Below are 288,358 nucleotides of genomic sequence, written 5' to 3'. Positions count from 1 at the left end.
TATATATATATATATATATATATACTGTATGAGACGTTTGGAGCTGCTATGGGCTCCAAGGTGAAAAAACATGCTGGAAAAACGGTGCCCTTTTACAAGCTGCGTGTCCTAATTTATTTAGAGCAAAATTTATTAAAATACATCCTGCAAAGAATTTAATTTGTTTTTAGCAAGTCACGCTGATTTTGTGTGTGCCTTTGTTACATGCACTGAAAGGTAAAGGCCTTTTGAAATACCTGTCAGACGACTACCACAGTTCTGTTGTACATATTTCTGAACAAGTGTGCTCAGGCTTTGAATGGATTATAGCTCATTATCCCCAATTACTGCTCAGAATAAGCCGGGAAATAGAGGGAAAAAAAACCTGACATGTGGGGTTTTTTATTTAAGACTGCTTTCAGGAAACAGTTACAGAGGTACTCGATAGAGCCGTGAAAGATTCAGTCTTCTTGATTAAATTAGTATACTTAAGAGGCTTCTTTTGGAGGTTTCTGTTCAGATTTCCAGCTGAGGATTTTCTCTTGTGATTGCTTTGTAAATAAACTTTAGATTTCACTAAATGGAAACCAGAAACTAGTAATTATGTTTAAAGATTTTTCTGCAGGCTGCACGGTGGAGCAGTGGTTAGCGCTGTTGCCTCACAGCAAGAAGTTTCCTGGTTACAAATCCCCGTCGGACTGGAGCCTCTCTGTGTGGAGTTTGCATGTTCTCGCAGGGTACTCCGTCATCCTCCCACACTCCAAAGACATGCTGGTTTAGGTTAATTGATGAGTCTAAAATCACCCGTAGTGTGGCTGGATGTCTGTCTCTATATGTCAGCCCTGAGGTTGTCTGGCGAGCAGTCCAGGTTGTAACCCCGCCTCTCGACCAATGACAGCTGGGAACGGCTCCAGCCCCCCTTGACCCTGAAATGGGAAAAGTGTTAACTCATAGATGATGGATGGATGGATTTTTTCTGCAATTTGTGTTCAGTGTGGAATTTTGTTCTCCCTCCTTGTACAAGAATTTTCACCATGTGTTGACTTAGTTGTTATAGAGGACATACTCTGCATTTGTTTTGTTAAACTTCACAGCAAATGACGGTGGATTACAGTTCAGTACCAGTAACACAAAAAACTGCAGTCAGTTCTAATTTGCACCCCCAAAATAAAAATAAAAAAGAAGGGAGCTTTGTACACATCTTGTTAGGTAAGATATAAAACAGATACTCTGGTATGCACCTGAGGGTGAACATAGAAATATTGCTATCACTCTGCTTGGCTGTCAACAAGATCTTCTCTCTTTGAAGGAGAGAAGCTCATTAGAAGCTGCAACTATATTACATTTTTATGATTTCTTCATATTGCTCGAAAGATCTTGTGTGCTGAAGACTTAGCAGCATAACAAGCAGGTGATAAAAATGTACAAAAAATGCAAGCAAGGTCGAGTAATTTTATACGTGCAAAATAAAAACATGACCTGAAACTTGTTCTTACATTACCTTTATTTTGTACATTATTTTTGATATCAACAGAAGTAAACCCCTTCTATACTTCTGACTACTCAAAGTGCTTTTACACCGCATGTCACACCTACCCATTCACGCCGAGATGGCAGAGGTTGCTACGGAAACTGACCATCAGTAGCATACATGTTGATCCCATGCGTACGAATTGATCTTCCGCAGATTTAGCAGTGTGAGCAATTTGGTGTTAAGTGTCTGGCACAAGGACACATCGGACATGTGGCTGCAGGAGCTGGGAATCGAACCCTCGACCTTCCGGTTGAGAGACGACCGACTCTACTACTGAACGACAGCCGCCCTGAATATATGCAGCTACAGGTACAGTGGGAGACTGTTGGTGTTGGGTAGTGGAGAAATGGCCAGTCTTGCCCTGCTGTTATACCAAAAAAAATTCTGCCACTACGTCTGAAACTCTCAACTTGAACAGGGAAACGCATATCCTCCTGCTTCCTATCCGTCTGTGGCGTCAAACTTAATGTCAAAGCTTTTGGCAAGAAAGCCATACTTTTCCCATGTCATGGAAACACTGAGACATTTTAGTCTCTAAATAATGGATATGGACCTGTGATACACAACACAGCATCATTTTTGATGATCTTGTTGATCGACTTGAATTGTACTTCTTTCAGCACAAACTGTAGAAAGAGCAGTGACACACCTGACATCACAGCAGCCTGATTGGGGCACCACAGCTGTACACGATTAAGAGCTAATTAGCCAATCAAAGACCGCCAAGGTTAAAGTCGTTTCTTTGCCAAGTAGAATAAAAGAGCGAGAGAACTTTTCACACTTCAAGCTCCGTGCTGATATTCACTTTTGAATGAAGGCTCAAGAAGTCTTCGTTTTCTTGCTTTTATTTGCCTTGGCTCAACCGTTACCGATCATAGACGTGGAGACACACACATCGTGGTTGTGTGTACGTTCTGAGTGACACTGGGAAAGGAGACAAAGTCTAGACAGTCCCAGTGCCCAGGAGCAACCCCTTGAGCCAGTCTGCTCTCCCCGTCTGAGCACACAGTCTGGCTTCACATTCTCTTAACCCCGCCTGACTTAAACATATCCCGCTGATTCACCCAATCCCGGTTATCTTAAAAAAGCCCCTCAGGCTGTGTTTCTGTGCCGCCTCCACTCCACAGTAGGTTAAAAACCAAAGCTTCTTTTTTAAGCAAATGCAGGTCGCGCCACAACAACAACAATGAGGTTTTTATGGAAAGAACTTTCATGTCTTAACTCATATTAATTCATTTATTTGAGTACCACAGGAAATATTTACAGAGGAAATAACAACAGTGGCTTCATCCTGAAATAGTTTGATTTCCTAACAAGAGAGATGACATAAATAATACCTTTTATCCACCCTTCCTCCTTTTATTGTAATTTTCTTTGGGAACTGCTGGTGCTCTTTCATTCAAAAATCTGCACAAAAATCATTAAGCAAATGTTTATTATTCATCGTTAAAAAAAAAAAAGAAAAACATCTGCTCTGCTATTATCATCCATCTGCTTTTGCCATCTTTCCCCTCGCTCTCTACTCGGGGATCCCTCCTCTTAACCCGCTGCATGCAATAAGTGTCATCTGCCACGCCAATGAGCCATGTAGTAAAACCCTTCGGTCTTTATATTTATCTCAGCTAATCTCGAAGCCGTCATGACAGCCATTACGCGGGGAGATGATGTTTTATTTGGTGCGGGCTGTGGAGGAGGAACGCGAGATTGAGTGGGAGGGCTCTCCTAAGAATGTCATTTGGAAAACCCCTCACCTCCCGGATGAAGAGTCGCTGAGGCGTGGATAGTGGTGGGTGGCGCCTGGTGACACTATTTTATGAGGGTTAGGTCCTGGAAATGTTGAACCTTTTTTTTTCCCCCCACTATTCACTTTGCCTGTAATGACGCAAAGAATCTGGCTCACATGTCATGTTAGATTCCACTTTAAAGAGCCTCGAGCCATCTTTATCGTTTTCACTTTACTGTAACAACTTCTCGCCTTACTTGTCGTCTTGTGGTCTTGGCTGTCTGGCTCTGAGGCTGACAACTGATGGCTATGGTGTGAGCCAAGAAGAAAACCCATGGGAGGAGAGGAGATGTCTGATAGAATATGATGCACCGCTTAGCCACACAGGAGTCACTCTCATATCCTGCTGCGCTACTTAAAAAAAATCCCCACTGAGCTGTTTTGAGTGGATCCATAAAGTAACACAGTGAAACATCCACTGAGCATGCACACCTTTACATTGTTGCGTCATTGATAAGCCGGAGTGGGAATAATGAGTAATCAACATGTGCGTATGTACGCCTCTGCACGGTAAGAATATGCCTGATTTAAAAACTCTCAGGTTGATCTCAGGGGTTCTGTGTGGATGTTTCGTCTTCAAGGATTCACTTGCAGCTTTTAAAAGTCAGAAAGCGCATCATTTCCTGTTATCTCAATAGAATGAGGACGCAGTCCAACAGAACAAAGCTACTGTATTGATGAGAACAATTGATTGGACTCTGGAAAGTGGCAAAGGAGCGAAATTCAACATTCCTCTGATGGTACCGGCGACGTCTCCACTCAGTCGACGCAGCACATCTTTAGTCCCAGCTGTGAATCCCCCCCCACCTCCCAACACTAATATTTACCTCCCTAATAAAAGTCGCTGTTGTGCGGCCCGCTTTAAATCAGGGGCCTGCTTCTGTCGAGGATGACAGAGGAAAATATAAAGCATCTCTCACAGTGATGGAGAGCTCCTGAGGCTTTTATTAGCCCAGTGGAAGAGACAGCCCCTCACACCATTCTGGTATAGGAATCCAACTGTGCGTGAAGCTGTAATACAATCTGTTCCCTAGCTCTTTACTATTTTGCCAATTTAATACTTGGGACAGATAATCATTAACAGATGAACTTTGCGGATGAATGATGATTTTAAAAAGTGACATGTAGGATTGAAAATGCAGAATTATTGCCTAGTAAAAAAGCTAATTTAGAACTTTTTACTGCCACCATTTAAGTCCCAATAATTACAGTTAGAGCATACTAGGATTTGTATTTTGATGTATTTCCTAATGAAATAACATATGCAGGAAGGTTCTATAAAAAGCTTGTCTATTTGTAGGAAAAACAGGCATAGTTTTTAGCTAGCTACTCATCTTTTGTTGTAGAGTACAGTGAGCGTCCATCCATGGCAAAACCCGACTCAGTTGCAGCTGCCTGTCGCTAGGTGGACTGAAAGTTAGGGTGAGACAGCGTTTCCAGCATGGCTACAGCCATCGAGCCCCCTGCAGTAACAGATGGATGACGTCAGGCTGCGTCCTTTAATATTTAATGTCTATGGTTCTGACGAAATCATTATTCCCATGCTAGCTTTTCACTGAATTGGAAGTGATTGGAGGTTTACTAGCTGAAGACCGAATATCACTTCAGAGCAAAATTTGTGTTTCTCTTAAAAGAAAATCATATAAACTAACGGGCCCATAAAGTGTTATCAGATAAATTATGTGTATACCTCTGGGTGCCGGAACAGCCATGGAAAATATTTTAACATTTTACAGGGGGGGGGAAAAAAATGAGATTTTGACTTCTGAAAGCTTAAACTGCCCTTGTGGGAGCACAGAGCAAGAGTGGAAATTGATCTTTTATTTTACCGTCTTTAAAGAATAAACTCGCAACACTTCTGAGCATGTTAAGCACTGAAAACATCTTCAGCTGTGTACGTGTCAAAACTACTTCCTGTGACCACATGTGCATGCACATGTCTATAAATTAAAAAAAAAAAAGGTCTGATTTGCATAACAGTACAAAGCACAGAGAAAAGACATCAGCGCAGTGTGCCGTACTGTACATCTGGATTTGAAAGAAATGTGAGACGCTGGTCAAGAGTGTTAATACAGAAGACTTTGTCGAGTGTGAAAATGTGGGTTAATCTTTCATGGCCTGTGCTAATGCGCCTTTTCAGTGAGCGGGAGTAGAGACAGAGAGGGATGTACAGTAGCCAGCAGTGAAGAGTAGCTCCTGCCAAATGCACCAAGGGCTAGACGAGGACGAGCCCTTGCCATCTGGGCTGCTCGAGCCGAAAGCTGAAAACAGCTCCCAGCTCCATCTCATGCTCTCCAACTCACATTTACACACACATTTTTTTTTTTGTGTTTTTCCTCTTCTTCTTGTTTTGCTCTTTTGGCCTCTCTTCCCATTAAACCATCTCATCTTGACCTCTTATGTCTTTCTCAAGCTGTTTTTTTTCTTCTTCTCGCTTACACTTGGCTCTCAAATCCCCCGTCCTCCTCCTCCTCCTCATCATCCTCTCTGCCCTCTCAAGGATTTATCACTCTTAATTATCTTAACTATCCCGCTTCATACTCGGCTTGTATCTCGCATATTTAATCTAGGATTCAGCAGGGCTATTAGTTACACTCAACATGCAGGAGCTAATTGATTTAAGGAAGCAAGATTTGCTTGTTGGTGCTGATGGGTTTAACGAAAAGCTAATATATGAGTATGGAGAGCAGAAATGGATGGATGGAAGTGAAATTAAATACTAAAGCACACGAGGCGGGAGTTTCTGCTGTCTTTGTAAACTTTGGATTTCTTTCGCACGCTTTGATGTCCAAACCAGTTTGTGTCGACTTTTTCTTTTCCCCCGAGCTCAGGGAGACACACAGTATACACTGCAATGGAAATAAGCTTCAGAGCTTTTTTTAATGGCTTGCAGTGTTTCTCGTACAAGTGGGAATATTCCGATTTACATGGGGAAAACTGTGGTTAGGATAAATATTTTCGGTTGGTGGGGAAACAGAACAGCGAAACAGATGTCGTTTTAAATGTCATGTTTGTCGCCGAGGCTGCGCTGACATTTTAGTCCCAGACTTTCACCTCTTTGGATTCGCGCGCTGTGAGTCATTACCAGAATCAGGTTGAGTCAGAGCTGTTGTTGTGAATAAATATGATCTAATTGATAGCTGACCTCTCACATTAACGGGAAAAAATGGGACCCAAACCAACGCACGTCAGTAAGACTTAACTATGCTTGTGTGTTTTATCCAAATCATTGCATTTGCATTTTTTTTGTTTGTTTTTTTTGTCCACGTCCTTACCCGTGCATGTGTATGACTCCTACTGCATATGCATTTAGGTCGGCTGGTGGCCACGGATATTGATAATGGCATTGGGGACACTCAGCTTCTTGTCTTATTAATCACAGCAGGCTGAGCAGTGACCTTTCTCCGAGCCCACTGCTTTGGGCCGAGCCAGATCCCCTGCCTCCCCCCCCCCCACCCCCACCCCCCCGGGAGTAGCAGGCTGACATCACTCACCCTGTGTCCGCTAATGTCACCCCCGAGCCCGGCCGCAGCGGCTCTGCAGCCCTGCCTGGTGCCCTGGACACAGCCCGGGATGACAGAGACATTGATCACTCAGGAAGCTCAGGTTGTCCGGGGCTGGCTGGGGGATGTTTGTGTGTGTGTGTGTCTGTGTGTGTGTGCGTGTGTGTGTGTGTGTGTGTTTTCGTACAACACCAATTGAGACTGGTGAGCCTAATTAGACTTCGCATCTGGGCCTAATGAGCAAATCAAGATCCATCATTGATCAAGGATCAACTGGCCTTGAGCTGTTTTCTGATTGGTTAAGACCTACGCTAGCGCATTAGAGTCCTGGGTTAAGGATTTTAGACTTAATTCATTATTTAGAGGACTCAATATGAATCTACAGGATAACAGGATACAACGTCTATTTATAAACTATGATGCAAAAGAGCAGCTTAATAAGCATACAACATCTTCACACTGTTAGATAATATCGTAGATGTTTTGATTCATGACATCGATTAGACAGTGCATGCAGAGGATCACTCTGCTCGGAAAAAAAAAGTAAAACAACACGATCATGTGAGGTGTTGAAAAACGAAATAGAAGCTCTAAAATGTAGAAGTGTCAAAGCAAAAATGGCAAAATTCAAGTCCAAAATTTCTGCGAATATCATAATGTTACATTTATAATATCATATTATGTATGTGTGTTATGTGTTGCAAGGTCTTTCAATAAGGGATGCAAGAATTCAAAGATGTATTTTACATAAACATGACATAAAAGTAATATGTGTAGATAAAGGCAGAGTGTCTAAAAATGCTAACTGACTATCACACAATTCTCAAAACACATTTTAAAGATGAAAAATTGCAAATTTTCATTACACAGAATGCATAGAGTAAAATAAAAATAAATTCATCGGTTTGAGTTGGTCATGTGAATTATCCAATGGTGGACAAATTACACAGTTGAATCCCTTGAATCAAAGTATAGATACTCCTGGTCACATCTTTCTCCAAATTCAATGAAAGTTGTTTTTACCTTCAACACATTTCCAAACATGTGCTTAATACTCAGATGGATATGATTTGCCTGTTGATGGAGCTGCATGAGTGTATCTGAAGTTATCTTGGAACAAAATAGAGAACGTTTAGAGGAAGTTTCAGGCCTCGTGGCTGTAGTGGTTTTGTAGACTTTCTTCAACTTTCTATGGCAGATTACTTTTCCAGTCGGAGATGGAAATGACTGAAGGCAAATATTTGAATGATGTAACAGGAGGTCTGACTGGGTTCATCTGGAAATGCAGTGTATACAGAGTATTGTCTTTGTGTCTCTCAATACTGATATTATTGCAGACATCAAACTATGAAAGTTATCATTTAAACATTTTGAAATGTAGAGCATAGCATTGTACCAAGTGTTTGTTGAAATAACATTTAAAGGGGGCGCCGGTGGCCTTGTGGTTGGTGCGCACACGACATGTACAGAGGCCTTAGGCCTAGGGTTTGAATCCTACCTGTGGCTCCTTTCCTCCATGTCATTCCCCACTCTCTCTCTTCCCAATTTCTCACTCTATCCTCTGTCCTATCTCGTAGTAAGGCTTCAAAACCAAACAATAAACCTTAAAAACAAATTACATTTCGATAACATATTCTTGATCACTTAGAACCAAATTCAGACCTATTTATTAACAAGCCCATATCCCAGATAAGGGGACTTAAAATGTCTATATATTTAGATATTATAGTTATAGGTATAAAATCCTTAGCGTTGTACATAATACCCTGAAGTTCAAACAAGGTGTTACAGAAAGTCCAAATGTCAGTGTTTGAACTACCCCACGTTCTGCTTTCTCCTTTATTTCCTGGCACTGCTGACATTCTCTCATAAGCACAGAGGATTCTTGTGTGTCATTGTCTGGTCAATACATTCTCTTGTAATGCCTTGCATTGTTGGCAGCTTCACAAAGCAGCAGGAGACATAAGGCCTAAGGGAAATCCCAAAAACATTTCAGGAACATCCTGTCTGGATGAGGCGGCACCTGTTGTCAGGATTGAAAAAGGCATATGCACAAACAGGAGCCGCAGCAACATGGGACGGATGTTGGCTGTGGATTCTAAAATTTGGATGCACTGAGCACATTTAAGTAACATTCCTGGCACCATCTCTGTACTCTGCTTGTGCTGGCCAGCGCTTAAAGAGTCCTTAAAAAACCCTTTAAAAAAAAAAAAAAGCATGTTGTGTGATGTTGTTTTGGATTGTTAAATTACCTCAACTATATTTGATGCGTTTGGCATTTGTTTGTATGCAGATGCTTTTCCAAACATAAAAACGACATAAAAGTGCCAGTCATTCAGCAGCATTTCTTGGAAGCGAACACAGAAATGGACTTGTTTTCTGTTTTTTTGTTTCTTTATTTTTCTGCAACTCTTATTTAAGTCCAACCAGCTCGGCGAGAAACAGAAACAAACTCGAATCCGACACACATTTTTTAAAAAAGACATCAAAGTGTGCGTTGATTGGGGCGCAGCAGCACAGGGGCAACCGACATTAGGCGAAAAAAAAAAAATAATGTAATTCAAATTATTCAAGGATAAAAGGGTAAGAAGGAGGACTGCAAATCAGCAAGTTATATTTGCGGAAGCCAGGCTTTCCACACAAACTTTCAATAAACATATTTCATAACAGCTGCAGTTTATGGCACCTTACTCTGATCTGCTAATGAGGACGGTGTCTTTTATTGTTGATTCGGTCCCCGGAGAACAAATCAGTTCTTTATTTTTCTGAACAATGATTACCAAGGGTTTCACCCTGATGACTTTGTCCTGCTTTCGTAATAAACTTTTTTTTTCTGAGTGAATTTATGGCGAAACTCAGCAAACAACAAAACCTGCGGAGGACGCTCATCGTCAGAGAAAGAGCGGACTGTCATCAGCGTATAAAAGACCTCATTACCAAAATAAATGCTTTTTTTCCTAGTGTGTCGCGTCACATCTGGCCTATGTGTATTTGAGTCTAAAAATGGGTATTGCTGAGTTTATTTGTTCTCTCCCTCTGTGGTATTATTCAGTATTTTGACCTTTTTCTTTGTTTATTGTTTTTCCAGTCTCGAAGCATCTTTAAAGCCTTCATAATGTGGTCTTTTTTTTTTTTTTTTTTTTTTGGCGTTTGTGTGTGTGTCAGCGCTTGTTTGCTTCAGCACAAGTGCAGGCTTATGACAGACCAAAAGCACACACAAAACCCAAATGAGGCCTCGGTGTGTGTGTGTGTGTGTGTGTGTGTGTGTGTGTGTGTGTGTGTGTGTGTGTGTGTGTGTGTGTGTGTGTGTGTGTGTGTGTGTGTGTGTGTGTGTGAGAGAGGGTGTTGTCTGGTGAGTGTTTAGAGAACAGATTTCTTTGACGTTGACGGCACCAAAGCAATACAGATTTGGCAATTAACCTTGATGTCACTGTAATTACCAAGTCACTTTAGTAAAATGAATTAATTTCCCAAAAGGACTCAGAAACAAAATTACCTCCTCTCTTCCTGAAGAGAGGCAATATGGCGTCTGATAATTAGGGGAGAAAAAGTGAGCCGCTGCCATATTCCTGTCCCTCATTGTGTGTATTCTGTGTAATCTGCCACAGGGGGAAAGCCACTGATCTGCCTGCCGCTCCCATAACTTCCTCAGGGTTCACGCTGCTGAGCCCGCTCACTTGTTCATTTTTCAGCTCACCACGTTTTGAGCAGCATGCCTTTTTTTTTTTTTTCTTCCTTTCTCCCTCCAAGCTTTTCATCTTCTGTCCTCGTCGCCTTGTTTTTCAGACAACACTCATGTCGCCCTGTGAAGTGCCAAGTTTTTTTTTTGTCAAGTGCAGCTGGCATGTGAGTTATTTGACGCAACAAGAGCTAAACATTGTCGGCAGTTCATCTTCAAGGATCGTGGGCATACATCAGGGAGAAGGGAACCAGACTTCCCACAGCTTGTTTCCTGTGGTCTTAATCTCATATCCCCCACGAAGGCTGTAGTGCTTGCATGCTGCGTCACTTAGTGTGTACATTTTTTAATAAAATGTTGCTAGGTGGGATTCTTTAGGCGGTCAAAAGAAAGCAGTGGTTTCAGTTGCTAGAATGCAAAGACACAGGGTGATGAAGAAAAGTGAATGCAAAACAGGAGGTGCAATCCTTGAGCTTTAGGTCTTTCAGGGAACTCCCTTTATGCCTGGTCTCAAAGAAAATATCCATGATATTAAATGCAACAAAGTTTTCTGTAAAGCAAATCAAATTAAATAAGTTTCATCCAGGATTTTACATTTTTTTGGGAAAAGCAGCTAAAACGTGAGAAAGCATTAGTCAGGTTAAAGGCATCAACTAGTTTCTTTAAAGAAGCAAATAAATGAAAATGTATTCAGCTCACCAATACAGAAGAAGATGAAACATCCCTAGTGTCAGGCGAACACTGAAGTCTCCTACATGTCGCTCCTTTGGCTGCTAAGCGATATAGTGTCATCACGTTAGCAGTAAATGTTAGCTATAGCTTGCTCAGTTGTTACAGCCCTCAATGCAGGTATTGCTGATTGGTTAATGGATCTAATAATCATTGGAGTGTTTAGTAACATGGGAGAGCAGCCTGAAAATCTCTGATATTACTTTTGGAAACTCTGCATAACTTGGCATAATATATAGCTAAAGGTAGAGCCTGAAAGTTGTTAGGGCAGTCTAACGATGAGTCCAGTGCATTCAGGGTGAATTGGCTATGAACTAATACCATTCGTTAACATACAAACATGCAAAGAGTGTGTCCAAAAAAAAATCAGCCTTTTCACAATAATATTAGTCTATATAAATCCAAAAAGAACAGGCTGTTAGCTTGTGTCAGCTGAATGACTAGAACATTTTTTTCGTTAATTTCCATTAATGCTCGAATTCCTTGGGTGCACTTATTTGCAAAATCTAAAGAATAAATGGCTTAATAAATCTGCAGTTCTCATGGTAAAGGTGAACGAGGTGTCTCTTGTTGAGCTGGTATAATGGTCCTCTACTGTGGCTGTGCATGTGGCTCAGTGATAGAGTCGGCCATCTCTCAAATGGAAGGTTGAGGTTTTGAGTAAAGACGAGAAAAGCACTTTACAAGTCCAAGGCCATTTACCATTCACCATTTACTTCAATATCTGTTTTCGTGGACTTACAATACATTTCATCCACTTAATTAAAACCACATTTATACTGTAGTTTATACCTTTTTTTTTTCTTTTTCTTTTCTTTTTTTTTTTTTTTTTAACAATTTGCGCCCAAAGACAGAGTCAGAGTGAGAGTCTTTATCCTCCTCACTGTCATTCATCTGGAAGGCTGTAATGATCTACCTTAGCTGTGTTCATGCCTTCATTATTTCTGTAAACAGTCATTACCAGCCGTTATTGTTGTAAGGTCAAACAAGCTTCTTCATATCAGCTACTAATACCACCAAATCTGAAGGATATATGGTGGCAACTTTCCTGTTTGCTCTTTAAATCTTAGGTTATACAAGATGTTTCATGTCGACGCATGCCTCATTAACTCCACTGAATGTGTCTTATAGCAGTTTGCTCCAGTATAATGAGCAAAACAGAAGGCCTGACTTCTCGTACGTCACACCTCATATGGCAGTGGGAAGGACATAGCTAGCGAAAAAGAATTGAGTCAATTAGGCGCGGATACAAACCTTCAGCCGGGCATTTGAATAAAAGGAGAGAGAAAGTGCGTTGCGTGAGTCTTGACCAAAGTCCTGGGTGACCCTTCCTCCAGATTCACATCATTAGCTAGCAGTGTTTCTTCTCTGTTTCTGAGCTACACTCCGATACGTCCTAACCCCGGTGCCATAGATGGATTAATTGCTCTTGAAATTTCCCTAAGAAGACAAATTACGCCTATGTATGTGTAAGTGTGTGCGTCCATGAGCGTGCAGGCCATGTCGTATTTCTTCATGACCGTGGCCGAGCTTGTCCTGACATGTCCAGTTATTTCTAATAGCTACAGTTGCCAGCTAGCAGCTTGATTTGTGTGTGCATGCGTGTGTGTGTGCATGATGAGTTCAAAGCATATGGAGAGGTCAAAACAGAGACAGATGTGAGAACAGGCTCTCTGACAAGAACCCCCATCACAACCCTCTGATGTCGACGCTGCCTTTGCTGTGTGACTCAGGTCACTTCGCAGTGTGACGGTGTGTTCGAGTTCCTGAAGGTGTGCGTCTGTCTGTGCGCTGTGTCACTCAGATGCTATGGATACTTCAGGGGATATGGTGCCCTGTGGTGCATTGAAAGGGACAATGAAACAGTATTTTCGGAGCCAGTGCGTAGTTATTTTCATACATGTTCATCCATGTGCAGGTGAGACTGTGCACCTTCAGATATGGCTGTGGGCACCAGAGTGAGGAAGGTATGAATCTGAAACATTAGCGTTAGTGTATTGGGTCCATGCAAAACAGGAAGTTGCAATTTTTTTTTTATGTGGGAGACAAGGTCACAGCAGCATTTAAATTCACAGGATGGTTCTGTATTCCACAGGGTCAGGATGTCAGTCGGCACGTCGGCCATGTATTTATAGACTTCAGGGTAACACTTCACAATAAGGGTACATTAATTAAAATTAGTTAATTATTAAGCCTTAACTAATGGTTACTAACCGTTAACTAATGTGTCTAGTAATCATTTATTTAGGGTGTTCATGTTAACTACGTTATTAATTAATACTTTATTTAATCCTTATTAATGATGCTATTAACATTAATTAAGACAGTAATAAGCCTTAATTAACAGTAAAGTCATACAATAATGAACATTAAGAAACCTTTAACAGATGTCTCTTGAAGGGTTTACATGTTAATTAATTATTATTATTAATTAAATATTAACTAATATTACTAAATGGTTGATAAAGATGTTCATTTAGATGCATTTCTTGAGGTTCACAGCTAGGTCATGTCATGAAGACAAAAGTGTTTGTTTTTATTCATGTTTATTTAAGGTTAATGACTGTTCACTTACTTGTCCATCCTCCAACTGGTGACTTATTTTTGGTAAAGGTTGAGATCAGCGGACCACACCATGGTCTTCATGTAGACTTTCTTAACTTACAGCCTAACCTATCATTATTGTTGATGTTATATAAGCATTACTAAACCAATTCTCAACCTTTATCAAAAATCCCAATTTTGATATTATGGTTAGATTAATCACAGTTATGTATTTGTGTATATATTTCCAGCTAATGGGAGCTAAAGTAAATCAGCCAGCTTTTCCAGATGGAGAAAAATCATTAAGTTATTTGCAAGTGACAGCTGACAAAGTCATTACACAAAGGCAATAGAACAAACAGTTTCCATGATTTGTATGTCTACTAACATTTCTCACAACATTTTAGTATTGTTCCAAGCACTTAGTGGTGTTCTGTTTTCAAAGTATTGTTTATTGCCCTGTTGAATGGAGCAGTGTGACCCCAATAGAAAAATTACTGCTAAGCTACCCCATCCCAGACAATCTTTTAACATGGAAACTGTTAAACACTGCTCCCAAAACAACAAAAAAAACCTTGCCTGAAGATAATTCCTTTTGTCTGAAGATTGTATCAAGACAGTGTGTGAGATGGCATCAAAACCTATTTCTCTGTTTAAGCGTGATGTTCATTATTAATGAGACCCGATGATAATGATTTTTTTTTTTTCTTGATTGTGCTCCTGTTATTGAAGAACAAAGGCAGAATGTGTTACACAGAGCATATCATCACCACTCAGCGTCGGTACAGCGTGTGCATTCACCCAGTTATCACACTCATTAGAACATTTCAAATTCTTCTTGTTTCTTATCTTGTCGCCAAGAGAATATTCATATACCATGCTGTTTATATCAGTTATCTTTACATAATAGTTTAGAAGCAAGTCTAGTTCAAACAGTATTGACACGATATGACACATTTATTTCTGCTGTGATAAAATGACACAGTCTTTAGATGCAAAGAAACCCAGAGGCAATCATCATTATTGTACTGTGAAATCCTGAGTCAGTCTACAGTAGATTTACCAGCAAGGCTTCCCTGTTTTACTGGCGGCAGTAGCTCAGTCTGTAGGGACTTGGGTTGGGAATCGGATGGGTTGCCGGTTCTGGTCCCAGCACAGACCAAGTCCGGAAATTAGCCTGGTAGCTGGAGAAGTGCCAGTCCACTTCTTGAGCACTGCCGAGGTGCCCTTGAGAAAGGCACCAAACCCCAAAACTGCTCTGGAGTGCTCGCTGTGGGCAGCCCCCTCACTCTGAGACCTCTCCATAAGTGCATGTCCATGGGATCCTGTTTGTGCATATGTGTATTATTATTAACTTACAAGGCAAGGAAATGGTAAATGGACTTGAGCTTTTAAAGCCCTTTTCCAGTCATCTGACTACTCGAAGTGCTTTGACGAAGCAGCAGGAGCAACTTGGGGTTAATGCTCTTGTCCAAGGACACATCGGACATGTTGCTTCAGGAGCTGGAGATTAAACCCCAACCTTCCAGTTGAGAGACGACCAACTCTACCAACTGAGCCACAAACGCCCCAAAGTAGAAATCACTGCTGCAACTACTAGCCTTTTGAATAAATATATAAGTACAACTCCCTCATGATTCAGAGCTGACCCAGTTGTGCAATTATTACCCTTTGTCAGTATTGCACAGTGTTTGAAATTTCTTACAAAGTCCATAAAGAGAAGAATCCTTGACATGATGTCTCACACTTATCAGTGGGTGTGTTGTGTTTACTGCAGATGCAAAATGTTTCATGTCGTTCAAGCTTTTGTAAAGCCTTGTGGTGCGTAACTATACTATACATGGTAGAGATACTACAGGGGGCGGCAGTAGCTCAGTCTGTAGGGACTTGGGTTGGGAACTGGAGGGTTGTTGGTGAAAGTCCCCTGTACAAATCAAGTATGGAAATTGGGAGTGGTTGCTGGAGAGTTTCTAGTTTACTTTCCGAGTACTGCAGAGGTGCAAGAGGTGTGAAAGGCCCTAAACTACCAACTGTCCAATACAATACAATTCTGCCCTAATCCCTGTGTAGCCCCTTCCCTCTGACATCACTCTACTATTGTATGTCTATAGGTCCTGTTTGTGCATTTCAGGTCTTATCTGTGTGCAGCGTGTCTCACAATGTGTGAAAAGCTGGCGTTTCCCTCAGGATCAATAAGATAAATACTATTAAACATAAAGAAAATTAAATGAATCATGATTTGAATAATAAAAAAAAAAAAATCACTCCCAAAATCACTGCACATCTTTTATAAAAAAACAGAGCAGCATGAACATGCAGACAGTCACTTGCATCAGTCAGATTAACGAGGACAAATAGCAATTCTAAACAGTTCCCATGTGAACAAACATTGACAGAATGCATTGTTTCAAAGAGAAAAGGAGCATCCATAATTAATTACTGTAAATAAAGGCTGTGACTTAAATTATATTTGCAAAAAAAAAAAAAAAAAACAGATAAAAAAAAAAAAGAAAATTAATATTGTCAACCTGTCACATGTTTTGGCTTAAAAGGAAATGTGGATGATAGATAAATAGCGTGAATTAGCAACATAATGAAGCTTCATGATTTTCCGTGTTTGTGTGTGTGTGTGTGTGTGTGTGTGTGTGTGCATGCGTGTGTGTCTGTGTGTGTTTGTGCTTTGCTCTTGAGGGAGACAGATGGGACAGACCTCCACCACCCCACACTACTTTCTCTCTGCATGAGTTCTCACCACAGTCTGTGGGTTGTCTTATTGCCAGAGCATCACACGTACACAAACACACACACACACACGCACAAATGCACACTCACATACACACTGCAGCTCATTTGACAAAAACCACTGTTTCATTAATCATCTGCATGTGTAAATTAGGCATGAAAAAAGAATATTTGGAGCGTAAAACCTTGGACATACTGTCCTTTGCTGTGTTCTGCGGTCATAAATTAGATGATGGAGTGAAGTTAACGAGCTGCTGTCTTGGTACTTTTAGGATCAACCAACCTCAGTGAAGTTTAAATGACACCAGAGCACATGTGTAGGTTACTTGTATGCTCATTCTTGAGAGTATGATGACTAGCTCTGACATTTGATGGTGATACCAACCACTTACTGTGACTGAAGTCTGGACTTTTGCTTTTCCCCAAAAAAATATGCTGATTTTCTGTTATGTCATGAGGTCATAGATCCATTTTAAGCATTTAGCATTTGGTTGGCTGAGGGCTGTCACATGTGATCATCTCTACAGTAAAGTAAAGAAAAGCAGCACCATTCGAATACACTACAGTGGAAAAAGCATGACAGGCTGAACTGTTTAAAAGGGAAATGTATATGAGAATTAACATGTTCAACTTAACAAGCTACCCAGGCATGTTAAAGGGTATAAGAGGTCCAGCTGCTAATTGACTGCTGGTTAATATTGGAGGGTTTATGCTAGCGAGGGACGAGAAGCTGAAGAGCTGACACCTGCTGGACTTCCTCGATCTGTCCCAGTAGCCCAAGAGCAACTTTTTGAAGGGAAAAGGCTTTTTTCAAATGAAAATTAAAAAGAATAGGACAGAAGACTAGAGAGTATCAGATACCAAAAGATTGGCTGCACTGAAAACAACCCCAATTATTGTTCTACTATCTGAAGCCGCGGCAAAAGAACAGAGGACCTCCCGGAAGAAGCTGGAGCCTGTTTTCAGCTGAGTAATATTTCTGGGGCAGAAGTGACGCCCACAGAGAGGGGGCTTTCAATCCGGATGGGGTGTTATGGCAGTGGATGACAGAAAGGGTGCAAGCTGAGGCTGAATGAATTATTGGCTGAAAATGAAAAAAACAACAGCCAAACAGCTTTGGCATCCCAAACCCCATTTGTTTGGCCTAACTGCTGATGGAACCAAAGATATCACTTGCACACACACACACACACACACACATACACAAAAAAAAAGCATTCCAGTGACATCTTGGATGTTTAGAGCTTCTCTCATGCTCAGAACAAAAACAGCTGAGATGCTATTTTCGTGAATAAAAGCTGTCCTTGTGTGTTTCAACCTTGTGCGTTTCAACCTGCCAATTGAAACGCTTTAAGTCTAGTGTTATGATTGAGCCAGCAGAACTCCTCAGAGTTTCAAGGTGGTACATGCTATATTAAAAAAAAGAACACATTTCCAGATGGTGTGTGTATTAACTGCAACAAAAAAAAACAGTTTATTTAGCTCTGCATGAATTGAAAACAGCAATGCGTCAGGTTGCTGTTGTGTTAGAGATTACAGGTAAGCGTAAGGCCTTGCAACAGTCTGTATTTGAATGCAATACTTGTGTAAACTTGTGGTAAAATTGCTTGCTATGTGCCCAACAGTTTTGGCAGTGTTGCATATAGCAACCTACAACACAATAGGGAAGGGTCTTCTTGAGGCACCAAAGCCTCGGCCTTGAAAACTGGCAAGCTCCTCTGTCATCTACTGTCCACTCTGGGACAGGATCATCACAGAGGACTTTTTTTGGCCAAGACAAAAGAGTGTTTCAAAAGAAAAGTTAAAAACAGTGAGAACTTGTAAGAGAAAATAATTATCCTTTTTTTTTTTTTCCTCCTTGCCTTCTGACAGCTACTTCTATCTCGACTGTGCACCAAAGCGCTCTCCATGGTGCTGAATATCTTCCTGGTTGCTCCAAGCAGCAGGATCAGCACCTTAACAAGAGCCGCATGGAACAGTCCTGCCAAAGACAGTCTGAGATACCATGGCAGGCTAGAGGGCTTCATGAATTAGTAAGACCAATGCAGTTTTGGGGTGTAAACATACAAGAGCACTCACAATAATTATTCTAACTCAGCTGGAAAGATGAGTTGAACCAGCAGGCACCTTCCAAGGAACACAACCTATTGAATAGCAATCTTGTGTCTCCTGAGGCCCCTGTTTGGTCAGATAACATCAAATCCAGGTAAGCGTGTGCATTAAGGCCCCATTGCAGGAAGAATGTGCGTACCAGATCATAACTTGAAATTAAGTTAAGTTAACCCTAGGCTAAGGTGGTCAAAGTGAATTTTGTATTTGGGGTCAGAAGTCCCTCCTCGGGAACCTTCCACAAACTTATAGCATGCTGTCAGAAAAAAAGCTATGTTTTTTTACTCAAAATGTCTGTTGCAGCATCTCTTGCTCTGCCCTGTGTAGGCTGAAGAGAAAGCTGCTTTATAGTGACTTGGCATTAAAAAGTACTCGGCCGGTGACATTTTGTCATATGTCACAGACGTTTCCACTCAGACAAAAGACTTAATTAGAAGGTCAACTTTTGGCACTGTTTGAAACCGAGAGACTGTCTGCTGTTGTGGGTGCCAAACTCGAGGAAACAATGGTTGTTGTTAAATCAATCCAGCTCACTGACATGTTATTACAGTTTGTGATTTATAAGATTTAAAGGCTGCATTCGTTGAGATAAATTGTGCTTTTAATATCCCTTTAGAAGTCAAAGTGTTTCTGCCGACTTATTTAAGCGTCCTTGATATGAAGGTTCAATGATTCATATGCATCAACCCTGTTTTTTTTTTGTTTTTGAAACATCTTTATCTTCTATTTTTTTAAATAACTGTATACTTCTCAAAACATTTGAAATGAAATCTTAAGGTCGAGCAAATAGGTAGCTCAGACTCATCAGCAGTACAGTGTGAGTCACCATGACGACATTGATAATCATGTGCAAATGGAGAGCAGTCCTGCCCCATCCCACATCCACCCTCCATAGGTGAAGATAGAACCAGACATGTTTTAACCATACACTGTAAATATTAATGGATGAAGCCTGAGTGACGTCAGCCGTCTGTTACAGCAGGGGGCTCCGGAGGGTCATTGGTAGCTGCAGCCATGCTGGAAAATCCTGTCTCAGCCTAACTTTCAGTCAACCTAATGACAGGCTGAGAGCTGGAGCTGAGGCGGGTTTTAAGCCTCTTGTAAAAACCGTTACATCGCACTCACCTGTCAATCATGTCAGCTACAGTACGTGCCCAACTAACATACTCAGTGCATATGCTAATAACTGCACAGAAATGGATGTGCACATGGAGATACATTGTCCAAGTGCTATCTTAAAACATGAGATTACAAATGTTTGAATGAGAATACAGATATTGAGGAGGTCCATTCCAATCCTGCAAAACTAGCCTGAAACCTTTCACCACATTATTAGTTTTATTTGTTGTCTAATTGTTTTTTCATATACTGTCTCTTGTAAATAAGTGTCATTTTTATCTTTATCTTCTGCCATTGCATTTATTCATTTTGTATTTCTTTGCTAGTAATATTGTGCAAGAAGAGAAAAACAGGAAGTACTGTGCATATTTTTCAGCATTTAATTTTTTTACTTTATGATAACACATTTTTTTGCTCTCCTTTTATACGTTTTTTTCTTTTTATTCAAATGCACTCAATACATTTTTCTGTTGGCAGTGTTAAAATATCTTTTTCCGAAGCTCTGTCTTTCCCCAAAGATGAACAATTCACCAAGTGGCTTATTAGAGCAATTCATCAAATCAGCAGGCAGTGCTGATTAAATCAACTTGGTAATAAATGGAATGATCTAAAGCCTTCTGATGCCCAGAGTCATCTCAGCCCACCTGCGCAATTAGGAGGAAATTTATCCACTAGCTTTCTACAGAATCGTACTTTAATTGGGGGAAAATGTGGACGTCAGTCTGTTTGCCTGTTTGGCAGACCCAGCACATTCTCAAGAATCACTGGTGAAAACTTTTGCTCCATGATTCAATTGTTCCCTGTTAATTGCCTCTTGAGGGCTATATAGTGAAACTTCCACTTGTGACATGTATGGTACGCCATGTACCAATACACTTTGTCTTCCCTGACAGAGTTGCTTTGTGAGACCACATCATAGACTTCGGAATTATTAAAGAAATATGATAAGTTAATGTGCTTGGAACCTGGACTGTCACTGTCAACCTATATCGTCATGTAGCAAAATATGCAACCTTTTTCTTCAAGATGGGCTAACTGCACTTGTTTGTCTTGAATTTGGACCAAAACTACGATACATGAGCCATGGACAGAGAGGATTTGATGAAAACACCTGTAGATATGTTTCTTGCCTATCTTTATTACATTTTAGATTGTTTCTATTGTGCATAAATATAAATATAGTGTCATAGCGACCATCCTAACAAAATACCCACCCCTCCCCTGATAAAAATAAAACCATAACCCACTGCACCCGGTGGTGTCAGCAGGTTTATATAGTATGAATCATATTATGCACAAGAGCCTTCCCAGCACGAGTACAGTAGACACCTTTATCTTCTCAGTTCCCACGCACACATTCGCAATTACAGTGACTGGGCGAGAGAGAGAAAAAGCCAATGCTCTAATGCTATCTATGCATACACACACAACCTGACACACAACTGGCCTTACACTGGCCTCAAAAACAACTGACAGCTAAATATTGGGAGCAAAGAAGTATTATATTCCATTAAAGCTATTCCAAAGCAACAGCTTGAAGTCAAAGTTGGTAGCTTGACTCTACAGAAGCTTGCAACATACTTAGCTTGATGCCCTTTTTTTTAGCTCATCAGCCTTAATAAATCAGCTGGAGAAGCTGAGGCAACGCATACCGTGGCTGTTTGCTGCTGTGTGGGGAACGTATCTGTGGCTTCTGGGCTTGGTAAACAGTCACTGATTGGGATATCTGTGATCTTACATTTCTCCTGGACTTCATCATGGACTAGCTGCCAGCTGCCCATCACAAATGCTAGCTGTACCAACAAGACTCTGTGCCAGAATTACTCTTGGCATAAGCTTCACTGCAAAGTTGCTTTTTATTTCCGAAAGCCTAAAAAATCATTCTTCCCAACACACAGAATAAACTGAATTCAACATAGCGTCCTTCACAGTTCAGCGGCAGACATTTTTTGATATAATAACCCTTGACCGTTACAGTTACTACCCTGACATTGGTGAGAGGACGCAGCCAGAGACTGTAAACCAAGAACCGAGGAGAAGGATGGAAAGAAAAGGATGTCTTAAGAAAATTATAGCGGTCATAAAAATGTCTGCACAATAGGTACAGGATTACAGCTGGCAGGTCCTTTGACTGCACCAACACCAAATCATCATACCAACAGAAAAACAACTTACTAATGACCATATCCGACTAAAATCAATTAAAAAATATATTATACCAGCAGAAACGTTTCTAAACAAGAGCCACAGACAAAAAGCATTTGATGACACTGAAAAAAGAATAACACCATACAGACTGTATCTTACCAATTGTCAAACATTTTGGGGGTATTTTTCTGCTGTGTTTATATCCAAAAACAATTTGGAGCAATACAAATCTTATATTGAACAAACCCACCAAACCAACACTAGACAATATGAACAACCAAACCAACACTGACAATAAACCAAAAAAAAAAAAACATTTAACCAATAATCAGAAAAACAACATGAAGTCAAAGCCAACAAACAAACCATTCCAATGGAAGTTTAACCAACCATTTCAGAAGAAAACCAACAAAGAACCAACATTAAATTGACCATCCTAGAAGAAGACCAATACATAACCCAACATACCTACTCAAAAACCAAAAAAACACCCATAATCATACCAACATTTTCCAGAAACAACTTTATCAACACAAAACAACAAACCCCAAAAGACTATTGAAATGGACTTTCAGAAGCTTTGAAAAACAGCCCTAATGGTCAATATCATTCAACTTTGTCTACTAAGTGCTTCATGAAAAAAATCCAGTAGCATCAGGCACTAATGATTAAGTCATCTTCTTCAAGTGGACAGGAAGGGACCTCAAATGAAACTTTAATGGAGAACAGAATGGGAACATTGAAAAAATGTCAAGTTGCAGACACTCTTCAGTGGCTGGTAGATGAAAGCTGGGCAACAACAACATGATGCTATCACAGAGGTCAACTGACATATACTGTTTCCAAGAGTTAAGTTCAGGGTAACTTTTTCATAAGTTACTGTCTACAGGCAGGAAGAAAAAAGTTAGACAATGTAAAGGTTAGTATAAAGAAGACTTGATGTGTACTATGAGCAGCATACAGACAAACTACACACTTCTTATGTAAGTGTTGTTCTGTCCCTCTTACTAGCACATAAATGCTAATTTCCATTTCCATTAGAAAGCGTTGTTTGAGTGTCACTTTGTGTCTTTCATAAAGGTCACACACCTCGACGTGTCCCATGTAGCACTGCCTTGTTTATGACTATTTAGCATTGTTTACCACATTATCAATCTCTAAACTGACTCGGTATGAATGTAGATGAGGTGGTCAATAGGGACACGTTTATGCTAATGCACATGCTTGCCAGTGTCTGTTTGTATTTGTGTGTGTGTGTGTTTAGTACACACTGTGAGCCTGCGTGCCCATTCCCACCTGTGTGTAACTGTATCCGTATACGCAGGGAGGAAGAAGAAGAGAAAGTTGGCGTTCGGCAGCATTCAGCAAGCATCAGATGGCTTGTGATGAATAGTCAATTAACTATAAACTTGTTCCAGGAATGACCAGTGAACGAGGGAGGACAGGATGGCTGTTGGAGGGGAAAAAAAGGCATCCATTATCTAGCAGCTAATTATCTAGCCACTGCCATTTCCATCCTGGAGATAGCTATGTGATTAAAGGGTTTGGTCAATCACATAGATAACAGGGATTAGAACTGGGAGGAAGGGAGAGGAAGAGAAAGAGAAAGAGGGGGAAGAAACAAAATGAGTCAGAGGAGAGGTGGCTGCCTGAGGCTCAACTTTATCTCTTGAACCTTTTAAAACAAATGAAACGCTGTTAGGTACTGTTGCAATCTTTGCTTTTTTAATCCCATCACTCATGATTTTAGAAATGACTGTAAGTGAAGTCAAAGGTCGGTGTGTTTCTTCAAGGGAAGTGTGGTTTAATCATTTTTGGAAAGTGGTGCCAGAGTTTCACCTGAGTTTTAATATTGCTGTTGCGGATAGATTCCCGAGGAAACTTTGGTCACAGGTTTCATTTGCTCGTCAGAAGCTATTGACTGCACCTGTGATGCTCTCCTCGTCTGATGGCTGGGAGGCTATATGTCTATCCAGAGAGTCAACACTATCAGTTGGCTTTCTGTGTTTTTGTTTTTTTAAGATCTCATTTGTGGGTGTGTTTTGAAAATGTAGTTTTCTTTCGGCCATGTTGCGACTCCTTCCATTACCCTTCTGTTCTTTGACTCTTACTTATCTTCTGTTTTGGACTCCAATTTGACATTTGTCTATCATTTTGATAGAATTAGTGGTCATTTTGAAGGGCTATATTCTCTCACCTTAAAGAAACCCAAGGCCTGATGTGGTACATTTTTGTAAAAGGTGCAGGGTTTTGTTAGTTCCCCAACTTGTGACCTCTGTCATTCAGATTTTATTCACTGGGGGGGAACAACAATCAATTCTGTTTTAAAGCTTTTTTTCTTTTAAAATAATTATTAGTGTTTTTATTAATTTTTACAATACTTTCCGAGGCAAAGTGATCAAAAGTTTATCCCCAGCCAATCTATATTAATGTCTTAATTCTTGTACTTGTTAGTAAAAACAGTGAAAGCACATTGTTTTAAAACTATGTACTACGTCTTTTGATGTAAGAGCATTGCCAATATGCTTTTAAATGTTATGTTGAATGTTGTATTTCAACTTGAGGGTATTACAGCATGTCACTCAATTTTGGTGGCTGTGTCTCAGTGGTAGAGTCAGTTGTTTCTAAACTAGACGGTCGGGGTTCGATCCCCATCTCCGACAGTCACATGTCAAAGGGATGCAAAATGAGGGGAAGTAGCCGAGAGAATCATTGCCATTTTTATGGCATTTTCTGTTGTTGTTTTGATTGAGAGCCCCATGGCGGCGGATTTTACGTAAAGTGCAATTAACCAACAAAGAGGTAAAAATCTATTTCTATAAATTTTCACACCAATTTCAGGTGCTTAGCAGTAAATTTTCTTCACATCAAAGTGCTAAAAGTAAAAACGCTTGCATGCAATGATTCTGGAAATATTGAACAAAGCAGTATAATCCATACATTTAAACAGGATGAGAAGAAACAAACAGTAGGCCCTGCAGGGATATGACTATGCTGGTATTTCTTTCTTCCTACACATTTAAATGCACAGGCATGCAAAGCTCTGAAACAGTTTGAGCCGAGTTTGTTTGTGTGTTTGATTGTGAGATATATTCTGTGTGATCACCAGGCAGCTCAGGGAGGCTGATTAAATCTCTGCTCAATGGGGGCTCTTGTGATTGGTTAATCCCCAGAGGGCTTTGTCCAATGGGGACGTGCAAGGTCAGATTGGAACTCAAATGATGTGACTACCAACAATAGACATCAGTGTCACATTACCAACACATTCCCTCCACATGTTTAAACACACACACACAATCTTTTGTGTTCATGTAGGGAACCACTCAGACAGAAAGCATGAAATATTAATGGTGAATATTGCACTTAATACACACATAAACAATGGTCTTTGCTTGAGGGACTCATTAAGGGTATCAAGGGGAGAAATATAGTGAGAGGAATGTGAATAATCGGCGGGGGGGGGAAACACCACCATGTACATAAAGACACTCCTTTCCCCATAGGACATTAACAGACTTTTAACTTCACTGTGGGCCTGGAGGAGCAATTATGTTTGTCTCATTTAATAATATTTCATGCCTGGAAAGATGAAATGCTGTGACACCTGTTGGAATCAGTGACACCCGGCGCAGTCACATATTGATCATTCCAAACAGTGTTGAAAAATGTTTGCTTTTTTTCTACCCTGCCCATATGATGTGATCAAAATCAAACTACCCCGTTTTTTTAAAGAAAAGAGGTGAAAATTAGACGTACCGTTTTCAAGTAATCCTTCCAATAAACCCTCACTGCTTAGTTTATGTGGTTTAATGAATGGCTTGTTGAAGGGATGTGAGCATTGTTGGTTTACACCAGAGGTTCAGATTTGGGGTACATTTTGAGCTTATTTGCATAAAAACAAATCATTTCTTCGCTAGCCTATTTTTGATATTGATTGGATTGACTTGTGGGTCTATTGATGTCAAACTAATTCAATTTGAAGTGGAAAAAAAGGTAAATGGACTTGAGCTTGTATTGCGCTTTTCTAGACTTCTGACTACTTAAAGCACTGTTACACTGCAGGTCAAACCTACCCATTCACACACTCATGGCAGAGGCTGCTATAGTTTCTGTCTTTATATTGAGTAATCCCATTCATACACATTTATGCACTGCAGCCCAAGCAATGGGAGCAACTTGGGTTTAAGTGTCTTGTCCAAGCAAACATCGGACATGTGGCTGCAGGAGCTGGGGATCGAAACCCTGACCTTCCAGTTGAAAGATGACTCACTCTACCACTGAACCACAGCTGCCTGGAACAATGGCCTACTTCAGTTGGTGACGACGTTAAAAGAGCAGTCAGAGAGCAGTGAAATCTAAGTGTCTTGGATATAAAAACCAATTAATCATGTTTATCCATAAAGTACAAAATCACAGCAAAAGCAAATCAAGATCAAACTCTGTAATTATTTGTAACAAGCGAGCACTTTGCAACAGTGTTAAGAGAACTTTTTTAATAGATGGAAACATAATTAAGAACTAGAGATGGTAGACTGCGATCTGCCACAATGGTCTGAAAGATACTAGGACACAAGGAAAAAATACACTGATGTTGAAACAACAATTTGAACCTCAGGGCATCAATATTTTTTTAATATCATCGATGTTCGTTTTGTGACATAATTACCGCTGCACTCAGGAAAATAGCTTGATTGGTCTAATTTGCAGATAGGGTGCACTGATTTGGCAGACATTGCAAGGTCGTAAAAAAAAAATTGTTTGGTATATTTAATTGCGTAACATCTTAGCTTCCTTGAGGGAGTGTATGAGGGCTTACTAATTGAAATGCATAGAGAATGCACACATTCAAACAGCTACAATTTACTATGATGATGGCAGCAAACACTGTCCTTGTGATGCATGTAGTTTATATACGGTCATAATTGTTGTGCTGTACAAAATGCACAGGTGTTTGTGTTTCTTTTCCACATCCTGTTTGTGCAAGGTTACAGTTGTTGCGTGTGCCTGCGTCAAACCTTGATGAAGTAATGCGGGGTGATCAGTACGAGCTGGTCACTGGGATGTGAAGGACAACAGTTGACCACCCAGCTGCTCCTGCTTCTGTTTTCCATTACAGAGAGAGAGAACAAGAGAGGGGAAGGGGAAACGAGCAGCAATAGATTTTTTTGGGATTACTCAGGCACACATTTTTAAAACCATCTCCAACAAACCCATGAAAGATCTTTCTTTTTTTTTCAGAAATAAAAATCTGAATGAGGAATGTAACTCGATCATTATGTTTTATGGTTGCTCCGTGCACCACAGCTCGGATCTGCCATTATTTTATTTTTTACAGTTACAGTGAAAATGCAAATATCAGAGGAACATTAAAGCTCTTGTCCCTTTGCACTTTATGTGAGGACTCATTGCCGTGCTCCGGCACGCGTCCCTTTTTTTGTAAGTGAGCTGTATCAATATGTTTTTCTGCATCAATGTCACCAAGTCCAATTGCTGCGGTTATTGTACCTGAAGATTGAGGTGATTCTTATTTTAGCTGCAGAATGTGGCAGACTGCCATCTCTTAAGGCACATTCAGACAGTCAAGGCCTTGTGCTATATGATGTTCCCCCTGATACAACTGTGCGTGCATTTAAAATCTGAATACATTGGAGATGTTTGCACTTTAAACAGTAATCATAATAGTTAGCCATTCAGTGTTTCTGTGATTATCCTAGTGTTTATTTGACATAATATAAGACAGTAAAGAATAAAATCATTTAGAAAAAGGCAGAAACATTCTAGCAAATAGATGAATGTATAAGACATGTTTACCTCTTTACAACTTACACGAAAAGCTGCAGAAAGGCGACTTAATTTAAATCATCCTTGCTCTTTACTTTCCATTTTTTCCTCCTTTTATTTAAATTCACATCCTTTTGTTTTTTTTCATCTTCTGTCTCCTTATTCTAATACATTTAGAATCTATAAATCATGTATGGCAAACCTCATTGTTAAATAAGGTTATACAATAGAAGTCATTGTGAAGTCCTCGCTTCTTCCATTTATTCTGCGTGTCACACTCTAATTCCACTGGGAGTTTACTTAAGTATAATACAGTGGAAACAAAATTAGTTCGTTCCAGCACAAAACTCTTTGTCTCCTATCCGAGTAGTTACAAAGCCATTCCTTGTGATTTCTGACAGCGTGATGAATGCAGGAATGGATTTCTTTTTTTTTCCCTAAACACTGATTCTTGTGGATGGTGCCATAGCACTGCAGCAAGGACGGGTTTGTTCCAGCAGAATAAAAAAAAAAAATACAATCAGACTGCTCTGTCGTGGTCTGCATAGGGGAAATATTGAATAAGTTATAAACAGCAGTTGGTGCAAAAATGGCTTGAATAGGTAGAGATGGGAAAAGTACACATACAGATAGAAGATGGGGCAGCTGTGGCTCAGTTGGTAGAGTCAGTCGTCTCTCAACCAGATGGTTGGGGGTTCAATCCCCAGCTCCTGCAGTCACGTGTCCTTGGGCAAGACAGTTAACCCCAAGTTCCTCTTGTGCTTAGTCATATGCATGGGATTAGTTACTTCTGATGGTCACTTTATATCGCAACGTCACATGACCCCTAGTCGAGTAAATTGCTAGTGGCATACTAATGATCCCGATAGTATGTGGTTTCGGACATAGCCAGTAACTTGCCAAATGATGCTTTGACTCCTAAGTAGTGGATAAAAAGTCCAGGATTATTGTTAAATCATATATTGGCTGGTCTTTAGGCAATGCCTGAGACGTGTCGTTCTCAAAAAATCCAGTCAACCACCCTTTGTCGACTTGACAGAATGGCCTCTAAAGCTGAAGATGTCCCCCTACAATGACAAAGCCCAAATCTCTTCATGAATTCAATCCCTTCCCTTTTAGCCCTTCCAAAAACCACCTCTCAGTTCTGAATTAAAAGTGGCCCTTCTCACTACCCGAGGGTACTTTGGGGTTTCTACCCATCACTCTTCCTTCTTTCCACGGCTGCCTGCTCTCACAACTCCCCCGACATTGCCGCTCGCAGCTTCCCTCTGCCTCATCCTTCCATTGCAGGGATTCTGATAGCACACGAAACCAAAGTAACTAACCTGTCGATGGACTTCACCCTACTGATTTCATTGACTCTGTCAGAAGAACCAATCAATGCTGCATCCCTGGCTACTATCCTCTTCATCTGCTTCCAAGCGTAATTCCCTCAACTGGTTTAAAATTACTGGATAAAGAGTTAAAATAGACTAAAGTGCCGAATAAGTGGTTGGAAGGTCCATGTTCTGCCACTATAAATACTGATGTAACTGCAAACTTGACCACACAATAACAATTGAACTGTTAAGAATATGGTGTGCAGTATGCCACTGAGGTTGTATTCTGATGAGACCATGGAGGTACACTGGATCAATACAGGTAAGAACAAACTGCTTTAGTGGTTATATTTGGCATGGTACATTGCATTTCTGTTTACACAACAAGTAGATTTACAAAATAACCAAATTGGTATTTTCCCTACTGGCAACTTTAATTAGGAAATTGCAAGTGGAAAATAAAATTGGATTTATCACAGCACTTAATTTGAACAAAAGCTTAATTTTTTTTTACATATTACATGGCATATTACCAATCATGACTTAACACAATATACATTTTTTAATGTCCCTTTACAGTGTCGGCCATGTTCAGTATGTGTACCATGCAGGGGTTCACTGCAGTGATGTTCAGGCTCTGAAGTCTTGATCCCTGCTCCTCGCCTCTAAAATAATTCTGTGCAGTGACCTTGTCAGCAGCGCAGTACATGTTTGTAAAACGCCCCTCGGCTGTGTGAATGTGAGAGAACTACTGATCTGGGGTCAAATGCTGCTGACACGGGCCTTAAATTACTGCGGTGACAGTGTTGCCCCCGAGGTTCTCTGTTAGAACCGCAGAATAAAGCTGCTATTGAGACATCCCTTTTTTACGTGGTCTCACTCTCAAAATTTATACTATAACTTCCTACACACCCTGCGGCTCTGTAGTCATTCATCAAATAGATCTGGAGTAGATTTCAGTTTACTTCCTTTGGGTTACAGTGTCTTGGGATGCAGATTTTGAACTTAAACTCTGAATGGATCCCATCATTTGTATTCAAATTGCTCAAACAGAGAGAAAATTAATCAACCCTGAGTGGCATTTTCTACCATGCTGAGTTGGTTTCAGTTCAGTATTTGGTCATTTGAAGTGGTAAGGCTGTGAAGTCAACAGAGACTCTTGAGATGCTCATATCAGACGTAGTTCTTATTTTATAAAATGTGCTCCAAAGAAATGAAAAATATCCCAAAATTGTGCTGGAGGCACTTTTTGAAAATGCTCTTTTAGAATAATTCTCACCTGCATGACACCTTGGTGCTCAATAGGTTTGAAGTTTGTAACAATCTTGAAGAGGTCTTCATATTTTTTCAGATGAAATAACTTTACTCTGAAAATAGCTCGTCCTTTTTATGTTGAATGTTCCCACTTGTTTTGAAAGCAGTCCCCCACAAACATGAAACGGTCCATTTTAAAACAATGCTATGTCATTTCAAGCATGCTCTACAGCAATTTTCTCCCTGTTTTTTTTGTTTGTTTTTTTTGTTTTTTTTGGAGATGCGTGCACACACACGCCTCTGGCTGTTGCCGATGTTAGTCCTGCTCTATCGCGTGATTTGATTTTTGATCTACATTGACAGACAATTATTCTGCACTCCGAGATGAGTGCTGAACTGTTTATGAAGAAGCATTGTGATTGGTTAATGAGTCGGAAAGGGAAAGCTTCTTGATCTCATTTCCAGTGCTTAATTAACCTTGGAGTTGGAGATTTCCCCTGGTGCTGGGGACAAGGCAGGGTTACCTCGCTCTTCTCTCCGTCTTTGTCTCCGTCTTTCTTGCTGTGGCACTCTCCGTTGTATGACCCCCCCCCCCCCCCCCCCCGCCTTGCAATGACAAAAGGATGCTTAGCTCTCTCTCTCTCTCTTTCTCTCTTTCTGTGTGCCCTTCTAGAGGCAACAACCCTTTATTGACTGATTTATGAGGGCAAACATGCATAAACAGTACCTCCATGTGCACAGATGGTCAAACATGAGCACAAATATCCACGTCCCGTGCTCACATATGTCTCATTTTACAAAATAAGCCCTGAATAAAAAAAGTTAAAAATAGCACTGCTGCTCTGCCCCCCCCCCCCCCCTCAGCTCTGACTCTCTCCCTGGGCCAGCCCCCTTCTGTGGCCCCGGGGGTGTGAACCCAGTTCTGACAGAAATTAGCTCTATTTCCCAGTCTCCTTCCATCGTCCGTCTGCACCCTTGGGCCTGAAGAGACCAACCCCGAAACCAGAGCCTCCCCCCCCCAGACCAGCCCAGTATGTCTTGTCTCCCGAAATCCGCCCCTTAATGTCCTCTCTTATATACACCCATCTCTCCTTCGCTCCTTCCACCTGGCCTCCTTTACTCCATGTATCCTTTCCTCTCTGTATTGTCCACCCATTCATTCATCTTTCACTTTCTATTCTCTCTCTCTCTGGGAAAATTGCTTTTTCCACTTTTCTCTTCTCTGTCCATTTCAATCCTCCTCTTCCCCTAATATCTGTACCGTCTATCTCTATCTTTCTTCCCTCTCCTCACCTCTATACACATGTTGCTGCTCATTCTGTGTTATGTGAGTCCAAATACATCAAGGTTTTTCTTTATTCATTAAGTGGAGGGAAACTTCCCAGCCTGCAACCGACACATACCTTGATGCAATGTGTGTTCCTGCATTGCTTTTGGTGATTTTACGTTTTGTTCTGTCAACTAGTTGTTGAAAATAAATGGGGTGCAGTATAGACTGTGAGATTTTGTTGAGATCCCCCAAAATGGCAGAGCGTAAACCCAAATGAGCTGTGACAGTGAAATGTTTGTCCTTTTTAAAAGCTATTAAAATCCAGTTTGTGTGCACATGTAGTAGATAACGGGAAAGAAACATCAAACACTTGAATGATCCATTAATAAATTTTTAAAGCTCAAATCCAAGTATATATTGTATTCTAGAATATTTAGTTGTGGATCAACATGATTGTAATGATGTTCAGAAAAATGTGACTCTACATGTAATGTAAACATTAGAGAGAGCTGTCTCCCCCCGCCCCCTCCTCCCTGGAGTTGAGGCGCATGCAAATTACCATGCCGCGGACACGGAAGCTTCAGTGTTTAGCCAGCTCTGCATCGGTCTTGAAACCTTCCTGCACTCTAACCTCTCTCCATGTTTTCTAAAGCATCTCCAATATTTATCCTAGTTTTAGCACGTCTCTGGTCATGGAGCCTTGTTTGTTTAACCATGCAGCTTCCATCACTCAGCATATGGTTTTTCTGGTTACCTTGCAAACTGAGGGGCGTCCAAAACGGCTGCCTACCTTCTCTGGTCAAAACAAAAACAAGCCATTCCATTAGAACAGAACCTCAGAAGGAGGACATACTGGCTGCTGCATTGTTATCAGAGAAGCACTTCATTACTAGTTAATGTCTGATGATATTTAAAGGTCATTTTATTATTAAATCAAGTAGATATCTCGCATATTTGACCTTTAATTTTTACTTAAAAACCTCTAAGTGTGAATTAGTTATTCAGTTTTCTGTGTCAAGGTTAATAACCTGTTTTTAGCGTATACTTTATTCTGCCTTCTCCACATTAATGCCAGATGTTAGTAGAGATTGTTCTCTTTGCTTTTCTGTTTCTCTCCACTCCCCGCTCTCTGAGTGAGCTGGCATCGATCCCTCATTCTCCCCTCCTTCCCCTTGTTCTCTTGAGCTCCACTCTTCTGCCAGGTGAGCCACTGCCTCATCTGCACCTGCGGCTCGCTCCTCCGCACACTCCATCCTCCTTCGCTGTTACCTCAGATTAATGCCGGGTAATTTGCTCCTCGTTCTGCACCTCGTCGCCTCTCCTCCTCCCTCGTCCAGGTGAGAGAGAGAGAGAGACTCATTTATGGTTCTCTTAACTCTTGTCCTCCTTCATTCTGCTTGGTAAGCTTTCTGTTCTACCCTTTCCTCCATGCCCCCTTCCTCCTTTTTCTCCTTCCTACCCTCTCATCGCTCTATCAGAGACACAGCCATATGGCCGGGTGCGGCCCAGGCCTGCCCGGCTCTCAGCCTCGTTTAAATTCACAGCCTGCGGGTCATTGTGCCTCTGCGGTGGGACGGCAGACACTTCCATGGAGGAAGGGCAAGTGAAGCCTTGCAGGGAGGAGGAAACCGGGAGGAGAGGGGGATGAAACAACTGCAACAGGAGAAACCTCCTCTCTGCGGCAAGCCTGAAATTAGTAATTATAGTTTTTTTGGGTTTTTTTTACAAAGGAGTGCACATGAATCCTGCTTGTTCAAATGAAACACAAGGTGGAGTCACATGGCTGGAACAGGTGCTAGTTTGACATTGAAATAATGAAGGGAGAAGGTAATGGGTGTGGAAACATTTCATCCATTTGGATGACCTAGATTGTGTTGCATATATTTGAGAAAGTTTGGAATTTGAAACTAATAGAAACATTTTTAAACCTTGACCAAACTTTATAAATATTAAATATTTAGTTTTAATGTCTCTGAGACGATATGAAAAATCTTAGGCTGGGGAGCATGCCTGAATACAATATAATCATTTTAATTTTAATTCTATTTGTTTTATTTGTCTCTGAAGAGGTGAGGTCCCTTGTATAAGCATGTAGGCTTCTTGACCTCTCCTAACACACCTTTTATATTTGTGTTATCCTATTTGATGTATGTGTATATGTGTGCTAATTAAATAGATGAATTTGACTCCTTAATTTGAGCTACTGAAAAATTAGTGCTCCCCTTGTTTAATTCAATTTATTTAATTTCAATTCACATAGACCAATTGCTTCTTCATTTTTTAAAGTTACATTTTGGTTTTGCACATCATTTACATGAGAGAGTGATATATTTTGTAGAGGGACAAACCCCCCAAAAAAGCTTTAGTTTTTGAGACACCACCACCACCAGGTAGAATGAAGCACGTATTTTGTTCATTATTTAGTCTACTTAATGAAATGGATGGTTGTGTAAAAATATCTAAATGCAAAATTCCTGTTTTGGTGTTTTTTGCATCTTACAAAAAAAAAAAAAAAATGGTAAAATTAGGGCTTCTACAAATGTGACACATCCTGCCTTATCCCTATGACTGTAATTTTTTAAATCAAAACTCTCACAAAGAAAGGTACAAATAAAATCCCAGCCCATGATTAAATACTTTAACCCTGAGGTAATTTTCCTACACTCCCTAACCTTAACTTTAGTTGTTGTAGAGCAGTTGTTGTTGCTGCCTTCTGTACAGTGGAGGTTATGAGACTTTCTTGTTAAATATGACCTTGATAAAAACACAGGTCTAACAAGAATGGAGCCATGGAGATCACTATCAGAAAGTTAAAAAAAAAAAAAAAATAGGCACAAAGGCAAGGGATAGCAGTAAAAATGAAAAAGGAAAAAAAAAAAGCAGGAATTAAAGAGGAAGAGCCGAAGTAGGAGCTGAGCAGCAGGTTGAAGACGGGAGGAGAGGAGAAGCCGAGAGGAACGTGCACAGGAGAGGAGCGGAGCGAAACAGCGGGCATTAAAAGAGAAGAGGTGTGAAATTGAAACCAATAAATCCAGAACAGATTCCTACAGTCGTGGGAGCCACAGTGGCCGTAACACGTTGCCTCACTTGTGTTCTCTTTTTTAATTTGAGCCGAGCCTTTTTGTTGTCAGAGTGGATTTCAACTTGTGAAACATTCTCGCTCGATGACACCAGAGCAGGACTGCACAAACTAACTTTGGAAATGACAATATATATTTCTTTTACACTGTGAAAAAAAGAGGCCATACATGTGAGCGGTGTTGCATTTTGAAATGCAACCACTAATAACCACACTCCTATAATGATCATCCCTATGTTTTCTGTAATTCAACTTTCTTAATTTATCCTTTTATTATCTTACTCAGCATTGATCTACAGCCATATGTGGGCATTTCAGTTTATCTTGATCCCAATGTTAATTCATAGATACTTATTGTAGTTTGGGATTTGACTCCAGTGTGACATGTATACAAAGATGGGCTATGAGCCATGAATTATTTGAAGACAACAGACAAATATGTAAAATTAGAGTTGAAATGGAAGGATCTTGTTCTCGACTGTGAGACTTGCAGTCGACTGAAGGTCCTTACAGAAAGGAAGCGTTGGGCACTGCGCGCCGCTGTTCAAGTCCATTCATTGTCTATGTGTTGCGGCGTGCAAGAGCGTATCTGCACGCTGCCAAAATCCTGTCTTGCCCTGAGGATTTCATGAACACACACCCTCTCCTTCTGTGCTGATCGTCTCCTTTCCACCTCAGATCAGATCTTTCAGAATGAAACATACAAAGAGTAGCTATTTTCCCGACTGATGTTTCGGTCACCTAACGGGCGCCATTGCTTTTTGGTTGTGTGCGCTCCACTTCTGCTCTGCGCCATACTCCGCTGCTTCCTATCTGAAAGGCGCTTGAGGCTCTGACAAATGACTACTCAACTATGTGGTCGCCCCTAGGTATCATGTGTATAAAGCCATCAGCCATTTGAGGAGAAACTTTTTGCCAGTTTGAATCTTACTCTCTAAGAAATGATCAGCGTTCATGCACGTACAGTTCTGTGTTTTAAAGCTTTGAGTGTGCCTGTAACAAATCAGAAATGAGAAAAGATTGGTGTTAATGGTCTGAATGTTTTCTTTTTTTTTTTATTGTAGCACTCAAATAGAAAATGATGAATATAACAGCCACTGTTTGTAAGAATAATACATTGATGGGATTGCTGTAGAACTTTGACAGTGCGAGGGAATTTATAGTTGGGAGCATCGTAAGTGGAAATGCATTTTGAACTGCTTGAAAATGTCATCACTTTGCTGGCGTCACTTTTTTTTCGATTTCGACCCTCTCAGATGATGTATGGATGCAGCGCAGCAACACTGCACACGCTAATTGACTGAGTCATATTGTGTGGGCATTTCTCTACTCATCCACTCAAGATCTTGAATACGATTCCTTAACTCAACCCCCCCGCCCTGCTACTTAAGCCCCCTCTCACGTACACCAACACATACATGCATCCACCATCCCCTCGCCTGTCCTCTCTTAAAGTACAGCACTAAGATTCTTATAGACTTCAGCTCTGCCAAATATGCTTGTTAATATTCCCCAACTGTAGATGTGTTAAAAAAAATAAAAAATCTGATAAATGATAGCCGACCCCTCCGCTGACAGTGGGCGCTGGCCAGCATACATCAGAGTCCAAAGCCCCCCTCCTGCTTTATAGTGGGGCTATTAGAAGGAGCTCCCAGGCAACAAACCATACATAGCAAATGTGCCTCTTTAGTAATATGATAATTTTTTTTTTTTTTTTTTTTTAAATCACAGAGTGAGACTGACTGAATATTCTGCAGAATTCTCCCACATACTTTGCGATTAATAAATGGGTGTGTGTGTGTTATGCCTACTCTCTTCAGGACTGCACCAAATTGTGGGAACTCCTGGGGATGATGGAGTGAAGGCCAAGCTCGGCCTGACAGCTTTTAATAACTAATGAAAATACCGGAGGGTAAATTTGCAAAGAGAGGATTAAGGAGCTTTTTGTGTAGAGAAAGAAAAGCCAGACTGAAAAAAAAAAAAAAAAGAAGACGCCAATTGAGAGAGTAGGGATAGAGAGAGGGGGGAAAAAAAGCAGTGATGGAACTTTTGTGTGTTTTTGAACTTTGTTAAAAACAAGTATATGCCATAAGTACGCACAGCGCCTTGTACCCAGCATGCAATACTCTGGGAGCTGATTGATTAAAGCGATATGGGTTGAGTTGCATCTTGTTCCTTTCATATAAACACCAATCTTTGTCCCCATCTTTGCTTTTCCCTCGCTATCTCTCACTCTTGCTCTATTAACACAGACTCCCCGCTGAGCTTCTTATCTGAAGGGAACAAAAGTGGCGACAGGATCAAACGCTCGGAAAACATTGATTAGGGTTAAAATAGAAAGGGGGAAAATGTACCTTCTGTCAGCTTTGTTGTGCTGTGTTTCATTCTTCAGAGGCCACTGATGAACACAACATACGTGGCTTAGCATGTGTCCAGTTATTTCTGTGCAATAAACAGGATGTAGTCAATGAATGCTGTTGGCTAACATGAAGAAAATCTTTAGCACAAAGGGAAACGTGTTCTGCTTTGTAGAACAGATCATACGCACTGTGGCAGCTTATCTGTTCATTTATTTATTTTTATTTTTTTTTAATGACTTGTTGATCTTGCCATTGTCTACTGCTGGGCTTTGTTGTAATCCGCAAACATATTATTTATTTGATAAACTGTTTAGCAACCGAAGATGTGTACTGTTTAGCTAATTAGCCTTCTTTAGTCATAACGTTAGCAGTTTTGACACAAGTTAACTCACAATCCTTTTAGAAATCATGTGTTCTTGACTTCAAACGTTGGTAGACAAAACCAGGTTTCTCCTTTTACAAAGAAGCCTTTGATCAACAGTACATTTTATAAGCCAAGCTAGCTAGCTGCAAAATGGGCTCCATTTATACTCGGTTTAAAGGTCACATATTATACTCTTATTCAACAAGTTTAAGTAAGTCTCAGAGCTCCCCCAAAAAATGTCTTTAAACTTGCCTGCCAAAAATCCACTCTGATCCTGTATTCTAGCATGCCTATAAACCCCTCTATTTCAGCCGTGCTCAGAACAGGCTGTTTCTGTGTGTATAGCTTTAAATGCAAATGAGCTTTGTATGACCACGCCCCCTCTCTGGAAAGCAATGGCTTTCTTGCACCATGCCCAATTGTTTGCGGTGGATAGGTGGACACAAATGGCACGACAAACACTTAGCTGTGGGAGTGTCACCCACCTGGGGGAGGGGTTACTGCCCTTTGTGATGTCATGAAGGGAAAATTTCCAAATGGCCTGTTTGAGCACACATCTAAAAATGTGGAGCAGGCTAAAGATGGACTTTTCTCATAATTGGGGGGGGTTCTAGCTAATCTAGGGTGACACATTAGTTTTAGAAAAAACATGGTGTAGTGTTTTTTTGATAATTTTTGACCTTTAATGTTCTGCCTGATGTACTCGGCTTCAGCAAGAAGAGAAACCTGTAAGACTTAGAAAATCATAGGGATACATTTAGCGGTCTCTCAAGTGACCAAAGATGATCTAATAAAGGTGAAACCCTTTTTTTTTTACCCACTTGCCTTTAAAAAAAACCTCCATTACGATACCTCTGACATTTTATTCCCATCCCTGTGTCCGTCTTTGTTTATGTCCTTGCATGTTTGTCTTTTTTTCTTTCACAGTGAAACGTCCTGTTTCACCGTGAAAGAATTCCAACCATGTGTGCTCCACAGTGCAAAATCATCACAATAGGATGTGAAGTCAGCAAAGTAGGTGACTAACCTACTTTCTCTGTAGAATGTGCGTGGCCTTTAAACAGCCATAATTTTTGCAGATTTTACATTTTTGTCGTTTTAACACGAGGCATGTTTCAGCTATGGAGAAATCCACTCAGCATGAATATGTTCCACCTCTGACTTTTTTTCTTGGATCCAACATGGATCCCACAAGTGCAGCGTAAAAATGGAAAGAGAGATGCGACACTGGTAGGTGTTTGACACTGAAGGAATTCACAGGTTATCAGTGACATAAAGACACTTCCTCGGCTGAGACAGTTTTCAAGACTTTACTTAAACCCACAAGGAATGACAGCTTTAGGATAAAAATAATAACTAACAAAGAACCCCCCCCCCCCCCCCCCCCCACACACACACCCAAAGAAAAGATATAGATGAAGATGTGCATGTTTAACCTACTGTGTGAAGATAAATTGTCTTAAATAATGTAACATGACATCAACTGAGTGATGTGATTTATTTAAATCAATTTCTTCAATTCAAGTCACATGAGGCATTCACTGTTCCCAGTCAAAAAGTAAAAAAAAATGACCAAGCTTGAAATGGTTCATTTGTAGGCTAGGGCAACCGTGGCTCAGCTGGTAGAGCCGGTCGTCTCTCAACTGGAAGGCTGGGGGTTTGATCTCCAGTACCTGCAGCCACGGGTCCGATTTGTCAGGGGCAAGACACTTTGCTCCCAAATTGCTCCCGCTGCTTCGGCGGCAGCGTATGAATGGGAATCGGTCACTTGACATAGCAATTCAATGTGAATGGGTAGGTGTGACCTGCAGTGTAAAAGCACCTTGAGTAGTTGGAAGACTAGAAAAGCGCGATACAAGTTCAAGTCCATTCAACATTTATCATTTGAAGACCCAATTATTCCCATTCCTGGCCTTTTGCTTGTGGACACTGGTTCATGACTAGCTTGGTGGAAACTAGTCTTACACACCTAATTACACAACCAAACTAGTTCTAGCATGATTTGTAATCATAACTGTGAAAATGTTTAGTTATTTCCCATTTTAGCGGCAAGTGTTGAAATCTTTACTCACAAAATGTATACAGTTTCATTAGTTTATTCATAGATGTGCTATTAATATTAAGTGCTGCAGTGTTCTTATGTTGGTCATGAAATTCCCTATTGCTCTGCTGTTATTACATTTTCAAGATAATTCTCATTACATTATGAAAAAGAATGCACAGGCTGCAGGCTGGCGCAGGTATGACAGAACATTTGAATGAGTGTTTACTGTTTTTCATGCTTATCAAGAGGTTATGTAAACTTCTCTCACATGCTGTTGCTTGATACTCACCGCACAGGGCTGTGTTGCTCCCGGGGGGGGGGGGGGGATGAGACAGAACCCAGAAAGGCATTATCACCTTTCTGCCAAAAGCATAAGAATTCAATGAATTATTTACGTTACACCAGGCGAGCCCCTAGACAGCTCTGAGGACTGAACAACACAGGATTCAGTTAGGGAACGTTGGGGGCCAGGGGGCCAGCCGAAGAACCAAGGGGGAATCAGCAGGAATCCAGAGGTAACGAGCAAGGGGAAATTAAATGACAATAAAAAAAACAGAACGGAGAAATCGGGGAAATTTAGCATGCAACGTGTGTGTGTTCATGCAAGAATTTATGACTCACACACGCACACACGATCCTACAGAAAAAGAAACCCACATAGGAATACACATTTACAAGACCCTCTTCACTGACTCACACTTTTCCTGTAAACATACACACCTAGCACACGTCAACAGATATCTAAGAATACATATAATAAGTTCCTGGGTTCCCCACACACACACACACACACACACACACACTCGTGCACACACTCACCCCAACTATCATCAATCTCAGGCTTCAGAGCCGCTCCCCCCCTCGAGTCCATGGCTCTGTTTTTGGCTCTGTCTCCATGCAGGTAGGAGGTCTCCTGATACTTACCACTGGGTTAGCTCACTACACATTAATGCAACATACTCCCCCATTAAGACCCCTATATGTGCCTCTGTTCCACCACAGAGTCCATATATATAAAACTGATTCTGTTCTTCTCAAGTATCAACTAAAGTCCTGATGGTGAATCACGGTTTGAGCTGGTGTAACATCCTTTTCTTTTTCTCCCCCATGTAAGAAATCAGATGTATTGTTTGTGACTTTGCAGTGTCTTTCATCTAAATTCAGACTGACTCAGTGGAAGCATATTTCATGTTCCAGGACCTCACTCGATATCCCTGAGGGACTTTTTCAAGGGGTTTCTTTTTCTCTTTCTGTGCGGGGTTTTTACATCGCTGGCCTATCTTCAAAGCTCTCACAGCTGAAGCAAACATCAGGAATTCACATATGTGGGAGTGGACTTTGGTTGCACCATTTCCTATCAAAGCAAAACAGAGAGGACGCATGTGATAACCCATTTGGGTTTCAACCAAAAACACCCCCCCCCCCTTCCCCTTTTTTTCAATCGGCTCTCAGAAACAAGGTGACCTGTGTTGTTTGCTCGCAGTTGTGAATGAAATCAGGACATGCAACAGCATCCAAATGTTTGCGAGAGACACACATTGTGGTCTACATTGGGCCAAATTAATTAAGTAATTAAATGTAGCACACACACACAAAAAAAAAAACGATTTAAAAATTGGCTCGGTGCCGAGTTCATCAGGCGGCTTAATGAGCAAAAATTCCAGCATCCTCAGATTCATTTCATAAAGTCTGTCACAAACCTGTAGAGACAGAAACACAGAGTGATACTGCTGTTGTTTATGTTAATGAGGCTATAGTGGATACAAAGCTTTCAGTGTTTGCAGTTCAATGTGACTGAGTACATTATTCAAGCACCACACCGAGGTAATTATATGGTAATGTTTCCCTTCAAACTTCATACATCCACTTTACTACATTTCAGAAAAATACTGTTTAGTCGTTATCTAACAGCATAAATAACCAAGTACATTATAATGCATACATTTTCAAATGCATGATGGACTTCTAGAACTGATGTAAATTGCAGGGTTTTTTTAACACTTGACTGTGTCCACCTAGCGTTTTTTTGTGAGCGCCAGCGTCTTTTTTCAATTGTTTTCAACGAACAGAGAGCGTTCGCAGCAGAAAGTGGCCGCCTGAAGAAAAAGTGCAGAATTAGAAGAAGAAAAAAGAAGAATTAGACTTTTGTCACAGAAGAGTGAGAAAAGTGTTTGTCGAGCCGGGTTTGTACACAGTCTCACAAAGGAGTGCAAACAAGGCATGTACAAGAATTCAATCCACATTTGCATTGCACTTATGCAATAATGCTGATGAGTTCCACTTAAAGCAGCTGCATTACTGTTAAATGCTGCTTATGTTTGAGTCCATCAATAACAATAATCAGCTAAAGTAATGCCTTTAATATAGAGCCACAGAAGTCTTCAAGGGCTTTTTTTTAGACTACGTTATGTAATTTGTGCCATGCATATATTGACTGTATATATGCTGGTACATTCTACAACAAACAAAAAGATGTGCACAAGATGTACAAAAAAAAAAATCCATACCTGTACTTTAACATTTGGATCAATCTTCCAAGTTTGCAACAAATGATGAGTAATGGATTCAGGAATTTCCCCTTACTAATTTGGTAACGTAACATTTATAGTATTGTTTCATTGCTATTTTTTACTTAAAGGGTTTAATGATGTATTTTGTCGCTGAGTCATAAGGTATCCAAGAAGTATTTAATACTCCTTTGTTATTATTTATTCGATTAATCTTAAAAAAATGTCTTCCTGGAAGTAAAAAGTTAAAACGTTATGTTAGCCATGTACTTTATTAAAGAACATATGCGGTTCATTTGATTGCTCAAAATCACCATATTTAACAGAAAGTTCTCCAAAACCCCCACATTTTTGAAACTCTTCTTTCTGTTCAATACCATGCGAGACTGTTGATGTGGAGAAATGTCGTCATCTCCATTCGAGCACAGGACCACAACCAGAATAAATGATAATAAGTGAATCCATCGAAACAAGCATGTACAATTAAGTACTAAGTAAACTTCACCACACCTGTTACTGTACAAGCACTGGGCTATTGAGGATACTCATTATTATTTTCACTTGTCTAATCTCAGGGTGGTAAATGTTTTTGTCATTTTTCTAATTAACAGAATATATCAAGGACGTTTTTCTTTCTCCCCAATGAATTAGGCGAGTTACTGTGACCAGTAAACTCATATTTATTCATTTCCCTATCTGACTTTGCATAAATGTCCTTTTCATATTTAAGAAACCTTGTCATAAGGGACCTGAGCTTCTTTTGTGTTTAGAAAATCTGTAATTGCACATAACATAATTATTTCCCCTGATGAAACGCTCTTTTTTTTTTTTCTTCCACATTAAAGACGTAAACACTCGAGCAAGGCAGGTGTTTGCAAACCTGGACCCGTGAACCCAAGAATCTCCTGCTCTTTCTTTCTTCATGACCGTGGTTTCTTTTTTCTCTCTCTTTCTTCACCTTCACAATAAAACAGAGTCTGCAGGAAATGGGGCCGGCGAGTAGTAAAGGGTGTAGTACAAGCTTGGCACTTTGTTCTGCACAGCTGAGGCTTCGTCCTGCTTTCAGGAGACTATTCCCAGATCAGGTCCGCCTTCCCTGCTGCTCTTTACTGTCCAACAAAGGACAGATGGAAACTTTGCTTTTTCTTTTTTCCCCCCTGCAACTTTTTCGAAGTTGAAAAGGCATAATATCTGAACTGGCTATGAACTCATCGCGGAAAGTTTAGCATTGAAGCAGGTAAAATGAACTCATTGTATACAAGTTATGATCACTAAGTAGTAAATATTCAGCCTCACACTTATGTCGTGGACTTAAAAACAAAAACCATTATCCATTATTCTAATTCCAATTTTGTATCACTAATTACCATTAACTAAAATCAATAAGATTTTCTATGGTGGCCTGGAAGGAAAGCCAAGCAGGACTTTTGATAATATCCTTTCACTTTTCCTCAAATAATCCCGTAAATATAGAATTATATTAACAAATGATTTTCATTGCATGGATTTTCCGATGCTTTGTTATAATTTTGGTCTCTGCTCGAGATTAGATTTAGAAAACTGAAATGTTCCCAGAGGGAAGTTTATAGTCCACACAGACCATGAATACATTTACTGAAGGTCTTTAAATCATATCCAGATGAAATAGATGTCCACATAGTTTTTCTGACTTAAAATGAAACATTAATCATAGTTAATACCTCATTTTCAGGTATATTTCAAATATAACAGAGCTCGTAAATGTACCATATACTTCTGGGTTTATATATATTTTTTTACATACAAGTAACGGTGGACCTTCATGATCCATGTTAGGTCTCCATAAATGTTTGACACATGTATAAACCGTTGAAGTGCAAACTAATGATGCTAATGATGAAGTACATTGATAAAACACTGAGAGAATGTGTTTAGTATGTTTTGGCTGTTTGAAAAGTTTTTATTGTAAACTTGAATGGATGTGTCAAAGTTCTAAGTTATAATTGATATACAGTTCAGTATATCCCTGAACTTCATCTGATTGTCCATTCTTTAATATGTAATAAGACAATGTGCAACTATATTGAACTCTTAATGTAATCACAAATACGTTTTTACTAAATATACACGTATGTATCATCAAAACGCGGTGCAGCACAGTTGTGTTTATTGTTGTTTTTTTTTAGATCGATTTTTGTGTCTTTATTTAGAGACAGGACAGTGGATAGAGTTGGAAATCAGGGACGGAGAGAGTGGGGGAATGACATGCAGGAAGAAGCAACAGTTGGGATTCAAACCCCGACCACCTGCTTTGAGGACTGAATCCTCCACTGACCATTAGGATACGAGCAGCCAACACAGTTGTGTTTTCACTGTTTTGGTACAAACCCATCCAAGTGTACATGAACTAAATGTGTAAAGAGTGCATCAGACTGATACTTCAAATGCTACATTCACTTATTGTTATTTACTGACCATCACAGAAAAGGCTTCAATAAACTGTTTAGTTATCCTATGCATTCTATAAGGCATGGCATCATCATTGTTTAAAGTTCTTTATGATACCGTAATCCTCTCCCTTGAATCATTCTCTTAAGTGTGTCTGGTGAAACTAGGGCTGGTAAGCAGGGAGAGGCAGCGAGTAGTACAAGCTCTGCATTTTGTTCGCTTACAGCTGAGCCTTCGTCCTGCTTTCAGCCTATTCCCATGCCGGGCCTGCCTACTGCGCCGCTCTCCCCCTGCCTGCCTATGATTTGTGGAGCCCACTGGGGAAGAAGCTCGCTCTCCCATAGGTCAAAATCTGCAAACAATGAGTCCTGTGTCCGTGACGGATGGCCTACATCCCTCCCCATTTGTCTGCGCTTTATCCCTATCTCAGAATCAATTGTTAAAACCCCAAAGTTTGCTTAACATGCACTCCCTCTTCTACGACTGGGAGAAATAAAAAAAAAAGGGTAGGGGTGCGGGAAATAGAGGCGAGTTACGAGGGGAGGGGAAGAGAAAGAGATCAATGTTGTCCCAAAGTAGAGGAGTGGATGAGAGGGACTTTCAGTGTGACTTTCAGGGTCCTAATTAGGAACAGGACAGCCAGCTACCTCTCTCTGTGACATTTAGCTGGACATACTTGATAAATGTCACACTGCTGGATGCGGCCAGGACAAATGGATGCATCAACAACGGCTTAATAACCTTTACTGATAGTCCTGCCAGGAATTCAAATTCTTTATCTGCTCTCCCTTGCATCCCTAAAAAACACTGGGCCTTCATAATCAAAATAGTGTGTGTGTGGAGTGTGGGGGAGGATGCGCTTGTGTGTGTGTGTGTGTGTGTGTGTGTGTGTGTGTGTGTGTGTGTGTGTGTGTGTGTGTGTGTGTGTGTGTGTGTGTGTGTGTGTGAGTGTGTGTGTGTGCTTCGAGCCAAATTAAGTGTATCAGGAGGTTGTCGCCATGTACTTTTGCGTTGCGAGTGCCAAATTATCTTGGCCGGGGTATCTCAGCCAGGGTAGGTGCAGCGAGACGGAGACCTTTGTAAGCAATCAGAGGAAATGGAGAGCCGCGGACCTCCCTTGTATCTTTTAAAACTTGTATCTGTTCAAGACACGGAGAGAGATGCCGACTGAATTAATCAGCTCCCAAGACAGTAGCAATGGGAAAAAGAAGAAGCAGAAGATTGAGCCATTTCTCAGTAATAAGATCATTCAGGAAATAAATGTCATGTACGTCGTCGTGTACAGCATTGGTAATATATTAATTATAGCATTTGGTAAGTGGGGCAAACAATGATACTTGGGACTAACAGGGTGTCAGGGAGAAAAGCCTCAGAGGTATTCTTAAGTCTTATTACCAAGTGTAGCCTGTCAGAGCTCTCACTCGACTTGATACATTTTTAATGAAGAACACAATCAAACTTTGACTGTCAGTTTTTTTCACTGAGTATGTTTTGGTCCCATTTGGAACTTGTAATTGGCCTCTGATTAGAAGTGACATCCCAGCCAGTCGCGGGGAGATTTGATAAGCGCTGAGTGTTTTTTTTTTTTTTTTGCAAAGCCCACGCCAGTTGTGAGTCAACTGACAACGATGTGACATATTTAGGGCAAAACACAAATAAGGTGCTGTTGGTCTTACGGTCCATTGTCTCTGAGAGCGACTCATTTAGCGCCGCAAACTTTCCGAAGAAGAAGTCGGCCGCTTTTGCATTCTTATGCTTTACCCTTTTTACTTTTGCTTTGTGATACTTTTGCTTAGACAAGTGATTATTTAAAAAAAGAACAAACCCCAAATGGACATGTTAAGGGTGTCGAAGGCACCGCACTTGTTTTCTTTTGAAGTCTTTCTTTGATATGGAGAATACTTGGATTTATTTATGGTTATCTCTGCATATAAGATTAAACGTTTATCTGATTAAATTAACTGCATGAATATAAATGCCTTGGTTTGTTTCAGAGGTTCTTTTATCTGTGAAGTGCACCGTTCTCTCCCTGGGTCTAAGCTCCTGTGTGATTATGCCTGGTGGGTGCAACATGTGAGAACCCCGTGTGTGTAGCATGTGTGTGTTAGCTTAGCAATGCCTTCATGTGGAACAGAGTGTTTGTGTATACCTGTGTTTGCATGTGTAGCTATGTTTGAAATCAAGCGGCCTTGGCTGCTGCGCGGTGGCTAATTGCCTCTCCTGAGGAATAATTAGGTGACAAAAGCAAACGTAATGGTGCCTCAGCGAGAGAAAAAGATATATGTTGTGTCCTGTGTGTGTGTGGTTCCGCCAGCTCTGCCATTTGTTTGTCGGTGGTAAGGATAAGAGGAGAGGACGAAGCAGAGGCTGTACATTTAGAGGCCAAAGCCCGGAGAAGCAAAGATGGTGCAACAATTAATTACGGCTAATTAGATGCATCCGTTATATTTACTGGGCCAACAATAAATCAAATGGTCGTTCTATTTTTATCCTAAAAGACTTGTAACTAAAGCCCAGCATGCATGTACGCACGAGTGTATGTGTGTGTGTGTGTGTGTGTGTGTGTGCGTGTGTGTGTGTGTGTGCGTGTGAATATGCTTAGGAGGGTGTGAGCTGTATTTTGGTACCTGTGTGTGCGTTTGTGCGTGTAAAACGCTGTTGACTGTTTGCTTTCCAGGTGTTCAGAGCTGGGTCGCAGCAGACTCCCTCCTCTTAGATTAATAATCCATTAGTAATCCATTTCACTAATGAGCACTCAGCGGAGAGTAGGGACCGAGGGGGGACACAGAGACGGTCAAGGGAAGCCAAGTGCATAATTAATGTCTCGGCCAATCAGACGTGCTATTAAAGTCACTTTCCACTGGAGTGAGATGTCACCTGCCCAATGAAATGTGTGTGTTTATTCAAAAAAAAAAAAAAAAAATCTGATAAGTAGAATGATTTGTTTGTGAGATTAAAAAAATTCAAATTTTTGCGTTGAGTAAGCTTGACAGAAAAAAAAACAATTTCATTTTAATTCCCCTGTTTTCGCGTAATGAAAAGCAAAATGGAATATACCCTGAAGATAGTGTGAATGAATTGAACTTTTATGTAGATAAAGAAATTCAGATGCTTCTTCAATAAAAGGCAATCAGTGCAAGTGCGGTGCAATCTTTGACGGAATGCATTGATGGGAGAGATTCAATTTTAAGATGAATCGGTGATTGGACAATTACATCGCCCAGAAGCCCACACACACACATATACGTTCATGACAATTTCCACTTTGCCCAAAGTTGTTGTTTTTTTTTGTTTCCCTTAAAGACGTGTTATTTTGGTTGACATAGTGCTATTGTTTGTATCTAATACTTCCACTGAAGTCGCAACTATGACTCGGGGGGGGGAGGGGGGGGGGGGGACGGACGACTCCAGTAAGTGCATCAACAGTAAAGTATCAGATCTACATTATAGTGTTTATTAGCAACTTAGTCTTGCTTTTGTGTAATTGGATCAATCACAATGATCGTTGGCTATGCAGTAGTGTAAGTTCTATGAGTGGACATGTTGTCTTGTTGCTTTATTGCAAACCTCTAGTGTGGTGTTTTCTCCTGGTACTAGCTCACACAATAAAGGTTCTCCTGGAGTTGTTGTTCATGTTGCTTTTCTGACTTGTTACCAACTGAGACGTGGTCAGCCCGGGTGTGACGTCATTCCCTTCACCTCAGCAAGTATGCTTTCTGGATTCTGCCTCGAAAAGCAAACATTTGGTCAACATAACCACCCAGTAAAAAGAACGTCGGAAGTATCCACTCTCTTTAACTTTAGCTGGCTTCTTTCCAGGCTGCTAACTTGCATACCTTCTGAATATTACCAGCTAAATTTTCATTTTCCTCCCACAAGAAATTGGTCCATGCTACTTCAACACCTGCTGGGTTATTTACAGACCTCACAGAACAAGCACTGTGTTTGTTGGACCAATAAAATTACAGTGATAAAGTTATCATTCGATACAAAGTAAAAACACCTCTTCTGGAATCTAATAGTGTAGGCGGCGACTTCTCAGCAGGAAATTAACAAATTCTCAAATGAATTATTTGAATAATTACATTAGTTGCCAATTTGAAAAGAAGTAACAACAAACACCAGGATGAATGGGCTGATTAGTTTGGGGGGGAAACTTCACGAGAACCCATTGTGGAAGGAGAAAACTTAGAGTTGACTTTTTAATGATTCCCAGGCTCCAGCTCCTTCAGTCAAGCTATGCAGACTTGATAAGTATGTGGCTGTCACGCCGTGATGGGCAAAGCGCTGTTGTGTGCTTTTTAAATATAGTTCCGGTGGGGTTTGTGGCGACTAAAAGCTGTTACAAGGTCTGGCACATCAAAATGAGCTGGTAAACACAGAAGATTCCTCACAGCCACCACCAATTCAGCATGACTACACCAATCTAGATCGTGTGTTTCAAGCCTAAACAGAAGATTTCCCCAGTGCTTCACCTAGCTTCCCAACGGATCCTCTCTCTCCTGTTTAGCAGTCCGACCGTGATGGAGGCTGACAAAAGAGGCCGTTAAAAATTGAACACCGTAAGTGGGGAAATGTAGTAGGCGGGCCTATTGTTATCTCCACCCACATGCATGGCTGAAATCTGACACCCTCTTCTCCTCTCACTCCCTCTGCATCGCCTCTCTCCTTTCTCTCCTCGGCCTCCCTCGGGGAAGCCCTGTATCCCATTCATTCGATTGCCCCACATGATGGATGTGCAGCGTGAGGAATGGGCCGTCCCGGGGGCCATGGCGTCGTTTCTGGGTTAAACAGCATCCTATATCAAACCCATCTATACCTTCACAAGCAGGAAGCCTGTTTACTGGGGCGGGAAAGCACCGCAATCCATTTGGTGTCATGGCGTCTGGCGGATGCAACAAAAACGTAGACAGCCGCAGCGGTGGGGAGTGTTGTTACACGCAGGCGGTGATAAATATGTACTGTGGTTTCAGGAGATTAAAAGCTGAGGGGAATGTAACAAGTCGGCAAAATCACTCTCAACATAATTTTCGAGAGATCTGTCTGTTAAACCACAGGACTATAGGCGGAGTCAGTTTTCAGCATCAGATTTGGAAATCAAATAGCGCCTTGCACTTCTACATATGGAACACAATTGCCCATAGCTTTATCTACTCCCAGTAAAAATCGACTTTATTAGAAAATAAGATAAAAAAAAAAAATAATAAAACATTGAAAGTGTGCTTGACTTTGTCAACTTTAAAGCCCTCTGTTAGAGCATGTAACAATCTGTCTGGCTGTTTATTAATTGGGGTTCTTGTGTGTTCTATTGATTGGCCATCAACATTTCCGCCCAAGTGGCAGTGTCACCAAAATCCAAATAAAACCAAATCTTCAAAAGAGAAGACTGCTGATTTTACTCTCCATTCAAACCCCTAATAATGAAATGGAAGGTGAATACATTTCCCTGGCTGGATACCCTGCAGCTCTACACTGTGATCTTTTATTATCTCATTTTCAATAACTTACAGAAAGGGAAATTGAAATGAAGTCATGCCTTGGTATGCAAGTATGTATTTAAAAAAAATATTTATTTTTTTTAGATATTTTCAGATTCTTTGATATCATTCTGCAGCCTGGGAAATAAACTTTGGAAGCACATATTTCAAAGAGCTACCATCAGTAGCAGCACACAAATGATTTTATGGAAAAGGTAGTGTATAGTGTTATTTAAGCACTTGCGATAATTCAGTACACACTTCTGGTGCTTCCTGTACATATTTTCATCCTCTTTTGAATAGCTCAGCTGAAGTGGGACTACACTTGCTGTTCATTATGTACATAAGCATCCTGTAGGGCTTCACATGTGCATACTTGAGTAATATTCTAACGTAGTGATGTGAGTCACTTCAGCTTGTTTCTTAGAGATAACACTGCAGTGCCTGGAAGGTTGCAGCCTCGCCCCAGGTAAGAGTGATTAGAGGAATCTTTTATTCTCTGCAGGGCACCCCCCCTGTAGTCCCAGCAAGCAGCACGACACTCTTAATGTTCACACGGAGCTACAAAGGCTCCTTGAGAGGTGATTTTATCTTGTTTCGAGATAAGATTCCAAAAAAGTATTATGACCATAATTTTGCCATTACGACCCCACATATTAGGATTAAAGACTGATAAAGAAAAAAGTGCTGCAAATCTTCTACATACATAGCCTCCATCCGAGCCCTCTGTGCGTCTTTTCAATGGATCCAGTACTTTTTATCTCGCCAATAGAGCGAAAGACCTGAGAAAGTAAGATGATAATTCACTCCATATTGTGTGTTAAATCCAAGATAATGCAGCGTAGGCTCACCTGCGCTGTGGGAATATCAGGAGTCAATTAGTGGGATTGGTGGGCAGTCTTGGCCAAGCGGTCCCAGCCGGTGACAGTTTGTGGTGGACCACCACACCGTGCGAGGCAGGTGAGGTGCAGGGGAGCCTAAATGAAATGCTAATACAGGCCACAAAAGTCAGGGCTCTCTAATTGGAACACAGCTGCTGCTGGGACCGAGGTTCCCGTGAAGCGCTGCAGAAGCAGAGGAAGCAGTGGGTCACCGTGATCAGGTCAGGTCCTCTCTCTGTGTGCAGCTCAAAATACTTGGCCTAAAATGTTTGGTGGAATCTACAAGATGGGAAACACTGGGCACTTTTAAGAACTAATACTGCATGCTGCTTTGCATGTTACCTGTAGAGCAGTAAATCAACTAGTTTAACATCCAACACCTTTTCAAACTCACAGCAGATGCGTCGCTACAGACAGGCTGTTTTTCAGCTATCGTTTGACATAATTATATTTGTGTGAAATTGGCCAATAACCTTAAGCCAAAGCTGCTAACAAAGAGTTTGCCAAAAATGACAGATTGTACAGAGAAGCACATGCTGCACAGAGGAGGCTAGGTGATGTCTGCGAAACATTTGAAAGTTACCTCAGCCTTTAGGTCATTGTGAAATAGTCATTTGTGCTATTTGGCTTTAAAATATGTGGTTGCTGATGCTAGCTGTTGGATTAAGATACTTTTTGACTGTCTACCTGCCTCGTACTATTGCTTGTAAATTTCTGAACAAAGATTTTACTGATGAAGATCAAATTCATCATTTAGCAACAACCTGGCCTGTGCCCATTTGTATAGGTTTGCTAGAAGTCCAACTTCTTGGAAAGGAATATGGCAGGATGGTCTCGTCTGTTTTAAAAGTCATTGATTCACACTATAAGGAAAGGGTGTGACCAAATGATTTGATGGTGCGACCAAAGAACAAGTTGATCTAAAGCCTAAGGACTTGTCTGACATTTTGAGAAATAGTTTAATTGGTAATGTTAAGCTACGGCCAGTTAGCTTAGCATAGCAGCTAACAGGGCAATTGTTAATGTTAATTGTTAATTAATGCCCCTGTTACTTTTTAACCGATTTTCTATACATAATGTTAATGTTAGTATGGGATTGCTTACTTAATCTTGTAAGGGCCCTATAACAAAAACATATTAAGATCATATTTCATGTTCAACAACTTCCTAATCTACTTTCAATAAGAAGCAATAAGGAGGGATACAATTATTCTGTTTTATATTTAGAAATGTACATTGTGATTTGTCTAACGGTGATATTTGTGTGTCTTGAGGCTACCACTTTATTCTATAGAGAAGGAGTTATTAAATCTGAGCTGTGGAGGTGTGGAAAGCCTGTATGACAAGAAAGAGACACACACTAGCTTCTTCTGACTGTTGTTTGCCTTTGTTCTTAGAGAGCTGTTTCCTTGTTGTAGTCTCTTATTTACTGTATACAGACATTGATGGTATTCATTTTCACATACACGTCTCAACAAGTTAGCTTTTTTCCCTAAAGGTCTATTAAGCCCTTTGAGCTAATAGTCATTTTTTAGTCTCGACAAGACTGAAAAAAGGTGATTAGCAACAATTTATGAGAAGCAGTATTATTTAGCTCCTGGAGAAGAGCCAACCCAGAGGCAGATGTGCTTTTTAAAAATCCTTGAGCGACTTTCAAAAGATTTATACAAAAGAAGAGGGGGGGAAAAAACACATTGCTTTCCTTTTAGGCTATGACTCTGCAGCCTGTACTCCAATATTTATTCCTCTGAGGAGATATTCTTGGAAGAGAGAATGGTTCTGAATCACAAGCCAAGCTCGAGTTTATTGACAGCTTCTCAAATGCTTTCTTTTAGAATTCAAGCTTCCCCCCCCCCCCCCCCCCCCCCACACACAAGTGCTAATGTCATTGCATCAGGCCCTGACATTTGTTAGATGAACACGATTAGCTAAAAATGGAGTGTGCTGTAATGCAGTTTTTTGTTTTTTTTTACAACCGGATGGGCATGAGTCAAGCTGAGAGGGAGAAAACACAACATCCAAAGATATAAAGAGAAAACACTGACTTGGATAAAAGAGGGGAATGTAATAGTCAGTCATCTCTCACTGAATTTCAAGTCCACAAGACTCGCTCCACGCGCTGCCTTCTTCATCTTTCAAGGCCTCCTCCTTTCTCTTCAAATGGAAAGAGAATTTGCGTTGGAATAATGCATGAGCTCATCGTGGGCGATGGACGGGAGCCTCCTTGCCTCAGAAGTCTGCCTACCTTATAGACGGCAAGGGCGATCGACACAAACCACCCAAGATGAGACCTCAGGTGGCGAGGTGTTAGGCGCTCCTTTTAAAGCGGCTGCCTGTAATAATAAGGCCATCTCCCACAGTCATATAAGCTTCAGCAGAGACATAAGAAAACTCCGTTCTTGGGGTTTTTAATGAGAGCTTAAGTTGTTGTTTTTTTCCCCCCTGCTAAATCAATAACACATTGTTATTTTTTGACATGAAACACATGCCTACTTTTCTTCACACCATCGTATAAGCTTGCAGCGAGACTAATGCTGAAGCACCAGCACGCCTACAAGACTCACAGTTTGCTACTGCCTGAAGCTTTTCCTTCTGATTCAAATTCAGTCTCCTGAGGGGGGAGAATTGCTGATCAGTTTTACTAACATTTATCCCTGAAATCCTCCAGCACAACAATGTCCCCTTAGCTGTGCCTGTAAATAGTAAAAAAAAAACTCTCAAGTCAAGATTTGAGGCTGGAGCAGAACATTTTCAAACATCTTCAACGTGTAACACAGAAAAGCTGTCATGCCTCTTTGCTCGTTTTCTCTATCTTACATTCACAGCACGAGTCGTCCTATACAAAAACCGTCCCTCACTGTCATTCTCTTCTCAACTCAATAATTTGACTGTCTTCTCCGCTGTCAGCGTTTATCAGCCACTTACAGCCCTGAGATGTACCCTGCCTGGACACCTCCAGACACGGGGACACACACATAAAAAAAAAAAGGAAAAAAAAAAAGAAAACACACGGAGGAGCTGACGGATAGAAAACTGATTCTTTACAAGTGAGGTCAGAGGACTGTATCCAAACCGTCTGGCAGAGTACACTAATATCCCCATGCTGAGCAGCGTGGTGCTATTGAGCGCGACCATGCGCATCGGTCTCACTCCGCTGCACTCAATGAGCCAAACCCATGGAATTGATGGGGCAATGGGAGGGAAATAGGAGAAAGGGAGGGGAGAGCGAATGATGTGCCGCACTCGCTAATGCACATTATTCCATCACATAAACATCAAGATTCTTTGAAATTGGGGGGGTGGGGGGAGAGAGAGAGAGAGTGTGAGATTTTGCTTCCTTGGCCAATTCACAGTCCTGGATGGAAATTGTATAATGTGAAGCTGTCCTGCAAGAACTCGTCGTTGCAACAACCACACTCCTCTTTCCTGCCACACCAAACCTACTATACCTTTCTCTAGTATTTTTTTTTTTACAATTTGAGTTATAGGCTCACATTTACGATTGCATAAAATGTTATGAAAGAAATATACCAGGTGTGTCAGGAGGGGTCAGGAAGCCAACAGACTTATACAAGGGAGCTCACCTTGTATTACCTTTTACTTTGAAAAGGTGTTGTATACCACCTCCTCTAACTTTGAAGACCATAAAAGTCTGCTGTGTTGTAAAAAATCCGCCTGCAGTGACATTTGATGGACTGTTTGATTAAAGCGGCTGCAAGTGTCTGGAGGGAGAGAAATAGCAAACGGCAGGAGTGGGGGGGCGGGGGAAGTCAGTGTACCCAGTCATGATGCGATGTTCTCTCCGCTGCCACATTGTCTAGTCCGCCTGACTTTGCATGCAGTTAAGAATGCGGTGCTGCAGCTTTCATTAGTGCACAGAGCAAAGATTATGGCTCAATGCAGGGCGATGAATTATGCATGGGTTTCGCACTGTGGTACGGTGTGAGCAATCCCCCCCTCAACACCACCTTCACATTCCCTGTTCATTCTAACATGCGGAATGCACCCACAGAGTGTTGCTCAAGCCCACACACACAAAGAATGAACAAACATTTAATTAGTGGAACACATCGGCTGACATAGCACACACACACACGCACACACACACACAAAAAAACAAAGAAAACACATTATCATGGCCTGAAAGTCTTAACTTGATGATTCACTTCCAGACAAAGCTCTGTCGCACTGTGAACTCTCACTGCACCTTTTGATGACGTAAGTCTCCGTCTTCTTTGAGTCATCTCTTCCGACTTTGCTCAGGTAGAAGAGGTAGTGTTGCTTGAAATGCAGTGGTAAGAAAAAAAGGTTAGCAGGCTGCTTTGTAGTTCCAACATAAGAATTAGAATTAGATTATATAAAATTAGATTCATATACAGCTCCAGTAGTGTTGTTATATCCATGCAAATCAATTCTCCTGTAAAATAAATTAAACATAGCAAAAGGTTGGATTATGGTGACATAAAGTTTGGATTTAAAAAAACAGGAAATGGTCGTGCCACCTTTTACAGTTTTTGCTTCAGACTCCCAGCTTAAAGCGTGCTAAAATCAAAGTAAAACAAAGTTTTTTTTTAAAGTAAGTTTTCCGACTCTTGAAGGATTATGTCGAGGTAGGATTAACAAGAGAAGCATCAGGGATGATTAACATTTGCTTTCCGTTTGATTCCCGTTTTGTAACAACTTTTCTCCCTTGCACATTTATTTTTTGGGTTTTTTTTCTTTTTTTTGTTTAACCGTGACTAAAGCCTTTCCTGAACTTTAGGGCTATTAAAAAAAAGTTTGGCGTGTGAGTGTGTTCTCAAAAGGTTGTCCAACTGCAGCTGAATACGTTGCTGCGAGCAAATGGCAGGATATTTACTATGGCTGGAGGTCTGTCTGTTTAATGACATTTAGATCTCCACAGCAGATGGTGGACATGACAGAACCAGCAATATTCGCGTAAATCCAATCCCAAGACTACAGCAGCCGTAGCTGTGATTGAGTTACAAATGACAAAACATGAGCGAGGGGGAAGATTGTTCATCACTGGCTTTGAATGTTAACGGCGACAAACAGAAAAAGAGGCGTCACGTTTGTCCCCTAAAACCCAACAAGGTGAAGCTTCACGCACCAGATGAGGAGGGAGGATGATAACGACGAGGAGATTCGCGTCTCTTAATAATGAAAGTGTGCCAGGTGTTCAATCTAAAATGAGTGACCTCGTTCATTAAACATGCCCCTCCATATGATAATCCCCCTCTGAGAGACTCAACAGAATAAGAACATAATCCTAAAAAATGTGCTTAAATACCTGTATGAAGCTTTCAGGTTAATGGGGGAGAGGATTAGCACCGTTCACATTAAGCATGTATGGAAACAGTCGTGACTCATACATGTCATGCTTTAACTAATCCTTCAGCAGCCACTCAGTCATTTAAAAGCAATTGAAAACTGCCTCCAAGATGCACTTGTTACCTAATGTGCTTTTCAAGGAACCTAAATTGCAGATGAAGATGATACGCAGTCTTGCCAAATAAACACTGAAATAAGATAGCGCTGTATACACAGGGGCGTGTCCAGGAGGGTGGCATGGGCCCCCAGTCTGATTGGCCACCCCAGATGCCCCCTATATATCTGAGACAATGATTAACTATTACTTTGCCAGAGATGGGACTGAATCAAATCAAAATTTAATAAAGGGGCTTTTTGTAACAGGCTGCTAGTAGTTGTCAGTGTTGCACTTTTTCTTTTATTAATGCTTTAGCTTGAAGAACAATACTATGCAAATGTAATTTATGAGATAGATGCAGTAGAGAGGAAGGAGCACAAACTGCAGCAAACTCCAGCACACCGTCAAACTTTAAAAAATACATTTAACGTCTTTCTTTTCATACATTTCAGACATTTTGCAGAATTTTGGTTATACCTATCTTCTTTCTGAGTCCTTAAAGAATTAAGCTTGGATTTTTGCAACTCTATTGTGTTTAAGTAAAAATATATACACATATACCATCTGCTTGATACTTTATTTAACTTAGTCAATGTAGATGTGATTAGTGGAGATGGAAAGGGTAAATACAGAATTCACAAGTCCGTGGCCCAGTTGGGTCCCCCCCAGTCAGAAAAGTCTGAACGCGCCCCTGTGTATACATCCAACCTGATTTAATGGCTGCACCCAAGATGTCGTTAAAATGTGGTTCTGTTGAATTTAGCTGTACTGCACACTAGGGATGCACCGGTTGATGCATCGGTTACAACATCTGTATTGGTATTTATTTGCCAAACACATTTCATGCTGGAATCTAGTACACTTACATGTAACTACTGATTCTGAGAAGAGGTTTTTGATTTTTTTTTATCCGGTAACGGAAGCCACCTGTTGGACAAACTGATTTAGTTTTCATGGTCAAACGTACACAGAAAATGTTGGCAGACACCAAAGGATTTACTAGGCCTAAAAGTAGGCCTATCACATTTTGCCTTCCCCAGGAAAGAGCTTGTTAGCTTCTGAGGCTTGCTTGTGGAGATCCTGTTGTTCTCCTTGTGTCCTCTGAAATTTTAACTCCAACATCAGATTAACACTCGGCTTGTGAAAGAAAGACAAGCAGACACACACACACAGACACACAGGCAGGCAGGCGTGCACAAGGACAGACAGAGATGATGAGAAGTCAGCTCTCCGTGTGATTAGAAAAAGAAAAGAGGAGCACAATCCCTTGTAGGCCGGTATATGTCTCCTGATTCAACAAGTGAAGCCAGCCTGTAGTGTCTCAGTGTTTCCAGCTCCTGCAGTATGATCGTTGCAATGTTTTCCTTTGAAAGTTGACATGTGGTGGGATGTTGGGGGTGGTAACCATCTCAAGCATTATTAACTGCTGCGAACATCAGTCACTATCCCCGACAAGTCACCTGCTAGTGTTCAACTTTAACAGGAAACATGTGAATATGTGTAACCGAAAAGTACAGAAAGAATTTGTCTATTATACTTGGTTGAGATGGTGGATATTTGTGTTCAAAGCTCTCTGTTGAATGCTCATTCATACTCAAGTATTCATAAAACTTTTAAAAAATGTATTCAAAAAAATGTAAATAAGGCTGTCGAATGATTAACATGTTTATTCTAAATTAATCACTAAATTTCAGTAGATTATCACAATTAATCGCATTTTTAATCGTATGTTTGAAATTCAATTTATTTTGCTGGCCCTTTTTGAATTTTTGTACTTTCTTAAGATCAGAGGACCTTACTAGCCTTTTAAATTCAATCCTGCTTTTATTTAGAAATAAGGTAAGGACATTCTGGTTGATCGAAGGCTACGACACTAGCTTAACCACGGAAAAAATAACCAATTACGGATCAAAAACGAAATAAAAACAGTTAAAAGAAACGGTAAAATAGAAAACGTTGGATTGCCATGAGGTGGATGTTGCTTTTGACTTGAGTTTTTAAAAGTGTCACGAGACATTTAAAGATGCAGCAGTGTCGTTCTGTTCCATCACCGTGACTACAGGGAGACACTGCAGAGGCTTATCCGCTAAAGAGAGGAAATAGCATCGGATTTAAAAAAAATGAATGCATTAATTGCAAACCTTGATTAATTACGGTTAACTAGTTAGTGCTAACTTACTTACAACCCTTGCATTGTTACACTAACTTTGAGAGAACTGTATTTAAAAAAAAAAGAAAAAAAAAAAAAGATGATGACATGTTTTAACCCCTCTAAAGTCAAAGAAAATAGCTGTTTGAAGAGAGGCTGTCATTTTAGAAATGCACCCTCTGTTACCTCGCTCTTGAGCATTCCTGTGCAAACATTGTTTACGTAAGCAGGCATGCTTTTGAATGATAAGTGCTCACTTTAATCAGCCTCTCCGTAAACCATTAGCGAGTTGTTTACCCCGCCTCTGAGCCCTTGATACTAAATCAAAGCTGGTTATACTTTTTCCTTGAGTCCTGCAGCGTGCACGCTCTTTGTCAATCAAGTTTATCTTTTTTATTGCAAACTAAAGAAAAACCCTGAACATGTAAAGTATCCTCTCTATAGCTTATAACACACGTCAACAGAACACTCGAGCATACAGGAAGGAACAAGCTTAGATAACCGAAGGCGTTGGGGCTGCTTGCATTATTGCATGCCGAACTCGTTTCCCCATCACATATCAACTGAATCTTCACACAGCCATGACAGCCTCCCTTAGATTTATTACTCACTCTGTTTACATTGCAGTTTTCTCATTTTCAGCGAATTTCCCTGTGTTTTATGCCCGCAGTTATGTGGTGGTGATAAAGCATAAAGTGAGGGGGAAGAGAGAGGGAACAATATTACTTCAAATTTGGCTCCTTTTTTTCCTCTGTTGTGTCCTGTTGACCCCTGTGCTTTTGGCAGGCGGGCCAGTGTTGATTTAAAGCAACAATCAATTCATTTTAATCACAATGGGCAGCTCGTGGAGCGATGGGAGTCGCGTACTAATTGATTGGCAGGTATTTGCATATACAGTACGCGACAAAATGTCACGACCGGCCTTGGTGGTGACCTGTGTGGGCTGTTGGCAAAACAAACTGATGAGGGTAATTTATCATTCGGCTTGTGCTTTGCTGAGAAAGGGGCCGCCGAACCCGCTGTTGTAAGCATCACCAGTCACCTGTCATGCCACGGTGGGCTCGAGGAGAGGAGGAGACAGGAGAGGAACTTAGGATGGAGAGAGGGGGGAAATGATGTGACGGATGAAGAGGCATACCTGTATGATATTGTCGCAGAAAAAAAAAACATGCATTGATACTCTTAATAAGCTAGAATACCATGTAAGTATGGTGTGCTGTTACTTATATGTGGCTGGTTGGATTCAGTGAGACAATGAAGGGCAATCCTCAGTCTGATCAGTCTGTATGAAACAACACATTTCATTTAACCAATAAGAACTGTATTTAATGTCTACTTTAAACATGGGAATGTCACAAATGGAAGCTTACAAAAAAATTCTAGCAGCAGCAAGGAATAAAAAAAACACTCAAAAAGGTTCCCTGAAGCCACTTTTAAAAATACCCCAAGAAATCCAAGAGGGCTGTACAACCTAATTTGTTTAATTAAGATTTGAATTCATGGTTTCTTCAATATTACAGTTTGATGAAAAAAAAATGTCTTTTTCAAATAAAAAGCTGAATTTTTAGCAGTAGAATTTATTCAATATTGCCTAGATTGGTACGATTTCAATAAAGGCTGGACCCAAGTGCAACACACAAACACAGGAGCTGGTTTTAAGGGTAGCTTGTCCAAAAAGGCAGAGTGGCAGTAGCAAACAAACATGATTTATGCAAAAAGGGCCGACTCTAGCTACAACTGGGTTGACCAGGTAACGAGGAGGCAGGGACTGGAGAGTGATGAACCATGCCTGCCACACACACAAACATAGAAAATGAGGAACAGACATACAAAGGCGGGATGGGGAAACACAAGAATACACAGGGAAAGCAGAGGTCGCGGCGAAGGCCATAACAGAGATCCCTCAATAGCATGTGTCGGAGTTACTAAAAAAATGTGTCCTTGAGCAAACTACTTGTCGTATTAAAGTGGTGATCTGACACTGTTACACAATAAGTAAAGCTACAATGACATGGAAATTGGCATCGGGGGCAGCTGAGGCTCAGTGTTAGAGTCAGTCGTCTTTCAACCGGAAGATCTGGAGTTCGATCCCAAGCTCCTACAGCCACATGTCCGATGTGTCCTTGGAAAAGACTGCCACCAAGGTGTGAATAGTTGTGAATGAGTGGGTGTGACCTGCGGTGTAAAAGCACTTTGAGTAGTCAGAAGACTAGAAAAGCGTTCTACAAGGTCATGTCCATTTATTATTTCCCAAAATGCTTTATTCCCCTTAGCACCATCAGGACCAGCAAACAGTTAGTATGAATTGCCCCACTGAACAAAAACTAAAAGGCTGAGAAAACTCTTTTTTGATATCTCTTTAGGTACATGTTAATTCAGATCAATAAAAGTGTTGGATGTTATGCTGTGAAATAACCAAGCAGCGGGCAGGCGGGCTGGATCATTACTCTTACTGTTATTACAACTCTACAGAGTCTGCAGAGAGTCTCCAGTGTACAGACTGGGCTTATAAGGTAAACATTTGGTCATCATCACCATAATTACGCACAAGTACAAGTCCCCATGCACAGCCAGGGAGCGGAAATATAGTTAGGGGGCTAAAGGGAGCCAATGCAACTCATTAATAGTGTGCCAGACTCAGCATGATAACATTGGATCCAATTCCTGAGAGAGGTTTTATTTTTTGACCAATTAGCTGCCTGAACAACCTATTGCCCATGAAGTGATCTCTGCAGGGACTTTATCAGACCATGCTCTATTAAATCAGCTCTCTGGCTGAGCAGTTATGTACCATCACAGTGCTTAGAATGGCTGGCTCTGATTGATGTCACTGCCAAATGCCAAGTAATAACGGCTGTTATTGTACATCTCGATGCTGCTGTTTCCTTATGGGTGCATCCATTGCTTTTTCGCCGGTGTGAATGTATGTGCACTTTCGGATACGGACATAATGGGTGATTTTTTTTGTGTGGCTGTTCCCCGATAGACCATTTTGAACTGTATGGCTGGTTGGTAATATTATCATAATGCTCAAGGGTGGAAGCTGTTCTGAATCTAAAATACAGTGTTAGAGTATTCACTGCCTGTCTCCAGGTGGGTCAAAAGGCCTGGCAATAGGTGCTGTATAATTTAGGCATGTCGGAAGTAATCATAATGACTTTGTAAACTCTGCATGAATGCATTCACTGACACGTCTGAGTGACTCCAGGTTTGGTGAATTATTTTTATGAAGCATAATAATGGTCGAGAATGTATGAATGCAGTAGATAGCGGTTTTGTACTGATTTAATTTTCATTTGGCTTATCTAACTGTGTTAGATGTGGGTCAGTTGCATCATTAGTGGGTGTTGGGACTGAAAAAAAGCACTGTGTCCAAAATGAGTGCAAGAGACTACAATACGCGATTGTGTTGCTACAGGCAACACTGACAAAATGAAATAAGGTCCAGGAGAGTTAGTTTGAGTGAAACTTCTGGGAATGTGAATGCTTATCAGGATACAGATGCAATTCAGCTGTCAAGTTAATAAAACAGGGGCCTTTAAACACCTTGCCCAGTTTTTAATCATTTCCTTGTATGTTTACAATCATAGACTTAGCTACATTTTGTAAATGCTATGTCACATTTGGCCAGAGGTCTTAAAGGTAAGCCATTAGTTTATATAATTACAGTTAATTATATTTAACCTTACCTTGGTGAAACATGGAAATTTTGTTTTAAACAAACACAGGGGATCATGTTGTCTGAAAGTTTAGAGTGTTAAGTTTGATTTAAGTGTTGGCTAAATGTTGCAGGATGCTTACGGACGTTAGCTAACTACTCACCCAACAGAGGAGTCTTGTCAGGCTTTGTGATTCTTTACAAAACATACTCTGAAGCTATGAAATTTATTGGTCTAGAAAATCTGTATTTGTAGTAATCTGGTGCGTTGAAACAATTGAAATGTAAGCATATTGAATCCAAAAATACTTGAATAAACTCTAAGCACCAATTCTCAGTGCTTCCATCGTTGAGTGAAACCCAAAGGAACACATTATTTTAAAGTATTGCTGTTGTGGGTTTGAGCTTTCATGCGACACTCATTTTGTGTACTTCCACCTGTGCTCATGCTTTGGCCATTCAGTCCTTATGCTGCATTTCTGTTTACCTTCCCTCCTTCTGAATCTCCTCAGCTCTTTGGTCTGAGTCCAGAAGCACGACCAAAGGCAGCCCTTCTGGCTATGAAGACAACAAGGCAGCCTTGATCCGTCCATATGAAACGTTATGAGAGGTGGCTGGCAGCAGAGGGTTTGCAACATGAATCATTTTTACCCTGTAACACAAATCACACTGTGGAGTCAGAAGAGTCCCTATCTTACAAAGCTCAAATAGAGTCATGGTGTTCACAATTTGATTACCTCCTAGACCCTCTCTTGGTTTGTGTCATGTGTAAGGTTGAGTTTGGCACCCATAAGGGCAGGCAGTTGTGGCTGCTATCTTGCAGTGTTGTGTTGGCAGTGGGGAAGGCACACTGATCCCTGCGAGCAGGAAGATAAAAATCTGTCACAGTCCCCTGCATGGAGGAGCCCATTGTTTTGGGGATTAAGGAGGATTAAGGGCGGATGCTGGGGACTGAGGGGCTTCAGCAGTGTGACCCTTTCACTAATCATTATGAGACAGATACAGAGCACTCAAACTCTTAAAGCCGAAGATCACATTGGATTATCAATTATTCATGGCTGACGGGAGTAGGGTATGAAAAAAGAAGGGAGGGAGTATGGAAATATGGCAACAATTGGAAAGGTCCCAGAGCAAGTGCAATGGGTGTCCAGAAATGACTGGCATGAACCCAATTTATAAATATCTCATAAATGGGGTTTAAGTTTGTGCATTTTAGCAACCAGCATGAGCCATTCTTTTAGGCTTTTAATCTGATCAAAATGTTAAGTTATAAAACTACTGTTGCAACAGCCCTAACAAAGGGTCAGAATGCTTTCATGTTTAGCTTTTGAACCATGCCAGAGTGCAGCCAGACAGTCTCATTTGTTGTTTTGCGGATAGAAAAAACTGATGAAGTTGACTTGGCTAATTATTCAAAGCAGCTGGACGAATATTCTAAGGGCGCACTCACACACTCTGTGTGCTCCATTCTTCTTTGGCTCTGGCATGGTTGTAAGCGGTGGGCTTGGACACATTACAGTTGCTAATGCATGGGTAAAGGACGAGGACATGATGTATGGTCTACTTGGTGTGATCGTTCCTCTGGACAATCTTTTAAACAATAGCGGCAAAGTGATCATGTTGGTCCGATGCAGAGGTGGAGTGTTTACCTGAAATGTGGGCAGACACCAATATACAATCAACTGGATAAACCCTTAAGGAACTCAGAGGTCTTTGAAAAAAAATCCATGACTACCTTGTGATGAAGTATGTACAAGAGGAAAACCAAGCTCAGGTCCGGTTGGGGCTGGGGCAATGTGAGTGCAGGCTAGAGGGGGAGTGGGGACTGTCATTCAACTATCCAGATGACATTGTCAGGTTAGTTAGATTCTGGTTTCTAGTTGATTAAACACCATCACTCCTACTGCCCCTGTCACACCATTAAAAAAAGCTTGAGCTGACTGTAGACTGCCAATCCAACCAATCCAACGTACAAGACAATCATGGTTGGCAACTTGGTGGCTAAAGTTTTCAGTTTTAGCTCATGAAGTAAATCCATTTTTGATTGGTGGAATCAAAAAGTTGTGCTACAAGGAGTGTGACTGTTGGATTTGCATTCAACGGACAGCCAAAAAAACGTATCCCAAAATGAATTCCTAAGTTTCCTCATGTCTGCTGGCTGAGTAATGTATGTCAAAGTGTATATGTCGAAGTCAAAATGTCAAATATATGACAAACCCCAGTTACAACCAAGTTAATAGTTTTGCTCCATTTTTGACAGAATCGTGGAAGACTCTGAATAGTGTGCTTCTTCTTCCCGCTTGTAAAAAAACTGCTTTACATTCCAACCCTAAAGGTACTGCAGGCAAAGAATGACGGGAACCAAGACTTGTCGTTAGCAAAGCACGCTAACCCTAAGCTAACAGTGTCCCTGCAGAGGTGTTTCAGATCGTAGCATGCTTTGAGTTTCGCTGTAGAGTCAGCAGGGTCTCACAGCATAGAAGACTCACAGCTCATCAAAAGCTGCACCCGGCTGTTTCAGCCAAAAAATAAGGTTGGTATACTACTAGGAACTTGAGATCTCTTAAATCTTAAATCCACTTGACATTTCTTGATATATAGTTTTGTGAGGCAGTGTGTGCTTTACAAATTTAACGGTAAACTCTAAGGTCTGCACCTAACAGTTGTTCAGTGATACAGGTAATACAGTTTCAACATTCTTCTATATGTATTTACAATTCATTTTATTTCCTAAGCAGCTATTACAGCATTTGCCTTGCAAGGTGATGAGCAGTGGATGTCATGTTGAGTCAATTTTAAAATTCAGTGGAGCCGATTGCTATAAGGAATAGTCACTATTAACATCAACATTGATGTGTTGCATAACAGCACAATCTGATTATTTAGTTTGCGGAGAGGAGAAGACTTGACGGACACCAACCCAAGTGTCATTGAATTTCCATTACCGTGAGTGTCTGCTTCAAATCGACACAATAATATGTTCCACTGTTGACTGCCACCAGTGTGTGGCTTCTTTTCCTTTAAGTTCCGGTAAGTTTAATGTGTGGGTTGTTTAAGCAGTGGATGCAGTTTTCATTTCGTAACTGAAAGTGATTAAAGTAAATATAATCGTAAGGATTTCACTCCATATGTTCTCCTCGAAGTAAATTTTCTCCAAATGCTTCTCCTGTGGGGAGATACAATCATCATGTCTGCCTTGAAGTGTTGTGTGCTATAAGATTTGCATTTGAATCTCAAGACACGTCTTGAAGATCTGAAAAACTGAAAATGTTCTTCTGTTACAGTGTCTCTGTTGCAAAGTCATGTTAGGATAATCTAAGAGAAAAACAAAAAGTTAATTTTGTCATGTTTCGGGGCGTCTGTGGCCCAGCTGGTAGAGTCGGTCGTTTATCAGCTGGAATGTCATGGGTTTGATCCCCAGATCCTGCAGCCACATATCCCATGTTTCCATGGGCAAGACACTTTACCCCAAGTTAGTGCTTCATTGGCGACGTTTGAATATGTATGAATGGGATTAGTAACTGATTTACACTTTATACTTGATATTTTTTTTAGACAGTCACATAATGTGTTGGTCAATGATAAGAAATCCAATTAATACAACACTGATAACATATATGTAAAATAAATGAATTGGAATGAGTAAGACAATGTGTAAGATTTGAATTGTAATTCTTCTTCTTTTAAATGAAAGCAAACATTAATCCAATAGCAAAAATGTCTTGACATAGAAGACCCATCACTTGAATTTACATTGACATAAATACTTGTCACTTATTCCCCTGGTTTCTTTCAAAGCCATTTTCCACTTTGTGTCACCGTGATTGACGTGGCAGTTAAATGGGATGGATGCGAGTTATATGAGTGACCAAAGAGGTAAAGATTTAACATGACAGCTATGCATTTACATTTTCCTTCACCTGCCTTTCTTGTGTGCATTTATACCTGCTGCACTTACAATACAGATAACAGCTACTTGGAAGCAGCAATTCTCCTGAATGTTGTGAGCAATACAGAGCCCAGTGTTCACAGGAAAAAAAAAGTTCAGACTCCTAAGATCCATCTCCACCTGTAGTTTGAGGGCATAGAGTCCTTCAAAAGGTGTCAGGGTACCATGGCATCGCCTGCAGGCCTGCTGTGAATTGTGTTGGTGGGGGTTCATTGCCTCCTCCTTTCAGTCTCACAGCCTCTCTGTCTCCTGTCGTGCCCCCTCAGAGAATCCCCCTCCTACTCGTCCAAAGCTGTTAGTGCGCTAATCGCTTCAGCCCAACTCCATTATCAAGGTGCAGTGCGCCTGGAGTAAGTGCAGTCCCTCACTTCTCACTTGCTCTTTTGGGGACTGTTTAAATAACTTGATGATGGCTGCAGGAAAGAACTAGAAGAGTAGTGACCGTCATAACACATGGACACCAACCTGCTGAATCATCCATGCTGTGAATTTAAAAACAGCAGCAGCCTACTAATCCTGCTACATTTCAACATGTTTCTGTTAGGCCCAGGCTACATTTCAGTCTTAAATTTCAAGGATTATGTTTCAAAACGGTGGAAAACTAAGCATTACACTCTGTCCTGGGATGGGGACGTTTCCATTGCATGTGTTGAAACCACACCTTCCCTTTAAATGACGAGTCTCTGTCAAGTGTCAAAAACTGCTACAACATTAATGGAGGGTTCATCTGGCTGACCTGTCCAACCCTAAATGCATGAATCTGATTATTATCCTGAAAACACTGACTGGGGTTGGATTGGGGTGTGAGGGTAGTTGGGAAAGAGTGGTGGGTGGGGGCCCTCAATTGTATGCACTGGGGGAATCAAGGCATCCAGCAGGACAGCCACCTTTAGACATGGTGAAAATATGTCATCAAAATACATGTTGTTTTTTTGTATTAATTTGCATCCTTTACCTCCTCTTTTTTCCACTTTCATCATGTCTTAATGTCATGGTACAGACAGTATATGTACTGTAAGTACAGGGTAAAGAAGATGCTCCGACTCCTTTCTAGATGCATTAAATAAAAATGCCCAGCTGACTTGCCCACTCTCCAGTCCTCTGATTGCAGATATGAGAAAATAACCCATAAATTGCATTTAAATAGCACGCAGGCATATATCAGCTTTGCTTTATCATTTTAAGCAAATGGAATTGCAGTCATATAGCCATTAAAACAGAAAGCAATCAGAAGACAAAGTGATTGAAAGTACTCTTTAGAGAAGGCATGGAAATGGTTTTAGATATAGGCCTGTGTTTTCCCCATAGTGCCAGTCTCCAGCAGTGAGGGATATGATGATGATGGTAACAGTGATATTGGATCTCTGCGCTCTGTTATTTTGTCAAATGAATGCTCCAAACCCCCCCCCTGGTGTTTTCAACCAAATTAGGCTGTAAAACATATATCTCACTAAATGAGCAGTTTAATGTCCATAGGATGGAGAACTCATGACTTTGAACAACACTGACAGCAACTGAAGGAATTGTACTAAGACTGTATACAAAATTCCTGATTAGCTAAATGGTAAATGGTAAATGGACCTGATCTTGTAAAACGCATGTCACACCCATGTTCACACTAGTGGCAGTGGTTTCTATGTAAATTGGCCACCAGAAGTAACTAATTCCATTCATACACATTCATATGCCGCTGATAAAGCAGGAGCAACTTGGGGTTAAGTTTCTTGCCCAAGGACACATCGGACATGTAGCTGCAGGAGCTGGGGATTGAACCCCCAACAACCCAACTCTACCAACTGAGCCACAGCTGCCCACAAAACCAGATGAGGATATATAAAGCGAATTCCTAAGGAGAAAAGGTTAACACTGTCTCCCTGCCACTCTCTAAGGACAGACAAGAGACATGAAAGTAGAACTGATGGATCGTTCTTTACAGATTAAAAAAAAATCATTACAAAGACAAAATGCAGAGATTGACGTCAGTGCAGTGACACCGAGACTTCTTGTGATGCAGTGGAAATGACGGGTTGATGTGAAGACGTGCTTTTAAAGTAATTACGGTTGGTTTGACAATGCTGAAATGGAGTTGTCAAGCTCCTGACCCCATTACGGCTGAAAATTTCGAAACAAACTTTAATCCTTTGGAAACATTGAAGAATGACGATGTGATTTAAAAGGCTTTGCCCTTGCTCATGGGGACTATTGACTGTAGTTGAAGCCTGGATTTACAGACTGCTATAGACGTAAAGGCTCAGATTGTAGCTCTAGGTCTGCTTTCATTGAGCTACTCCTTCCATTTTCGCTTTTATGTTGCCCTCCTGTGTAAACTAACATGAGGTCATTAAATGGCGATAGGTTTGAGTGTGTGTGTGTGTGTGTGTGTGTGTGTGTGTGTGTGTGTGTGTGTGTGTGTGTGTGTGTGTGTGTGTGTGTGTGTGTGTGTGTGTGTGTGTGTGTGTGTGTGTGTGCGTGTGCGCGTGTGCGTGTGTGTGTGCAAGCACTGACTTATGTGTCTACCTGCTTTTATCTCAATGTCTCATCTTTCCACCGTATGCAATCACATTATAAATACATTAAAGGTAAATCTATCTTTTAAGTGTTGCAACAAACCAATAAAATCCGCTAAAGAGGATCTGCAGTGAGACGTTTAAACCTGTACTATTCATAAAAAGGTTGTCACCTAATGAGATCCAGTTAGAGCAATGCCTAATTAGGTCACCAATAAAATGTGTCTTTATCAGATGACTGCACGAGTGATAAGGGTCTCAGTGAGGCCATGCAGACATTTACGTTGGCAGAAAACTGTTAATAAAATCTTTATTCATGCAAGCAGAAGCTGAAAGGTCCGGAAGCGTATTGCATTCACATGGGAGAATAAAAATCAGAATCAACAGGATAATTACGGTTTTTGTTTTTCTGAATAATATCAAATTAACAGGATAATGATCTCAGGATTAAGAGTTTTGTTTGTATGAAAACACTGAAAAATCTCCTCAGTTTTTCTCAATTATCGAGATCGTTATCTCGGAATAATTAATTATGAGATTCATGCTTTTCTGTGCACAACATGGTCGCCACACTTGCAGTATTAACTTATCCATTCATACACATTTATAGGCCGCCACCGAAGCAGAAGAAGCAGCTTGGGGTTAAGTGCCTTGCCCGACGACACATCGGACATGTGGCTTCAGGATCTGGTGATCTAATCCCCGACCTTCCAGTTGAGAGACGACCAACTCAACCACTCATCCACAGTGTTATCTCAATACTCTACACAAAAGAGCAAGTAAAATACCTTATCTACAAAATGCCCAACATGAATCCATCATGAGCGCAGCACTAAGCAACATTTAGCAAAGTTACAGTGGCAAGGAAATGATGAATATGTCACACTTATAATCCTTAATAATAATTCTATACTTAGTATCACAGGGGAGGGAAAAGCACATTTGAGAAGAAATGTTTAATCTCCAAACCTCGCTGCGGTTATATTATCAGATGTAGAAAACTGTACAATATACGCCTAGGGCAGCAAAATGGATCCACATCCCTTGCAAGTACATCAAAGAAGTGCTATTAATTCATCAGGTGCTTGTGACACACGCCTGTAAACCATCATGACTCACTCATTTCATGGCTTTTGTTAACAAAAATGACAGCTGTGAGGCAACAGGAATTGCTTTTCATTTATTTTTCACATAAATGTTTGGGCAAAGGTGGCGGGGCCTCTGCAGAGGTGGCTACAGCCTCTAGATCCAGGGGGATCCTTGGGCCGCCGCTGTAGCCCGCAGTTTGGATGTCTTCCATCTGCAGGTGCCAGGCACTTTGTGGAGTAGGATTTAAAGACGGCGGGGCATGGCAGCAATTATTCTCAGCTCTGTTTCGTAAAAACACACGGTGAAGGGTTAGTTTAAGCTGAGGAAATCTTTTGGGGAGCTTGGTTTTTGTTAGTATTGCCAATACGTGTTGTTAGGATAGAGCCTACCTGTGAGTGACTCCACCCTGCCTTGGCTTTTGCTTCTTCGCCCAGTTTGGCTCAGGCGTTTTGTCTTTAAAGCGCTCAGCCCTTTTGGTTTTCAGAGGAAGAAAATCTATAAAACCGCTGAACCTCATTACCCTATCATTAATTATCAGTAAAGCAAAGTTAGTAAGTAACACATACCAAATGTCCTCTTGCATCCCATTTGCATCAGTGGAGGTCCCACTGCTGGTCCCAAGGTCTTTGTCTTGTTTTGTGTGATTCACTTTGACTTTTGGCTTAAGGTAACATTGCTGCTGTTCGTCAATGGACAGTCTGGACATGGCAGCAGTGAAGTCAGAAACAGGATCTGTTTCATCCTAAAATAAGAGATGATTAAGATATCTGTTTGGATTGTCCTTTATTTGTTACTTAAAGATTCAGGGAGAAAAACATTACTTTATTCAATTTAATTTAAAATGGGAGCAGGTAGCCTATCAAGCATTAAAACATTACCACCGGCTTCAGCATGTGTAGCCTAACAGCTTGTCCTAAAAGCATTCAACATGAGTGAGCATTTGCTACAAAATCAGCTTGATTCGATTGTTTCCTATTGGAGTGAGCTAACTGCCTGCCAGCAACGCAGCGCGATGCATCGTTGCAACCACGATGCCCAGTTCCCATTTCCTCTCTTGCTGGTGTACAGTAGATGGTCAAGAAACAAAGAAGGAGGGGGCTTTACAAGGCACTGGCTTTCACTTTTCTCACTCAACAGAGCTTATTAGCTCATCAGTTTACAAAGTGGAGTTAACAGTGCATTAATAATATCCACATCCGTGACTGAAATGTTGAGCTTTGACTTGTTGTGTCAACACCAGAGTGTTTTCCCTGCTCACCGCGAGCTGTCTATTGACGAGGGCTGTGATTTGAGTCATTAGCTCGTCGATACAAAGCATCACAGTATGTTTGTCTATCTTTAATACTGAAGCACTAGATGTCACACTGTTTTGAAAGAGGAAACTGAAATTCAAACGCTTGCGTGCTGTTAGGACACGGTGTCAGGGAGATGGGCCTTCATTTAAATGTGTTTTTGAAACCAAAAAGATATAAATAAATGAGACTAGTGACTTTAACTTCAAGAAATGTTGTAAATCATGTGTGGAAACCATGTCGGCATAGATTTAACTGACATGTAAAAGTAGTGAAGTGACCTTTATTGCCATTATATCCAAAGAGATATAATAATAACAAAATTCATTTCATTTTTTTTCAATTCAACCAAGTGAACACACTTACCATGGTGTCAGTGGAGTCGCACTGGTTATTTCCAGACATTTAATTTTTCAAAACTCTGATTATTCGGATCAATAAAACTGTCTCTCTTCAGTTTGTACCGAAGGTTAAATGACTTGAAATTGTGAACATAAACAGTGTGGACCTGGAAGACTTTAGCCTTCTATAGCAGTGATTCTAGAACTTGTGTCATGGTCAGAACAGGAAGCCCAGAAGTCATTCCACTCCAGAGACTTCATTTACTGAAATCCAAAAGAGATGAGATTTGACAGATAATCAAGCCTAGAATTACAGTGGTAACATTCACCTGGGTTGCTTAAGGTAATCGTGCTAACTATCTCCATAGTGTAAAGATACTTGGCCGCTTTTGGTCTGAGGAATGTGGTTGTGGTCATTTATTGATACAACTTACTATAGTTGAGCTGCTGTCACCTGTGTCCTGCATTGTTGTGTTAGCATACTAATGTTAGCGCTCTTTGTTTAAATCATAGCTTCATATTGCACTTAAATTGACACAAAATGACCGTGATCTGAAGACACATATGTAACATCCAAATAAGCAGTGAGTATGTTATTCTTCTTTTTCTAGTCCTTGACTAAAACAGCTTTATACATAAGGCTGTCCCGTCCATGTAAACATGATGTAAACCCTCCAACAAAAGTACAGGTGGTGGGACTCAGGCTTCTCACTCATTGTAGACAGTCATGACTCACAGAGACATTTACATATTATACTTTATTTCTGCTATATTTACATTTAAAATGGCACACATTCTTCCTTTAAGCGGTGTGATTGTATTCTTTTTTTTTTTTCCTAATTATAGCTTCAGTCTTTTGGTTTTAAAGCCTGTACACATTATTTAAGAAGCAGCACTAATAAGTAGCGCAAACAAAAAGCAGCCAGCCGTGAAGTCAGAGAAGATATTATCTACACTACCAGTGTGTACATCAGTGAGCATTTTACCAAAGTGCTACCTTGGGGTGAAACAAATGCCTCTTTTCGGACTGTATCAAGCAATTACCATCTCTTCAAACGCCCCAAATACAAACAAATCATGAGTCAAAAGGCGGTTACTTTGTGAACCATGAAAAGTTTTGGCTCTAAGTTCGAAAGAGTCCACATAAGCTTGCAGCCCTCAAAGTCTAATTGGCTCTCTTAGCAGCAGATTTATCCAATTTTTCAGCTCTTACTGTTTCACATTTCCTTGTGTGTTGTTGTGTTTTTCTTGAATATAAGTTTAAAATGTCAGTCCAGCATCTTTCTTTTCTAAAAAGAGGTATTGCTTCATTTCTTTCTTCAGAGCGGTTTATATTTCAGTGACAATTGATTACAGATAAAAGACCAAATGAAGAAGCTACACTCCTTTTGAAATGTAATAACTTGTATATTGAAAAGCTGATGGTGGCTTTATGAAGTTCACAGCAGTGATAAATCCTCCGTTGGTACCATTTACAAATGCTGTCTGGAGCCTGTAAATAATCCCAATTTGATTATATCACAGACTATGAGTCACATGGATAACACAGAGTACAATTTTGTCGTGTTCAGCAATAAAAAACTCAAGTTTTTACATCCCATTTTCCAAAAAGAAGATTGATCACTGTGACATTTTTTACAACACAGGCACTCAGCAGGGGACCATGATGTTTTAAATATCCAGACAACTGAATAACCCCAACAAAAAAAAAAGGCACATATTGTTATCCAGAGTTATATTGAAGGATGGGACTCAAGCACCCTCACTATTATGCCGGGCCTCCATGTCATCAATCCTACCCATAGCACTAAATCCTGGCTTGGATCTATGAACCCCTATTGGTATTGGATTTCGGGACGGCTATGAAACCCTCAGTCAAAGCTTTAAAACATCATCTTTGTCTTAATCCACTGATCGATAGGTCTGACAGGTTGAAATAACACAATAAAGTAGATTTAGTGGTCCAGCGATGTGGGGACATTTCAGTCTTCAGATTAAAGGCTGCTGCGTCTGGCTTCAAGAGAAGAGGTAAGACACTATCTCTTCCACTGAGAACATCCTGAAATTAGTCTGTCTCAGAACGACCGGGCTGAAAATTATGATACAGGATGTTTTTTAACAAAAGTATTAATAGAATATCATCGTAGAAAAACTATTTGTCTGTTAGACATTATATTTACTTCAAAATGTAATTGTATGGATTGAGCAATTGTTAGTCTCACCATTAATTTATTTTCTGTCATTTTTTTTTTTCCAAGCTGTTGACTGTAATTACATTAACAAAAGGTGTTCCATCATGTTTTGCTTCATGGTACATTAATATTACAAATGTGTTTTTCTGGAGGGAGGGTCATTATTGTAGAGGAGATTCTTTCATGTCATTTGTAAGTGCTCAAGTTGATTAATGCTAGTGTTGTAGTACTCGAGACCACTTTTTTAAGGTCTCATCTCGGTATCAAAAGCATTTTTACTCTGTCTTGTCTCTGTCTCAGACTGGGTGCACTCCGGATTTTAAATCAAATCAAAACTGGTCAAGACCTCCACTAATTTGCTATTTTTCCAAGTCATTACTGTGATTAGAAGGAAAACACCCCTTTCTGAAACAACAAATAACTTCAATTCAATTGTAGTTTGATTCTAATCCTCCAGTTATGGCCGCAACCTTCCCGGTGTTACATCTCCTTGTGCATACTGTCTCCAATGCAACATTTTTGTTGAAGGTGCACATTCAGTCAGTAAAAATATGTAAGAAATGTATTTCACTAAAGGTACTTTAATGATTAAAGTCATTTGTAAATTAAACTTATTTTCCTATTTAAAGTTACAGAAAACTTAATGTTTATGTCATAAATAGGGAAGTTTGATATTTTTTTACTCTGTTTAATCATGCGGCTTGAGTCTCATTCAATGCCTCTCTGACTGGCCCAAGAAGACAGGTAACTTGGTATTGTCTGTGAGATCAGCACACTGGTTGGTGTGTCGTTTTGAGAAGGCTGTGAGGAGAGCCAGTTTTTCACTTTCAATACATTTTGGATTAATTGGAAAAATCTGTGTAGTGGTTGTGAAGTCTTTTTTTCCACTCACACTGCCTGCCATCCAGAAATACAGGAAAGGGTCGGGCAGTGGTTCCCAACCCATTTTGACTTCACAAAACTTTGGTGACCCCAGACATCCAAAACACAAACAGATTCATAGTTAAAATGTATTTGTTTTAAATCTTCAAATACTTTTTCTATTGTTTTGCAAGTAAACCGTTATTTAGAGCACATTTTGCCTGCAAGTTTCTTGTTTTGTCATTGGATAAGGCCCACAGCCTGTGTTCAATACATTTCAATATATGATTTATTTTATATTGATCAATAAATACAAATTTCAGCTGGCCCCATTTGAATTCCATGTGACCCCACGTGGGGTTGGGACCCCAAGGCTGGGAAAGCTTTGGTTAGGCTGATAATATATAAGCATGTACAGTACTTTCTGTGTGCTAGATGAAGAGTTTATTTTTTGTCCTCAGGTCACACTGTATTGGCACTAAGGGTTGATCAGAGAGAAAATTGGCCGAACTGAAGGGTCACATCTGGTGTGGCAAGATAAAAAAAGATGCACAGAAGTGTCATATTTGAGGCAGGCCAAATCCCAAAGAGGACAGTTTGATGAAATCTTTTGTAAGACACGATACAATAATAATTGTGAGGATTGTCATAGTTTATACATTTTTTTTTCTGACATATGTTTTAATTAACCAATGCACAAACGTTAACAGTTTGTAACTTGTGTGTAAAAGGCATGGACAAATTCAAAGTGAATTGCTTTAAAGAAAAACACAAGTTCTTACATTCCTAAGAGAATGTGATGAAGTCGTGCACAGTCTCTAATGCATAACAAAAAATCTTGTAAATCTGTACATCTCGTTCAGAGCAGCCCGTCCTAGGATCATGCCATCAACTGTGTAGCTTGTGTTTAAAACAACTTAGACAAGGTTTAGTATGGACATCCAACATCGCAATACTATATGTATGTATTTATCAATCAGCAAAATAGATCTCCTTCAATTTATTTTGTTTTTTCCCTAATAGGGCATTGGTCCCTTTTTATTTAAAAATTCTAATTTGCTTGGAAGACTTAGTTTGGCTTGATCTGCCATGTTGAAGCTTTGGAGAATGGAAAACAAACAGGTTAAATTAGTCCCACGTTTGTTTTCACTAAAAGACATGGCAGGACTGTTTCTCATTAAGTTCTCTTAAAGCAACTTTGAGGGATTTTAATATTGTATCAATTTGGCAGCCCCTGTGGACCACGCTGCTGTTAGGCTCCTTTTGTTCTGTGTTAATTACTAAATTGGAATGAAACCTGGTGGCAGCATTGACAGGCATTAAAAATGACTCTATAAAACGAGTACATTTTCTAACTTGACTGTCTTGATTGCTTTTTGTAGCTCAAATACAGGCATCAGTAATTCATGGATTTTGTTTCATAACTGATTCAAATTTGTTACAGTATGTTTAAATAATTATGGAAACATCCATCCATCCCATCCATTATCTTAACTGCTTTTCCAGTTCGGGGTCACGGGGGGCTGGAGCCGATCCCAGCAGTCATTGGGCGAGAGGCACCACACTAGCCAGTCAATCAAAAGGCTGACTTGACTTTTTTGTGTTAATGATAAAGACATCCACAGCATCTTTACTATGACACATTCTAAGGTACATTTTTATTTTCAAAGGGATGTATACTACCGGACAACATTAACATTAGAAAATACTTATTTTCAAAATGCACAAGACCAAAAGACACAACAATAGACCTGTCAATGGGTCGGTTCTGCATTTCCATATGGAATCCACTTTCCACACTGAATCAGTTCCTGATTTTCAGCTCTTTACACATTTGATATCCATGACATGCCCTCATCTAACATCAACTAAAGCATGGATGGCCTATTAGTCGGGGTTTTACCTCATAATAATCCTCAGACCTACGGTATCAGCATTTATTTGTAACGGTCCAAATCCTTGGGGCAGCAGATTACCTCCCGTCTTGATCTTCCTGCAGTTGTTGTATTTTCAATATTTGCTAAGCCATTAAAGTGTAGAATCCTTGGTCAGAGCATCTTGGAAACTCCAGGGTTTTACAAACACTTATATTACATGATATACTGTAAGTAGTGGCTCAGTGTGGCGACTGTGGCTGAGTGGTAGAGTCGGTCGTCTCTCAACCAGAAGGTCAGGGTCCTGCAGCCACATGTCAAAGTGTCCTCTGGCAGGACACGGAACCTTGAGTTCTTCCCACTGTTTCTCTGGCAAAGTGGGACTGCGTGTAAATGGAGTATAATGTTGGACAGCTTGGCTCTTTATGTAGCCGCCTCTGCCATCGTTGTGTGAATATCGTTGTACCATCCTCGCCTTGATGGGTAAAGTCATCTTTCCTCCTTTAGCACCTTAAGTCAAATTCAGTGCAAGTTTAAATTCAATACTACTTTTCTTTTCTAACTGCAACCCTTGTTTTTTTGTTGGCATTGGTCCTTTTGAAAGCTTAAACCTGCTTGAAGCACATGGGATTAAAGCTACAACCCTCAGTTGAAATGGCTTTAAAACATCTTAAGTGCTTAAGTGGATTAATCCCAAAACAATCTTCTTGAGTGTCACACCAGCCTTTCCTAGAGAGATAATCAGAGCAGGTTGTCTGCTAGGAATAGTAACAAGTTGCCCGTCATTGGTTCAACATGTACATACCAGGTAACAGGCTGTTGACACATAATCCAACATAGAAGTAATTGCTGCTCAAGAAGATGGATTGAGACTGGAACCAAGGTGTTTTTAAAATTCATGTAAATCACACTACATGACAAGCTGCCACCACTGATAAAAGCCTATTTAAATGTATGTATGTATGGGTGGTGGGGGTTATGTAGAAATGTGTTGCCGGGAGGTCGGGAAGTTACTCTATCAGGAGAATTCCCCCGAGGACATTGAGAAGCCGAACCACTGAGTGCTCACCTCATGAAGCCTATTGTTAGTCTAATGAACAGACAGGATTTGATTAAAACATTTCAAACATCATTTGGCCCACGATGCGGTGCAGAGTCCCCACCCCCCCCTACCGAGCACACTTAACACCCTGATGATCTGAGGCGGGAGTCTTCTTACTCCCGCTCAAAGGTGAGCCTACAAATCACTGTAATGCATTCAGCGGGGGTCTTTCGTGCCGCCTCCATTTCCCCGCTCCCCTTCTCTTTTACCGCTCGCAACGTTCGTCGTTAAAAATTCATTAGACGCTGTTTGTATTGCCTCCTCGAGGATGTCACCCTTGAAGGCCGACTGTGTAAGAAAGGACGCTTCCGTAGGCCTGAGGGGATTGATGGAGCTCCTGGTGTGTGCGAAGGTGCTCTCTGTGGCTTTGATGTATGCATCAGATCACAGTGTTACAGACATGCCCCTTGTCGGAGGGAGATGCATAAGTGGCTTAGTGCATGACCACAGACTGTCACCCCTGTGAGTATAGCTGCTGTTAGAGCTCTTACACCCAAAGTGCACTTGCAGAATGCTTAAAGAGGCGTTTTCTTTAAATTACTTATTTGCCTCTCTTGTGGCACAAATAAATGAAAAATATATTTCTGATCTACAAGGACATCAGTAAGAAAAAAATAAGGGAGTTATTTTAAGATAAAAGCAACTGTGGATGCAAAAATTAAGGCTACTTTTACCGGAGAAACCTTGATGAAGGTACAAGCTTTTTCCCTAAGGATATTATTCACTTCCTGTCGGGGAAGTAACTCAAACTTAGCTTCCACGGCAAGTGGCAACCTCTGGTGTTGAAAAATTAAGGAAATGCCTGAAATGCAAAATCCTGCAGTTCATCGAGGATTAGCCTGTCGTTAGGTTATCTGAAGATTAGGCCTGTATGGTGTCTGCTGCAGATGAGCCTTCAGAGCCCCCTGCAGGAGCAGATGGGTGACGTCACTCAGACTTCTTCCATTAATATTTACAGTCTATGTTCCACGGGCAAATGTATTGCTGAAATGTATGAAGTCATAAACATTAACTAGTAGTTCTGAGACAGCCGAAACCATATTATAGGACCATTTACAACTTGTAGTTTCAATTTGAATATGCAATATCAATGATGCCACATTTTGCATTAACACTACAAGAGCGGAGAGCTAACGAGTTATGCTTTTGATAATGTCAATTATCTTTATCATTTTGGTGGATAAAAATCATCATTCTCAATTTTGCCAATCTCATTAAGAGGTCAACTCGTCTGCTGTTCTGTAGCTTTTGATTTGATCAAACAATGATGATGGAATTTCCTGCTTGTCATGTAATGTTGACAGGCAATGATAATATTTTCTTGTTCTAAAAAAAGGTTTTGTTTCAGGACTACTTCAACCCATTTTTGTTTCAGTGTTAAGATTGAAGTTGCTCAGAAACTTACTGAGCCACCCTTTGAGCTGAGCTGCACTATAAATACTCCAATGATCTAAAATAATTAAATACATGGAGTATAAAAGAGTAACAGTTGATTTGAAGGGTGTCACCTAGTACCAAATTCATGGGATTTTTTATTGCTAGCCTTCCACACCTTGGAGTAAAGTATAATAATGCTGAGGGAGGTATCACACGATCATGGGAACACTTTCACTGTTACTTAGTTAAATAAGCTGAAATTCAAGTGTAATTTTAATGTGAACTATTCATATTTGGGGAGCTAAATCAGCTTACTTTTTACTTCCCCTTCCTCCGCTCCCTTCTTTCCTTTAATTCTATCCTCAAGCCAATAATTTATTCAATGCTCAGCATTTAGCAGCCCTAATCCTCTCTGCTGATGCTTTTAGGTGCACATAGTGTACAGTAATTGTATAAAAGAGTAACGGCAGGGGTTTCAGGCACTCTGATAATCACCCACTTTTTTGCCAAGAGCACACCAAAGGTAGTGTGGGAAATGGAAGGGGAGAAAAAAGGAGGGCGAGAAGCCAAAAAACCTTGACATAGGAGAATCAGCTACCTACTAGACCGATGAACCGGGTCAGGCTGATAGGAGCTTGGCCAGCACGGTCGGTGCACTCAGGCTCGGTGCTGTCCTGTAGCTCCGGTGCAGGTCCCTGGCCATAATGGAATCTGACAGGATGTAAATGAGTTTTTAAAAGAGCTGCTGAAAGCTGGTCATTTTTCTCATTTAGTGGTCCAGTGTGTTGGCCCGGTCCCCAGCTGTCACCCTGCATCCCTGCCTTTCCGGGGAAACGGAGAGGCACTCAGCGTACAGTAGCAAACCTTGATTACTAATGTCATATAGGGTGGAGATGCATTTCACGCTCTCTTTATGTCTCTTTCTTCCCCCATTCATTATTCATTTTCCGGCTTTTTCTTCTTTATTCAGGAGAAAGTATCACAGAGCAGTAGTTTCCAATCATTTTGGTACACTATATCTATGAATGCTAGCAGCTTTTGATCCCACTTGTTCTCATTAATGCATCAATAACTGCACATTATAATACTTTATATTACCTTCAGTATAGTGACAAGATGTCTTCATGTAACCAACATACGACCATTCATACTTTAACACTGTTTACTTTGAGCCTTACACATAAACTATTCATCAACACTTTAAGCTAGCTATTCAAAATGTTTAGTCCATTACCTTTGACTACGAACATGGAGGCAGCTAAATGGGGACAAATTTGCCCAAGGGAACAATAAAGTGTATCGTAGCGTAGAGTGGGGTAATGTGGCCCAGCATAGCCTAGCGTTGAGTGGCGTAACATAGCGTAGCCTAGCATAAAGTGGCGTATCATATGGTATTTATTTTACCCTACTGTAGCCAGCTCTGACTGCTTGATTAAGTTAGTGTAATGTTTATGTTGTAAAACTGACAATGATGAAAATGTCGAGATAATTATGTGGATATATCTTCCAATAAGGACAGTGTAACTCGATACTGTTATAATACTTAATAAGTATTCTTTCTTGCAAATTAAATCATCATGACCTCAAAACAGTCTTGTGTGTAAATGAACATCCCAATGAAAATGTCAGGATTTATCCATAACATCTAAAAATTGGGTTAATAAATAGAACCACAGGTTTATGTTAATGTGTTGTGAGGCTTAAACTCGTAAATGGAAGGTCTGTTCTGCAAGAATTATCAGTGCATGGATAGAAGTAGCTGCTCATCTCTTAAACATGCTACATCTTTAATGGTCATCTTTAACTGTAAGATGTTGTTCTAAAATATATTCTAAATTAATTACTGGTTTTGCAGTGTTTGTTAGGACGGACATCATTCAAGTTCACTAATTAGGAAGTGTGCCAACTGGTACCTCCGGGGAGTTTTCAAAGCGTTTGGGTTGGTTTCATTATCGTATTACCACATCCTTAGTGTGAAATTGACCTAAAAACTGACACATTCTTTTGTTGTGTTACTACCGTTTCAACTGTTGCATTTGAGACTCACATGCACTGTAAAGGAAACGTCTGAGAGCAGCCATTTTTCTTGTTGTTTGTTGTTGTTGTTGTGTATGATAGAAGGCGAACTGTATGTAGGTTGTCTGCCAGAAAAAAAACAAGTGTGTAAAATAAATCTCAGGATAAAAAAGTGGAGGGGAAAGGTGACAATCATAGCTTCTCTTCTCCTCCTCCAGGATTCTGCTATAGAATCCCTTAAGGAACAAGAGCAGCAGGTTGGGAATGACTTAAGCCTCACAATAAAGTGCGAAAGATTTGTTCCCATCCTAGAGGAAAAAAAAAACATTAGCTCTTAAGATGATTACAGGAGTCCTCATTAAAACCAAGGTTTATGTTTGCAAATAACCTCAGTACAACAAGCTATTAGGATTATATTTATGTCATTAATTTGTGTTACAATAAAACTATCAGAAGCAAATCCATAGCTTCGGTACGCTCTGTGCAGTTATACATAGTGCAGTAACCTCACCCATGTGCACTCAGGGCTGCTCTGCAGTACCAGTGCAGCATTAATGAGCAGCGATAATGACTGAAGGCAGTTAGTTAGAGTTAAATGGAGCTTGAACACCCAGCTGACAATGAACCGTTCACAACAGAGAGGTTGATCAGGGCGAGTAAAGGCAGGGCTCAGGCCTGGAGCTCTGGAGCTTAACCTGAGACTTCACGTGTCAAAGTGCACACAGCAGCGAATTGCTCAACGGAGCGAGAGGTGAGGACAGTACGACTGCTGGATGTATACACTAATTAAGGTTCTGATTCCATGCGTGTCAGGCTGCATTGTAGATGTAGCCGACTTGTGTGGCAACAATTCAATGTGCTCATTCCGTGTTTGATAAAATAGTAAATGGTAAATGGGCTTGAGGCTGTTTTACACTGCAGGTGAAACCTACCCATTCACATCACTTTCACACACTGATGGCAGTGGTTGCTATGTAAAGTGACCATCAACCGACGAAGCAGCAGTAGCAATATGGGTGAAGTGTCTTGCCAAGGACCCATTGGAAATGTGGCTGCAAGAGCTGGGATTGAACCCCCAACTTTTCAGTTGAGAGACGACTGACTCTACCAACTGAGCCACATCCACCTCTGTGGTATTTCGATGTTATGATCCTCATCCCTTGCATACGTTGTACCAGAAGACACAATATAAACTTTTATGAAATTTTAGAGTTTTATCTGACTTTGTAATTACGAAAAAAATCTCATGACCCCGTAGTCGTTGTGACTGTTCTTTATTTCCTCTATTGTCTGTTCTTTGTAGGGTGTATTTATGGGGTCTCTTGGAAACTCTCCTTAATGTTTTAGTGAAAATGGCCTTTGATATTATGTAGTATCCTTAGCATCTGTTACATCAATCAATGAAGATTTTTTAACTGCATTCTAGGGATATGAACGCTTTGAAACTCAATGCCTAAAACCCACCAGTTCCAGGGTTGAGAAATGTTGTGATGGCTAGGTGAGTGCTAGCATTAGCGCATAATACTCCCTTACACAAATTGCATGTTAAAATCAATATTTAGAAGTTAATTCCCTCTACTTGGAGCAAAGCTGTAAAAACAATTCTGACATACTAAAAGCTTTTACTGTGAACTCATTTTCATACAGTTGCTATTTACTCCCCTAGCACTCACAGAGCAACATTAGCATTGATTTTGAGACATATACTGGCCACCTGATTCATTTTAGTTAGCAAATAGCAATTTTGTTTTCACAGTGTTCACCAGCTAGCAGCTAATGAAACAACTAGAAATAAAACTGATGACAGCAAAGCGAGTGAACCTTTAAAGTATAGCTTAGGGTTGTAAAGCCAAGTCAAAACAGTTACCACTTGTAGTTACTTGGACTATCGTTCATAAAAATATTGATTATAGCAGCTTTCAAGCATAAATGCTTCTGTTAATTAGCATTTTTTCAAAAAGTAAAAATTAATGTCTTTAGATCATAACTTGTCGACGCAAGATCTTAAGTTGTGCGCACAAGTTAATTGTTTTTTTTTTCTTTTCGGCACTTCAGGGGCCCCATACACAAGCGAAACCCCTATTACCTGCCATTAAAGCCAAGCCAAATGATGGATTAATCCTGTCTTAAAAACCACATGACTCTGGTTGAGTCATTTGTTCTTATGTACCCAGCATGTCACCCACTGAGGTAATGTTTCGTCTCTCGTTGCCCTAACCTTGACAGATTATTGGCCTTGCTGAGAAAACCCTGGCCCCCATTTTATTGGCTGAAAATATTGGCAGGGGAAAGGCAATCCTTGTGAGGTAAGCAGCTGTGCTGGCCATATTGTGTATCGATCCACCTTGCGCCGTGATTGCTGCACTTAATTAGATTTATATTGTAAACAAAGACTCACAGTATGAAATTTGAATTAGCAGATAAATGTTATCCATCAAAGCAAATAATAATATTTTTTGCAGCGTGATGCAGTATTGGTATTTGGGAGATTTATCTGAGCTGTGAACAGAGGCACAATCTTTCACCCTTAGGTGTTTACTGCGGGCTGTGGAGCGGCTTGAAGTCAATCTGCAGCCATTGCTTAGTGGCACACACATCGACCCAGCAACATGCAGGAAATACAACGCTCGTTCATACTCTCTCATCTTTCCCTGGAAAAGAGAAATAAGCTGATATATGAGGCTTTGAAGCTAAAAAGAAAAGGGGGGAAACCCTTCCTAAGGCGGCAGTCTACTCACTCTATAATAACTGCCCTAATCTGACTCCCAAAATTGTGTCATCCTACTCTGCAGGGTTCCTTTATGACTCCACCTGCTTATAGTCATGGCTCAAGGAAACACCACTTTGTCCTGTTCTAATCAGATTAAAGATGTGTAGAGGCATGACTCCGAATTCTGTCAGAAAAAAAGAACCTCAAGGATACGGAGCAGATTATTGGAATTCAATCTGATGTAATTAAAAACTCCTCCTCCCCCCTCCCTCGCCCGACAATCAGTCTCACACTGCGAGAGACAGAAGAAGAAGAAGAAGGGGGAAAAAAAAGCCACCCGTTTACTCTGAGGTCTCATTTCCGGCTCCAAATATTCCTCCGTGCACAGAGTCAGAGAAGGTGGTGCACCCGATGATCCAGCCAGATTGCTGTGTTAGCTCTCGGAGTATGAGTCAAGTAATGGTTCAAAATGGGATTTAGCGAGAGAAGCCAGGGTTAAGACCTCTGCTTCTCCGTGTTTATCTTGGAATCAGAAGACTTTGTTTCCAGCACCAAGTCAGGGAGGGATTGTGAAAGATTTCTGCTCTTTCTTTGTGGAGGTTTATACATATTTCCATAGGTGTGAGGTGGGATAAAATACATTCTTGTAGCAAAATATGTGCATACACCTGTGAGGTGCCTATAGTCTTGTTTATCCCTTCGTGTAAATACTTACTTCTGAGGAGCCACTGATGTGTTTATACGCTCCAGCACTGCTCCATAACACAGACATTGTGCACAAAACAACTTGTTCTTCAGTGTTGTAGATATCTACCAGGTCAGGGAGAGGGAAGAGGGAACTTCAGTTAAACCTGATAAATAGCAGCTTTATTTACTGCACATCTTATTTTCCCATTAAACTGAATGTTGCTGTATTCCATTCTGGCTCTATACTGTATCTGGCTCTATCAAGTAAGACATGACGGACTATTGTTGAATCCATTTAGATGCTGATTGCACTGAGATGGACATATTGGTTGCATTCTATGATTGCATGAATGCATTTTTGAAATTCTTAATATTTGCAGCAACTAACTACGGAAGCCCTAAGGGGACAAGCATCCATACATTTTATTTGCTATATAGGCCTATCAATTTCAGGAACTAATTTTACTAATTTTATTTTTCACAAGATAACCAAGATGGTTTTTTTTTTTTACATCGTATTGGCAAAAAAACTGAAGTGTTTTTAAAAGTGGGGGTCACCATGTGGTCGCCTAGGGGTCGCACAAGGAGAAATGGAAGAAATTGAGAAATCACCTTATTCAATTATTTGTGACAATACCATTTTAACAAATACTGTTTTAGATGTTGTCACTGCTTAACAGAATCTATGAGTTATTTTTCTGTATCTCCCAATTAAATAAAGACATAAGGAAACTAATGAATGAAAGACAAGAGAGGAACGTTCTAAACAATGGATATTAACTGTTACTCTTTCTGTTGGGTATTAAAAAAACGACATTATATTTACTGAATGCATAACAAGATTGAGAATTGTTACTGAAAAAATAAGAAAATGAATTGGGAAGTTGTCTGCTTAATTTGTTTTAATGTGCCATTATAGTATACAAGGACTTAAAGCTGTTTGGGTAGAGGCTAATGATGTATGGGGTCTTTAGCATGGCAAAGTTTGTGCACCCCTTGTTGAATGTGTCTCATTACTAGTTTATAAACAAAGCTTGTTTTCTTGAGATAATGAGATAATTTTCTGGTGATCTAGATTAGAAAACAAAATAATGAGCTGGTCACTGTGATTGGCCAGATCAGGACATGTCATGGTGCCATAACGAACACTAATGAGGTAATTTAAAGGTTTTTTATAATGTTTGTCTTGTTCATTCAAAACTCTGGAAACACATGTCAAATAAATTCAGATCTAATGAAAACAATTGGAAATTTACGGGAAAATGGAGTAAATAAAATATATAGATGCATGTCTGCTTAGAGCTTCTGTAACTATCAACATAGTTTTAAAAAAACAATGATGATAGATTCTGATAGATGTGTTCAGTGTTAACAGAAAAAGATAAATGAGCGGCACGACTCACAGGAGAAATGCTTTACACTTTGGTCAAGTCAATAAGAATAGCATTATTTGCTGGTAAAAATGTATTTTGAACTACATTTAAACAGGTTCAAAGATTTCCCATGTCTTATGTGTGGATTGTTTACTGGACCACAATCTGCATCATAGTAAAGGCACAACATCCTGCTCAAACAGTATATTTTACACAGACGTTGAAGGAGAGCACCTTTTAGCAGGTTGATAATAGGTTGATCTTAATATGCTTTGCTTAGTTTGGCCCTTTTAAGGTAGAAGTAAGAGAAAGCATACAAAACATAGTTAATAACCTATTAGCTATAGATATGGTCATGAGGAATAAGGTACTTAAAAGCCCTTAATAATGACTAATAAGCAGCCAGTATGCTACTAATTAGCATGGTAATAGGCAACTAGTTAATGGCGAATATTGTGACCTTAATTTAAAGTGTTATGCCTAAAATTATAATGACATTTGTCACAGTGACCATTGGAGACTACAAATGTCTCCAACGGTCAAGACAAAAAAAAAAAAAAAAAATTTAAATTCTGGGAATATCTGAAGAAATAATTGTCAAAATTCAGAATTTTGAGAGAAGGCAATAATATTACCGGTTTACTCAATCTATCACTAACATATTATTGATTGTAATACTTTGTAACACATTTACACACTGTACAGATCTTTAAGTGCTGTACGGTAAGCCAACAGTATCACAACCTTCATCACAATTATTGAAACAATATGAAATAGAAATATTTTTCTATCACGTCGCAGCTATATTGAAGCGGCACTGAGGGGGAAATGATAATGAGATCTACTCCGCGAGCAGCCTTTACTGTGATGATACAGTCATTATTATTGCAAGTGTCATCAACTGAAGTCAACTCAATAGCCCTTGAAAAGTGTATTGGAAAACGTCATGACAGCTTTCATCATAGTTCAAAACAGTTCTGTGGAATGTGTAATTGCATACTTTGATGGATTATTGGTTCAACTGACATTTTATTCGCATTTTATTATTTTCTCCTCTCAGCCCCTGTCACAGACAATAGGCTTCCCTCTCATGATTAAATCACTTTTTAACTGTCAAAACAACAATACGGTTGTTTTACTTAAATTCCTCACCTTTTCTCCAATGTCACCAAATCATCCAAAAGATGGGATTCTTCTTTCAAATGCGCCCCCTGAGGGTTTCAGTCGTTTTTTATTTTCACATTGCACTGTGTCAGAAACAAGTGTTCTTTGAAAACACGTACTATTACATTTTCCTTGACTTACCTTGGAACGCTGCATGTATGGTCTACATTTTTGTTAAACACATCTTTTACAAAAAAAGTACCTAATAAGATAAATCTTACTGTAGGTCATACTTCAAAAATCAGTAAAAATAATTCCATCCATCCATTATCTATACCTCTTTTCCGGTCCAAAGTCGTGGGGGGCTGGAGCCGATCCCAGCTGTCATTGGGCGAGAAGCTGGGTTACACGCTGGACTGGTAGCCAGCCAATCACAGGGCTGACATAGAGAGACAGACCAGCCATACCCAGCTGGTTTTATGGAAGATTGCCCTTCATTTATCTTTCAGTCCCTCTAAGCGACATATCTTTAGAAATAAAAGGTATAAGATGTAACATGTTTGGGTTTTCACTGGAGACAAATGACTGCAGGTTGTTGAAAGTGCACTTTTGCTGTGATTGGACAGTTCGGCATTTTTTAAATGCTGTGGATTAGAAAACTACATCTCTATTCAAATATATATTCGTGTCCAGAAGAACCAAGATAAGAATGTCTAGCTGTTACATTGTGTTCAGATTCTGCCTAGCTGGCCAAACACAGTCATAGACCAAGTGTGAAAGGTGTGGACTTATTCATGTCCAGAGTTTAGGCCTGTCAAATAAGAGGGCTTAAATAAAACAAGCCCAGTCCCTTCTGAAAGTCTAAGATGATCTATAATCCCAGTAAAATGGAATAAAGTCGAGTTAAGTAGCACCCCGAAAAACAAAATTTCTGTTCCTGTATGCAGCCCAGTTTTACCACAAAAATGTAAAAAATCTTTCCAGATGTGATGAACTTATTTCAATTGTAGATGGATGTGTGTATTATTATTTTGCAGGGAACTCTAACTTCAAAGTTTACACCCAGCTTCCCCCGAGTTCAACCAGCTTTCTGACACTTAGCAAGGACTTTGTTTAGGTGCACCTTGGACTTCAGGAGCAAATCTGTTTTTGGGTAATCAATTGGGATGGGTCAGGATTTTTGAACATTTGAAAAGTCATTCTTTTATAAAGGGAAAATCAAAGTGTTCATGTGAATAATATAACTTGAAACATTATTCTCCGTTGTGTTTACAGGCCGATGATTGTAATGCGCTTCTGAAAGCTGTCTGCCTAGCGCCGTTGATCAACCAAAGAAGAAGACAGCATTAGTGCCAGATGCTGGTGAAATGGCAGTGTGGGAGTCAGAACCGGAGAAAAAGATGCAGAGGCTTCAAGCAGCCGTCAAAGAGTTCTGTGAGTAAATACCTCTGGAAAACTAAGCAAGAAAATGAGGACACGTGCAAACTTTGCCAGGTAAAACCACACACTTTGACTTGAAAATGAAACCAACCCAGATGTGAAAATGTCATGGGTCTCTCTTGAGTTGTACTGATGAAGGAGGACGGTGAGGCAGCGCAGTGAATATACAGACGACACAGAGCTCTCTGTCTGTCATGCTGCGTCCCTGACTCAATAAGGGGACACGAACTGTTGGTTAATAATGCAGCGCAGTGAGGATTCTGAAGTTTCATAACGACGGTCTGTGTATTAATCCCACAGAATGTTTCTCATTCATCACTTTAGTTCATAATCAATCTGCTCCTCTGTACCACTTGTGCACAAAAGTGCATTCCTCCCTCTTTTTTGCCTGTGCTGCATCTTGGCTTGATATCATCATTTCATGTTTGTAAAGGCTGATCAAAGTGAATGAGGTTCAGGCTCATCGGTTTGGAGATGCATGATCTGGCTAAGTGTGTGTGTGTGTGTGTGTGTGTGTGTGTGTGTGTGTGTGTGCGAGGAGGGTGGGGTACGAGTTAGATTTGAATAATTGCCAGTGACTTTCAAATAGGAATTATCCTTGAAAAAAATGCCCATCCCTATCATCAAACCCATCAGATCACCTGGGGAAAGACAAGGAAGAGTTCATTTTGAGTCTTGCAGAAAGAACACATTCAAAGTGCGACCAGGGAGAAGATCATTTGACTTTTTACTTTGATGACCTTGAACACCAGGACCATCTCAATTTGCAGGGGGACATTTTCTTTTCATGTATTTAATTTATTCTTAAAATATTTCATGATAAAAAAATGTATGTAAATGACTCTAATACTTCTGCGATGCTTTCTCTGCTTTCTCTCTCTCCCTCTCTCGCTCTCTCTCTCTCTCTCTCTCCTCTTGGATCCGTCGCCGTCGGAGAGAGGCCAGATTTGTGCAATACAAACACAAGCACAAAAATAAATTAAGAGATCAAAAACCCATAGAGAGGAAATGAGTCAGTATTCCACACCGTGTACATTACAATATCATAGCAAATTAGCAGGTTTTTCAATGGCTTCCACTGACTACCATAGATTTACAATGTTCATTTGGCTGCGGATCAGTCCTCAATAAATTGTGTCACTTTCCTTTTTTTTTTTCTTCATGAATGCGTCTGATAGACAGTGACGTGTTGATGACCATGAAAAGAAAGCGGCTACCGAAGTGTGAACAGAAAACCTGGGACTACGAGCCAGCAGTAATGAGAACAACAGCGTGTGTTCACATCCGACTAAACTGCCATTGTGACCACATTTTAAAGTCCAATAAGCTTCTCTACAAAGGTACAACATATAAAACTGTTAAATATATAACTTTTTAGGGCCTTTTTAAAATACATTTAATGACATGTCTTTACTCCATCTTTTTTTCAGACTCAGTAGCATTCAGACTCTCTGTAGATACTCATCACCTCTTTGATATGATATGCGCTCCATATCCAACTTTGACACTGTTCCTCGAAGCTGTCCCAAACTGTCGCTAGGTAAAAATGCAAATCAGGTTGTTTTTTTTGATACACAGTTATACGTAATGTAATACCTAATATCTCCAGTTCCAAAATACAGTGGTGGGCTTAGTCTGAGAAAAAAAAAAAAAAGTCTGCAAAGTTTTTAAAAGTACTCCTTTGATTGTGTTCAGTACACATGCCACCGGGCGAAAGGTTCAGTTTTACAGCAGTCCCCTTCTTGTGCACTGTGTCTCTGTGTGGGGGAGGGAGGGAGGGAGGGGGCAGTCGTTTGTCGGTGGCGCGCACAAATAGCAAGTGCACAAAGTCTGCGTGTGTGTGTGTGTGTGTGTGTGTCTTTGCCAGATGGTCCACTCCGTCATCATGATCATATTTGTTGTTTTGCTCTTTGGTCTATAAAAATATGGGAGGTTTACTCCAGCAGAAGGCCTATTCACAGCAGAGCGCGCTCAGTTCAGTTTTCATGGCCCTCATGAGGTGGTCCAAGCAGCGACAGGGTCTGGCGTCTGTAATGATCCTGTCTTTGCTCGTCGAGCTCCTTGGATGCGATGTGGGAAAAAAAAAAAAAAAAAAAATCCCTTTTAGTCAAAGCAGTTTTAAATAGCAGGCTATCGAAAGAGGCAAAAAAAAAAAAAAAACCTGCATTCATGGGATTTTTAAAGTGTCCGTTTCCTCCGTGGCGGCGAGCAGGCGCTGCTTCGTTTACACAGCAGGCAGATAAAGAGGAGAGAAGGTGGATGCCACATTTTGACCCGACGACAGATAGCAGGAAGGAGCAGTCCCGAACCAAGAGGAGGCAGTCACAGGAGATAGAAGGTGTTTTACGGAAAGCAGTTTTTCCAGTGTCCAGGGTAATACTCGCTCCTTAAAACAGTCCTTCCCCAGTTGTTCAGTCTCTGGCTGTGTTATGAGATCTGTGAATCAAGAAGAACAAAGCAAACATGATATGATGTTGGAGAATGATGTCAGTGTAAGACTATGGTAGATCATTTCTGAAGGGGGACTCATGGAGGAAGCCATTTCATTTTTGTGTAAAGGTATTTGTTGGGCCTTCTTCGTCTCTATTAGAACAGCTGAAAAGAAACAAGTAATGTTGGGATGAAGCCTGAGTGAAGTCACCCATCTGTAACTGAAGGGGGCTTCGGTTTTTTCATCGATGGCGATCGCCATGCTGGGAATGCTGTCTCAACCTAACTCTCAGTCGACCTAACAACAGGTAAAGAGCTGGAGCTGAGGCGGGTCTTAAGCCTCCTGACAATAGCAACACTGGGCTTGGCCGACTGATTGGTCAGCTACACGCCTCACTATGAATATGAATTTATCCTTCATAAAATTAAAACAGAACTGTTATCAAAAGCAGTGTGTGCCAATAGAGACATCAGCTAATCAAACCAATTCTGTTTTGGAATAAGGATATAAACATTTTAATTTCTGCTGTTAAAATTGTCTCTTTTGAACTGGTGTGTATGTGACTTCCAGTTCTTCTGCATCCAGCCTCAAGTGGACACTCTATGAACTGCAGGTTTTTTGCACTTTTGCATTGGCTTCATTTTACAGCATTGTAGATTGCTTCTCGAGTCTGACTAACTTTTTGCAAGCTGTGTCCTTATATTTTCAGTCCCAACAGTAGAACAACATGAGTCCTTCCATATTTCGTACAGCAGGAAAGCACATTTTGAAAATTTTAGAATCATTCTACTGAATGGTGAAATTATTTTCGAAATGTACTTCGGCCTATGTGCTCTCTTGCTAATTGTAACAGTTCAAATCTAGTTTGTAAAAAACAAAAGAAAAAAAAGTAAAGTCTCCTTGTGTTTCCTGCTTTTAAGCTAAGCTAACTGGCTTCTGGCTGTTGTTTCGTAACCAACAGTAATCCTTCTTAGCTCAAATCTAATTGAGCAATGAGATTAAATAACAATCCTTCCAAATGTTGAACCACTTTTAAGAGTACAAATGCTACTTTTCAGAGGAGCACTAAATACATTGTGTGTCCTCATAAGCAATTTGTATACCCATTTCTCCCTACCACATTGAGATGCACTCTGTGAGCTTTTCCTAAGAGTAAAAATAAAAACTGAACAGTTAACTCTCTCTTTGTTTTGCCTGTCAAATATTTACAATTCGTCAGCGGGTGTAACCCAACAACAAAGCAAGTCTCGCAGTGCAGCGAGTGAGAAACAATTTATCTACCGCAGAAAGACAAATCTGGAAGCCTCCTCACCATCTGGCCCCAGCCAGTCACACAGCCAACTTGCTGCAGACGCGGATTGCCTTACACGACTGCTGCATTGCCGCTGAAGCTTAATTCATAATAATGAACTTGTGATGATTTCACAGGGTGCAAATTACCATGAAAGGGGCAGGTGTTGGAAGGAGTACTAGCATGTATCTCAGATGACAATGTCGGGATGCTGTGGGAATAATAAACATCTCGATGAGTGGGGGTTTAATAGAGATAATGTCATGGATTTGTAGGAGCTAGGCATGAAATGACCCAGAGGTGTAACAGCTTAAAGCATGGGCATGACTGTGCTAACTACTTGAATGTGAACGCTGCCCTAACAGGTGTTTAATCCCATTGGCCATATAGACATGACAACCATTTGCCTCTGACAACATTGTCATGAAGGGAAGCTCAAATTATGTTGTTGTGGTGATATACCCAGGCAGGTTGTAAGCTCACACAGGCCACATTTTTCAGAACATATCAACATGTTTTTTAACCCATATGCTACTGTTGGACAACATCCAAATATAGCATCTACCACTTAGCCACTTGTATTCATTTAGAGTGCTAATAATACCTATTAAAAGTCTAACACAACACAGTAGAAAAGGGTTAAAGTCCCCATTAAACGGAACATCAAGAGTATCTCACTGCTGTGTCATGACGTATTTCCAACTGAGACGGGATAGAACTAATCACGAGAGAAAGCGGGACATACTGTACATTGGGACGAATATGATTGAATCGTTAGCTTCGAAAAAGCTAACAGCATGAGGTTGCCTTGATGTAAAATTACCCTAGACAATGCTTTATTGAAACATATTTGACGGATAAATGAACATTTAACACCAGACCGCTGTATTAAAAAACGGAAAAAAATAGTTTTCATTTCAAATTGATAATTCCCTTGCTGACATCACACAACATGTTAGCATTGAACCACTTCCTTGCTAGCGTTACCACTACCTGTGCATTGCACCGTTCTAGCATTTCACGCAACACATTTTAAGGTATAGCATTCAGCCACTTCCTAGCTTGTGATATTAGCATGTTAATGGCAGACTAGTAGCATAGCTTTTGTCTAATTGTAGCTCTGACTGTTGCTCATAGGTAGGCTAACAAATCATTGTTTTGAACTTGAAAATGTATCATCTGGCAGTTTTCTATGAATGGTTTTTCAACTGTTGATTATTTGAAAGCAGTGAAACAATAATGATTTGCATGATTTCCTTTGTTTCTAAAAACAAGGCACTATGATGTTGTTGATCGGCTTTGGCTGAGCATGACCTCAGAGGAAAGTGGACCACTGTGTAAATATGGTGAATTGCAAGCTCCCTATTTCTCCTACGTCAGACCCTCCTGGTGGGAAAACTGAGATTGCAGTGGCATGAAATGGAATGGTCAAGAAGCCGCTGATAATACAAAAATATTGAACCTATATGCATAGGGATGTTGCAGAGATCTCAACGCTATAAAATGCAAGTGAATCTAAATAGATGCTAAACATAGAGGTGGTGTTGTTTACGTACGTTGCCACAGTCTGTGTCTGCTATGGTAATTTTCTTATAGTCTCTCTCTGTTCCTATCCCCTTTTTTCTCACACCCACACCGAGGCAAATGGTTACCCATAAATCTCACACGAGAATCTCATCTAAGGGAAATGCAGGCCTTCTATTAAAAAAAAGAGGTATACGGATGTCAGATGAATATGAGATGAATTTGCCCTATGAATAAAATTCACAGGCCCCAGGTGATTATTACCTTTGGGTTTATCAGGAAACGACCATATTACTCTATTTTATATCTTATAATAGTGAGAGAATATGCCGGTGTGCACAAGAATGTGGAGTTGAGGGAAAATGTGACGCAGAGCTCGTCTTGACTACTGAGCACACGGGCAAACTTTGAGTACAGTGGGGTCTGGCTGTTCAAACATGAGCAGAGTGAGACTGATGACTGCTGCAGGTGTCACAGCAAAAGAAGGGAAAGTCATGGAGAGAATCCATCTGGGTAAAAAGTCTAATTTGCGCAGACTTCTCTTGTTATGGAGTGAGCAGGCAATTCACTCAATACATATTGATATGTACCCAGCAGTGTTCAATAGAGGACAAGGGAAAAAAATCATTTTATTTTAGGGACATTGCATTGAGTTTCCTGTCTTTGGGCGAAAGCTAAGATGCTTTGATGTATAAATGAGAAGCTGTATGCATTTGTCCAGGCCTTTCTATGCATTTTGCATGTGCATTTAAATGAAAGAGCATGCAGCTACATCTGCTGGCACTAAAGGAAAGTAAAAACATTACATAGTACGGCGTCGCTCTCCAGCTGGGATTTTAGAGGATGTAGAGTAAACGTGCCCCAAACACATGGCCCTAGCCTGACATTTCCACTCTGTGTGAACTCCTTTCTGGCTCCCTTCAAATGCTAAAGCACCGTGACACACTGTTAACGTGTGAATAGGCAACACATGAAAGAAAAATTGATCTACTTCCCTGCTCTAAACTCTTCATCTGGACTCTGATAGATGTGAACACTGCGAGATCTCAGGGGTATGCAGTTGATTAATTGATTGAATCATTTGCACATTCACAGAAGTAGGCGAGGTAGTGCTAAAACATCAGCTAATGGGATTAAACCCCTTTTTGCTCATCTGTCATTGCAAAGTGCTGCTGCTTTTTTACATCAACATACTAGACTTGTTTCTAATGCTTGCTCCTGCCCTCGCTGTTTAACGTTAAAGCCCTTGTGCAGTCATGCACGCTTTCTGCCGGATGTGCTGCACAATAGTCCTCTTGATGAATATTCATAAGTGAACTTGTAGGTTAGGAATGATCCACAGGTTAATCAAGGGAGGGAAATTGCTCATTACATGCTGTGAAGTTAGATAATGCCTGGAGCAGATACCGAGATCAAAACACATGAACATGTATGCACAGGCCTCCAGACGCTAGGCCCCCTTTTCCCACTTTAAAAGAGAGTTCAAAGCTATCTAGGGCGTTATGTCATTATCAAGCCTTTCATACTGTATTTCTGCTGAACAGCAAAGCAAACACACTTCTCTATCTGCATGCTACAATATGATCGGAACACAGAACGCTCAAGAGGGAACATTAAAACAGATTTAGCATTACGCTACGACAACGTTAGCTTCTGAAAAAGAATAACACAATGTCATTGATAAGTTTTATAACCCTGAATGTAACACTGTAATGTAAAGATCGTATCTGGTCACATTGTGTGTTCATGTACAGTAGGCTACTGTATTTTATGGGACTGGATGAGATCAGATGATTGCAAGCAATATGGAATTGTGTCCCTTCCTGTAGTACATCATGGGATCAAGTGTTTAAATCCAATCTTAGATAGCCTTCTCCTTTGGTAAATGGGCAATAAAGCTATAGGATGTACGGCGAGACTATCTGTGTTCACCGCATGCATTCCTTCCTGTGTCTATTTATAGTTTCAAATCTACTGAAGACTTGCTGTTCCAACTGGAAAGCAGCAGGATAGGATGTTGTTTTTTTTTCTTTTTATCAAAGGCACAATCCCAACATGGGCCCATAAACGATGGCAATATTGACTGACCGAATAGCCTGGTTTTCAGAATCGAGAATGAGACTGGGCATTTTTACGACTTTTCATCCCTTTGTCTGCAATGTAAGTTAAATTTACTGCACAGCTACTCTGTATTTCCAGATCACTTACATTAATATCAGTCTGTCTGGCGCCTCGTCTTTTATTTGAGCGCACAGACGCCATCTGACACAGTGCTTTAAAGACGATATCTAAGGCATGCCAATAAAGCAGAGTAAAAAAAAAAAAAAAACAAGCGGGAAATAAGCCAGTGGGGTTTTACTGGTATTGCTGCACACATGGATTTCCTGTGTTTAAACACTCCCTGGGGAACTTGGTGAGCTTATGGAAAAACGAGAAAGGCAAACAGAGATATCAAACAAACAGACGGCTGTTTAAATTGTATCTTGATTTGTGTGTGTGTGTGTGTTATTCATGCTTCCTTTTGTTTGGATCTTCTGCTTGAGCTGGATGATGATGTGATTGTGGTGCCATAAAACAATATTACAAGTTGTCATGTTTTTTTAATCAGATTCTGAAAAATAAGTTTCAAGGGATGAAACTCAATCACTCACGCCAAAGGTCAATAGACTTATCTTATCAGAACCCTTTTCACTGCCTCATGGTGAATAAGATGACCTTTGAATGTTCATTTTTGGTTTTTATTTTAAACTTTATTAGGCCCTTCCAATATGAAAAACAGAAATAAAAAGATATGACTGGCTTCTTCTTAGGCCTGACGCAAAACTAACTCCACTGAAATATCTCCATAGACAGAGTAAAGGATTCCTTCATGGGAGGAAATTCATATTCAGTGACTCTCTGTCGTACCTTGCTGCCTCCATGAGGACCCTGGTGCTCTGCAGCTGCTCGTGTTGCGTCCTGCCTTTGAGGGACCAGGGTTTGGTTGGAGGTGCTGTGATGTTGCTGACGTTGGTAGGGTGGAGTAGGTGGTGTTGGTAGATGGTTTTTGGCTGTCTGTCAAGGGGTCGTCAATGCTCTCCATAGTGCATGAGTGTCGAGGGGGACTCTTGTCGCGTCATAGAGCCTGAGGGGAGAGAGCGAGAGGAGTTTGGTTATCAAGCCCATCATGAGGATGCATTGTTTCTACATTCAGAGTAACAGTAACACAACCATCACCACTAGCACCAGTCATTATCAATTTGTCTTACTACATGTAGGTGTCATAAATATGTGGTTCCTGTTTTTTTGTACAAACCTGATGAGCTGTTTTGTGTTTGTGTTTATCACAGGGTGTCTGCTCTGTGTACCGGGTATTCAAACAGGAATACAGCAGAGTCTCTTTGCCATTCAGTAGCTCACATTTAAAGCCAAACACAAGATGCCTTGGTGATTGTATTAGCAATCTCTGACTTGTTAAACAATTTCATGACAATACAGCTAAAGAATTTATGCACTCAAATCTTTTATTTGTGAGTAAATTGCACTTTTTCTTATACTCGAGTGCCAGTGTATCTTCAATGAATGATGTACATTTTTACTCTGTTTGTTTATCCAAAGGCCCAACTAGCGACAAGAGTTGGAAATTAGCAATAGCTATTAGCTCTCAGTTTCATGTTCTGTATTGAAACTATGTAAATGTCATTGTACCTATTAAATAAATACATTCAAACTCATGCTGCACCCCCAATGTCGTTTGAGCCTAGCTAATATGCTAATGAGATGATCAGCACGATAACCAATGAACCTGCTAAACAACAGAATAACAGTTCTCAATGACCACAAACTCATTCATAGTCACATTAAACTCAGAGCTGCATCTGGTACAAAGACACACTCAGTGCTGCTAGCATGGCTTCGTTTGGTCATTCAAAAAAAAAATCACGGTGAAAAACATAATTCTTAAAAATGTACGACTTTACTTAAAAAACGAATTAACACCATGACGTTAAAACCATTCTAATAATTTTCTCTTGTGTAAAAAGAAATGCACTGTTACAAGCCCAACATAGCTGTTGTTCTTAGCACCTTAAAGTTGACAACATTTGAGATGCAATGTTTTCAGTATCAATACAATACTGCAATCACACCTTTGTGTGGCAGAGCACTCAAAGTCCTTGTGGTATTGGAAACACAGATTTCATATTGCACTTCAACAATGGTGGTCCATTAAAAGACTAACATATTGTCAGTGATGGGTTTTCTAGCCTCCATTAATGTGAGGATAATATTTGAAGCTTTCAGTCACGTGACTGGTGCGGAGGCTTGGGAAGGCAAAAAGAATGTATAGGAAAGTAGCATCCATTATTGAACACTCTTTGGAGCTGCAGTATGGGCTTGTTAATTAACCATCTCTTCACAACGACGCATGATTACAACACGCAGAAAAACTGACATGTTAAATAACATGCAAGTTTTGACCACTAGCGTCCCTAATACAGCAACCATGACACACTTAAAACAGTAAAATCCTGTCAGAACTCTAACTTGGTGGTGTTTACATATATTTAGTGTAAACCTTATAATGACCAAAAAAGGGAATTTTTAGCTGGTTTCACAGCAGCAAAGAAGCACACTCATTTCTCTTCAACTATGGATCTTCAAATACTTAGACCTAGAACCATCTACAGCTTGAATACATGCAGCCAACAGGTAAGCCCTAACCGTTAGCTTTAGCAGCGACATGCAATTGCAATTATGTCATGGGCAGCAGACGCCTGGAAGCCCTAGACAAGTTCATTTTCCAGGGATGTGGTTGCCTTGACACCCTATTTGGTCTCGATGTAATGGCAGTAATTCTTGAATAATGGGCAGTGATCAAAATCAGGTATGAAATACAGTCAAAGGTTCTTTCAATAACGGGCAGAGACGTCTGGCTTAAACATCACAGCTAACTTAGCAGATCAGTCCCACAAGCGTTTGGTTTTTGATGAGAAACCTAAAAAGTCAGAGTAGTCCCAGTATCTTCACCAACTTCCAAAACGGAGATCTTGGTATTTTCCAAGGCCCAGATGATTTGCTGACTTGGCTCCATTTGCAAGGTCGGTGGCAGGCAGAGCTAATGGTTAACAGCAACAGTCCCTCTTTTTTACTCTCGCCCTTTCTCTCGGCCTGTCTAGGGTGGCCAAGCAGCTGTCCTCTTAGTGGTGTGATTCCGTTCAACCCACGGTTTGGATCTTTCTGCTGGGCCCAGAGGGATCAATTACCAAAAGCAGGTACCGACCCACAACCGGGGGGGGGGGGGGGGGGGGGGGGTGTGGTGATGGTGAGGCTTTGGGGAGTGGGGGGAGTGGGGGGAGTGGGGGGGGGGGGGGGGGGGGCTGGGGGATCCCATCAGGGCCTTGCTTAAGCTGCATCCACAGAGGGAGGAAGAGACAGAAAGAAAGTGATTGAAGGAGGGTGGGGGGTGGGGGGTATAGGAGGGAGGGAAGTCCTTCACACTGGCTTGGAAACCCCAATGAAAAGAGCTTTTTCATACCCTGTCAAACACACATTGGCAGGTGTATAGCTGCATACTCCAGAACTTACATGAACAGGCAGGCCTGAGGTAAACTTTTTTATATTATAAAAACAGCCTTCATTTTCATGCATTAACATGGAAACGCAACTAGCACTCTGTTGTATGTAGACTATTCCCCTCAGCCACACTCAGACTACCTCAAGAGTGTATCAATATGCATTACGGCTCCACAGGAGCTCATATTATCAAACATTACACTCATTTAATAACTCCTAATCTTTTTTCCTTTCTGTAGTCCATTCTGTCTACTAATCTCCTCTCTCCTCTCCGCAAAAGTCTTGATTACTGTAATCACGGTCTTTCAATAGGTGCCACTTGTGCTCAGAGCACTCTGTTCACAGCCTAAATACCCCCAATCAGGAGCCAACCCAATGGAACGTATGATTAAGACTAAGTTAAACATTTCAAGATTTTTGGGCGTTTTTCAATGTTTTTCTTCCAGTCTGACTCATCGTTTCTTGCCATGTTTGAAAACCATGGTGTGTTGTATAATTGCGTCGTATAAAACGGGACCAGTAGGTGTATTGGACTGCTTATCAGGTTAAAAAAACAGTTAGTGTCTTGTTGTGTACAAATGTGTTTTTCATTGGATGTTTTTTGAAACAACATAGCATTCAAGAAAAGGTGGCTTCACAGTTTTTTTTTCTTGCAGCTGGATTTCTTGCAATTATAACTTAAGCAAAAGAAAACAAACTTTAAAAAAGCTCTGTCCTTTCCTGCAAACGGCTTAACAAGAGAGCAGTGCTTGATACATGCCAACTGAAAATGACTAAAAAACAAACAAATGTTTTTTGCTGTGTATTTCTGACTGGCTCTCTGTCTTTAACTCAAAACTGTTCTTTTCTCTGCTCACACAGCTTTTCTGTCTCGGTTTTGATTCCTTTTTTTTCTTTCTTTCTTTTTTTTTTAGCCCTTATCGTGCTGTCACAAAAGCCGTCAGATAACCCGAGGTGATTTCGCATCTCTCCTCTAATGGTGCACTCACTCTCCCTCTTTCTTGCCGAGCTCCCTGCGTCGGCACATGCAGAGAGAGAGAGCTCCTTTAGTCGTTTCATCTGCCAGTCTAAAATGGTGGAGGGCACGACGCAGAGCACCTTCCTCTCTGGAGAGCGACAGCAGCAAGCCTTTCACAGAGAAAAAAGGGAGCTATAGGAGATGACTGCTGAGACTACATATCGCTTTTTGCAAAGGAAAGCGCTTAGGGAAGGTGGTAAAAAGGTAGTGTTTAACCGGGGTAACTGTGTGATAAAATATATATTCAAATCATTTAGCATCATAGAAAGAGGAAAGTGGGATGGCAACGTGAAATTCACCCCCTGCTTGAAGCATCAAAGCATTTCTCTAACTGGTGATTTTTCCAGAGGAGCTTTCAAGACCATGACATTATCCTGTTGTCAGGGCATGTATCCAACAAGTACATTGCTTTTGAGCTGCAGGTTAGACATGCTTCACTTTTTTACTTTTTTCTTTTGGTACCTAACACTGGAAACTAAAGTGTCATATAGATCTGCTTTCAAAAGATCTACCTATTTTTATAATCCATTTGACTATTAAATGTACTTTCAGTCTAAAACAGCAAACAGTGAGGAGGCTGGTTAGTTATCCATTGTATTATATGGCAACAATGTTACTCAACCTGCACCCCTTAGTTACTTTTGTTAAACTGTTAATCCTGAGAGGAAGAAGGAGGACTTTTTGAATGCCTGTATTTTAGAGACGAGAGAGAGAGAGAGAGTGGGGAATGACACGCGGGAAAGACCCGATTCAAACCCAAAGCCGCCTGCTTGGAATACAAAAGCCTTTGTACAAGGGACACGCCCACTAACCACTAGCCAACCGGTGCCCTAGAAGGAGGACTTTCAATGACGAAAACGTTGACTGTACATTGTTGCTAGCTGACATCTGGTTACGTTACATTGCTTCTTTAATCAGCATCACACATAACTTTTCACCTGCCTCCACTTTCCCTACACTCACTGCAGCCTGCAGAGTGATTAGGCTGAGGGAGGCCGCCTCTGTCTGATTGGACAGAGTGGAGCCTTCAGTTTGCAGTAGTGTTTTTATTTTCTACCTAAAAGGGTTCAATTCAATTCAATTCAATTTATTTTGTATAGCGTCAACTCATAACAAGTGTTATCTCAAGACACTTTACAAAAAGCAGGTAAAAGACCTTACTCTTTGTCTGTTAACATTACAAAAGAGCAGGTAAAAAGACCTTACTCACTGTTATGTTACAAAAAGCAGGTAAAAGACCTTACTCATTGTTATGTTACAAAGACCCGGCCTATCCATCATGAGCACTTTAGCAAAGCAGCAAAAGTTACAGTGGTAAGAAAAAACTGCCTTATTAAAAGGCAGAAATCTTCGGCCGGATCCCCGGCTCATGACGAAACAGCCTTCACAGGCTTAGACTGCGCTGGGGTTGGAAAGGGATAGGGGGAGAGATGGCATAAGATGCAGGAAGAGGGATAGGGAGCAAGGGGATGGGGGGAGGCAGACCGTCCATCAGTAATCCGGTGGGGGATACATTACTGTCTAATGATTTAATGCTGTTTCAGTGGGGATTTATTTGTGCTTTGGCCTCCCTTTATTCCTGAAGTGGTTTGCTCCAATTAGGGCGGGGCCAAGAGAAGCATAAAAGTAGACTCAGCCAGAGTCTGGGGGGAAAGTGTTTTTTTTTTTTTTTTTTTTTTAAGATTTATTTTTGGGATTTTTGTGCCTTTATTGTAGAGATATGACAGTGGATAGAGTCGGAAATCAGGGAGAGAGAGAGTGGGGAACGACATGAGGGAAAGGAGCCACAGGTGGGATTCGAACCTGGGCTGCCTGCTTGGAAGACTACAGCCTCCATACATGGGGTGCGCACTAACCACTGCTCCACCAGCGCCCCCTGTGAGGCTGTGTTTTCATTCAGTTTATTTAGTCGTAGTTGTTTTTTTTTATTAATTTACCTGGGACTGTTGATTTTGATCTTTTGTGAATTTTCTGTTAATAAATCCAGCACTTTATTTTTGCAACAATTTCCGCCTCCTGAGCAATTCCTCGACAGTACAAGAACATCTATTTTTTTACTCCCGAACCAGTGCCGAACAGCCACACTTTAATCCCATTTTTCATGTAGACTTACAACCAGTGATGCTACACACCAATTAGAGGCCTTGTCTCACTTGGCTTCCTCAAAAAATGTTCCCCACACCACACGGCGGATGTTAATCTGCTCGCTTTAAAAGCAAGAGTGTGGAAAATGACTTGTCGTGGTTAATTGAATGACAGTCACAGTGGCCAGTAGCATTGATCGTTCCAACATAACTTTTCCAAAGAGTAACATGATGCTAATTTAACCCTCCAACTAAGGAGAAAGGGTGTGTGTAGATAAGCACAGATTAAAACATTTCTAGGTAGGGTCAAGTTCCAGAAAACGTCCAGATTTTGTTACTGCTTTGTTATGACCGCTCTCTCTGTCCAGTACTTCTGTAAGTGATTATTTTTCATTTTTATGTTCATAAGGTCCCCATAATAAGGCATGCATTTTGTTGGAAATGCAGTTTTATGTATTGAGATAAAACAGAAAGAAAATAAAGTGGTTACTGATGGACATGGAGCACATTTTATGGTTCCATTAATACAGTTAAGTGAACCAAAGGAGCTCATTTATAGTCTCAGAGCTTGATATGGCTCTTCTATGGGATTTTTTTTGATAGGTCAATGCTTTAGAGGAGAAACTTGTCACTGCATTAGTCTGGCTTTTGATAGTGAAATAAATGACGTGCTTCACAAGCGCACCTCTATTTGACATGTGTCCTTTTTAGCTTGCGGTTTCTTGTGCACCGCTAGCATAAGTAACCTCTCAAAACGTCACTGTCAACAGGGAGCAAAGCATGTATCAATCTTCATCTGTTTCTGCTGAAATGGGCCCTAAAAATCCATATTTAGGTTTTTATTGACAGGAACAACATGTACTCTTCAAGCGCAGTCAGACTAAGATGAATGTACGGAGAGAGGGGGCAAAGAGAAGAGAGACTGAAAATGCAACAACAAAAAAAAGCTGCTGAGAAAAGGACAAAAACAGACTGGGAAGAAGTCAAGCAGAGGTTAAGGAAGTATATGCGGGGAAGAAGTGATTTTAAAGAGAGGCACATCAAATGGTGGCAGCTGAGACGGGTTGTTGTTCTGTTTAGGTTGTGGGAGAACACGGCAAACATTTAATCTGCCTTGCAACACAAACCTAGCAGTGGTTCCAACTAAAGGTAGAGGAGGTCAGCCGGTGTCATGCTGAACAACAATCTCTCTCTGTTTGACAGAGAAAACACGAACTCTCAAACATTGGGCCGATACACAAAAGCGCCTCCTGACATTTGTCCAAAGTAGCCCTTTATGGGGCTTTGGGGTTGAGTCAGATTGTCTTGGCTTAGTCAAACGCCCCGCGGGACATGTCTGTTTGTATGCATTGATGTTTCCGCACAAACACCTGACAGACAGGTCGGACATGCTCACTGGACTGTGCACAGCCAACAGTAGTCCTAAGGCAATATTGGGTCAGCTGCAGTTTTTGGGTTTAACCTTGGAAAGCCGCAGGGAAGGGGCCATTTATTCAAAGTGAACCAGAGGGAGGCTGAGGAGTAAATTGTTTGTTTTGTTTTTTTTGCGCATGAGTTCTCCCTTGGGCCTTCAGATAACAAGACCTTTATGAAATATTTGATTCATAGAATTGGCCTTAAACTTTTTTTTATTTTTTTTATTTTATTTTTTTTAACGCTTTTTAGACATTTTTTGTTTTATGCCACATGCATGGTTGGAAAAAGCAATGTCGAACGAGGCCACTTCATCCATCACTTTTTAAATGAGGATTTTTAAGAGGATTTTTTTTAAACAATGACCCGAGTCAGCTTGTTGCCCAGTTTATTAGGATCCCTGACAGTGAAATCTGCTTAAAACACGCACTCAAACGCACACACGGGCTGGCATAGATGAGTGCGCAGAGCCGTCCAGCCGTTTGACGAGCTGTCACCCGGCTTAAAGTAGCCAATGAAGCAGACGAGAAATACCTGTCACGTCCCCGCATATTGTCAGGGTAAGTCGATGTGAGGTACACTGACTGACATTCTAAGCGGGATATGAAATGTACAAGTAGGCTATGAGCGTACAGGGCCACCCCATGCAGGGAAGCAGGGACACATATTCATATATATGAATATGCAAACGGTTGAAAAGACACACTGACAGAGCGATGTTAACACATGAACATTGAATGTATTAGCCTTGGAACACACAGTGACCACCTATTTTGCAAACCCCCTTTCAACACACACATGCACGCTCTTCTATGTGTCAAATATAATAAATGGATCCAGCTTTACGTTACCTATCAGTGTGTGTGTGTGTGTGTGTGTGTGTGTGTGTGTGTGTGTGTGTGTGTGTGTGTGTGTGTGTGTGTGTGTGTGTGTGTGTGTGTGTGTGTGTGTGTGTCCCTGTCTGTGTGTGTGCTATCTGTCTGCCCAGATAACAAATTACATTATAGGTGGAACATGTAAGGGCTGTCACCGCAGTCTCCTCAACCAGGTATATTCAAGTTGCTGTCAGGCCGATGGGACACACACACAGGAATCGCATCACGTTAAGAGCACGGGGGCATCAGCTGACTGATAAAATAGAACACATCATCTCGGTTCAGGATTCTGCGTGTGTGTTTGTGTTTGAATATGTATGTGTGTTTGTCTTACAGCAAAAAAAGGCATAAACAAGTTACTCAGCTGATGACTAAATCATGACAGATGCATTAATGATGCCCCACCGGTCCTCAGTGTTCACCCATTGACATTCACAGATAGGGCAGCTGCGTTGTGCATGTGTGTTGTGTAACATGTTTCTCGAGTCAGACCTCTTTAATTGCTAGCTATAGACTGTATACACAAGCTGGGGAGCAACAGTGTTTACGTGTCTTGTAAAGCGTGTGACAGGGGGGGGGGTTGAAAGCAGTGGGAGGACATGAGAGGGAAGGAAGGTGTGTTTGTTTGTTTGCTTGTTCGTCGAAGGTGAAGTGGAGAGGAGGAGGCTTGGAGATCTGGAGAAGGGGGTATGAAGGACGGGGCGGGTAAATGAATGGGCGGCATCTTAGCAAATACAAATGGTTGGCTTCCCCATCTGCTGCCATCATTAACATTAAGAGCGTCCCTAATTCAAGCTAATTGCCAGCGACGAGGAGGTAAACAAACGGCATACAGTTTGCGGTGATGAGCCGAAGACGAGGAAGGCGGGAGAGAAACATTTTCGGGGGGGATTGTGAAGTGAATACTGAGCTGGTTTTCTGCTATTATTAATGCATATGTGGCCTGCAGTATGCAAGCTGGCACCAACATACTGGGTTTTTTTGTTTGTTAACTGAGATGGAGCTCAAAGGTGAAAGGACACTGATCTAAGTCGCACCCTTGGTTGGATTTTTTTTAAAGCTGCAGTAGCCGAGTGTAAAAACTGGTCAAATGAAAGACATTAACTTATGTTAAAGCTTGCCGCTCTCAGTCATGATATCATCTTCATGCTCAGCAGCCTGACTGCATCCAGAGGAGAATTTTGGTTTTTAAGTGTAGCAGACAATAACTGCGTTTTTTTGTGCACTTTTCAGCATTGTAGCAGCAGCTTGCATTTATGGTATAAGAGCCAAATAATAATCTGAGATCCAGATGATTATTAATATATTACACCCTAATGTGCTAATCATTTATTTACAACTAAAGTAATCTTATGTTAAAGATGGAGTCAGCAGCATTGTTCCTTGCAGCTTGTAAACACAGCATTCAGACTGGGCCCCCGCTTTCTGGGCTCATCGCCCCAAGAATCGAAACAGAGGGTTTGCTATATTTATATATATAAGTCTATATTTTATTCTTAAGGGAAAATCTACTGACTCTATCTTTTAAGTTATTTAGATTAAAACTGCTCATGTTGCACAGTGACATTTCCCTTTTCTCTCCTTGTGTAAGTGGTGGAAAACTGTGCAGCCGTCAGCGAGTGTTAGAGCCAAGGTTTTTTTTTTTTCAGTAGCAGTTCCTGCTTCCTTATGTGGCGGTCTTTGATGTAACTTCCAGTGTTTCCACGGCAACGATAAACATATTGTGTCTGTCATGACGGCTCTGTCATGGTGGCCGCCTCTACGAGACACACCGAAAAAAGAATGGCATAAAACAGAACCTTAAACAGACTGTAACACCTGATTCCTGTAGGTCAGACTTTTTAAGGGAGAAAATATGCACAAGTGTTTTTATGTGCTCTGTAAAATGATTATTCTTGTTCAAATGGTCTCTCACCAGAGATGTTTGGCAAGCGAAACTGTTTAATTGTTCTTGTTTCAATGATGGATATTACATTTCGTATTTTTATTCACACATGAATTGATTTTCTATGCAAATGCTTCATTTTCAGCTTTCAGAGTCATGTTGTTCTCAGTGCCACTGGTGCAGTAAGCACTCCGATTTATCAAACACCTACTGGTCTGTGAGTGGATTGCGAAAACCTGGGGGGGCTAAAAGACCGCCTGAACTCACCGTGGTGGTTTTGACTCGGCCTCCGGGCTGTGTACAAGTCCAGCCAGATTTATTGACTAACAGGTCACAGCCTTCGTCCTCCAAGCATGGCACCATCTCACACCACTGCCTTTTCCGAACAATACCAGCTGCAGAGAACACAGGAAAAAAAAACAGAGAGAGAGAGAGGAGATTTAGGAAGGGGAGGAAAAAACAAACCTTACAAGCAGATGAAGAGAAACGATGGAGAGAGGTGGATACAAAGATTTTCAGATTAAAACAGAGAGAGTGGGTTTGAGGGGGGGGGGGGGGGGGTGACAGATGGGGGATGACAGATATCAGCAAAGATTCAACATGATGGAAAATGGCGGAAAGGGGCAGATTTGAGAAGAATGTTGAAATCCATATAAATGGAGTAAAGAAGGAGAGATGTAGAGCGATGGATTGGAGTAGAGATGGGATGAAGAGCAGCGATGTAAAGAGACGATTGAGAGAGATGAGAGCAGCATGACAGAGAGAGAGAGAGAGATGAGGGGAAGATGGAAATAATCAGACATGTGGAGAGAGCTGTGATCTGTCAGGTAAATATAATCAAACACCAAAACATAATAAGAAAGAAGTTTAATGCCCTTTTTCCATTAGTCCAAGCTACAACATTTAAACCAGTGTGGATTTTGTTGTGCCTATTGTACATGTAAAAAAAATATTTATTTTCACACTTTTAGTCCAGCTTTTCAGTCATGGGCTATGGGTAGTGACCAAAAGAATAAGAATCGCGGATACAAGTGACCAAAATGAGTTTCCTCCAGAGGGTGGCTGGGCTCAGCCTTAGAGATAGTGTGAGGAGCTCAGAAATTCCGGGTGGGGGAGCTCGGAGTATAGCCGCTGCTCGTTGGCATCAAAAGGAGCCAGCTGAGGTGATTCAGGCATCTGATTAGGATGCCTCCTGGATGTCTCCATTTGGAGGTTATCTGGGCATGCCCAACAGGGGGGAGACCCCGGAGTATAGACCCTGAGTTTGCTGGAGGGATTAAGTATCCCGTCTGGCCTGGGAAAGCCTCAGAGGCGCTAGAAAATGTTGCCGGGGAGAGGGAAGTCTGGGTTGACTTAATGCGCTGGCTGCTTCTGCGACCTGACCTTAAATAAGCGGAAGAAGCTGGATGAACATTTACTGTAAATCAAACAACAAATATCTTAAAAATTGAAGTTTTTCCTTACATGTTCAGAACTTTTTGGTATTCACCAAACTTTTGAGGTAATATAAACTTTAGTGTCAAGTACATTTTATCAATGAAGAAATATGTGCATGTGATTTAGTGCCTGGCTTTGAGGTTAGAAGTTTGTTTCCGGTCATAACTTTTTAATATTCAAATCGTTCAGGTGCCATTGGCCTCTAAATCAGTGGTTCTCTATCAGATATGACATAAAACTTCAATTAATAGCCCAGACTTTTATTCATATCTGTGTAATTACACTGCCTTCATTTGGCACAGGCGTCAATACCAGACGGGCTGTGATTTATTTTTTAAACAAAACTTGTGCACAGCAAAGATGTTAGAATATACAACAGTACATTTACACTAGAAAGAATTTGTACAAAATCAGGAAATCAAAAACAATAAATAATTGTAAGACAGCCCATCTTGTCAACATGCTGCACTTTAAAGGGAGAGATGGCTGTTATTCACTAACGAGAGCAGTGTAAACATATCACAATGTCTTTAGTCTTTTGAAAGCACCGCCGTCCTCATTCATGCACGGCTTGGCTCCGACCTCCACCTCAGCGGCAAGGAAGTGAGGACAATGCGAGGAACACAAAGGAGAAATCCTTCCTGCATCTTATCCCTGTTGCTCTTGAAAAGGGCCTCTGTATTAAAATATTAACTATAGACTGCAACACAGTGAGAATGAGACCACAACAATCTTCAAGCCACTTTCAAGACATTACAGCTGCCCTGCAGAGACTTCATTGTAATAATAATATTTAGCTCCAAATGAAATCTACAAAGTTTATGAAATTTTACTGTTAGGTAAGGAAAAAGTGAAAGTGGATTTTAGGATCATGAAGTTAATTACCAGGTACATGATGTAATGAGGTGCTTTTTTTTTTTTTGGTCTAATAAGAAACCCCTCTGAAGATAAGGTGTGTAATTGCAGCCCTATGTCTCAGGTTGGCTCAGGATACAAAGGTAAAATTAAGTAGAACATACCCAAGTGAATATGTAAATCAGAAGCCCAGAAACAGAAAATGATGAACTGAGATAAAAAGACAAAGGAAAGGACAAGCATGTCTCGATAACATTTGTGACCATTACAGAATACGGGCGAGATAAAGGGAGACAGGTAGAACTGATGTGATGCATTTCATATGCATTTATGAATGGGAAATAGCATTTTCTAATGGGTAGCTATGGATCCCAGAATGAATTATAGGCCATGCATATATCATTTGCTTTGTCATGGCGCTTCCAGGCATTCTCGCTCTCTTATAAAGCATAAGGGAATTGTGTTCACTTCTAGATCTATAAATTTGCTCTAAGGGCACCTTCAGTAGCTGACATAACCACGCATATAGATCATCACCATGCGCACACGCAAAATGCTAAGCTCCTTACCATAAACACTATCTATATTTCAATCAATCCATGAAATATGTATACCTTCTGTAGCACTACATGGCTGAATTATGAAAGCACCATGAACACGGTGTCAGAAGGATCAAAAGCGGGCTTGAAGTTGTCACAGATGTAAAACATTATACTGTCGACTGCGCTTTGTTGATGTGCTACTTGAGGTGGAATTACATGGCGCTGCTTTAGTTTGCCTCAAGACTAGATGTACAAAAAAAATGTTCTTGTTGCGTTACTTTAGTGTTTTCACTTCAGGGCCGAATGTAATAAGTCTGTGATGATTACATTTCAAACACAAAACGTCTCAAACCGTCAAGCACTTTAGAATATATTTTACTTTTGGATACAGCTACACAGCTTTACTGAGCATATGAGCCCATTCAAACACATGGTGCTGTGAAAGATTCTATAGAGTTTACCCAGAGAGTTTACTGTTGGCCTTCAGTTTCTTGGATATCCAGTAATGCTAAGCAACTGTGTTGAAATCCAGGATGTTAGCCGCTATCTTCTCTTCTGGAAGGCTTTTGGGCCTTTATTGGACTGGACGGATTTAGAAAGAGAGGAAATAATGTGGGAGAGAAAAGTAGGTGATGACAACGGCGTCAGGGTCAGGAGGCAAACTTGTGACCAGTGTGATGAAGGATGGAGTCATTGGGCGCCTGAGCCACATCCTTTTCCAGAGAAACGGGACGTGGTCGAACACAGTTCACTTGCATTTAAAGCTACAGACACAGAAACAGCCTGTTCTGAGCAGGGCTGAAATTGAGGGGGGGTTAAACGGCTTGATGAATTACAGGATCAGAGTGATCACAGTCCAAGGAGAAACTTCGAGAATCTGCTTGTTGAATCTTTTTGGTTTGGTACTTGTGTCCCCAGCCAAAAGTGTTGTGTCATGTGAAGCCACAGCAACAACGCTTTGAAACACAGGTAATGTTAATCCTCCCAGGCTAATGTTAAGTAACTCATCATTATGCTATTTATAGCCCTCAAATTCGAGTCATTCATGAAATACTCTTCAGTGACTCATACCTTATCAGGTCTGCTCTGATTCATTCCTCACTCATTAAAAATCATAGAACTTCTTGTGTGCTGTAATACTAAATGTCATCGCTGCACCTGATTCACTGCTAATACATTTTCACCGGCCGGAGTGATGTTTACTCCACAAATGACCACATGCATTGGCAACACTACCAAGCCTTACAAGAATGATTGATGACAGAACTCGTGAATTTAATCCAGGCTTTACATCATGCTGTGAAAATGATTCTCCATGCTAACAATTGTTTTGCTCAACAAGCAAAGTCACCATGGATTTTACCCTGTAGGTGGACATTGTTGTTTTGTCACGTCAGCTGAAAATGACATGGTTGCTGCCACTAGCTTACTGATATACGCTCCATTTCAGCTTCCCTGCTCTTTACCCCTTATGTTAAGCACTTCCTTTGATAAAAAAAACAGAATTGGGGGGGGGGGGGTTTAAGGTCTAAGAGCTGTGTGAATTAGTGCCCGAACATGAGGAGAAGACGAGGTGGGCAGAGGGTGAATTTCGGAGCAGGCTGTAGGTTGCCAGCCCAAATCTGAAATTTTCTATCTGGCTTACTTTCTCGCTGCTTTTCTCAACTTTTGATTTGGTGCTTTTTTTTTTTTTTTTGGCTGAGCTGTGCTCAAACCTGCCCATAGCGACCACCAGCCCAGTTGAGGATGATGCCAGCTGTAGTTAGCTAAGACTCACAGCAGTTACAAAGGATTCGGAGTGACCCAGTTTCACAGTGAAATAAAAAGTATCCAAATCAGAAGACACTTCTCAAACTACTTCTTCAGCATTATCCACTTCTTTGTTATCAATATGTATGCTCAGCAATTCTCCAACAGTCACATTTTAAACTTACTTAGCTACATATAGCTTACAGCTTTAGAGACGAGTAAAGTTGTGAAGGCCTGTTTAACCCTGTTTCCGCATAGTGGCGCTAAGATTTTTTTTTGCTCATGTGGTTCTTGGAGGAAGCTTGGTTACACTTTGGTACAATCTTCAAACCAACTCAACAATTGGGAATCACAACAGTGTGAGGATAACTTGTTAGCCTCAGTGGATAGCAAAGCTATACGTATAGTTTGCTTGGGACTTTACAACCGGAAAGTGTTGGTGTGAAATAATGTGTAAGCCTTTATTTTGACTAGGGTCTGACCGATATAGGTATTGATATGCCGATATCTTTATTAGATCTATGTTCCATCTGTAGAGATAGATAGATATATACACACTCTTTTATTGCGTCAATCCGTCAAATGCAAAAGATAAAAAAGGTATACAGTATAATAAAGAAAAAATGGTCAGTCAACTGGAGAGTAACTGCACGCATGTATTTGCATCAATGTTTGACACACCCTGGAGAGTGATAATGCTTGCTGTAATCCATGTAGCACACTCTGCTGGTGCGGCCAGAAAGAAAGCTGCTAGCGTAATTCAACAATACTCAAATAAAATGCAATTTGACTGGTGAATAAATCTGGTAATATAGATGTATATCTGTGGTAAAATAAGCCAGTACCCAAGTTAATAGATCTGCCAAAATCGACCGATATTATCAGCTGGCCGATTAAGCGGCTCGGGCTCTGATTTTGACTCTCCAAATTTCAAGAACCATACGGAGTGCAACGGGTTGGGGAATTTTCTGCTGACAGTCAACCAGTCCAATGACTGTCATTTATCATTTGTGCTATCGGAAAGCATAAAAGACAAGTTAATACACATTCCTTATCTGTCACATTTAGATTCATGTCAGCAGCTAAACTCATCTCCCAGCAGCATCTCGGCTGATAGTGTTGATAGTGTCTGTTACCACTGGACCATAACGAGGTTGTGCTGGCGTGAGGGCAGTGGCTTATGTTGAAACTTATAAGATCCAAGGGCGATATGAAATGAAAACATCCCTTAAACATGTCCACATACACACACCCACACAGGCAGGAAGCCAGGCATAAACACACAAGTATGCACAGGCAGGAGAGGATACAAGTAAGCACACACACACCCACACAAACGCACAGTTTTGATGCAATGTGTAAGGGAAGGTATCAGCCATGGTTTCATCAACAGGAGATAAGGACTAGAGGGGGAGAGAACATTATTACATCCTCCATGGGACACTTATCTTCCCACCAAATGGTAGATCATACTCATGTCAACAGCCAGCATCTTGGCCTAATAAATTCTGTCTAATGCCATGCCAAGCCTGAGATGGCAGGAGAAAGATGGGCTTATGTGTTTGTGAGCGAGAGTGAGGGAGAGAGAGAGAGAGAGAGAGAGAGAGAGCGAGAGAGCGAGAGAGAGAGAGAGAGCGAGAGAGAGAGAGAGAGAGAGAGCGAGAGAGAGAGAACAAGCAAGAAGAAGACGGTAAGAAAGACAGAAAGTAGGCCTAAAGACAGATCAGATTTGGTGTAATAAATGTGGTGCAGCACCCTTCAAAAGATGGTTATATGATAAGGCGATGGGCTTAGATAATTACAAACTGTACAGATCAGATATGGACTGGGCAAGTAGCACAATCAGCAGAGTGTCAAGGGCTGCAGATGTTGGACAAGAGATATGGTTGGACTACACATTTAGTTTCATGAAATTCAACTTTTACAGCATTTGAATACATTTAAATGTGTGAAAACACGGCTCCACGTGCAAACATGCTGAATATGTGCACAGAAACATTAAATGTTATCAGTGAAAAGAACACGTTTAGTAAATGTGTGAATATATTTCAGCAAAGATTTCTGCCTGATCTGGAGGGGTTTGTTATGTCACACACTCACAGTATTTGTAGCATAGTGGCACACAATACTCTGCATGCAGGTGGGCTGTCTAACAGAGGCAGATCAGCATAATTCCTAATTCACTACATTAAGCTGGTAGCAAAATTGAGCTCTACACACACACACACACGTGTGCGCACACACAAACACAAACACACAAAAATACTCATACACACAAGCATTTAGATATATTTTCTTCCTGCTCTTTGCCAATTCGCTGCCATGTCTGCCCACCTTTGGCTCTTTAATGCATCAGCATGCTGCAAGGGTCTCCTCAGGCTCAGTAATGGCGAATCGAATAGCCTTTTAAGCAAATTCACTGTGTCTTCATTTCACAAAGGACCACTATGAATCTAGCCAGAATGCTCTCCCTATGTAGTTCTTCTTACTGTAAGTGTGCAAATTAGCCTGCAGCGTGCAGAAAGCAAGTGCAATGATGCATGCACACACACAAAAAAAAATCTCAGCCTGTCCATTTTTTTCCGCTTACTTTTATTGTTAGTTATCTGGCAATTAAAAGTCTTTTCCTGCTCTGTACTTCATATGAAAGTTGGTGTGAATAAAGATGACAGCTAAGAGAGAGAGAGAGAGGAGAGCTACCACACACATGCACACTAATCCACAGCCACAATTTCCTTCGTAATTTTATTTTATTTTTTTTCAAAACACGCCCTTAGAGACACACACACACAAATACACACAGACTGACTAATCTCTTTGCTGACACGTCAGGCAACAAAGTCAAACAAAAGACTGCTTGAAAAAGCCCAACAGAGTGCCATTAAGACTGCGAAGATTTGCTTTCATCATGGAAATCCCCTCCCATGTCTCCTTTTACACTGGATCTCCAATCTGGGTAATTAACTGTACTGTCTGACCTGCCGTGGTAGGCAGACACCCCGTAAAACCTGCATCGAGCCGAGCAGGAATTAGAAGGAGCCTCAGTGGAATGTGAGAGAAAAACCCAATGCAAAGAAATAAATCCCTGTGCTTTGTAATTAGCCACCAGCTCTCTATCCCCTTCCCTCTGCTCACAGCTCATCTCCTCTCAGCTAATTTCCCCTTGTCTACTTCTCCCCCCCCCCTTCCTCACAACCACTATTTTCTCTTCCTGCACTTTAATGCCGTCCTCTATTTCTACTCTCCTTCGCTTCCTTACTTCGTCTCATCTTCCAATTTCTGTTTTTCCTCCCTTTACCTCTTTTTTTCCCCTACCCATGCTTGTTCCCTTCCAGTCTATTGCATTGCCTGATTTTCATAAGATTATTCCACCCGCTTGGCGGCCTTGATGAGTATCTGCACACTAAAAGCTGTCAAGCCCCTTTTTAAAAAGCCTGAGGTTTTTTTTTTTTTTTTTTTTTTTTCTGGTGAAGTGAATTTGTGTCCCAAATAGCTCCGCTGCACTCATGAAACTTCAAGAGGCAGAAATAATGAGATAGCATGCTGACTGACATTTCCAGACCTCAGCCCTGTGTCTGTGTGCATGCATCTATGCCTGTGTGGGTGTCTTCAGCTATGTGTGTGCACAAGAGGGAGTCACCTAATAATCCTTTGCTACCATGAATACAACATCTATGGTAATGAATACACAGGAATACACTTTTATTTTGTACCTCTGCTATTTCAGAGCATTGATATTTTCAAACACAAAACAGACATTCTCATTCGGAAAAAAAAATAAATACGGAAAATGGCAGCAGAAGCTTCAATGGGATTCCTTAAATTTCCCAAAACAGACATAACCGCATCCTTTCATTTGTCTGATGTGCAAAATAAACCTATTTAATGGGAAATGACAGTTAATGCATTACAACTGGGTTCACGCAAGTTATAAAAAATGATTTCTGTGTCTCTGTCTTTCATACCCTCCCATTTTCTCTTGCTTCCCTTTTTCCTTTTGCTCGATTTAAATTGCCTTCTGATGAATAAAAAATGCAAACATTTTGCTTCATTCCAACAGGATAAATGTTTCATTCGAGGCCCATTGATGCATACAATTTCCTTAAAGGAACAGTACCCTTTCTTGCAGAGAGGGAGGAGGGAGGATTGATACTACTCTTATGTCTAACCATGACCCTAAATATGCAACAAGAGACTGCAGAAAACTAGCTTAGGTTAGGAGATAGCTGGCTATTTGTTGACTGACTAGGGGGTTGTGTTCAGGACTTTTTCTAGGCCAGCCACAGCGTCACCTTTTGTAGGAAGCACGGTTTGCTGTTGTTAATGTGTACAGGCTTTGTGCTAAACAGCTACATAAAGTAAAAACAAGCAAACATTCTTGGCTTTCCTTATCCAAATCCATCCATTCAGAATCACATGCAACATACAACAAGTCCATGCAACCCTGTGGATACAACCCAAATACTGCAAGAATCATGCAAGAACACCAACTCAGCTATACATCTGTGACACGTGTGTGTAAAATAGATTAATCATCCAAACGAAAATGTATGTAATCACAACCTCATGTTCTGAGTCAGGGTTTTTTTGTGCATATTCAAAAAAATCTTAAATATATTCTATGAAATAGTTGGTATAAAATCAAGTTTGACAAATCTATGAATTTTTATAGCCTTTGCTTTCTGAATGTGTTCATTTTTCAATACACTGTTATATTGACTACACGCATATTAATTGTACATTTCTCACATCATGAGACAACAGCGTCTAGTGCCATTTAAAGGTTTGCTTTTGTTGTTGGCCCCATGTCTAAACCTCCACACTGAAGTCCAGATGCCACATTGCAGCTTCCAGCTACAACCTCCCTCTCTGCATACTATTCATGCTAGGTGCCATTGTGGTGCATCACTGACAGGGTGTGTGTGTGGCGTGCCATTGCTCTGGGCTTGTTTTTCTCTAGTGTGTGTGTGTGTGTGTGTGTGTGTGTGTGTGTGTGTGTGTGTGTGTGTGTGTGTGTGTGTGTGTGTGTGTGTGTGTGTGTGTGTGTGTGTGTGTGTGTGTGTGTGTGTGTGTGTGTGTGTGTGTGTGTGTGTGTGTGTGTGTACGTGACTGTGTGTCTACAGGCCACCAGGTACTGCTGATATCGTTCATTCGCAGATGTGCTCTGACATTTCCTCACAGCTGAACGCCAACCGCAACCCCTGATTTGTGGACGTGCACACACACACACACACACACACACGCAAGTTTGTCCACCAGACACACACGCGAAAAGAAAGAGAGCCCAAAGGCAATGTGAGCCAGAGGAGAAAATGTCAATGTGAACAGGAGTCTGTGGGAAAGAAATCATCTTACACAGAGACGATGTCTACAGAGACGCTAGTACATTAGCGTGAACAGTAAAACTCTGACATACACACAGCTGGAAGCAGCTGCTGGTGAGCACATTTCCTCCTATGTAAAACTCCTCCACAGCCAAAAATATGTGCATAACAATAGATTTCTTACAAATGTGACAAGATGACTCTTGTTTGATTCACAGATTAGGTTAAATATGTCATTAATAGTGGCTGAATATGATAAACAATAATCAGGAGTTCCCTCCCATCCCCAGCTATTTATAGTTCATGCAGCGAGTGTGAAAAAAATCAACTATAGCCTGACTTCAAGAGCAAAACTATGTGCACTTACTCTGTGTGACCTATTGGCCTAATGTGCAGCAAAGTGTGCAGTGTTATGTCATGAGTGCATGTTCACACAAACAAAAAAGGGATTTGCACAAAACACTGTGCTTTTTCATCACACAGTCAGGCAGGCAACACCTCTCAGACATGTAGAAGCAAAATTAGGTTTTTAAGGAGCAAATAAACAGGGAGTCTAATTCTTTGGCTACAGAATGACTGTTATGGGTCAAGTTAATACACAGTGTTCATTACAACAGATTTTCCTTTTTCAAGAGAAAATCTTGAAAATTACATCTTCTAGACTAGACTGAAAATGTCACTCCCTGTCTCCTCCTGTGCATAATGCAAGATAAATATAGTATAGCAGTTTCAACATGTCTTATTGTATGGGGGAAAAGATGGAGACAAATGTGGAGACTTGTGGACACTGAGTTCAGTGTTACTACTTTACAGGTATTTTGTGTTGATGAGGGGGAATTACCAGGTACTATTAAGTATGCTTTAAAGGCCACATATTATCCTCATTTTCAACAAGTTTAATTACATCTCAGAGCTCCTCAAAACATGTCTGTGAAGTTTCTTGTTCAAAATCCACTCTGATCCTGTATTTAATCATGCCTATACACCCCTCTGTTTCAGCCCTGCTCAGAACAGGCTGTTTCTGTGTCTGTAGCTTTAAATAAAAAATTAGCTGAGTGTGAACACGCCCCCCTCTGGAAGGGCTTGTGTGGCTCGGGCTTTCTCGCTCCATGTCCTATTGTTTACTCAGACTCAGAGGGCAGAACAAACACCTAGCTGTGGGAGTGTCACCCACCTGGGGGAGGGGTTAGTGCCCTTTGTGATGTCATGAAGGGAAAATCTCCAAACGGCCATGTTTGAGCACATAATTTCTGAAAAGTGGAGCAAGCAAAGGAAGGAGAGGATGGACTTTTCTCATAATTGAGGGGTTTGAAGACAGGCTAGGGACACATATTAATGTTCGAAAAAACATGGTAAAGTGTATTTTGCATAATGTGTGACCTTTAAAAATATATCAAACAGTAGCTCATGATGGGCTCACAGAAAGTCTAAGTTCAGGGATCTTGTTCTAAGATTAGGTTTAATTTTGGAATTTGTGAAATATTTGTTTTCCAACTGTGTTTGTTTGCCCTATAAACCCTGGAAAAATAGAGAAAAAAATGATGTTTTATCTAAACATGGTGCACAAAAACGCAGAATGGATTGCAAAGTTGAAGTGAAACACTTCAGCTGATCAAAACATCATTAGTATTGTCAATCATTTTTTGTCAATCTCAGACTCACTGCTTTGTCTGATGTGCCAAGAATAAACCGGTTGTTGATAGAGGCAACTTATATTAAAAGAGAATACAAAAAAAGAAAAAAACTGCTGTTTGCTTACAGTGCCATTATCAGCAGCTGAGTGAGCAGGTCGTAAACAAAGCAGAGATGGGACGATGTGACAAATGGACATGCATGGCAGCAGGATGGTATAGTGCTGTTATGATGGGCGATGATGACAGTTGAGATCATGATGTGGCCGACGGTAATGAAGGTGACTACGTTGAAGTTGATGATATATGACATAGAGACATAGACTAAAGTAGAACAATGCCTTCAGGATGCAAACAGAAATAAACACCCTGACATAATTAGCTTGCATGCGTATAGTAGGCCTTCTGCGAACTATTCATGTGTGTGCTGATGTACGAGCAAGGTGTGTGTTAGCGTTGAGGAAACCTTAGCATCTGTTAATAAAGAGTTTCCTACAGCTGGTGGAGGCCCGGACCCTACAGACATCCCTTCTCCTTCCTGGATGTTGATGATTCTTGTCTATTTAGCCTCATTGACCTCTTCATCCCAACTAATCCGCCTTAAATTATGCATAACCTTTTACTTGGCAGAGCTCCCTATAAATCTGTTTATTCCCTGTTTGCTCCCTTACAAAGCCTGCTAAACAAATTCCAATTAAGGAAAACAGCGATACAGCATGAATGATAATTCAACTTGGTACAGTCCCCAAAGCAGATAAGAGCATAATCGTTGCTGTTATGTGTAAGGCAGCTTAAAAAATAAAGACAGTCGGTTTTCCTTCGGATCTGGTTGGCACTCATTATCTTCAGGTCATTTTGTGTTGATGTGTGCTTGGCAGTGAGTGTGAATGTGCTCCTGCTAGTTGAGTCCATGTTCATGTATGAGTTCACTTTCTGAATATTAACATTATTTTCAAGGCCGTCAAATGTATTGATATAAAAATGGAGAAATTATGATAAAGATATTTCTGCAAATATCGTAAAAAAACCATCAGATTAAGGCTGATATATTTTTTTTCTTCAATTTCTCGACACTTAAACGAACACATTCCGTATTTTCCACAGCTCTTTCCACTCTCATTCAAAACTAGTACAAAAGATGACGTCGAAGCTGGCAGGGAATCATGGGAGTGATTCTCTCTCCAACTCCACCCTCACTCTGTAAAAAAAACGAATCCAAGGTGACTGTGGTCAAGAAGAACGGGCAAAACAGACCTGAGTTAGATCATTTTAGTTTAAGTATTTTTTCTTCTTTATTGGATAGGACAGCTTTTGAGACACAGGGATTGTTGGCAGGAGAGAGTGAGGGATGGCCAAGGTCGGATTCAAACCCTTGGCCACTATGATGAGGATTACAGCCTCTGTACATGGGGTGTGCGTCATAACCACTAGGCTACTAGCGCCCAAGAAGACAGAAGATTTGCAACAGTTTTAACAGTGTTATTTAGTCAAGCAAGAGGCTGAAAAATGTGAATTGCTTTACACCAAAAGTTCATTTCATAATAAGGATCTGAACATCTGTAACATCTTTATCTGCAGGATATCTAAGTCTATTCTCTCACTGCAACTTTTTCTCATTAACCATGTCAGCTATGTGCCATTAATTGAACTTAAAATATTTATAGACCATGCTATTTATGATAGATAATTCAAGACAAATTATAAAGTTTCACACTGTGCCTTAAGCTTGTGTTGTCATTTTAACTCCAGCTGCAGGCTGGGCTGTGGGAGCATGTGGGGGGGTGATGTTATGTTTTGCCATCAGCTAGATTTCAGTGACTATTCTGCTTCCATTGTATGATCATTTCATAATTAGAGCACGAAAAAACAAAATGAAATAGTAATGGAATACGTGACATTTTCAGCCAGAACGTTTCAAAAAGTTTGACATAATGACCTCGTAAAAAAAAAAAAAAGAAAAAAAAAGGAAGCTTGCGAATTGTATCAGGCGCAAAATGATCATGAGCTTTGTTATCGGGAAAAATACCAGGAGGAGCAATGAATGTAAATGTTATCAGGTGAATGTGAGGACGGCCAAACGGGCTCATCATGCAGAAGGTAATACAGTGAGTAATAAAAAGTTTGAAAAGTGTTCCTCCACTGTTATTAGTTTGTTCATCTTTTCACTTTTTTGCTACTATATTTAGATAATAAAGATTTTTTTTTTCAACATGAGCCTATGTTTGGTTATTGTTGGGGTTTTTTTGCATTACGCAGAACACTGACACATTACTTTGTCTTTACTTTCATTATTAGATTATTAAAGTGTAAAGGCTATTTTGGTATTTAATAAGACTACAGCTTTGTATTTTTTCCCCCCAAAAGACTACAAATTACCTCTCATTTTCCTTCACTTCGCTTTGCACTCGAGTTATTCAATCAGCTAAATGTTGCCTCTGACTGTTTCTTTCCTCCACTTTTCCTTAATTATTCATTTTATTCATTAACTTCCTGTTATAACAAAGACCTTGAAAGCTTCCTGCCAGCATTTGAAATTGCTCCCTCTCTTTCTTTAACTGGGGAGTCACATCTCAATGTGTTATTCATTCCCTGTCACAGGTGTTAGCATGGGGCAGAAAAAGTTAAGCATGTTTTACCAGAGCATTTACCACAATTGGAGGGAACGCGTTCAAGAAAAAGCGTTTGAGAAATGTGAGGCTGTTACAGAATTGTGTACGACACAACAAAGTCATTCAAATGGAGGGTATCGATTCCTAGCACATCGACTGCGCACCGGGTGCCCTTCACTAAGCTGCATGCGTGCACTTCAACGCATAAACGCTCCAAATAGTTATCTGTCCTGGTCCTCCTGAATTTCCAGGAGCTCTCTCCGTTAAGTGTGAGTGATAGCAGGGCTCCAGCTGTGCTTTCTGCTCCAAAGGCAGAGCAATAGAATAAAAAAAAGAGAGGTGGGGAGGGAGGTTGAACTGATCTTCCCCCCCCTACCTACCCCCACCCCAGCGGTCTTGACCCAGTTAAGACGGTTCTGTGACTGATAACCGATGCAGAGGCCGTCAGACAGGCTTTATTGAGACAATAAATGAGCCGGGACTCTAGTTGCACCGCAAGGAACATTAGTTATGTATTTAGAGTACTGCTTGGCTGGGCCGCTGTACTCCATCCTCCTCCTCCTTCCCTCCTCTTGTCCCTTTGCCTCCTCTCTATCCTTTGCTCTTTTCTTTTTTTCTCTCGTCCCGCCTCTACCTATTCTTCGCCCTCTCCTCTCCTCTCCTCTCCTCTCCTCTCTGCTGACGTCTGATGTCATTTCCTCCCATCCTGGCATGGCAGCGGCGTCAGGAAGCAATCTAGTTCTCACTCCTACACAATTCCTCCATCCCTGCATCCCCTCCCACACTCCTTGCCAGAAAAGTGCTGAGTTACAGATCAAAATCTGGCCAATCTGCCTTTTGTCTTGATTCTATCTTTTTTTTTTTTTTTATATATATCAAACAGCCAAGTTTAGATTAACGGCAGAACTTTCCCCGTTCACAGTTTTGATGCCTTTTTACCTTTTATGGCCCCCGTCATTGTCTTTCTGCTGCAGGTAGGCCAAACACAGGAATATTATGATTTAATCTCATAATAAGGGACCTGTTATGCAACATCTAAAAGTAATTTTGAACATTTACTCACAAACCGTAGGCCTATCGTTTTGTTTTCCACTTTAGTTTTCTGAATAACTGCTGCTTACTTCCTTACTTGTTTTTCTCTCAAAATATAGCGCTACTATGAAGTCGTCAGCGGTATAACTGCTTTTATTAAAGTAATGCATACATACATCTTAGCACACAGCTTTAAGGATCTCCCAGGAAATAAGCCCGGCAACTAAATGACAGATCTATACCTAGAAGTTGCATGGGTCAAAGAGACTGTAGGGTCCAACAGCGGCTTGTGCAGCTTCTGCTGCTGTTAGAGTTGATGATGGTAAATGTTAGCAACTGCTGTATCATCATATACTATAATCTTCTTAGAAGTTTCTTATATGGGCTTGGAAGGTGTTTTTTTTCTTCTCTGCAACAAATATTGTATATTCATTATTTATAATAGGGGCTCAGTTGTTAAGAGTCGTCGTCTCTCAATTAGAAGGTCGAGGGGTTCGATCCCCCGGCTCCTGCAGCAGCATGTCCAATGAGTCCTTGGGCAAGACACTTATTAGCAGTGGGGGCGGCAGTAGCTCAGTCTGTAGGGACTTGGGTTGGGAACCGGAGGGCTGCCGGTTTAAGTCCCGGTGCGGACCAAATACGGAAGTTGGTCTGGTAGCTGGAGAGGTGCCAGATAACCTCCTGAGCACTGTCGAGGTGCCCTTGAGCAAGGCACCAAACCCCCTCCCCACCACCCACTGTGGGCAGCTCCATCACTCTAACATCTCTCCATTAGTGCATGTCCATAGGATCCTGTTTGTGCCTTTCATTTCAGCCTGTGTGTGTTGCATGACTACAGAATTTCCCCTTGTGGGGATCAATAAAATAAATCTTAAACTTAACCCCCAAATTCATCGGTGGCATATGAATGCATATGAATGGGATTAGTTACTTCTGATGGTCTCATTACATAGTAACCCTAGCCATCAGTGTGTGAATGGGTACGTGTGACCTGCAGTGTAAAAGCGCTTTGAGTCAGAAGACTAGAAAAGCGCTATATAAGCTCCATCTACCATTATCTGACCATGTTAAAAACTCTGCTCTGAGCATGTTCTTTCCCATGGGTGTCTGTGCAACTATACCAAAGTGCACCATAACAACTACCAAATACCAGACCCAACCAAAGTATAGGTCATCAACGGAGCCTTCAGACTGAAGACCAAATAAATGCAGGCCTATATTGAAAATGCATTCTCAAATTAACTTTCAGTCAACCTAGTAACAGGCAAAGCCTTAAGCCTCCTGACAAACAGTTACAATCCGCCCCCCCCCCACCCACCGTCAGTCAAATTAGCTACGCCTCTTATGATGAAAAACTGTTATCCTTCGTTAAATCAATATGGATGAGTTGTTAGGAAAAAAATCACTGCCTCCACATTGTTTGCCAATCGAGAAATGGGAAATTCAGACCAAATCATTAGGCTGTAAACATGTTTCATTTATTTCTGCTGTAAAAATTGGCTTTTTTTTTTTGAATGGGTGTGTATGTGTTTTCTGCCAGCCTCAAGTGAACACTCGCTGAACACTAGGCTACATTTTTCAACATGGGAGGTTTTTTTTTTTTTTTTTTTTTGCTGCAGTGTTATAATGGTACCCACTGGGAAATCAATGCCACTTACTGTAAACTGCTCATTTCCTGTTATTTACTCAACAATAGTGGACAAATATACAGATTGGATAGTATTCTATTTTGCAGATTTTACTCTGAACTTGTAAATACATTTGTCCTGATACTCTGATTTTATTTTTTCCAAGACCTCTCAATTAGGTGTGAGCAGTAACAAGGCCCCACCTGGTGCTTTGTACACCCAGTGCTGCTTCAAAGACAGGGAGCTGGAGAATAAAACAAAAAGAGGAGAAAAAAAAAACATAAAGAATGTGTTCTAAATATGGGTGGCATGTTACAGCGCTCCATAATGCCCTATAAAGAAACCCATATAGAAATGAGGTAGCGTTATGAGTGTGTGCATGTAGGTGGAATACGAAATAAGATGATTGCACACAGTCTTGTGTAAAAGAACCAATAAAGTAATCTCTCCTGGAGAGAAAAAAGAAACATTGATGGTAATGAACAGTGTTATGAAGGCACGCAAGAATAGACTGATGATTACGAGGCTTATGCATTATTTCACATCTGCAGACATCATGCCGTAGCCCAATAACTATCATAATTAGGCGTACTTGGCACACAATAATGTCTTATAATTACATTTCACAATGAAATTAGGGTTTAAAAATCCCTCTATTGATCCCCCCCTCTCCGTATGTGTGTGTTAGTCTTTGATGTTTGGGTGTGGGCTCTCTATTTAGTTAAGAGCGGCTGAGGCTGGCGGAGTTTTTAACTTGACATTTCCGAGGATCAAATGGATCAATAGTAAAGGTCGGGGGAAACAATAACCTCCGGCTTGTTGTGACGCTCTTTACAGGAAGTCTGCCTGTGGCTGCAATGTTGATTACAGGATGACTATACAGTATACCCGCCGACTATTGATCAAGAACGATTCCACGTATGATGGGGGAAAAACAAGACAGACAAACACTGCAGGACACTTTGAACCTGACATGTCTCGCTGTAATCGCTTAAAAAACGGGAAAGCAACCGCAGGGGGCAAGCTGGGTGTATGTGGTTTCTAGGAAAAGAGATAGAAGAAGGGAGAAGGGGCAATTACCTTCCAGACACACTCTATTCCTGAGAAGGAGTAGGCTTCCAATCAGACTCGACTTTGTTAGTCATTTAACATGGAGCCAGCAAGAGCGTCTGAGTGACTGACATAACAACAGGATTGTACATGCAGTACTGTAGTGGGCGTTGTGCCGACTGGAGAGCTGTCAGTTAGAGGCAAGCGGCGAGGGTAAAACCTCAGAGACCCGGTCATTATGAGGTCCATCATGCGCACTGAGGGGGTGGTGGTGGTGGTGGTGGTGGGGGGGGGGCTTCGTGCACCCCGGATTGTAAACAACAAATCGATAGGCTCATTTGTCATTTGGTTTGGAGGGAAACAAGTTTTTTGGGGGGAGAGATCCACTTTTCCAATCCAAATGAACCGATCAATCTTGGCTCTCTCCTGGGGCCTCCCCGCCAGTGAGCAGGGTGGGAAAGGAAGTAAGGGAGTCAAAAAAAAAACAACGCATTCTGTCTCGATTTTTTTTTCCTCACTCATTTCTTTCCTCACATGTCTTATCTCCTTTCCTTGCTCATCTATTTTCCATTCTCACTAATACTCGCTCTGCCTCCGAAGCATCTCTCTGTCTGTCTCCTTCCTCCCGTCTTTCTGCAACACCACCCACGTTGCTTTTCCTGCGGTGCATTTGTAATCCAAGAGAAGAGAGGAGGAGGAGGAGGAGGTGGGGAAAGAGCGGAGAGGAGAATGGCTTCTACTGTTCCGCACTGATGGTATTTTGTGTTTAAGTGGGGGGCAGAATGTTCCTGCCAGAGTGCTGCTGATGCTGAACGGGACTGGCAGGTGGATTATACCTTGTACCGCTTTGTCCCTGGACAAATTTAAAGGCAGCCCAGCAACCAGGCACCATGGGAGAACGCAGGTACGGGAAGGGGCTGGCTCTGTCTTTCTCTTCACCCTCTCTTTTCTTCTTCTTCTTCTTTTACTAAGACCTGCAACTTGTATCACAACTTCTAGGGTGGACTTCTTTTCTCTCACATTCTCTTTTTTTTTTTTTTTTTTTTTGCTTGAACCCACACAGGCTTACAAAATGAGTTAAACACCCAGGAAAAAAAAAAAAAAAAAAGAGAGAACTTCTGCTTGGTTTTGGGAAAAGATGACTCACATTGCACTCGGTTCTGAGCATCTGCTTGGCTATCTACATAAGAGCTTGTGGGGGCCGAGATCAAGTATCAACGAATGAACATGATAGTGCGGAGCAACAATAAGCTGAAACACTTTTAGGGCTCTTCAGACACAACAAGTGCTACTCATCACTTTAAACAACCAAAGATACTCAACACAATCAGGCCATTATAGTGAGGTGAAATCATGGAATGAAAAAGCTTTTTTTTGTGATTGTTTGACATATTTGGAACCAAGCATCAAGCTAAAAGACTTTTCCACTTCTACGAGTTCTATAGGTTCTGTGACTCCAACATGTGCAAACAAAAGCCTCCATGTTTACATGCTACATTTTCACTGGTCTGCTCAAGATTTTTTTCTAGGCCAGTATAAACTTTATTACCACATTAACTGAGGTTGTTAACAGTAGAACCAACAGTTCAGCTTAAATAATAACAACAGAACAACCTCCAATTTCCATATACTCCATGCGCACCGCGGCCCGTCAGCGGCACATACTACACCGCTGTTCATTGCCACTCTAGTCAATGATTGTGTTTCCACAGTGAGCGCCTCGGTCCACATCCAGAGCATTCAAAAACGCTACGAGTCTATTTTTGATGGAATAAGCTGCAGGCACACATCGAGCCAAACAGAATATAACAACCCTCTTAAACAACAATTCCTTTATTCAAAGACAAATCAGTCAGACACATGTAGTCAGGCATATGTAAAGGATTGGTGTCATCGTCCTGTAATTAGAAGCTGGTCTAGACCTGGAATATGTACCCTTGTAAAGAAAAGTCAGAGAAGTTTCTCCTCTGGCATTGTCGTTGAGAAAACAAGTATCAGAAGTCCCGCCCCTTCTTCGTTGTAATTGGCCGCTAAGGGAGAAGTGACATTGATAAGTGCAACAGTGTTCTAAAAGTTACCTCTTTTTTTTTTTAAGGCTTATTTTCATGCTTTTCTTAGAGAGACAGGATAGTGGATAGAGTCGGAAATCAGGAGAGAGACAGAGAATGGGGACTGACATGCGGGAAAGGAGCCACAGGTCAGATTTGAACCCTAGCCGGCCACTCGGAGGACTCTAGCCCCCGTTCATGAGGCGTGCGTACACTAACCACTTGGCTACTGGCGCCCCAAAGTTAACCTTATTGAACTTGGGAGAGCGGTGAGCACAGCGACACAGGGGCGTTTTTGTGCTCAGGATGCTAAGCACGGAGAACTGCATTGGATTTGTTTTGAAAATAGCTGAGTGAGAAATCACAGTGTAACATTAGGAGCAATGCATGCAGCACATTCTGATGATTGTTTTATTAAGAGCTGCTTAACGAGAAACCATGATATGACTGTTGGATAATTGGACCAGTGTTTTTAAATATGTGAAGTCCCATTTAATAGCAAACTGTGTTGTGCAGAGAAGGGCAAGTAAAGTTTATTTTAGCATTGTAGATGAGCCATGGTGAGGCAGAGATAATGGGCCACTCGGAGTGAATCGCCTAAACAAGAGGCTTTTAAGAGCCAAAGCACACAGTGATTATAGCACTGAAGAACCGGCTTAAAAGAAGAAAACACACCTGTGTAACCCACTGACGCACACATTGCACCATTGTATTCCTTGGATGAAATTTATGTTGCTTATCTACTCAAGTTATAGCTTCTATTGTCAAACTGTAAAATATTAACACAAGTTAGTTGTATTTGTAATTGTGGTTCACTGCACGTGAGAGTTTCCTGGATTACAAATGTAACTGGACTTGCATTTACAACATTAAAGGAATCTGATGATTCAAATGAAAGCATTAAGATATATATATGGTGGCAAGTCTTGCACAAAAACCAGTGATAACGTTGTTCTACTTCTTTTCTTTAATGTGCTGCAAAGACGCTGCTTGAAGTGCATGAAACTCATGAGACGAATGAATAATTGAAATGGCCACCACATTTCAATTATGCTTTTACTTTCAACAATTCTCTATTAATGTGAAGCTGCTAATGTAGACTTTTAAGTGCTGCTTGGGAATCTACAAACCTACAGTGAGTTACATTTAATTGGAAAGAAAAGCTTGTTCAACATGCATTTCAAATAACAGACATTTTTGTGGATACTATTCAAGTGTAAACATACTGTATATTGTATAAATTATACCTATTTATTTATTAACACAACATCATTTGCTGGATTTCCACCTGCTGCAAATCCCTTCTATCAATATGTACAAACATGCATGCAGCAGTTCACAAAAAGTGCTGTCCAAATGTTTTTCAACAAGTCAACTCATATGGGATTTCCAAAGAATGTATATAAATATGGACAAAGTCTCAGTGACGTCACCCATTGGTTTCTGAAGGGCTGTTTTGAAGCCCATCCATGGAGGCTGGCATATTGGGAATGCTGAATATCAAACTCCAGGTCAACCTAGTAAAAGGCAAAGAGCTTGAGCGTTAGGCCGCAGAATGAACAGCTTCGACATGGCCGCTTGCAGTCATATCGGTCATGCCACTTTTTATGAATAACTCGTAAATGGTAAATGGACTAGAGCTTGTATGGCACATTTCTAGTCTTCTGACTACTCACCGCCAGTCACAATTAACAATTCACACCACATTCACACACTGATGGCAGAGGCTGCTATGCTACATACTCACATACTGCTGATCCAGCAGCAGGAGAAATTTGGGGTTTCAGTGTTTTGACCAAGGACACTTCAACATGTGACTGCAGGAGCTGGGGATAGACTCCCGGACCCTTCAGTTGAGAGACGACTGACTCTACCACTGAGCTACAGCCATCTCATAGCCTTAAAAGCTGACCCCCACTTTAGTGTGTGCTGATTAGTTAATGTTCGATTAAGACACTAACTAATAAGACCAAAAAATGTTTTTGTTCCAGACTATAACTATCGCTCTCTTTTGCTGTCAAAATGAACATATTAATATAGGATGTGTCTGGGCCTCATTTGGAGTCAGCCTCAAGTGGACAATCCAGGAATTGCCGTTTTTTAGCCTGGCCTATTTTTTTAACACCGGAGGTTGCCACTTGAGGATTACAAAGGTTTTTGAAAGAGAGACACCTTCTCATGCTTTATGAAATTAAAGATAATAGCGAAGGAGAATTCATCACTCCCTTACCTGTCTTAATGCTGGTTCATGCGCAAACCCACAACTCTGCTAACTGGATATATGGTAAACAAAACTATTTCGGTATTTCTTCCCCTCTCCCTATCTCTCTTTCACACATACACACCATGAAACCTCTTCTCCCTCACTCTCTATCCTTATCCGCTGTTATTAGTGCGGCCCCAGGTGGCCTGTTCCCAGTGGGCTCAGTCCAACTCTCCATATTGACTTTGTCCTGTCTCAGGAGATGATCTGGTCTCCCAAAGGAACCCCACTTTTTATGCGCATACACATTGACCCAATCACATAGCAAAAACACAGAAGACACACTCACATCAAACACACATAGGAAAGTATAAATCCTGGTGGATCCAATACCATACAACCAAGCAGTATGGCAGTATCTGCATCATCCATCAGTGTCCCTACAGGTCTATGCATTACCTCTGGTGTTTTGTAACAACCATGCTAAAGCTGAGTTAGGACATTTTTAAGATCATTTGCGTAGCTCACTTCATATTGGATACAGTTCCATTGATTCAAATGAAAAAATAAATCATTTGAATGGTACTCTTTGAATGTATCAAAAAAATTGTCCTGATCATTTTTTTTTTTAAACTTATCAAAGGTGAGGTACTAAATGAATCCATAAATCCCAAAGGACTGATACATTTAATTCAATCAATCAATCCAATTTATTTTGGAAGAAATCCCTGTGTGCAAATCTGTTGTTCGAACTTCCTGATTTGGTTTCAGTGACTTTACCATCTCATCCTCTCCACCAGCTCCAAAGTGGACATGCAGCTCATAAATTGCATACATTCAGCTGCCATGCAAATGTGCTCATTAATATTAATGAGTGTAATTAGTGCCAATGATGAGGGGGGTAGGGCCACTGGCTCACTCATTAACACCATTCCACACAGCTGGACTCCATCTAACAATATAAGACCTGTTTACTGATAAGCTTATACGAGTGTGCACCTGTACTTCTACAGAACCGTTTTAAGTCTTAAACCATTTAGCTAAAAGCATTTCTGTAAGGAAGTTGTGACTTTAGATGGTTTGAACATTATCAAGGGACTACGTACAGGTAAAATTATTTCTTCCCTGTTAGATTTACTATGACAAAAGTGAGTTGTATAACCTTGAATGACAACAATCAACATTTATTTTTGCTGATAATGAGGTGTCATATTTACCACATGTGTTTTCAAGTCAATTGTACTGTGATACCTCCATAAAGCGCTGCAAAGCGATGAGATTCAAAAAATTTCAAGGACAAAAGTCTCCAAAAATGGCATGATGGGAGGCTGTTTTGACTACATAAACAGAGTTATTGATTCATTCTTTGAGTGCACAGGGCTTAGGGTGAATACTTTGTTTTCGGTCTTGGAGCTGGTGAGGTTGAAAACTGATTCGCTGTGTTTGATTCGCTTCCACATGTTCAAAGACTGAAGAACTATTGAGATGGTGCACCTTTTAAAGAGCCTATTGTAATGCTGGTGATGCTCTGCCTTCATTTAAATGTAACAATACGGAAAGCAGAGGACACATTTCAGAAAACTAGAAAGTGAAATGTCACCTTGGCTTATTTGCTTAACTGATAGCAGGAACAAACACTTTTGGGTTTATTCACAGCACAACTAGTGGCTTCTTTTTCTGCACTGCTCTCCTTTTTTTTTGTGTTTTTCAAGTGTTTAACATCAATAAATCTTTTACACATTTTTTCAGGTGTAATTACAGATGCCAGTGCCAAATAATCTGCAGACATTCAGTGCACTGTTTTCTGTCTGCTTAGGAGGCACAAGCAAGAATTTCAAGGCAAATCTGTTCACTTTATTACAATTACGGCTTTCAATCCTGGCCTTCAGGACACAATGCAATGCATGTTGTTTTTTTTCCCAGCGAGGATAGTTAATTTCATTCACTTAACATCCCAGGTGTAACAGTCCCTGAAAGGACAGCTAGAATTAAAAGCAGCAGGACTTGGGGACCTGAGGCCTGCTATTCAGAAACACTGCTCTTCTCCAGATTGTTTCTACCACGAAATAGGAAGAATATGGCTTTCTTCAGGCACCAGTAAATGTTGTTTTTTACTGCAGTGATATCTTTATGAAAGTTTGTTTTCTTTACATTTGAACATTGGAATGCATGCAGGGTTTACCATAGTGCATTGGCCCCATTGATAACTTGCTAGTTCATCTTTGCAGAAATTGCAGCCAAATATAATAAATTCTTTTATTAAGTGTAAATTAAGTGTGTTTAAAAAGCACAGTTTTATTCTTCAAAAGTTACTGATTCTGATCATCAAACTAACACCCTGCAATGGTGGGCTACAGCTCCTCTGTTTAACTTCCAACATCTCAAATAGTTGCACAGCAACATTCAGTTTAAAAACCAGAGGATATAAAAACAGTATTCAGCAAAAAAACCTATTTGGTAGACTCCACATTTCAGACATTTCAAGTGCCGTATCCACAATAAGTGCTCCTATAAGTGTTGTTCCCGCTGGGACACGACCTCTGGCCTTAGTTTACACTCGGAGAGATTTGAGGGGAGCAGTGTTCGCTTGCCTGTGGGTGTGCCACATGCAACACACAATCACCCGATGTGAGGTTTTACCTTTTCCTCTTCCATCTATCAATGGGGACGTGCCCTGTGCACCCTCAGGATCAGTGTAGCCGGTCCCATTACACCACAGTTGATCCATTTTTTTCCCAGAAGTTGGCATTTGCAGCGTTTTGATGGTTGTAAAAGAAATGTTTCCAAACCCTGACACACAATCTGGAAATGGAAAATGGTAAATGGACTTGAGCTTGTATAGCGCTTTTCTAGTCTTCTGACTACTCAAAACGGCAGGTCACACCTACCCATTCTCACAGATTCTCAAACTGATGGCAGAGGCTGCTTTGTAAAAGTGTCCATCAGTATTGACCAATTCCCATTCATACACATTCATTTGCTGCCACCGAAGCAGCGGGAGCAACTTGGAGTTAAGTGTCTTGCCCAAAGACACATTTGACATTTGGCTGCAGGAGCAGGGGATTGAACCCCTGACCATACGGTTGAGAGACGATCGACTCACTGAGCCGCCCTGTTACCTTGTTAGGATAGGTATGTTTTCCAAAATATCATTGCTTCAGCATTTATCCTAGATAGTGATGGTAACGCTGGAATACACAGCTGAGATGTCCATGGTTGAGTGTAGCAACAACTGCAGCTGGGCCTAAAAAAAGGGTGAATTTGTGATCCTCTTTGTTGGAAGCTTCAAGACGCTCATAGCACAGACCACATTTCCCAACATTGCCCCAACCTGGTTTTGGTAGAATTTGATGTGACCCTAAATGACACTCTAGCCACAGGTAACAAGCCCTTACCTTATCAACAGATTTTCCAAGACCCCATTTTGCTCATGAGATTCCAACCTCCCATTGTATGAGTCACTACAAGTCATAACCATGTGGGAATCCAGCAAACCAATGACACATCCATGTCTTCTTCTGAATAATCCATTCATAAAACATCCCATGATTTCCAGATAGTGGACTCTGAGCTTCCAATCATTACCCAGAACTTCCACCAGATACGTGTTTATTGCATGTCCTCTCCGCTTTGTTACTGCTCTGGGCACCCTCGTCTGTTACACCCACAGGCAGTGTTCTCAGAATGCATCACAGAGGAGCACAGCTGGACAGCTGGAGTGCCGAGACAAAGGAGTTCCTATGGTAATTATAGATTACACTTGCGACAGTGTGAGATAATACAATGTATTTGGTATAAAACCGTATAAAAACCTTAGAAACAGAACAACAAACACACATAAGCTCATTGTTCCCAACCATCAAAACAGTGGGTTTTATTCTGAAAATAAACTGAATGTTTTCATGTTGTTTCGGTGTCTGGCTTCCTGTCCTGCACATTCTGCTCTGTAGTAAATTGATGCACCGTGCTCCTGCATCCGGCAAAAATAGAAGCCTTGCATATCTGCTGCAGAGGGTTAAGACATGCCGGAGCTGAGACGTATCGTAGTGGAGTCAGTGGAAAGAGTAAAAACCTTTCAGCTCCGCTTCCATAGCTGAGCGCAGATGGACCGAACATGCATGTGGTGGAATTTAGGGGTTAGCGTCATGTCACTGTGTTCAAAGTGTTGTCAAGTGGTTTTTAATCTATGCTATCATCAAGATGGATTGGACTCATCAAACACATGCAGATGGACATGCACAATGGTGTGGATTACTGCATGGATTAAGCTACTGCTGCCAAAAGGGAAGCGTCAAGTTGGCTAGCAATTGCAGCCATGTGAGCCAGTTGGGGAAATGTATGCTTTAAACAAAGCTCTATAAACATAAAGAGGACCAAAGGAATACAATAAATTGATTTAAAAAATGTGTAATAGAATTATAGTTGTATGGCATTAATTCAATACCAGTTTAGCTTGATTAAGAACCTAAATATAAGATAGGCTACCGCACTTTGCCTTTAAACTGTCCTAACAGCAAAACGTAGATTTATATTATTTTTACACATGTTTTTAAAATCACAAAATATATTTACGTTTTATCAAGGTAGCTAAACCATATCCCATGGGTTCTATTTAAATCAAAGGCAGAGATGGAAGAGTAATCTAATCTCTGCGGCTCTTTTAAGATAGTCATCTTTAGCAGGAGTTCAGCAGTTGTTTTGCTCCATTGAGATTGGATTAATTTAAAGTCTCATTTAGTTTTTTTCAGTAACAGAAAAATCCTTTATTTTTTACTATTTACAGTTTACAACAATTTCTCATGCTCTATTTCTGACATGACAACATCTCCAAGGTACATACGAATCAATCTGAACGTGAAATGGTCTGATGTTTGAGGTCCAATTGATAATACCCCTAAAACCTCAGAAGATACACACTATGGGAGTCATAACACAGCTTGCAGTGGATGGTTGGGTTAAAATGGCAGCTCTGTTAAAATGGAAACTGCTGATTTAATTATTTTGAAAAGCACCGCATTACTCACACTATCCTACTGGTACAGATAGTACAACAGCAGGAGAGCACTTCGGTGGTGATTTGAGAGGCTCATTTGTGTGTGTGTGTGTGTGTGTGTGTGTGTGTGTGTGTGTGTGTGTGTCTAGTGTGTGTGGTCGTGGTCTTTTGTTTCCAGTGGATCACACAAGTAAACATGTACAAATAAGACGACAAAAAGGAAAGAAAAGAACACACTTAAAGCATTACACACATGCCTCCCATTTACATAAGGAAATAGCGAGGTCTGCTGCATTTCTCCATTGACGTTTCTGACACCTATATCAAGTAAATACCTCTGCTTTCCCGCTCACCTCTCCGAGCAGATTATTAATACAGAAGGACACTTTGTGGCTAACTTAATCAGAGGAAGTGAGTCAGAGAATGAAAAGCAGTGGAAAGAGAGAGAGAATGGGTGTCTACGTGTGGTGCTGAAAAGTGACAAAGAGAGAGAGAGAGAGGGACGGAGAACACACCACATTAGTCCACATATGATTTATTCCCCCCTCTAGGTGAAGGAGACACCATTTGTATTAATTTGCCTTTATTTTTATCCCAGATTCATCTTGCCTTCACATGCTTGTCACCACCATACTAATATTATTTTGGCCATGTGATGCCCCATAACTGGCTCTTATAAAAATTGGACCCGTGCGACAACAGAGGATGGTGCACAGGGAGCAGGGGGGAGGGGCCGTATTTTACTTCACTCACCTGATTTAGTTCTACTCTTTTTCTTTTTTTACGTGGAGATAAAAAATGCGCCACTGGATAAGGATGCTGTGAAGGGTGGGGATAATGATGTCTGTCCTCCCACTAAGGGACACACTAACACTAATGCATGTGCACACACACGTTTTTTTTATGTGCATGCGCACTTAACAGAAGGCCTGACTCTTTTTTTTATTACTGGCAAGGTGAGCCAATGGTACTCCAACCCAAGGACAAAGACAACTGTGACCACAATCCTCCTCACGGGGCTTTACAGAACAATTAGATGAGAGTGTAGGGTGACTGCGTTCGTGTTTCAGGACAGTTACACACTTGCATGCAAACACACGGCAGTGATATGGACAAAGGAGATGGGAAAATAAAGCGGACACACATGATGAGGCACTAAAACACAAATACAAGTTTCGGACATTTCGGAAGTTACGCGAGTTCACTTTTATTGCCAAGAGTTAGAGGAAGAGCAGTAGCTAGAAGCTGCTAGCTTAGCTTAGCAGAAAGACTGGAAACAAGCAAAATCAGCTAACTCAGCTACGTCCAAAGACAACAAGACAAATGGTGGAAACTCTAGAAAGTAGTTTGTTTAAACAAACAAAACGTTTTTTCTAGATGAAATAAACAGTGTGTGATAGCTTTCTAAGCACAGCTAGATTTTCAATTTGCTTTTTAGGAAGCAGGCTAGCTGTTTTCTTGTTTCCAGTTTCTGTTCTAAGCTAAGCTAAACAGTTGCTGGCTCAAGCTACACATCAACCCTAAGCGACATAAAGGACAAACTAGAGCCTCAAAGCGATATCAAACAACAGTGTGAGAACAGATTAAACAAAGAGACACACTGTTCAGTCAACGTTCATGGCATCACTGCCCAAAAAAACAAGAGTTAGCGCCTTCTCTTCAAACACAGACTGAGGGTTCATCTCCATGTGTGCTTATTCTTTTATTTTTTCACTCTGTGTGCCTGTAAAATCTGTTACGAGATAGTCAGATCCAACTCGCCACCTGTAGTCATAACAGTCCTTTTAACAGCAGCAGGTGTGCATACTATAACTTAACTATTTAATTCACAGGACTGTCAAAAATGACGACTGCTAATGTAGCCAGCTAACATCTATGGCAAAGCTTCTGAACGTTGAAAAAGTTAAGAGTGTGTGGGATCCACAAAAGTCTAAGTTAGAATAAACCTGCATTATTATTCAATTTTTTTTCAGATGCTTACAATGTGTAGATAAAACATAGTTGGACAGACGCTGTGAATAAGGGTTTCCAATGATTGCATTACCTTTTGTGCAAGTTGTAGTGCTCTATTTCCTTAATAGTGACATTTTTAAACAAAAATATTGATTATTCAATGAATTTGAAATAGCACCCATCACTACCTTTAATGTCCCCCAATGAAAAAATGCAGACAATGCTATGTCTTCCTTTTCTATTATTCCCTTTTTCATTCTTTCCTCCTGTCTTCCACCCCGAGTCCTCACACTCAGCTGTTGCATCCATCCAGCACCCAGCTGCACGGCAATTACAGGCGGGGTTTAAAAAGGTTCACAAAAACAAGACACATACATTATTAAATGAACCCATGTTCAGATGAAATTGCTAAGCCAGCCAATAAAGGTAAATTACCAAAGACAAAATGCAGCAGCACGGGAGAGGGAGAGAGAGAGAGAGCGAGAGTCCTGCCTGAAATTGCATTGCATTAATGAACAACATCATTTCTGAAAATGGAGAGGAAACACGGAGATGCACCTATCAGCTCAAGACAGAGCGAGGGGTAAAAGAGAGAGAGATGGAACACAACATTGACTACCTAATTATGCATTTTATCATTTCAGTCACAACAGAGTGCCTCCCTTCTTCAGTTGCCCGGTGTACCCGTGCAGCTGTTCATCCGCTGCTTTAATGAGTAAGATAAAGAAAAATCACAACCGTGTTATATATACTACATCCACCGTCCACCAAATGACTTCTGGCTGCAGCAGCATCACACAGCCCACAAATCATGTGAAAGCCATCCAGTCACAGTCCCCTCGTTTCTGAGCGCCAGCGTACAAGGATGTGTATTAATTATACACTTTAGCTTGTTTTTGTCCATCATTAAAGCGCACGTTGAAGTGCACTGAAAATTAGCTAACATGAGCTTAATAGAATTATACTAGGCAACGGGCAATTGCATTTACTGCTGTTGCTTGTGTCTTGGCACCTTCTCCTCAAAGCAAGCTCAGTTCCCCGACACCCATATCCGCGCAGTGATATCCTGCATTCATCCAACTACAAAACTGGGGAACCCCAAAGCTGTGATACCCGAGGCTCAAGAAGGGGGGTAAAAAAAAAGAAAAAAGGAAACACAACTATAATCACAGGTATGGGATGAAAGGAAGGTAAGTGGGTGATGGAGAGTGGTGGGGATGTACACTGCAGGGATCTGACACCCATCATATGGAATCGGCACCTTGTGAGTAATGGGGGTTAAAAAGGGAAAGCTCTCGCAGTGCCAGATGGGCTCGGCGTTGTCGGATCAGAACTGTAAGTGAGTGAATGGGTGGGGGTGAGGGGGGGGAGGGTGAACAAGTGAACACCCAGGGCTGATCTTGGCAACCCCTCTGACGCCGACAGCAGAAATCAGACGGCATGGGTGCTCCAAAGAATGATTAGCGCACCACATCGGATATTCCATCAAAAATGTGCTATATAAAAAAAAAAAGAACACTTTAAACTCCAGCAGTAACATTTACCAACAATGACACAGGCTGACATTTAGACAAATGCAGAATTGCATTTCAAGAAAATAACGTGTACCCTTTTCATTAGTCCATGATGATGTCTTGGTTTGCTTGCTTATGGCAAAGTTATTTGAAAAACGTTTCCAGCAGTGATTGCGGAAATAATTGGAAAACTTCAAGAGTGAGGTAAAGAAATGTGTATGCACATGGCTTATAGCAGCATCATTATGTTTTTTAAAGATTGTTTCCAGAGTATTTTAGCTTCTAGTTATTAGATTATATTAAACACAGGCTCATCCAACACACTCGATGAACCAAGATGAACAAATTCAAACTTGATAGAGTATTTATTATTATGTAATCATGTAGACATATCAGTGGAAGGTTGTCACTGCTGCATGCTGTATTTGATTTTCTTACTCTGTAGTAATCTATGACTGCCAGAAATATAACAGGAATTATGACTTTGGTGCTACTGGTGGTCGACTAAAATTAGTTTTTCTGTGCATTATATCGTTTCAAAATGACAATTCAATCAGTATTTTCTGTATTTTAAAAGGTTGTTTAATGAATTTGTGTTCCTGATCTTTAAACTTCAATGAAGACATCAAGATAAAAATACTTTTTTTTAAAATGAAGGAACGGTTTTGTCAGAAATCACATCATAAGCACAAGTGACAGCAGCCACCATGACTTGAGTTAACCCCTTAACAAATCAAATAGCAATCGGAAGAACAGACAGTTAAGCGTCAGCTGGATAAACACGCTGCAGATAGACAATTGGACAATTATGCAATCCCAGTGTTTCGTCAATAGTGAAGACTACGGGCTAATTTGACGCCCTCCTCCTGCTGTAAATTGTAGACTCTGCCCTGAGGGGCTCTGTGGAAACAGTAATTATTAATTAATTGTTCATAGCCCGTGGCCTCTCAAACAGACACAGCCCCTTGGACATGCAGGCGTTAATGGAGGAGATACTTTTCTCTTTCAATTAGCCCAGCGAGGTGGAGAGGGCGACAGCACGGACCATCAACCAACACAGAGCCGGTACACGAACTAGTGGGAAACAAGGAGGACGGGCGGCAGGCGTTAAGGAAAGATGCAGAGCCAGAAAAAGGCTGCGAGCCTACGTTCTCTCCTCCCCCAGCTGCTTACGGGGGAAAGTGTCAGAGAGGAAGATATAAAGCGAAGAAAAAGAAAATGAGAGCAAAAGAGAAAAAGGCTGGATGTTTTTTTTATGTACTGAAGTGTTCTGATTTATTTCATCTGCGAGTTTCATCCCTGTAAGTGCATATATGTTATGTCTTGATTTGTACAAGGCTGCTTCCTAAGAGGATGTAAAAGACTGGGCGGGAGTGACAGTTGAGCAGAGACATATTAGTTTCTTGAAGATTTATAAGACAGAGAAAGTTGGGATGACTCTGATGGGCTTTGCAAAGTGATTGGTGTGCTGGCCTTGCTAAGAATCTCGCATCCATGAAGAGCTCCGTAATACTTCAACACAAGGGCCCGATGGCTTATTTGAAAGCCCGAGGCAACATATGAACCCAATCTTACCAAGCCTGACACCCCTCTTCATAAACACTTGGTGCAGGGCTGATCTTCAGCTGAATGATTTGGCTTTGAATTGCAAAGAACTTAGCATGAAATATACAGAAATATTTCTACCCCCCCTTCCAGCACAGAATCACCTGTAGGGTGCACATTGACTTAGAAATCACCAATTTACTGTGAAAACAGAAGAAATAGAGGTCGAACTTTTTATGAGACTGCTTTCATTATATTCCAACACACTTATCAAGCTCTTTCACGGGAACTTCAGCGGCCTGTTTCTCATTCATCCTGGATTAATTATAACCAAACACAGAGAGGAGATACACAACAATGGGGCATCAATAACCCTCTGACGTTATCAACAACTCAGAACCTCAGAACACCTGGGTCCACTTCATCACCTTATGCCTGCAGATTTACGAACGCAGGGTGCAATGCGCTGCCGGCAGAAGGGATGTGTGGATAATGCAGCTTCATTAAGAGACAACGTAATGGCTCGCCTGAATGTATGAAGGCAAACTGTATGAGCCATATCATCCAGCCTATTAAATATTTACGGTCAATGTATGCATGTGGGAGTACTCGAACGCACATAAAGTGGACTTCTTATTCATCTCTGGCTGCATCGCTTTAAGAGGGAAGGAACAGCAGTGATCAGTAATGATCGCATGGTGAAGTGTTACAGTTCAATCAACTCTAATACTAAGCTATGCTGGGGTAGTGAGAGTGTTTGTCTTTGTATGAGGCACATTTTGAAATAAATGTGACCGCAGTGGTCTTTGGATAGAGTTTTTGTTTATAGACATGTCTCAAGTCGTAAAAAATACAAAGGATTTTGTGACTCCAATTCATCCTTTAATGAGGAATTTACAAAAGCAGGCCATTTTTTTAAAGAAGCGTAAAAATTGATTTTCCTTATTGAGGAATGCAGCAAGTGGAGGAGGCGACACGGCAACATAATGCAAGGTTAATGGATGGAAAACTTCCTGTAACGCAGAATGAAAGCCAGAGTGCGACACTTTGCATTATTTTTATGCAAATGCGCATTGCTCGTAAGCTTCTTTGCCCTACGGGGGGAAAACACAAGCATTCTTTGTATTATATTTCTTCTTGTCATAATGCAAAACACAGGCTGCCTCAGTGTTCCTGTGTAAACCAACAAAGGAGCCCTTTTTTTTCTTTTTTTTCAGGCTCAAGTCACTCAGGAGGGGGGAGAGCTGCGCAACACTGTTCCCAAAAAATTCAGAGGGCCTGAAATAGAAAAAGATAAGCAAAAAGAAACAAACCCATGCAGATAATCATTTGGGACTTAAGAATTTTTTCTCTATGTAAAGCCGATGGTTTGACAGTTAGAGCAAGTTGTGCAAGAAGAAATCTAAAAAACAGCAAAAAGGGAAAAAAAAATGTTGCTTTTTTTCGAACTATCGCTAAAGATTGTGTGTTCCAAGTCTAGGAACACCGATGTCTTCAAAACTCCTTTCAGTAACTTCAGTTTGTAATGATTTCTGCGACCCGTGAACAACGCCTTAACGATTTGCTGACATTTTCCCTTTTTTCTCTACTTCTTGTAATGAGTGTTTTATGCAGAAATATCTCACCCATTTATCTTTTAAGAGTCAAACATATCACTGACTGTGAATCTTTGCTGTGGGAAATGTAAACAGAGGCTGTCGTGACAACGTGCCATTAATCACTTTGTCTGGCACCGACCGCGCAGCATTGTTAACAGTCATTCAGTATGTTTACATGCACAGTTAAGGAGAGCTGCAGATAGAGCTCGATTAGGCTATGTCTTTGGACTACTGTCCTTGGTTGCAGCAACTGGGAGGGGAGTCAATTGTAACATGGACAACTTTACAGCTCTGTACATTTTAAACGTACTCTTTGATTTACTCTTGGTACAAATCCAATCCATCACTATACATGTAGCTTACAGTTATAGCCCAAGGCAGACAACAAATTGACTTCTGCTATACTACAGATTAATGTGGTTTCACTTCCAGGTATAGACTGCAACTATTAATGGGCTAAGCCTGAGTGACGTCACCCATCTGTTACAGCAGGGGGCTACAGAGGCTCATCAGCAGCAGCTGGGTTAACCCTAACCCTAACCCATGCTGGAAATCCTGTCTCGGTCTTACTTTCAGTCAACTAAACAGACAGGTTGAGAGCTGGAGGTGAGGTGGGTTTGAAGCCTCCTGACAAACAGCTACATCATGCCCACCTGTCAATCATGTCAGCTACGCTTCAGTATGGATAACATTGGTAGGTGGTAATTAGTCAACACAGAAGGTTGCAGCTTGCTCCCAGGTGGAAGAACGTTGCGGGAAACTTTGGCTAATGAATAAGTCTTTTAGTGAAAAAAAAGTTGAAGCATTTTTGTTACAAACCCTTTTAAAATCCCCCCTGTATCACAGACTTAAATTGTTAAATTAAAATGGAATCCTCACCACTTTCATTGAGCCGAAACCTTTGTATCAAAAGTAGCTGATTGTAATTTAAGTTAAACAAAATTAGGCTTTTAAATGATGCAACATCACTTCAGAACTTGGAGTTTCCCAAAGTTCTCCAATAAGAAAACCTGGCAGTGAAAATTTAATCTTTAAATACCTCTGCCTGGAAGCACTGCCACCCTGTCTTCATCTCACTCCCAACACTTTTATTCGCTGACCTAATTCACAAAGGGAATATAAAATAGATTTCTTGCCTCCAGAAGTAGTGTTTTCTTTTTTAAACGATACCATCAGGTTTAGTGTCACAGTGTCCCGTCAGCGGAGCACACAGAGCTGCTGCGGTTTGGTTTCAAATCACCTACAGTATAACCCTAAAATCACTCAGTTGCAGCAATGTGAAATGGTTTTGCTATTGTGTCAAGTCTACTTTATATTGTTGACTTTTTCTTTTTTTGTTTCCTGCTTGTATTTAAAAAAGCTGCAGTTGGAAAAAATTATAAAAATGTCTTCTGATTATAGAAAAAAAAATATAACAAACAAATCTAAATTTGATAGTTTTGAAATATTGAAAAATAGGCCAGAGCAAATAAGAAAAATCGGATTTAAAAGATATACACAGGGTGAGTTGTGCATCCTGGGCGTGATCGGTTTATAAAAAGCACTATGTTTTTTTTTTTTTTGGTGTGCCGCCCCAGTTTAGAGGCTATAGCCTCTAAACCAGCACACCCAAGGAGAAGCAACCCGCCTCAGGCTGCGGCTCCCATCTGCCTGCCCTCTAACCCTCCCGTCCCTCTGACAAGGCCGCAGCCCGTGGTCATCAGTCTTCTAAAAAATGTGAGTGTGTACGGGAAACAGAACGAGAGAAAAGGGGGCCAGGAGAAAGACTAAATAGAGAGAAGGCGTGACATTACAGATTCACCACCGGACTTTTTCTTTTTCCAGTCGCCGTCCCTCTGGACAGCGCTGCGGTAGCGGCTAGCTTGCTAACTGCCTGTCGGAGCTGACATGACATGTTTCCCCAACAGACCGTGCCCCCCCCCCCCCCCCCCCCCACCACCACCACCACCACCCTCCCTTCCTCCTCGGATCAAATCAAACCAGCGGGCTGATGCAGTATGATTGGAGCTCTGGTACTGTCTAATAGCCCAGAGACTGGGACTGACGCATACTGTTGTCTCTATCACTTCCTGATTCACTGAAACTCTTCCTCACGTGCCAGCTACCCAGGGATGTGCATGTCGACCGGTGGGAGTCATATAGCTTAAGCCTCAGCAGTGATGGAGGGAAAAAGCAACATCACACTTACTCACAACACTCCAAATAAATCCTGTGATCAAAATCTTGCTAAAGTTATCTCAGCCAAAAGTACCGATAGAAATCCAATTCTAGAATCCTGATTATGCTCACAGAAGGGATTCTCAAATTCTCAATGCCGTTATTATTGTCGTTAAACCCTCAGAACTACTAGATTCTTAAAAACTTTTCTGAAAGTAATTACAGATTCAACCTTTTTTTAAACATTGGGAAATTAAATAAACAGCAAATAGTGAGGGAAGAGGGTATCAAATGAAACCAATGCGATTATAAGAAAGGTCCAGATTGTGACGATCCTATAGAGTTATCATGAACCTGCAGCTCTCAGAACACCTGCTTTTTTAGACCACAACTTTACTGTATGGAGCTCAGCGTACGTTCAAGCAGGAAGACGGGTACTCACACATTCATTACATTTTCTACATTCAATTTAGCCCCTCCCTCTCTACCACTTCGTCCATCTCCCTGCTCTGGGGAGCAGCTGATTTCGGGCGTTGACTCTTAAAAGTACCAGATTCTAGCCACAACCTCTCTCAACCAATCATCCTGCTGCTGTCAAATTTTTTAATCTGTTCTCTCTCTTCCGCAGTCAGTTTGTCAATTTCAGTGCGATCGCTGTCACCATGTCACCTCCATTCCAGCTCAGCAGAGTCCAGATACAGCCTCAGACACCCACTCCTATTCACATCCTGCATTCTTCCACCACCACCACCACCAGTGTCTAGAGTTCCCCTCTGAGTGCATAGAGTCATCATGACGGAGTCTTACTATTAAAATAAAAAAACAAATAGCTAATTCTTACATATGTCTCTCCTGATTGGATTACGGTTAATGCCAACTGTCTTTTCAGAGTTGTTGTGTGCGTCCACTTTCAGCCAAAAGGCTTCAAAAACAAACCCTGCACGCCCTGCTCAGCACCAAGCTGCACATGGACAAAGTTAGAGACAAGCTCGCAAGCAATGTGAGCAACATATAAACAACAAGTTAAATAAGAACATTGTAGAAAACAGTTATTTTATGATTTCAACAACACTACTATCTGTCCGACTACCAGAATCTCGGCTAGACAGAGAGGCATTTCAACTGAAGGATTCCTTAAGAGCTAAGAGCATTGAGCTGCACACTAGCATTTTCCTGCAAGCTCGCACTGCACTACAGTTAAGCAGAGCATATTAATCAATATACATTTTAATTCTACATGAAGCCAGCGTAGACCTGGGGAAATGAGTCGCTGTATTCTTAAGATTGCAAAATTGGACTTCTGTCAAGCAGCACCAATTAGCGTCCGCTGTTTAATTGTTTGCAGAATCTGAATTGGTGACATGCCTTGGAGGTCAGTTTATCACTTCTACGTAAGATGTAACAATAATTCTTCATCACTTCAGCATTATTTATCACGATCACCTGCCTAAATACTATAAATGTACTGGAGTCAAATAGATACAATACTTCAGTAATTGCGCTCGTTTTCCCACAAATGTGTGTCATTCTTTTTCTAATTTGTGCACAAAAACAGCCTTTAAAAAAAAAAAAAAAAAACAGTTCAGTGTTTTTTTTTTCCCCAACCCTTTGTTATTCGCAGAGCTAAGCCTCTCAAATCTGGTCACCTTTGAGGCTTTCATTAATGTCAAGGTCTCAGCAAAAAGGGACCAAACACAAACACATCCACCTCAGCCTGGGCCAGGGCCTCCCCCCCCCCCCCCCCCACTGAGCTATCATCACCACAACCAGTGACCCTCGACAAGCTCCTCGAAGTCTCTGGAGTTGTCCCTTTCTGCAGCAGCTCTGTCACTTCTCCCATAGCAGCAGCAGCAGCAGCAGCAGCCAGCTCGAGTACGTAGCTCTTGGTTTTCTCTCTAATAGTCTCTCTCGGTCTCTTGCCCTCCTAATAAGAATCGATATCTGCTCTCTTAAAAGTCATCAAGCACAGAGGTAAAAAGGCTCAAGAGCATGAAATTGCAGATGGTAGAGGGTGTACTTATGCAACACCAGGCTGTAATATAGGCCTTTAAATGGGTAGAGTCGGTAGAAGACATACAGTAGTAGAGAGAGAGAGAGTGTACATACGAGATGAGGGTGGAAAAAGCGATAAGCAGAAGCAGAGAGGGGGGAAAAAAAATGAAAAATGTAGAAAGAGCAGAGGTCAGAGATAGCATTTCATGCTGCAGAGACGTGATTCCTGAAGGTTTTGTTTTGTATTTCCTTCATATGGACCGGCGCATCAAACAGCACAGCTACGGAAAGCTTATGATGTCGACAGCTTATCTCCCATTTTCACCTCCTCAAAAGCAATAAACACACAGAGCGACTGGGAGATGGCGGGGGGGGGGGGGGGTTGAAATGCACAACTACAAAGAGTCGACTCTTCAGGATCAACGGTGCCACGGCACTCTCTCTCCGTTTTCATTACCACACACTGTCCTGGAAAGCCGTGTGAGGCCGCTGATGGGAGCCGTGGATTATCCTGCATGGATGGGACGCTAGAGTCTGAAGCATGAAGGACACAGATCGTGTCAGCCAAGGCACGGGCACATTACAGCGGAGAGCAGACCTCAAGGACTCCAGTAGATTAAAACTGATTGAAATCCCATTTGTGGTGTTTGAGGTCTTTCATGTCAGCTTTCTCTCTCACCCTTTCTCACTCTCCCCCTATTTTCCTCTAGCCGCCTTTCAATCCCCTAAAGTGAGCAGAGCCTTAACTCTGAATAAACAAATACGATTGTGCACCACAGATTTGCATGGCAATAATATAAAGCTGTTGGATTTAAAGTAATAAAGGCATGTTTGGAAGGATGTGTGCATTGTTATGTTATAGATGGACAAAATGGTCAATTTCAATCTGACATATGCACAAACAACAGCGCCTTTGATGACATGAATGTGCAGTGTGTGCATCAATCAGAAACTATTATGCTTCCTTTATTGTCTCTTGCAAAGGAACAATGCTGAATGCTCATCTTAAACGTGGATAAAGTTTCAAACAAACAAATGTAAATTGAATCCCTGCAGGCTTCAAGAACTCTGACTACCAAGTTACCAACACTTTTTTTTTTTTTTTTTCTACTTCCTGATTATCCGAGGTCAGCTATAGTCACAGCTTTTCTCTCTACAGTCATCTGCTCCAGGCACAGTGGCCCACTCAGTGGTGTGCCGTCCACCCGCTCGGTCTGTCTAGGAAGTTTTGTGACGGCTCGGCTCAGGAATACTCTTCAGACTTTCAAGTGCTGCAGGATGCTGCTCCCTCTATTGACCCTCTGCAGCAATTTAGGACAAGTTAAACAATCAGAAGAAAGTGGGCTTTTTAGGGATGGTGGCCTTACAGAGACAGGGGCTAAAGTGGCTTGTTGGACTGAGTTGCTGCGGGGGAAAAAAGTCAGTATGAGATATATATGTGTTTTTTTCTTGCTGTGAAAGCTGCTCCTGTTGAATTTGTGAGATTAAAAACAAAGTGCCTGAACTGAGCATGATAGGCCCTTAGTCTGTTGCAACAAATTAACCCATGAATATTCTAATGGGGACAGTGTGGTAGAAATACCTAACCTTGAAGATTATCTTAAGTAAAGAACTTTTTCCCCCATTAGTTCAGAAATCAAAAAAGAGTTCCAAAACTTTCTGAGAGCAGCTCTGCTCATTGTCACAACCATGAGTCATCCACTTAACAGACTGCATTTGAACAGTGGGTGGTAAAAAAAAAAAACAGTAACACCCCGTTACCCTGCAGACTCAACAAAGTACCAAACTCACTTGTAATGCCTCCTCCTCTGTGCCACAGACTGCACCAGGCAGTGAGGATGGCTGCTGTGAGAATTGCAGCCCATGAGGATAGCATGCTGCACCAGCCGCTGAGGAAAAATAGCAGTTTAGCACATTGGCCCGCTCGGCCTGTTTGGATTGCAAGCACAGAGCTGCCCCCATGCCAGGCACAACTACCGGTGCCGCTGTTGTAAATGTGCACCAATGGAAAACGAAATGGGAGCTTGCTCATGCTGCAGTGAATCCCAGTGAGCATTTGTCATATTACACCACAGCTTTTGGCCAAATCTAAACTGGAGAGTTCTGGAGTCGTACACCATCATCCAAAAACTGAGACTGGAAAATACAACAAAAGCCAGAGGGGTTAAAGGGGTCTCTAATTTAGTGCAAGAGAGGCCAATTTTTATTGCTTAAAAATGGCTCCTGAATGGGGTCATATTTGAAATTTGCAAAAGCAGCTGTTTTTATTTCAGCAGGTTTTCTGTATTTTGAACACGAGGGATACAATAGCTCCAAACCCAATTTAAAACTCTAGCTTTCTTCTACTGAATAGAAGGCACCGTCTTATTAAAATATCAGCTTTACATATCTAAAATCCCCCCCGCCCCCCCGATCTGACTCTTTCCTTTGTTTTTATCTTTTTAATTTATTTGGCTTATTTAACAATACATGCAATTTACTGCCTACATGTGCTGCATCTCCTCTGAGATTTGAATGCTTTAAATACATTATGTTGAGCACTTAGAATTAGTTTCCTGCTTTAAAAGTACACTAAGAAATCGCCCCTGCTTGCCCTAAGTTCATAGCTTGGGCGCTTTGCATTATTATTCTTTCTCTATCTCTCTGTTGATACATTTTTTCCGTCCGTTTACATGAGTACACTTACATTTTTATCTCGACCTCTTTATGGGAATTATTTAGAGGTTTTAGTTATACTCGGAACCTCGACAACTGCCACCCTCCTGCGCAGGTCTCTGAAAAGTCGACTGATAAGCTTAAGCTCTCTTCAGGAGAAGAGCATCTTGCCCACACAAAATGCCATAGTGCTCCACCGAGCCCACATTGTGACAACACCTCCTGATATTATCTGAATACTGTGGATTTATGCAACATCCATGCAGCTTATTCCCTGGCAAACTCACTCCACAGTCATTTTTTTTCTCCCCCTGAGGCCTGAGATGAAGCATACAAATCTCAGTGTGGAGCAGCCTGCCTGAAAAGAGGTTAAGAAATTGAATTTGGAGAAAGGTCAAATCTCCAATGTCATGTTCATCCATGCATGCCAAACAAATAGAAGAGAGCCTCCGTACACACGGCGGAAAGCCTTCTCCTCGTGTGATCAGCAGGTATAAAAAACAGTTCACTGAGGAAGCGGCGGCTCCTCCAATCAGAGACACAACTGTGAAGCCCCAGTGGAATCACAGGCAAAACAAGACAACCAAAGGTACAGCTCACCGCAGGTATTTCCTAACGAACAGAGCTGTTTTATCTGGCGTCACCTCTGCACATAACCCCCTCTCCCTCCCCAGACTATAGAGGCCACATCATGTGAGAGAGAGAGAGACTCAGTGACAGGCACCCGAAGAGGCAAAGCATGGCAATGAAGATATCAGTGATGTTAGAAAAAAAAACAGAGTCGCGCCATCATTCAACCCCATCTGAAGACTTCCTTGAAATTCATTGAGCTGTCACAGAGGCAGAATAGTGAGTAGAGAAATGGCACATGGTTCTTCCCCTATTAGAGGTATGAGAGGAAGCTAAGAGATTCTTTATCTCCAGTGTAAAACAAGTACAACACACCCGATCATCAGACTTGAAAAGTGCTTTACGAGCACATTTACTTTCTTTCTCTATTCTGAGGTAGTGCATATTTCTAAGTGATTTGACTGTAATGAAAACATATCTATGAACATTATATTCAGTTACACAGTCAAAATGACTTTCAGAACATGGTTTGTCATACTAAAAGTGCAAACCTCAAAACTAGGCAATCTACAGTTAGAGAAGGCCCAGAAACAAGCTTTTTGTCCTCATGTCGATACGATAGATGAAGAACAATTTTTTGTATCTATTATTTTTTGGGCTTTTCTGCCTTAATTATATAGGAGAGACATATAGAAAAAGACTGAAACGTGGGGAACGACAGACACCAAACAGAGTCCAGATCTGGAGTAGATTCTGTGACTAGAGCAACTAGGGATGTAGCCTCTGCACATGGGGGGGGGGTACCAACTCTATCCAGTGAACTAAACTGGCGCCCCAGAACATGTATCTTTTTTGCTTGTATTTTGCTTATATATAAATAATATATATATTTTGTCAAAATAGTTGCAATGAATGTTTTTGTCAATCAGCCAACTTAGATAAAAAACGGATTGTTTTGGTTTTAGCAGTTCTTATAGCGATCAATAACTCCAACAGTGCAGTGAAATCCATTATTTCACAAATTGTGGCACTTTTCCATAATATATATATATATATATATATATATATATATATATAAAAGCCATTCTGTTGGTAGCTCGGGGATTTACAAACGACCCCGCAGCCACTTTTTAAGATGATTCAACTATAAATTGATTTGTAACAGGCTCTACTTACATCACATAGACAGCCTGTGATCCACTTTGCTCCACATTGTAGGGTTATCCAACTTAAGCCCCTACTTTCAAAACCTCCAAAACCCCTGCTGCTCTGTGACGGATGACATGATTCAACACTTCGATATGATAGATTTTTTACACTTAATTTTCTTCATGTGCTTCAACACAAACATCATTCAATATGAAAGTCAGACACGCCTTAATGTGTGTGTGTGTGTGGGGGGGGGGGTTCACTGAAGTGGCTCCTTAGAGAAAGAAAGCAAAGCCGGGATCTCCCCTGCCCGTCCCCTCTTACCGTCCACACAGGCAGGTCTGGCTCTTGTAGTTCCAGCGATCTGCCCCTTCTTACAGGCGCAGCGGGCCGTCTGCCTGGCGATGGTCCGCCGTGGTTGGCTGCTGTCCTTGTCCAGCGTCACAATCTCACATGTCCCCGCTGCCAGTTGGCCTGGAAATGACATTGCACCACAGAAAGCGATGTCAGAGAGATGAAATCATAATCAGGGCAAAATAAACAAGTCTGCCACTTCTGTTTAATTTGATGTCACATGAACGGTGGCTGAAGCTGTGTTATTTCTCATAATCCTTTGTAGTTCATTTGGCAGGGCACAGCACTACCTAACAAATTGAAGTTAGTCGGCTTCAGTTGAACCACTGACGCAGGTGCATACTTTTGTTATGGATTCATCAAAAGAATGGCTCACATTAACCACTAGAACATTTGTTCTCATGTTCATTCATAGAATAGAAACCCAGACACAGCCTTTTTGTTTGGAACATGAACTTTTCTCTCAGCTGATATTGTGGTTAGTGGCATGCACAGGATATTACACACTTAACTTGCATTAAATTTCCAGGTTCCTCCAAATGTCATCTTTCTAAATAACACTTTCTTAATCAGTTTCTTTGACAACCCTTTGACCCATTCCAAGAATAATCTGAAGCCTGCACAGTCTTACAGAAATAGCTTGAAAGCTAACAGGGGAACACTAAAGAAGGTCCTTAGAAGGTCCTTAGCAGCTCACAGATGTAGCGACATATGTGAAAAGACAAAGGTCAAGAAATAACTTTACCTACTCAGCTACCTAAATACTAACTGCAAGCTATTTCCTATTAAGGTCCAAATCCTTTCAGCACACCTCTCTGAAGGTAATGTAGCCATTAGCAAGGAATGAAATGCATGAATACTGATGAACTTTGTAATTGCTGCCAAGCCACTGCACCGCCAACCCCCATCTTACACACACACACACATACACACACACACACACACACACACACTTTCTCCATGTATTCAATAAGGTGACCTTTGACCTTGTAGCCGGGGCCCTTGCTGCTCGCAAATTAACCTTTGTCTGTGTGTGGAGGCCCTCGGGTGCCATCCTGGAGAGGCTTATCAGGATCTAATTGTGATTGGCAAGAGGATGGAAGTTGTGATTAAATCTGGACTTGAGTCCCGAGCACTTGGGTGGCCGGCTTAATGAACTGAGCAGCGAGGGGTCACACCCGGGGTAATGGGGATCTATCAAGATTCTTCCACAGACTGGTTACCTGTGGTGGTCCTGGCTACAGACGGGGGACATGTCTGCCAATGTAGCCATTTAAAAGGAATGCATATGTACAAATACACCTTTCTTTACAATGATGTGTTTAAAAGCTATTTAGTAAAATTAGCTATTCTCTGCCTGAAGTCCAACGTCAGCTTCTCTTTTCATACCACCCACATGTTAGTCTTAGGCCTAGTCCAAGGCCAAAACGCACAGAAAAAGCTATGTTTTCAAAACAACCCGCCAACGTGTGGACTAGGCCTTAAGCAAGCTGTTAAAGAAAACCTGACTTGAATCTCCCAATCCAAAAAAGAAAGACTTTCTTATCTGCAAATTACTACTGATTGTTATCATTGGACCATAATTACATAAGCTCTTAGCTGAAAAACTGAATATACATTTTAAATTAATATACCACTTGTGATATTTTGCTCGTTGCGTGATCATTGTATATTCTGTCTGTGTTCACTACTAGAGCTGGGATATGTTGAACTCGCTGTATATGAAAGTTCTAGTTACAAGTTGTCACAAATGGAACTTAGGACAGTGGACCCAATTGCAGACCAACAAATTGGAATTTGTTGCAACAAAAAAAACACAAGGCAAAACCCCCAAAAATCTTACTGCACATAAAAATAACAAGGTCCAACTGAAAGTCTCGGAAAAAATCTGAAAACACACAGAAAGCCACGGGGGAAAACAGAAAAAACACAGAGAGAGGAAAGACAATGAACATGGCAACAAGAGGGAAGGTACAAAGAAAACAGAGGGGCTCATCAACCAGGGATGTGGGACAAAAAGACACATGTGAAACTAATAGGCGATCAAAGTGAAAGGAAAGAACACACACACACACACACACACACACAATGGGAGGGAGTAAAAGTAGACATGACACACAGAGGACAAGAACAACAAAATAAAACAGGAAACACTAAAAACTAAACACAGGAATATGCTAACAAGGAACACAGTCTAGTATAAAAAAGTGTTTTACAAGCTCAAGTCCATTTACCATTCAGCTTTTATTTGAGTATTTTTATGCCAGTGGACCCATGTGTTAGCAGTAAATATATATGCATCTATAAATACAACTCTTCTGAAAAGACAGGTGAAGTGAGATGCCTTGGCTCAAAAATGCACGCCAACAAAATCCATCCTGTTATGTCTCTGAGGAGATCAAGACAAAAATCCCCCCCTACATCTCCACCGCCCCTTTTCCGCTGCGCTCCTCCTCTGTCCTCTTTTACATTCCTCACTCTTCATGCCTTTTCACTAACTCCCTTCTCTCTCTTGCAACTCTTCTGTCTTTTTCTGCATGATGCCAGATAATGACTTGTCATGTAAGCTCCTGTGTGTGTGTGTATGCGTGTTATGTTCATGTGTGTGTGTGTGTGTGTGTTTGTGCATAATATTCCCTGCATCCTATCCCACCCACCATCTCTGCAGAGCATCTCATTGCTGCTGCCTTCTTCCTGCTTTCCCTCTTATTGTCAGTTCTTTCTGTTTTGGAACTCTTCCACTGCAAGATGCTGAAAAGACTGTTTAGATGTCTTACGTAATCGCTGTGGCACCGAGGTACCATGTGTGAAGTCAACTAGCTCAAAGACTTCGGCTGATTTGACGTCGCGATTCTCTGTTGTTCCTCCTTGAGTCGATGGAGCTCATTAATTGCCTACATTTCATCAAACAGGGGCCTTGGTTTTGCTGTCACAGCTGTGACAGGAAACCGACTTCATTTAATTTCCATGTTGTTGCCTTGCATTGTCATGTATATTGCTTTCTATATGGCCGTATGGAAAGCAGCGTGAGAATAAAATAATTGTGCTCTGCCTCATTGAAATGTTTTAGTTGCAAAGCTTGTAATATACTGTAAGTGTTGAGGACAGTGTATTGGTGAATTTCTGCTATGTTCTTTATGTTTAAGAAGGTAAGGTCAACCATACAAGGCCTCAAAGAATATTTGACTGGATGATTCAGCATTTTTGATTCTACAGAAAATAACAAAAGGTCATCCAGTCTATTTATTAATAATATTAACAACATTCATTCAATTGGTATTCTGAGAGCACCATAAATGTTTGTTAAAGTCATCACTTTAGCACCATGACCATTGGTAAGCCAAGCAATAGTCAATGAGATGGTTGTGTGAGGGCACTCACTCTTTCTGCTCAGAGAGAGAATCAACTCACTGCAGGCAGGTGTGTGTGTCACTGACTGGCTTTGATTAAGCTCAGGTGTGGGGAGCTTTTATAAACTCTGAGTCTCCAGTGCTCAGTGCTGACTCATTATCTCACCTTCAGACTGTGTTTTCTCTAGTTGCCTGTGTGTGTGTATATATAAACACCAAAGAAAATAACTTTTTGTGGATGAGTTTTCCATTGCTAGTCTCCCAGAGTATAACTTGGGGTGCTGGATAGTTTTATTGCAACACAAAGCCTTTTGTGTAAACAAAGGTCTTACTTTTTGTTTTATGTTTTCTGGGTCTCCTGGACAATTTTGGTTTTGTCAGTTTTAGTCAGCTGCTTGGCAGCAGTGGTTTAGTGAATCATATTCGGTGCATTATTTAGTTTAGGAAGCTTGTTGTGGCTCTATACAGTTTTGTTGTTTTTTCCCCCCTCTCCAATCTATGGCTTGCGATTTTTGTGGCTATCCTTCTTGGATAACTTTCAGACACACCTGGGTCCGCACCTGCGTCCCACTCCCCCTTCCTGACAAGTTTAGCCTGGTGGACAGACAACACCCTCCTCCCTGCAGCTTTACTTTTATCAGGCTAAAAAAAATGTTGTCTCCTCAGTTATCTCTTCAATAAATTAAGTTGATTCAGATTTCAGTTTTTTCAAAAATGGTGACCAATGTACCAAAAAAATTCTACTTAGACAATTCCTTAAGAGCACGAGTTTTAAACAAGTTGTTTCCAGCTCCGAGCATTCTTGCAGTTGTGCAGCCTTCTCAAATATTCTGTGAGAGAATTTGAGGACACGCTGCGGTCTCAATCCCCTTGTAAAGCAAAAAGTCGACTCCATTACTTCTTTTCTAAAACAAATTGCTCCAAGCATCCTCGTGGCTGAGCCTCCAGAGCCAGGAACCACTGGTAGCAAGTACAGTATATTGCCACTCTTAAATATATGAAAGCTAAACAAACAAAAGCAAATACAAAATACTGAACCAATTCCCCAACCCCAAGTACTCCTTAATGTTAACCTGGAGGGATCAACGGAAGAGGTTAAAAAAAATATGAAACCATAAGATTCACAGCTCAGAAAAGGCTCTTTCCACAAACAAGAGTAAATTACTTCTGTATTTTGGCTTACAATTACAAACTGATAACATTTTCAAGAACGGTTTTATACAAGCAAATATGCAAGATGTAGCCCAATCGCCTCCTTTGCATCCTGTGAAGAAATTGGACAGTGAAGAGAGTCCACAGTAATCCTGTTTCCTGGAATAGCCTCGTGAATTGTGGTGAAAAATAAAAAACTGGCAGGTGTCCGCGGAAACAAACCCAGCGCGTGTACCAGTGGTGTTATGATTTATCATCACCCCTATCAGCTCCTGTTGTCGAGCAGTTGTCAGCTTGGCCGGCCAAATGGCTGATTAAAATGTATGTGTGGCCACCCTAGAGTGAAATTAAAGCTTTGACTGTGGCAGAAGATGGATTCATGTGGCAAAGCGAAAAGCTTAATACAATGTAATGTTATTGACATGCTCCCATACTTTATTATTTCTCCGCTTGCTCCTCAGCATTACAATCGCTCTGCCATACATTTTGACCAGCAGCCAGCACAGATACAACAGAGACATGGCGTTCATGCCTACAGAGCATGGTTATCCAAGAGGTTATCATTACTTTTTTAGATTGGCACATGTTTTGCTTCTCAAGATATCTTGCCTCTCAGTGTCAGTGTGCTGAATAAAATACTTCTAGATAAAAGATTTGTGATTTTAGGCTTAGTAGGAAGGATAAGGACTGTCTTTTATATATTTTTCCGTTTGTCTGTTGAAAATCTGCTGTGCTGGAGTCACGCTGGGATTGCTCACTGTGCTGCGCAGGAAACTGTTTTTATTTCCAAGGTTTTTCTGAGTGTCCACTCAGGGATGCATTCTGCCGTAAAATGTACTGAATCTGCAGTCCAACAGAATGACTTCTGAATTATCTCATGTTTGCAGTTCTACATATTGCTTTATAGAAAGGAGAGGTGAGGTCTCCTGTTTATAAAATCAAGAAAATGTTTGCTAATGGCAATACAACACTAGAGGTCTAAAGCAATAAATTGTATGTATAAATAAAAAAAGGTTAGAGTTTTATCTTCAGAGCGTTAACTGAAACGCTGGCAAACATAAATAATAAAGTTAACCTTTAACATACATTTAGGGGGGGGGGGAGATGCAAGTGGCTTACAGCCAACACCTTATTTTCCATCCAACCAATAGCCTGTAAACACAAACTGAGAGAAATGGTGCAGATGGTGCCACACTGGTTTGCTTTTGCACTATATTTTTGGGGCATCAGCCAGACTTCCACTGGCTGTATGACATCATCAGCTTTTGTGAGGTTAAATGTGTGCAGACTAAAACCTTCTATACAAAACAACATATTGTAGTTAAAGGAAAAACTGAGGCAGCTTTGTCGAGCCAAGAAGGGCTACAGAAGTGGGGGGAAAAAATCTCTAAACTAAAAGTTTAACACACTGAAAATACGCATATTAAAAAAAAAAACAAATGGCAAAAGCGAACTCCTCAGCTTGACTGTGAGGAGGCCTGTCACTGAGGAGAATAGCAAACTGGCTCACAACCTGATCGAGGTTTCCCATTGATTAGGTAAGCCCACATTTACACCCCTCAACCAATCAAATATCAACACCATGCACCCTGAAATGACTGTTCCCAGTCCCACCAGATGACACATGTCTTCACTTGGGCCTTCAATAGATCACCTGAGTTATGTGAGTTTCCTTCCTTTTTCAAACTGTTACATTAGTCCTTTACAGTTACAAACCCTGCATCAGAGCATTATGTGACTACAGGCCTATTGCCCTGAAATTGTCACGAAGTCCTTTTGAAAGATTGGTGTTGACCCACGTAAAGGACACAACAGCCCCCCTGCCGGACTCAGTGCAGTTTCCCTTTTAGTGGGTCAACATGAGAAAACACTACATCCTGCAACAACTCGACTCTCCGTGGACATATGCAAGGATGCTGTTTGGGGAATTCAGCTCAATATCACCACCACCTTTTTAACACCAAGCTGTCCTCGCTCACAGTACCAGCCCCTACTTGCTGATGGATCATAAACTCTGTAAAAGAGGAACGAGCAGGTGAGCCTGAGGGACATCGCATCCAGCAACTGTACATTCAGCACTGGCATCCCCGAGGAATGTGTGCCCTCCAAACTGCCCTTCTCTTTCTACACCAACAACAAAAACCCTCGTGAGATTCATCTGCTAAACTCCTGAAGTTTGCAGACGACACAATGAGTGGCCTCATCTAACAAGTGACAAGTCTGCATTGGGAATCAAACATCTCTAAGGAGGTAAAGTTTGTGTCCAACAGAGATGAAGGCCCAGCAGAGGAAGTACTTCTTGTGCAAGCTCAATACGTTTAGCCTGCCTCAGGAGCTGCTGATCCAGTTCTACTCTGCATTAATCCAGTGTGTTCTCCACACATCCATCACTGTCTGGTTTGGTTTGGCCACCAAACAGAACATGACCAGACTACAGTGAATGGTCAGGCTTAAAAAAAAGACATCAGGGCCATGCTTCCTTTCATCCAAGACTTAGACATGTCCAGAGTGTGGTGGGAAAAGTGTCAGGAAATGTCAGTGTAGACCATAGACTGTAAATATTAATGGATGAATCCTTAGTGACGTCACCATCTGTTACTGCAGGGGGCTCTGGAGGCTCATCAGCAGCAGCCGCCATGCTGGAAATCATGTCTCAGCCTAACTTTCAGTCAACCTAAAACAGGATGAGAGCTGGAGCTGAGGCGGGTTTTAAGCCTTATGACAAACCGTTACATGGCGCCCACCTGTCAATCGTATCCACCCCACGTACAGACCTATTTCGTTTTTTGTATCAAGCTGTAAAAAAATTTAATTTCTACTGTTGAAACCGGCTTTCTTTTTGGCTGTGGTGTGTATGTGACTTCTGGGGCTCCTGGAGCCAGCCTCAAGCAGACACTCAAAGAACTGCAGGATTTTGGACTTCCACATTGGCTTCATTTTTCAAGACGGGAAGTTGCAGCTTGGTGTAGACCAATCACCACCTGGACACATTCAATTGTAAATTGACATACAGTACACACTCTTTTACCTCTATTTCTAAAACCACTGATCTGCCTTGTTGCCATTATATCAATATCATTGTGGAGATGATGATTATTAGAATATCGCCCTGCTAATACTACAGGACTGGATAGATATTACTTACTGCCTAACTGTGTTGTATTTAATGTTACTTATGTCACATTGAAGTTTCCTTATCATGCTGCTCTCAGACTACAGCATCAGATGGTACCATTATATACAAAGTATGATCACACATTAATATTAATGTTCATATGGATTTCCCTATGTATGTTGTGTGTGTCCCCACGTGTATGCATTATGTATGTGTTTTGCATGAACAATATTCTTTATTACTTTACCATCATTATGAGCACTACTTTAATGTGTACATGTTTTATTTAGTATATAATATCTGTGTATAACATTTTTTTCTCTATTTTATTACTCTACTTCTTTCTTCCTTTACCCCCCCAAACACCCACCCCAATACACACACACACCTAGGACACACAAACATGTCCATGACAATCCTTTTTATTTTCTCTTGTTATGTGCAGCTAGTTTTAAATTATAATTATTTTTTTCTACTACCTGCACCCCCCCCCCCCCCGCCCCCCCATTTACCCTGCACCTCCCATACATTACTGTCATTGTCATTGTGTGCATTCTTCTCTCAATTGTCTATAGCATCTATTATTTTTTTCTTTTGTTCTACCTTGGTGTTTTGTCTTTGGTATCACTATTTTACATTTTTTTTAAATGCTGAAAATTTCAGCAATAAAAAGTACAACATTGATGTATATTACATCATCATTTTCAGTATCGAAGTATTTTTTAATACAGTTTAGTATTTGTCTTGTAAAAGGGCCGGTTAGAAGGTTAATCTCATTGAAATCACTGTACATTTTAAGAGTTCAACACTGTGTTAGCAGCTCGTTTGGACGACGCTGTTCCTTTAATCCAGTCACATGTGGTTTGAGCCAACCGAGCGACTGACATCTACACCCATAGAGCTTAGTGATTTTGCCAGCAGGGCCAAAACATACGCAGTAAAGAACATTTAATGCTAAAAAAAAACCAAACATTGATTTGTATATTAAGCAAACAATGTTGCCACGGTGCCTCCGAGGAGGAGATTGGCTTTTTGAATGTGAACGTGCATTTTGGCCGTGAGCACAACGAAGTGTAAGTATGCCAACACATGGACATGCTCTTTTCTAAACATCAAAAAGGATGCATGTAATGGCTAAAGCCTTCCTCACAAAAAAGAAATATTTTCCACATATTCTCCACTTAACCCAGAAACATTACACGGCAGCTTAATGCGGAAGGGAAGTAGCAACACATCTGCTCTGCTAGAGACGACAGGAGTGTGTTCGTGTGTGTGTACATGGTGGACATTGCCAGACTCAAATGCTATATCACTCCAGTGCGCTGCAGCTGTTTGGGATGAGGGAGGGAGAGTCCGATGCCAAAACGGCGAGTCTGAAATCCCATTTTGGATCCAACTGTGCATTAGTAGAACCTTGATGTGATCCCTCTACCCTGAGGCCCGACAGGCTAGTTTTTAAATGAATCCTTTTAACAAGCCTAATCAGAGTCTGGAAGAGCCTACTAAACAGCATGTGGTGTAAGGGGGGGGAAGGACAGCAAAGCAGATGGAGTTGCAGCTTTAGGTATGAGGAGCATTCAGATGAATCGAGCGTCTGAATGAAATCTCCAAAAGACCTACTCATGAGCAAGAGGAGAATGAGGTCCCATAACAGTGAGTCCAGCCACTTTCTCAGTCTTCAATTCATTTGGAAAATGGACCATGGCCATCAATTGTCAGGAGTTTGTAGAGCCTGAAGAGTGTGCTTGATTTTTACAAGTTTTGAAAATGATGTTTCATTTTAGAGAAATATGAAAGAACATATTGAAATAAATTCTGCTCAGGTTAAATTGATGAATCTGTAAGCAGACAGTGGTGTAATTATTCTGACTGAAGTGCCAGGGAGGGTCACATCTTTCCTGCAACATCCATTTCTTTTTTTCTGAAAGGTTTGTTTGACATTCTGAGAAATATGCAAATTGTCGTTATTGCTGATTCAGGTTTAAATATTGAGCCCTTGGTTCTTCATGGACACACTAAATGGATTGATTTAAAGTGTGAGTGGTTTTCAGAACTCCATTTATAGAATTGATAAGGTAGTATGTATACCAAGATAGGCTACAAATCATTATCAGGAGAAAACAGACGAATCAATGTAAAATCAGACATCAAACACCCCCATATAGCTGGAATGGAATGGTCCCTGTGCTTGACTCTGTTAGAAGTCGATGTCTTAAACTTTCCTTTTTGGCTAGCCCTGATGTTTAAATTTAACTTGTGCTATTACTTTTAATAAATTAACTGAAAGATTTCAATTTCAATCATTCTAGGGGAAAAAAAAGCTAGAGATTAAGTTTCATCTTTTGGTATTGTGCAGAAGATTGCAGTTGGAAAGAATTCAAGTCCCTTCTAACTCCAGCGACTTACAGTAGACATTAATTTTCCCCTCCAACACTGATAGAATGACCAAAAACTCATCAGAAAGTCAGCCTTGACATTATTAATACCCCGCCTATGTGTCATGAGTCAGGAAAGTTCGGGATGACGATCCCCACCGAGAGCCCTCTCTCATCAAGCAGAGAGAGAGAGAGGAAAAAAAGAGAGAGCCGTGGTCTTGTCGATCTATTTTGGAGGAAGCAGGGTTGTCTTGAGTATTTCGCTTGCCTAGTGGAGTCACTCTCAAAATGTGATTTCATCTCCTTTGTGTGGCAACAGAGTCTCACACATGCAAAGTTTCCGACACAATAAAACACGCAAAAATGCAGATAAAGGACAAACATAACAAGATTGACTCTTTGTTCACTCACACACACACACACACACACACACACACACACACACACACACACACACACACATACATTAAGCGAAGTGAATGTTGCCATGCAACCAAAGCCACAACTAAAATTCTTCTTCCTCCTACATGTTTCTTAAAACCTATCTTGAGGATAGCACACTCTGTTTTAATGTGGTTCATACTCTGGTAAATTAACAAATACCATCATTACTAATTCAGTTTTATTTGCAGAACACATTTCATGAATGTAAAGTCATGAAAAAAACCATGAAACACACACACACAACTAGAACACAGAGCGTATAATAAATACATGCATACAAACAAAGACTTAAGGTGTTTTCACATCAGGCACAATTGTTTTGCACCGTGCCCAAGCACGATAGCTCCCCCCCCCCTGCCCTCTCCCCCGCTGGTCAGCTTTCACATTAGTGACATCATGTAGTGCCTGAGCACACTTGCATACATACAGTATGCAGTGTGCATACAGTTGTTTTGCAAATCTGCCACGAAAGAGTAGAAAAAAAGAAGACGCAACCATGGCAACCACTCATTTCATCAATTGGACGAGATGTATTTATGTGATGTGCGGCTATTAGAGTCCATCCTTTCTACTGTATATGTTTTTGTTATTTCAGAGGCACCAACAACAACTTCTATTCCTACTTTCTGGAGTGGACTCGAGCACGGTGCCAGAGGCTGGTACTGTTGTGTCCGCACTGATCAAATACACCAGACTTTGGGGTCAAGACTCTGATCAGGGCTCCATGATCCCTAATGTGAAAACACCCTATTACTGCCAAAGGCGCAAGATACATAAAATGTTAAAGACCAATTTATAAAAGAACATGAAGTTTTAAACTGAACGTAAAGTTACATTACTCCATTTGGCTGGATGTGAATGCATGGGCGAGTATTTCAGAGTTACCTTGAGACATGACGCATCTCAGTTTGACATTATTTGTGAGAGGTATAAGGCTGTGTTTACTGATGACATTGTGTTGGATTCATATTTGCGAAGAGCAGCAAGCTAGCCCAAAAAAACACTAAGATGCTATAAATGGTAAGGCTGAAACATTAGGGATGCAACAATACAGTCAGCCCACGGTTCAATACGTACCTCGGTTCTTTGGTCACGGTTCGATTCTGACGGGTCGGACCGTTAAATGTTTCCGGTGTTCTAGGCAAATTTTACAGAACAGCAAGGGATTAAGAAAGAGAGCTACTTTTTTTTCATTTTAAAACTATTTATTTTACCTTGAAGCAAAAACAAATTCAGGTGCTCTCCTTTTCGGCCTATTGCACTGTCAGATTAGATTTGAACATGAAGTAAACTCCAATTAGCTCAATGAATGTCAACAAAAAAGTGCATTGGTGGCATACTGTCATATTTAGTTACGATTATCGCTCTTCTCTTATTCATGTAATGTTCAGTATTTTAAATATTTTGAGTATTAACAGCAGCTCAAACGATTGAAGAACATTTGAAAAGACATCAAACCTCACACTGAAGGTTCAGACGTGGTTTATGACCAGTTTAGAGTTTTTAATAAGAGCAGTGAGGATGATGCGCAGACGCACAGACAGAGGAGCACTCAGTTTGAAAGACATCAGTTAGTTAACAGACAGCAGCCTGCCATGTAGTTCACATACTTCACTGGTTAACACGTAAACCGTAGAGCAGATGATCAATTTCACTTTATGTTTCTTGTCCGTCCACTTATATGCGTTGCAATTGCACGTTCCCCGACTCTCGCTCAGCCGTATAGCTCTCTCTCCCTCTCACGTTCGCGGACCCACAGTTATCTTTTAATGCATGTTTTTGACATAATGAGGGAGAGAGGCTTTTGGGAAAAAAGGGCGTTTGCGGCTGTTAATATACCTGGACGAGTGGGAAACACTGCGCAGTATATGTTTTCCAGGCACTCACACTCGCTCCACTATCAGAAACTGGGCTATAGTGTAACGCTACATTGAGCTATGACTGCAGCCTGTATGATCTATAAACTGTCACTGTACCGGCACACACAGGCACACAGAGAGGCAGAGCCAATTTAGAGAGAAATACAATGCGCGGAAACTAGTTCAACGCCAAACCGTTAAAACCGCAATTCACAAGTCAGTATTGAACCGGGGATGCCGTACCGAACGGTTCAATATTTTATTGAGAATTGTTGCATGCCTATTAAACATGCTAACTTGCATTAGCATTTTTAATACCAAGAAATCTCAGCATGCTCGCATCGGCATTCAGCTTAAAGGAATAGCAGCATTTTATAAATACTTGAAAGCTCATATATATGTAGGCTCTAAGTTTCCTTTTAACGCTCATTAAAAAAAAAATCAAATGTAATCTACTGTCATTTAAACAAAGGTACAGACTTTGACTACAGATTAAAATATCTTTTATATAGAATATATGCATTGCACATTTCCAAAAAATAATCAAATAACAAATTAAAGCAGCCCCAAGATCTGAGACCTCGCCCTTTTTAAGGTCGCTTGATGTAATTCAGAAGAAATACAGAGAGAATGCAGAGGCTTTGAGGCAAACTCCTTTCAACCTAATGCATGTTTTTTAAGTAGCATCGACTGAGCCTATGATTAAAATAAATTCAACTGAGTCGCCTTGTAGCTTAATAGGGTTCTCATAATGAAGCTTGGGCCCCCCTTTTTTTTTTTTTTCTTCCTACTGTGACCTTGTGTAAAGAACGTGAAGAATGGCATTTTTTTCTCCCACGAGACGCCCTCTGTTCCCCAGTGTTAGTGTTTTAGAATAATGAACTCTGCTTAATAACAGGGTGTTGGCGTGAAACAATGAATGATCATCAATTAAAAAGGCGAGAGAAAGAGGAGAACAAATGACCTTGATAACCTTTGGTAGCGCAGGGAAGCGTATGTGTAGACACACATAAATACTAGTGCCATGTTACCGTTGCAATTAAGCATATTTTTCCTTTCCCCCCCCAGAGGACACATCATAACAGAGCAATGATGATAAGGTGAGGTCTCGTAAATGCTGCTATGATTTCACAGACTAAAGACCCTTGGGTGAATGTGTAAAAGTCCAATAATTTCTCTATCTCCCAGCACCCTTGGGGGACAGTCGCAGAGGTATGTCAGAGAGTGTTAGGCTCTCCTGATCGGGGGGCTTTCTAGGCTGGAATCTGTAAAAAATAAAAAAAAATCTATAATAAAGCATCGGCAAGTGTGTGTGTGCAAGGTAGTGTGTTCATTTCCTTGAGTTAAGTGTGTGCATGGATTTTTTTTCCCATGCATGTGAGGTATAGCTTTCTCAACTGCATTGGCATTTTACTTTTGATACTTATTTTCTTCCTTTCTGTGATTTTTTTTCCTCATCGCTTTTCACCTTTCACGTTCACACTTACGGATTCACACACACACACACACACACACACACACACACACACACACACACACACACACACATACACACATACAAAGAGGAGCTCAGCAGGGAGCTGGACATTCACAATTCACAACCTTTCCAGCTCTCATTCAGCAAATATCAGTTGAACAAAGCATTTTTTATTTAGGGATGGAACTCTTTATCCCCACCTTCGGAAAAAAAAAAAAAAAAGGTTCACTCTTTGTTGCAAGGGTGGTCTGGATTCTGCAAAAGACTGACGTATCTCCAAACATAACCCTAAAGAGTTATTTTCAAGAGGAAACACAGCTAACCTCACAAGTCATAGTCCAGCATGTCTCAATATCTCAGGCTCTGCAGCTCTGCTGGAGGGGTGACCATGAGCTCTGGTCCAACTGTTAAAAAATGTAACTGTAGCTTGGGGCTGCCAGGTCTAGACATAGAAACCACTACAACTGCAAGTGGTCAGGTTAAGATGCTGTTTCTCTATGAGGAGATACCAAAAAAAGAAAATCGCACAACTCTTAGAAAGGCTATGCTTTTTTTTTCCTTTTCTCTGTAAAGCTAGAAAAATTCAATTCAATATTATTTCTACTGCAGATATCTTCCAGTTTTCATGTGAAAGGATAAATAATGAATGTGTGACATGGCCTGATTCCATATAGTGCACGATTTCAACAAATGAAAGCAAGAGAAGGTTATTCCTGAGAGTTTTTGACACAAGTATTTCCCATGTCACAGAGCAAATGAATGTGGAATACCAGAATGTTGTCGTGAATATATTTCCTGAAAGAAACTGTAGAGAATCGCATGTGCTAGAACAGTAATGACATGTCCCTATACCCCGTTAACGCTTAAACACAACTGCTATAACCAAAATAGCTCCGACTGCTGTAATGAAGCTTGGTTCAACTTTCCACCTGTCGCATTTCATGCTAAAATGTCAGTTTACACTGGGAAAATGTTGTTTTGATGAATTGGAAGAAATCTGGTTAAGAACATTGTTATTACGCAGATGATTCAACAAGGAACCCAAATCAGACGATTACATAACAGCATTAAACAGGTGAAGCATGGAGCACAGAACATCGTCCTGGTGTCACAGTTAAATGTCACTAAGTTAAGCTCCAGTTCCCAAAAATAATACATCAATAAATAAAAATCCCTTGTATCAGTATAATAAAGGTGGTTGGCCTCTCACATACATACCAGGTTAAAAGAATATGCTCCTATATAGATGAAAAGCCTGAGTTAGTATGTCGTTTTTTTCCCCAGTGTGTTTGGAAAGAGCTCAAGTCTGAATTCAGATCTGTGCTCTTCCATAATAATTGCTCTCCAATTGAATGTCTGATGTTGTTCTGCCTCCAGGCATTATATTTGGAGGCATTCTGATCTCATCATGCAGTTTTTCCCCCGACGCGAGACATTCAAACTTCAAAACTCAAAGTCAGAAAAACCTTTTGGAGATTGTCTCCACCACAGTGCACAGGTGACAAACTGAAATGTGTTTGTTGTAAAATAGACATTTCAATTATTTCTTGAATGCAATAAAACATTTTTTTTTTTTTTTTTAAATAATTACACATTGCAGAGTTGCAGGATGTCCAATCGAATTGACACTTTTGTTACTTTCTAAAAAATTATGAATGTGAAAAAAATAAAAAATCACATCGCATGCTTATGGCAAGAAAATCCTGGGTAGGCCACACGTTCAAAAGTAAGACTACCTTCAACATTCTTGCACAGATCTGGCTAGTGCGCATATAAGTCTTTCCCCAACTCCCTCTCCCCCCAATTTACGACTATATCCACTGTCCTATCTCTAAATAAGGGCATAAAAGCCCCAAAATAAATCTTAAAAAAAACTCGGACAGATCCAGTGTTAATATGGTGCATCAACACTCAACAGGTAAAATGTAATGCTGCATTATGAGTATATAATATAAAGCATCCAAAGCCTGAATCCAACACAAGTTGTAATGCAAGGTGATTGAACTCATTAGCATTTGTATCTAATAAGTATGTTCCAATTTGGCAATGTAATGCATAAAAGACTTCATGTTAAAGATGAATATTCATAGTCCATTTCATGAAGTTAAAATGTTAACCACTTTGGCGACCATTACGATGAATACAAATCTTGATATCTTTACAGCCCAACTGTGTAGTATGGGAGTGGCAGGGTGCAAGGCTCCTTTCACTGCAGCTTGATCAGCATGCAGGCTGAGGTGTTGTGGGAGAGCGGTGATTGAATACAGAGGCTGCGGGCCCCGGCACTGCCTTTAATCTCCCCTCCCCATTTTAACTCGCCCTCTGTGCTGCTGCTCATGCCAAGGCTCAGCCGGGGCATAAAGACACACACACATACGCATCGCTCCGTCTGCCAGCCTCTCACCCGCTCCTATCATGTCTTCTGATCTGTCTTTCTTCCCCCCCCCATCTTTCTGTCTGTTACCAACGGACTGTGTCTCCTTTTCAACCCGCCTCTGAGTGTGTTTTAAGTTTCTGTTCGGAGGCTTTGAAAGCTGCGTAAATAAAGTCAACAAAATTCTTGAGAAATAAAGATGAGACTTACTTTTTCAACACCGTAGCTGGAAAGACGCTGGCACAACTCTGTCTTTGAGACCGTACTGCATGATAGTGTTTTTTTATTCTGAGACATTATGCAGTTAAAGCACATGTCAGTGCTAATTTGGGCGCACGATCCATTTTATTTTATCGTCCAGAGGAGACACTGGAGACTGCAAATAATAAAAAACACTGATATGGTTTGTGTTGGCTTGTAGTTACAGTTATCTCTAGCAATAAAAGTCTCCTTTTTATAGTTTTTTATTTTTTTATCGTCTTATTGCAGTATCCACGGCCCTTAAATTTAATCATTTTTCAAGGCTTTTAAAATGACTCTTTGAGTCATATTGCTGGCAGGTGTTGCTTTGTACTTTTAAGGGTGATGTGAAGAAAGTAAGAGAAATGTGACTCCAATGTACAAATGAGAATTTTCTTGAAAATTGCCGCAGTAATATTGAAGTCTTTCATGAGGATTCTTAAAAAACAGAATTAAACCTGTAAGAAAAGCAGATGTAATAAGCCACTTCTGCGGTATTATTGCTTCTGTTGGCGTCAAGTAATAGAGGAAATTTAAAAAAAGCAGCTACCCTCTCCTCGATATTTATTTCTTTAGCCTACAGGTAGCTCTTTATCATTTTGGCACATATGTAGAAATGGTCAAATCTGTTGAACCTGCTTCTGTGAGGATCCCGGTCTATTTCCCCTCTATGTTTGTTTTTTGGGTTTGTCTTGTGTGTGTGTGTGTGTGTGTGTGTGTTCACCTGGAGCTGCGTGTGGATCCACACACCTTGCCACCAATTAAATCTGAAAACCTACTGCTCATATGCAATCAAGCTTACCTACACACTCCACAGTTTAAAATTCGGCTCAGTCTTCCACTCGACGCCAGATTGTCCGTTTATACCCACCATGATTTCCATGCCTCAAATCTTCAGCATTCCCCGCCCAGCTCCACGACCTCACCTCTGCTTCTACACTGACTCTGAGACTAAATATACTAAAGAACAAGACACCAGAAACCAGCTCTCATACCTCCGACCTCCCAGCCAGTATCCAACAGACACCACAATAAATCATTTCTTAACTTTACTCAAAAACGTTTTTGTGTCCGTTGTGGGTCCGTCTGCCACTACGTTCTTTATAACAGCTTCACTTAGCTGTATGGGTTTTGATTTGTGTGTTTCCGTTTAAGATGATGCTTCTGAATAAGCTCTGTTGGCATGGTGAACAGTGGGTGCAAGTGTGTCTCATTGATACACAAACTGGTGCTGAAAGTTTTGGGGGGTTTTTTAAAGTAAAAAATGCCATCAAGTTAAAAGTCAGGTCAGTTGCATCAAATACAATTTTCTTCTCACTGTCTTTTCAATGTGCAGACAGCTCTATGGGAAAATACGGTTCAATGAAGATGTTGACCCAAGCAAACAGAGGAAGAAGATAACAGTTCTTTAGTGTTTAATTATTCAAAGGCAGAGAGTCAATATATAAAGAGAGGCAGCCCTGAGCTGTTTGCCTACGGAGAAGGAAACAGCTCCTTCAGCCAGTGTGGGTGCAAGCCATCGGCTTGAATTTATCACTGCGCTATAACTGCAGCCTAAGTGGTAAACAGTATATTGTATTTACATAGATAATGGAAGACTGCCCTCCCACAGAGTTTTAACAAATAAATAAACATGATAAAAGGAAACGGCAAAGAATTCCAAAGATTAGGAGCAAGCAGAAGGAGCAACTAGCACCATTGCCAGAATCTTGTCCAAACCTGTTCCCATGATGGACACGATGCACCGTTAGGTGCAGAAAGTTGGCAACAAACAGCAGGTTGAAAGTTAATATTTCTGTGTCCCAGAGGGAAAAAGAGGCTGTAAGCACAACTCAGGATACAGGAGATGAAAAGAGAGAAACGCGTCCCATCAGAACCTCCACTCTCACTGATGGGTCTGGGCTTTTTGGCTGCTTTCCGGGTGAACCGTTGCAGCAGTGGGGACTGCATTGATAAGCAATGAATCCGCGGCCGAAGCGGATTGCTGCATAACATTTTTAAGAGGCCCTGCTATTTTGAAATTCTTTGAATATGCAGTGTAACAAAACACAAAGCAGAAGCCAGAAGTCTCTGTTTAAAGAGCTTGGAGGTGGTATGTATTTTTTTTATCCTTTCAATAAAAAAACAAAAGAAGGGCAATGGTGCAAGTAATGGATTTTAAAGTGTCCTTTTTTCTCATTTAACATAAGCTACAATAGCATACTAGTAGGCTAGAATGACTTCCAAAGGCAAGGAAGCACACCACTGAATACCAAAATAAACGTGTGCGGTAACAAGCTACTTGAAAACAGCATGTAAAAGAATTCTGTTCAATATTATAACTGGTGCTGCATTGTACGGGTTATGATAAGTGACTCTAATCATGATTGGATAAACCAACGTTTGGAAAACCTTCTTAATTCCTTTCCAGTTGCTAAAAGTTAAATAAACTGCTTGAAATGATGCAAGACGGAAAGGTATGCATGTATGAAAGGTAAAAGAAAGATAGCTTAATAGCCAAATATGGTTATGGTAGACTATGGTACAGCCTGATCTCATTATTATCTCTTAGTATACTCATTGCATTGGGTATTACATATTTTAGATTAGTGCTGATTTAAGAGCAATTTAAAGCAGCACTATGTACATTTTCCACCTTACAGTTACAAAATGGATTTAATAGTACAGTAACTTTCAACAGGGAGAATGCCGTTTTTCCCAGCCTGATGGCCTGTTTACTGAAGAATATAAACGTTGGCAGCAGGCTGGGGTCATCTCGGGAGAACTTTGTTTACGGCTTTACAGCACTAGACAGTAATGGATGAAGCAAAGAAGAGAAAAAAAAGAGAGAGTGACCAAGCAAAAAGCGGAGTCTACATCCCTGCATTCATAGCCAGTTGTGACATAACGTTAGGCTGTATTGTCATTGGTGTTATCCTTGTCTCATGTCTAGCAGCTTTATCAGTGCGGAAAGCTACTAACCCGAGTTATGTCTCAGGTTCGCATTCAAGTAAATAATTCAAATCTATCTTAAGCCAAGAAGTTGTCTCTTCAAGTTAGCTTTATAAGTTTGGAACCTTACAAACTTATCTGAATTAGCCTCTCGAATGTAGCCATAGCCACAGCCCAAAGCCGTCACGGTAACAGTTGAATACAAATACACCACATGCAAGCAGAACGCTAACAACAGGCTGTAGATGCTATTTGCGCAATATCTGGTAATGTTACTGTGTCTTATACAAGTTGACCTGCTTGTTTAGCTTCTCACAATGTCTTTGACGGCTACCCTCTGCTTGTTAACAAATGCACTTTGTCTAAGAGAGGGAGAAGTTAAAAGCCATGTGTCTTATGACAGTGCAGTTGCACTCAATTTTGATGGGCGCCAAAGCACACCAAACCAAATTCTTCATATTGTTGCTGTGTAATAATCTGTCGTTCAGTCAACATCATTTATTTAACAGTAAATGTAAGGGGTAACTGTCTTATGGCAACCAGACTGAATATGATCAGTCTAACAAAGAGTGACATGGAGTATTTCCACAGTACAGAGGTGGATTGCTTACCAGATTGTTCTCCTGTACCATTGAACCGACATGGCCTTAACTACAGACGGCTTCAGTGGATGGACATGATCCCACTAAACTCCCACTCAACCCTGTATAGCTTCACGCATCCTGATACCCCGGCTTCTTAGTCTTATTTCCAATTAAAGCCATTGTAAATCAACCTTTGTTCTGTATTCCCTGTTAGTACAATGCAAGTATTCAGCCTTAGTAGGTCCTAGTAGCAACCTCACTGGGAAATCGAAGCTTGATCCAAGGGCAACTGGAGTCAGTTGAAGTTTCACCTCTCCTCCGAAAGGCCACTTCACTACCTAACTGGTAGACGGAGCTAGAAATGTAAGCCTCTGTGGATCATGTGCATGCCAATGATCAAGGGTCTGTGGATCATTGGGGCCACATGTTCCTAGGTGAGACTGGGTTTTCAGTTGTTCTGAGAGAGAAGATCTTCAACTAATTCCAGTTGCCTTTGGATCAAGCTTTGATTTACCATGACCTGGATGACTGAGAACCCGCACAGACAACCTCACTGGGAGGCTGTTAAGTTCAATTCCACTGTGTTCTAACTTAGCTCAAATTCTAGTGCATTATCCATGGTGGCATCCCTGCACACATCCACATTGGGAGGATGATGTATGCCTAGCAACTCTGGCAAAAAAAAAAAAGAAGCTCATCCACATTGTCAGGAAATGACTCATATGCAAAAATATAACAAATCATAAGAATGCCAAAATATACTGGAGTTGGAACTGATGGGTAAAAAGTTGACCAAAAGACGTAAATCATGAGGCATGTGGCTTAATAGCTAAATAGCTAAGACAAATCCAGCAACTGTAGTCTTTGCATTTATGTAGTCAATTCAGCCTTTAAAAATCACTTTATGAAAATGATACTTTTGATGTATTCTACTTTCCTCTGACACCAAGTACCCTTTGTTGTAGGCACTACTGAGAATTCAGAGTTAGTTATTGTATGCCTTATGAGAAAGGAAGATGACAGGCATTGGAAAACTATCCACGGTAGGCCGGGTCGAATGATCAGTCAAATTATCAGACGCTGGAAAGTAGTTATGGTACCATTATGCTAGATACAGAATCCTATTAGCAGCTCAACCAATTATCGTTGAGAAACGTTGAGGCTGCGATAAAAACCAGGCAGGTAGGTAGGATGCAGCTTTCACTTCCAGCAGACTTCAAAGTTTGCAGTTTGTGTCTCAGTGTGTGCAATGCCACTAGGAACAGCATTAGAAAATGACGGACAGCGAGAGGAGGCAAGTTAGAGGGGGAAAGTGCCAGAAGAAGAAAATGAGGAAGAGATCAAGAAAAGCCAGACAAGAGGCAGTGAGTGGGGGAGAGAGAGAGAGTGAGAAAGAAAAGACAAAAGACAGACAGAAAACTATAGGGAATAAGAACTGTATGCTGTGTGACATGACCTCAGTTGTTAAATGAGATTTATCAGTCCTTACTTCTCCTCTCTAATCGTGCAGAATAGAGATGATTCCCCTCGTCTGAACAAAAGGCCTTTTCCTAATCATTGCAATAATGCCGCTGACAGCTGACTGACTGACAATGAGGCGACGAAGCACACAGCTCATCTCATGTCAGACTATTGTTAAAGGGTGGCTTTCATTCATGTACACACACTCCCAGCACATTCTGCGCTCCCTCAGAGTTGCGGGTTACAGTGACTGGGACAGATTTTGGCTTGTTGGAAACGGTTGCAGAGAGAGAAGCAGTCAAAGACGTAAGAGAGACTATCAAATAATTTTGTTCCCCTGCTTTTTTATTTCTTCATATCAAGTGGCAATGCGCTGCCTGGGTCGTGGATGTTGTCAGAAGACAGGCTGTTAGGTACTGTCTTTTTTTTTTCTCCACACACACACACACACAGTCCCATGTCTTGATTTCAGTAGAGCAGGTGCACTTTTCTGTTGCAAAACACAATTAGACCCTGTGGCCCCACAGTGAAAGTGACTGTCAAGGCGTCTTAACAGGAAGGTCACATTTCATCCTGGCAACAGCTACTGTGCACTTGCTGTTGTCCTGCTGATCTGTAAAGATTCCCTCAATTGGAGCTGGAACTAACGAAACTAACGAAATAACCAAAAAGTTGTTTTCTTTTCGCTTGATACGCTAAATACCATCTGTCTTTTTGACATTTGGTGCAATTTTTTTATTCTTAATGTCTTAATGGTGAGAAAATAAGATGTGTTTTTCCCTTTTTTTTTTTTTTAGATACACCTAAAAGAAAATGTTGGAACATCTTGTATTTGAGGTCTCAACTTTAAATGCCAAAACAGTAGACGCACCACTTTTCTGTGAAGCGAGTGAACGACTGAAGAGTGAGGCCTGCCGTCACTCACAAGTGCCGTTCCAGAGTGGGACACGGTGATCATCCAAAGCAAAGTGAATTGAAACTAAAGGTAAGGTTAACTGACAAGGGAGGCAAAGTCATAATGCCAAAATTGTAAGATAATGGTTATCAATACAGCGTCGATGTCCGTTTAAGATCGCTATCTTGGATCGATAAAATAGTGGTTGGACTGCATTCACTCTCGACCCTGCATGACACATGCTCTGCAGGTGTCGGCAATGGGAGAGAGAAAGATGTGTGTTGTTAAGTATCTCCTTAAAGTCATGGAATACGTAGCTATACAAGCTCAAGCTATCATTTGTTAGATGCCAGTTGTTGTTTTTTGGTGACTTTATAAAACATACTGCTGATGAATATTGTCAAAGGTCTCAGGAGGCAGGATGTGTTGTTGGTGGACGAAGCAACCGAGTCTTCAAAACAACTCTTGAATGAGAATTTTGCCTTTTATATCAGTTCTAACTGTAGCTCTTAACAGTCACAATTATAACAAAAGAGTGGAGACGAACATAAACATGATGAAGCAGTTTCGTTACCTGCACGTACCTGCATATACAGTCTATGTTCATTTGCTGGTTGCAGGATATACTGTAAATGTCACAGTCCCTTCCACCGCATGCTCACAGTGAACTTGCCTGAATGTGATGTGCTGCGTTCTCACATCAGCTCAAATCCGACTCACATGGGAAAATACTAAGAGGCTCCAAAATGTTGTTTGTTTGGGTTCACACATGCAGCTCAGCTCACCCCAGAAACTTCAGGAAATGTTCAGGTGTTGTGTGAGAGGATGAAAGCACCAATACCCATGAGAATGAAGCAGCTACCCGTGAAGCATTTTAAAAAAGCCGAAAATCCTTGTGGAGTAACATCTGCTTGTGTAAATGCTTTATTTGAGGCCCTTTCAAAATAATATTCTCCTACAATAATGTAATTACACTCGATGAATCACAGACATGTTGGATGACTTTGAAACACATATTATGCTTTATTTTACACGCTGAAAATAAATGCAAGAGGGAGAGAAAAGGGAAAAACTCACGGTGAATTAAGCATCACTTGGGAACAGGCCATTAATAGTGGAATTCCCTCAAGGCGTTTTATGCACAGCATATATAATTGGGTTATTTAGCAGTTAGCCCAATCTTATAAGCCCAGGCGTTTTGTTCAGCTATAAGCTTGAATCATCAGGTTTCGCTAAAAGGCCCTCATTTATCAATATCTAGGATAGAACTGTCCTCTGTGTTGTAACAAAGAGGGGAAAAAAAAGCTGAAGCAGGACGGTGGATGTTAAATAAAAAGAGATTATTAGTGTGTTTTTTTTTTTTTTTGGGTATCTCCGGGAATACAACACTGCAAGGCCAATCTGAAACGATATGAGTCAGCTCCCTTGGCTGTACAGGGAGTGCTGACAAGCTTAATACCTTGTACCGATCATTACTCCTAATGACAAGTACATGGACGATAAAAAGTTAAAAAGTGAGGTAGTGTATATCTTTTAGTCAGGTATATATGTCATGGCGGGTATCATAAATGTGCTACAACCGGCGTTCTGGTGTATTTATGGAAAAATGGAGTAGTAAACACTTGTAAATGATGAAAATATGACAGGCTTCTGACAACCTCTTCCTCTGTATGACAGCCTAGCATTCCTCATCTTCCATTCCCGACGCCCGCCATCAATCTGCTATCAAGTTATCCATGCCGAGAATAACTGAGGTGAATAAATAAAACACTTCCCCCCCCCCCGTGTTTTGTTGTGTTTTTTGATCTGCTGACATGTGCAACGTGGTTTTCTGCTGTCTGAACAGAGCCAGAGAGGACGGCCTGAACCGAGGCTAATACTTTCAGGCATCATCGGCAACATGCATAGAAAGCTCAAAAAAACATAAACGTGAAAAAGACAACCATGGAAGAAAGTAGTATTTGACTCACGGAAAACGCTCGGCTGTTTAATAGAGGTATCAGAGGGGAACTTGACTTCAACTGATAGAACACATTCAGATTACTGTGCTCTTTTTTTTTTTTTTTCAGCAAAAAAGGGCTAGTGATGCATCCCTAATTTGCATGGTAATATGTCATTTATTGTTGTAACAGTGATATATGTGCGACTCTCCGTAAAATAAACCTATCAAAAGTTGTTACCCGGCTCATTTTTCACCTTCAACTACCAGCCCCTGGACAATTTTGAAGGGGGGGTGGGGGAGGGGGGAAAGGGAAAAAGAAACAAGTGGGATTTACCTCGTCGAAGTCATCTGCATAGTTCGAGGGGAAAAACTTCTGCTCCCATAATTCTCCATGAGACATGCAAATACATCATCTCCTCCCAAGCTCCCCTACCCCCATTTGCCACAAACAGGAAGCGAAAAAAACAAGCACATAAAAAAAAAAGGCAAACTGTGTCTTATATTTCACTATTCTGGCGGGGGAAAGCTGTTTGGCCAGACATTTTCTCATGAATATTTAGGGTATGAATATGCATAAGGACGTTGGAGAAGCGCTATCACAACACAGATTTATGAGCTAGCTTAAGAAATAATGATAAAAGGCGGAGATAACCTGGCTACTTGTGTGAGGGGAAAGAGAACACACAGAGCTAAACAGAAAACCAACATTTTTGTTCACAGGCTTTTTAATCCCCCGTTTGGTCCCAAAAACGATATAGAATACAGCCACTTTGAACAAGACAACAAAACCAAACAGAGCTTAACTTCCATTGGGAAATTATATAAAATGGCATTTCTGTCATTTTCAGGGCATGACTGTGCGGTTTGTCTCTTCTTTGCCCCTGAGGTACACTGAGAAGGAGAGTGTCACAATCTTTTTTATCTGTGCAATGCAGTACCTGTGTGTATGTGTGTGTGTGTGTGTGTCATGTGTGCTGCCTCTTAAAGTGTGTCAACAGTGATAACACACCTTTCTGCCCACCCCGGGGTTGCAGAGATATCACAATCTGGTGCCTCAGGTGAAGGAAAAGCCAGAAGAAGAAGAAGAAGCAGAGAAGGAGACACATACAAAAAAGAAAAATACTGAATATTCCCTGCAGGACAGAGTTGAAGATTGGATTGGGCACCATGCTGGAACCTCGGGGATACAATTTCATTTTGAAGAGAAGTTTTTTGTTGTGTATAGTTATAATTTTCAGGTTAGTAAAAGTGCCGCAGCTACTGCAGCACATTCAACATATTCATTTCATTACAGCAGTACGGGGCGGTCACTTTGAATAAGCAGAATGCTAAATTAAGCATGAGAATTCTTTGGCAATCTTAAAGCGCACTGACAGACATGCCGTCACCTCAACATTCACGTCTACATACTAAGGCAATGCATTTGGATTTACTCCATAGGGCCCACATTAAAAACCACTTTTAAATTATGTAACGTAGCTAATTATACTCTTAGCAATGTTGGGTAGAAAAAGGAACTTTCCACTTCATTTTCCATGCATATGAGTCACTGCGAAATTATTTGACTTGGCTTATGCAACCTTGTTAGCGGCGGCGGATGTGACCTCCCCTCCAAAAATGTCAGAGGAATTAAAATTTGACTTTCAAAAAAAAATCTTTTAAAGTATGCTGATCAAACATGGCAGCTGTGCAAAGCAACCCTCCACTAGTAGACATGCAGAGAGGAATTACGGCTATAGCCCTGAATGATTCTGAGCCTTGTTAGGGACCCCTTTTTCACAATTATCACAGATCTGTCTGGTCTCTGTTGTTTTGAGTGGAGGACTAGTGTCATTGTTAGTTTTCCCCCAGGTCTCTGCTGGTATGGTTTCTGGCTGTCCAAATGCTGCTCCATACTGAAAGGCAGGGGCATAATTACAACAGGGGATGGGGGTCTCACTCAAGACTAACAAACCCCTTTTTGTTTCTTGCTGCACAGAGAACACAGTGGTGCTCAAAGCAGCGGGCTTAACAAGCAACAGCAAGTGATGCGGCAAATGTTTGTGGACCAATTTGGCTGGAGTTTGGCCTTTCAGCTGACATACAGGACACCTCATTTAAATGTACCTGCAGACACAACTCAGGGGTGAAAAATGGCCTCAACTGCAGCTTGAAGAAACTTCTTAGCTATTTATATTTCGCATTAAATTACAATCCTGTCTGAAAGTGGAGAAAAAAAACAGCCAGTTATATTTACAATGAGTAGAAAGTTAACCTCAATCAGATGCTTTTTGAAGTCTGTGTACTCAGTGTTGGTGAAATTATTTATCCAAACACAACAAACTGCTTTTCCTAATCCCTCAAGTCGACCCCAAGCTCTCGTTGTAAACCTGCTTACTGCAGAAAAAATACATAATTCTATCCGACGAAATACTGAGTGCTGACTACACAGTCCAACACATGGAGGAGGACAATACCTTTCAATGCAGCAGAGAACTTTGTTACCCGTACACACAGGCAATAATAACTGGATAGGCAGGAGTTGATGGCGCTGCACGGCTGCTGCTTTATAAAGCTTTAAAGTCTTTGTGCTAGCCACAAAGGTAGTGCTTTGCGACAGACTCTTGCAAGAGAAAAATAAATAAATAAATAACTAATACCACCGCTGCCATTGATAGGAAGGAAGAAAAAGGAAGAAAACGGAGATAGAGATAGTACCTTGGCATTGTACATTACGGCAAGTAGTGCTCTGGGAGTTAAAGAGTTCAGCCTCCTTCATTGTGGCTCTTCTCCGAGGACTTGATCCATCCACGTCTATTTTTTTTTTCATACAACCTGTCTTATCCAAACAACGCGAAACACTTCTCCTTCAGGAGGAAACGGAACACATCGTATAGAGAAAGCATTTTGTTTGACAAAACCGATGGAGCAGAGGAAAACAAGTATCGTAGATACAGGAGCGCTGCCAGGGTGTCAAGTACGTTGAGTATAGGTCTCCATTTATGAATATGTGTGTATGCATTTACCACATGTATGTGTACATTTGTAATAAAGCTGGAGTACAGACAGTCAAATATGCCTTAAAGGAAGACTGGTGCGCACAATGCGGCGCGGCATGAATGATAAATTATTCATCCGCTTCAACGCAAGAGATATCATCAGGTTCCCCCGCTATTATTACCAGCCGATGGTCAGCCGTCGCTTTAAGACGCCAAGGGGGCAAAAAATAAAAAATGGTCCTGGGGTGTATGAGCAAGTGTGGCGGGCACCTTGTTATACTGCTTTGATCACCCAGAGAGAAAAAGGCGAATACAGAGGGTTAAGTGCCGCTTGTTTACAGCTCCCAAAACTCCCACATACCCCCTTGTTTTCCTTGCTTTTTTATTTGTCTCCCTTCTCCCGTTAAAAAAAAAGAAAAAAAAGACACATGCAGCTTCCTTATACTGTTTTTCTTCCACTCTGTGCACTCCCATTTGACGTCATTTCATATAGAATCCTCTCTGCCCCCCGCCTCCCTGTTGTCCTTGCATTCACTCCCCCCCCCCCCCCGTCCCTCTCTGCTCCCCTCGGTCTCTCTTTCTTGCTCCCACAACCCCTATTTCTGTCTCTATCGCCAGTGGAGGAGGTGCCAGGGCAGTGTAATTGGTATTCAGGCTCTGTCAGAGCCAATGCAGAGACCTGTTAGCAGAAATAAGAGAGGAAACATCCTTATCTGGATTTCCGCGGTACCCAGGGGGGGGGGGGGGGTGTGTGTGTGTGTGTGTGTGTGTGTGTGTGTGTGTGTGTGTGTGTGTGTGTGTGTGTGTGTGTGTGTGTGTGTGTGTGTGGGGGGGGGGGGGGGGGGGGGGGGGGGGGGGGTAAGGGACTGAGCTACACTTGCCGTTCTTATGATTTTTTTGTATTTTTTCTTTCATTTTTGTTGTCTTGTTTTCCCTCTTGTTTCCTCTCATCGTCCTTCCCCTGCTGTCTGTGCTAATTATTGACTCCCTGTGTTGCAGGCTCCGGAGCTTTCTCTCTAACAGACACACACACACACACACACACACACACACACACACACACACACACACACACACACACACACACACACACACACACACACACACACACACACACACACAATAGGACTGCACACACTGACTGGAGATTGTAATGACACACAACTGCATGTAGGCTCACATATACACAATCAAGCACGGAAGAACACCTGCCTGCAAACTCGCACAGACATTACACAACCATATCCAGGCCCCTGCGGAGACTTTTCACTGGTGCAGCTTCCCCACATCTGCATCTACCACGCTTATTACACACACACACATACACCGTCTCCGCTCTCTCACTGTGTCCTCTCTTCTATCTCCTCTCAGTTCCAGAGGGCTACACTACAAGACACATGTACTTGCGCAGCACCATTATGGAGCTATTTTCAGGATGCTGAGGAAACGGACCAGCTCTTGACTCAATCCGTACACACTGTGAACTGCAGCTTGAATGAGAATGAATTAAGACAACTGTTTAAATATTTTATCACATGAAAAAAAAAAAACTGTAAAGCACTGGAGATGAATGAACAAACAAACCCCCCAAAAAAAGATGACTGGAAAAAAAAACATTTTCTCATTAGGTGTTCACGTAATGAGGCAGAGACTGATGGAAATGCAGACAGGAGCAATGCATCATTCATGTATTTCACCTTTAACACCAGTGGAACAGATTTTTTTTTTTTCCTACTGAACACAGGACATTCAGCAGTCATAACATACATTTAGGTTCTCATGGTGACGGGGATTATTTATGCAGAACAGAACAAAATGGACAAGAGTACAATCAACAATAATCAAAACATGTTCTCCATGCAGGGATACAGACTGTTTAAATGTGTATATCTATATCTATCTCTAAAAAATCGGTAGATTTCTTCTCCCCAATATCGATATCGGCCCCAAAAATCACATATCAGTAAGGCCCTAAAAAAGATATAATATGTTCATCATTTTAGACAAGAACTGTTAAAATTGCAGGGACATCATTTTTTTGCACAACAAAACATTATGCATCTATTATCTTTACTCAATGATATAATAATAAAAGGTAGAAAAACAATCAAAAAGGGCATTTTCTGAACTATAAGTTAAACTTTATATCTAATAAAGTGAATTATCTTGTTTCAAAGGGACATTTTCATTCCAGAAACTCTACTTGTGATGGAGTATTCTCCTTATAGTACCGTCATTTTAAGGATCTACATACTGTAGTTTCTAGTTTATTATAACAGCTTCACGTTAAAGTTTGCCACAGTTGGATCTATCTTTCAGACTTAACTAGAGTACTTGAGTGTGACTTGTGAGGCTGGTGGTGTTTGTGACAACGAGCCCATTACATTCACAAACAGACAAAACTAATGACCTCTGCGTGTCATTCTCAAAATACTGACAGCAGTCAGCATCTTAAGCACCGATTAACTCTCTGCACATCCAGAATATGAGCTGCTACTGAAAAGAGCGACGACAGAAATTTGACTAATAATCTTAGTTCTCATCCCTCTGGCTATAAAAACAGCCTTAGATAATCCTCAACAGTGAGATAAACCGAATCATCCATGGATAGAAACTGTACTCAGAATTTGGATGAATTCCTCTCTCTCTCTTTTATGGCTGGTGTAGGTTACTAGCACAACCAATCCCTGTCTGCCATTACCTGAGTTGCCATGGTAACCCTCCCCCAAAAAGAATTTATTTCAGGAATCAACCCATCCGCAACAACCTGTGACTGTCTCTCTCTCTCTCTCTCTCTCTCAGCTCTCTCTCCATCATGATTCGTCTCGTTCACCTTTGTCCTTTCATTCTAACCCTTGTCTTCAATTCTCGACATTTTTCTCATTGTTTACTTTCAGCCTCGTTTGCTGTCAAAGTCCAGCTACAAGCACTGCTAACTGTGCATCAGGCTCCTTCTCTTGGCTGTTATGTGTACTCGTGGTTGGAGGGGGTGTGTGTTTGTGTATGAACGCACACAAAAGTGCAAATGTGTACAAGGCCTCTCTCTCTCTCTGTGTGTGCCTGTGTGAATTAAGAAAGTACAGTTGTCCGTGTCTGTATGCACGAGAGCCGCATGTGTTACTGCACCAATTATTTCATTACTGGCTGACAGATTTCTCTTTCCACTATTAGCGCTCCCTTAGCCACAGGCACTGATGGAAACCTTAGTAGTCACACACACACACACATATACACACAAAAGCTCCAACACAGCAACCAGTTCAAGTCCATCAATTAAGGAGGCAATTTGCTCAAGTGGTTCCACCTGGGCCAAAAGGCAGGTGGGTGGTTATGCTCTGTTTACCTATCAGACACTATTAGGGGTGAGATGTCACTGGTCCTGTCTGCGAGGGCCTCCATGTTGTCAGTTCTGCCTTTAGCCTGCATGTCAGATGAGCCGTGTAGTTTGAGTGTGTTTGTGAGCAAGTGTGAGCGACGGATTGTGTGAAGTATTGAGATGATAACTGGAATGTACTGAGTGGCATTCAAAAGGCAAACTTTAAGTGGATTTAGTGTGTGTGTGTGTGTGTGTGTGTGTGTGTGTGTGTGTGTGTGTGTGTGTGTGTGTGTGTGTGTGTGTGTGTGTGTGTGTGTGTGTGTGTGTGTGTGTGTGTGTGTGTGTGTGTGTGTGTGTGTGTGTGTGTGTGTGTGTGTGTGTGTGTGTGTGTGTGTGTGTGGGGGGCATGTTATATGTCAGGTTATCAAGTTGCCAACATGTGGAAGAAGTACTAGATGCTCGTTTCTGTACACTCACATCTCCATCTTTGACAAGGTTGCCACAGCGATCCCTCGTGTGTGTGTGTGTGTGTGTGTGTGTGTGTTGATGTTTTGCCTCTGTGTGTGTGTGTGCTTCGCTGTGGACTGTGTGCATGTGTGGCCTCTGCAGCAATATTTCATCCTCTCCAGAGTCCCGTAAGAACCTGCCGCACTGTTTGTCTGTGTGAGTGTGTGTGTGTGTGTGTGTGTGTGTGCGTGTGTGTGCGTGTGCGTGCGTGTCAGAAAATGACCCTTTGTGGCTGTGTATGCATATGTATACACGGCTGCCTCTGTGCCTGTGTGTGCACATCTACACCGGCTTGCAGCATTTATTCACTATCTTGAATAAGAGTGTGTGTTCAGAATGTATGATGAAACGTTACACACACACACACACACACACACACACACACACACATACGAACACGCACACACAATGCCACACACTCACAGAGTCTGTTTGATAAATTAGACTTGAAGCTGCAGGAATTTGCTTTGCAATGTAGTAAAGCAAACACAAGATAGCACATACAGGCTGTCAAGCTCTTTTGTATATTTACAGGAGTGTGTGTCTATGTGTGTGTATGTGTGTGTATGTATGTCTATGTTTCTACATATGTCTGCATTTTGCATTTGTCACCTCTCACATGTTAACTCAGCGTGCACAGATGTTTGCGGCCATGACATTTTCCTGCAGAGAGAGCGAGAACACTTGTGTTTACATGCCAACCTTGTCACACAGATGTGCTCTGAAAAATATGTGGGCGGGGGGGGTACATCGCATCAACAAGACCTACATGTCAATGTTCCTCTCCCCGTCATTTGATTTAAACAAGGGCACTCTGTTGCCTGCATCCCACAAGCCCTATTACTTTTCAACCCATTGGATGTGGTATTATCCTTGGGCTTATGTGGCACTGCACAAGGTATAATTTATTGTCTGTTCAGCAAGGCAAATGTGCAAGCCTGGCATATTTCATTTGCTGAATACATATCATTATTAAAATATGATTTTCCACCTTTTTTTTTGTGTGTTTCTCACTGTGTGTTGAAATGTTATCGAGGGAACATCTGATTCATGCCCTTTGCTTGGTGATAATAACCTCTGAAATATCGAATACCGTGTACCATCTGCACGAGGAGACGAGGCTTGCTTAAGTCAATGTTATGAAAGGGAAAATAGTGCGTTGGAGTCACACCATATCATCGAACATCAATGCATACCAAATCGAAAAAAAAAAGTGTGCATTACTTCTCAGATGATGAAACACTAGGTTAGAAAAAGCAGTGACCAACCTGCCACCTTAAGCATACTTCTATTTGAGCTCAAACAAAACAGCTAGCAAAAAAAGCCCGCAGCCGGGGGTGAAACCGGCAAAAACTTGTAAATGATTGTGGCCACATCATGTATACGATATGTATTACTTTTAAGTTAAGAATATGGCTTTTAAAAAATCCCTAGCAGCAGCACTGTAAAGCTACAACACACAACAGAAGAAAAGCTTTCTGTATTCATGAGTTTGGTTTTAACAGTCCCTGCAGGTACAATAATGAAGTTCCTCTCCCCCATGTGGAATGGGCCGTAATGATTATGATGAAGCAGAATCGCCGGCTGTTTTTCTTCTTCTTCTTCTTTTTTTTTTTTTCCTCTCACCTCCCTGCTGTTGTATCGACATAGCTGTAAACATAAGCATAAAACTACATGTAGCAACGATGTAACTATAAAAAAAAAAAAGGTTGGGCTGTTAACTGTTGCAAAGGAGAGAGAAAGTAAGCGCTGAATCTGCAAGCTAGGAAATTGTGACCAAACTCTCAACTGGTCTAGCCTTAGGATCCAACTCCCTCATGAAAATCGTGACCCAAATTTCTGATATTTTGTTTCAACTAATCAGATTTATTGAATGAAAAATAGTGACTTTTGGACCTCAGATGTTACGAAACATGTGGTGGAACAAAACCAGCATGTTTTAAGAGTGCTTCATCAACTTTTTGACACTTTTCTTTTTTCCCCCAGTCACATGTCTGCGATCCACTTTTGGGTCCCGACCCACCAATTTAGAACCACTGCTCTAGTCTACAGATACACAGACCATGCTATTGGATTCTGAGGGTGAATTCCAGAGGATACACAATCCCCTAAAACAATCTGGATTTTGAGCTCTACAGAGGATAACTTAAGAATATTTTGAATTGAATTTGATTTTTTGGGTCGAGAAACAGACTTGTTCTGAAACTTCTACTGTTTCCACTTCTGTGCTTTGGATACCAGATCCACAACTTCATAAGACAAATAGAAGACTTGCTAAATCATGCAATCATTTGAATAATGTAACCCAAACCTGTTGAATTCTAATTTACCACTGTGATGCTTGCCATGGCTCTCCAACCACGTCAATTATACCAATGATGATCCCCATAAGTGCGGCAATCGCGTTGAGTTATCTCGCTTTGTTGCATGACTAACATCCATGTCAGTACCTTTCCCTCCTTACACTATAATGGCATTAGAAGATAAATGAGTGGCACTGCTTGTTATGACCCATAATGTTACGGCTTGTGTTTTACAGTGTGCTAAAAACCATTTCCTCTCGCTGTGCTGGATTAGAGGAATTGAACCCCCACAAGCAATCTATTCAAGAGCGCAAAAAGCTAAGAGGATGTGACGAGCCAATGTTTTGTTTTTTTTTTGTTTGTTTTTTTTAGAGAGAGATTTTCATTATGTGTCATTCTATTCTAATCCATTTTCAATTGGACCATAAGAGCTGTCGCTGTGAGCAGTACAAAAGGCAGGAGCGAACGAAAGGGGGATCCTGTTTAGCTGCGAGACATCCCGAGAAAGAAAATAATGATCTTTATGAAATTGCTTTAGACACAATCTGACAGCCGAGACAAAGCAAGTGGCTGGCCTTGTTCAAATCGATAAAGCATCCATTAGTTTTCTAAAGAGTAACACGCAATTTGTTTCGGTGGAGCAGCGTAGAATCGGTAATATTCAGGCCCCTTTGACACAAAACGCTAATGCACTATAGCCAGCGTAATGCGAGATTAAACCTACATTTCTGTCAGATGGAAATGGAAAAATGCTCCGAACGCACCGGATCCATAAAGCATGACCAAGCCTGTTATCGCAGAGACCATATTTGTGTCACAATGGCCTCCGGGGCCGAGCTTTTGTGAAGGCAGAATAACCTTGTGTCTAAATCCATTCAAATGACTGTGATCTCACGCACAAAGGAGATCAAACTTCTTAAGTACCTATTGATCAACTAGATGAACAGAGACACAGCGATTGATCGAAGAGAGGGATGACCTCATCTCTACCTTTGACACAGCAGGAAAGCACAAATTGAAACCGCAGAGGGTTAAGCACACTTCTCACCCATCATTTCCCCAACAATATGTGGATGTATCACGCTCGAGCACCCTGGTGGTCACACAATCAATAGCCTGGAGGGTTTGGCTTATGAATAAAAATGGACAGAGGGGATGGCTCTGTTCCCTGAAATCAGCACTCCTTTAACTTGTTTATCTTGATTAATACACTGTAAGGGTTGGATCATCCAAGGGGAGGGACCAACTCGTCTTTGAGAAATGGTCATGATGGACATATTGCAAGTGTTGCAAGATTGGGCCCAGTGGAATCCGCCCTTCCTCGGGAGGAAAACGCTGATCCGAAGGGAATCTTTCTCCCACCAGCTGACAAGCCGATAGACAAATGGCCTCGCTCGTCTCTAACCTCTCAAACTACCGGCCCTCCTTCGTCTTCTCGTCCAACCCCTCAGTGTCTGTGTGCCTAAAGCTCCTCCTTCTCCGCTCTTTAATCTTATATATATATGCATGTGTACATTCACTCATATGACTAATATATCAAGCTGGGCTCTATTGCCCTGACCAGAACACATTTCCCCGGCTCCTGCACGAGGTTTTAATTAAAGATTCAGCGGCAGTTATTAAAAAACCCTCAATCCTTTATGCATTTCCTCACATCTCACATCCAAGATGAGCAAAGATCTAGCATCCAACGCTAGCTTGCTGAGCTGTGTCACTTTTAACCGCATTTTATCACCAGCATCTATATTACATTAATGCACCCGAGGCTGTAACATCAAATTACCCCGCTGCTTCAAGGTCCTACAAAGTAGCTCAATTCTGTGTCTTCAAGCTAGGATTGGTAGGGCCTCAAAGAAGTTTCACAAGGCACTTCATGGGTGGAAGGGCATGGGATGAAGTGTGTTAGGCAGATGTCTTTCTTGACATCACAATTTTTCAAAGGCCAACAAGTCCCTCTAGTAGAAACTGGAACGTGGAGAGGATGATCACAGCCAGCTTTTCATTAGAGTCCGACTCTAACCACTTCCTCTTTTTATTGTCCCACAGCACTGCCAAAACGCAATCAATAAGACTTTAGGAAAACTGGGTGCAATAGTGCACAGTTTTTACTGTCCAACAATCAATAGGAACTGTGGAAAACAGTGCTATGAGTAAATATTGGCGGAGTCTCACACACACATACACAGATGGAAATTGCCCCTGGACATAGGACACAAGGGGGTCATTTGCAGTCCGACTTAGATTACCCTGAAAACCACCACAGGTCTCTGCTGCATCTGTGATTGATTTATCAAAGTGATTTAATTAACAAAGCCTTTAAGTAATGAATCAATTACACAATTGATTATTGTGCAGTACCCTTATGGATTGCAGGTGATACTGACCATTAGCGATAAATTTAGCTTAATTTCATTGGTTTACAGCAGATTATGTGTGAAAGAATGCTCTGCTTACATAATTGTACAACCGCTTTAAGAAAAAAAAAAAAAGATTTGACCTCAGTGAGGATTTGCCAAGTAAAACATGTTTTTTTTCTCCTGCATGCAAAATAAGTTATGCCGCAGTGTTAAATACATGCATATTATCTTTAAGTCACTTAAGCCTAAAGGTGTGCCGCAGGGCTAGATTCCCTGAAAAATCCCTCCCTTTCTGCAGATTAATAATTGATGCTTTTAGAGGAAGAAAATGCTTAACAACTACACCTCTCCCTCTGTATCTATCTTAGTCATATCAAAGGCAGAGCGTCTACTGCTGCTCACTCTGGCTTTGTAATTAAACAATGTGCATCTTTTAAATGCAGGTGACACCGGGCAAAGGATTGCTCCTTTTACAACGCTCCCTCTATGCATTCAGCTTGTGTAGCACGAACCAAATGAATTCACAGATGGCTCAAGTTGTTCTGAAACGTATGCAAAATTAAACTAAAAAGAAAACAAAATAATATAGCACCAAGACGGAAACGCTGATTAATGGCACTATGTACAACACAAAGCGCTTAAACGCCGCATGTCACACCTACCCAATCACAGCCATTCACACACACGGAGGTTGTTAACGTAAAGTGACCATTAGAAGTGACTAATCCCATCCATACGCATTCATACGTCGCCTCGGCAGCAGTGGGAGCAATTCGGGGTCTTGCCCAAGGACACATCGGACATGTTTCTGCAGGAGCTGGGGATCGAACCCTCAACTTTCTTGCCACAGCCGCCCCCAGCAATAGCTCACAGAACCATCAACTGTTAGACAACTCTGGTGAATAAAGCAAGCTGTCCAGTCAGCTAGTCCCGTAGAACTAGTCCCATCCTAGTAAACAGACCATCTCATAATCCATCAATCCACAATGTAGACACTGCAAAGTGGACTAGCCTTTTGAGTAGTTACCCAAATTTTGATATTTTTCATATTTTTTACATATGACCTGATTGCAAACATGTTGTTTTATGAAATGCAGAAAGGAGCTTAAAAACTGCTGCTTTAAAATACAGACATTCAATGCCTCCCTAACTCATGTCTAAGATGTGACAGGGCTTCCCCTCATCACAGGCCTTGTACGTGCATGACACAAAGCATTTGCCACTGCTTGACCCAAATCTTCCCGAGGCTGCTCAGGAGTGAAGGACTGCCACGCCACAGTATTTTAGTCTAATCCCTATCCATATATTTAAACAAGAGGGCTAGGACCGTTCTTCTGGAAAAAGAAAAACTGATTCTGGGTGCCAAATGTCAGTTCGCAGTGTATGCACACAAATCTATGTCACTGCGGCCCATTACAGCTCACCCTGTGGTTTTTTACCTGAGGATCGATAACTCCAGCCGTCAAACAGAAGTGGTGGCCTGTTTGGGGAGAAGGTAGGGGATGTTGAGAGGCCACCGGGGGTGTAGGAGCCACGAAGATTTATGAATGAATAAAAAGAAAATATGCGACAGCACTGCAATTCAAGTTGTCAGTGCCACGGAGACATTGTGCCTTTCTTTGAAGTGGGAAACAGCGTGGGTGTCTAGCAGCAAAACTGGTACTGTTCAAAACGGCTTTAGAAGAGGTATTTAACAGCGATCATGTTCATAACAGCAAATGTCTAAAAGGGCTGCCTTATGTCAAATCGATCTCTAATCAAATTGTATCTTGATTCTAAAAGTGTTTTCCCTTTTATAGTGAGTGTTTATTCCAAAGAGTCCATGCCTGATCCCTAAAATACACAAAGTGTTCATAATAATAACAGCGCATAATTACCTAAAGATGGTAATTTCAGCCATGGCTGTAAAAAATGACGACTTGTAAATAAAGAAGCAGATGCAAATCAAGCATTCAGACTTGTTTTAATTTACCTCTTTGCTCCAAGGCCTAAGGTTTGCTCATGAGTAACAGCACCTGAGAGGATATATTCAACAAATAAACAACATGTCTGCTGTTAGGAATTCACAAATCATTTAATCTCGCTTACTCTCTATGTTCAATTTACTAGCTATGAGCCACTTAAAGATACAATATGTAGATTCCACCACCAGGGGGCTCTCAAACAACATACTACAATGACAAAAGATGACGTCGAGGCTAGCGGGGGATTAATCATGGGAGTTCTCTCTGCTGGCAGCACAGACAGAAACAGAACGGCAGCTATCAGTAGCAATTCCCGCTTCCTTATGTACAGTAGCAGTCTTTGACGTAACATCCGGTGTTTCCCACGGCAACGATATACATTCTGTCTGTCATGGCGGCTCATCATGGCGGCCGCCTGGACAAGACACGTCCCGTTACAACTATAAAATTACATATAAAGATTATCATAAAATTCTAAAAATATATGATTTCATATATTAACCCAAAGAATTCCAGAATTTGAAGCTACAAAGTAATATTTTCCATTATCATGAGCACTCAAAAAAAAAAACAGGATCCACAAGTTAATTCACAGACCAGGAACTGATCCACGAACCTGTCAGACTCTTTATTGCCATGTGACAAATATCTTGGCCAATGAACAGCAAAATGGGATACGCTCCATTGTCTGAATTATTGAAGTGGACAGTGTGAGAAATTGATGGTGCAAATTCATCCACTTTCCCCATGCATAATGTCTTAATACTCCCCCCCCCCCACCCCCCCATTCGCAAGCCATCCTCTCTGCATCCTCTCGTCTCATTGCATAAGATCAAACGTCAGATTATTACAAAATCAATGTCCGACTCGTACAGACACAACCTGTTACATGTTAGGCTATCTAACCGTCTGCTGGAGGGTGACAGTGTGTTGAAGTGGTAGCATTTCCACGTCCAAAATGACCATCCTGGATCCATTGGGTGTCAGCGCTTCCATCTTTACGTGTTCCGATAACATCCACATTCACACGAGCAAAACCAGCTAACACACACCAACATATAGAAGGGCACGCACATAATAGCAAGATGCATGAAAGCAAATCAGATGATCAATCCATGGCATCGTGCAGAGGAGGCTAAAAATACATGTTTCCACTTCCTTTTGTTCTGTGTGTAATTCACATAGGAGAGGCTTGTGTTGCAGAGCCCTGATGTTCTTATGAAGGAGTGTGAGCCAAGATTAAAAGAGGTCTGTTCTTTTTTAAGGCCCCTTGTGCATGTCTTTCATTATCCTCATCCCCCAAAGACTTTCACTAATGCAGTCCTTTGAATTCACATTATCAGTTAGTATTATTAGCCCTTACAGCTGTCTTTGACCTTGGCTATTCTTGTAGCTTAAAGTGAGCATATTCTCAACCTTCCTTTGTACGGCCTCTCCTGCTCCATCCCTCTCTTGTAGATTTCAGCAGGGACCTTATAAACCATATGAACGTACGCCGATTCCTTCTCCTACTGAGTGACCAACAGCTCCCTCCCCACACACACACACACACACACACACATAAGTTAAAAGCTATTCAGTGTCAAGTTTGAAAGCGGAGAAAATGCAGGCTTAGGGGAAAACACCTCGGTGTAAAAGCACAACATGATACAGACAAACACGTCGTTGCTGAAGGTCAAAAATATTGCCTTGCAAGTCAACAAGCTCGACAATGCTGATGGCCTGAATCTAATGACAGTCCCTCGCATTACCACAGCTATGAGCAGCACTTTTTTTTCGCCATGTTAGGTGGCTACACAATCCTCTTTTTGACCTCTGTGGAAAAAAAGGCTAGCTTGCCACAGTCAATTAAAACTCCAAAGGCTTTGGGACACTTGCCAGAACAAAATCCCGAACTCCCCTTGTCTCCAGTTTTGGCTGACTGACAGCATTTTTTTTTTCTCCCCCCCCCCCTCCTCTTTTCAGTATGGCTGGACATTCTCCTACCCGGCAGTCGTCATGGACTCACCCCGTTGAGGAGAGTGTTTGCCACTGCTTGACCTGAATATTTGCCCAGGGCCGGAGGCTGGGTAGGGATGGCAGGCCAATCCAAGCCAACCAGCACAAAGGAAACCCATGACAGTTCGTAAGTGCCAAACAGACTCTGCTCGCCCCGGGGTATACATGCAGAAAGGGAATATTAAGTAGGGGTTTTTGTGCCAGGTTTAAACAGTACAAGTTATTCCCTGGGTTACATTCATAAGGAGTTTGAACAGTAAGTGTGTTCCACCTCTGCCTGAGAACCTCCCTGTAGACAGATTTAGGTGGAATTGACCATTTACAAGGCATGATGTGCAACATTGAAACAGTGGTTCAGTTCTGACAAATGATTTCCATTTAAACAATTAAGCCACATGCCTGTCATTTAGCTGCATGCCACTCAATTAATTACCCCCGAAATGTTGACACCTCAACCCCACAATGCACTCCACAGGCTGTTCCTTTCCTACAGCATGGCAACCATGATAGACACGCTGTAGGATAGGATTTGAGCTACTGAGCCTCCCTGTGAGGTGTGTGGAGGAAAAGCTGGGATGAAATGTGTCATATACGGTGCAGAAAACACAACAAAAGGTGAACTGATCTTCATTGAAGACGACTGACCCCAATGTTACCCTACAGCTAGACTCTAGTGCCATCTATTGAAAACGCTGTCAACGATTCAGAACTCAAAACAAACAATACATTCCGCGCTGTTGTCTGCACAACTTGTTTCTTTTGATGTTTGAAAACGGATCAATCGATCTGCTTCTGTCAATGACTTGTTGATGATGGTGAAAAATGTGGTCGTGGAAAATCGAAGCTAAGCAAAGCCACATGTGCATCAACCAAATTACCAGGCTTTTTGATTTGACTTTTATTTCCCCAGCAAGCAAGAGAATGTAGATACTGAACTGGGATTGCGTCGGACACACACTGTATTATTTGTTGTGGGGAAACTTCGTGGCGATTGCGCATCCGAACAGTACAAGTGTCGCGCTTTAAACGTGAAGTTGGGAATCATTACCTTCTTTCAGCAGGCGGGAGTGAATAAGGAGAAGAAGAAAGCAGCAGATCGCCGCTCCGGTCAGTGCCCACGCAACTCTGAGCAGCTGCATCCTGGCGTAGGAAGGTTTGGTGGCGGACCGAGACAGTCGTGCAAGCGGGAGAGAGACACTCCACCTCAGCTCACAGACACGCGCTGACTCATATTCTGCTGGCCATGTAGTTCGCCATTCATCCTATTCGTGCTAAATCCTCAATTAATAGTCCAAGTTTGTGATTAAGGGTTTTGGATTCCGTGTTAGAATAAAAAAATATTGCGCTCTTGCTTTGCCGCCGGTGCGTCAGAGTGGCTCCAAACATAGGGCGATTAACCCCCGATCACAGTCTGAAGGGCTGACATCCTTCCTCACACTCCTTCAACCCCTCTCTCTCTCTCTCTCTCTCTCTCTCTCTTCTGTTTATATTCTCGAGTCTGTTTTCTGCTTTGCAGGCGCCTCGCTCGCGACGGGTACGACCACAGCGAGCTGCCCCCCTTGGCGTGTCTCCGCGTTCGAGTGCGCACGGCGGTCCACGGCGATGCGGCGCGCAGATGATGATCACCGCTCTCCGCTGCATGTTACGCGCATCTCTCCCACTGCTCGAGAGGCAGAGGCAAGCACTACCAACCAAGTCGCCTTGCAGCCCCCCCCAACCCTACTGACTCTCTCTCTCTCTCTCTCTCTCTCTCTTGCGCTCTCTCACTCTCTGTCTTTTCCTCCCTCCCTCTCTTTACTATATTATTCCCTCCTTCCTTCAACCCTCTCTCTCTTGCGCTCTCTCACTCTCTTTACTATATTATTCCCTCCTTCCTTCAACCCTCTCTCTTGATTCCCTCCAAAGCAACTCTTGGCATTTACGCACGAGAAGGGCTAGTTTAATTAGCTATATGCATTTACTGGAGCATTCAAGTTGTTTCTTTATCTACATGCCTGAACTCTAAAAATATATATTGTTCAACTATAGAGGCAGTGTTGACGACCACTGTCCATCCCCTTTCTTTAGAGGGAAATAAAAGTGATATAAGGCCGATACAATACTTTCCCTCATCAGGTAATCTGCCTCTGTCTCTCCCTCTCCCCCTCTCTCTCGCAGTGTGTGTTCCTCAAACGGCATCGACTGTTTCCCCCCTCTGCTTAGCTCCAGGTTACGTCACAACTCCCCCAAAAATAATCTCCTCCGACTACATTGCGTTATTGGGCTGCTATACTAAAAAGGATGTCGCTCTAAGTAAATACAAGTGAACATACAGTTTAAGCTGCAAGTGAACATCATATGCTAAAAAAGCTGCAAACCAAAATAACCAAAAAAATAATAATTTTTGTTCGCATTTGGCCTTTTTATTTTTTATTATAAAAAGTGAATTATTCTGATTTGTTTAAAACAAATGAACCAAGTTTGTCTTTTTTTTTTTTTTAAGAAGTGTCATTCCATATATGTTTTAAAGCGCTGATTTTAGGTGTATTTTCTCCACCTCATCCAAAGATGTAAAAAAAAAAATAATAATTGTGCTGAGGTAATTTGCACCTCCATATCAGCCAAGCCTCCCGGTTATTGAAACAAGCAATTGGCTTTGGGTAGCCTAGCCTGAGGCTCAGTTTCCAAGAATATTCAACATCCCCCCCTGAAACCGATTACACATGTAGCCTAAAATTTCATCATATTATAAACATAAAGAATTGATGCCGTTGCAAATTTTTAAAAAGCCTCATTTGCTCTGCTCTGCCGTTTGATGTTAAAAAGGATGTCAGGATCCTGTGAGTGCGAGCAATCCGACTGGAGGGAGACCAATATTGGATAGCAAAACAATAGCGCGCGTATCCTAATTCCCCCCTCCCGCTCTGACAGAGCCGTTGTGTATTTATTTTTTTCATTTTTCTCTGTTCAAGTCTAATGTGATGTGGAGTGCAGTAAGAGATGAAAATTGAAATATACATTCGTTCACAAGTCAGTCAGTCGCTCATTTGCCAGACTGGTCAGTTTGCACACAAAGTACCCATATGGTCGCTCAAGTGATCACAGCATTTCCTCCTCAGGGTACTGAGGGTTTTATCCCTTTGTCTTCTTTCTTATAATTGAATCCCAGTGACATGTTTCTGAAGACTGACGGTGCCAGTCAAACCAGAAAACTGTCATCGCAGTGTCAATAAGCTTGGCCCCTGCAGCTCCTACTAATTAGCTGATAACAGTCTCTGTTGGTTAGCACGCGTGGCAGACTCTGTGTGTTCTGCGTCCACGCTGTCAGTGTCTACGCCATGTGTGTTTGTATCCTGTTTGCATGGATGTGTGTGTATGAGTGTGCATGCGTTGTAGTGAGCCTTTTTTTTTTTCTTCTTCTTCTTTCCTGACAGCCTCCTCTCCATCGCTGTGATCAATCCATCTACTGCCTGGAAAGCAATTAACAGAGACTTGACCTCTACAAGGATTTAGGGTGGGTATGTGTACAAGAGGCTGTTTGTGTTTTGTTTTTTTGCTGGTGTGTGTGCTTGTGTGATATTATCATGTGTGGAGCTTGAACTGTTCTCACTTTAAAAACTCTGCGCGTGTGCAAAGCCTTATTAAAAAAAAAAGATGTTGGAAACAATGAGAGGAATAACACAGCTTGGAAATACCAGAGGAACCAATTACAATTATTCACAAGGCTGTCACCTATACGCACTTTGTCAAACACCCTGCATGATCAAATCCAAACCTGTAAAGTAATCCCAAAGTGCCAAAAGTTCATGTTTTTGGAACACCGCTTTAGAACACCAGTTTAAAAAGCACTTTGTAGAACTGTAAGGGAATATGCGATACTAAACAAACTGGCTTCTTCTCAGGAAGACTTGGGAATTTATCTTAGTAATATTTAAAATTGAAACATTTGAATCAGCTGTTGATTTAATGGCCATAAAACAACGTTGACAATGATTGTGCACATGGCTGAGCAAATAATCCGAAGAGAAAACGAAGTGAACGTTGGTGTAAGTCTCCTCATCCAACCATTGGTGGAAAAAGTACACACCTTCAGTAGATTCTCAAATATTACTTCAATTCAAGTGAATGTTACTCAGTCAAAGTTATCACTTGAGTTAGAATACTGCTTTAAAAATACGAATGCTTTCAAACTTTTCTTCTTTAAAGAATCTTAAAACATTGATGTATTTTCACAATGCATAACTGCAGTCCAGAATACATGGCTGTACTTTATTTTACTTGTTGATTATTTTGTATGTTGATTTAGAAAACGTTATTTACATTCTCAGATGCTAGAGTTTAGCAGATTTGTGGTTCCAAAAGTAATATAACAATCATTGAGTATTAGACAGGATGTAGCATGTTACAACTTTCAAGATTTCAAATATAGTCACCATTTGTCTATATTTGGTCTCCGAACCCTTTAACTCTTCATTTTCCAAGATTCTGTCCCCTCAATTGGGCAGGCTAAACATTATGTGATGCTACATAACCTACTATCATATTAATATCATCAGGGTGTTAAAAAAAAAAACACACTTGGAAATCTCATTCTACGCAACAAGGGACATTGAACAGTTTTGTACAAGCAGTAAATTGTGTGGTCTTTTTTTTTGTCAATTAATTTGAGAATAAAAAAACTCCCTCACACTTCTCTTGCACGCAGGACATCACCATATCACTGAAACTGGAGGACTGCATAAGGGACTGAAACGTTGTGATTTTTTTTCTAATAAATTGGTGACGCCTTGCAAGAGTAGTGTGCAGGATTTTTCCTTTTCAAAGTGATAGTTTTATGTCCGACGCACTTATTTCATGAGATAGTTGGATGTGCAAACACTCTCCTTTAAAACATTGTTGTAGAGTCATTGAAACTTAAACATGTAAAACAAAATTTCAAGTGAAAACCGCTCTGAAAAAAAATACCATGATCATGTGCAGTAGTGACCATTTTGATGTACAGTATAGTTATATGTCCTTATATGGCATTCACCTACAGTACAGAAAGGTACAAAGCAGATGTGAAGTAAGTTGCTGAGCTGGTAAATAGTGTCTGTGTCACTATATATACATTTTATTGTGCCTGTACAACTACCTAACATGTCAAAATATTTGCCTGTTATTATTTTTTATCCCACCTACCTCTCTGAACTTTAGCTTAACCACAGAGCACACAGGGGCTCATTTTTGTGCTGTTTCCGTGGGGACCAACTATTCTGTCTAGACACTATTAAGAATCCCTTCAAGATGTTTGCTTGCATTTTTGTTTTGGGGGGGGGGGGGGGAGACATTTTATATCCCATAGGGGAAAGCGAAAAAAACAAAACAGTTTAAGATACATTTTGGACTACTGTGTAATTTCTCTCTGTTAATTATTCTTACATTTCCTTTCTTTCGTTTTCCTCACACCACCCACTAACCCTGCTGCCGCATCTCCTCTTCTGCCTTCTCCTCTCCTATACTGCCACCACCCCCTTATTGCTGCTTCCTCTGCCAGGAGCCAGGAGAGGCGTTACTTGCTTTGTCCTCTGTGCAGGTCACTGGCAGAGTGCCAGACAGGGCCCATGCCAATAAAAGCCATGAGTAATGGCCTAAAACTTCTACATTCGCTGTGTTTCCCATTATTTCCCATGGCCAATAAATTTGAAGGAGAGCTTAATCAGAGGAAAAAGCAGGAACATACGGCTCATGTCCAGCAGGATGTCCAACGCAAACATTCTTACATTTTCATCAAAGATAAAAGTTGAGGTGGCAGCCTCCAATATGGCTCCCCTTGTCACCCACTTTGTCTTCTGACAGGTGGAGCCATTCGTGTTTGGGCTGATAAACACACTCGTGCTTATCTGTCACAAAATGATGACTCCTCCAGGCCTCTGGGATGGGGTCAGCTCTAAATAAAGTCCTCTGAGAACAGCATAGAAAGTTAAATGAAAAGATATTTCATGATACATGCTGCAGCTGCATGTTAAGTGTCAGGAAAAAAATATTAAGTGCAAACTGCTGAAAGAAGTTTTTAAATATTTGTTTCCACAAGATTCACAGTGAGACAGTCTGAATGCAGAATGCAGGATGAGATTATTTGTTTAAAGGTCACACATTATGGGGAAAAAATACACTTTACCATGTTTTTTTGCACTAATATGCATAGCCTGTCTACAAACCGTCCAATTATGAGAAAAGTCTGTTTTTTGGCGGCTCCATTTTTCAGAAAATGTGTGCTCAAACAGGCCGTTTGGAGATTTTCCCCTTGTGACATCACAAATTGCGAAAACCCTGCCCATTCCTCAAGTTGGGTGACACTCCAACAGCTAGGTGTTCATTCTGCCCTCTGAATCTGCCTTCTCAGCGTAAACAACTGGGCATGTAGAAAGCATGAGAAAGCCCAAGCCAAATCCACTTCCAGAGAGGGGGCGTGGTCACACACAGCTGATTTGCATTTAAAGCTATAGCCACAGAAACAGCCTGTTCTGAGCAGGGCTGAAAAAGAGGGGTTTATAGTCTTGATTTAATACAGGATCAGAGTATTTTGATCACAAAACTTCCCAGACATGTTTTGGGGACCTCTGAGACTATCTGAACTTGTTGAAAAAGGAATATTACATGTGACCTTTAAAAAAAAATAACTTACACACGTACAGGACAAGATCAGCAAAGACTGCTTGTCCACAAGAGGGTGCCAGAATCACCATGAATCAAAAGTTCCTCACAGGAGCTTTAACTTTATTAAAGCCTCTGAGGAGAACGTGTTTACCGGCGATGTTTCCAAGTATAACTTACTTGACATTTTTATGACAGCAGCAAAGACAGTACAGCAGCTTTCAGTAGCTGTTACTGCTTCCTTATGCAGCAGTCTTTGACGTAACATCTGGTGTTTCCTTGGCAAAAATTATACATATTAATTAATACTTAGAGCTATTGTCTTTTTTATAAACATATATATTATAGCTGCTGCTTTAATCATCTTTTATTGAACATTTTAACAGTAGAAACCTCAAGTCCCTGCTGCAACATTAAAGTAAACTTGAATTCTCCGACAACAATTAAAGTTTTTGTTCTCTTTCATATCGTGCCAAGCAGATTGTGCACACATCTACCTGCAGTTTCCACTGATCAATCTTTCTTCAGCGGAGCACAAAGCACCAATTTGTCTTTGAAAAACTTTCTGTTTAATCAGTAATTACTTGTGCTTAATGTGCCATGCATTGTGTTCCTTTTTTTGCTTACTGTCAATCATCCAACACCCACAGGAAACAAAACAAAGTGTGTGCCAGGAAATAATTCATCAAAAACATGTCACCTCAGACATCTGTCACACTCATGTCTTTGTATTTGGGAAATATGTGGTGTAAGCCGGGATGTCAGGTTATCCTCCTCATCATGAAGTTTTCTTCTTTTTTTTTTTTTTAGTGAGCACGTCTTATTTCACACATAATCCAGATCTTAATATAAAGACTGGAATCTTATTAGAGCTGAAGAACATGTACCCAGTGTCATTTAAAGCTCGCTTATTATTAGCCTCAGAAAAAGATTAATCACTTTTCACATGAACTCTGTCCTCTTCTATATTTAGAGGAAATCAGATTCTTACTGTGCTTTATGTTCAAAGGCTTCAAGTAGTTCAAACGTTCAAAGACGTACATTATGAAGCTGCTTATGAAGCTTCTTCAAAATAGTGTTCATTTGTTTCTCTAAAAAGTGACCAGCCCTGACTAAAGAATTTAGCAGGCAGAATACTTGTTGTTCACATGTTTTGCCTCTCACTGCCAGTGTTCAGAGAGACTTTGGGCCTGATTCACAAAAGGGTTGCATATTTTTTGTGCACAAGCTGAACCTATGCAAATTAATTAAAAGAGTATTATTCACAAAATACACACAGGGAGTTAAATGCGACCCAAACTGGGCTGCAGGGCAAACAGCGTCTCTGTGCGCCTGTGCTGCTTGGGTCTATTTAAATATGCCTTTATGCTGTCATTTGGGGAAAATTCAGCCCCTTTTGATGCAAATAAGCCTCATTGCGTGAAGCCCAACACCTGCACCAATAGCCATACGTAGCTGGATTGGAGCAACCGTCGACCGTGTGTTGAGATTTTAAAGTCGGCTCCAATTTCAGCCCGATTTCAGTCGTCAGTCGTGCAGTGTACACGGTGGCACGACAGCTGATATCCGTTCGAACAGCAGTACCCAAATAGACCAAACAAATTCTGACATGATCGATATACCGGTTGCACTTGCACACAATTGCACAGTGTGAGCCGAGCCATGAGCCGACTTTTCCCCGACTCCGGGACTTTTCCCGCCTGATTTTTACACACACAAACTGACAGACTACGGAGGAAATATCTGTGGACCCCCTGGTTGACAGAGAAAATATGGTTTAGCTAGTTAGCTAGTTAGCCTGTGTTTAGTGGTGATGCAAATTGTGTGTGCGCGCTTGTGTTTGTGTGAGAGAGAGAGAGAGAGAGAGAGAGAGTGTGTGTAGCCCAGTTGAGCATACGAGAACTGAATTGAACCTCCGTCTGTCAAAGTTTTCTATTGCAAATTGTGTACTGATTTTACACGTACAGTAAGAGCTCTCAGGTCGTGTTCGACAATCAGTTTGTATAGTGTGAGCACATAAATCGGGAGCTCTAGCTGTGCTCAGTCGTACAGTGAGCTGACATTCCACCGTGATGCTTTCATATGATTTCACTCTGTTAAAGCACAAAAAGTTGTTTTTTTCTGATTGGCTCTGTGGCCGATGTTGAAATGATTGGTTTTAACTCGTCTGATAAAAAGTCTAAACATCTTAAGCGCTTCATCAACATCCTGCTCTTTTGTATAGAATCAGTGTCACTCACACTGACTTGAGCTACAAAGTTAATACTATTCATTATTAACTTTGCACACACAACACACTAATTATGTGTCATTATAGGAAATGCAATATATCAAGCTGACATACATTAGTGATAGACTCATCCGCTTGAGTCTCTCACTATAAGCTTCTTACATTTCTTGTAGGCTGAGGAAAACAAGCCGGCACCCACACGCACCCATCCAGCAGCTCCCTCTCTCGGTTTAAGATCCATTTACAAGATCTTCATAAATCCATCATCCCTCGGCACCAGAGTCTCACCTGGCCCGGTCTTGTGTGACTTCAGGTAAAGCCCAGCTCTTCTCAGCGAGAGAAGTTTTCTGTCAATAGCAGCATGCTAGACAATTTCAGCTTGAGTGCTAATTTACTGTGATTTGGAAACATTATTAGTTGCACAATCTATGTCTCTGCCTTCTTTCTCTTATTTGACATTGGGCTTTGACTTGGACTGTACCAATGCAGTCATCCAGACTGAGCCCAGTAGCTGCCTTTAGTAACACCGTCTATTCCAAGGTGATTCAATAGAGTGTGATATAGTTCTGCATAACACTTTGATTATTCTGGATTAAGGTCCATTTGGTCAAACTGGTTCAATAACAATTACTCAGTTATCTGTAAATTACTTTATGCTGTATCCCCATGATTTAACAGATCCCACTAAATTACGTTAATACCAAAGAAAAAGACACTTTCAGGCAAGTATTGGAGTCGCACAGGTTGTCCTATTTTTTTTATATCTCAGGCAGAGTTAAGAATGTTCAGTGGCGACGGCCATTAGAGATAATTATACGCGCTCAGAAAGTGTATCTCACAGAGAATCTAAAAATACGTGTCATACTGTATGTCTGTGCGTCACACTTGACTGAGATAATCCACAGAGAAAAAGAGGTAGCACAATTTTGGGGCCACAAATTGCAGCAGTAAGGCAATTAGAGTTTGAAAGTACCTTAACTGCCTCATTGAGCTGTGTGTGTGTCACAGCTCCTGCTGCTGCTCCAACTGCTGACGGTGTTGGCGAGTGAGTCAGATCGGTGGGCCAAACTACATTAACTAACACAACACTGCAATTGTCCTTTGGGATTAGTAAAGTAAAGACCAAGAGCATTTACTTGGAGATCAGGCTCTATAATCACTGCGACTCTGAAGTCTGAAGGCGGTAATGTATACATCAGGATGAATCGTTTCTCTCTAGTGTCATTGAGGCTTTTTTGCCACGGATGTGTTGTCACCTCTTTTCATTGTCCTTAGAAAATGTGCCACACTGTGCAATGTTTCTTGCTCTTTTCACATCATCAAAATGCTTAAACACATAAAATATGGCTTCGAATGGATAGACAAAGAAATCCTGTCTCGCTCTGCAGAAGTCTCCTGCTGCTTGTTTTTTTTTTCTTTCTTTCTGCCAGCTCTGCAGACAAACAACAAACAAAAAGCGACAGCGCTGACAATTAAAAATTAAACAACAAAGTCTAAACTCCAACAAACACACGTTGATCTACCAAGTGTTTTTTTTTTTATTCTCTGCTGGGAGATGTTGGTAATGATACCCTGAAGACAAATTATCTGTATGAAGATGCTTAACTTACCAGAAACCAAAATCAGACTCAATGAAAATGCAATAGATTACAATCAGGCGCACTTAAAATGACACAAAATCACTAATGTAAGAACAAACACAACGTATACAGCTTAACCAACCAAGCGCCATTTTGCTCTCGCTTCTAATGGAGCTCGGCGTAGTTTCAAGCGGGAAGCCTGCTGAAATTATCTCACACATTCATTCATTCATTATTCTTCAATCCCCCCCCCCTTTTTCCAACTACCTCTCTCTCCATGCTCTGGTGATCAGCTGATTGGGTACGTTTACTCTTTTAAGTGATAAACCAACCAGATTCTGCCACAAACTCTCTCGACCAATCATCCTCATATATATTTTTTCAAATCCGTTCCCCTCTCTTTCGCTGTCAGTTTGTCATTTCAGTTTGATTGCTGTGACCCTCCTCACCCAGTCGCCTCCATTCCATCTCAACAGTGTTCATGACCAGCTCCTCATCACATCCTGCACACTTCCATCACCACCACATCAACCAGTGTCTAGACTCCAGCAGAGGGTATCCTATCCTGCTGTAGACCTCCCTACCCCTCAAGTACGTGAAGACATCATGACAGAGTCTAAGTGCACATTTCTATTTTCCTTAATTCCTTAAAAACTGTAAGTCTCTCCTGACTGAAATATCAGCTCGCCTTCCCATAGAATTCCTAAAATTGAAAGTAGCATCGGAACTATTTAAAAGCTCTTGAAACATCGACAGGAGTAGATTTATACCACGGAAAAGATTGCACATCAATAGATGTATTCACAGCTTGGATGTGTGTGCGTAGGTGTGTGTGCGTAGGTGTGTGCGCGTGTGGGTGTCTTTTTAATCAATCCCGGATGATGTTGATCTCTCAGATGGATAAAATAATAAAAATCAAAAGGCCCTGACATTTCTGGCATGTGTTTTCATCAAGCAGTTATAATTAGCCGTAATAATCAAAATTAACGCATGAATGACAGCCCTCGATACACACACACACACACACACACACACACACACACACACACACACACACACACACACAAACGTGTATATATATTTATATTTTGCAAGAGAAAGGAAAAATTGAAAGTGGTGTTACAGAATATGTAATTGATGTGATATGACAGTGTTTCTCAATAAATGTGACGTTTTAATACCATCAAATTAGAACTATTTTGCTTCTGCGTATATTTTTTTAGAGCCAAAGATTTCATAGATTGCCTTGATTATGACTCCATGTTCTCGTCTCACATCAGTGTCAACATCAGCTCTATTTCAATACAAGCGTTTCAGGAGGAGAGCTGACTTCACCGTTTAAATATTCATCAACTGTTGTAACGAGGATGTCATCTCCAATCTGTTGAGAAGTAATTAAAAATCAATATCCTTTCAAATTTAAATGAACCTGTCTCTATTTTTTATCCTGAATCGACTGAAGGAGTGTTAATTGACCCAAAGTCTCAATTTTCATAACGTCTACGCACGCAATATCCGCGCTGTGGTTGAAATCTCCTTTTCTGAACATTTGGGAACACATCACACAGCATGGGAAGGTGTGTGTGTGTGTGTGTGTGTGTGTGTGTGTGTGTGTGTGTGTGTGTGTGTTTGGGTGGGGGGAGCATACTGAAGAGCTCCTCTCCAAGCTAACAGGTGAACACAACAAGCGTTCGCTCACACATGCAGGAAAGAGAGTTTTTGTTTGGAAATGAGAAATGGAAAAGGTGCAGTGGGGCAACGAGGGAAAGAGGCGCGACATTGATCCAGGAGATAACTGGTCTCTTTGTCCCGCTGAAAGCAATAAAAATGGGTCATGACAGTCATGAAACATTCAACTCAGTGTTTGCCTGGTGCAAACACACACGAGAGCTTTTTGTCAGTTGCTGCAGAGGATCATTGACTCAAAGGCTTGTTTAATATTCAGAACTCATAGCCTACTGTAGAACTGTTACAAATAAAGCAGAATTTATTGTTAAGGAATATAATGTAAAAAAAATGTACTTGAAGCAATAGTTTGATGTTTAAAATGTTCTTTTTTGCACTATTTCAGAAAGAAAGAAACAAGAACATCAGCTACAACCATGTAGACTGGAAACAGTGGGAAAACATGTAGGTATGGCTCCGTCCAATGCTAATAGAAACTTGTTGTTTTACATGCTGTGTTTTTTCTTTGTTTTGCACTTCTTCCTTGCAGGGTGCAATGACTTCCTGGAGTTTCCACTGCTGCGAGAAAAGAGCTCTTGCCGAGTTACCGTGTTAAATGTTGAACTTTTTACTTACGGTAGAAGTACTTGTTTAATTTTTTTTGACAGAGCTTGGCTAGCTGTTTTCCTGTTTTCATTCATTTGGCTATGCTAGGCTAAGCACATTCTGCATGTAGCTTCTACATAGACATCTTACTCTTGTTTAGAGAGCAAAAAAAAACATTTATTTACTCAAAATGTAAGATTTTTTATTTTTTACAGGAAGCACCAGCATGAAACCAAAACAAACTGCTGTTCGGCGACACCCTCAGTGACATATCTCCAATCCCCCTCCACTCGCATCCACACGAAGAGCGTTAAGAGCAAGCAGCGGACAAAATAGTTGTTAGCTTGAGCTGTAATCGCCCAGGCTAATGTTAGCACACTTTGGTTAGCTCGTAGCTTCACATAGCATATAAAATGAAACAGAATAACCGTGATGTAAAAACGCTCACAGTACGTGGCATTAAAATGAGCGGTGAGTATGTTATTCTTTTCTCTAGACCTTGACAAAAACAGCTTTTGTAAAAAGGGGAGGAGTCAATGTAAACCTGATGTAAACACAGTGCTGACAACAATACAGCCGGGGGGGACTCGCACTTCTCACTCATCAACAGTCATGACTCAGAGACATTTCTGTGTAAGATATTTCACATTCTTCCTTTAAAAACCTGTTAATCATGATTTTGCTTGCACACTGAGATCTTGATAAAAATGTAAATGTTACTAATACAACATCAACATTCAAGCAATGTGTCATACATGTATTTTTGTCTGTTATTCGGGCCTTTTTCTGTATACTCCCAGTCTTTTCAAAATATCTTTTAAGGCCAATTTACATAAATGACGCACAGCAGACGCTGTTTATACCTGCTTTGAGATGAAAAGTAACACAACGGAAATTGAAAAACAGCAATAGCTTTGAAGCAGGAGAGGCTGGCCGTGCCGACCAAAACAAAATTCAATTGTGAAAATAAAAAAGATGATGATAATATATGGTAGCAGCATTGATACCAAAAAGGAAAAAATAAAGCAGTCTCAGTCTCTATATTGCTGTAAATTTGAGTCACCCTGGGTTGTGTGCATTCGTCTGAGTAAGAAATTGGAGCCTGAATTGGAAGGAAATGTGATTATTAGAGGAGGGGATATGTACAGTAGTGGGAGAGAAATAGAAAAAGGGATGAAGATGGGAGTAAGAGAGCTGTAGAGGAGGGGGGGGGGGGAGAAAAAGGAGGGGGCAGACATAGCAAAACTAATTTAGGGGCATGAGGAAGAAAGGGACTGTGTGGAGTGACATGAAGGGTAGGATGATTCACAATTTTCAGCAGGGAGTCAGACACTAACACAGACTGTCTGTCACCACAGGCTGCTGATGGACACACATTATTGGATCCATACAGCCGCCTCTTTGCTCGACACTGGTTCTCCACTGTAGACACATGGCTTCGGTTAAGCAGTCAGAGGGATTGTTTGGGGATAAATGCACTCACAGAGAGCTCAATAAAAAATGGCAACAGGATAACTAATATGCCCGTGTGTTTTCAGTGCTTACTTTCCTACAGAGTGAGTTATTTGTTCGGTGTGCGGATTGTCTCACAAACAAATGCTTGTTGCTTTGCGATATTAAAATGGATGTACAAATCAGTGGCTGGAGTTTCACATATGCATAATGAAATGTAGGTAAATGCAGAGTTAATACATTTATGTTATGAAGGTGGCAGTGATATTTCAATAACAGCCCAGATGTTTTAGTTACTGTAACAGCTGGTGTAAGACGCACTTTAATACCCTTTTTTTTTTGTCATCTTAAAAGTGGGCTGCGTCCTACATAGGTAATGTCAAAATGCACAGAAAAACCTACATGTGGACTAAAGGCCAGTGTGTTTCCCTCCACTTCTGCTTGCCTTCACTGTCCTCACCTGTGTCTTGTTGCGCTCACCTGTGTTTGATTACTCCTGTCTATTTAGTCTCTTTGTTTCTTTCCCTTCTGTTTCAGTTCATTGTCAGATTTTCCCCATGGTCTTACATCTTCCTATCTGCGAGTCCTTGTGGCTCCTTTTGTTTTTGACCATTTATAGTTTGGATGTTTTTCTGGGACTTCAAATGAGTAAGCCCTTTTTGTTGAAGTAATTCCTTTTCATTTTTGAGTCTGCAATTGGGTCCAGTTACTTGTTTTGTTTTTTTTAAACATTGTGACAAATCATGCATTTAAATAAATACTGGACTACTGTTATGTTCATACATTATCAAAAAAACAGCAAGTGACCAATTGGAGGGGGGTGGCACAACTCTAGGCTAATTGGTCGGGTCATGGGCTGAGGGTCTGTACTTCAAAACTATCCAAGTTACCATGGGCGGAGAGCTGAAATATCATACTGATAGCCAGCGGGATCGCAAACTCCACATGGTGAAAACAGATGGTAACAAGAATGAGCGAAAGAGCTGCACAGTAACTGCACATTGTAGACTTTGCTGAACAAACATAGAATGGCAGTTTAAACCTTTTTCTCCCCCTGGAGTGAAGTGACAATCAATTGAACCAACACAAAAAAATGTGATTGAACTTAAACATTTGGAGGAACTGCACAGGTATTTATCTCTGGGACTGTCAGCAGGAAAGACATCGCTCATATTATAAATTGCAAATTCAGAAAATACAGAATATCAAATCGGAGCAGCTTTAAGGGACATATATTATACTCCTTTTCAACAAGTTTAAATGATTCTGCACGGGAAAAAATGCATAATACTGCATTCAAATCACGCTGTCTCTCTGAGGTTTAATCAACTACAACCTGCAAAAACATATGGTTCTTTAAATAGAGGCCTCTTTTGGCGAGACCAATATTTAGGCAATTTGTGACAAGTCAACCTTAAAAGATTGTCTAACTGAAAGAAAGAGACTGTGACAGCATATAGTGACAGAGAAATAGAAAACAGGAGTACAAAGAAAGCTTTGAGACACAAGAACAAGAGGAGGATGGATATAGGTGAAGAAAGAGAAAACAGAAGCAAAAACTCAGAAAGCAAGAAGATGTACGAACAAACACCGTAAAGATATAGAACACCATTTCTTGGCCTCTTCAGGGTACAAACTATTTCTGACAGCACTGGAAAGACAAGGGATCAACTCTGTATTCAAGCAGGCTTTGTCTCTTCACACCGTGAAAATGTGGCCTGGAATCCCATTATCCCCAGCTATATAGATGTAAAGGCTCCATCTTCATCTGTTATTACACGGCACAGAGGATACAGCACCACATGCACTGTATGACTGTGTATGGAAGCTCCAGCCTTTAAAAAAAAAAAAAAGTACCTTAACCCGTTCTCAAAGGCTTGAGAGGCTCTTTAGCTGAAGGGCAAATAGAGCTGGAGGGGGGAGAATGGATGACACTCATTTCAAGCAGCAGCCGTATTCACAATCTTTTGTAACTTTGGCATAGCAATATAAACGTTAAAAATCGGATTTACCCTCGCAATAATGTTGAGGTGTTGGACTGGGAGCACATATATATGCATGTTCATTCCCACATGCACTTCATGCCGCTTTCGCACGCACGCACACACACACACACACACACACACAGATCACTTGGAGAATTGAGTTGGTGACAAGAGCTAGATTTGATTTTTATCCCCTCTCTGCCTTCTCGCCTCTCCTTAGGGCTGTCACACGAACAATCTCCCAGCAGCAAAATCAGATATAAGATTAGTTTTAGGGGGTGTTGGCAAGTGCCACATGTTTGCTTGCCAGCCTACCGCCCCTGCAACCTGTATCTCTATACATTATGTGTGTGTGTGTGTGGGTGAGGGAGAGAGAGGAGAAATGTCACAGAAATTTATAGATGAGTGCTCCCCCCCTAGATGTACAGGTGCAGCAGAACACAAGGTTGCATGCATGAGTCAAAGGCTCTAACATATTCATCATCACATCGCTCACACGCACACACACACACACACACACACACACACATAAGTTCAATACCTGATATTCATCACCCTTTGTAGCCGCCAAGGGCAAAAATGTCTAGTGGTGCTTTCACTGCAGGGGCTGATCCATGAGAGACTCAAATGGAGTCAAAACCCAGTTAAATGCTTTGTCTTGATATTGCCAAACACACACCATTCCTCTTGAGTGAAGGTTTTACATGAACCACAGGAGTGATGACAACAACATACTGTTAGTGTGACTGCAATCTGCATGCTGGAAAAAGAAAAGAGGTTTGTTAATTAATTATATGAAAGATGTAGCGAGGAAACAGATTGATAGAGCGAGAGGATTGCCTAAAAGGGAGGGAGAGAAAGAGGTTGATTAACTGAAGGAGAGAGAGAGAGGGGCAAACTGATTAGAATGAAAAGAGAGAGGGAGGGGGGAAAAAAAAAAAGAGGGTTCATGTCATGAAAGCTTCCTGGAGACGAACGCTATCAAGCGAGGCTCTGACTCTGATCACTCATGTGTTTGCATGTAAAGTAGGCCCAAAATGCTTGGAGGGCGATGGCGATGTTTCACAGCCGCACTGAAAATTTACATATTTATCCACCAACAATTTTATGCCTCGCAAATGCACGTTTTCTTATTTCTTTTTTTTTTCCCCCTTCCCAACCACGTTTGCTTTATTTATTGATTGATTTGAGCGCAGTAAGCGTAAAAAATGCATAAAAATGAGCTGAGGCCTGACTTTTCTCTTTGGGAAGGGCATTTGCATTCAAACCAACACCTCTTCCTACTGTACAGTACAAATAACCCCTCCCCATGTCTCTGCAAATCCTACACACACACACACACACACACACTAAAACACTGCATGAAGCTTGGAGCTAAAAATCCAATATTCACACAGAAACTGGTAAACACACATTAGCCCACACACCTTTAAAATTCTTCTTTTACTCACACACACACACACACACACACTGTAGTTGTCTGTGGACTACTTGGCTGCTACTGTTCCATCTGTGCAGAGAAGTTGGGTGCCTGGCAGTCTCCTCGGGCCTCTCGGCCATCCATCCGCCCCCTCCATTCCAACCGACCAACCCCCCACCTCTGATCCCCCTATACCCCCCGCCCCCCTATCCCCTCTCCCCTGAACCGCAACCGTCTCCATCCTGCCTCCTTTCATGTGAGGAGCGGAAGTGTGGCTGGCATCCACTGCTGTTGTTGTATACAGTGGCAGCATGATGCCTGACTGCCTGCTTGGCTGCTGCACATGCATGCAAGCGCACACACACATGGGCAGTTTGTACTGGCCTCATGTTCTACCAACCATTGGGCGGAAAGGTCTTCTTTGGGCTGCTTTAAGTGAATAATGTCACAGTGAGACGATTTGTGAAAAAGCCTTTGAATGATCAAAAGATGAATCCATAATGAGTGCAAAAATAAGATGTGGAATAATAAAACATGACATATAAAACAAATCTGCATTAGCAGTTTAAACATAAGTAGATGGATACCTACAGATATACCAATATATTCACACTGAATGGGTCTTAAGGCCTTCACTACTTTTACTAGTTTGTACCCTATGACATCCTCTTTTCCCCAAAACAGTATTTTGGTGAATTTTAAAGAGCTCCGAGCGCCGACAAAAACTGCAGTGATCGTTAAATATTAAACTCTCAAGGCTGACTGAAAACAGGAGACAGAAAAAGACAACAATCTTTCAAATAACTTAGCCTAATTTTCAGTGACATTGAATCTGTTTGATCCCCAACTATCAATCCACACCCCCATTTTAAACTGCTCAATATTACATGAATGCACTCTAAGGGTGGAATCTTCCATCAAAGCTAATAGTTTAATCTTCTATGATATGCAAGTCTAAAAGCTCAACCTCCACAAACGTCTCATAATATTTTCAAAGGCAAAGAAACACCCAAACATTGTCGCTCTCAATGAAAGATCATAACCTCATGTGTGCAGTTCTTTATACATTCTTTCTGGAGGTGGCTGTTGGTTGGTATGATTTCTAATTATTGCATGACCTTACGTACATTTCAATTCTTGCATAATCAAGCATGATGATGGTGCTGATGCACAGAGGTGCTGATTGTCAACAGGTAATGCAGGCAACAGCTTGTTGCCCCAGGCCAGTATGGGACACCTCGAGGGCTTACAAACTTTATATGACAGCAGTGGCTCAAAATGTGTGAATTTTCCAACAATAGTAGGAAACCTCACTAAGGGGGCCCCATCGTACAGCACTCTCTCATTGCCCTGCTAAGCATAGCATGCATTGTTGTTTTGAAAACCAAAGACCAAAGAAAGAGTAACAAAGAGGAAGAGGAGTAAGAGTTGGAACACTGGTGGTGATAAACAATGGTTGGAGGGGCGCCCCCAATGAATTTATTGCCTGCGGCCCCAATAGGACTGTAGAATCACCGCTGCCGTTGTATGCAGCGGAGGCCCTTACAAAACCAATATACAGCATTTTGTCTGTTTTTGTATGTAGATTACAAATACATGGGACCCTGAATCTAAAATTCCCATTGCTCAATATAAAGCTGGTTAAACAATTTCAATGAAATTGACTTTTTCCTACACTATTTGTCTCCAGTTAATATTCATTTATAACATACATCTCATAAATGTATCCGAGGATGACTTTTGTTTCCATGCACATCCTCCTCTATGTAAGTCAAAGTCATGGTTACCGGCTCATTAGACCCAATGTATTACAAGCAGTACTTTTTGAAAAGCATATACATTAATGTTGTTAAATAATAAATGTTCATTTTTCTCAGAAATTATGAAGAGATGTTATCAGTCTAGGTGTCATTTTTATACTTTTAAGTTTAATATATGGCGTGTATTTTTTTAAGCAACCACATTCAGCTTCCTTTGATGACTATCCAAAAGCAGTAACCGGCTGACTGTAGTATTTAGAATTCCAAGCCAAAAGCTTGCCTTCCAGCCTGTCAGGTTATTTCTCTCGGGGAGTGACGAAGGTCCATAATCAAAGTAACTAACCTGTGATTTACTGAGCCCTGGGGTAAACATCTGCTGCCTGTCATCTGCTCTGCTTACAAGACACGACTATTTACACGCGTTTAACGGCGGAGGCTCTTTTAAAAAAAAAAGAAAAACAGGTGCAAGGATTTGTGAATCCTCAGCAGTTCTTGCTACTATCCTGCCAACCTCATCACCACACCCTTCTGTGCCTGGAGGGAAAAAGTTAGGGGAAGGCAGCGAGAAAAAGATGTGGGTCCCTGATTCATCTTCGAGTTTATAACCCCACCCCCCCACCCCTCCCACCCCCACCCCCCACCACCACCGCACTCATCCTGTTCTCTGCCTCGCATCATGCCTCTCAATCAACTGACAAGGCAGGTGGAGAGAGAGAATTGAGACAGGTTGTTGAGTGCAAGGAGGAGGAGAGGAAATAAAAAGTAGCAGAGAACTTGAGCAGGAAATATGGGAGGGAAATGCTGGGGGGGGGGGGGGGGGTGATGGCACAAATGAAACAATACATTCCCTTAGATGCATTTTTTGTAACATATATTTAAGATGTAATGAAAAAATATGTCTAGAGGCATTTAAAAATGTATTTAACTAGTAAATAGGACTCAATGTTATTGTTTTTTTTTTTTTTTAAACTTAGGTTGTTTTCACACACGTCCGGTGGATGATTCAGGGGGTGAAGTTGTAACATTGTTGAGTTTTCTTTTGGTTCGCTCTGCTTTGACAGTGCACTTTGTCAAGCCCACCAAAGCCTGTCAAATGCTCTGTACCGTAGCCACCCACCACCAGTTGGGGCTGCTGCTCCAGTCAGTGGCTACTGCCATCCGGGCCTAATGCTGCACTACGGCCCGAAAGAGCATAACAGGACAGTGAAAGAATGGCATCATGTAGGGTGCAGGTTGACAGTTGTTTGATCTCTTAAAATGGAAACAAAGCTGTAAGTCTGCTGGCATATCGACCGGAGTGATTTGTTACCACATTTAAGCACAGGTATGCAAACATTAACCTGCAAGGAGGACTGAAGGCTCTCGTTGTTACACCCACAATGCACTGCATTTTGGTTAACTTGCCCTGTTTGGTCCGGAATGCGTTCCCACCTACGGGCAAAACCAAAACTCTGGTGCACTTGGAAGCAAACTGAGACCAGCAAGTGGGCCAGAGTTCGGTTCTTTGATCCGCACCAGAGTTTGTGTGAGCACCAACGCCCTTCCCCAAACCAAACAAACTAACCAACAAAGGGCACTATAGTTCATTTCATACAAACCAAACGGCTTACATGTGACTGTACCCTAAATGTCTTCTCTAGAGAATATTGAACTCTTTTTATTTTTTTTCTGACATAGATTCACTCCTCCATTGTGCATTATCTTAAAAAGGCAACCTGGCATATTTTAATAAGAGCATAAGATCAGGTTTCAGTATAAAGGCTCCTGATAATTAAAAGTCTCACACGGTGCCGACTGGAGTCAAAGATCAGTAAAATGAAATTCATCATTCAGGTGGCTGTTTTGTCTTTTCCATCCATGATACATTCAAACACAAAGAGAAGCTTGAATACAGAGCGGACGTGACATATCTTTTACCAAGGTTGTTTTTTTTATCTTATATTTCTTATTTCCAGAGCGTCTTGGAGTGCATTAAACGAATGATCTCTTAGAATATGAGATTCACATTTCTTCTGGGTACTCGGTTATTTTTGGTGTAAGACATTAGGATGATGGTATCGCAGTTTGGTTTGGCTTTTATTGTGAGATTGGAAAGCAGGTTTTAAAAACATAAAAAGTGATTAAAGCCTGCATTTGGAGTTATTAGAAAATACATTTCAGCCCCCTAATAATATCATGACAGTCCCTAATAAAACCCAGTATTCTCTTACTTTCCCTTCACATTGTAGCTGCATCCCCTGGCCAACACAAACCTTCTCCTCTCCTCCTCTAAAGACACCTCACACCTCAAACCCCATATTCCTCTCATCATAGTCCCAGTGTCCCCTCACTCACAGAGCTAATAGTGACAGATAGAATGAAGGAAGCCTGCCATGAGCTAATCGATATTAGGCAACTCAATTACCATCGCTACTGCCGAGTCCCCGGCTGATGGAGCGCACCACAGTCAACAAGAGGTGGCTGCTGCTGCTGGTGTGTGTGTGTGTGTGTGTGCGTGTGGGGATTTGAGAAGAGCAATTTTGATGAAGTCCCTTCAAAGCTCAGCCCTGAGGCTTTTGATAGCCTCTCTCTCTCTCTCTCTCTCTCTCTCTTCATTGATTATCTCTTGATTTCTGGCCTCTTTCTCTCCTTTGCCTTCATCCCTCTCTTTAACTCTTTTGCACTTCTCAATTGTATTTCTCAAAAGCGCCGTCTTTATTTATATCCAGTCTTCGCCTCTCTCTTAATCTTTTCAACTCGCTCTCGGTGTAATCAATCTCACTGTCTCCACCGCTGATGTGTATAACAAACACCTATCAGCTTGTGGGCAGATGAGTAATGCAACACATTTGGAGTATTTTGTGAAGCAATGGGCCCCAGCAGTGTGACATAATCTGCGCCGCCACGAGCAAAGTGACTCCCACAATTATAGATAGATTAAAGCTAATCAATTACTGCACGCGCGCTTCAAAAATATACATTAAATTAATCTAAATAAAATGAGCTAAATCATTAGCTTTCTCTCCTCAGGGCGAAATCCAATAATTATTATTGTTCATTTGGAGATTCATTGGGCGAGAAGTATCTAAATCATGTAGAAACACTCGACAGAGAGGGCCAGTTAATTAAACTGTTTCAACAACTTATTTGCCCATTTTAGTTGAGAGAGTGATTTGCGTGTGGCGACTGGCTTGTGTGATCGTAGCTGCAAGCTGGTGAGCATGGACAACCAGTGGAACTACGATCATTTATTACAAAGACACACATTTTAAATGCTAAATGGACTTGAGCTTGTATAGCTGTTTTCTACTCTTCTGACTACTCAAAGCACTTTTACATGTCACACTTGCTCATTCACACCACATTCCATCAGCTTAGCATGGCTACAATAGTACCAGACATCTCAGCCTTCACACATGATACAACAACATCGTAAAATGACATAAAAACTGCAGCTTGCCGTAGACATAGATAAGCACATGACAGCACAAGACATAGACTCTTACTCAGACAAAGAAAAGCCTGCACACTCACACAGTTAATATAATAGCAGGCTACAGGTAGGTACTGACTTTCCAAGTAGCAAAACAAAGTTGGTGGACTCCAACTAACTTGCAAAACTTCGACATACATGACTTCTTTTCAACATCTGTGTCGCTACGTCTGTCCATTGTTTTGTCACTTTTGCTCACGTGGATCAAACAGAACCACAAGCACATCATGCTAGCGTGGCTGAATATAACCAGAAATCTCAGTTTTTTTACGGCATGACGCATGGCACTTGTGCATCCAAAAGACTGCTACACTGCCCCATGATTTATTTTTAAAAAAAAATTGGGTGCTTTTTTTTTTTTTTTTGCATTTCTTGGAGAGACAGGAAAGTGGATAGAGTCATAAATCAGGAAAGGAGCCACAGGTCGGATTTGAACCTGGGCCACCCGCTTTTAAGGACTTCAGCCTCTGTACATGGGGTGCGCAAACTATCCAATAGGCTACCGGCACGCCTTACTCATTTAACCACAGATGAACCTACTTATATATTACAGGTACTTTGTTCATGAATATATACATATTTTTTGACTGAGCAGGAAAATATACACGTGATAAATAAGTAAATAGAGTGGGGGGGGGGGGTTCAGTGTCCATACACATGCTCCACATTACCTTGGTTTACCACACAGCAGAGACTCGGGGGTTGGTAGGTCATGAAAGACAGAAAATGCTAATGTTATTGCTTTTTGTGCATTTAATAGAGAGATTAAATGCACTTCATGACATTTACGAATCTTTTGAAAAAAAATGTAAGTATGACCTCTGTTGTGATGGAGGAACAAAGCTCTGGAAACATAGAAACTGAAACTATTTGGTTTGATAAAATTTGAATGATGGAAAAAAAAAAAAAAAAAGTGATGTTACCAGTAGTAGAAAAGCAGTAAAAAGATACACAGCCAATATCTATAATTGATCATTTAAAGTCAGCTTTAAATCTAAAGCTTTTATCCAGACTCCTCCTCTGTCAGTCAACCTCATCCTCCATTTTCTGGCCCAACTCTGAATGCACGCTGGGAGCTGCGACCTGCTCCTTTATCAACATAGAGCCAGGTGCACTCTGGGAGCTTCCTGCTTGCTCTTTATCAGCTCTGGCTACCGAGATGTTATTCAGGTCTGTGTGTTGCTGCTTGTGCTTATTTTACGAGGCACAAGGGTACGGATCATATTTTTCGGGGGGCCGCTAAGAACGGCGAGCGCAGGCTATGTGTTTGTGCATGTGGACAGAGAAAATGGGAAATATGTGTGTATTTGTATCCTGGCAAGTGTGTGTGAGCAGAGGGATCAGATCCCAAGCCTCTCCCTGGGGGACTGAGGGAGCCTGTCACTTCAAAGGGCTGCGGGGCCTGCTATGCCAGCCTGCTCGCCAAGGGGGAAATCCTGTTTATGTGGCGGGGCCTCGCTTTGGCAGGACCAGTGGCTAACACTACAGCCTGGCGCTTGCACAGCCTGCCACCACCAGGGCAGGTTTAAATCCTGAACCCCTTCATGATTCCACAATTCAGCCTCTCCCTTCTTCACAGGGGTAAAAAAAAAAAAAAAAAAGATGTCTGAATTAGAGAGGATAATATTTCAGGAGGGATTCAGTGCTATCATTTTGAACCCGAGCTTAATATATAAAAAGAGAGAAAGAGGTAGATGATTTTCTTTTTGCATGTTCAACAGTGAAAATATAAAATATTGCAACAATTCCTGCGTCTAATACAATGACTGTTGCGAGTAATATTCTAGCTGTTGGCCTCTTGCTGCTTCATGCTGTGCTCGCAAAATGAAAGGCCCACTTACACCCTCAGCCTAGACAACAGAAGAGAAGAAAAAAAAGGGGGGGGGGGGGGGAGACTAAGCCTTCAAAGTGGCTGACTGGGGAGACAGAGAGGGAAACGGCTTTGCCTTTTAAACGTTTTGAAACACTTTCATCTCATCAAGCTCAGCTGATCACAAAGACAATTGATCTGTACTAGGGAATTGTTTTTTTTTTTTTTTTTTTTCCGAGGCACTCTGTAGTCCTCAGTGGTTTCCGTGACAGGTTCTTGCTGAGGGATTTAGTTTGAAGAAGGTTTTTGATGAGGATGGGGAATGATGCTGATGTGACGTAAATGTGTCAGACTGTTCTGACTTTTTTTTTCTATAATGATGATTGAATGGCTTTTGGGGAGAATTTTAGCAACAGAATCCTCTGAAATTAGAAATAGCCCTCATACCAAATCTAAAAACTTGTATCTTGCCTTACTCTAGAGGTTTATGAGCATCGATCAGTGGAGTCTTTAATAACAGCAACTAGGATATCATACAGGTTGAGCATACAGGCATACTGGACTCATTATCATTGTGAGCCCAGTATAGGAATGCTTCTTGCTTTCAATGGGGAACTTTCAGGACAGCTCACCTGAAAGCCCTTCCTCAAATAAAATACCCTCTTTATAAAATCATGTGGGTGTTTTTATCTATTCATTTCCACAGCAACACTCGACATAAAAAATGAAGGGGAATGGTCAATACATGTAGTTGAATGTGGACGATTACCATGATCCAAAGCTATGAAATGTTATTTAATTGCATCATCTTCACTCTCATCAAGGACAAGTTTGCGGAGCAATTGGTTGACTATTAGCTACCTATTTCCAATTGGTGAGACTTTTCGTTCAGGACTGTATATTTTCTCCTCATGAGGATTTTGACGTAGATCTGTTTTTTTTGCTTTAGGCCTAATATCTTTCAGGTCATCCCTGGCCCAAAGAAGTACACAACAGGTTACTTTGTGATATTCTGGAGATTAAGGTTAAAAAGTGTCTTACGTACAAAGAAAAAAATGGCCCATTGATGTATAGTATACACGAAAACTACAAACTTATTGTCTCATAGAGTCAGAGAGTGATAGTATAGGATCCTATAATATGTGTAATTAAATCAAAAGACAAGGATCCCTCTGCACACATTTACATTCAAAAACATTACCATTAGCTTCAGAAACTGGCATGTTTAATGTCACTCCCGAGGACGACATCGTTTGTTTGTTTGTTTGTTGTGTGATTTAAGTGAGAGTGAGACTCATTTGTTTTAATGTCTCATCTATTAAGACATAAAGGATACTCTTTTTAGTCAAATGTGCTCCATTCATGAGGCGGCTGTCTTCTAGCAGGTTTTATCTGCAAAGCCTGGAAGAAAGGCAGAATACCATGATAAATAGACTGGGCTGCAAATGGAATGGAACATTGTAACTTTATATAAATGTCGTCTTGTTAACCCATGAGGGTTGGGCACTTGGTGTGCATGACATGTCAAGAAAAATCAATCACTCAATCAACCAATCACCATGCTTACATCCTTAAATATATCAACTTGTGTATCTTAGCTAACTTTCCCATGTGAACTTTAAAAAAAGTGCTTTACATTTATCACTGTATTTAACTCTCCAGAAGGCTGGGCTGTCATCAGTGGCGATACTAGAGTCTCTTGGGGCCCTAAGCATGAACCATTTGGGGTCCCTCCAACCAGTGGTATTCACCATTATGTCTGCCAGTGTCACAACGCTTACTCCTCTACCTTTTTTTTTACCAGTTTCTTTTATCTCTCCTATCAACAGATTGTTCCTCTTCACTTTTCTTTGTTGGGCAACAAGAGTGAGTCCTGTCAAATTGGGCCCCCCCTTAGGGAGGTTTCCTATTCTGTCATTGCAAAATTTGCACATTTTGGGCCATTGCTTTGGTTCAAGTTTGTGATCCCTCAGGGGCCCCCTACTGGTCTGGGGCCCCAAGATGTTGCCTGCCTTGCCTGTTGACATCATTGCCTTACAGCTTTTCAGACACAGGATAGGACTTTGGTGGAGAGCTACATGTTTTTGTTCCTCTAGCTGATGATGTAAGTTGCTTAATGGTGAGGCAGAAGTAAATGAGAATATAAAAGACTCAATAAAATGGGTATTTCAAAGATTGTAAATCACAACAACCAATACAAGGGGCATATGGGAACAGCTGGCAGATAACATGATATTTTAATTGGTCCTGTAATACGCTAAATAAAATGTGAATAAACATTAAACCCCAGCATGTGTGAACACACACACACACACACATTCACACACTCACTGTCAAGACTAAACTCACTTTCCACTCAGATTGTTTTAAAATAAGAGCCCACAGCATTATGCAAGTGCATATCTCACCATACCAAAATAGACATTTTTATCATTGACAAAAGCAGCCACTGTCAAAGAGTATCACTCTTTGAATTACAGTTATATTTAAAAAAGGAGCGCCACAATGAGGCAAGGAAGCCCCCTGTGGTGTATATTAATAGTATGACCCAATAATGTCACATAAGGGCTGAGATTCTTCTCCGCTTGTTGCTTTGCTACAGTGCAGTTTAGCTTCAGTGTTATCGTTCTGCTTTTCTTTCTTTTTGGTTGAAAACAACGACGCATTTAGGGAGGATTTCTATTACAGCTAAGTAATTGGGAGGATGATTTATGACAGCTTCAGGTTGCATTTATTTTCTGTGAACTTCCTTCTGCTACCCAAAACATTTTCACAACCAAACAGTGTCTATGGAAACAACTGACACATTTGTTTCCTGGACTTAACCATGCCTCTTGGCTCATCAGGTGTGTACAGACTGTCATGAATTCACTGAAACTGTTATCGTTTCAAACAGAGAAGGAAAATATAATGGCTATACTTAGGGATGTGAAGCGGAAACTGGTACCGGTACATGATTGGGCAGTACTGGATTGAATTACTGTGTTTTTAAGTTCTGTCAGCCAACTTCAACCTTAGACATGTATAATCAAGATGTGGAAAAACAGGTATGAACTAGAACAAATTTCTGCAAGAAATTAGTGAAAGCAGGAGCTGATACATGTGGTTAAGAGTTTGCAAACAGAAAACAAATAAAACAACAGTATCTCATTGAAGGCAAAACAGGAAAAAATCCATCTGAAACAAGACTCAACCTGTTGCTTTATCCATTGGAGACACAAAAAAAGATCTACTAAGACAATTAAACCAATATCACAGCTGTTCAATAAATAAAAGGATTTCACTGAAGGGCTTAAACACACTTGAAGCCCAATTTTAGAGTTGGTGTATGCTAGCATTCAATACAGAGATCAATATTGCCTGAAAACACGTTTCATTGTATTAATCAGAGACCATCTTCCCATACATAATCCTCTTGTAGTGACCGACCTCCCAACTAACCTCATTCTGTAACACAAACATTACAAAAAAAAAAAGAGAGAACAGCTATCCTCTTAGGGATATCTCTAATAGACTGAGATCAGGGATTAAGAAACTGGAAGTCACTAAGGCGCACTGATGCATCTTGAATCACTGCCATTCAAATCAATGTCAATCTAATCTTCCTGACACCCGACAGACAAACAGATAGGTATGTGCCTGCAGACAGGGAAGAGACACAGTCCTCCTACACAAATAATGCCTTGTCTTTAACATGTCGATGTGTCCTTGGGCAAGACACTTGACCCCAAATTGCTCCCACTGCTACGTCAGTGGTGTGTAAATGTGTATGAATGGGATTAGTCAATACGGTTGGGTACTTTCTATACTATACTTTCAGGAACTGTAGTTCTGACTGAAGAATAGCATATCAATGGCTATGATGTCAATATTAAAGGAATGTCCAGTTCAGTGTTTCCACTATTTTTCTAATTCTACCTGTATTTATAACCATATAGGATAACTGTTTCGAAATGTTATTAGCATCTTCATATTCAGAACCTTTCCAACTATCACAGTAACCCAGGCGATGCTGGCTGTACATTGCAAAACAAGCATCGCTGTCTCGCCAAAAAAAGCATGACTTTCCATGATTCATTTTTGGCAGAACATAAAAAGACAGGTGTGCTACAAACAGAGGAGTAACTACTTTGTATTTGAGCATTCAAACCTTGAGGGAGGTTCATCCCTTTTTTTTTTCTTATCTATTTTTACCAGATTTGTTTGGAAGTCCTGGATGAAGCAGTGACTGATATTGCTCACGGGAAAATTTCACCTCCTGATCCAATACTGAACCCTGACTCTTTGTCTGACTATACACAGTCATAGAGGGGAAACTGAGCGGAAGCTAGGGATCATCTCAAAAGTGCGGACAGAGAGCCAACAAACTCTTCAGAGGCAAAGAGAGATCTCGTCCTTGAAATAGGCTTTTTAAACTACTTTATATTTTTAACTAGACAAGTACACTTTCTATGTTGTTTGGCAAAAATCAAAATTGCAAAAGAGCCCAATGAGGTACATTGCCTGTTTTGTGCAAAAATGTGTTTTTCAAATGACAATCAAGGTAAAATGTTAATTTAAAAAAAAAAATTGCACTCGGATTAATGAATGCCCAACTCACTTTTTGCAGTAAATGAAAATGGCAATGGAAAATGTCATTCTGCACACTGTTAAATCCTTAATACCTCTATTCTTGTCCTCCGAAGTTGTTAAGTTTTCTTTTTTCCATTGACTTCCTTTTTTATTTCCTTTTTTCCCCTCCTTATTTTCTTAATTGGCCCCTATCTTCTTATCTCTTGTTTCCCCTCTCAAGGTAACTTCTTCCACTTATTTGGATGAAGGCATTAAAAAAAGAAAAAAGGGAAGCCAAGAGGAAAGGTCTGAGGCTCTTGAGTTAGAAATAAAATACAGCGGTAATTGGCCTTTGTACACATTTCCTCTTGATTTAATTCACATGGAAATTGCTTCCTGTGACAGCATCTGATGTTTTAGACAGCAATTGTGACACATTGTAACTGCATGACTGGACAAAATTGTCCTAGAGTTGTTTGAGGCCAGAAGCCTTACAAGAAAATTAAGCATTTTATAGCTGGGCTTCCGTTGGCGGGGCTGAATAACTGTTAAGCAGCAGGAGAAAAACAGAACCAGACAATGGGAAAAGAGTGGAGAAAAAAGGGGGGTCGGGTGCTTAGAATGTTTCTGTTGAGGAATATGAAGTAGGCATGCTTGAGAATGAAAGTATAGGGAAAGCACAAGAGATCTGAGGGATTGATTGTTGGACTTAAGGTAAGCTCAGAAAAAAAAAGCGACAGAAAAAGTGAAACCAAAAAAAAAGGAACCAACAGTATTAAAAATATCTCTACCAAGCCTTGGGGATTGCACTTAAAATCTACAGCTTTCATCACAAAATGTCTCGCTGTTTTGTCCCTTGCACACAAACTATCTTGGGTGCTATTAGAACAGTTCTTTTTCATTGTTACCCTTTTCAAACCTTCCTCCCACGGAGTTCAGGGAAAGCCTGTTACGAGCTTGTTGTTAAAGAGTAGTAAGAGTGCCTTTGGCTATTCGGGTTTGCCTCTTAATGTTTTACCTGCATTCCTGAGGGAACCACCAGTGTGTTTTGATTAAAATAATGCTTGTTCAAAGTTTCCCCCCAAAGGTGTTGTTTGCAGAGTTTTCAAGAAGTAACGGATAACCAGCTTAACCTGAAACCAAAAACCTTGATGTAACTACACGTGGACAGATGTTTTGAAGCCTTGAGTACTACATATTGGCTTCTGCATTTTCGGTCATGTCAAGTATTTGAATGAGATTGTTGAGAGAGATGAGGGTTAAGTAGTAAGTTTAGTAAGTTTGTCCAGGTTAAAGACCAAAGGCTCATGAATTAGCTGGTTAATACAGAAGCCACAAGCTTAAAATTGATCATATTGCTGACCTATTATCATAACAATAAAGTCATTTTTATAAATTATGAAACAGCTTTGTTTTGGCCAAAGATTTGAGCAAAAGCTCTCCAAAAGGCACCAAAAAAACTTACACAGTGAATGGGCTAAATATTGTGGCTAGCCTAGGTAAAGCTAATCTACCTGTCCGCTCGTCCATCTACTCTGTCTGAAGAATGGAATCCACAACCTTAGTTTGTTGGCCTTTGTGCAATTCGTTGCACCCAAAGTTAGAAAGCTTCTAGGTTTTCTGCACCTGTTGCTCGGGAACAACTTGCAGTCTGATTGTAAACCGCAAAACTCAGTTACCCTGAATGTGTTTAAATCCTCAGTGAAAAGTCTTGAATCCAAACTTTCTGTATGCAACTGTTCTAGCTGATGATTTTCTAATTATGAAATGGGTACTGTATTATTGTTGTTGAAACAGTGTGTTACTGCTGTTAAAAAGAGATGCCTGAACTCAATGGGACAAACCTGGATAAATAATAATAATATAATAATAATAACTTTATTTATATAGCACCTTTTAAAAACACAGGTTTACAAAGTGCTTTGACAAACAGCAAGAACAAAGCAAACTAAACCAAACACAGAAAAACATTAACAACAGTAAGAATATAACAGATGCAAAATACCAAAAATAATTAAAAACAATTCAACAGAAAAGAACCCAAAGTGCACGATACACAACCAGACATATATAACCCAACCATCATAAGAACCCAGGAACACAAGAACCCAACAACATGAGCTGAGACCAAGAGGACCAAAGATTTAAAAAGATGTAAGAAACTAAGAGATAAAAGCAAATAAAAAGCAATGAGAAGGTAAGCGCAGTAAAAGAAGGTTTAAAGGTTTAATGACAATAAAAATTAAAAAAAAAAAACTGCTTGGCTGCAGCTGGCCTTCTCAGCACCTGCCTTGCATCAAACAGTCCAAGATCCACTTTTATACAAATGTAGCTCAACCATTTGCGGTGGTATTTTTTTTTTTTTGGCCGATTTGTTGGAAAGCTGAACTTGAGATGAATTGTGAATTTTTTTCTCTTAACTCTATTCTCACATTTCTTGTCCAAATAACTTCACACTCCACACTGCCCTCCCTTGGGTCCTCAGCAATAAACCTGCTGTGTGAAGTCTGACCAGTTGCAGAAAAAAAACAAATTGACTTTTTCACTCACACCACAAACCCCAGACTCACCCAGATATTCATCAGTATTACAAGGTCAGTTTCATTCATTCATTTCATTTTTGATATAAATATAGATAAAAGCATCATGTAAGTATCAACAAATGCTTTTTTTCTCTTTTTCTTTAGACCTTTACATTACCATGAGTACAGTATATCTCCCCACCTTGCTACATGGCTGTATTCCCAGACATTGACACTCAGTGTAGCCTGATACACCTAAGTATGTGTTTGTGTCTGTGCATTTGGATTTGTGTGTTTGTGTGTATGCATCAGCAGTTAAAGATCAGCTCAGCGCTCACAGGGGGGGCTGCCTGGCATGAGCCCAGCCAGCCAACACAAGGTCTCCCACCAGCTCAAAGAGCTCTTCACAGGCAGGGTGTCTGCTTCAGATCAGCCTATTTTTTATTTATTTTATTTTTTTATGATGCAACCATTAAAAGGTTTTGGCTCATACTTTAGTTATCACATAGACCACAGTTTTTGCTGGAGCACTTAGCAGCTCCATTAGGATGTATTCTCCTTAACCCCACTTTTAAACAAAACCCTGATTGCTATGGAGAGAGTACCAACATCAACTTTGCAGAATAAAAGTTAAAACAAAAAAAAGAAAGAATGGTGACACTTCACTTAAAGACACATTAAGTACCAAAACTATGCATACTAAGTCAAACATAAGCCCTCTCAAACATCACTTGTTACTGGCTAGAAGTCCAGTTGTGTCTGTATATCTGCAGAGACACTGGCCTCTTATTATTATAGTTTGTTTCAGTACTTTCTGGGTGTCTACCTCTGCTTATGGTGTGTAGCTAATTACAACCAATAACCAGTTGCAGGCTCTGATTCAAAAAATTCCTTAGAGAGTTGGTTACACAACTGCCTCTGTCTACAGCTGGCAGGTTGATGCAGACAGGCACCAGCAGGGCTGCGCAGAGGTGTGGGTGTTCTTCATTTGTTCCTGAGATCTTAACTGCGATAAAACCAACTCATAATCAGGTTTATTTCTTTGGCTCACCGCTGTGTTCACACTCCCTCATGCTCGCTGATTCAACATCTCTGGGGCGAGATGCTGCCAACTTTGAACCGTGCATTAACAAATAGCAACATACATGTCCCCAAGTATACCATTCTGCCTTTAAAAGCTGCAGATTCAGCCTAAATCAACACTATGTAATAGACTGTAAAAGTCACAGAAGTCATAGCTCTGTATATTTGTCTGTTTGGAGCAAGTGCGTCTATCAATCTGGAAGGGGAAACAAAATGATAATGATATGTTAACATTGAATATGTGCTGATTCACCATCATTCTGTCAGGAAAGTTAATCCTAGGGTAAAAACAAAATTGAAAGAATGTTAAGTATTTCATAGAACACCACTTATTTATTATCTGTGATATGTGCAAAAAGGTTACATGTCCTCATACTTGCCTTTTAGTAGTACACTGTGTTTAGACTGTAACAAAAAATAGCAATGCTGGGACATTAATTAATTTCATGTTATTTTTATTTACTTCCATTCTGAATACAGGACACATTGTACTGTCGAGCATTCTTACATCCCATAGTCTAAAAGGAAACGTAGAGACTCTTGGTACCATTCCCTGTCTGCTGCACACTTGTATAAAGCAGACCCATATAGTACAAACAGGCCATTATATACAGTGCATGCACACTTTCAGAGGCCGATACTTTGACTGCTTCACCCTGGAGCCACTGTTGCATTTTTGGCAGCACTGGTGGTCCCTTCCCACTTTTCCTCTTTACAACGTCGCGGGCTTTTCAATAAAGAAGCTTCGGGGAGCGCGAAGGAGCAGGACAGAAAAAAAAAAAAAAATGGAATGAGCATTCAATTCTGCCTGAATTATCCCAAGCTTGGTGTGCTTAGCCTGATAAAAAAAGAACAGCAACAAAAAAAAAAATGTATCTATGGCTTATTTAAAAGGCTGACTGCATCATGCTCAAATCCGCCTTTCCCAAACAGCAACTAAATGTTGCATGCCCTCGGGGGAACATCGTCTGGGCTTCCCGGAGTAGCATGGTACATTGTTAAGTGTGACCTGGGTTGTTGGGATGTCTCGTTGAAGTGTGAGGCCGACACGCTCGTACTAGAGAAGAGACAGGCGTCAGAAGTGTGTAGCAAGGGGAGTGTGTGTCCTTACGGAAAGGTCAGAGCTTTTTTTTTTTTTTTTCCAAGTGTGAGCGCTCATTACTCCCATTTAGTCAATAAAGTGTCAGCTTGAGCCCGTCTGAGCAAAAAAAAAAAAAAAATGCTTAACAATGTCAAACAACAAATTTCTGGACGTTTAATAGACTACAAGCTCAATGTTCTCTGGTGGCGAGGAAGAGATTACAAATACTGTGTGAATGAGCCACAGAGGAAGCTTTTCTGCCCCTTTCTTTTTTTTGTGAGAAAACCTGGCAAGCTGGAGGAAAATTTGAGGCATAATTTGGACACATCAGCTTCTGGAGATGACACAGCAGAGAATAGGAATGAAATGAAAGGAGAGGGAGGGAGGAGGAGGAGGAAGGGGATGAAAGTGGGGGTAAAACACTGCACATCAGCTCTTTACTATTAAAAGAGAAGCAAATATGAAAACAGCTCCCTGCCTCACAGTTTACATTAAGTGGTCTACGCACAAGAAAAGCAGTGATGTATAACAGTGGACCTTGCATTTAATTAAGCAGGTCCCCTCAGCCTCTTTCCTTTTTTTTTTTTTTTTTTTTGTATCTGCTAGCCCACATAATCATTTCATATACGTTGTGATATCATCTGCTTAATGTGCTATTTTGCCCATACAGTTAAACCTGGGCGATAAATCTACTAGCAGTCTACATTATAGATGCAAGGCCTTGCTGAATAATGTGTGCATTAGATTAGCAGCACTACAGAAGTGAACCACCGTGGATAGAGAAATACTTCACGTTAATCTCTCTTGGGGTTTCCCAGGGGATGAGAACTTAGTGCCCCTTCCTGTGGCTGTAGGTGGAAGGTGAAGGAAGTGAATATTGGGCAAGAAATGTTGTTTAAAAAAACAAAACACTGATGTGCCTGTTTCAAAGGTGTGTTCACTCGTTCATTGCAGTCACAAAATTCGTCCACTTGCTCCAAATGAACACCATCAAACGTTAATAAAACCACCTTCTCACATACACTAACTCTCCCTCTTGATATTCAAATGGCCAGCTGAATTCATGCTCATTCCGAGCATGGAGGTTTTTAATGCGGCAGCTTTCGATACATTTGCTCCTAAATCTACACACATAAGATTGGCCCCTTGAGAGATCCAACATTTCTGACATTACATTCCTCTTTCTTTTGCTTCCCCCCCCCCCCCACCTCTGTTAACATAGTTCCCCTGATTTCCAGGGATGTGAGGAGCGATTTGAGGTGACCTCGTTACGGGGGGGGAATGACAATACAACAAAAGAATGGGGGTTATGAAATGGAGAAAATTCTATTTCCACCCTCCTGGCCATTCATCTCCCCCTCCTGCAATAGTAGGATGAGGATTCATTATTTGGTACCCTCTCACCACTATCTCATGAATTTGCATACACTGCATATACGGATGAGTGGGTGAGTCTGTGTGTGTGTGTGTGTGTGTGTGTGTGTGTGTGTGTGTCCTCATAGTTGCGTACAGCTGTACTTGTGAGGACAATCATTTGAGCCTGTAGCTGAGGTTAAAAATTGGATTTTGTTGGTTCATTTTGAGATAATAAAATTTAAAATAAGGTCCTCACAAAACTGTGAAAACTAATATGTGTGTACAAACTTGTGCCGAGAAAAAAAATCTGTGAAAATGGGAAAACAATGTCAAGAGAGCAAATTGGTGCCAGAATGCTTATGCATGAATACATTTTGTGTGCTCACCGTGTGGGTGTTCAAGAGAAAAGACCAACTGCCCCCACGAGCCACGGCCCCTCACTCTAACCTAACATTCCCTTTACAGTATGTTCCAGTGAGCTGACACCATGACAAGGGCAGGCTCTGGTTCCCGGTGAGGGTGAGTGGACTTTCAGTCCTCTGATCAGACTCTCAAAAACTGAGCCAACTAAAGTGCAAGCTTAAAAGCAAACGTTAACCCTGAGGCCCAGAGGGCTCTGCGAGTAAAGTCATCAGCATAGAAAAAGAAAGAGAGAGAGAAAAACATTTTAAGGAGACTAAATATGTGCATTTTTAACATTTAAATAAAGTTTTTACAAGTTAACTTTATGAGGGGAATATATTCGACACACTAGTCTTTTAATACTGCACTTACAGTTAAATGACGGTTAGCAGTTTGTGTGCCAAGTGACACAGTATAAATAAGGATAGGATATCCTAGTAAAATGTGCAGAAAGAGCTTGTATCAAATGCATATCCTTCTTGTTAATAACAAGTATGAAGCAAACTATATTTACTAAATTCTATCTATCTACTTTGGTTTTAAAACGAGGAGCCAAACCTAAAAGGGCCATCAGAAATGAGACACGGAGGTAATTCACCAGACTGATAGATGTACTTGATTGATCCCAGACTTGAAACTTCTTAGTTTGGGATTATAAAGTATGATCATCTTCAAAGTATGCTATGAAGAAAAGATACATCAGATGCCAATAGAACTGATGTTTAGTCCTCGTAAGTGTCAAGCGTCAACAGACGGAAGCCCGCCCCCTTTTTTTTTGCACAGTACAACTTCAGTGCATTTTTATATTCTCCCGTCAACTGCTAAAGATTTGACGGGAAGCTTGAAAATCATTGTTTACAGGACTTCAGCTCATTGTGCAGCTATTTGGCTAACATTAGCTCCCTCTGGGAACTGCTTACATCAGTAACCTCCAACACAAAAAATGTAAGGTTCTTATTATTTTAAAAAGAGGGGGTTAACATTTTAAAACAGGGTACATTCTTCAGAAGCAACAATAAATAAAATGTGTGTTGTTGTTGTTGCTGTAAGAAGACCCCAGAAAGCTTTCCCCTTTATCCCCCCTCATGGGCCGCCTTGGCTGCACCAGGCGTCTGTTTTCAACCAAACTGCAAAAAAAAAGACCCCAGACAAACATTGCTGATCAGTAAATTGCATTTAGTAGCTAAATGGCATTGTTCTTACCTTAGGGGAGGGTAAAGATAAAACACAGAGCTAGCACATGCCAGATGGAGAGAAACAAACCTCTTAATTAATGATTATGTTGTTTTGTAACTGCTGGGGTGTGTTGATGATCCACTGTTAGCGAACAAGTTTGCCGCCTTTGCTCAAAAGGTGAAAATGTGTCAATGTTGAGTTCACAACTTCTGTCTGTGTCTCCAGGTGGCACAACAACCTGTTAATGCAACACAGGCGTTCTGTTGCATACTTTATAGTATTTGATTTTTAAAAGGCTGACTAGCACGGCAGCCAGTGATTAATAAATATAGATTTTAATGTTAATAGGTGAAGAGTCCCTGGAAAAACCAATGAAAACAGGCAGAAAATGAATAAATAAGAAGTTAGCAAGTATGTCGAATCTGCTATTCGGTCCAATTAAGATTCAGCACGACCGCTGAGAAAAGGATTAACTGTTATTAAACACTCTTCTGATGCAAAAGGGTTGACATATTTAGAAGTTACCTTTTATGTTATTCATCAGGGTTAGATTATGATGCCTCTGTGTCATCAAACATAGATTAGCATCAGTTAGAGGCTGCTGATGACACCGTGCATCAACAGGAAATGGAAACAAGTCTTGTGTGTCTCTCTCTTTGGTTGCACTCTCTCAGGATCATGTCTCGCTCCGAAAGAAAGGGTGGGGGGGGGGTGTTGTGTTTTTTTCGGTGCGCTGCGAAATTTACAGCCTGCACACATGCATTTACACGCACTAGTAGGGATTGTATGTGTGTGTGTGTGTGTGTGTTGGTGAATGCTGACTGTGTATGATCCAACAAAAACATCACCCTCCCCTTGTGCAGCCTCAGAATGCAAAGACGTACTTCGACATCGCCCAAGGATTTGTTAATTAGCTCGCCGACATCTGTCCTCTTAATGCAAGATGGGATGAGAATACAAAAAAAATTACGCCCCTCGACTGATTACCACCTATGCGCGACAGCACCCATAACAACAGATGTCAACCACCCTCCACCCCCACCCCTGTAGCTACGAGGTAAAAAAATACAAAAAGACATATATTTTATGTGATCTTTCTTTAATTGATGTTAGCATGTTGTTGAATTATGCATGCCCTGCTTCAGGAGAGGACTGTACAGCAATCATTTGTGTGTGTGTGTGTGTGTGTGTGTGTGTGTGTGTGTGTGTGTGTGTGTGTGTGTGTGTGTGTGTGTGTGTGTGTGTTTGGGACGAGTATCTACTTTGAAACTCATAGCCTGCTTGTAATGTCCTCTACAGGCCAAAGGGAATTGATGAAATGATAACTTCTGCTCTTACAGAATGATTATAGCTGTGATTAAGTTGTACGGGACAGATCCAATGGGAGATGAAACGGAGGGCAAAATGGCGAGGATTTCTCCGTATTTATTTCTCTGCTGGAAGCTTTGGGTGCATGGAGCTCGATGGTGGTTTCCCCCCTAGACATTGACAAATGGAGTAATTACATTTATGTGAGTGTGTAGGATTGATTCATCAACCAACGCCTGCTACCAAGAGCTTCTGATTTAATTGGGGAGCTGGTGACACATGCATCTTCTTGCGATAACAGATCACTTTTTATCAAAATGAAATTACCCTCCCTCTCCTCCATTCCACTTTCAGAATTCAATGCCACCCTGAGTTGATGATGTACAATGTGTTGTATGTTAAATTATATACAAAACCACGACTCATAATTCACAAATGGTGATGAATTTAATTTGGTTTCTCCACAATAATCCCTTCAGGGCAAATTAATACAATTTAGGTTTGTAATGTATAGAGAAAACTCAGAGTACTAACTTACAGACAGTTGTGAACCGATCCTTTAATCTTCCTGCTTAAATCGACAATGAATAATTCAGAGGTGGTTATCTAAAATCTTTTCAAATTCTAATCTGTCATATTCACAATGTCTTGTATATCATGTCTCTGACTGAACTGAAACTATGCAGATTGTGTCTTTTTGCAAATTGAAATGACAATATAATGATATCATTCTGGTTTAATGCCTGGGTTGAGTAAGCGTTTCTGACAGATCAGAATATCGGGATAAAAGTGTGTCCTTTTTGAAAAATGGCACCAAGCTCAACCAATAAAACTCTTATTTGAATATATTACAAGACGATATAGTGCATGTAAGAAACTAGAGCCCGACCGATTAATCGACAGGCCGATACTATTAAATGACTATCGGTATCGGCTAAATTTATCGCAGATATGTGCCGATATTACTCGATTTATTCACCTGTCAAAAAGCTAGAGTTTCCCTGTATTACACTAGTAGTTCTCTTTTACCAGCAGAGTGTGCTGTAGGGATTACAACAAGCGTTATCACTCTCCACAGTGTCATATGGTGATGCACGTACATGCACAGTTACTTTCCAGTTCAGTGACCATCTTGTCTTCTTCATACTGTATATCTTTTCCACAAGTGTTTGATAACTGCATTTGAGGGATAAACGCGATAAATGTAAATTTCTATATCTATCGATCTGTCTCTAAAGATCAGTCATACATCAAAGAAAGATATCGGCCAATATCAGATTTTTTCTCTTCCTAATATTGGTATCGGCCCCAAAATCACATATCTGTCAAGCCCTATAAGAAACTGGTGGCATGAAATAAAAATAAACCAACATGTTGGATTTTTTTGTATCTGAATTTAGCACTCCTAACATAAGCCTTATTTTGATGCATGCTCTGAAATAAAATAGGAATATTGCCAGCAGTAATGTGAGTGGTAGGTAACAAAATGGTAATACCCAGCAGTATAATTTATAACGGAGCGCATTTGCATATATTTCCCTGATTGTGTCACATGCTCATCACATTCTGTATATTGTTGCCTATAGAGGGTCCCTGTTGAGGAGTCGTAATGAGCTCTTCAACCCTGAAGAAGCAGGCATGACATGCATGTTCTGCTGTCACTGGGACAATGGAAGAGTTTATCGCTGCCAAAGGCTTTGGGGAGGGAGGGAGTGGAAGAAAGAGAGACTGTGAGCAGGATGAGCCGTGGAGATTGGGGAGGGAGGATGAACTGTATACAAAGGCAGATTGAGATAGCGAGAGGAACATGAGAGGAAAAAAAAAAAAATCTCCAGCATACCATGCATGCATAACTGAGGCGGCGTGTTTCGGCATGTAGAGGAGTATCAGCTGGAATTACACTGCTGCAGCTCACTGAGCACTTTCAGGCAACAGTTCCCGCTGTAGCGCTTGCAGCAGTCCTAACCTTCTGTCTTACCCCTCTTCCACACTCCTCGTCTGGCTGTCGCTCGGATTCTATTCTTGAAAATTGTACATCTCTTCTAGTGTCAGTAAGACAACAAGTGTAGAAAGGGATCAACTTCACCCTTTTTTACGTGCCAGTGCCCCCTGAGGTGACGATCAACACAATGCTTGTACATGGACAAATCACAAACACAGCCCAGAGAAATCATTTCTTACTGGGGAGCTTGAGTGTTATGGTGCCCCTCTTTTAACAGACCCTTAATTGTATCAAATGCCCAACATGTCAGGGTTTAGGAGTATACAGCATGTACACCCTTTTAAGTGGGAAGGGTATCTTAAAGGGACGAGTTGAGCAGCAAACAATTTAGTACCCACCTTCCGAAAGGTATTAGTTGTAGCCTTGATGCAACAGAGTGGTATTACATTGTGAATAAAAAAAACAACTAAAAGAGTCCAATGTACTGTGCACAAATTGTATTTACATCCATCAAACACCTGTTGTTCACAGGTTTGTCTGTTTCCTGGTATGGGCTATCTATTAGGAATGGAAAATTGTGACTGGAAATCAGCTCAACCAATGTGAAGATATTGCTGTTAAAGACAAGTACAATGTCTTGCCAGCATTTTTTTTTTTTGCACGTAGGTGTCAAGGAGTAAACAGTAAGTAAGTTCTAAGTGAGTGAGAGATGAGTTAGCTAAAGTTATTTTCACTGTCTACTTAATTGATAATCTTTAACAATTTGAGCTGCAGAACATAGGTAGGTTACATAAATAAACTACTGATCGACTTATCTTACCATCCGCAATCTAGCCTCTAAAAAAAGGAAGTATATAGAAGCAACACACATAAACTACAGAAAGTCAAACGGTCTTCCTGGAACAGACTAAAAAGCGCAGAGCTACTGTCTGACACTGTACATGATCAAATTCGGCAAGACCCAAGCCCCTGAAGCTGTATCTTCTTTATCCTTTTTCATTCAGTGGCACACAGGGAGCATTTCAGTATACGTGAAATGTCAAGGGCAGCAGGTAGAGGACCGGAGTCAAGTCAAAGTCAGTTTATGGGTTTTCAGTGCTGCTAGCCGGACTAAAGTCGGTCACATAGTACTAGAGTGAGATGATGTCACTTTTTAAGGTTGTAATGCTTGTGTGATGCTGCTGCCACATAGCAAATATCAAATATGTTCTTACTAAATATATGGCTGAGTAATGCCTTTCAAAAAGAGTGAATTCAAGCTCCCTATTAGGTTGAGGCACAGAGCCCAGCACCTTTTTTTCTGAGTGGCCACTCCAAGTGCTACTAGTTGAAAATCTTTCAACTATTCAGAGGGGAGCTGTTGATGTCACCAGAGCTCCTTTTCTACCAGAAAAACATATACTAGATGAGTCATAGCTGGCAGTGTCACAACTCACCGTATGTCCCCTGCCATGGCCCCATCAACCTTCTGGAGAAGTAATTCAAATTGTCCTTTGGTAGGCCTGAAATAGGAGTGGAACTAGGCTTCATCTAACAGCAACTCCTTGACAAGGCAATATTGTTCCCAGTATTTTTGTCTCCTGTACGGATCGTGTTGTGTACCATCATCCTCCATGCTCTGTGTCTGATTGGACCGTGATAGTGGGGCCGTCTTTATTACAAAGCTCCTCACCCAGGCAAAGCAGGAGGGCAAGCGTCCTCTGTGATGCTCATAGTGAAAGAAAAAACATGATCTCAAATATAAAACACAGTAAAAAAAAGCAACAGAGTCATACAGAAGCCATCGCCAAGAGACCTTTTGTCATAGACACACGTGCAGCGTGTTTATGTTCAGTCCACAGCAGCTTCATCCAAGCACACCTGAGTGCACAGCCATTCAACTTTACTCATTATCATACAAGAATACATTTCAATTATTTAACTGCATTGTATTATTCATGTATGTATGTATGCAGTGATGAGTGATCCAAATTGGTGACATGTGTTGCTTATGACTCCATATGTGCATCTAGAAATATTGAGGTTACTGGCTGGTTCACAGGCACAGAAGTTGTTTTTTCTCCATTAAAGAGGAAACCTTCCTCGTCCTCTGGGCTATGCAGGGTCTCAAATCACATCTTTACAGTATATCTCTTTTGCCCTCTACAACAGCAGCTACAAATCAGTTTGTTTCCGCATCCCAAAATGGTTGTTGAAGCGGCAACAAGTGGCAGTAGAAGATAAATGAGGGCGAGCACATTGTTATTTCCATATCAATCACGGATCGTGTCTGGAGCTTTGGGAGAAAGAGGTGGAAAGAAATGGCAGAATGAAAGAAACTCAGAAATAGAGAGAGAAAGAATGCATGGAAGTGGATGCTTTTGTTGTTATGAACTTCTATGGCTTTCATGTGAAGGAGTGCTTTTCTAATTGTGGGCCAGGTAATGCACCTTGTGGCACTAAGCCAACAGCAAACTGAATAAATGACCAGGTGACTGGCTGACTGGCCATCTTTCCTAATACTCGAAATGGTTTCAGAATCCTGACCATCCCTGCCATGAGTGCAAACAGAGTGCAGCTGTCATTTAGGCAATAAATGTCCAGCAGATTTATCTTCCTGAAACATTAACATTGAATCCCGGCTGTCAGCATGTATGTCATCGGACCTTGATGCGGAGGTGGTGCAGCTGACAAGCTAGCGGAAGGGGAGAGAAGAACGGATGAAAGGATTGTGAGAGGGAATGAGGGAGGCCCTCAAGGCCCCCATAACAAGTTCTTGAGAGTTGAGCTGGTGAAACTTTATGCTGGTTTTATCTTGTTAAGTGCAGGAGTCGTTGGAGGACACCAGACAATTGATTGAACAGAGTTGACTTCAGCACAATTTCCTGCTCGTGGCGACATGAATCAACCAGACCATGGATCCCTATATTCTGCAGCTTAACTACCTCTCAGGTCTCCCACTGTGACAAATGGCTTCTGTCTCTTCTAATGTAATATTTGTTTCTACTTCTGAGAGCCTCTCGGCTACTCCACGGCGAGTCGGTCTGCCGACTGCTTCATTGTGTTAGCTGACTTTATTCCCCGTCCGACTGTCAATTGGTGGCCTGTCTGAGTGTTCTCGTCTGTCTGTCTTTTGTCTCATTGCCTGCGTGGTTCTTTTTATTTTTTTTTATCCTCTCAAGCTCTTTCTGCCTGCTCCCTCGTCAACCCCTTTCTCCATCTCGCACTCACCGTTTCTCTACCTCCCTCGTGCGATCTGTCTGTCTCTCTTCCCCTGTCCTCCACCTCCCTCCCTCCTCCCCCTTGTGTTCTCTCTCCACTTTACCACCACGTCTTTGCTCCAGATGCTAGCTGTCTCAGCTCTGTGGGCCGCGTCTCAGTGATGGGCCCCTCTAGGAATTCAAAGCACCATTCTGGCATTTTCTTCCAAGCAATTGCTTTTTGCAGTAATAAAGGGGGAAGTAGCTTTAGCATCTCCCTCTGAATGGGCTTACTGGCCCTAGGCGAAACAAGCACAAGTGTACATCTATGAATCCTCTTGAGGCGGGAGCACACCGCAAGACTTTGTCCAGATTCCGACCCAATTAAGCCATCCCCCGCAATTTACAGGAATGCTTTCAAAAAATTACCATTAATCACTTTTTCATTGTCACAGGCCCCAACTGAAGCTCATGAAACTTAACTTCTGTGTTTGTACTTACCAATCAGCATATAAAAGTGCATGCCATGATGACACCAAATCTGCCATAAACAAACAATGCCTTTCTTTGATTGTAACCTGTTGAGCCTCCCAGGCAGACCTCTTCTCACAAAATGGTATGCAAACACTATAAATGCTGTTGTTATGGTAATTAAAGTCACATTGACAACAAATTAATTCACCATGAGAAACGCAACATTTAAGGTGCAATTATCCATGGAGGTAGATATGGTGATAATTTGCCCGACTGCAAAAATCCAAACACTTCAGTTTGTTTTCACATTAAGTAAATGTCACGGCGTATTAGCATGCTATTGAGGCATCCATGTTCTCTTTCATAGGGCTGGTGAATTAAACGTGGAGGTAAAAAAACAAAAAAAAAACAGTTACAGGAAGGGGAAAACGAAAAACTGCAGTGGAGGGTTTCTGAGGAGGAAAATAGAATCAATGAGACAGAAAAAGTGGCTTTAATGCGACTTTAACTGCATCTCAATGTAAACAAGTGCACCAACTGTTGTAGCCGTTAACTGTGCTGAGGCTATGGAGCAGCTGTTTCGCTATAGATGTAGCTGTAGTCGCAAAAATCACAAAGACAGGCATGATGCTGACTTGTCTGAATTAAAATAGCTGAAAGGAAAATAGACGATCCTCACATGTCAACTGTATCTTGACATGAAATGTGTGTGTGTATAGGATCGCCACGACGTGTGTACACTTAGCATTTCATCTATCTTTTATTGAGCTATTTTTTCTTTGTTTGTTTACCCAAATCAATAGTTTTAACAAGGGACAGGCAGACACACAGTCTTAACATTGAAACGAGAAGCACTGAGGTTGTAATTGATTGCATACCTGCAGTTATGAGTGTTGGGGGTATTAGGCTTGTAAAGTAAAAGGCCAGGATTCATTGATTTAGTCGGAGGCTGCAGAGAACAATCTCCAATGTATTTCTCAATAATTGTCTTTGACTATTATGTTTTGATGCAAATAGAAAATGTATTTTTAAGTTTTTTCTGGAGAATGCATAGGAGCTTTTTAATTCCAGTTAAACTGGTTGATATCTGAATAAGGGCCTACAGTACAGCCACGCTAGCAGCTCTGTGAGACTGAACCTGGTAAATAATCGCTTTGAGCTAAAGGCTAATGCTACTTTGCACCTGTCTGTAATTGACATTTACCATAGTTTATCTAGCTAGCATACTAATAATTGATAATTATATAAGCAGCTTGGCACATAACCCAAATTGTCAAAATGCAAATATATATTAAAAGGACGTGTTATGCTGAATCAACATTTTCACAGAGCAAATTCTTGTTTGTTTTTCATTTCAGAACAGTTCTGTTGTGCTTGTGTTTTGTATTTTTTAACTGGCTTAAACTTAATGGTATTTTACTTCCTGTTTAAATAAAAAAAAAACTGCTTTTATTTTGAAAGTAAATATTGAAATTTCAGTAGATTTAAGGTTACAAAATTAACTTAAACACAGAAAGTGGAACTTGTTACGCTTCAAAAGGTGAATGAAAATAGCTAAAGGGATGGTCAAAAAAACAAACTGTAACATTTCATTTGTTTCATCACTTTTGACCCTTCTTCTGAGCTGTTGGGGAGTTAAAAAAAAAATTGGAATGAGCCATTTAGAGGCACAGTGGTGTTGTAAAGAAAGAAAGAAAGAAATAAAGACCCTGGTTTTATATTCTTGCCTTTTCACAGTCCAAATGTGGAAACATCAACACATTCTGAACTGGTTGACGGATGCCCTTTGCCTCACAGAGAGTGCCTTGGGCAGTTTTCATATGCCTTAAGATCTCTATCAATAGGCATTCCCTAATTCTAAAATGCTCTATTCACCCATCGCCAGACAACAGAAAGCAGCAACGAGTTGAAGTGAGTGCAGGCTGCAAAGAAAGCACACCGCCTGTGGCCATTCTGCCATCTCCCATTCAATGTCAATGGGTCCCTGCACACACTGAAAAAGATCCCAATGCTGCTTAATATTTAATACGTCACAAAACTCTTTTAATATTCCTTCCCTGTCTTACAAAACTGGACGCATTCAATTTGTGACAAGTTCATTGTGTGACAACATCCCCCTCCCCCCCCCCTTTCAAATCATTCATCATGGTCTTTTAATTTTGCAAAGCCATCTTCAAATATGTATGCAGACTCTGGCCCCATTTCCGGGGTTCCGTAATGTGCCTCTTTTTTTTTTTCTTTCCTTGTGGAAAACTCAACAAGTTGACTCCCTTTATGAATTTACTTCCCCGGGCCATCAGCAGCCGTTTCTGTTGTTTCCTGATAGTGGCGTTCCTCTCTGTGTCCCTCCCTGCTGAGGAAGACGCTCGAGGCTATGCTGAAAATAAGATAAGATATTCAAAAATGTCCACGCGCTCACCCACAAGTTCTTGCTTTTTTTTTTTTTTTTTTTTTCCTTTGAGGTCAGTCGAGTCCCATTCTGTCGACTGGTGAGTCAGACATCTCCAAAAGTGTGTTTGTGTGTTTGTGTTCACGTGAGCTGATTCGAGCCTCATCATATCACCACCTACGTGTGATCATGTGTTTTGAACTCCTGTGGGTGACAAGGTGACATCACACCATCTTTTCTCCATGGATGCCCCCAAGCTAGTGTTTCCAGCGCAGTCGACATTCCATCGATTCAGACGCAAGAATAACAGCAAGTCATAAACAAACAGGCGGAAAGGAAACACAGGAGGTTTTTGCTGAGAAAAGGGGCTGATCTGATGGGAATGTCCTCTGAGCAGCAGGGGAGAGCTTTTTGTCCCTGACAGCAGCGGAATGTGTGTTCATGCATGTGAATACCCGACCTTTCTGCAGTCTTTAAATCTGCACCCTTGCCGTGTGGATCATCATGCATGTGCAAATAGGTCATGAGTGTTTGCATTTTTTTCTGTATGACCCTGAACTTCCTGTTTGTGGATCTATGTAATCTCTGCTTTGATGAATACATTTAATGTATGTGTTTGGCCCTCAGTGCTAGGATCTGTCTGTTCACGTAGAGGCACAGAAGATTACATTGAGGGCTCAGATGAGTCAGCAATCACCACACGCTTAAAGAAAGACACACTATCTTTATTTCGTTCTTCCTACACCTCTTCCTTTCCCTTTCCCCCTTCCCTGCGTGTTACTCTATCTTCCCTGATCTCCTCCTCTTTCCCTCTGCTTGCAGATCAGACCAGGACCACAAGCAGTGGCTCCATTCCTTAGCTCTCCAAAGCTCAGATTAGCATACTGATTAGCTAGCCTTGTGGCTCTATCTTCCCTTGAGCTCACATGCAGGGCTACAGCCTTGTGAATACATAATGGCACACCATCTGCAAACATGGCCGACAGCTTCCAGTGGAGGGAGCTAGTGCACACAAGGCAATGCTTTTATTTTAATTATTTTCTTCTTTTTTTAAAATGTAATCATTGGGCATTGAAGCATTCTCATGAGATTAGAGTTTCCAACCACTATGAGCATTTAAATTGTTGGGCTGATGCAATATTCTTTTTGACGCAACTCTCCTTATCTCGGCTTTTATGTTTCCTTTCTGGTTTATTACAGTTTCTTCCGCCTCTCACTCCGTCTTTCTCCCCCTCAGAAGAGCTTCTCTTTCCTCAACTCATCTCCTACTCTTTTTTCTATCTTCTCCTCTTTCCTCTCTTCTTCAATCCTTCCTCTCTATTCCCTTCCTCCTTCTTGCCTCCTTACTTCCATCTCGACACTTCTCCTTTTTTTCCTTTCTTATCGAGGCATTAGTGAGGATATCAAGCCACCCCCTGCTCTCACCTCCTGTAATGCCTCTACTTCCATCCCTCCCTCCACCACTTTCCTCTCTCTCCCTCTCTCTCCTTTTCGATCGCTCCCACTCAGAAGGGCCCTGAATGAGGACGGCAGATTGTGTGAAGTTGGATGTTGATTCTAGGTGACAGGCACCATATTAGTCATAGCCATAATCACAGAGCCCCCAACACACACTCACACACTGATGTGCTCCAAAACACAGCAGCACTGCAAAGCAGAATTGCCGATGGTTCAAACGTGAATAGTTCATGCCATGCATGTAGATATCTGGCAAACAAAGGCCCATATATAGTCTTTGGAACACTCAAAGTGTACGCTCTACACTACTTTTGTCATTCCCACTCACTCTCATTTATACACTATAGGTGAGGCTCAGCAAGAATCCTTGTCAGCTAATACATTAACACTCATTCACACACTGCAGGATATGCCTGCAAAAGCATATAAGGGTATAATGCTCAAAGGAAATGCAGCATATGATCCTATATGTCAGTCACAGTCACCAAAAATTCATACTGAATGATTTTGTTCCTAACACAAACTATCTGCTTAAAATTCCAGTCTATTAATACAGAGTTTAGCCTAGAGACTGACCAATATGGGATTTTTTTGAGGGCCGATAACGACATTAGAGAGGAAAAAGAAATTCAAATTCCGATATCAGCCAATATCTTTTTTAGATCTATGTTGGATCTGTAGAGATAGATATATACACATTTATTGCATTGATCCCTCAAATGTAGGTATCAAACACTTGTGGAAAAGATATACAGTATAACAAAGACAAGATGGTCACTTAACTGGAAAGTAATTGTGCATGTACAGCTTGACACTCTTGTATGCCTTTTTGTAAAGGTATAACAAAAATGTCATTTTTATGTTTAAAATTCTTTTTAGCGCCTGTGATCATGCTTGTTTTAATCCATATAGCGCCCTCTGCTGGTGAAACGGAATTGCTTGTGTAATACAACGAATCTCTAATGAAATGATATTTGACTGGTGAATAAATCTAGTAATATCGGCACATATCGGTGATAAAATTAGCTGAAACTGATAGTCACTGAATATGCTACTAGCGGCCTATATCATCGGCCGGCCGATAAATCGGTCGCGCTCTAGTAAAGACAAAATAGACAGGTAAACTCTGTAGATTCAGTACACATTAGAATATATACACTTCACTATGATTAGTTTAAAAAGGTAAAGATTAATTTAATGATATTGTAAGTAGCAATGCAGTGAAATGATGTAGAACTGCTACAGATAATCAATTAGTGGACCAATAAAACAAATAAACTATTTGGCATCTGTTTCATGTCAATATTGAAGATTGAAAAAAAAAAAACAGACAGTTGGTTACATCACCTTGAAACCTAGAAAATGTTTCATTGGCATTGGCAGGCACCTCAAACTATTTTGACATTTCTGGGCGTAATCTTCTAGACTTGAAATGACTGTGCTTTTAAAAAGCAAAAAATCAAAGCAATTTTGAAGGAGACGAGAAAAGAGCAGGTCAGCAGTGGAACGGGGGAGAGGACAAGAGATGCAAGTGAGGATAAAATTTTGCGGTGAGAGCATGGACCTGAGCTAGAATAACACATAATAACATTTTTTTTTAGAAGATAGAGCCTAACATAATAGGATGTGAGAGAAGTGGGAACAGGCAGGAGAAGAAAAAAAAGTGCTACAAAGCGAAAACGAACTAGAACAGGAAGCTGAACCGGGACAATGAAGGACGAAGAATAAAGCAGAGGTGAGTGTGAGATAAATATAAAAAAGGACAAAACAGAAAAACGGCACAAATGAGCAAGGTCAAATACAATGGATGTAGAAATGAAGAAAGACAAGCTAAATGAAGAAAGACAAGCTAAATGAAGAAAGCAGAAAATGTCTCTGAGCCGAATGTTCAGATGACAGAGGACTTATCATTGAAAAGAACACATGCTAAGAGAAAACAGAAAAGCTTCAAGGGAAAAAAAAGAAAGAAAAGAAAGAGGAGCCAAGAAGAAAAAGTCAAAGGGCTCTCCAGTTCAATATATAAATATCAGGAGTTCACGATTGTTCTTTCATTTTGCTACAGTTATGATATTACTCTCCAAGAATGAGAGTGATTTCAGCCTTAGTATGAGAAGAATAGCATGTCAAAGTAAAGGGATCAAACAATTCTGGGCAGTATTGGGTGAAGAGAAAAGAAAAACCTCAAGAAATCAAAGAATCCCGTATTGCTCCGGTTATTAAGTTCCAGAAGGCGTGAGGTGCTTTGTGGTAGGAGGTCGAGGTCCTTAGGGGGCTCAAATAATGCTGACTGAAACAAGCATCCAAGCACCATTGATTGGACACAAGTAGAAGATCAATGGACATGGCCGAAGGCGCCATAAAAGAAGAAAAAGACCCCCACGATCCAGACGCTTTCCGTCATACAAACCGAACACCCCTCGGCCCCGCCATTGATTAACCTGAGGCCTGTGTGATTACAAAGCAAACTCAATCTGCTGTCCGTTAAAGCAAGAAAATGAGAACGCGAAGAACAAATTTGGAAATTTTTCCAGAGTTTCTAGATTACATTCTGGGAGACAGGATGTTAATATTAATCATTAGCACGGCTTAAAATGAAAGAAAGGGCTTTGCACATAGCCCCCGTTTTCTTTTCTTTCTTTCTTTTTTTACACACAGCAGACTGGAGCACAGTGTGCCAGCTGCATTTCTAAAGGGTATAAGCGAGTCAGATGTCGTTGAAGATAGAGAGACCAAGTGAGACAATATCAAAGGTGTGAGGGGAGCTAAGGCACAAGAAATGAAAAGGCACTCTATGCCAGGGAAAAATGTCTGAGAGAAAGCTGGATCGTGGGCAGTGTTAGTGTGTATGTGTGTAAGCTTGCATACATTTGCCCAGTAAGAGACTCTCAGGGAATAGCCAGAAGTCTTATTGTTTCATCTCTTTCATAATTGAAAAAGTCTGTTTTTTAAACAGCATGATCGTGCCTGTAATTTCTTCATATCGTCTTAGATGAGCACTTAGTCCAGAGACAATAAGTCTGATGCATGACTGTTTGACCTCAGGAAGTCAGTCTGACAGTTACACATCCTGAAGACAGATATGTGTGTGTGTGTGTGTGTGTTTGTGTGTGTGTGTGTGAGAGAGAGAAAGAGAGAGAGAGAGAGAGAGAGAGAGAGAGAGCGAGAGAGAGGATTAAAGGGAGTCACAGGAGACTTAACGAGGCCTCTGGGACACTTGAGTTCAACCTCCTGTTACAAGAAAGTGTTTCCACCGGACCATAAAAGCATTTTCTTTTTCTCTAAGCTCTATCTGAGTGTACTCATGCCTGTCTCTGTTTGAATGACATAGAGCAGAAGAGACTACGTGGGTTTTGGTTGTTTGTGTGTGCAGGCAGCTATGAGTGCCATGCGTCTTTCTCAATTACTGCGAAGGGAAAGGGGACAAATGACACGTTGGCAGCTTGTATAATCGATGCGCTCATAACGTTAGTCGATAGAAGTCTGATCATTACGTTGTCAATGCATAGCCTTCCTACATGACACGGTCACCCGCTGCGCACAAGCCCGATATGTGCCTTCTTAAAAAAAAAAAAAAAAAAAAACCGAGTGCATGGACTTACCGCAGTAGAGAACCAGCAGCGCTGTCAGAAGCACCACAGCCCAGAAAGTTGACGACATTCTCGGCCAGCGGCTGGCATCTTTGCGTCTTGGCAACCTTGACACTGAAGCCATTGAACGAACAGAGCACTTATTCTCCGAAGGGGGGGAAAAAAATAAAAAAAAAGCAAAGCTAGAGGGCTGATCTCACAATCCAGCTCGGATTCTCTCAATGCTCATATCTCCGCGTGTAATCCTACAGAAAGACATGTCAAGATCGAGCAACTGATGGAAAAGCAGTGATATATGCTCCTTCGGATTTCTTGTGCGCAAAAGAAAAGGTCACATCTTCCTCAGGAATCCCCACTTGGGAAACAAAGCAGTGCCTTTATATCTGTTTAGATAAACAAGTTAGTGGACGTCCTTTTTAGTTATCCCAAAGTGTGTTCACCACAGATTTCGTCCTGAATTTCAGTATGATGAAGAGCGGTGCGCGGGTACCTGCGCTGAGTTACTGCTCCAAGTGTTCAATCATCTATACCGCAGCGTCGTAAAGCCTCCTTTCACCTGTGGTAGCTTTCTCCGATTTTTCTTCAGCCTCACACTGGTAGCATAGCCAACCGGGTTGAAAAATAGACAGGGTCCGATTAAATCCGAGGAGTAAACGTCTGGATGGGTGGAGAAGAGTCGGTCGTAAAAGGGTGAAAAAAAAAAAGAAAAAAAAGTCCTTTCGGCTTTCAGTTTGGGCGCGAGGTAGATGAAGCTCCCAGCATGCTTTCAGGAGGAAACGAAGGAAGGAGAATGGATGGGACGAGAGGGAGAGAGAGAGACTGAGGGATATATGAGCGAACCGAAAAGTGCGCACTGTGCGACTCCCAAGTGATTTTGTGGAAAGTGAAATATTCACTTAATCGATATTGCGTCGGTAATTTGCCACTTGAGGTCGCGGTTTACAGTAATTTCACAGCAGCTCTCTGCTGTACACAGAATGAATCACTCTGCATCAATATATCAGCCTGAAACACTGCTCGTAATGTATGAAATGGGCATCTATTTTTAAATCCTGTCTGGATTTGCTAGAAAGGTTTACATTTTCCTCAGCAATGCATCATTTAGCTTATTGTGTATTATGCTTTGTTGGATTTTGCAGCCATTGTAGTTTCACAATTATGGAATGCGTGTCTCTCTTTTAAGTGCATATATCACAACAAAAGGAATACACATTATATAAATCATTGTTTATATTGAATGCAAAGATTAAAAACTTTATTTTATTTTTTTTTACATTTTTGAATGTCTTCCTAACCTTTACTTCTGATCTATAATTCTAATTGCTGAGACTATTTTACAGAAAATATATCTCTCTCTATTATTGGAATATAAGGAACACATTGCTAAAAGAAATAAAGAATTTATCTGAAAGCTTTAGTTATGTTTTTACAGATTTAACAAAAATGTTAATGTGTGCCACAATGTAGGATGAAAATGAGGCATTATAGGTAGACTAACCAAACAGTAAAAAGAAGTTGTGAAATAAAGCGCTCATATATTTCAAAGCTACAACGCACACATCTCTGATTAAGACCCATGATTACTTTTTGAGTCATTATGGACAAGGGCTACTGTTAATGTGCTTTACTTAATGCAGCACATTTTTTATATTTACATGTCAAACACTATGACCTATAGCAGCTGCAGCGCATTGTTCAGTTGTCGAGTCTGCAACTTTACTTTTTGGTTCACAGTAACAAAAATGAAAATAAAAAGTTCACAATGCACTTCCTGCTCAGCCCCAAACGGCCCAGTTAGCAGCTAGTTTATGAACATATGGGAACATTCGGGTGCCAAAAAGCTAAGTGTTTTCATCAAGAGCTGGTGGAGACCAAGAACAGAGCTTAAAAGGAATGAATTTCTGTATTACATGCAATAGTTTGCCAGAAACTACACACCTGCTGTATATGCCTTGTTGCCTTTGATGACCCTAAATTAAAAGTAAAAAAAAAAATAGTGCTTGCAAACGAGTTTACCATACTGACTTAATAAATTAAAAATGAGATATATTAATTAATCCCAAGGTGGTCACACTCTGTTATTGAGACATGCAACACACACAGGCTTAAATATACACGTGCAAAAACAGGATCCTATGGACATGCATTAATGGATAGATGTCAAGGTGAGGGGGCTGCGGTCAGCGCTCCTGGGCTGGGGGTTGGGTGGGCTCAAGGGTACCCTGGCACTGCTCCAGCTACCCCACCAATTTCCAGATTTGGTCTACACCGGGACTTGAACCGGCAACCCTCTGGTTCCCAACCCAAGTCCCTGCAGACAGAGCTACTGCCGCCCCTATAGTATAACTCCTCTCTGCTGCCTCCAAGTGGAGAATAATCCCTTTTGCAGGTTTTTGTGAAGTTATTATTTTCTAATTGTATTAAAAGGTTGTTGACTTGTAATGGAGTAAATTTGCATTGCTCTACTGCCCTTTGTCTTGTCTCTGTGCCTGTTTCCCTGAGCACAATAGAGATTTGGTACCATGGACAGCGCCGGTGACTAAAAGCTTAATAGACAGTGCAGTAAGCGATACATTTTCAGCACCATGGACAGCACTAGTCACAGCCCATATATAGACAGTACAAAAGAGAAATGGTACCACAGACAGCACCAGGGCCTGATCCCCAGCACCATGGACAGCGCCACTGAGAGCTGCTCCTGTCAAGCTGGAGCTGGCTCTGTGTGCTGGCAGCGAGACTCTGGAGGCTTCTGTGCGTTCACCTCAACACACCCCGCCATGCATACTAAACCCCAAAGTCTATGTGCCCACACTATTTTGTGGTCCTCAGGGGAACAAATAACCACGAATAACTCAATATTCAAGCCAGAAAAGCTTGCTCTTTTATTCTGGAGTTGAAAGAGGTGGTCTTACAGCTGTGATAACTCATCCAACAAGTTCCTTTATAGAGATTCCAAGTTACCCCTGCTAAGCCTTGCTGTAGTAATGTGCACTAGACTGGTGCTCTTGTAAATCAGAGGGTAACCACAGTGGGTGTACTAAAATAGTTTATTGCTGTTTGTGTCTCAGTCAGTCCTTAAAACACTCCTAATCGACATGTTATTGCTTTATTCCTTCACTTTTGTGAGTAACTCTGGACATTTTACCTTTTTTTCATTTTGAAAAAAAAAAAAGTACCTCCAGTTGTCATGTCTTTATTCTGCCTTCATTTGTTGTCTGCATTTCCATTTACAGAATATACTCAAAAGCAATGGAGACAATGAAGACAGTCAGTAACAGCCCCTGTGGGAGAGATGTTTCATTGAAAACCAATTATTCAAACAGTTTTTATGTATATAGCATCAATTTACAACAAACGTTATCTCACTTTATAAAAACACCAGGACTAGATCGCACTCTTTGTTATATTATTAACACAGACCCAACACAAATTCACTGTGAGCATAGACTTGGCAACAGTGGCAAGGAAATACCTGTTTTAAAGGTCACATATTATCCTCCTATTCAACAAGTTTAAATGAGCCTCAGAGCTCCTCATAATATGTCTATGAAGTTTCTATCTTATAATCCACTCTGATCCTGTATTTGATCATGCCTATGAACCCCTCTATTTTAGCTCTGCTCAGAACAGACTGTTTCTGTGTCTGTAGCTTTAAAAGCAAGCAAGCTTGTTCTTGCCCACGCCCTTCTCTTGAATGGATGTGGCTCAGGTTTTCTCGAACGGTGCCTTATTGTTTATGGTGTAAAGGCAGACTCAGAGGGCAGAAAAAACACCTAGATGCGGGAGTGTCACCCACCTGGGGGAGGGGTTACTGTCCTTTGTGATGTCATGAAGGGAAAATCTCCAAACAGCCTGTTTGAGCGCACAATATATATATTCATATTATCTAGAAAGGAAGTATAAAAGAAGCGTCAGACTTTCTTAAGAAGCCTAACTGGCTTCAGGTCTAGTGACAGGTTAGAAGAAATACGGTAAAACTTAAAACAAAAGCCCCTCCCTATTCAAGACCCCGTCCCTTTTACTAGCCTCGTGTTGCAGCGCAAATAAAGGCAGGTCTTAATTAGAAGCCTCTATGCATTGAGTGTTGAAATAGTTAGCAGATCAAAAATAAGGAGGAAAAGCAGCAAGACACAAAAAATCAAAGAAGAACTTCATGTGTCCATTAAAGACAATTAAATGCTAGTTTGAGTGACAGGAGGGATAGGGAACATTCTGCTGCTTGTGCTGGCTCTTGAGGTGGAAAAGAATGTTGAAACTATGAAAAACAAAAAAACAAAATTCATCTGTCATGCCAAACTTTTAATGCTGTAACACATGCTGGAGACATTGTGTGTTTACACAGCTTTGTAGGACAGCACAGCACTTGTTAGTGATTATATGAACAGGGGTCTCTCTCTCCCTCGTCTTTCCTGTGCATGGGTTTCAGTTTGAAAAGTAATGAAAGAACCGTCTCGTATTGATGTCTGTCCCAAATAAAGTCAGGGTCATTTCATAGACTGACGTAAATAAAACGTTGGGCTTTTAATTGAAGTTTTACGGTAATTCACTGTAGTTCAGGAAGAACAGTATATACTGTACAGCAAAGCTAGAGCCTCCATTCTACACATACAGTTACAGAAGCACACAAAACTACACACACACACTGAATCAGAAACATTCTTTAAATGCAAATGATATAATTAAGCCCATATACTCAGGGTTTCTCCGTCTGTCTCAGCCACACAATAACAAAAGCAGACATTTTCTTACAGCTAGGATGAAATCGGTAAGCTGTGGCCTACATATGTGATCCCCCTCCGTCACTTTTACGTAACATTTCTAAAACTCCAAACAGAATGAAGCACACAAAGCATAGGAAGACTGAGTTTGGATATTTATATTTTGGAGTACTGTTTTCCCTTTAGAGTCTTCAAAGTTGAACAAAAGATACGGGCTGAGGCACTTTTTTTTTTTATTGTTGGCTGTGCAGTCTAATAAAAAATCTTTTTCCCCTCTCAACATGAATCAACATTGTGACATTGGTTCTATTGACTCTCCGTGTTCACTGGTGCTCAGCACTGAGGTCTGGCTTCTGTTGGAGTTGTAAATGAGGAGTTTTAAGCAGTGTGTTAGAATGTAGATGAGGTTGACAAGAGAAACATCCATAAGCTGCTGCTATGTGCAACAGCTCTGAAGAATCAGGTGAACATATTACTTTGGAAGAAGCACGATCCCCATCTGAGCGGCAAGCTCGAGCAGGACTTCTGTAGCAGAGACCAGACATAGGAAACGTGTTTGTGAAGCAGTGAAAAATAACTGTAACTAATAAAGAGCAGAGATAAGCAAGGAATGAAGGGAGCTCTATTGTTGTTGTTGTTTGGAAACAACTGGTTTCCAAAATGTTATTTTCAAAGCCTGACTATCACTGCCTTTATTTTATTTTTTAAATTATATAAACAGAGCATTGCCAAAAAATGATAATCATTCAAGCTCAGAAATCCCAAATGTTTTTAGTCAGATAACTACTGTCCCTTAAGTCACAGAAAAACAGCATCATGGGAAAAACAAGATTACCTGTGTTTGATTCCTTTCCGGCTTTCCTCATTTATTTACATATGTTTGTATAAACATCAAAATGTTTTCAAAGATTTGCAATTGTAAGGGGATTAAACACAATGGCATTGAGAGAAGTATATAAAATGGGATTTCAAAATAAGAGACGTCATGTCCTCCCCAACTGTTAGTGAGAAGCTGCTGATTGGTTAATTGGGCGCAGCTGGTCAGGGCGCGGGATGACCTCTGTGGGTAAGCTCGTTTCGTTGTGTAAGTTTAGCATAGTGCGCATGTGAATAAATGATTAGCAACAGTAGTCACCATAATCATGTTTGATTTTACAAAATGTTTTACAACAAAAAACCTTCCTAAAACAAAAGGAGAGTGGTGAAGGAAGAAATTGACACATTTGTGTAAATATTTGTCTAAATATACAAAACAATGTGATGGAATATCCTGAGAAACGGCACCAAGTGTAGGCAACTCACTGCGTTCTATTTTAAATAGTTAAATATCGGTGCCCGCCTTGTACTCTGGATGGTCGGGAGGACTTCAATTGGGCTTGTCTCAGAAATGTAGCATCTCAAACTGATCATACGGCATTCTTCATGTGTCATCATTGAGACCAACACAGTTTCAGCAGATGGCTGTTCAACATGAGTCTGGCTCTGCCTGTTCAAAGGAACTTTTTCCTTGCCACTGTTACTTTGCTAAATGTTGCTAAGCTGCGCTCATGGTGGATGAATGTTGGTTCTTTGTAAAAGTTATAACAAAGAATATGGTCTAGACCTGCTCTTTAGTAAAGTGTCTTGAGATAACATTGAATTGGGGTTATACAAATATAGATTGCTAGAATGATTGGTTGGTTGACTATGTCAGAAGCCATTAGGCTTGACTGATTAAATTAAACGGCAGCAGTCTTATACATTTTAGTTTTTTACCTTTGGCTACATTTGTGATTCTTGGTTTTATGACATGTAATAGTGAGTCTGTACCAGGTGTTTCATTTATAAAAACACCAACCTCAATCAGTCTTCCTGACGCGCTCATACAGTAGCTACATCAAAAACAAGCATGACAAGCTGCCCTTCAACGCTTCTGAAACACATTTTTTGTGGAACCACAATAATTGAGTAGATTTCCCTGAGATACCCAGGAGCACCACCAGTTGCCAAATCCAGTGTGGCTGTGCACTCTGAGATGTCCAGCTTACTTCTATAGAATTAACTTAAAATCGTTTCAGCCCAGGATTTCAAAGATGAAACTACAGAATGCATATATGCTCATAAATCTCCCTATTAAAAATGTTAATGGATGTGAGCAGAAGGTCGGCTACATTTGGCGCGTCCAATGTCTACAACATGTTCAAACATGAATTAATCCATGAGGTCTCAGGGAAGGGACGTGTTTTAGCCAAAGTTCCTGGCTAGTAAGTACTAGATTTTTATTTATTTTGTCCAAAAAAGAATGAGGGCTGGCATGTTAAATAACTTATCATCTCGCATGAGCCTATAGCAGCAGCCGTTCAGTAATAGAAAACCTGATGGGGAGCTTCTTTTGCTCCCTGCACTGCACTGAGCTTCTCAGTGTGGGAGCTTCTGAGGCCTGACCTTTCTCTGTGCTTCTTCCCTTTGATCCGTCCAGACACAAACTACTTCTTCTTTTATTGGGCCACCGAGGAGGGCTTTGAACTTAGCTTGCAGCTCAGTGATTTAAAGCGAACAAAGTCTTCTTATTGGTGCCACAGCAGGCTCTCTCTTACTGTCATGGATTAAGAGAAAGAAGACACCAGAAGCCTTTTCAGCTTCGTGTATATCTGGGAGACGGTACTGCAGCACTGAGAGGACGGAAGGAATAGATCTCAGACTTAAGACTGGAGCTGAACAGCAAGTTAATTGCTATGCTGATAACACGTCAGCATAAAAGTAATATTTCAATTTTGGCCCCGGGCATCGAAAAATATCTTATAATTATGGGGTTCAAGGAAATATTATCTGGATGATATAAGAGCGTCAGAGTACAGATACTTTGTCATTGGCTTTTTTTTTTATATAACGAGCTTCTTCTGTTTGTTGAAGTAGAAAAAATGAAATTAACGAAGTAAGACAATGCTAGATTTGCCCTTCATCCCATTTCTCCTTCAACGAAAGTACGAGTCAAGACTGCATTTAAATGACTGTACAGCTGCGCTTAAATTACAGTAAATAACATGGCAGCGTGTCTAATGTGATCACATAGACAATGCTAACATGCCTGTGTGAATGCTTCACTCATGCAATCTGAGCAGAGTGGAAAAATCAGTGGAGAAAAAAAAAACATGCCATAGTGCAACATGTGTGTTTCTGCATTCTTCTTAGATGGTGAGCCCAATCCCAGCGCCTCACTCAGATCTCAGACCTTCACTCAGCAGAAGAAGAAAAAAACATTTTAGAAATCCTTGGCACACTGAAGTCAACTTTACTGTATTTCATTGTGAGCGAGCAGTTATTTTCAGTGTGCCACAGATTTTTTTGATTGATTTGTCGTGATATTGTTGGGGTCTTTTAGCCTTTATTGTATAGGACAGCTGAAGAGAGACAGGAAATGTTGAGGAGAGAGAGGGTGATGACACGCAGCAAAGGGCCATGGTCGGATTCTAACCCACGGCCGCTGTGACGAGGACTACAGTCCCTGTATTGTAACAGTTAGGCTATTGGGAGCCCCTATATCTGGTGTCTTATGCCATGTTGTTGTTGTTTCAGAGTAAAGTATGTTTTCATCTAAAGCGTATACAGTGTGTTTGAAACCTAAACTGGTGTCATATAGATTTGCACCATTCTGCGTTGATGTCTGATGCATGCAGTTGGTTCACGAGGCCAAATACCATAATTCAATTTTTCCATTCAGTGCTCAATATCCAGCTCCAATATGTGAAAAATAGAAAATGTATTATGTCTGTCAAATTATTCATCACGGTGTTTATGAAACATCATGTTGTCAAATCTTTAATCTTGTGTTAACGTTTTCTGTCATATGGCCGTAACCCAAATGGCGCAGACAGAACATCCAGCATGACACGATGTGATGATATGATGTAATTATCCACTCTACTAATGGAGATGTGTGACTACAATCAGAGTATGTTCCATTCCAGGACCTTCTGCTGACATCTCTGATTAACTGAGATCCCGCAGGGAATGGGCACATGCAATAAATAAATGCATGTGCACGTGTGGTGGTTGTTCCTGAATCTTCGCCCACATGTGGAAAATAATCCATATTCCATTTTTTTCTTTTCACAACAGATGATGATAATGGCAGTGATGATTACAGGCATAAGATAAGTGTCTTGACCCTCATTGCTGCATGATCTTGCATCACATTTGAGATGACCAGAGTGCAACTCCTTGCAGCATGGGTTTTATTCTGCAGCGAATTAACAGCCATTTGACTAATGGGAACAGAGCTGAGGGATATATGCCTTCCAGCAGCAGGGTAGAATGCTGATCCCAGGTAAACAACATGGTTGGAACAGAGTAACCCACCTGTTCCCCAGACTGATCTCTCTGCTGTCGTTTACAAATGGATAACAGGTGGATTCGCTTGTGTTGCCACCTGGCTTGGCACTTTTCCCAAAATCCAAGAGAAAATTAAGTAGAGAAGACGAACGCCATACAGACCAATTTGTAAAAAAAAAAAAAAAAAGGGTAACAAAGAAAAAAGTTCATAAAATGTCTCTGTCCAACGGTGAAATATAAATCTGCATAATGTAGGCTTTTGAACGAATTAAAACACATAAGTGATTGAGCTTTACAGGTGCCGGTAGATGGATTTTGTTACCTGAGGGCAGAGCCAACCAAGCTGTTTGTCCATGTTTCCATTCTTTTGCTGAGCCAAGCTAGCAGTCAGCTGTTGAAGCTTCATAAAAGGGACAGACTGTTTACCAACATAATGTGCACATTTGTACATTTCGTAAAACTCTGTGGTCCCAATTCGTTCACAAAATGTGTGGCTCAGAGATGGAGCGAATCATCTGCATAATGGAAGATAGGCAATTTGAGCCCTCTAGTTTAAATGTTGAAGAGTCCTTTAGTAAGACTCTATGGCCAAATCACACTGAAGGCAGATTGGAACCCTTAAATGGCAGCCTCTGCTATCACTGTGTGAATGTTTGTGTGAAATGGTGAATGCGGTACTTAGTGTTAAGAGCATTGAAACATCAGGAATAGAAAAGGACACATGGAGTTTAGTAACCCTTTATTTTATCAAGTGTTTATAAGTTGACGTCACACTTAATCAAATGGCATTTAGGTGGTAGGAATCCAATCATCTGACTCATGATATTAATCAAATAAGCCAATACTCCAAAATGTTGAACTTCTTAAAACCTTCAAATTGCTAAAAGCAAATGCAGAGGGATATCAACATTATTTTGGTTTAGTGTTACAAAACCAAAGACATTGCTCTTTTTCGGCTCAGTATTTTTCTCTTGCTAAACCCTGAGGAAACAAAATTAGATTTTATCTGAAGATGATGACTTCATCTCATCACATTCAGCGCATATTTAGTCGTCTACACTCAGCTTGTTAGAGGTTGATTATTGCTGTTGGTTAAAGAGTTTGGGGATTTGTATCTGCCAGAAGAACACAACAAACTGGATTCTATATACGTTGAATCCATGTTGATAATGTCGCTTTGTGCTTCACATTTGTTCTCCTTAATGATTCAAGTCTTCTTTCCAACCAACAGTTGAAATACAAGAACGCACGAATGCTGTTTGCCCTACACGGCAAAGATTCACTGATCTTGAGCAGACACATCATACAGCCAATGACTCCATGTTTGCTCTGGGCTGTTTCTCTGTCACCTGCCTCTGACCCCATATCATGTTGGATCATGGATTATCACCACGGTAATGACTTGGCTGCCCCAGATTTAGCCTCCTTTTTTCATCATTGCTTTCTATTCTCATGCTTTGAGTAATGCTAATTCTATGACATGGAAATTAGAAGCATTTCATTTTTTTTTTCATAGAAATTCACTTTGGCACACTGTATAGCATTCAAACCATTCAGCTTGATTAACTTTTCCTTTTCCAATCATGTATGTGTCTTTATAGCTGTCACCAATCTCAATGTGTCCCCTTCCGCCCAATCCCTGCGAAGAAGGATTTCACATGGCATTAGCCGCAGCCGGGCGCCGCAGGTAGCCTATTTACATAGATTGTTCAAGAAATGTAATTGAATGGCTTCCACTCCGAAATCATGTTGGAAATCATTCTGCGCCGCTTTGTTGTGAGTATCGCTCTATTCATGGCAGATGAAAGAGGTTTTATTATCCCATTATGAGGGCCTATGTTGCAGTGACGTGATGGCGAGGGTTCCCTCTCAGTGCAATGTTTTATGGGCGGGGGTCTTTTTAATAGGATCCCGACAATGGCAATTATCCGCAGGCAATTCTCTTTCTTGTGAACGAGGTCCCATTAATTGCATTTACAGACTCTGGAATGAAGTATGGCGAATGCTTTAAGTCAACGACTCCCAAACTAATTTGCATGGTAATGAATATATATATGTCTCTGGGAATCTGAAATGATCCCATATGAGCCTTTTTGGAAGCAACGCAATGTAATACTTGAAAACAGCAGTCTGGGAACAGGGGGTGAGCATGAAGGAAGGCTCTAATCAAAGCCTTTGTGTGTAAATTTCCTGTGGTTTAAATACGCCAGGCACAGTCTAAAGCCTGTAAAAGGGCCATTTATAGAAAGGAAACTGTGGCTCCTATAGAAGCTTAACTGACAGGCATTGGTATGATGTGTGTCTCAGTGAAAACAAATCTCTCTTTGAGAGAATGATTCACTTCTAAATGGGTAAAGAACTTTTTTGAATTAGACCACAAAGGCTCAATATGTACATATGGATAACAGGAAGTGCTTTGTATTTCACTTTTCCTGTCAAACCATTGGCTTTTTTTTGGTACCCTGCTCGCTGAAGATCCATCATAAACAGACACCTTGTTTTGTATTAGATCAACCTGGACAGGAAGGAAACAGCGAACACTCTCCCCGGGTCATAACCATGTCACCAGTCTTTCCTCTGCTTTCATCTCCAATTTTGAGCAAACTTTTTAACTTCTTGACTACTTTTTTTATTTATTTTTTCAGTCATCCCTTCTAACCTTTTCCATACTCTTTTTCTAACACTGGAGCTCCCCTTCTATCTGAACTCTTTTCTCTATACACTCCCATCAGACTGTTTCCATCCTGCTGCTCCCTGCTTACCCCTCCAGCATTTTAATACCCTCACTTCAGTCTCTAGTTCCTTCCCAAGTCCCTGGCCTACACTCCCCCCCTTTCACTTTCTTATATCAAACCCGAGGACCTCTCTTTAGACCAAACTCCATCATGGCTTCACTTTCACCAGACTGCAGACCTCTTTACAACACATAGCACCAATTTCAGTTGCTTGGACCTAGTCTTTTACACATTTGACTTTCTGTATCCGTTTCTTTTTTTTTTTTTTGTCTATTTTCTCCCCCTCAACTGTATGGCTGAGGAATAGAGGAGAAACATGAAGGGCAGGAATCTGTATTCTCAGGAAAAAACACAAATTGACAGGCCCCAATCCTCAGGGTGGATTTATGGATTCCTGGCGCAGCGCTGAGCAAGAGGCTTGTGCAGCCATGCGAGACGAGCCACTAGAAGGCTAAATACAAAATAACCCTGAAAGAGATCCAGGGATATGGGATATGTGTCTAAGCTATCTAACAATCTCAGTCAGCTAGAATACCAATATACAGTAAAGTCAAGGGATGAGACGGGCAGGAGGAATTGCTACTTTGGTGTGTAATTTCTTGTGATATCGTATTGCAGTACAACAAAAACCCTGACCTTCCCAGTCCTTACCTGTTCATTCTTAAATCGTACCAAACTTGGTTGACAGCCAAACAAATGTAAATACACGGCAAAAACAATCTGCCAAGCCACACTGTTGAGTGAAGCAAGAATTGGCAAGCTCCCAGCTGACTATATACAAATCAGGCTCGATCCAGGGGACGGGCAATGCCACCGAGCTTGTGTGAATTAGCACTGTAATGTGAAGTCGCTGAGGAGAGCACAAGGGATTCACTCCATAATCTACTCAACCATTCACAGGGCCATTCTTGTCAGTCCATAGTAGCGCCAAATGGGTTTAGCTGCCCAGGCTAAAACCAAGCCAGTAAGCTAGTCCCATTCCTGTAAAAAATGCCCAACTCTAAACAATGAAGCAGAGATGCACACAAATAGACACCAGAGGGCCAGCGTCTGGGTGGAAGGTACTTACTTTGGTATAAATCATAGCCGTTGCATATCAGTCTACAAAACAGAGGTTTCTGTTTTCACTCAAATGACCTGCCAGTGGCTTCTCAAGTCTTAAACAAAGACACAATGCACTGGCAAGATGGAGAGCATTTGAGGGGGGTGGACGGAACAAGTGAGCGATGGCGAAAGTGCACAAGAGTATGGAGATTAGAGTTAAAGCAAGATAGATTTAAGAAGTAGAGACAAAAGCAAAACCTGTGCATGTAATTTTCAAAGGAATGACAGGTGATTAAGCGAACGGCAGAAGGAAGAAAAATAAATAAATAAATGAAGTAGCAGCGCACTCCCTCTGTTTGTTTTCTGTCTAGTGATTACTGGAATGATTAATGACCACTATCAGGAGTTTTCATTCCATGAGAGATGATCTTACAGGAGCTGTGAAGTTTGTTAGAGCTGCTGTGAAGTTTTTGTCATGCCCTGAATTATTGACATTCATGAACTGTTCATCCACAATTCAGAATCCTGCCAAAACGGCAAGGACCTTGTGGCGGGGCTATGGGGAGGATATGATGTGAAAATTGCATGGGCAAATTTCAGCGAGGCAGAAGCCTGATGTTATCTTTTTTTTTTTCCACGATAACAGTACAGTGTGTTTGCTTCCTGCAAAATTGGCTTGATGGAGTATGGAGAGGTGAGTCACTGGGCTGATGAGTGTGCCCCTTAAGTTCAGCATTAGAATATGGCTGTTATTGCCAAGTTGTCATTAAGTTAGCTCCTGTAAATGTTCCATCAGATGAGGAACATAAAAGGAGAGGATTTTATAGATGTTGATTAGCTTTTCTTAACAACTGGAAACAGGGGAACCTAGCCAGGTTACATGTTAAGCAAAATACACTTAACCCTGGTTATGTAACACTAGTAAGTGTCCCTATTCTGTCTACAAACCCCCCAAAAAATGAGAAAATTCCATCCTCTCTTGTCAACTCGTTTTTCCAATGTGTCCGACAAAACATGAAAGCGCCATCATAGTCGAGCACAGGGAGAATTCCGTTCCAGCTACATGGCGGTGTTTAATATCTGATTTTACATCGATTTGTCTGTTTTCTCCAAATCATTCATGACCTATCATTCATAGCCTATCTTGGTATGGATGTCACCTTATTAAAACTTTCAAAGAAGTTCTGAAAACCACCCCTACTTTAAATGAATCTCCTTAGTGTGTGCATGAAGAAATCACCCCATAGTATTGATAGAAGCAGCATACTGTGTCCATGTTTAGAGAATTTCATTGGCTAAAAGAGATGTCAGTCATAACAAAGGGGGCGGCACCTCCTTTCTTATGGCTGACTCTCATAGGCTGTTACACGCTGCTTAACAAGCGTCAACAGAAGGTCAGCGGAATAGCGCAGTTTTTGAAAAGTTCCATGGATTGTGATGGATCTAAAGTGTTTGGATTACATCTCTTATTGGATTTAAATCGTGGGGACTCAGTTTGGTGGATTGATATGATCAGGACAGTTAAGTAAATCTTCAAATGGTGAGTTAAAAGTGGTTGTTTGTTTGTCGTTGGTCTGATGCGCGCACACTGGGCCGTCGGTGTTTGCGTGTGTCCGCTGTTTTGGACATGTGTAATATGGTCATAAGGTCACCTTAATGCAGACTTAATGAGTAAGAAAAACGACGGATAAAGTCCTATTATAGAGCAAAATAGTTATTCCAAGTCTAGAGGACAAACAGTTTGATGTTGTGGTTAAACTCAAATGACAATGTGGATCAATAAACAACAACAAAACGCTGGACTATCAGTCCACTATAAGCAGAAATCTGAAGAATCCGGCTCAACTTTGCAAATCCTTAGTCGGGGAATAGCCTATTATAATCACAACGCTGTTTTTCAGTGGCCACCCACACATCTTTCTGTGCTCAGTGCAGGTTATTGCAGTAGGCTACATATTCCCTTTCAAGAAAACATCTTGTGCAACACAAACCATCTGTGTCTACTGCGTCCTATCTATTTTTTTTACAGTTTTTCACAGATGAAAACAACACTGACTTTCTCTTTTTTTTCTTTTTCTTTCTTGAGATGCATAGATTTGTTTTTTGCATTTTTGTCTATTTTTATACATTGTTTTGCACGCACATGTATCTTACTGCTTATTTCCAAATGATCTCTCAAAGACAAACAGTGCAATGCAGATCCTGATGCATTAAGCGGAATCCGACTCACCCTTTGTGCATTCACAAGTGCGCATCTCATGCTCAATCTAGCAGCTTTACACACAGTAAACAATCTTAAAGAAAAGAGCGTTCCCTTATTCTTTGTCCTCAAGGCCTTGGCCGCTTCACACTGAGCAAGCCTTCAGGCTGATCTGCTTTTAACTCACTTTATGAGGGACACATGTTGTGCTCTCTCTTTTAACTGGAGTCTATATGCATCTTACTTTGTTACATATCTTTATTTAATTGTCTTCTTACTTCTAGTCTCAATTCATCCTTTTTGTCAGTCACTTCGTGCTCATGTCTGTCTTGTTTTTTTTTTCAATCTGAAAAACATAGTAGAAAAAAAAGACAATCAGGCTTGCAGAATAAAAGCAATCATGTGTTTAATAGTGAAATTCATATCCAGATTTCTTAGAGGGATAATACACAAAGCCATAACCTGTGCATGAAGAGATAATTGTGTTAATTATACCGTGTGATAACACAGTTTGACTGTATACCCTGGGACAATATTGCCATTGATAAGGCTTTGTGTTCTTTTATTTTCAGATACAATAACCATCCGAGTTAGTTTCATCAAACACAAAAAAAGAAAAACTTTCATGCTTCCTGCTCGTTCATTGTGTTCAGTCAGTGGTGATTATAAAGCGGTGATGACAGTGAGATAATAACAGATTCATTTCAGTTAAAGATGTTTTATTCAGTTGCAGACAAGTCATTCTTGTAAGGCATTGAATGAAACCGTCAGAGGGCTGGTGATGCCAACTTAATAGAAAAAGCAAAAATGATTGTTCATTCAGGTTGGTTGTTTGTTTAATTCTTTATTTCTTTTTTAAGGCAGAATGTGCAACTTTTTACACATACATACAACATAAATCAAGTGTATCCTCTGTGAATGTCTCTCTGAGTCATGACTGTCTACAATGAGTGAGAAGCATGACTCCCACTAGCTGTGTTGTTGTCGGAGCTGTGTTTACATCATGTCTACATGAACGGGACGACCTTGTGTATAAAGCTGTTTTAGTCAAGGACTTGAGAAAAGAAGAATAACACTATCACTCCTCATTTGGATGTCAGTCAGTGTGTTTAGATCTCCGTCATTCCGTGTTCATTTATGTGCAATATGAAGCTATAAGTTAACCAGTGTGCTAACATTAGCCTGCTAACACAACAATGCAGACCACAGGCAATCATCTTGAGCCGAGACAATTTTGTCCGCCGCTTGTGCTTAATGGTGCTTAATTATGGTGCGTTCTAATTCATAACTCCTTCGCGCAAACGTGAGTGGAGAGGGGTTGGAGGTGTGCCGCTGGAGGAGAGCCGCTGGAGGAGAGCGGAGGCTTCAGATTAGCGGAGGTGTCGCTAAACAGCAGTTTGTTTTGGTTTCATGCAGGCAGCTCAAAAGGCGACGTCTACTGGACCAAAAAGTCCCACTACTTCCTTTTAAACTCTTATTAATCGTGAAGCGGGGAGTCTTGGCTGCTGCTGGCATGACAGCATTATTACAGAGATAAATTGTTTTATTCCAGTAGTTCAATTCAACATAATACTGGTTCCCTGAAGGGTTTTGTCTAACCATAATGGAACACTGCCACTTGCTTCAACCTATTTGTTTGTATACTGATGCAGAGGACACAGGGTGAAGACTGTCAGCAAAATTTCCCCATCAGATGAAAGCGTCAGCGGGTGAGCACAGTTAAAGTGACAAGCCTGCGCGAGTGTGTGTATGAGTGTGTGTCACAAAGTGAGGCTGCAGCCTTTCTTGAGCCGTAGGTGGACAGTTGATAGGATTCTTTCCCCTCACATGGACTTATGAGTGTGTTTGCATGTTTTTTTTATTGTGGGTGTGTGTGCATCACCAACAGTGATGACAGACATACCTGTGTATTTTTATTTTATTTTTTTTGTGATTATGTATGTCTGTCTGTGTGTTAGTTTGTCTTTGTGCATGCCTGTCAGGATGGATAGCTTCTGGGTGTGAAGAGGGACAGACTTGAGGCTGACAGCTCACGGAGCAAGCTGTTTGGTGGTGGTGGTGGGGGAGAGTATTACCAAGGTGTTAAGCTATGTTGGCAAAATGGAACGAAGTGTGAGAGTTGTCAGGTGTATCTTTTTATTTGCCTATCTGTCTTTTTCTGCCCTCCACTACTCCCTCTCTCATTTGTTGCCTTTTTCAGCATATCACCTCGCTCGTCTTGAATCAGCGATGAACGCTGCTTCTGTTCTCCGTTCTCTCAGAAGTAATTTCACATGAAGACTTCCTGACAAGTAAAAAAAAAAAAAAGGAGCGCTGATAACTCATTGCAATCCTTATTCTATTTCAAATCTTTTAAGAAGAGTGTAATAAGGGCCGACGAGAAAATCGGGACTTCAGCTCTGCTTAACAACCAGCATGTTCGAAAATTCTCTGAAATGAAAGATGGCAGTCAGCAAAGGATGATGTCGTTTTACATCCAAAATGATAAGAAAATGTATCGCTGTCCAAATACTTGAGGAGCTTACTCTGTAAAGCCGTTCCTGAGCCAGGAATCGCAAAGGGAAAAGAAAAAGAAGAAAAGATTGTATTTTAATGCAGAAGCTCTCATGGGTAGATAATGCTCCCCAATCATTACCTCACAGTTGTCAGTCTGTGGTCACCAATCACAGTCTGACTGAACCCACTGTTTTTTTCTCAACCTCCCATCACCCTTCACTTACACACTTACCCCTTGTATCCTGCAATTTTTTTTTTTCCCATCCCACCATTTTTTCCCATCATTTTATTCAAAGGGGAAAAAAGGATCTCAGCTCCTTATTCCTTTCTACTTTTTCCTTCTCTTTGTAGGACGCCGGAAGTCAGATTTTCTTCGATTTTTTTCCCCAACAAAAATGTTAATTCTAAACACTTTTGTCGAAAAAAAATCCTGTTAAATACAGTTTATAGTGTACACATTTTTCAATGGCAAAAATGGGTACAGAATCTAACCTTTGCAATTGAATGATTATAAGAACATTTTAAACGATTATTCTACATTTAGAGTTCCTGCTGCAAAGATTAGACAGATAAAAGCCACTAAAACTTCCCTTCCCTGTCGGAAGCCAGTCAGCAGGCATTCGGGTGTCAGCCAGTTTTCAGGCAAGGAGCGAGCCCCCCCTGTTCCTTGGGGGAGAGGCTTAGATTCCTCTGTAAACACACCCATTTATTCAATTGCAGGGTGTCGCCATGAGATGGTGCTTCCCCCAAAAGAACACATCAACCTATAGTATACCTTATTGATTGTTTAGTCAGGCCTACTTACTTAGGTCATTGATATTTTATATTAATAGTCTAAAGCCACACACATAGGGTATCCATCCTGGTGGATAGATTAACGGTCGCAACTAGTTTCCACAACTGGCACTTAGGGGTGTTATGCCTGCGTTGACTCTTCCATCGACTACGTCACCGCGGGGGATCTTGTTACAGTAACGGACTCTGCAAAGTCCTAGCACGATCGCACCACGGAAATAGTGGAAGATTTTGGTGGCTTCATATGTTCTGGGTCTAATTTAGATAGTTAACCTTGTTTGCTCAAGTTCTCAGGGATCGTAGACATTCTTTTGTTATTTCAGCATCTGTTGAGTCATCTGCAACACACACAGGGTTGTCTTCATTTTGTATTTGAAGTAAGAAGAAGGGCTCTTTAGCCTTAGCTTTTGTATTTCATAGATAAACTTATGGTGATGACAAATGACCAGACACCTGTGCAGCAAGAATATTCTCATCATCATACAGAGTTCTCAAAACACAAATGGGACATGGCAGAATATTTTCAAACTATTTGAATGTTTTACAGAGTCAATTTGACATTCATTTAACTGTATGAAACCTTATCTCCATTCAACAGTCAGCAGTCAACAGTGTTGAAATGTTTATAATCCCTACTGTTACAAGTTGTAGTTGGTGTAGTTTCGTCTGCAATTCAACCACGTATCCAAGTCCTAATTTGCATACGACATGGAGGGTATTAGAATGATAATTTTTCTGTTTCCCTCTTTGCCTCCCGGCAACACTTCACAGCTGAGTCAGCTTCAGAGCCAAGAAACACATTTTGGGCAGTCAAAGTCGCTAGCAGGTATGCTGTATTTCAATCACGGAACTCATTTACACATACAAGAAATTTAGATTTTGTATTTTGGGGAGGGGAATCAGGTAACACCATGATTCTTGGTTGAGAGAATTATGACTGCAAATCGGGCTGGGAAAAAAAAGCACCATCAGAGTGGGTTGTTGAAAGAGTTTAACTTTTTAGCGTTCCCTCTTTAGGCAGATTCAACAGACTTTGTTGATCCAACAGCAGGTTTACATAGTGGTTCGAAGGCAGTGCCCCTAGAGATTCACTAAGCAGCTTCACACAAGAGGAAGGCACCAAACAGCACTTAACAGCAATGTGCAGCGGAAAGGCAGTGGTAGGAATCCAAAGACAGCTGGATGTGTGCATAAGCATCAACAGTTAGAGGCGGAGTTCTACAGGTACAGCTAATTGGATTGATGAAGTGGATTATGATAAGTGATTAGTTCCTGTGTGAGGGTGAGGGAAGGGAGTAGTAGCTCTTTGATTCGATTTGAACTGGGAAGGAGTTGCCTCAGCGGCTGTGGATCGCCTCTGAACCTGAAGGCTGGGGGTCCCAGCTCTTGTAACCACATATCCAATGAGTCCTTGAGCAAGACAGCTTGACCCCAAGTTGCTCCTGCTGCTTTGTCTCCAGCGTATAAATCTTACCAAAATCTCAAATCCAGGTCCTAAGCTTATACTCACAACTTAATAGGAATACCTCTGAGGATATATGGACATTATACCTCCATGAAAACAAAAGTGCCTTTACACACCCTTGAACACTCTACAGTCCAATCTTTTAAACTGTGTTAGACCACAGACAAACAGCAGGGAAGTCGCACAGTAAAAGGGACAATCCATCACCAGTGGTGGCATGCCGCGGCGTGGTCTCAGTCTAAAGAGCCACCCGTGGAGTCAATGAGGCAGCAGACAGGAGGGAGGGAACTGCAAGGTTTTAAAAGACCAGAGGTGATAACTGGTTAGAGGGAAGAGGTGGTGAATTTGTTTCCAAAAATGATGAGTTTGATTTCTTGGGTTAGGGTTTCCCAAACTTTTGCCATGCCAAGGACCCCCACATAGCATTAGCCTCTGGTTAGGAGGGTTTTAATGACACAGCAACTTTCTGATATCAGTGTCACCCATATCAGTGTTACTGCTTGATTCCAACTGGCTAAGGTGGTGTGTGTTATCTTTTTAAATTAAAATATTGGCAAAGAAAAATAGCACAGATGTTTTATATTAAAATTTAATTTCCCAGAATTTTACCCCAAAACATTTTATAAACAGCCTTTCCATTCCATAACATCATTAATCAGGATTTTGACTTTGCTTTTGATTAACCAATTGCTAAAAAAATATACTAAAAAACCACAAATCTTTTTGCTTTATATCATTTTGATACTTTCGAATACCTTTCAGAGTAATGCTAGTGCCATCTGTGGACATATTATCAGGTAGCAACTGTCTTTTGTCATACATACGCTGCTGACTCAGCAATTTGGGTTTCAGTGTTTTGCCCAGGAGATTTCGTCATGGGACTGCAGGAGCTTGGGATTGAACCTCAGAACTTCCAATTGTGATAAGACCAGCTCAACCACTGATCCACAGCGGCCTGTGCCATTACAGTACGGAACTAACCTTGCGGAACCCCACAAGATACCTTACATACTTCAAATTTGAAATTATTAATTTGTACATTTACATGGTAACTTCTGATTCATGTGTTAGCTAACCATCTTATACCATAACTCTTCAGGATATAATACAGAATATGGTACACAAAGAATCCACTTGAATATCCACAACAAGACACACTGTTTTAAGACAATTAAGAAGTTTCAAAGATATTTTTCTCATTCTTTGCGCGCTAAATTATTTACATGAGTTGATGTGAGCCCAAATGAGGCCTTGTCCCAATATCACTGATTAACGAATAAACATTTTAATAACTAAACAGAAGCCAGCCTCAAGAGTCACAATAACAAAGGACTAATGTGAAATAATGAACCCGTCCTTGAAAAACAAATAAAGAGAAATTCCATAATAACTACTAACATTATGTTCTAAAAAGCCAAAATGGGATTTTTTTTCCCCTTCACGGTTTTTCAAAATGCACTCAAACTGCTCTTTTGATTTCAGACTGATTTCATCTAGACAATAAAATGTTAATGTTACCACAGAGTGTGACCTGCTTTCCCTGAACACCTGAAAAGATAAAGCATTGAAATCTTGACAGAAGTCACTTTGGGATGACTTTGCAAGAATAGTACAGCTTGTACACACAGAGACAGTGCAAGATAACAAGGGAAAAGCCAATAATACACAGATTTATTAATGTTTGATCAGATAATGCATTCAGTTGTGTTTTAACACTCATGTTAGCTTACTTCCAGTGTGAGTGTTTGTATCATCTTCCAGATTTTCTATATGCATCCAAAGTTCTGTCTAGTCAGTGTCTTTTTCCTCCAAATATATTGCAATGGGGTCCATGCATATGAAAGACACTTCCTGCTAAAAATCAAATCAAAAACACACAGCTGCTGCCAGGGAAAAAAAGCTATGTCTGATCTCTTCAGAAGGTAATATGCCTTGATCCAATTCAATCTAGAACTCATTGAGACCTGTGTGCTGGAGACATGTGGCCAAATCAGCAAGGAAAATTCAATTAAACTAGATTTAATAGAGCTGTATCGGGCAATGCAGAAACCTATTGCAGAATCAACCCTCCATCCATTGTCCAAATGGAGACAGGTGATCAGCATAGACGTGGCCTACGGATACACTTAATGAGAATCAAAAGAGAGGAAAAGAAACACCCACAAACATATAAATTCAGAGAGATACGAGAATAAAAAAAAAAGGGTGTACTGTAAAAGAAGTCTAACTAGAACATAAGGTGTTTGGAAATCAATGAACCACACATACATCACCAGGCAGTTTAAAGGCCACATGACCACACTCTGCTAGCTAATACAAAGAATAGACTCGCACACACTGAGCCCATCTTCTTAAGCATTCCCGCCACGCACAGACTGATCGATTCCCAACCCGGGTATTCAATAGTAACCACATTAATCCACCACTGGGCACAGTCGGCATGTCTAGCAGACAAGGCACTCAGTCAGCCGCTCTCCTGCTTGGGATCTGTTCAGGTTTACAGAAGGAGTCTGGAGAGGAAGGCAGAGCAATGGGGATGAATGAACAACTGCAAGGCTCTATGGAATGACACCATGTTTCTCTGCATGCCCTTTGCCAAGATGCCTGGTTGTGTGACTCAAGCAAACTACTGTAAACGGCAAAGTTCAGCCAGCTGATACACATTGGGACAATATGCATAGCAATAATATGGTGAGAGTCAGCAGCTGTAGAGCAGAGGCGGTATGCAGCTGCAGAGCAAGATTTTGAAATTGAGGATGCACCACCGTCTTTAAAATCGGAGGTGTGGAAGCATTTTGGCTTCCCAAAGACAGAAAATTAAAGAGGTGAGAAGACAACAGACATGACGAAAAACTGTGTGCAAATATTGCAAGAAGACAGAGAACTACACAGATAGAACAACCAACATGATGCAGCATTTAATCGACACCACAATGAGAGGCTCCAATCACCTCCCCTTGTTGCGAGAAAAAAAAAAAAAAAAACATTAAAAGGCCAAACCACACTGACAAGTGGTTTGCAGCCCATAAAGGATTATTTTCCAGTCATAATTTGTCTACAGTCTCATTTTGTAAAATAAATTGTGAGAGAATCATATCGTGAACCCAGTGTCTTGAATCGTATCGTGAGTTGAGTGAATCGTTACAGCCCTAGTAGGTAGAGGAGAGCTAGTTGAAGGTAAGGGGGTATTCCACGTTTGTTTTACCTTTCAACATTTTTATCCATCTGTTCTTGAGTAAATTGCTGTGCCAGACAGTATTTTCATCCAGTACTTAAATTTGATTCACTCACCCAGCTAATTCGTTGCAGGCCTGTTGTGTGTCTGTTTCCACAGACCTCTCCTCCTGTCTTTTCCAACTTAGTTAGCATGCTCACCTCTCTATTCAATGAAAAGCACCTTTCTAGAATTCACTGAAAGAAGGACAATTTGCGCAGCCATGCCAGCAAGCAGGCTTGCTGGCGAACCCCTTAATGAACCCATTACAGCCAACACTCATTTCCTTGACTGAATTCAAAGAAAGCCCACTTTCCTGGAGAGCCCAATCCACCCTCTCTCTCAGCACTCATTTAGATCAAGTGTATTTTCTCTTCTTGGCCCAGAGTTAGTCCAATCTTCTATAAACAAGAAAGGTATAGCTGATGCCTGAACCTGATGTGACCTGAAAAGATCCAGTGGCTTTAAATGAGACTTCTTTTACTCCAAATGCATTGTCTTGCATTTTAGCTTGGCAAATTTGAAGCAATCTGAGGTCCTTTATGGATATAATGTGTTTTGGATGAAATCTTTAACTGGATTTGGATTGCTTGGACTCTTCCTGACGCTGCAGGATATAGTTTGTTGGAGCATTATGCCCAGAGAAGTACAGTAACACCTCAAATGGTGAGACAATATACAGTTATTTAAAGTTATTTGTTTGCCGTTGGTCTGACAGATGCATAGGTTGCTGCGGCTGTCTTGGTTGGACCTTGAAATGGTTTACATGGTGGTTATCACGATAAGCACAGCTTTATAACAAAATACAGCACAGTACCACGATCCGTCTGATCTCTAGGGGAGCTCTAAACATGTTTAATGGATTCTGATCCCAGCATAAAGTCAAGAAGGAAATGCTTTGAAGGCTTTGAAGATGTGCATGTAATATTTGATCAGCAGTGTACTTCCACTTAGTGTGTGTGTGTTGGGTTGTGTTTACGTGTACAGTAGTTTAACGTGCTGTGAACTGTTAAAGAATGAATCCACTCCATCTGTCCCCTTAGGCTTTTCAGGAAATCTAACCTACAAGGTGAATACACACGTACGTACATTTCTGTCTGTGATGTGAGATTTTTCCTTTCACAATCTGTCTCTTGTCTTGCCTTAGGGATCCCCACATTCTTAATTCATGTCTTGTGAAAAATGTAGCGGAAGAATTTCATCCTTAATCGATGCCAGAAGTACACAAAACAAAGCATGATTCATGAATTACTTCCTCCAACAATTTGTTCAATCAAATCCAGTGACTTAGTCATGGTCACGACAACACTGGTGTTGAACAACGTGGACCTACCTTGAAGCTAAGTAGCATCTTCACAGGTGTTTAATAAGTTTAGAAATCATTTTCAATTCACAGCATGCCTTCCAACTATTTCAAAATTGATTTCAAGATTGAAGTCATTTTTAATTATGAATGTACTAAACAGAGGCTGTGTAATGTCTTGTTTTTGACCTTGTAAACATAATGCATATAAGGCTGTTTTTTAAACGATTTTCAGCTACACTATAAATGGTGATGTCTACTTTGTGGTCAGTCATTCAATCTGCTGTTGTGGTTTAGACTGAATTATATGTTGGATGGAATCTCATGAAATAGATCTATATGTGGTAACCAGAGGATTCATTTGACTAACTTCACTACCTGGCTTTTCCAAAGCATTATTGGAGCAGGGGAACCATAATATAATGGTAGGGGAAACACTGATCTGTTTGTACATCGATTTGGTCCTGTTTATTTACAGCCAATTGTAAGTCCAACAATGGAATATGATTGTAAAGGCAGCTGTGCTCTAACACAAAAAGATAACTTTGATACAAAAAAAAAGTTTAAAGACTTGTTAATTACATTTTTTAAAGTCACTGTAGAGCTGACGAAAACATTTATCAGGCACACAACAATGTAAGACCCAGGGTGTCAAGCCCCGAGGGCTGTTTTACAAGGACTCCAGTAGCCAACTACCTATTTCTGCCATTCTTGGTCAACATACTTACAGTTTTAGCATAATGGTTACCTGGTGAGTGCATTGGAAGATGGACCAACATCAACCAATCCTAATAATAAGATGTTCTAAGACTGAACTTTCTCTAAATGTTCTGAGGTTATTGTTATGATTTGTATATCTGGTGGTGATGGAAGTGATAGGCCAAGAGAATATGATTTATGTTGGAGAAGATGCAAAGTGACAATGTTTTGGCCATTACTGTATTCCACCGTGATGCATATGCAGTTGTAGTTCTTCTGTTCGACATTTTGATGACCACAGTTATTTTGAAGGTTAATATTTGGCTGACTGATGTGCATATAAAGTAGCACCACATTTAAGATGGAAAAGTGAAGGAATTTAGTTTATGCTGTCCCCCAGGATCCCCACAGCAGGTTGGTGTGATTGGTTCCAGCCCAGTGCTGCCTGGGCCCATTCAGATAATAAAATGGCCCGCGGTGTCAGGACTCACATATAGATGCTAATGCAGTGTATATGCACACATGCACACACAAATAGATACATACAGATAGGAAGAAGGACAACATTTTCATAGGCCTATGTGCATGGATATTGAACACAGCACCAGGCACAGAACCTTGAGACTGAATGTGAATAGATTGCAAAGGAGTAAAAAAAAAAGTCACTGTTAGCTGCTTCCATCTCGTTTAAAACTGCTTTGCATGGTGAAGACACTTAACTATAAGGCCAAGCAATCAGGCCACTACTTAACCTTTGTAATAGTCCTATGTTCAAAACGTCTACATATATATATTACTTCCTCCCCTCAACTAGGAAAGTCTGGATGAATTCCCTTAAGGTGTGTAGAAAGCGTCACTGAGGCCTCATGAATCATTTTTAATCTTGTTAGGAGCTGTATAGGATGACCTTTCATGGTGCGTCTATGTTTACCTGCCAGCCACTGGGCTTATTGTGTGGTTTATAGGGCATGCAGCTTCTACACGCTGTTAGAGGAGACTAAGGTCAGACAGTGTCATTTTCTGAACCACTGGGTTTTGTGACTGGCCTCATATGTGCACACATACTGTACAGGAGCATTAGTCTTACTAAGATACACCCAGCTGGTAACGATGCAGTGGACGGCTTGGGTTGCTCCACTTCCAACTGTTCAGATTTCCCGCTGACTGACTGCCTGGGAAATCGCAAACCCTGCCCAATAACTGTCATGGAAAGTATAAAGCTGTGGATATGTTCTTTTGCTTTTCACACTGGAATGAAATCCAACTTTCAGATTGATTTTGAGTTTTTCTCTTATCACCATGAAGTTATTCCCTACTGGATGCCTCAGCAACTACTTGATGGTTCATTTTTCACTCATGAAACGAAATATTGGTGTAACATTTTTAGCTTTGTTGTTTAATGACTAGGACTGGGAATCTTTGGGTGTCTCAGGATTTGATTTGATTTTGATTCTTGCCATTACGATTGGAATCAGAATTTATCAGGAGTCAGGATTCAGAGTCTAATCTTGGATTAGTAAATACTTCAGGATCTACTCCAGTCATCTGTGAGACTGGCTGAATTTCTTGCTGCTTCATTTGAGATTCAACTGAGTGAAAGAGCTGGCCTTAGCACTTAGCGATTTTGGAATTTATGAATCTATTTAAAATCTCACAAGATAAGAATCTTGATTTTAACATTAATCGATTTTTTTCCTCGGACCCACCATATTAATTAATTACAGTGGTAGTAATTGAATGGCCCTCATTTTATTGTGTATTCCTCCCTGTTGCATTGGCCTAATGTTTTCTTGCGAGTTAGTTCTTAAGTTTGACCTTTTGTTCCTTCATTGTCCTGCTTCTATGGATTTGTTTGCTGAATATGTGTTCCCAAACCGGACCGAATAAATACACGCCTGCTTTTACTTAGCCCTTATCAAGTCTTGCTTTTGAATCCATTGTGTGGAAAGTTGAAACTGCATGTCAGTTACATAAACAGAGATCTGACATTTCAATAATGTCTATATTTTCACTGACATTTCGCTAAAAGCCTCCAATTCTAGTTAAACTTTTCTACTTCTGCATTTAGCAGACGCTTTTATCCAAAGCGATGTACAGCCGAGCAAGAGTTTAACATTCAGCTGCGACTATAAAAGCTCTGTATAAGCATGTTGTTATTAAACCACTTTAAGACGGCTCCGGCTCCTGGAAATGTGAGTAATCACAGGTAAAAGACATTCTTCACAGCTGTAAGAATGGAAAACGTTTTGCTATGTGAGAATGGCTCTGGGATGGGATTTTATGAATTTAAGATGACAATTTCAGTTAATCTGCCACATGTTTATTTTTAGTATTTGTACCTGGAAACGCCTCAATCGGGTAATTGTAGCACCATATTCTAACCATTTGGCTCCAATGGATCCCTTGTTACCAGCTTTAACGACAGTTCGAAGCATCTGTGACAACAGTGATTGCACATTGGCTTTATGCAAGCTGCTTAAATGTTTCTTCCTTTCAACTAGGTTAACTCATAGTTTCATATTGAACATAGATTGACACATTGACTGAGATCTAAAGACACTTGCATGTCATCCAAATAAGCAGTGAGTAGGCTGTCGCTATGTACTAAATAAACTTATTTGCAAGGTCCCCATATTGCATTTTCTTTAAGGCCAGGGGGGGGCGCGCCATTAGTAGATCAGTTTGCACATTTGTTTACTGATGATATCAAGTTACAACTTTTGACACAGGGGAAACTTTATTAATCAGGCCCCAAGTTACCTATCATCCATGCAAAATAACAGTTCTCTGAAGGGGGCCGAAAATTGCGTCTCTGATCCTTTCTGAGAAGATGTATTTCTTCCTTTAAGTGGTGGAGTTTAACATAAGGGCATTAGATACAAATAAGGCTTACATAAGTCGGGGTCCCCTGGTCATACTTATTTCTTGCTACTGAAGAAGTTAAGGCAGACACACACAAACACACACCGACGCACATACTCAAACCTGGTTCTAAAGGCTTTTGCTTGCCGATGACCTTAAAACTACAGTGAAAGCACTTATTGGCTTGTCTTAAGTTTGTATTTCTGCTCTTCAAATACATCAGGTCTGCAGGTTTAGGTCGGATGAATGTGGTCTCAAAAAACTTTTTTTTTCTGTGTGCTTTGATTGGATGGACACGAAGAAGGCCAGAGCTCGCCCTCACATAGTCTGAAAAAGGATAGTGTTGAAGGGCCGGCAGAGATTTGTGTGTTTATCTAAAGGAGCATGTGTGTTTGTACATTTTTATTTTCTCTGTAGGTAACCTTTGTGCACTGTCATGAGGTGCTGATGTGGAAGAATCATCTGTGTCAGAATGAAGTGTCATGAAATAACCATACAAGTGGTCAAAAATCAAAGGTAGATACACTTATAGAAGGCAGCAAATCATTTCAGTCACATGGATGTGTTCCTAAAGGGTAGCTTTGATTTGACTTGAACATTTGATACAAGTGCCTTCCCTCCATCTGGTCAACATTACAAGCTTTGCACACATTGATTTACAAAAGCAACATTTTGCAGCAAAATCAGTGTATGTGGAGTTTGACTAAAATTCATTCAATTCTAAGTTGATCTGCATAAAAAATATTCTAATTAGTTTTCAATACTGGTTATGTGACAGACATAACCATGTCCTTATTTGAAGGTTTGTTTCAGAAAGAGTGTAGTCCATACCTGCTCTTTTTTAAAAGTGTCTCATAATAGCATTCATTATGAATTGGTGCTTATAATATACAAATGTAAAGATCGATCAATTGATTTAAAGTGAGAAAGGTGTAATTTTTGGAAAAAGCTGCCATAATAATGTCTATTTGGAATGGCAAAAGAAGCGAGAATTGGTATTGCCCCATTATTTCTTGATTGGGATGAAGGGCGATTGGGTCTTCCAAATTGAGAAAAATACAATTTTGTGACCTCACCTTCTCAATCCACCTTTCTCTTTTCTGCCATCAGTAATCACCCCATGACAAGGCTCTCTCTGACTTTCTAACATACAAATAATGTGCAGTTATGACAGTTGAACAGTGGCATTAAAATTTCACAAAATTGTGACCCTCAGTATATTAAATAGTGCCATTCATACATCACCAACAAAGCAGCAGGAGCAACTTGGGGTTGAGAGTCTTTCCCAAGGACACGTCGGACATGTGGCTGCAGGAGCTGGGGATGAAACCCCCCGACCTTGCGTTTGAGAGACGACCGACTCTACCACTGAGCCACAGCAGCCCCATTTGTATGCAATGACATGGGTCGCAGACTTTGCACAAATAAACCATAAATTATATTAAAATATTTTTCCCCCCCAAAAAATATGACCTTTCCAATGTTTGTTATGCTAAATAACAGAAGTTCAAATGTGCCTCAAGGTGATGACTCGTGGCACTCATTAAATCTTACACTAACAGTAGAAATCATTATAATTAGCATGTATGCAGTGACACTGACTGCTTAATTAGCTGATCAAGATAACATTGTACTAAAGGTGCCTACAGCGCTCTTACTCGTGTGTGTGTGTGTGTGTGTGTGTGTGTGTGTGTGTGTGTGTGTGTGTGTGTGTGTGTGTGTGTGTGTGTGTGTGTGTGTGTGTGTGTGATGTATCTTACTGAATTGTTCACGTTCCATCAACCTAATGAGGACCCTAGAAATGGAAATAAGAGAGAACTCCCAGATAGAAGTCTTATGAACAAACATATTTATTGTTATTAATGCTTACTTGCTTCCTGCCTGAAATTCATGTGTGAACTTCTGCCTTTTAGTTGTTTTTTTAATGCATGCATGAATGTTTGTTAATTCTAGGGAAAATAATGTTCCATCAGTGTTTTTGTTTATATCCATTCATCCATAGCAAAGTCATTATCTGATCGTGTTGTACACAATCTTGCCAAACAGACGGAGCCACATCAATCATTTCCATCCTGTCATAAACTGATGTCATTCTGGTCCTACAACACCCCCACCCCCTGCAGTTTAACTTTGTCACATGAAAATAGCTCAAGGACCTTTAAGAAGCTTGAATTTTTTGGTCGTTCTTATTACCATATTACCATACCGGCTGTTTATTATTATTTTTTAAACCACATCTTACTTACATTACAGAACCCTACATCTTTTCTTATTCATACCTTAGAGTTAACTAGAGGTAATATTGGAATCAAAACTTTGGGGAGACATCCAAGAATAATGCTCGCTAGTAAAATATCACTCAAATCAATGAGTTTCGATCCAAAATGTTGATTAAAAATCCATAATGGAGTAATACAATTGTTCTTTATAGTGGCAAATTCGTGTATTATCAATTTAAACTGTAATGGTCATAACTGACCCTTTCTCCAGCCCCGCCCCCACCAGGAAGTGACCCTTTGTCAAGCCCCACCCTCACCAGGAAGTGACCCTTTGTCAAGTATTTCACTCCTTAGTTACTGTTACTAGGTGGAACACAATATCTTGTCATTGGGCTCCATCAAAAAACTGCAGAGCCTGAAAAACTTGTTGTTGTTAATTTCAACTTATTGGAATAAATGGGGCACCATCTTGGATTGCACTTTTCATTTCTCTTAGTAACTCCACTTTGTTCACACATAAGAAGTCAGGCAAGGCTTTCTGTTGGTGTTGCATAGCAACCCCCATGCGTGAGTTTAAATGAAGCCCTCTCGCACGATACACCCTCCTGGTGAAGCTCATTATGTGGAGGTGAAAAGAAGCGTCTGGGCTCACCGTTTATAGAAGAAGGGAACTTTTTGTCTACTTCCCCAGGATATCATTAGAGTCAGCGACGATAAGAACCACAGGGCAAACGGAATCTGATATTCTGAACTGAAAGAAAAGAGAAGAAAAAAAGTAAATGTTTACCTTCAATTAATCATTCATGATAATAATTTCATTTAAAATCAAATTCATTGCAGAGCATCCTCTCCATACAATTATATAGCCATGCAGGTAGCTCTATCAAGCGTCTCAACCAATGGCATGAATAGACAATGGAAGAATAAGACCCCTTGTCTGTTATGATATTTCTGGTATCGTTTATCCAACAACAACCATGTGCCTTAGTCTTGCCTCTCACAAGGAATTGTTGTCAAGCTGGAACCTAAATATGTATTAACCAGCTGCATTTACCTGTTGGCTCACTTTATTGTCCAATTGGCAATGTTAGCAGATGTGCAGGCACCTGCACCATGAGTAAGGTGTTTCAAAACTAAACTGCTGTGACATTGACATGCATTCAGAGGGTGAAGAGAAGAAACTAGCTCACCTAAAATCACCTCTTAATGTCAGAAAATATTAATGCACTGTAGAGCTAAAGTCAACTGGAATGGTCCAGAAAGCCCTGGCAAGTATCTCTTGGAAAGAGATGTAAATCTATAGTGAAATCTAACATCTGAAAACTGATTGTTTGGATGCATAATAAAATCCTGGATCAGCAATCTATATTAAAAGTTTTAAAATAAAGTTCAACAAAAAAGCATCAAAATGCAAGCAGCTCTTTTATCGTTTACACATTATGAATCATAAAGTGCACAAGTTGAACTTTTCCAATAAGACTAAAATGTTATGCTACATTAAGCTTTTTAAGCTGATTATGTGTCTTTAATCAAAGCTATTTTATTTACATAGAGAGTGGTGACTGGCTCTTTCTTTTCATGCCACTGCATTATCCTTTCCTGTGAAACTGTCACTGTGTCCACATGCATAATGATTAGTTTCAACCATGCATGAAACGACATCGAGGGGGGATTGGGACAGTGGTCACGCTTGTCAGTGGTAGACAAAGGATGGCTCCCATTAAAGAGATGAACTTTCGCACACACATGCCCATGCTCACTCGGTCATGGAGTCACACAAGTTCTGCGTCAGGAAAGGAGGCAAGAGAAGTAAGCCACATTGCATTCAGGAAAGTGGCTTATATGTGCCGTTTTCAAGGAAATCTGTCAGAATCCCTACCCATTACATGGAAATGCTCTACTTTCTCATAATGTTTTTCTGACTTTCTGGGGCGGCTGTGCCTCAGTGGGGGAGTCGGTCGTCTCTCAACCGAGAAGGTCAGGGGTTTGATCCCCAGCTCCTGCAGCTAGATGTCCGATGTGTCCATGGGCAAGACACTTAACCCTGAATCGCTCCAGCTGCTTTGTGAGTGACATATAAGTGTGTCTGAATGGTTACGGTCAATTTACATAGCAACCGTTGTCATGCAGTGTAAACAAATGCGCAGTCAGAAGTTAGAAGTTGACTCGTCAAAAGATTACAAAACATATAATATCTGTCTCAAACCAACAGTTGGTCTGATGACCCCTGGCTCAGTTGTTTGATTTTCTTATTCATTTCATATTTCATTTTAAACTTGTTTTAATCGTTCACCAGAGGAATTGGCTACTTTGTTCTGCCAAAATAAAGAGAGCACTTTCACAGCACCCCTAAACAATTTCACTGCTCCAGCGGTTGTCAGGAGAAAAAAAAAAAATGACTTAGCCCTTTGAAGAATGAAGGGTCAGGGTAACCTTGGACAGAATCCTTTAAAAAAAAAAAGAAAAAAAAGGGGGCTCTTTGTGTGAAGATGTGCTTTGAGTTGCTAGGGAAGAGGAAAATCTGCAGGAGTCAAAGCCTTTACACATCTGTTGATTTTAATGGACACTCTCCAAAGCCCGTATATCTCGAACAAGGCCTTGTACTAACCTGCATCATTTTTCTCTTTTTCTTGCTGAACAGGGTTTAGCAAGTTCAAGTCGAGAACAATCGCTACTGTTTTCTTTATTAAGGGAAGATTCTTTTTAACAGCTTATCACCCATGCAGTTTGATCATAGATGAAATACTCAAGGCTTTCTCATACTTAACATTTTTACACATCCTAGCAGGAACAGGAAAGACATCGTTTCAAGATGTCGCTTGGGATCTTTTGCTTTCACAGATATCATCTTTAAGAAGCGCTTTAGGCAATATTTGAATACTTTGCTTGCACATGCATGCATACTCAAACTCAACAACGACACATATACATAAAACCATTTACATATATCCCATATCGGTCGGGCCCTAGTATGATACAGTTTGTGTGAGCAGAGTATCTTATATCGGCTGCGGCTCTGAATGGTCTGTTTCACTACGGGACCAGAGGCATGACTAAGCAGCATACTGGCCCCCGGGCCTTGGTTGAGCATCCGGAGCCTCTTCACTCCAGAAACAGTGAAACACTGTTTTGATTCAAAATGTATTTTTGTACAAATAATAATAATCCTCTCCAACAACTCAAAAACTTCTAGAAGTGAAGTTAGTCATAAAGTAGGCTAATAACTTACAATCTTTACAAACTTGTATGCCTCCCCCTCTGATGGCAGAATTGGCCATTCTATTTTTTGGAGGCGGAAGTTTAAAAAAAAGATTGCTGGAAATGATAAATGTCAGAGTATTAAAATTTGCATCTTGTACACTAATAAATATTGGCTGGGTGTTGTGAATGATAAATGTGTGGGTGTTGTGAATGATAAATGTTGTGACAGTTGTAATGATCTCTCATCACTTGATCATTTCCCTCCATTTTTAACATCACTTTTTGTTTCTTCCATCCTTGAGATTTAGCCTTACTTAAATGACAAATGAAAACCTGTGTTGTGAAGAATTAATGATGAATGTAAGAGAAAGAAAGTGATGAAATGCCGCTCTATTTTTTTTATCGAATCACTTCTATTTTCTCCAAATTGAGCTCAAATAAATCAAACCATTTAATTTATCACATCTTGTTTTTCTCTTCTCTGCCTTTATCATCTAAATGACGCTTTGGGTTCGTTCATGCAGGACACTGAAGTGATTGAATCATTGCTTCTAATCACGCAAACAACAATCACGGCTCATTCTCGCATCACGGCGGTCCCTTTAAACACAACTTCCATCTCACTGATCTCGCTACACCAATGTTGCACACACATTATCCTGCTGCTGGCAAAGCTTTGCCTCCAGCACAGCTGACTCCTTTCTGCCTAAAACCTTGGGTGACACAAAGATGTATGAATTCAAGTGCGGAGTCAGAGGGAGAGTTCAAGAAGGTAAATTGTTAAATGCAGTCCAAAAGTCTGGTATGCAGTAAGACAAATAATTGACAGACAAATCCAGAGGGGCAGGCACACAAAAAAAACATGCAGGCATCAAAAGAACCCTAGGACAAGGGAATCACTACAAACTGACAACATGAGGGAGCACACACTGCAACGTAATACACAGACAATCAGGGTTTAACCAATCACAAGTGTGGGTTTTTTAGGGCGGAGCTGACGCGTAAGACTTATAGACATTAGGAGCAGGATCTGAAAGGACAGAGACAAGAGTCTGAGGTGGATTTGTTGTTTGTTTGGTACCTGTTCTAAAGTAATGTTGATAAAGTGATGAAAAATACGAGTCAGTATATTGTGTTTTATTTTGAAATTGACCGGACGCTCTGTGGGTTCCTTCATGTCTGCAATCATTGACTGGAGTGGCAGCAAACGGCGACGTAGTGGGCGGCGCTGACGGAGTATGTGGTAATTGGGAGTAAGCCAAGCTGGTCGATTCCCTCTGCTCTCAGTCTCTTGTGCTTCACTACTACACTTTCAAACTAAAGATGTTGAACCTGGCCTGTGTCTATTGTCCTCCAGAAAGCAAATGAGTGTTGAATTTTCAAAAAGTAAACTTTAACAAAATGACAGATGCTTCTCATTTAGGTGAATGGCTTGAGGGTCCTTTCTGGCTCACTTGAATGGCTTACATGTATCCAATGGAGCGGTGCTATCGTTAGGAAAGGTTATTAGTCACACCTGTGCTTGTTGGCAATTGCCAGTCGAAGTGCTTTAGTGTGAAAAATGTTAATTGGTGCACAACATTTCAGGTGAAAATTCCCAAGCCAAGAAAAACGAACCAACACAAAATGAAAATGGCATCATAAATACATTTCAGCTCTCTAAGGGCTTACTGAGATCATTGAATCTTTGTTGAGGAGGAAGGAACCTATAGAGTACCTTTTCAACTTTCCATTACAGATGATGCACAGGTAAAAACAGTAAACACTTAAACACTGTGTTCCAGACAGGATTTATGTGTGAGTGTGCACAACAAAAGGGCCGACTGAATGGAACGAAGTGATGCACATTTTGCTTCTCATAAAAAAATGAACATGCCTATAGTGGGTTTGATTTTGTCATGTAACAGAATGTCAACACTTTGAATGTTCCCAAGACAACATTTGAAAATAGCAGCCAAATCATAGGCACACATTTTGTGTGTTCAGTGTTACAGTACATTCAGCTTCTGGTGAAGCAAGACTCCCACTCTTCAAAAACAGCTCCCCTCTGCCAGATTCCGATGCATGCCCACTCATGTCCATGTTTTATGTCTATATTTATTAATATTATTAATAGGTTATGCATGTTAGATTAACATGAGCACTTGGTTGCATCATGTGGATGTGCCCATATTGGGGGAACCGGTAAGTGAGTAAATATCAGGGGAAATGGTATTTCTTTATCCATTAACAACCCTTACAACAAATTATTTCCAGATTTAGGATTGCCAGTCCCTCCTCTTACAAGCCTAATTCACAGGGAGCAGAGGGTAACAATTCCAAACTTTATGCAGCATGGTGCATGGTGGTGCAGCAAATGATTGTAATTTGGGGTCAGTATGCACAGTTTCCTTCGGCTCTCTTCCAATTCAAAGCTCTAAGGATGAAAATGGTGACAGGTGTTATGGTAAATCCATTTTTATGCTCGTTTCAAATTATGGAGACTTGAGTTTCACAGTAGAGTTTGTTATTACTAATAATAATTTTAGTAATACGCAGTAATATGTGTGTGTGTGTGCGCGCAGGATGACCAGAAGCATTCGAGTGTGAGTCTTTGAAGACTTACAAAAAGAGGTTGGGTGTCAAAAAAGGATCTTTCCGTTGTCTTTTTTATACATTTAAATGATTAAACTGAGTTTTGTAATACAACAGTTGCTGGCACCAAAATGACATAGGCATTACAAGTATTTAACCAACATATTCCTTTTCCTTCTTGTGTCTGGTTCTGTCTGACAAAGTACATGGCTTCTTTCTTCGCAGTAATATCTTTGTGGGCGGCCACTAAAAATAGCTCTCCATCTCAAATTCCAATGGCAAAAACACAGGCGGTTAAGCATGAGGGGCTTGACATGTTGTTGTAGCTTTAGGAACTGACTAATTGCTGAGGCACCTCGTGTTCTGAGTGTTCAGAGTCTAGTAATCTGCCTTCAACTGGACAAATACATCACACACAGCTGTAACTTCCACAACACTGAGAATGTCAGCTGCCTAGTGTTAGAAAGCTCATCTTTCTCGATTCAAATTTCCAAGTTAAATGTGCTTCTTCTCTCTGATTTAACACAATCTTAACAGCCCACTGTATGCTCTTGTGTTAAGTGTCAAGGGAACTCAAACATACATGTCATGTGTTTGAAAGGGAAATTCATTAGGGCCCACAGAGGCCAGTTCATAGTGTGAGTTCTCTTTACTGTACTTCTATGGCCCTGGCACGGTTGAAACGCAACTTGGACATCATTATATAATCAAGAAATCCAGAGCTTTGAGTAGTCAGAAGACTAGAAAAGCGCCATACAAGCTCAAGTCCATTTACCATTTATAATTTAGAAAATTCCCTCCTCTATCATACAGTCTTTGGCAGCTTTTTGACAGCTACCAGAAATTTAAAGGTGGAGTGTTTTCTTTCGTGTTTCTCCATGCAAGAGTTGACGTAATTCACGTGAGCCACCTTAAATGTCAAAAATATTAACAGAGCATTGTGTTTGTTTTTGTCTCTCTTGCATGATATACCCTTTAGTGGTGATCTGTGGGGGATTTGGTAGTCCGTGGTGATCTGCTTCAGCACAGTACAGGGGAAACTGTGGGCCTACTGTGAGTGTGCCCTTAGGCTATCATCACATATTGGCTTTAGAGAGCACCGTGATGACTGTGTTTCTCCATGAAAAGGTTTGCACCTGCTTTGAAAATATGCAAGATCTTCCTTACAAAAAAAATGAGTCAAGTTTTAGACCGACTTTTAGTTATAGGGCCCTATTATTACAGTACACTGTGAATGACCTAAAGTCTATGCCTCAAGTGCATTGAGGGCATGTCCAACCCCCATTAGCTAATTAAACGGCACATAATCCAAGTGCAAGAAAGTGAGGCGCAAAGGGATTGTATTAAGTCTCTGAATTAATCAGAGTTGTGTTTTGGGTGTAACAAAATTAAAATAATCAAGGGCTACTTTTCCATTCTCTTTAAAAGGCAAGTGGGCCAGCATCTGACCATTTGTTTGTACAGGATATTTGACTTTTTAAACAGACAAGCTTGGGCCAGCTCAATAAACTGCTTTTCGACTGCTGTCCCCATTTTAATGCTGAGCACGTAAACCAATGCATTGATTATCGTGATGCATAGATTACAGTTACATTCGCTGCAGCAATTGAGAAGTGTTTCTCCTGAGCACATGTGGTAGCTTTGAGCTAGAGTAGCACTGTGGATAAGGTTATGGAAATATCTTAGTGTTGAATTATAGACTGGCTTAAACTGTGCAAGGTAATGGGAACTTAATTATGAGTCATTTCTTTTCAAAGCTCTTTTTATGGAGCAGAAAATAATGCGAAACCAGAGAACTCAGAAACAATATTGAAATCAAACAAACAGTATGACATGTAAAATGAGCATGGCCTTTTTGTTGAATCAGTATGTGTAAGTATTTGGTATAATAAAAATACAGTAAAAAAACAGTGCTGCTCTATGTTTATTAATAGAGCCCGACCGATATAGGATTTTTTGGGGTGATAACGATATCAGTATTTGGGAGAGAATAAAATCCGACACCCTGTATATTGTCCGATATCTTTCTCGGATCTATGTTCGATCTGAAGGGATAATACAATGAAACTCAAATGAAATGCCTTTGACTGGTGAATAAATCTAGCAATATCAGCACTTACTTGCCATAAAATTAGCCGATACCGATAGTCACTGGATATGCTAATATCGGCCGTTCGATTAATCGGTCGGGCTCTATTTTTTTACTTTATGTTCTATAAATCAGAGTTGATGTAGTGACCTGCAATCTGATGACATGAGTCATCTTTGCAAAAAAATTTTTTTTTATTTTTAGATGTGCAAACAGCATTTTAGTCATTATCATCCATTAAAACACATCATAAAATAAATCATGAACAGGTCAATTATTTTAATGAAAAAAGTTTTAAATGAGATTTTCCTCTACTGATGTACCATTAAGAAACCATCAAAGGACATAGGGTTCTGTACTTCAATGATTGATGTCCTTCATAGAGATTCATCTCTGATACAGCGCAGTATTGATCTCTGGATTCTCTAATAGGAGGTATCGATTGGCATTGAAACTACATGTGCATGGCTTGGGAGCCCAGAGGCTTTTCATCCTGTTTCATGCAACATTCTATATAATGTATGTCATATTAATTGAGGGTCTCTGGGAACAAATCGTCCATTTAGTGTCATGGAAAGTGAGAAGGGACATGCTGGGAGATTCTGAGTAGTGTATGAAAGCTTTGATGACAGATTGATTTCTCAGCAGGGTTAAAGCAGGTTCTTTGGAGATTCGTTTTTTCAGTAACTGTTGGGAAATGAGTTGACCTTATATAAGTATGGCGACCTGTCTTTGTTGGTTCTGTTTCCTGTCAGTTGGATGACTGTCTTTAGAGGTGCGAGTAACATGAAGTAATCAAATTAGGCCAGCAAATAAGAACAAAAATTCAGGTTATTATTCATTCAGATCCAACAAAAATGACTGCGTATGATGAAAAGACAAAATAGTGAAACTAAGAATACTTTGCGGAGCCTGAGGTGACATCTTCAAATTGTTTCAGTCTAAATCGTTAAATAAAGAAATCAGAATTATATTTAAAAGCAGTAAACTTTTGCATCTGAGAAGGCGAAACAAGTAAATGTTTGGTATCCGTTTCTGGAATCACTTTTGCGTAATTGGTGTTTAAAAGCCATTTGACTTTTTCAACAGTGTTTGGATCATGGCTCATTGTCTGTAAAGTGAAACAGTTGAGCTGAGAGAATGATGGGGAACCAAATTTGGGAGAAATAAAAGGCAACATTTTCAAATGGTGCCATTTGGGGTCTGATGGCAATGAGTTTGTATATGAAATACTTTGCATCCATTTTGATACTCATATTCATCAGCAATGCAGGCAACATTAGAAAAGCAAAGTGTGGTACTCCCCGAATCAAACAAAGGGGAACACCATATTCTGGCTGTGCAAATAAATGTGAAGCCAAAGCTTATTCGAGGCGTCATTGAATTAGACAATTACAGACGAACTGCAATAGGAGGGGATCCCCTCACAGCCAGCAGCCACAGGAGGGATGATTCCAGAGACCAAGAGATCTTCCGATTACATATTGGCAAATGTATATTTTAATGAATCTGTCACATGCAGGTTGAATCCTAAACAAGTAGAATTTGAAGCTTATCCACCTGACAAAGCCTCAAAGGAAGGAATCTAGACATTTGGTATTAACGATTGGCAAAGTGAAAAAGAAAAGTGGCAGCTGTTTTAAGTGTTCTGAATATTTTTCACATTCATTTGGCATTATGATTGGAAAGCATTTCTAAGTAACTTCAACAATGTTGAAATAAATTGAGAAACTTTACCTCGACATAAGAAGTGATAGGCTAATTGCGCAATGTACATTACGACCACTATTACACAGTGCTGGGTTTCAATAGAAACATGCTTCTACGGTGCAGAACCAAATGATCAAACACTGGACATCAGTCTCATCTCATCACTGTCACACTTGTGCACAGTACATTTACACATGCACACACACTCATGCACTGTGCTTCCTTCCACTCGCTTGACTGAATGCTTAGTCTAGCCATCTCCATGGGGACTGTCTCCTAGCTACACACACACAACCACACACACGAAACAAACAGCGACTCACACACACACAAACGCACACACTTGTCCCATCCCATTTCTTCCTTGGCTGATCAAAAGCAAAGCACTGTCAATCATACACACGCCCCTCCAATCTGGACTTTGTCCTTGGTTATAGAAAAGCAGTCATCCTCATTCCCGCTGTCTCTCTATTCCTTCTCTGGTTCCCTCCATCCTCCCCCCCCCCCCCCTCTCCTGTCTGTCTCAGCCTCCACAGCCCTCTCATATCAAAGCCAGTGAGGACAGCTGTCGGGCTGTGGATCTAAACAGCGGGCAGCCGTCATGGCAGGAGGTGAATTAATCCACCCTGGCATTTTAAACCCCCAGGCCCCTTCCAAACAGTTACATCTGTGTGGTCCTCTGTATCTTCACCAGCTATTGCACACCAGGAACCAATGAGAGCAATGACACAGTTAAAGTTATCTATCAACACTCAAGACTGGATGACTGATCGTGACCATTTCCACTTGGTCAGTGCTGGTTTTGGAGGGTTTGCTGAATGATGTTGGTTATGGTTTAGGATTTGAATGGGGATCAGAACTGTCACTGTGAGAGATGTATTCACACTTACCCCAACGTTGTGATTTAGGTCAGTTTGTCTTGAAATTCGTCACTTGACGTGGTACAAATGGCCCTGTCTGCAGCGGTGTGTAGATTAGCCGCCGTGCTGGTTTCTCAATAAATGGGCTGAGCAGACTGCCATCACCGGGGTAACACACTTTCTATTGACAAGAACCTTGAAAAGTAAACCTTACTCAAAAAAAAAACTATCTCTTCAACTGGCCGGCCAGTCAAAAATAATGGCAGCATTTTCTTTTTAACCAGTGGCAGCCTCATACTGTTTCTACTGGTCGATATAATACTTTAAACATGTGCTGTTTAATATAAAAATAGAATTACTAGTATGCCTGTGGTTTCTAAGCTATTTTTTCCCAAGTCTTGCATCTCAGGTTTCCTTTTGGACTGTAAAATAAACTGGGCATGTTGAAAGGTGTCCTTGCAAAAATGTCCGTCACTACTAGTAGCACGAGACGATACCTGCAGCCCAATCAAGTTGCAGAGGCAGTCCAGCTCCTCCAGGATGGCACATCCATTCAAGTTTTACTGGTTTTGTCAGTCTCCCAGCACAGTCTCAAGAGCATTGAGGAGATACCAGTAGACCAGCAGTAACATTAGAAGAGCTGGACGGGGCCATAGAGGGGCACAGGCGAGCACAGGTCTAGTGGGACCTGTGCAGTTCAGCACTGGGGAGCTCGATTGGCTTTGTTCCAGACTTCATTTCAGTGATGCCTAGTGAAAATGTTTCTGTGAGTTGTTGCTGCAGAGAGATACACATTTTCCTTCTGGCTGCAGCTCAGTGACTGAGCAAACAAGGGTGTCTCATTTGGCTGGTCAGATAGATCCCTACAGTATGTTTCTGGCCATTCTTATCTACATTGAGCTGTAGAGGGCCATTATTCAAAGTCACTTGAGTGCACTAGCATCCCTGATCCCATAGCTTGTTGCTCAGCAATCTGGTGGCTGGTTATCTGACAGAGGAATATATTATCTTCCAAATGAATAGATTATATTTTGGCTAGCCAACCAGTTAAGAAGAATGGAAGATGGAGATTCATATTTTGGAAAAAAAAAGATTACATTTCATTCCTTAGTGAGAATATATTTTCCGACTTGAGTGGGAAGTATCCGTTATCTGATGCACAAACATTAGAGGGGATTTGTTTCTGATACCTGCACATTTCTCTTCCATTTATGGGCCAAGCTATCTGGTCCCATTGCGTCGCACCTTTGCTGAGGTTATCTTGGTCGGCTTCAGAGTCTCTGCAGATAGAAACATCAATGAGGATTTAGAGGCAAATACTTGTATAAGAAAGTGAAGCAGACTGTTAGACAGATAGCCCCTCTCAAGGGGTGGCTGCAGTTCACAAAGAGGCAAGCTGTAAACACTTTCATTATTCGCCCTTGCGTTTAAATGGCTAAGGCTTGATCGTAAATTTCTGTAAAAGCCTCATAATGAAACTGAAAATGACAACTTGGTCTGCTCCTCTTTTTTGTTTCATGCGATCTTTTCTAGCGCTGCCATGCATCAAGAACCTAATGTGCACATTGCTGTTTTGGCAGAGGGAACAAGTGTGCACTTTTCTGGCTGAAACTGTTCCGCGGATTGAGAGCCCTATGGCTTTCTGGCTGGGGACAGTCATTGAGAAAGGCCAGCTGGCTTGCACCATGTCTGGACGTGAACTGACAGGAGAAATATGGTCTTGGGGACTGCCAGAGGAGAAAGGGGTTCTAGGAGAAAAATCTATTTGCCAAGGTTGGCCAACAACAATCAAACATTCAAAGCTTAAAAACAGAGTCAGTAGCTTTATCCTGAAAAAAAAATATAGACTTATACAGAAATAATGCCAATCAATAATCACTAATGAGCCTCCATGCATGTGTAGTGGTGACTGTGTCTCTGCCTGTATTTTGATGTTTTGTTCTATTTTGGTTGACATGGGACGTTTTCTGGACAGGGAGCTGTTGTATTTCCCCCAGCCAATGAGAGTGTGCAGGTGAATTTAGAAGTGGATCAATTTCAGCGACTGGACGCGATTCAAACTGGTAAACATGATGGACGGGGATGTAGCGGCAAAGAAGATAAAATGTAATCGTAGTGAAGCGAAACGCAGAGCGTATAAAGCTTGTTCCCAAACGAGGTTGAACCTTGTGTTGACTATGACCCGTGCACATGGAGTTGGCCTGCTGTCGGTTGGACAGGCAGGTGTCAAACAATGGCGGTTAGCTTGTGCTAGCATGCAGTGTGGGCCTATAGTTTGAATGTTGTGTTAACAAGCTGCGAGGAACAATAATAAGCTCCAGCTACATATTGACAGATACTGAAAATAAATTACAATGCAATAAGATATTGCATTTTTACATTAAGAAATATTTATTGACATACACTGGTAGAAGGTATGAACCAAAATTCATAAGATGCAAATTCAAATCACATCATGCAACTTTAAAATAGCAAAACCAACACACACCCACTAGCGCTTTATAAGGTATTCTGAGGGAGGAAAATTTCAAGAAAAAAATGATGCCTTATGATTAAGTTAGAGTCACCAGAGGCTAAAAGTTATTGTAAGCAGCAATCACACTGGCATGTCAATCATGACAATTACATTACCATGACTGACGCCCCTCAATTAAAATTAAGGTCAATGTAGGATGATGAATTTGTTTTTCTGGTGAATACAAAAATATTCGAAGCATCTGTCTTGAAAAGTGGTTCTGACAAATGCGGTTGCCCAAAATGTCTATCACTGAGTTAGCCCAATTGGCAGCATTCAAAACACATTTAAAATGTATGAGTGAACTTGCAATGACAACCCCTTGAAACTCTGGTTCCTCTAGAATTCATAGGTGCTCAAAAATCAGAGCACATCGTTCTTCAAAACTGCTCACAGTTAGGCACAAATGTGTGTCTTCATTTTTAAAGAGGAGTAGATGTCTGTAATCAAATGGGTTGAAAATGTTCTTCAATATTGTTCACCAGTACAAGCTGGTACTAGACAACCTGGCTTTAAAAAAATAAATGGTAAATGATGGTAAATAGACTTGAGGAAGTATAGTGCTTTTTTAGTCTCCTACTCAAAGTGCTTTAACACCACAGGTCACGTCTACCCATTCACACACATTAATGGCAGAGGCTGCAATGTAAAGTGTCCGTCTGTATTAACTAATCTATTTATAGACATTCATGAATATGCCGCTGAAGGAAGCAGCTTGGGGTCTTGCCCAAATGTCTAGCCCAAGTACACATTAGAAATATGGCTGCAGGAACTGGGTATCGAACCCTCGACTTTCTGGTTGAGAGACGACCGACTCTACCAACTGAACCACAGCTGACCCATACATGCTATTGGCTTCGCCCACAATGTGCCTTTATTAAAGTCTCTATACATTTAGGAGGTCATACCAGCAGTTTTAATAAATTATTTTTTAAAAACATTTATCCGTTCAGTTTTCTGTTAATAAAGCTTTTACCACAACTTTATTATGTAAGCAGACATAGTCTCACACCTGGTGCAAGCAATGCTGACTGCTGGTGGGGTTCAAACGATGAGTAGCCTGGTAGTATACCCTGGGTGACGCCAAAAGAGTCTAATAATGACATGAAAGACTGCTAAGGCTGTCACTATCGACATCCACTTGAATATTGAAGTCACCTACAATTACTATTTATCAGTGTTAAGGACTAAAATTGATAGCAACTCTGTAAATTGTGACAGAGAGGTTTTTCGAAACCAGATGAGATAAAAGGAAGTATAAGTCAGCTTTGGCCGAGCGTTAATTAGAAGAATTCAAATAGCTGCCACTCCATCACCTCGTCCACTGTCTCAAGGAATATGAGTATTAAATTGACTGGGTGGAGTGGATTCATTTAAACTAACATATTCATCTTGGCACAGCCAGGATTCATGTTAAACAAAGTAAATCGATATGATAATCTGAAATAAGATAATTTACCATAGAGATTTAGATGCCAATGATCTAATATTTAATAGACCGCATTCTTTTTTTTGTCAGATTTTTGTGACATAGTTGTTACATCTTATAATTACAATATATCTTCATTGGGTTTTTTTCCCCTCAAAATCAGATTTTCTAGATATGAATTTGACTGTAGGCAATAGTTTGATAGGACAATTTAATCCTTTACAACAACTCTTACTGCGTGTTTTTCTATATGTCCTTAAGGCATTTTTTTGGATGTATCTGCCCCTGCTTGTGTCTGCAGTGCAAAGCAAAGCAACTTTTACATAAGTAATAGTGTGCATAAATATGCAAAAGCTGTGATTCTTTTTTTCTTTTTGCAGATGTGCAGCTTATAGACAGAGATGTACATAATTTACAGAAATGGCGAACTACACATTTCTTTTCTTCTCCTCTTCAGAGCTTTAGTTATTCACCTCGGTTGTGCTGCCAAGATGTGTTATGTTCAGAGCCAGCTAGCGCCATTGAACAGCATTTACCCACACCGCATCGTTTCTCTGCCACAGTTTTTCATAATTCATATCTCATCCTTGATTTCCTGACAACTTGAGAGCTTGTCAGTCTGAATGATTTATTGATGATGGTCGGTCTGTGGGAATAGTTCACCTGTTGTGACCTCATTTGGCTTTGGGAGTTATGCAAACTAAATGGTCCATACAGTGCAGTGTAAAGGCGAGGGGATATGATAATCAATATTTAAATATCAAAAACACTGTGTCTACACTTGGCAGTGAATGGCCCTCGTTTGCATACGTTCTCGGGCATAGTGTCGAGAGCTTTGCATTATTGTGAAGACAATGCAATCAATGATTCTTTCTGTTCCTACAGTTCTGCACATGGTCCTCTGGTCTGAGACTGTGAAGTGTACACAGCAGAGATCGAATGGAGTCACTTCACAGATCCTTCTTTGTAAAACACAAAAATGGTTAGATTATCAACATTCTTCAAAAGGCCGCCATTCATTATGCAAAAATTCACAGACTCATTGCCGTGGATAAGAGGGTTTTACATAATGCCGCCTGCTATTCATTCCAAGAACAAAGTGGAGCCCCTCCTTATGTCTCACTCCCAAATCTGTGGGTGAGCTCGTGATTAATGAGTAATTGACTTGATGAATGGGTTTCCCATTCTGTGAATCCATCAAAATACTTCTTGATTAAGCGTCCTCTGTGCCTCTGATTAAAAACCAGCAAGATCAGCTTCATTTAAACACAAGCACGGACCCCATCATGTTTCAAAATCTAGTCACGCCCACTGATTATCTCCTTGCGATGTGCGGTAATCAATGCGCGGAGGAGGCTGGGTATCCGAGGCTGACATAGTTATGGTTGTAAGGGATGGTTTGCAGGCACTTGCGGTGGAGAATCGGCCCAGTTTCAGCAATCAGTCATGCCAACAGAAGCAGAATGGAGTGTACAAGGGTGGTGGAGGAGGAGATGGATAGTGGAGGGGGAAAGTTTGAGAGGTGAGAATGAGATGGAATGGGATTCCGAGCGATGGATACAGAAAGTAAGACAATATAGTGAAGAAAAGTTAAGATATGGGAAAAGTGAGCGTGAGAGTGAGGGGAGGAGGGAGAGGTGCTGACAGAAGGGATGATGAGCAGACACATGGAGATATGTTACGAGTTATTACAAACTGAGAGGTAGGGCAGAGACTCTTTTCATCACCTATTCCGTCCGTAGGAATCCATACCTCTCACTCATCTCGGTCCAAAGTGGCAAGGTGTTATTACAAAATGATGACGACCAGAATCTCCCCGTTCCAGCTACCCTTGAAAGAAAGCCTTCACAATATACAGCCTGTGTGGCTACTATCTTTTTACTTTATACTCTCATATTCAGTAATCTACTGGTGGTCTATGGGTCATATACAATTTTAAAGAATAAATGCAGCAGTTTATTTTACATTTGGTGTTGTATGTCACACCATCTGCTCTCCACAGCCTACAGCCTCCCTTAACTCCATTGGTCTCCCGTCCTTTGTGACCTGTCTCAGTTTGTTTTTTGGTCCCTCCCCCATGTAAAGCGTCCTTGGGTCCCTTGAAAGGAGCTTTTTAAATTCAATCTGTTTTTATTATTATTATTATTATTATTATTATTATTCTGAATGAAACGTTTCCAACCATACAGCAGCCATATGCTGATGGTACAGAGTCTCATGTTCCAGAGGGGGGTTTCTCGCTGTCGCTGTTCTTTCTTTATGATGTCCAGCCAAGACAGCACTTCCATACGCATGCATTATGCATTTAATTGTAGTTGAAGAAGTAGAAGATAAACAGGATCCTATGGACATGCACTAATGGAGAGCTGAGCGTGAGTCTGAACGTTGTTTATTCAATTCATCTTTAATCACAATTCTGATATTACAGGTAAAAACTGGTCTAAAAACACCCCCAAACGTCTTCCCCCATCTTCATGCCTCTCCTGCTCACAATAAAATAAGACATTTGACTAGATTCACTGTTGCCATGCTCTTCGTGGTTCAGTCACCCATTGGACCTCAGCTCAAGATAATGAGACATTATCTAGTCTCTCCACACAATAATATTTACCAACACGGACGAGTTTCTCGCAACAGAAAAGCATTCCCCTCCTGTCTTCTCACCTCCCATTTAGTTAGAGGGCTTTTATTTCTCTGCAGCCATTATTCAAGCTCATTTTGTTGTTTGACCTATTACAGATTATTGATCTCCACATTTTAGCGCAGTTTAACCTTTATTCGCCCAACTGTCTTGCTTTCTCTCAAACGTGTTTTCATTCTACTTATTTTCTCCCTTTTTTTTCTCTTCTTTGCTCATCCCGACTCTATTGCGCTCCTCAATCCTCGCCTCCCTGCCACCCACCATCTCTGCCTCCTACTCCTTCTGAACATCAAACAGAATCCATTTCCCCTGGAGAGCAGGACCAGCCCCTGTGAGCAGCTCTTGATCTCTGTCCGAGCATCTCTGTTTGACAGCTTACAAATGAGCCTGAACCCCTCGTAAACAGGACACACACACACACACACACACACACACACACACACACACACACACACACACACACACACACACACACACACACACTCCCAATGCAACCACAAGTATAATGCGGTTGTAACCTCTGTTATGAACTGAGACCTCAGCCGGCCTCTCTGCTTTTGGATCGTCAACACTTAATGCTTCCCCTGCACACTGATGTCTGTTTGATTGTCTGACCTCCCACTCTTTGGTGTGACCTTTGACCCCTTATGGTGGAAAAGGAGTGGGTAGTTAAGATGAGACCGATACACACACACTATAATTCTCAGCTCACATGCCGTACTAACCACCACAGCAGCACACACAGATGCCAGTCCATCAGAGAATCTACCCCCCTTTACTCCAACTCTAGGATGTAACCAACTGTGTGATTTAATCCTCCCGACATGCTTTTCCTGCCACAGCACTTCAGAATTAGTGTCGCTGGAGTTGTACTGTAACTGTGACATCGGCCCTCTGCGCCTCCTGACATTACGTTCACAAAGATGCTTGAACAGCTCCCAATGCCCTTCTGCAGTTTTGCTGTGGATGAAAAATTCATGGAGAACCCTGGCAAGAAATAAAAAATAAAATCCTTATGCAGCTGGATCCCATTAATATGAAATATTTATCCACCAGTTAACTATTGTGTTTGCTGTGGAGAAGGAGAAGTGGTCAACAGGGAGGACGAGGTCACAACCCCAAATAAAACCACTTTTTCCAGGTGAGCATCCAGAACCGAATAACCACAACAGAGAGTTATCATCTGCTATCCGCCCACAAACCAGAGAAACACTCCCTTGCCTGCATTATTGGTACAATAGAAAAATGATTTATTCACTGTTCAGAGATTTTGTGAATTGAAAGTATACTTAGTGAACATGTTTTAATTTGTATTGTTCAGTGTATCTAACCTTAAACTGAAGTACACTATAGTGAACATAGAATGTCAAGATGAACATTGAGGCCTGCAGTAATAATCTTTATTTTACATTATAGAGCACTTTTTAAAAACAAGTTACAAAGTGCCGTACAAGGACAGCCAAAACAGGTCATAGAATAATAAACAAGGCAAAGATTTAGAAATAACAACCAAAGAACTATAAAATACATACAGTTCTCTTAAAGGAATCTTAAAAAGTGAAAGTGAAATTCAACTAAAATCAGGAAAAGCTCGCCGGTAAAAGTCGGGATGGGACTTAAAAGAGAGGAGTGATTGGGCTGACCTGATCTACTTGGGTAGGTCGTGCCATAGTTTTGGAGCCCTCACGGCAAACCCTTAGGTTTTTAGTTTTCAATTTTGAACTACCAGAAGACCTGTGCCCGAGGAGCTTCAATGTGCGAGTTGGTTCATGGGGGTAAGGTGGCGGCTAGTTGTGAAGTTTGCACACGTTTTGAGTTTCAGCGCTGAATTTTAGTGGCCCATAGTGATGCCAACAGTTTGGGATTTTTCTCTTGGTTGGGTTCAGTAGATGCAAGGAATCTGTTTGTATTCACTAACTCACCAATCTATTAAATGGAGTTGATTTCAGGGCGTCTTGCAGATAATGAATGGTGTTATTTACTGAAGGGAGGCCACTGTGGAGCAGGCAGAGAGAGGAAATGGCCGAGAGGCAGGAAGATGTGCACGCACATGTGTGTGTGTGTGTGTGTGTGTGTGTGTGTGTGTGTGTGTGTGTGTGTGTGTGTGTTT

General features: G+C 40.9%; 1 protein-coding gene and 1 long non-coding RNA gene across 5 annotated transcripts; one reads left to right on the top strand and one right to left on the bottom strand.

The window, feature by feature from the left end:
- Positions 1-88,495: 88,495 nt before the first annotated feature.
- tafa5a (TAFA chemokine like family member 5a) lies at positions 88,496-240,038 on the bottom strand. Of its 4 annotated transcripts, none has more exons than XM_065951475.1 (6): positions 239,181-240,038; positions 148,414-148,563; positions 106,123-106,250; positions 95,935-96,151; positions 89,943-90,217; positions 88,496-89,841 (listed from the first exon to the last, which is right to left on the bottom strand). In XM_065951475.1, the coding sequence occupies exons 1-4, from the start codon at positions 239,290-239,292 to the stop codon at positions 96,143-96,145; spliced, it is 399 nt and encodes a 132-aa protein (XP_065807547.1). In that variant the 5' UTR covers positions 239,293-240,038; the 3' UTR covers positions 88,496-89,841; positions 89,943-90,217; positions 95,935-96,142. The 4 variants fall into 4 exon arrangements, with proteins under 4 accessions (XP_065807547.1, XP_065807546.1, XP_020508165.1 ...); XM_065951474.1 differs by having other exon boundaries at positions 89,947-90,217; XM_020652509.2 differs by having other exon boundaries at positions 88,496-90,217.
- On the top strand, positions 170,609-173,926 carry LOC136177651 (uncharacterized). The gene is made up of 3 exons (XR_010665158.1): positions 170,609-170,790; positions 172,378-172,454; positions 172,547-173,926. It is a non-coding gene; the product is annotated as an uncharacterized lncRNA (long non-coding RNA).
- Positions 240,039-288,358: the final 48,320 nt, after the last annotated feature.

The sequence above is a fragment of the Labrus bergylta genome, chromosome 23 (genome assembly GCF_963930695.1).
Source record: "Labrus bergylta chromosome 23, fLabBer1.1, whole genome shotgun sequence".
NCBI lineage: Eukaryota > Metazoa > Chordata > Actinopteri > Labriformes > Labridae > Labrus > Labrus bergylta.
The sequence above is the reverse complement of the archived record's forward strand: the minus strand, read 5'-3'. Positions and strand labels throughout refer to the sequence as shown.

What these genes read in the sequence shown, in the direction of transcription:
- tafa5a (XM_020652509.2), bottom strand. Translation starts at nt 239,292, where the DNA reads ATGGCTTCAGTGTCAAGGTTGCCAAGACGCAAAGATGCCAGCCGCTGG. An exon ending in GCTGCTGGTTCTCTACTGCG is followed by an intron (nt 148,564 to 239,180) that starts GTAAGTCCATGC and finishes TGTCATTTCCAG; the next exon opens with GCCAACTGGCAGCGGGGACA. An exon ending in CAGACCTGCCTGTGTGGACG is followed by an intron (nt 106,251 to 148,413) that starts GTAAGAGGGGAC and finishes TGTTCTCTGCAG; the next exon opens with CTGGTATTGTTCGGAAAAGG.